At 41.4% G+C, this 249,088-nt stretch overlaps 3 protein-coding genes across 23 annotated transcripts; all 3 read right to left on the reverse strand.

Moving 5' to 3' along the window:
- Nucleotides 1-9,852: 9,852 nt before the first annotated feature.
- ISCA1 (iron-sulfur cluster assembly 1) lies at nucleotides 9,853-170,168 on the reverse strand. 6 transcript variants are annotated; one of them, XM_055350698.2, is made up of 6 exons: nucleotides 168,481-168,861; nucleotides 160,284-160,337; nucleotides 158,102-158,207; nucleotides 157,259-157,317; nucleotides 152,482-152,536; nucleotides 152,088-152,215 (listed from the first exon to the last, which is right to left on the reverse strand). In XM_055350698.2, the coding sequence occupies exons 1-5, from the start codon at nucleotides 168,700-168,702 to the stop codon at nucleotides 152,495-152,497; spliced, it is 483 nt and encodes a 160-aa protein (XP_055206673.2). In that variant the 5' UTR covers nucleotides 168,703-168,861; the 3' UTR covers nucleotides 152,088-152,215; nucleotides 152,482-152,494. The 6 variants fall into 6 exon arrangements, 4 of the variants coding, with proteins under 4 accessions (XP_055206674.2, XP_004048242.2, XP_055206673.2 ...); XR_010130252.1 differs by lacking the exons at nucleotides 152,088-152,215; nucleotides 152,482-152,536; nucleotides 157,259-157,317 and adding exons at nucleotides 9,853-10,986; nucleotides 15,074-16,387 and having other exon boundaries at nucleotides 168,481-168,855; XR_010130253.1 differs by lacking the exons at nucleotides 152,088-152,215; nucleotides 152,482-152,536; nucleotides 157,259-157,317 and adding exons at nucleotides 11,552-14,521; nucleotides 15,074-16,387 and having other exon boundaries at nucleotides 168,481-168,855.
- On the reverse strand, nucleotides 107,409-147,538 carry C13H9orf153 (chromosome 13 C9orf153 homolog). Of its 9 annotated transcripts, none has more exons than XM_063696507.1 (5): nucleotides 145,553-147,538; nucleotides 123,075-123,153; nucleotides 115,535-115,626; nucleotides 113,529-114,015; nucleotides 107,409-107,672 (listed from the first exon to the last, which is right to left on the reverse strand). In XM_063696507.1, the coding sequence occupies exons 3-5, from the start codon at nucleotides 115,598-115,600 to the stop codon at nucleotides 107,434-107,436; spliced, it is 792 nt and encodes a 263-aa protein (XP_063552577.1). In that variant the 5' UTR covers nucleotides 115,601-115,626; nucleotides 123,075-123,153; nucleotides 145,553-147,538; the 3' UTR covers nucleotides 107,409-107,433. The 9 variants fall into 9 exon arrangements, with proteins under 9 accessions (XP_063552577.1, XP_063552578.1, XP_063552579.1 ...); XM_063696508.1 differs by lacking the exon at nucleotides 123,075-123,153 and adding an exon at nucleotides 130,192-130,361; XM_063696509.1 differs by lacking the exon at nucleotides 123,075-123,153 and adding an exon at nucleotides 141,990-142,074.
- Nucleotides 170,169-173,836: 3,668 nt separating the features above from the next.
- On the reverse strand, nucleotides 173,837-239,089 carry TUT7 (terminal uridylyl transferase 7). 8 transcript variants are annotated; one of them, XM_055350702.2, is made up of 29 exons: nucleotides 238,818-239,045; nucleotides 237,227-237,777; nucleotides 230,830-231,011; nucleotides 230,200-230,316; nucleotides 229,508-229,685; nucleotides 227,593-227,681; nucleotides 225,518-225,569; nucleotides 224,552-224,621; nucleotides 223,326-223,452; nucleotides 221,915-222,034; nucleotides 212,820-212,972; nucleotides 209,816-209,996; nucleotides 207,359-208,443; nucleotides 206,811-206,961; nucleotides 204,069-204,155; nucleotides 203,443-203,543; nucleotides 201,701-201,758; nucleotides 196,799-196,902; nucleotides 196,025-196,114; nucleotides 195,560-195,673; nucleotides 195,309-195,386; nucleotides 194,526-194,703; nucleotides 191,290-191,337; nucleotides 190,954-191,045; nucleotides 189,187-189,302; nucleotides 187,377-187,702; nucleotides 185,303-185,376; nucleotides 184,871-184,934; nucleotides 173,837-174,849 (listed from the first exon to the last, which is right to left on the reverse strand). In XM_055350702.2, the coding sequence occupies exons 2-29, from the start codon at nucleotides 237,744-237,746 to the stop codon at nucleotides 174,782-174,784; spliced, it is 4,623 nt and encodes a 1,540-aa protein (XP_055206677.1). In that variant the 5' UTR covers nucleotides 237,747-237,777; nucleotides 238,818-239,045; the 3' UTR covers nucleotides 173,837-174,781. The 8 variants fall into 8 exon arrangements, with proteins under 8 accessions (XP_055206677.1, XP_004048245.4, XP_004048246.4 ...); XM_063696512.1 differs by lacking the exon at nucleotides 185,303-185,376 and having other exon boundaries at nucleotides 174,704-174,849; XM_055350701.2 differs by lacking the exon at nucleotides 173,837-174,849 and having other exon boundaries at nucleotides 183,224-184,934; nucleotides 238,818-239,089.
- Nucleotides 239,090-249,088: the final 9,999 nt, after the last annotated feature.

Here is a 249,088-nt window from a genome sequence, read left to right on the forward strand (position 1 = left end):
AAGAGTTTTACCCTCCCATGTCACAGAATCCTGATGTTGCCACCCTAGGTATCACCTCACCCAACACTTTCTTTAAAAATTTTTTTATTATTATCTAATATGCTTTTTCATTGCCAGCCAGCATATTTATTATTTTTTTTTTTTATTTATTTTTTGCCCCTGGCCTACCTTCCCAACCATGCAATGTAACAATCTAAACCAGATGATCTCAAGCTTTTAGTCTCAGGAACAACATTTTAAAATAAACACACTTAAAAATTATTGATGAGCCCAAAGAGTTTTTGATCATGTGAATCTATCAATATTTTAGGAATTAAAACTGAGGCCGGGTGCGGTGGCTCATGCCTGTAGTCCTAGCACTTTGGGAGGCTGAGGTGGGCGGATCACCTGAAGTTAAGAGTTCGAGACCAGCCTGGCCAACATGTTGAAACCCCATCTCTACTAAAAATACAAAAAGTAACTGGGTGTGGTGGTGCACACCTGTAATCCCAGCTGCTCAGGAGGCTGGGGCAGGAGAATCGCTTGAACCTAGGAGGAAGAGATTGCAGTGAGCCAAGATTGCACCACTGCACTCCAGCCTGAGCAAGAGAGAGAGACACCGTCTCAAAAACAAAACAAAACAAAACAAAAACAAAAAAAAACTGAGAAAAATTTAAAATATTAATTTATTTAAAAGAGATACATCCATTACATGTTAACATAAATAATGTAATGCAACCCACAATGTGTGCAGGGATCATCTAGCCCTCTTTGCATTACCCTGCCAGAAATGGGGCTCAGAGAACGAGCACAAATGCTGATATTCTGGATACTGCTGTTGCTGTAGCAAACAGTCTTTTACGTCTGACCCAGGAGTCTCATGTCTTCTATCAGCATCCCTGAAACTGTCTCATGCTAATTTGTTACCCTTCCTGGTAGGGTAAAATCTCAGACGCTTCACAGTTCTTGATATAACACCTAACTGAAATTTAGCATTTCCTTCCATTTTAACGTAGGCAGCTGACCTTTTCCACAGTACTCATAACTTTGCAACCAATAGAAAACACAGGTATTTTCATAGCACTTTAGATTTGTGGCACATGTTTCAAAATAACACTTACGCACGTCAACAATTTGAAATAAAAAACTTGATCTTATTAGTAATGTGTTAATAAAGAAGCACATATATTATGATATCACACATTTGTTTTTTAATATATTGGCAATTTGTCTTTTAAAATGACTGGTTTCCTTTTTATTTTTATGCATTTAAAATGAAGGGGCCTATAGACTCCACCAGCCTGCAAAAAGTAGCTTCAAATAAGCCCCTGATCTAGGCAGTCTGTGTGCATTGCATAAGGGTATGGATAGCACAGGGGAAAAACAGAAAGAAAAACAGGTTCAATTATTGGTCTTTGAATTTTAAAAGCCCCAGTGCCAGAGGCGTGAGGGGGAAATGGAGGGATGCATACAGTTAGAAAAAGATTTGGAAGAAATAGGAACACTTTTACACTGTTGGTGGGACTGTAAACTAGTTCAACCATTGTGGAAGACAGTGTGGCGATTCCTCAAGGATCTAGAACTAGAAATACCATTTGACCCAGCAATCCCATTACTGGGTATATACCCAAAGGATTATAAATCATGCTGCTATAAAGACACATGCACATGTATGTTTATTGCGGCACTATTCACAATAGCAAAGACTTGGAACCAACCCAAATGTCCCTCAATGATAGACTGGATTAAGAAAATGTGGCGCATATACACGATGGAATACTATGCAGCCATAAAAAAGGATGAGTTCATGTCCTTTGTAGGGATATGGATGAAGCTAGAAACCGTCATTCTCAGCAAACTATCGCAAGGACACAAAACCAAACACTGCATGTTCTCACTCATAGGTGGGAATTGAACAATGAGAACACATGGACACAGGAAGGGGAACACACCAGGGCCTGTTGTGGGGTGGGGGGAGGGGGGAGGGATAGCATTAGGAGATATACCTAATGTAAATGACGAGTTAACGGGTGCAGCACACCAACATGGCACATGTATACATATGTAACAAACCTGCACCTTGTGCACATGTACCCTAAAACTGAAAGTATATTAAAAAAAAAGATTTGGAAGAAATTCCTTGAAAGAATTCTAATCAAGACCAGCCAGCGGGAAAATTGAGACCACTCCCACCCCCCTACAAAACATTAGCTGGGCTTGGTGGCACACAGCTGTAGTCTCAGCTGCTCCAGAGACTGGGGTGGGAGGATCTCTTGAGCCCGGCGTTGGAGGCTGCAGTGACTCTAGAAATGATTCCCTGGGTTAGGGAGAGGACTGGACACAGGTCTTGTCAAGGCCTCCTCAGGGCCTGCAGCCCACCTGGTCACCATCTGAGTGGCCCCTGTGCTCGCCAAAACCACGGAACCTCTGTTTTCCCTCTCAGTATGGGTCACTTCCCACTGCAGCCAAAAGGCCCCGTGCACTGCGAAGGAGGATCGTGCCAGTATCAGCCACCAAATTGTGTTTGGTCTCAAACAGCTCACTTCTCCCCGCTTTCCACAACCCCGGATGTGAGTGTCCTGAGGTGCAGGGTGGCTCTAAACCCTTAGAGGGGTGATGATTGCCGAATAGAGGGTCCTCCCGACCTGTATACTGAGTCACTGCTATTTTGGTTGGGATTAGATAGAACCATCTCTAGATTTTCCTTGCAATGAAAGAAAAACTCACTTCTGTCACACATAGGAGAGGAAAGTGATCTGGAGGCATGCAGTAATTTGATCAAGGGATACCATTCTCTATTTTTAATATCTATGAGCTCAGAAAGGGTTGCTCCTTTAGTGGCCTGAGGAAGCTGCCATCTGAGTCGTGGTGTGTGGGGGCTGCGCTGCCAGCCCCTCCGTGCTGCAGATTTCAGCGGCGTGCTCTCGTTGCTATGGTAATGAGCCGGGGAAGATTTTCAGGCTACCCAGGAAGAGCAGCCTTCTTACAAGAAAGGATCCATCAGGGCTGCAGTTTGAAATTTGGAAACAGTCGGAGAAGAGGGACATGGAGTTTGAATTAAGGATGGAAAGAACACAAGAGTGGAGCCAGCCTAACCCGTGGAGGAGCTGGGGGGAGCAGAGGGGACAGTTTTGGGAGGCTGGGCCTGGTGGATCCTACCCTCACTGCCTTCCTGAAGAATGTCTGATGTTGCATCATTAATGTTTTATCTCTTTGAGTGTTTATGTAGTCCTCTCCCTAATATAGATATGTGTATTTGTAAGCAAACCTCTAGAGATAGAAAAAATATCAAGGTACTAATACTTTTTTTTTTGGAGATGGAGTCTTGCTCTGTCACCTAGGGTGAAGTGCAGTGGTGCGATCTTAGCTTACTGCAACCTCCGCCTCCTGGGTTTGAGTGATTCTCCTGCCTCAGCCTCCCAAGTAGCTAGGATCACAGGTGCATGCCACCAAGCCCGGCTAATTTTTGTGTTTTTAGTAGAGACGGGGTTCACCATGTTGGCCAGGCTGGTCTTAAACTGCTGGCCTCAACAGATCCACCTGCCTCGGCCTCCCAAAGTGCTGGGATTACAGGCGTGAGCCACAAGGTACCAATACTTATGATAATTTAAAAAAAAATTAAAGACCCTTTTTTTCCTCCATCAAAGTAGAGCATTGTTCACATATGTACAGCACAGCTGGCAAGGGGCCAAGGGAATTATGTGGGGTAAAGAAGGAAGAGGAGGGAGGGATGAGGGGAGGTAGGAAGGGGCTGATGAAGATGGACTGCTGCCAGGCAGAGTCCCAAGACCGTCTCTGTCCCTTTGAGGCTGTTCTCAGATGAGAAAACTCAAAAGGCAAGACCTTCAGTGATTGAGACCTCCTGAAGGACAGCTCCCAAAATGAGCATTTCCAAGGCCCCACGTTAACATGATTCACTTCTCCTGCAGGTTAGGAACAGCCTGTTTTCTTTCAAGCCTGTCCTCATGCTTGAAGACATCAACACAGCTCAAATTAGGTATCTCTCCTGAAGATTCTTATCCACCAAGACCTCAAATTATGAAATCGGGCCCTAGTTAAATGAGGCGGCTGTAATTCTAAGAGGCCATTGTAGCCGCGAAACAGCAAAAGAACTAACAGAACTCACTCCATTTTTGTTTAAGGGGCCTTTACCCATTCTTGCATGTAGGCTAGGATAATTTTAGAGCACTGAGATAATATGTAAAAATAGCAATTGCAGGGTGGGTGCGGTGGCTCACGCCTGCAATCCTAGCAATTTGGGAAGCTGAGGCAGGTGGATTACCTGAGCTCAGGAGTTCAAGATCAGCCTGGGCAACACAGTAAAACCCCGTCTCTACTAAAATACAAAAAATTAGGCCGGGCGCGGTGGCTCACACCTGTAATCCCAGCACTTCGGGAGGCCGAGGCGGGTGGATCACTAGGTCAGGAGATTGAGACCATCCTGGCTAACATGGTGAAACCACATCTCTACTGAAAATACAAAAAATTAGCCGGGCGTGGTGGCACGCACCTGTAGTCCCAGCTACTTGGCAGGCTGAGGCAGGAGAATGGCGTGAGCCCTGGAGGTGGAGCTTGCAGTGAGCCAAGACTGCTCCACTGCACTCCAGCCTGGGCGACAGAGCAAGACTCCGTCTCAAAAAAAAAAAAAAAAATTAGCTGGACATGGCAGCGTGCACCTGTAATCACAGCTACTCGAGAGGCTGAGGCAGGAGAATTGCTTGAACCCCCAGGAGGCAGAGGTTACAGTGAGATGAGATAGTACCACTGCACTCCAGCCTGGGCAACAGAGCAACACTCCGTGTCAGAAAAGAAAGAGAGAAAGAGAGAAAGAGACAGAGAGGGAGAGAGGGAGAGAGGGAGAGAGGGAGGGAGGGAGGGAAGGAAAATAGATAAATGTATTTGTAGAAATCATTTAGAAAAATGGGAGTTTGAAGCCTATTCCACAGGTTCCTTGTTTATCCCAAGAGTTTGGTTTTAACCAGCCTTACCATTTTTACAATTTGCATTATTATCATTTAGAGATAAGTAATCATTGAAATGTTGTTTTCCAACTAGTTAAGGAAATCTTGTAATTCTTTATCTGGATTAGCTATAGTGATAACCAATGAAGCCAAAAACTAAAAGGTAAGAAAGAAACAGACAAGGAAGAAAGGAAAAATAAGGTCAAAATCAAGGTTCATATCCCCATAATCCCTTTCTTAATCATCAATGACAAAATAAGTTAAAAAATTAGACAAGGAAGTCTATCAATGGCAGCAGCGGCGTCTTTTCTGTCCCTCTCTAGTTCTCAGCCCAGTGCCTGTGTAGTTTGCTGTCACATCCTGGAAGGGTTGGATAAATGATGAAAGCATAGCCATGTCTACATCCAGGGGCACTGCACGTAATAAGAAACTAAAGGCTCAAACTGAAGGAATGAAGATCTAACTTGGAATTTGGGGGGCATCCTGGGGGAAGAAGTGTGGAGGTAAGAGCCTCGTGATGAGTAGAAACCTACAGACTAGGTGGTTCCATCCAGATTAAGAGGAGACCATAGGCCTCCTGCGTAGACCCCTCTGAGTGGGCTTCCTGTTTTACAATGTACCCAAGATTTTCTTTATATTCAGGTATAGTGAGACCAACAGTTCAGGGGTTCAACTGCTATTGAAAGACAGTTTGTGACTCTTGGTTCTTGCAGAAGGCGGCAGGCCAGGCACTGCAGGGCCTCATGGGAAACAACAGGATTGGTCAGGAGACAGAGGGAGCAAGGGGAAAACCTGGGCAATAGTCTTTAGCGTGGTTTCCACAGAAAAGTAAATGCAAGGCACGGTAAGCAGATTTAGGATTGTCTAGTTTGAGTACAGTGAGCTCTGGGTCCCAAGGGTTGTCCCTGGTTGCCTGGCACCTGGCTCTGGGGTGATTAGGGTAGGTGGATAGTGACCTAGAGTGTGAGAGCCAGATAGAGAAGGTTGTGGGGGTGTCGGTGGGTAACTGGCTTTGGATTGGTTGGTTTGCACACGAAAGGCACACTTTCATATGCAATACACACTTTCATATGCAATACACACTTTCAATATGCAGTACACACTTTCATACGCAGTGGCTCATGACTATTTCCAGCACTTTGGGAGGCCGAGGCGGGCGGATCACGAGGTCAGGATATCGAGACCATCCTGGCTAACACGATGAAACCCTGTATCTACTAAAAATACAAAAAATTAGCTGGGTGTGGTAGCATGCACCTGTAGTCCCAGCTACTCGGGCAGCTGAGGCAGGAGAATCGCTTGAATCCAGAAGGCTGAGGTTGCAGTAAGCCGAGATCGCGCCACTGCACTCCAGCCTGGGTGACAGAGCAAGACTCTGTCTCAAAAAAAAAAAAAAAAAGACGAAGAAGGGCACACTCAGATCAAAAGGGAGTCATGTGCTATCTCTAGCAATCCAATCCTGAGAGGGTTGGACTCTACCTAGTCAGTAGTCTGGCCCCCAAATGCCAGAGCATCACAAGTACAGAAAATAAGGCTGGACACAGTGGCTTGTGCCTATAATCCCAGCATTTTGGGAGGCCAAGGCAGGAGGAATGCTTGAACCCAGGAGTTGGAGACCAGCCTGGGCAACATGGCAAAACCTCATCTCTACAAAAAATACAAAAATGTGCCTGTAGGCCAGCTACTCAGGAGGCTGAGGTGGGAGGGTCGCTTGAGCCCAGGGAAGTTGAGGCTGCAGTGAACCATGTCACTGGACTCCAGCCTGGGCGACAGAGTGAGACCTTGTCTCAAAAGCAAAAAACAAAGAAAAAAAAAGAATACAGAGAATGAGAAGAAATGGTTAATAAACACACCAGCAGTCACTGTGTGCTCTGTGTTGTCCTGTGTGCCTCCTCAGCACATGCTGTTGAAATCTCCCAGCTCATTTCCTTCGACAATTTCAATAGTGCCTGTACCTGTTGTAGATTTTGTGCTAAAATTAGGTTTGTAGTCATCCAATTTGAGAATAACATGTCTTCAGTGGGAAATTTGAAACAATGCTCTGGAAACCAAAAAATTCTACTTATCGAAATTTAAGTCATATAATGTGAAGTCTAGCCTGGGAACTAAAGCTTGCTTTGTGACTTATTCTTTTTGTTTACAAAACACAACCAAGAACAGTTTTCATTTTCAATGCAATGTTGCATTTTTAAAAATGACAGATCATGTTCTTAGAATTAAAAGGTCACTTAATCATGCTTCATCTTTTTTTTTTTTCTTTGAGACAGAGTCGCTGTGTCGCCCAGGCTGGAGTGCAGTGGTGCGATCTCAGTTCACTGTAACCTCTGCCTCCCGGGTTCAAGCGATTCTCCTACCTCAGCCTCCTGAGTAGCTGGGATTATAGGTGCACACCACCATGCCTGGCTAATTTTTTGTATTTTTAGTAGAGACGGCATTTCGCCATGTTGACCAGGCTGGTCTCGAACTCCTGACCTCAGGTGATCTGCTGACCTCATCCTCCCAAAGTGCTGGGATTACAGGCGTGACCATCGTGCCCAGCCCATGCTTTATCTTTTAATAAATCGTTTATTAATAGGTACTTCCATTAGTTTACTAGAGCTGCCATAACAAAGTACTACAGACTGGGTGACTTAAACAACAGAAATTTATTTTCCCAGAGTTCTGGAGGCTGGAAGTCTACGATCAAGGTGTAAGCAGGGTTGGTTTATCCTGAGGCCTCTCCTTGGCTTGGAGATGGCTGTCTTCTCCCTGTGTGTCCACATGCTTTCCCTCTGTGCATGTCTGTGTCCAGATTTCCCCGGCTTATATCATATTTGGTAAGCGCCCGCTCATATGACCTCATTTTACCATAACCACCTCTTTAAAATCCCCACCTCCAAATACAGTCACATTCTGAGGTATAGGGGGTAAGGACTTCAACATACAAATTTTGAAGAGACACAAGTCGGTCCATAGTATAATATTTACATAAAATATAGGATGTTGGGCTGGGTGCGGTGGCTCACGCCTGTACTCTAACACTTTTGGAGGCCAAGGCAAGTGGATTACCTGAGGTCTGGAGTTTGAGACCAGCCTGGTCAACATGGTGAAACCCCATCTCTACCAAAAGTACAAAAAATTAGCCAGGCGTGGTAGAGGACACCTGTAATCCTAGCTACTCAGGAGCCACTCCAGCCTGGGCAACAAGATTGAAACTCTGTCTCAATAATAATAATAATAATAATAATAATAATAATAATAATAATATAGGGTGTTTGTTACTTGCAAGCACCTTTCTAAAAGTGGTTATGACAGCACAGAATTAAATAGACATAATTTCTTCACTACATGGAGTTACTACCTCTGTTCCTATTTAAAAAAAAAAGCAAAGTTTCCAAACCAACACAGACTTTGAGACTTTGAAGTCTAATAAATACGAATACAATAACCTATGACAATAGCCAACGATTTCTAGTGATTACCACGCATTATACATTGTGCTAAATTCTTATTTAATCCCTGTCATAACAACTCTATGATATAGATACAATTATTATTCTTGTTCTATGAATGAGTAAAGGCTTGGAAGTTAAGTGACTTGCTCCAAATCATAAGAAGGGTAGACGTGGTGTTGAAAACCAGGTGTCAGGCTCCAGAACCCAGACTACTGACTGTTATGCTACACTGGACATTGTTCATATTCTGATGGGGCTAGAAATTTATGGACACCAGCAGGAGCCTTTTGTGTTGAAGCCTCCTGGTGGCTAGAAAACAGGGATTCAGGTCAGACTATGCTTTTTAATGCAAGGCGGAGTCACCATTCAGTAGCTTGGCATTGACACAGTGCCCCACAGGGTTAAAGAAACTGGTAACCTACAGAAAGCTTGAGCTTGTCTTGCAGGAGGGCAGATAAAGAAACAGTTTGCTATAATCCCATCTGCTTACAAAGCTGGCTGAAGCAGTCTGGAACCAATATGGCTGACTGGAGTCTGCAGAGCATAGACTTGGAGGCCAGATGAGTGACCTTTTTTTTTTTTGAGGCAGGGTCTCACTGTGTCACCCAGGCTGGAGTGCAGTGGCGTGATCTCAGCTCACTGCAACCTCTGCCTCCCAAGTTCGAGCGATTCTTTTGCCTCAGCCTCCTACGTAGCTGGGATTACAGGCATGTGCCACCATGCCTGCCTAATTTTTGTACTTTTTTTTAGTAGAGATGGGGTTTCACTATGTTGGCCAGGTTGGCCTCAAACTCCTGACCTCAAGTGATCCTCTCACCTCAACCTCCCAGAGTGCTGGGATTACAGGCATCGAGCCACCATGCCCGGCCGATGAATGACCTTTTTATGTCACAACCAGTTCCCTCCAAATTTGCACATGCGACCCATGAAGAAGCTTGAAGAGGCAACTGCACATACCCAGGGACTTTCCAAACTCTGCTTCCTTTCAGCCAATCATTGTCCAGCTCCAAAATTCCACCTCCAAGATCTTTCTCTTAAATCTAAGACTGTAAGTCTTGTATGGGGAGACAGATTTGAGCCTGACTCTCGTCTCCTTGCTTGGCTGCCTGGCAATAATCCTTTCCCCTACACAAATCTGGTGCTTTGGTGTTTGGCTTTCTGTTGCATGGGCAAATGAACCCATTTCTATCCGGTGACAGTATTCTTTTCACGTCTGCCAAAAGGTGATGTTTTCATGAGGTAGGAAAGAAACGTTTTGCTAGATCCATCTCTTACCTTGAATGTAAAACTTGCATACGATGAAATGCACAGTCATTCATTAGATTTTGACAAATGCATTTGCCTTGTAACCACAAAAGCCTACCAAGACACAGAATATTACCATCACCCTAGAAAATTGCCTCATGCAACCTTTCCAGTCAATCCCCACCTATCCCAGAAAAGCAACAATTCTGATTTTTTTCACTTGGGTTGGTTTTAAATTTTACAGATGTATTTGCATTTATGTTAAGTTCTCCAGGAGCCTTTACATCACTTATTATATCACTATCAAACTCCTTCAAAGTGCTGTGGATGCTTGGGATCAAGGCAAAAGAATGGGGAGGGAAATTTGCATTTTAAAGTCTTTTTTTTTTTAAACTCTATAGGGGCTGGTTATTCTGAGTATTAAACTAATTTTACACAGAATAAAAGAGTCACCCCCAAGCAAATAATTAAAAAGAATAGCCAACCAAGTCAGCTACAGTTAATTAACGGCAGTTTTTGAAAGACCACCAGACAGTGTAGACTCCAGGCAAGCAGAGAAGCAGGTGGTTTTTCCTCCCTCGGGACTGCCAGAGGGCTCCTGTGCATCAGGACTAGCCTCTTACTCCCTCATGCCCTGTGGTGGTCATGACAGCCCCTACCAGGTAGGAGGGGCAGAAGTCCTCATTTCTCATAAGGGAAAACTGGTTTAGGTGGCATAAGTGGCAGCCTCCTGCTCACACAGCAAGTGATCCACACAGCAGCCTTTCTGTCTGTCTGTGGCTGCTCTTTCAGACTAAGGTTTTAATGACTGATAGTAGCTTGCACCAGACATTCTCCTCTGGTAAATCCCAACACAGACGTGTGTCCAAGGAAAGTCCTGCCGTTTACCTCTTGGAGTAGAGATCTGTCAACGTATACTTGCATTAAGCGCTTTGAGATAGAGATGTATGAATTTGGATAAGTTGCTCTTCTCTGGGAAGGGATCAAAAGCATCTGGCTCATAATATTAATAATGTCAATTATTATTAATTGACTAACCATATTAACTAACAAAAATGACAATAATAACAAAAGCCACATCAGGCTGGGAGCAGTGGCTCACACCTATAACTCTAGCACTTTGGGAGGCTGAGGCAAGAGGATTGCTTGAGCCCAGGAGTTCAGGATCAGCCTGAGCAACATAGTAAGCCCTTGTCCCTACAAAAATAAAAATAAAAGTTAAAAATTAATCAGGTGTGGTGGTGCACACGTGTAGTACCAGCTGCTTGGGAGGATGAGATGGGAGGATTGCTTGAGCCCGGGGGATCGAGGCTGCAGTGAGCTGTGATTGCACCACTGCACTCCAGTCTGGGTGGCAAAGTGAGATTCTGCCTCAAAAAAAAAAAAAAAAGAAAAAGAAAAAATTATATGATAATCGCAGTAAATGGAAATAGTTGACAAAATACAACATTCATCCCTGATAAAAACTCTCAGCAAATGAATAAGAGGGAATTTCTTCAACCTGATAAAGGGCATCTGCAAAAGTCCTATGTTGTTACTGGTGAAAGACTGTGAATACTTCCTGCTAACAGGAGGAAGAAGACAGGGCTGTTTGCTCCCACCACTTTTATTTAACATTATGTGAGAGCTTCTTTCCAGGGCAATCAGGCAAGAAAAATAAATAAAAGACATCTAGACTGGAAAAGAACAAGTAAAACAATCATTTTTTACACACATAAGCATTTGTCAGATCCTTCTATCAGAAAATTGGATTGGATTTTCCATTAGAAATTGCATCAGAAAACCTGATTGGCTCTGCAAAGGAATTACTAGAACCAGGAATTTGGCATTTTCTTAAACAGTTAAACATGTACCTACAGGAATTCCTAGCCATGCCAAGCCTAGATATTTAACCAAAAGAAAAGAAAAAATAAATCCATACAAAAATGTATATACAGATGTTCATAGCAGCTTTATTTGTAATAGCCCAAAACAGAAAACCACCCAAATGCTCATCAATGGGCAAATGTATATTACAAAACTGTGATATATCCACATAATAAAATATTACTCAACATTAAAAAGAAAGGAACTATTGATACACACAACATGGATGAATCTCAAAATAATTATTGTGTGATAAGCCAGACAAAAAAGAGCAAATATCATATAATTCCATTTATATAAATTCTAGGCCGGGCACGGTGGCTCATGCCTATAATCCCAGTACTTTTCGGCATGGCTATAATCCCAGTACTTTTCGGGGTGTAAGCGGGTGGATCACCTAAGGTCGGGAGTTTGAGACCAGGCTGGCCAACATTAGTGAAACCCTGTCTCTACTAAAAACACAAAAATTATCCGGGCATGGTGCCACGTGCTTGTAATCCCAGCTACTCAGGAGGCTGAGGCAGGAGAATCGCTTGAACCCAGGAGGCGGAGGTTGCAGTGAGCTGAGATCGCACCACTGCACTCCTGCCTGGGTGATAAAGCGAGACTCCATCTCAAAAAAAAAAATTCTAGAAAATACCAACTAATCTGTATTGACAGAAAGCACATCAGTGTTGGAGTGTTGGCTAGGGAATGAGGAATGGGTGGGGAAGATCAAGAGGGAGGCATTGCCAAGGGGTCCAAGAAAACTTTGAGGGGGATGAAGATGTGTACTTTTTGAGATGATAGTTTTGCTGGTGTATACATATATCAAACTATATACTTTAAATATGTGCAGCTTATTGTCTCTCAGTTACACCCCCAACAAAGTTGCTTTTTTTAAAAAAAAGGCGGGGAGGTCGAGTGCGGTGGCTCAGGCCTGTAATCCCAGCACTCTGGGAGGCGGGGGCGGGTGGATCACCTGAGGTCAGGAGTTCGAGACCAGCCTGACCAATATGGTGAAACCCCATCACTACTAAAACTACAAAAACTAGCTGGGCATAGTGGCATGCGCCTATAGTCCCAGCTACTCGGGAGGCTGAGACAGGAGAATTGGTTGAACTTGGGAGGCGGAGATTGCAGTGAGCCGAGATCGCACCACTGCACTCCAGCCTGGGCAACAGAGTGAGATTCAGTCTCAAAACAAAACAAACAAACAAACACACAAACAATCTGTTGCCAGTTTCCTAGGAATGCTCTGGGCTTATTCTCTGCATTTTCCCACCCTCCCCCTCCACTCCCTCTGCACTCCTCCCCCTCTCCTCTCCACAAAAGGGAACACATCATACAGGCTGTACTGCTCCTTACTTTGTCAGTCTCTGGTGTGTTTTAGGCTTATTCCATATCAGCACACAGGCTTTGCCTCATTCTTTTTGATGGCTGTGTAGTTCTGACCTCAGTGCTCTAAAGCCATGCATTTAAGTGATTTGTCCTCTGCTTGTTCAGCTCTGAAATTTGTCATTACACAGGCTTAACCCTGTATCAGTTAGGAGCCGCTTTTCTATTCCACCCTCTTATTGCTAATATGTGAGTCCAAGAGATTATGAGTTAATTGAGGGCAGGGATTCACATATCCACATCTCTATCTTCCACCAAAAAATAATGTTCTGCTCTGCAAATAGCAAATACAAAAAGCACAGCACAAAGTTCGCATCCAGCAGGCTTCATCCTAGCAGAATAAGCGAGAGGGACTCAGCACCAGTCAGTCCCATTTTGGTTAGTGAGAAGGTGGTGCCTTAGGGAATAACCCTGCATACTTCGAAGGCTGCTCTAGGGTCTGTAATCACAGCCCTCTGCGTTTGGGTTCATTCACACGGTGTTTATCTTCTGGGATTCGCTCCACAACACCCTTCAGGAAGGGTTTTGAAGGTTGTGGAAAAATCAGTGTGTGCAGCCAACAACAGGGCAACAAGCCAATTGTGGTTATACAGGGCTGTTTTAAGAGTCAAGCCATGTTTGGGATGGGGGTGGGGTGCACAGTCTTGTGTCAAGCATTTTCTGTAGCAGAGCTCAATCAGCATCTACAAGGCAGGGCTGGGCCACTCCTGCCTCTGAGCCTGTCTTCAGTAGTGGGTGCCTTTGTAACGAGCCAGCCTGTCCCCGAACCCAGGCAGAGTGACTAAACAGCTACACATTCATGAAGAACACTGGCTGTCTCCATAACAACCACGGTTAACATGACTCTGTAGAACTACGGGCGTGGCCCTTGGGTCTCCTGGCCTGGCTACCAACATGCATGCCTGTGGCTTCTCACTGGGCCCTGTGAGTGCTGGCAGGGCTGTGAAGCAGGTGTGACTAATGGGTCAGCTCCCCGCTGGGACTGTGACCCTGAAGCTAACAAACCTAAGGGCAAGGCCAGGCGCAGCAGCTTTCTGAGTCTCTTCTGAAGTGGCTTGAAGTCGATACTGTGTGTGAATGTAAGATCTAGCCTGAAGGAAGGCGCTTTGTTCAGTTGCTAATTTATTTTCTTGGTGGTAAGCTTTAGAGATCACTTAGTTTTTATGTTTGCTTGTTTTGTTACAGATTAAGTAGCTGTCATAAGAAAAAGGACTATTTAGTTACTATCTGGGGTCTTGTTCTGTTTGATACCCCTAGGCACATGTTCAATTTAGAGATAAGAGCCTTGGAAGTTATAGATTGCAAACAGTTTTTTCCCTGAAAACAAAACTGACATATTTATATACATTGATAAATACATAGACTAATCATCAGTATATGGACATTTGGCAATATGCCTCTCAATAATCATCACATTATTCATAATGTTTATAAATTCATAAATATAAGCGCACATTACAGCAACTTATTAACAATGTTCTATAAGCCAGAAAAGCACCATGAATACAAAATAAATTATTATAGTTCCTGAACAGTACTTTTACCTGCTAAATATTTTGTGGCCTTCAACAGCTCAGCCAGACAGTCAAAAGGAGAGCAACTTAGCAGAAGATTTTGGTCTAGCTGTGGGTTCAGATCACTGAAGAACTTAAGTTTAGGCTGTTAAACAAAATTATGGGAGCCCGTTATTTTGGACTGAACTCCTGTACTAGGCCCCAACAGATGAGACCAAACCAAAATGGAGTCATTCATGCTAAATGCCTCATCATCAAATAGAAGCTTTAAGGAAGCAGATAGATCCAACATAGACTAGTTTTTCTTGAGAACAGAAGATTCCAGTCTACCTGTGTCAGTGCAATAAGGAAGTCCTCTCTGCTTTAATTTTTACACAAATAGTAACCTGATGTTAGCCAATCCGACTTTAAAATTTTTTTTTTCCTATTTCCTTGTTCTCACCTTACAAAACCCACTGTTCTGCTGCTGTCCAGCAGGAACCCTCATGCTATTTTGTAGAATGGAAGCTGCCCTGATTCATGAATTGCAAATAAAAGCCAATTAGATCTATAACTATATTTGTTGGAATTTTGTCTTTTGACAAGACCAACTGGACCTTCCCTTTCTTGGTTAAAATCTGCAAGACTCTTCTTCCTTGGTCACACTGGACAATTGGCTTGTTAGAGCTGCAGTCAGGGGAACCTGGGAGAGACTCACCTTGCAAAGAAGACAAAGGCCACGGTGCTAATGGTGGTGGTGCAGGTATCCTGAGATGGCCAGAGCTCAAAGAAGTTCATGTCAAGAGGTGACAAGCCACAACGAATTTACGGAATTTTTGTTTCTATGTTTATGGAAACTTATGTGTGCACTCATGCCGTGTTATGGACTGAATTGTGTCCTCCCAAAATGCATATGTTGAAACCCTAACCTCTAATGTGACAGTATTTGGAGGTAGGGCCTCTGAGGAAGTAATTAAGGTTAAAGAGGTTATAAGAGTGGGGCCCTGGTGATGAGATTTGTGCCCCTGTAAGAAGAGACACCAGCCCTCACTATCTCTCCCTGTCCTTCTCTCTTTCTGTCTGTCTTTCTGCTGTGTAAGGACACACAAAGAAGGCAGCCACCTGCAAGCCAGGAAGAGAGCCCTCACCAGGGACCAAAATGGCCAGTGCCTTGATTTTGGACTTCAGCCTCCAGGAGAGTAAGAAATAAATTTCTGTTTCTTAAGCCACCTAATCTGTGATATTTTGTTATGGCCATTTGAGCTGACTCAGACAGCCAGGATCACTTATTTAGTTGTTCATTAATTTATTGATCCATTCAAGAAATTCAACAACTCTCTATTGAGTGCTTTATGTACCAGGCACTGTTTTTGGAGGTCAGGATGCATCAGTGACAGAAGACAAAAAGATTCCTACATTGTAAGCTTACCTGTAGGGACAGTAAACAATCAACATTAGAAGTAACTAAATCTGTGGTGATGATACTATACATTTTGTGATGTACCTTAACAGTACATAAATGTCTTTTACACCCATTATTGCATCTGACCTGGCAGACCCCGGGAGGTGTGAGGAAATGAAGCCCACGCTCCAGGTCACATGGCTGGTACCAATTATAGTAGTAGCTAATAAGTATTTAGCTGCTTATTATGTGCTAGGAGCTGTTCTATGTATGTGTTAACTCATTGAATCCTAGCAACAATTCTAGAAGTTGTTTTCTACAATAAAGGCACAGAGAAGTAATTTGCTCAAGGTCGGCTGGGTGCAGTGGCTCACACCTGTAATCCCAGCACTTTGGGAGGCTGAGGCGGGTGGATCATGAGGTCAGGAGTTCAAGACCAGCCTGGCCAAGATGGTGAAACCCCATCTTTACTAAAAATACAAAAATTATCCAGGCGTGGTGGCAGATGCCTGTAATCACAGCTACTTGGGAGGCTGAGGCAGGGAATTGCTTGAATCCGGGAGGCGGAGGTTGCAGTGAGCTGAGATCATGCCACTGTACTCCAGCCTGGGTGACAGAGGAAGGCTCCATCTAAAAAAAAAAAAAAAAATTTGCTCAAGGTCAGACTATAGTAAGTGCTGAGCCATGTTCTGAACTAGTGAGCATGCATCCGTCATGTGAAGCTCCTCCTTCTCTTGAGCCATCACTCAGTTAGTTGTTTGCCCTCCTGGTAGACTGTAAGCTCCTTGCAGGCCGGCCCCCAACTCTCTGCTGCACTGCTTTCTTGGGCACACAGCAAGATGTCCACAAAGTCTGAACACATAGGCAAACGTGCACAGTGTCATCAAGGACATCTGCAACTTGTAAAATCTGTTTCCAGACTTTATAAATACTCTGTAGGTACTGAATGAATGAATGGATGGATGGTTGGATGAAATCTGGGTCCTTTAGCCTTAGCTTCCCACCACACCACCCACGTTCTTTAGATAGTTAACATCTATTTCCTGCCACAGTTCTCTGTCTAAGAATACAGATTTTGAGGGTGAGAGGGGGTAATATAACTAGCTTTGCATTATGCAATAAGGGAGAGTCATCCTTTCCTTTAATACTTAAATAGTAACAATGCAGGCCTCATTCTTCAGAAAGCCCGGGATCACTTCTAAGGATCCTGGTGAGTCTGTGAATTTCTATACATTCATTTGTTGTTGTTTTCCACTTCCTGCTGTGGATGCGTGCTCTGGGTTTCTCCCGCCTCTGGCCATCCCTGGATCACTCTAATGCCTGCATGGCTGTAGCAGAGACTCTGAATGCAGGTTGTATGCCTGATTTAGTTTCCTACGCTGCTATAATAAATTACCACATATTTAGTGGATTAGAACAACACAAATTTATTATCTTACAATTCTGTAGGTCAGAAGTCTGACATGGGTTTCACTGGGCTCAAATCAAGGTGTCAGCAAGACTGTATTCCTTCTGAAGCCTCTAGGGAAGAATCTGGTCTTTTACCTCCTCCAGCTTCTAGAGGGCACCTGTATGCCTTGGCTCAGGGTCCCCTTCCATTTGCTAAAGCCAGCAACGTTGCATTTTTTGTTCCTTCCTTCTGTCATCATGTTTCCCTCTGACTACAGCCAGGAAGCATTCTCTGCTTTTAAGGGTTCATGTGATGGCATTGGGTCCACCAGATAATATGAGGAAATCTCCCCATCTCAAGATACATATTTTAATCACTCCTGCAAAGTCCCTTTTGCCATGTAAAATAACATATTCACAGGTCCTGGGATTAGGGCATGAACACCCTGGGGGAGGGAGATTACTATGTATACCACAGTGTTGACATCAGTCTTTCCTTCTGTACTAATAGAACTTCTGGTTTCTCTGGTTTTTAATTGAACACGTGGGCATCCAAAATAAAAATTACATCTCCCAGCCTCTGTTGCAGCTAGGTGCTGTCATGGGAGTATGTTCTGGTCAATTAGATATGGAGATATCATGTGGGGCTTGAGGAGCTATCCCTCAAACATGGGGGAGTAACCTTCTTCACTGCCTTCCCCCTTCCTGAGAATGTGACCTGGCAGCTGTCAGTCAGGTAGTCATTTTGGACTCTAGGTGGATGTGACATGTTGAAGATGGTGGAGCAACAGAATAAAAGGACCCCAGGTTCCTGATGGTCATGGAGCCCCCACACCAGTCCTAGGCTGTTTGACTTTGGACTTTGTTTACATTATTGAAATGTTGTCATATTCCATTACCTTTCGCTTGCAAGTGAACCTAATCCTTACTGATATTGTGGCTGTCTCACTGATACAATGGGTTTGCTTCCTTCCAAAGTAGGGGCACAGGCCTTTATTTCTCTTTTTCCCCTAAGGCACCGAGAATACAACACTGTTAGCTATAACCAACTCCACTCACAAACTAAAAATACAGAAAAGAAAAGTTTAACACTGGACATCAGATATCCTAGCTCTGGAAGTCAGTGGGCCATGTCTCTTCAGGGGTACTTATCCCTTCTTCCCCCTTTCCTGCTACTGCAATGCTGGGGCCAGCACCTCTCCCTCTTCCTCAGGAGTCCCCCTCTCTCATTCTGCTACTCTCTGGCCCACCCTCCAAAATTGCTAAACAACCCAGTAATCTCTGCAGAGCCATGCCAGTCCATAACAACGATGGCCTTTCAAAACATACCAATTACACAGCATGCTTAATGTCTCAGTAGACAGCACCTACTTTTGTGTAGAAGCTTCATTTATATCCATGTGACTAAAAGGGCTCACCAATGTGATTCCTCCTTGAACTGATGGAAATTTTCCCTTCAAAATAAATTCCAGCTTTTATCACTGTTTGCAAATATTAGTACTCTAGAATTTCCAGCCATCAGATACATAGATATCCACTGTATGTACATCTATGGTTATTGAAGGCAGTAGGAAAAATCCAACAAGGGAGAAAGCTGAACAAGCATGGAAAATGAGACCAGGAGAAGAAGTGAACAGCTTTGCATTTGGATGGAGAAAAAAACAGCAAATGCTGACATTCGTCAAAATGAGACAGAGACTAGGGTTGCAGTGAGATGAAGGTGGCTGCACCGGTTGTAGATGGTTGAGATGGTCCCTGGAAGTGGCAAGGCTTGAGCAAGGCTGGGAGATAGCAGCAGAACCTCGATGTGCAGCCTCAGTCCGGGGCAAACGGGCTTCCCCAACACCCCGGCTGGTTGGATCTCTGGCTTTGCATCCTTTCTGATGTGGTTTTCTTCTTTGCATACCTTTTGCCATCACTGATTTACTGACATCTACATTAAGAAGTTGGCCCTGGAGTGAATTCTGAAAATGACTACATACTTCTTGAATAAAGAAGATAGGACTGTCAGTAGAAGAATTTCAAAGCTCTAAGGGACCATCCTTTTATTTTACACTGTGATATGGTTTGGCTGTGTCCCCATCCAAAATCTCATTTTGAATTGTAATAATCCCCATGTGTCAAGGGTGGAACCAGGTGGAGGTAATTGTTCTCGTGACAATGAATGAGTTCTCATGAGATCTGATGGTTTTATAAGGGGCTTCCCCCTTCGCTTGTCTCTCATTCTTCTCCTTCCTGCTGCCATGTGAAGAAGGACATGTTTGCTTCCACTTTCAACATGATTGTAAGTTTCCTGAGGCCTCCCCAGCCCTGTGGAATTGTGAGTCAATTAAACCTCTTTTCTTTATAAATTACCCATTCTCAGGCAGTTCTTTATAGCAGCGTGAGAATAGACTGATATATATTGTTATTAATTTGGAGAACTCTATGAAATGGGTAGGATTTCACCCACTCATAGCTAAGTTGTTAAAACTAGACCCTTTGGTTCATGTTTAAAAACGTTTCCAACAGCTGATGGTTTTACAGGGGCTGAATATAAAAGTATTTGTACTGAAAGATTTTGTGTATTCGTTAAGAAACATAGTAATGTCTTTTCTTTAACATTTTAAGGGCTGATCAGGGTTTAATATGATGCAAATAATATGATGATTAATAAGGTGAGGTTTTTATTAATTCAAAAGTAAATTATTTAAAAGCAGGGAAGGATTTTGAGAGAAGGAACAAAGTGCTCTTAGATGGCATGGAGGCTGTAATACAAAAGATATACAGGAAATGCAGGCCCATAATGTATTTATTGGCTCTAAGTTCCAGTCTAATTTTTAGATTAAGTGGGACTCTTATGAAAAGACAGGTCATGATCAACAGGTTGATATAGTCTTAGGAAAAGTAGATAACATCCAGCTGCTGGAAAGTTAGCATGCATGCTCTCTTACTTGGATATCTCCCCCTTTCCTTTAAACTCTTGAGCCCCCTAAAATTAAGGATTATGTAGTTCAAGCATATTTTTTATTACTGTTACAGTAAGTATGTTTGTGGCCAAAACATTTATTTTATTTTTATTTTATTTATTTATTTATTTTTGAGACGGAGTCTCGCTCTGTTGCCCAGGCTGGAGTGCAGTGGTGCGATCTCGGCTCACTGCAAGCTCCGCCTCCCAGGTTCACGCCATTCTCCTGCCTCAGCCTCCGGAGCAGCTGGGACTACAGGAGCCCGCCACCACACCCGGCTAATTTTTTGTGTTTTTAATAGAGATGGGGTTTCACCGTGTTAGCCAGGGTGGTCTCGATCTCCTGACCTCGTTATCTGCCCACCTCGGCCTCCCAAAGTGCTGGGATTACGGACGTGAGCCACCGCGTCCGTCCCAAAACATTTATTTTTACAATGTCTGTAACTTGCTTAAATACTTCAGCAAAATCAGCGTGATATTTACTCATTCCACAAATATTTGTGCCCTCACTATTCATCAGGCATTATTTTAGACGCTGCAATGAACAAAACAGACAGAAATTCTGGCCTTCGTGGAGCTTACGTTCTCATTTGTTATTTAAATCGAAATTTTATTTAAGAAGAATTTGCATTCTAGAGGTGATCAGCTAGTATTTAACCAGAAAGGCCACATTCCCACAGCAGCTACTGTAAGTACCTGAGAAGCTGTCCCTGCTAGCCCTAAAGGCTTTATATGACGAATGTTAGAAATGGACTCTTGTCATTGAAATTAGTGGCATTCAATATAATATGTGAACTGTCTTAAATATTTTGAGGATATTCCCTCCCTTATAAACAGGGCATAGTATCTGGTAAACTCTCCGGGTGCAGTGGCTCACGCCTGTAATCCTAGCACTCTGGGAGGCTAAGGCAGGCCAATCACCTGTGGTCAGGAGTTTGAGACCAGCCTGGCCAACATGGTGAAACCCAGTCTCTACTAAAAATTGGCATGCACCTATAATCCCAGCTACTCAGGAGGCTGAGGCAGGAGAATTGCTTGAACCCGGGAGGTGGAGGTTGCCGTGAGCCAAGATCATGCCACTGCACTCTATCATGGGAGACAGCAAGACTCTGTCACAAAAAAAAAAGGAAAAGAAAAAGAAAAAAAATCCGTATTAATCCTCCTACCTTTCAGAATGGCTCTTAGGGTTAGCAAGTCTGGAATTGATTTTGAAGATTTTTAATTGCCTGATGCTGACTATAAACTAAGCAGTTAAGCAATTACGCTTTTAGGATGTTGTTGCATCTCCCTAAAGAGAACCAGTTTTGGAAGGTATGGTTGAAGCATCTAGAGGAATACAGAACAGAGTGCCCTGAGTGTAGCAGACAGATTGTATAAACTGTTTCTCCACTGCTTGCTAACGGCTTTGTCTAATAAGTGTTTACTTACATATTAAAAAAAGAGAAATGCATGATCAGGAACTGACTTAGCTCACTATGGAAGGAGCAGTGGGGGAAGAAAAAAACAACTAGAATTTCACAAATGAAGGCAAACTGCAGTGTTGACAGACGCTTCCCTGCAGCAAGGATGGCTCAAGGAGAAAATGTATTTTAGATGAGGCAGAGTGGGAAGAGGAAAGAGGCAACAGCAACGGCTGTGAGAAAGGCGTATCACTGCAGCTTCTGTTGCAGCCTCAACCGCGTTGTGGTCACGTGGTTCCTGGGCCTGCTCTTACACCCAGGTACATGAGCTCACTTGCAACTACAGGTCCCGGGGACATCTATCTCAAAGATGCTTGGCATCTGCACTGTCATAAACTACAATCAATGTTTTATCACTTTAACTGCTAGTTTTATTAAGTCTCACATTTAATAAAGACACATTTCTGGACAAATAGAACAGGTTTTCTTTGAGATATATGAAGACTTTCATCTGTCTCCTTGTGTTTAGATCTGGTCTCTGAAGACAAGATCAGCTCCAAATGCCTGTCCCTATATGCAAGTTCAATTTCATTGGTTTTCCTGCTTTCATAAGCTCTAGAAAGGCTTGCTTTGATTAAGAACAATGGCACTAAAGGACACTAATCTGAAACCATTCACAGTCACACAGCTTAATTAAGAATAGAGACTGTTTATATATATATATATATATATATATATATATATATTTTTTTTTTTTGATGGAGTCTTGCTCTGTTGCTCAGGCTGGAGTGCAGTGGAGCGATCTCGGTTCACTGCAAGCTCCCCTTCCTTGGTTCAAGCGATTGTAGGGCCTCAGCCTTTCAAGTAGCTGGGATCACAGCCACCGTGACTGGCTAATTTTTTTTTTTTTTTTTTGGTATGTTTAGTAGAGACGAGGATTCGCCATGTTGGCCAGTCTGATCTCAAACTCCTGACCTCAAGTGATCCACCCGCCTTGGCCTCCCAAAGTGCTGGAATTACAGATGTGAGCCACTGGGCCAGGCTGAGATGGTCAATATTAACATGACTTTATTCTTCCAGGAAATTCTTGCCCAGGAAGATAACATTGCAAATGACTTTATGGTTTATGCCAAAAACTTCCTGGAAACCCATTTATCTGAACTGTGGACTCAACTATCTCTTATTATCAGGGTTAATAGCTCCCTTTTCAGAAAAGCAGTTTGATCCACTGGGCTTATCAAACAACTCTTTGTTCCTTAAGGCTCAGTTCAAAGCTGAAATCTCCTCTCTGAATTTTTTTTTTTTTTTTTTTGAGACGGAGTCTCGCTCTGCTGCCTAGGCTGGGGTGCAGTGGCATGATATCGGCTCACTGCAACCTCCGCCTCCCAGCTTCAAGAGATTCCCCTGCCTCAGCCTCCTGCATAGCTGGGATTACAGGCACCCACCACAGCCAGCTAATTTTTGTATTTTTAGTAGAGACGAGGTTTTGCCATGTTGGCCAGGCTGGTCTCAAACTCCCGACCTCAGGTGATCCACTGGCCTCAGCCTCCCCAAGTGCTAGAATTACAGGCGTGAGACACCATGCCCCGCCCTCTCTGCACCTATTAAAGTACAAATCTTGCCTACACTTGGTCAGGTCCCACACCTGCACTGAAGGACCTACCTTACACCAAACCTCTGAAGCCTTACCCTTGAGACACTGCTATGACTGTGCTGGTAGCCACCATGGTCTTGCTTGATCAACAGATTGGTAGTCCTTCAACCTGTCGAAGGAGTTGCTCAGCTTTCAACAATGTCAACATCAAAACTGAATCCTGGGACAGGCGTGGTGGCTCATGCCTGTAATCCCAACACTTTGGGAGGCCGAGGCGGGTGGATCACCTGAGGTCAGGAGATTGAGGCTAGCCTGGCCAACATGGTGAAACCCCGTCTCTACTAAAAATACAAAAAATTAGCTGGGTATGGTGGTATGTGCCTGTAATCCCAGCTACTCGGGAGGCTGGGGCAGGAGAATCACTTGAACCCAGGAGGTAGAGGCTTCATTGAGCAGAGATCATGCCACTGTACTCCAGCCTGGGCGACAGAATGAGACTCTGCCTCAAAAACAACAACAACAACAACAACAAAACCAACAACACTGAATCCTGGATTGATGGATTATCATGAAAGGTATCATGAGTTGGTGCACTAGGTACTGTGTGAAGTGCTTGATATTTATAAACTCATTTAAGATTTGGTAGTTACCTAGTGGAGAGGGAACAATAGCACTTATGGAAGGGCTTACCATGGGATTGGAATTGCTCTAAATGCTTTGCATGTGTTCACTCATTTAATCCTGACCAAAAACCTAGAAGGTTGTCAACCCCCATTTTTTGGCAGAGGAGGAAACTGAGGCACAGGGAAATTTAGTCACTTGTCCAAGGACATACAAAGGCAAATGACAAAGCAAGCATTTTCATTCAGACTTCTCTTGCTATTTAAATTTTCTTATACTTGACATGTGGCTCATGTCAATTTTATAACTTGGCCAACATCATACAGTTGTAGTGATGAAGCTGAGACTTAAATCCAGGATTTTAAATCTAAAACTAATATTTCTAACCATATCAGTGTTTGTTTTTATTCAATTGGCAACATTTTAATGTTTCTTTTCTTTTTATCAGGGCAAAATTTGATCCCTATAAAAATAAAATATATTCTTAATAAGTTGAAAGGTTGTATATTTTAAAAATTTTGGTTGCCGGGTACAGTGGCTCATGCCTGTAATCCCAACACTTTGGGAGGCCAAGGTGGGAGGATCACCTGAGGTCAGGAGTTTGAGACCAGCCTGACCAATATGGTGAAACCCCCTCCCTACTAAAAATACAAAATTAGCCGGGCATGGTGGCACATGCCTGTAATCCCAGCTACTCGAGAGGCTGAGGCAGAAGAATTGCTTGACCCTGTTTTATTTTGATAGTGAATTTATCCATGTTTATTTTAATTATGAAATATGCAACCAGCCCAAATGCCCATCAATTAATTAGTGGATAAATAAATTGTGGTATATGTATACCATGGAATACTATTCAGCCATAAAAAGGAATGAAATAATGGCATTCACAGCAACCTGGATGGAGTTGAAGACAAGGATATCTGCAATTGCTACTTCTTCTCAGCCTTGTAATTGAGTCTCCAGCCAGAAAAATTAAGCAAGGAAGAGAAATGAGAAAAAGAAGTAATCTCAGCTGGGTGCAGTGGCTCATGCCTATAATCCCAGCACTTTGGGAGGCCGAGGCAGGCGGATCACTTGAAGTCAGGAGTTCGAGACCAGCCTGGCTAAGATGGTGAAACCCCATCTCTACCAAAAACACAAAAATTAGCCAGGCACGGTGTTGCATGCCTGTAATCCCAGCTATTCAGGAGGCTGAGGGAGAAGAATCGCTTGAACCTGGGAGGCGGAGTTTGCAGTGAGCCAAGATCATGCCACTGCACTCTAGCCTGGGTGACAGAGCGAGACTCTGTCTCAAAAAAAAAAAAAAAAAGAAAGAAAAAAGAAAAACTAGAAAATGAAAACTGGCAAAAAGAGGAAAATGTAAAAGACCAGAATTCTACGCATTACCTTGAGATAATCACTGATCATAGGTTTGTGCATATTCTTTCAGGTTTGTCTATGTGTTTGTACACATGTATCATAAAAAATTCATTTAATGTTTGTATAGTTGATTCTCGTTATTCACAGCAATTATATACACTGAATTAGTGAATACTAAAACATTACTCCTAGGGGAATACAGGGTGAGGTGCCTGTGAGCCTCTTGTCACAACATTTTCAGCAACTGAGCAATACATAGTCTTGGTTTATGCATGTTTCTGTTGAAAGACACCTTATTTAATATATATTTTTCATCCCTTAACACAGAACTCATGATGAGCACTTTAATTCACTCTTGAACAAAGATTATCTAACATACATGATGATGATTTATCTGTAAGGCACATCCTAATCTTCTTGGACTTAGAAACACTGGACATTTTAGTACTACACTGGGAGACATTTTAAACAATGGATTTACTAACACAGAGCACAAAAATGTGAAAAACATGGCACTAAATAAACAGCAAAAAGGGGCTGGGCACAATGGTTCATGCCTATAATCCCAGCACTTTGGGAAGCCGAGGCAGGTGGATCACCTGAGGTCAGGAGTTTGAGAAAAGCCTGACCAACATGGTGAAATCCCGTCTCTATTAAAAATACAAAAATTAGCTGGGTGTAGTGGCGTGCCCCTGTAGTCCCAGCTCCTCGGGAGTCTGAGGTGGGAGAATCCCTTGAACCCAGGAGGCGGAAGTTGCAGTGAGCAGAGATCGCACTACTGCACTCCAGCCTGGGCGACAGAGCCAGACTCTGTTTCAAATAATAATAATAATAAATAAATAGCCAAAAGGACTTTTGGATACAGTGTGAGAGCTGAAATAAGAGGGTGGAACATCACCTTGTTTGACCTTGCTGAGAATGTGCTCGTAAGGCAACTGAAATTTTTCACTACTCTGTAGGTGTCCACAAACGACCACAAAAGCACCATGGATATTTATTTTAGGATTACAAATACATCTTAGTGAGTAGGCAAATTCACAAAATATGGAATCTGTGAATAATGAGAATCAACTGTATATGTGACAGATCAGTCCTGCAGTTTTGTAGCAAGCACTGTCCTCTCAGTATATCTTCCATATCACTAAGTATACTTCTTCATGATCATTGGCAATGGGCTAATAGTATTTTATTATATGGATATAAGAATCATTTAGACAATCTGATTTATTTCCTGGAGCCACTGTAGCAAACGGGTACTAAGCTCTGATTTTTTTTATCTTGCCCAAATTCCTATCTAAGGGGTCTGGGGAGTCATCTCCTACAAATCATAAATTCCCATCAGATGGATTTTATTTAACCCTATATATTGTGACTTACTTTCCAATCTGACTCTGGCATAACATTACAAGACAAGGAAGAAAATCAAAATATTTTACCCCAAAACATGTTTCTCTGCCATATCTTTAAATGGCCCCGCAAAGCCATCCTTTGTGGGGGAAAATCTAGATCTGTAAAGAGTCTCTTAACATAGCTAGATCTTTTTCTTCCAGGTCCTCCCAATCCTGAAGAGATTAACTAAAAGTCTAGCACCTTGTAAATAAATAGGCTGGGCGCGGTGGCTGGTGGGGAGGCTGAGGCAGGAGAATCTCTTGAACCCAGGAGGTGGAGGTTGCAGTGAGCCAAGATTGTACTACTGCACTCTAGTCTGGGCAACAGAGTGAGACTCTGTCTCCAAAAAAAAAAAAAAAAAAAAATCTCTCTTGCCTCCCTTTTTTTTTTTTTTTTGAGATGGAGTCTCGCTCTGTTGCCCAGGCTGGAGTGCAGTGGCGCGATCTCGGCTCACTACACGCTCCGCCTCCCAGGTTCACACCATTCTCCTGCCTCAGCCTCCCGAGTAACTGGGACTACAGGCACCCACCACCATGCCCAGCCAATTTTTTGTATTTTTAATAGAGACGGGGTTTCACCATGTTAGCCAGGATGGTCTGATCTCCTGACCTCGTGATCTGCCTGCCTCGGCCTCCCAAAGTGCCGGGATTACCAGCGTGAGCCACCGCACCCAGCCTCTTGCCTCCCTTTAATAGGGCTATAAGTGACTTCATTTAGGGTCCACTCTGATAATCCAAAACCTGAGAATAAAACCTCAGGCACAGAGATAGTGTGCAAATTACATTCGCCTGCATCAAGCCTAAAGACACAGATTTCAGCAAGGAGGGAGCACTAGATAAGGGAAGTTTTCAGGGTTTCCTTGTGGGAGATAGGTTCAAGGTGGTAGCAGCAATGGTTAGGAAGTCCAGGGAACAGTACCCCAAATCATAGGAAATGCCAGACCAAGGGCAGTTTCAACTTCTTGTTCCACCAGGAAACTTAGAAATTTTAACACAGTTAATTTATATGGCTGTAAATATTCCCTTAGGGGAGCTATGTCACCTAGTTATAATGTGTAGTTATGGGTTCATATTCTAGCTGTACCATCAGTGCCATATTTTAGAATCTGTCATATGTTATATAATCAAAATACTACAACTGGGTAATGATAAAGAGTTTTCTTTCTTTCTTTCTTTCTTTTTTTTTTTTTTTGAGATGGAGTCTTGCTCTGCTGTGCAGGCTGGAGTGCAGTGGCAAGCTCTCAGTCCACTGCAGCCTCTGCCTCCTGGTCACAAGCAATTCTCCTGCCTCGGCCTTCCGAGTAACTGGGATTACAGGTGTGTGCCACCATGCCCAGCTAATTTTTGTATTTTTAGTAGAGATAGGGTTTCACCATGTTGGCCAGGCTGATCTTGAACTCCTGACCTCAGGTGATCTACCAGTCTCGACCTCCCAAAGTGCTGGGATTACAGGTGTGAGCCACTGTGCCTGGCCAAGTTTTCATCATTATATGCAAGTACCTGGGAAGAAAAAACTTTTTCTCTACCCTCTTATTCTCAGTGTAAATTAAACTAACAAAAGACATTAATAGGAGAAAAAGACATACAAGTTTAGGTGATGTTTTAATTTTATGTGCATGGGGGCTACACAAAAAGAAGTAAAACCTCAAAGAGGTGGTTAAGCTCAGAGGCTTATGTACCATTTTAACAAGGGCAATAAATTGTGGAGAAATGACTAGCAAAGAAAGGGTGGGGGTTGGGCCCCTAGGGGCAATAAATTGTCAAAAGGTAAATATGTGGTGAAACTAATGGAAGACAGGGTTATTTTAGGAAGGCTTCTTTGTGCAGATTCATCTCAATGTCAACTTTCCATCTTTTTCATGTACATAAAACGCCCCTGGGGAGAGAAGGGATTTATGGCAACCTAATTTCTCAGAAGTTTCTGCTTTTAGTCAGATAAGGGAAGCTACAAGAAGGCTTTCTTTCTCTATCTGTTGATTCCCAATAACCTTCGACTCAAAACAATCCATATGTCAAACTGGCATGTTTTAAGGTGGCATACTCTGGCCCCCTTCATGAGCATGTATTTCTTGCATACAAGGCCTGAAGTTTGGGGGCCAGAGTGCAGCAGGCCAGGCCAACACCAGATACGCTCCTGGCATTTCAGGGGCTGGGGCTGCAAAAGCTAAGGCCCTGGGGTGGTAGTGAGATGGAGCTGGGACCTCTCTTAGGGGCTTGCTGGGTCCCACAAGCATGGAAATGAAGAAAAATTTTGAGTTCTTCCAAGGAAATTCTAGTCACCTAGCTAACCCTGCAACCAGCAATTAGAGAAGTAAATGAACAGCGTTTGAAGCAAGAAGACAATAATAGCTTAAACAGTAACCACCCAGTAAGTCAGAGTCACAAAGTGTTTGGCTCTCTGTAGAAACTAAAAGATTAAATCTTTTTTTTTGAGACGGAGTCTCTCTCTGTTGCCCAGGCTGGGGTGCAGGGCCACAATCTCAGCTCACTGCAACCTCTGCCTCCTGTGTTTGAGCAATTCTCCTGCCTCCTGTGTTCGAGTGATTCTCCTGCCTCAGCCTCCCGAGTAGCTAGAACTACAGGCATGCACCACCATGCCCAGCTAATTTTTCTATTTTTAGTAAAGACAAGGTTTCATGACGTTGGCCAGACTGGTCTTGAACTCCTGACCTCAGGTCATCCACCCACCTCAGCCTCCCAAAGTGCTGGAATTACAGATGTGAGCCACCACACCCAGCCAAAAGATAACATCTTAAGTTGTTTTTCAGAAACAAGGACCACCACCAGATGGAAAATGCCAACTGCTGTCACGTAGACTTCAGGTAAGGGGAAACTGAGGGCTGAACTTTGACTATTGTTCTTTGTTTAAAATTTTACGATGGAGCCTGGAGACAGTCATGCCTGCAGACCATCAATCTTGCTAACTGGTCACTCTGACACAGCATGCTATGGCTTGCTCTCATAAACTGACTATGGCATAGAAATGCACAATGATTCCTTATCCTAACAAACATGTTAAAGCCAAACCTTTACATTCCTTTCCTGCTGGCCTAAAGTTTTTAGACAAAGCCTTGCTCCCTTAACCAACTGCAAATCAAAGAATCTCTGAATCCTCCTATGACCTGTAAGTCCCTGCTTCAAGATATCCTGCATTTATTCATTTACGATTTTGCCTGTGTTAAATCAAGTTTAGCCTAAAGCTGCCTCCTTACATAGTTAAGCTCGGCCTAAAATTTTTCTGTACATTGTGAACTATAACAAGTGGAGGTACAAACCAACCATAGCCCACACCTGTGCCAATCACTGAGTTTTGGTCAATCAAATGTAGCCAACTATTCAAACCATGTTCAAATAAGGCAAATGCTGAGCTGCAACCAATCCAGTTGTTTCTGTACCTCACTTTTGTTTTCTGTACCTCACTTTCCTTTTGCTGTCCATAAATCTTCCACCATGTGTCTGCGTTGGAGTCTCTCTGAATCTGCCGTGATTCTGGGGGAGGGGTAGCTGCTGGCTTCACAAATCGTTCACTGATCACTTAAACTCCTTTAAGTTCAATTCAGCTGAGATTTTTCTTTTAGCCCCTGTAACTCCCACTTTCATGAAATGTACCCCTGCTGTAACCGCCCGAGGGGTTCACCTTGCCCGCTGCCTAGACAGAGCCAATTCATCAAGACAGGGGAATTACAATAGACAAACAATAATTCACGTAGAGCAGGCTGTGCAGGAGACTAGAGTTTTATTATTACTCAAATCAGTCTCCCTAAGCATCATTCGGGGAGCAGAGTTTTTTTGTTTTGTTTTGTTTTTTTAATTGAGACAGAGTTTCGCTCTTGTTGCCCAGGCTGGAGTACAATGGTGCCATCTCGGCTCACGGCAACCTCCACCTCCCAGGTTCAAGTGATTCTCCTGCCTCAGCCTCCCGAGTAGCTGAGATTACAGGTATACGCCACCACGCCTGGCTAATTTTTTATATTTTTTAGTAGGGAAGGGGTTTCTTTCTGGTCTCAAACTCCTGACCTCAGGTGATTCACCTGCCTCAGCCTCCCAAAGTGCTGGGATTACAGGCATGAGCCACGGCATCCAGCTTGGGGAGCAGAGTTTTTAAGGTTTACTTGGTGGGTCGGGGGAGACCAGTGAGCCAGAAGAGCTGACTGGTCAGGGATGTCAAAGCTGCCTTCTTGTGCTGAGTCAGTTCATGGGTTGGGGGGGGGGCACAAGATCAAATGAGCCAGTTTATTGATCTGGGTGGAGCCAGCTGATCCATCAAGTGCAGGGTCTGCAAAATACCTCAAGCTCTGATCTCAGGAGCAGTTTAAGGAAGGTCGGAGTCTTGTAGCCTCCAGCTGCATGACTCCTAAACCATAATTTCTAATCTTATGGATAATGTTAGTTTAGTCCCCAGGCAAGAAGGAGGTCTGCTTTGGGAAAGGGCTGTTACCGTCTTTGTTTAAACTATAAACTACAAACTAAGTTTCTCCCTAAGTTAGTTCAGCCTGTCAGCGGCCTGTGAACCAGAGCAACTCCATCTTAAACAAGAGCTGGGTAAAATGAGGCTGAAACCTACTAGGCTGCATTCCCAGACAGTTAAGGCATTCTAAGTCACAGGATGAAATAGGAGGTCAGCACAAAATACAAGTCATAAAGACCTTGCCGATAAAACAGTTTGCCGTAAAGGAGCTGGCCAAAACCCACCAAAACCATAATGGCAACGAGAGTGATCTCTAGTCATCCTCACTGCTACACTCCCACCAGCGCCATGACAGTTTACAAATGCCATGGCAACATCAGGAATTTACGGTCAGGAATTTATGGTTTAAAAAGGGGAGGTATGAATAATCCACCCCTTGTTTAGTATATTATTAAGAAATGACCATAAAAACTGGCAACCAGCAGCCCTTGGGGCTGCACTGTCTATGGAGTAGTCATTCTTTTATTCCTTTACTTTTTTTTTTTTTTTTTTTATGGAGTTTCACTCTTGTTGCCCAGGCTGGAGTGCAATGGCTCGACCTCGGCTCACTGCAAGCTCTGCCGCCCAGGTTCAAGCGATTCTCCTGTCTCAGCCTCCTGAGTAGCTGGAATTACTGGCATGCGCCACCACGCCTGGCTAATTTTGTATTTTTAGTAGAGATGGGGTTTCTCCATGTTGGTCAGGCTGGTCTTGAACTCCCGACCTCAGGTGATTTGCCCACCTCAGCCTCCCAAAGTGCTGGGATTACAGGCATGTGCCACTGCACCCAGCCTCTTTTCTTCCTTTACTTTCTTAATAAACTTGCTTACACTTTGCACCTTGGACTTGCCCTGAATTCTTTCTGGCATGAGATCCAAGAACCCTCTGCTGGGGTCTGGATTGAGACCTCTTTCCCATAACAAGCCTATGCCCAGGAATGAACAAGGACAGCTTGGAGATTAGAAGCAAGATGGATTTGGTTAAGTTGGATCTCTTTCACTGTCTCAGTTGTAGTTTTGCAAAGGCATTTTCACTGCCTTTATAAACCCTTGCTTGTAAGCCACAGGGGAGGTCGGATCTCAAGTATTACCTGCCTGTTCTCCTTGCTTGGTGCTCTGCAATAAACTCATTTCTTTCTTTGACTGCAAACCTCAGTATCAGTGTTTGGCTTTGCCGTGCTGGATGAGCAGACACAGGTTCAGTTCAGTAACAGGAGGAATGGAATCTAGAAATGGAACAGACACTAAGGGATTGACCAGGAGACCAGAGCTGGGACTGTGGGAGCTGCTGAAGAACAGAAGGGGCCGGGCATGGTGACTCACTTCTGTAGTCCTAGCACTTTGGGAGGCCAAGGCGGGTGGATCATGAGGTCAGGAGTTCAAGACCAGCCTGGCCAAGATGGTGAAACTGTCAGGCCTCTGAGCCCAAGCCTGCATGTATACATCCAGATGGCCTGAAGCAACTGAAGAACCACAAAAGAAGTGAAAATAGCCAGTTCCTGCCCTAACTGATGACATTCCACCATTGTGATTTGTTCCTGCCCCACCCTAACTGATCAATTGACTTTGTGAAATTCCTTCTCCTGGGCAAGGAGTATCAGAAGCTTCTCACTGAGCACCTTGTAACCACTGCCCCTGCCTGCAAGAGAAAAACCTCCTTTGACTGTAATTTTCCACTACCCACCCAAATCCTATAAAACTGCCCCATCCCATCTCCTTTTGCTGACTCCTTTTTCGGATTCAGCCCACCTGCACCCAGGTGATTAAAAAGCTTTATTGTTCACACAAAGCCTGTTTGGTGGTCTCTTCACACAGACGCGTGTAATATTTGGTGCCAAAGACCCAGGACAGGGGGACTCCTTTGGGAGACTCGTCCCCTGTCCTCACCCTCACTCCATGAGGAGATCCACCTACAACCTCGGGTCCTCAGACCAACCAGCCCAAGGAATATCTCACCAATTTCAAATTGGGTAAGTGGTCTTTTCACTCTCTTCTTCAGCCTCTCTCACTACCGTTCAATCTCCCTATCCTTCCAATTCCAGTTCTTTTTCCTCTCTAGTAGAGACAAAGGAGACACATTTTATCCATGGACCCAAAACTGTGGCACCGGTCACAGACTCAGGAAGACAGTCTTCCCTTGGTGTTTAATCACTGTGGGGATGCCTGCCTGATTATTCACCCACATTCCATTGGTGTCTGATCACCACGGGGATGCCTGCCTTGGTCATTCACCCACATTCCCTTGGTGGCAAGTCAACTGTGGGGATGCCTGCTTTGGCTGCTCACCACCCCCTTCTCCAGGTCTCTACCTTTCTCTTTAAACTTACCTCCTTCACTATGGGCAACCTTCCACCCTCCATTCCCCCTTCTTCTCCTTTAGCCTGTGTTCTCAAGAACTTACAACCTCTTCAACTCACACCTGACTTAAAACCTAAATGCTTTATTTTCTTCTGCAATACTGCTTGGCCCCAATACAAACTCAACAATGGTTCCAAATGGCCAGAAAATGGCACTTTTGATTTCTCCATCTTACAAGACCTGGATAATTTTTGTCAAAAAATGGGCAAATGGTCTGAGGTTCCTGATGTCCAGGCATTCTTTTACACATAGTCCCTCCCTAGTCTCTGCTCCCAATGTGAATTGCCCCAAATCTTTCTTCTTTCTCTCCTGTCTGTTGCTTCAGTCTCCACTACAAGCTCTGAGTCCTTTGAATCCTTCTTTTCTGTGGACCCATCTGACCTTGTGTCTGGAATTGGTTCCTTCTGGTGAGTTCTTGGTCTTGCTGACTTCAAGAATGAAGCCGTGGACCCTTGCGGTGAGTGTTACAGTTCTTAAAGATGGTGTATCTGGAGTTTGTACCTTCAGATGTTCAGATGTGTCTGCGGTTTCTTCCTTCCAGTAGGTTCGTGGTCTTGCTGACTTCAGGAGTGAAGCCGCAGACCTTTGCACTGAGTGTTACAGCTCTTAAAGGTGGCGTGTCCAGAGTTGTTTGTTCCTCCTGGTGGGTTCGAGGTCTCACTGGATTCAGGAATGAAGCTGCAGACCTTTGCAGTGAATGTTACAGCTCATAAAGGTAATGCAGACCCAAAGAGTGAGCAGCAGCAAGATTTATTGCGAAGAGCAAAAGAGCAAAGCTTCCACAGCATGAAAGGGGACCCGAGTGGGTTGCCGCTGCTGGCTTTGGTGGCCAGCTTTTATTCCCTTATTTGGCCCCACCCACGTCCTGCTGATTGGTCCATTTTACAGGGCGCTGATTGGTCCATTTTAAAGAGTGCTTATTGGTCCATTTTTACAGAGTGCTGATTGGTGCATTTACAAACCTTTAGCTAGACACAGAGTGGTGATTAGTGCTTTTTTACAGAGTGCTGATTGGTGTGTTTACAAACCTTTAGCTAGACACAGAGCGCTGATTGGTGCATTTACAATCATTTAGCTAGACAGAAAAGTTCTCCAGGTCCCCACTAGATTAGCTAGACACAGAGTGCTGATTGGTGCATTTTTACAGAGTGCTGATTGGTGTGTTTACAAACCTTTAGCTAGACACAGAGTGCTGATTAGTGCATTTACAATCCTTTAGCTAGACAGAAAAGTTCTCCATGTCCCCACCTGATTAGCTAGACACAGAGTGCTGATTGGTGTGTTTACAAACCTTTAGCTAGACACAGAGCACTGATTGGTGCATTTACAATCCTTTAGCTAGACAGAAAAGTTCTCCAAGTCCCCACCTGACCCAGAAGCCCAGCCGGCTTCACCTCTCAATCCCCCCTCTAAACAGGACACCCCAACTGCTGTTGGGAATTGGGCAATGACTGCTCTAGCTACTTCCTGCTGGATAGGGGTGAAGAAGTGGCCCTGCAGTTGTAGTGTCCTCCAGAAGGGAACTCTTTAGGCCAGTGAAAGGGCCAGTGGGTCAGTCCAGGGGTCCAGGGGTAGAAGTTGTTAGTTGAGCTCATTTGAGTTTCCCTTTGTAAGACCATCTGCAGCTTGATGGCCTCAATTCTAGAGGAAACAAATTTGACAAGGAGGTTAAAAATACAGGGCCTGAAGGCAAGTAATAGCAAGATGGCTGCCACGGGACCTAGAAAGGGGAGAAGCCGTGTTGCCCAACTCCAGAGGTTGGTATAAGAGTTTGAAAGGCGTTGTCTGATTTCAGAAGCCTTTTCTTGTAAATGCCAGGTGGCATCTCGTACTATCCCTGACTGGTTAGTGTAAAAACAACACTCTTCCCCTAAGAAGGTGCAGAGTCCTCCTTTCTCAGCAGTGAGGAGGTCTAGGCCTCGGCAGTTTTGGAGTCACCGCTGCCAAAGAGTCTATTTGGGATTGTAGAGTAAGGATAGATTTCGTTATTTCTTGAAAACTATCTGAGAAATCCTTTGAGAGTGTGTGGTAGTAGGATAATGAAGTAGATAAACTGGCTATTCCAGTTCCTGTAGCAGTAGCCATTCCTAACCCTATAAGTAGGGGTATTAATTGTATCGCTCTGCACTGATGGACTTGAGCTTTGAGGGGTACTGATAGGGTCCGATTTCCTGGGGCAGTGTTAATGTTGGGACTTAGAAAGACTAAGGTGCAGGTGCCTGTCCAGTTAGAGGGGAGGCAGATATAGGTCGACGTTCCACATAAGAAGGATATACCTTGGCTGGGTAGACAGAACTGGTTGTGTATGTTAAAAAGTTGTGTGAGTTTGTTGTTTTCATTTTTCCATACTCCTAGAGTACTTGCCAAGGTAGCGCTGGTGAGTGGCTGGAAAGGGTTGTCGGGAGCAAACTGAGTGGCTCCCGGTGTTCTATTTTCCCATTGGAGAAAAAATCATTTTGTATCTACTAGGAACCATTTGAGAGAGTAATTGAAAGAGGGGATGAGAAGGCATTCACTAGTGGTGGGTGCGCTGCTGCAGGGGGTCCAGGGGTGAATGGTCATGCAGGGAGTATGTTTGCCACTATAAAACCTGGACTGTTTGGTAAGCAGGGAGGAGGTGATGATTTTTGGGAGCGCTGAGAAGCAGACAAGCCATCTGAATGGAGCTGTTTGGGTGACTTGGAAGTTACTATGATCAGTTGGGGCTTGAAGTTGTGGGGTGTAATTACACTGATGGGGTAGTAGGTGCCCCAGGGGCAGGCCTGATAACAGGTTGCATTGGATGCATAAAAGGGCTTGGAAAGTTAAGATAGTATTCATAGTTACAGGGCCGTGTATGGGCTTTTCATTGCTTGTGTAATAGGTGAGGTTGGAAATGTAAGAAAGCAAAAGTTGGATTGCACGTCCTGTTAGGGTATTCTTGGTCCTATCAGAGATGGGGAAGTCAGCGAATTATTGCATATTTAGAAGTCGGAAATGGTCTTTTCCTTCATAATGAGGGTGGTAGATTAAGTTGGTAAAGACCCAGTTTTTTGCGGGAATGGGAATGGCAATGTAAGCAGAGGTTGATAGAAAGATACAAAGCCAACAGTCATTTTCCAGGGAAGGATTGGACTGGTTTAACAGAGAGTGGGTTAAGTTGAGAGTCTTGTAGAGGTAATTAGGAGCTAGTGGAAGGGGAGGGGTGATTGTATGAGGTATCCAAGGAAGCAGAAGGGAAAGATAGGCAAAGCATAAATAGGAAGGTCAAGAGGGTGCTCTGGAAGATGAGATCATTTTATCCAGGCTGAGTTAAAGCTAGGAGTAAATTGCTGTCAGAAGGAAGGAAGATAGAAGGAAGGTTGATGTGATTAAGATTTTCATCCCAGCAGGAGCTACAGTATATAGCCCTATTGCAAAGAGTATGGTTAGTATGCTGCTTAATAATATGATGAAATAATAAAAGGATTCCATTAAAGGGGTAAGGAGAGGTGTTAAAGATAAAGATTATGTAGGTCTTCACTTATCTTTTTAAGGAGGAAGGGGTTTTTCTTCAGGATCAATGGTAGGAGCCTTTTAAGTCTGGGTTGTTTCCTTCCAAAATAGGAGATGCAATCCTCCAATGGTTCACAGGTGTATCGAGGCTTGTCTGGCTGATCTTGGGACTCCTGAGCTGATGGTCCTGCAGGTTCCTCAGGGGATGTCCAGAACTTAACTTGGGTGTGGTGAATCCAAGATTCCACTCCTGCCACCTTAACTGCAGTGGGGGTAGAGAGGATTACCGAGTATGATCCTTTCCACAAAGAGTCCGTAGGTGGGGAGGTAGAGGGGAGAGATTTGACCAACACTAGATCTCCTGATTGAAACAACTCTGTTCCCTTTTCTCTGTGACATCCTTCAGGTAGGTTTTTAAGGTTTTGTTGATATTTTGCCAAAGAAGTTATATCTTTGACCAAGTTGGCTGTTTCCTGATCAAGTAGGAGGTCATTTGTGAGAAAATGTCATCCATACAGCATTTCATATGGACTGAATCCCATTTTGTGAGGAGAATTTTGGATTCTCAAGAAGGCCATGGGCAAAAGAGTAGGCCATGGGAGATGAGTTTCTTGTGTTAATTTCCTTAAGTGCCTCTTGAGTGTTTCATTTGCCTGCTCGACCTTCCCTGAGGATTGTGGCCTTAGGGTGCATTGAAGGTGATATTGTATCCCTAACACCCTGGAAATTCTCTGAGTTTTTGTGGCTTTAAAAGCCGGACCATTGTCATTCTGTAAGCTTTGGGGAAGCCCAAATCTAGGAATTATTTCATGAATTAGGACTTTAATCGCTTCCTGAGCCTTCTCTGTCTTGCAGGGGAAAGCTTCTATCCAATTTGTAAAGGTATCAATACAGACCACCAAGTATTGAAATCCCTTTGACTTAGGCAGATGGGTGAAGTCTAACTGCCAGTCCTCTCCAGGATAGTGATCTATTCTTTGTTCCCCCAAAGGAGCCTTATGATAGACCAAGGGATTATTCCTTTGGCACACCTGACAGGCTTTGACTACCTGTCGGATGGTCCGGAGGAGATTTGGCCCTGTAAATAGGGATTTGGCCATTTGAAGAGTGTTTTCAATACCCATATGAAAAGTTTGGTGGAGGGTTTTAAGTATTTTCCACTGGTTGGCTTCAGGCATAAGTACCTTTCCTTCTTCTGTCGTTAACCACCCGGAGGGGAGAAAACTATGCCCCCGTGAAAGTCCCCATTCTGTTTCAGTTGGAGAATACTGGGGCTTAATCTCTTGGAGGGGGTTGTTCCTATCAAAGGTCCTTCCATAGCTATTTTTAGTGGGAGGTTCTGCCTGGCAGCAATTTTGGCCTCAGCATCTGCCCGACGGTTTCCTTCTGCCTTTTCTCCTTCACCTTTCTGAGGACTTCGGCAGTGTAAGACTGCCACCTCCTTGGGTTTTTGCACTGCATGCAATAACTCCATAATTTCCTTGTGGTATTTAATGGGGGCTCCCCCAGAGGTTAGGAACTCCCTTTCTTTCCATATTGCACCATGGGCATGTAGGATCAGATAAGCATCCTTGCTATCTGTATACACATTTATTCTTTTTCCTTTTCCTAGTTCTAAGGCTTGGGTAAGTGCTGCTAGTTCTGCTAAGTGGGCGCTGGTCCCTGGGGGGAAGAGGCTTACTTTCAAGTATGGTTACATCACTAACTATGGTGTAACCTGCCCTTCGTATCCCATTCTCCACATATTAACTTCCATTGGTATATAGGTTAAGGTCAGGATTAGCTAAGGGGACTTCTAAGAGATCATCTTGGGTGGCATAACTCTGGAGTATAATTTGTTGGCAGTCATGCTCAATTGGTTCCCCATCTTCTGGGATAAAAGTGGCAGGGTTGAGGGCCATGCACGTAAGCATTTGAAGCACCAGTCCCTCAAGGAGTAGTGCCTGGTATCTAAGTAGGTGGTTATCTGATAGCCATAAACTTCCTTTGGCACCTAGTATGCCATTTACATCATGAGTAGTCCAGACAGTGAGATCCTTTCCTTGTATTATTTTGATACCTTCTGACACTAAGATGGCCACTGCTGCAACTACCCTTAAACAGTGAGGCCAGACTTTCACTACTACATCAATTTCCTTACTTAGGTATGCCACTGGTTGTGGAGTTGTCCCATGAGTCTGAGTAAGGACTCCAAGAGCTATCCCTGCTCTCTCTGTGACGTATAAACAGAAGTTTTGTCCTGTGGGAAGGCTTAAAGCTGGAGCTTGTACTAGGGCCTGCTTTAAGGTTTTGAAGGCTGTTACTGCCCCTGGTTCCCATTCTACTAGATGAGTATTTGCCCTCTGGGTCTCCTTGATTATAGAGGGCCCTGGCTATCTTGCTGTATCCGGGGAGCCCATAGTCGGCAAAAGCCAGTGATTCCAAGGAACCCCCACAAATGTTTTAATGTCTTAGGGTAAGGATAAGCCGGTATAGGCTGTATTCATTCCTTGCTGAGGGCCCTGGTCCCTCTAGCTAAGATTAGGCCTAGATATTTGACCTGTTGTAGGCAAAGCTGAGCCTTCGACCTAGATGCCTTTTTCCCTTGATTAGCTAGAAAGTCCAAGAGATCTAGAGTAGCCTGCTGGCATGACACTTCTGAACTGGTAGCCAAAAGCAAATCATCCACATACTGAAGGACCAGAATGCCTGGATTTGAGAAGTGGCCTAGATCTTGGGCCAGTGCCTGACCAAACAGGTGAGGCTATCCCTAAACCCTTGGGCAAGACCATCCATGTAAGTTGGGATGTGTGGTCTGTGGGATCCTCAAAGGCAAAGAGAAACTGGGAGTCAGAGTGCAGGGGAATATGGAAGAAAGCATCCTTGAGGTCCAGAACAGTGAACCATTCTGCTTCCTCTGGTATTTGAGAGAGCAGTGTATAGGGGATGGGTACAACTGGATATAGAGGAATTACTGCCTCATTGATGAGTCTAAGATCTTGCACTAGTCTCCACTGGCTGTTCTGTTTTTGTGCTCCTAGAATTGGGGTGTTGCAGGGACTGCTGCATTTCCTTACTAAGCCTTGAGCTTTTATATGTTTAATATCCTGTAATCCTTTATGAGCTTCAGGTCTTAAGGGATATTGCCTTTGATAAGGAAAAGTGGTGGGATCTTTTAGCCTGATTTGGACTGGGTGGGCATTTTTTGCCCTTCCAAATTGTCCTTCCAATGCCAAGACTTCAGGGTTGATTCCCTCCTCAAGTAGGGGACAACGAATGGGTGACTTGTTCCCCATATTCATGTAGATAATAGCTCCAGCTTTGGCTAATATATCCCTCCCTAATAAGGATGTGGGACTTTCAGGCATAACAAGAAAGGCACGTGAAAAGAGCAAAGTCTCCCAGTTACAACTGAGGAGGTGGGAGAAATACCTGGTTACAGGCTGTCCCAGGATTCCTCGGATGGTAATGGACCTTGAGGACCATCATCTGGGACAGGAGATTAACACTGAGAAGGCTGCACCAGTGTCCAGGAGGAAGTCAATTTCCTGGCCCTCAATGATTAAACATACTCGGTGCTCAGTGAGGGTGATGACATGAGCTGGTGCTTGCCCCAGGCACCCTCAGTCCTGTTGTTGGATCATCTGGTTGGGGGCTTCTGGCCCAGAGAACCTTTGCCCTCTGGGGCAGTGCACCTTCCAGTGATTGCCTCAGCAGAGCAGACACGGATGAGGGGGCAGCTTGTTTCTTGTTGGACAATCTATTTTAAAGTGTCCTTGTAAGCCACACTGATAACAAGTCCTACTGGGTGATTCGCCTGCTCTTTTCTGTCCTCTCTGAACCACCAAGATTTGTTTATCTGAGGGCCATTACTAAGGCTGCGGCCTTTCTCTGATCTCACTTTTCCTTTTCGGCCTGTTCCTCTTGGTCCCTATTATAGAACACCGAGGTTGCCAGGTTTAATAATGCCTCCAGATTTTGTTCAGGGCGCAGGGCTCGCCTTTGGAACTGTCTCCTGATATCTGTGGCCGATTGGGTAATAAACTTATCTTTTAGAATCAACTGACCCTCGAATGAGTCTGGTGACAGGGGAGTATATTTTCTTAAGGCCTCCTGTAACCACTTGAGGAAGACAGAAGGATTTTCTTCCTTTCCCTGAGTTATGGTAGACATCACTGAATAATTCATGGGCTTTTTCCTAATTCTCCTTAGTCCTTCTAGAACACAGGTCAACAGATGTTTATGACTCCAGGCCCCATGATCTGAGTCGGGGTCCCAGTGGGGATCCATACTGGCGACGGCTTGCTGACCAGTAGAGAACTTGTCCCTTTCTTCAGCTGTCATTCTATCATTTGCTTGACTAAGATATCAGGTATCCAAACTCTCAGCCTGCAGCTAAAGCCGCATTCTTTTCATTAAAGACCAGGGTTTGATCTAACAATAGCATGACATCTTTCCGAGTGAGATCGAAGGTTTGCCCTAGACCCTGTAGGACATCTATGTACCTATCAGGATCATCTGAAAACTTCCCCAGGTCTGCCTTGATCTGCTTTAAATCAGAGAGGGAGAAGGGGACATGTACCCGGGTTGGGCCAAATTCCTCTCCCCCTACAGCTTGAAGGGGACATAACCGATAGCCCTGGGGTTTTTGTGGTCCTTTGGAGATTTCTTTGCTTATTTCCTTCTGGGTGGGGGAGATTAGAGGAGGCTTATCAATAATAGGAAGGGGAGTTATAGGGAGGCTAGAATATGGGAGTAAGATTAAAGGTCCCCCTGTGGGATGTAAATTGCAAGTTTGGCAGAGTTGTGTATTCTCCTCCAATGAAAAGAAAGCTTGGACATAAGGTATGCCACTCCATTTGCCTTCCCTGTTACAGAAAAGGTCAAGCTGCAGTATAGTATTGTAATTTATACTTCCCTCAGGTGGCCATTTTTCCCCATCAGAGAGAGAATATTGGGGCCAAGCCATAGAGCAGAAAAAAATGAACTGCCTCTTTTTCAGGGTTTGTGGGTCAAATTGGTCCCAATGGCTTAGGATGCATTTCAAGGGTAAGCCTGTTGATGCCTGAGTGTTTCCCATGTGAAGGACAAAACCACCTGTGGTTTTGGTTTGTTTCTCCCCCTGCCCAAGAACCTGCAATGGTCCCTGGACCCTGCTGATTGGAATACTTGCGCTCACCAACGCAGCAGCAGAAACACTAGTTTTCCTCCTAGACCACAAGGAGGACCAAGGAAGGTTGGATTTAGTGGCCCTTACCAACACATTCTCAAAAACCTGCACCCTTGCTTTTCCTCCTAGACCACAAAGAGGACCGAGAAAAATTGGATTTAGTAGCCCTTACCGATGCATTTTCAAAAACCTGTTAGAGTCCTAAGCATTCTCCCGTTAGTATTGGGACTTTACTCATGTCCTATAAAGATGCTATGCCCCAAAAATGAAGTGAGGGGCCATAACCTGAGGGATGGGAGGGATCTCCAGAGTTAGAAGAGTGATGCCTTTTGCCCTCACTTATATGAATAGGAAGGATGCAATTTCTGAGGCTCCCCATATCCTAGCTTCAGGAATAGCTTTTGTTAGGCCTGCTTCTCTGAGGAGGGATCCTAAAATTCCAGATAGTCCCCCCTATGATGGGGCTTTGGGCAAAAATTATATCTTTCTGATTGGTGAGCCCGAGTGCCTAAAGAAGGTAACAGAGTCCTGAAGTTTATACTAGAAATCATTCTTACAGGAGAAACTAGAAAAGCACCAGAGACAGGGAGTGGTTTTTAGAAGCAGGACTAGCCTTGCAGAAGAGAGGCAAGAGGAAGTTTGTCTGACAGGCATTAGGACCCAGGAGGCAAGGGTCAGGGTAGACAGGATAGATGGGTGAGCCTCGGTTAGGTGACATGACTTTGAGAGTTCTGTTCATGGCTGCAGGGTCAACCAACTTGTCGGGACCCCGGAGCTGAATGGCTTTCTTCTCTGTCAACCCTCTGCTCAGCCCAGAAGTACAGGAAAAGCAGAAGCTGGTTCCAAGAAAACCAATGCTCCCAACTCCGAAGAGTCAGGGGTTGTTAGAGAGCCCTTTCCCAGAAAGCCTGACACTCGTGTCTTTAGTCCAGCAGCCATGCTGGTCACTTTTAACTGGCCAACAGGTGCCCGGTATTTAGCCACCAAATTCTAAGGAAAAATAGGACAGAATAGCAAGTGAAAGGGGTCCGATGGTGCTCACTGCTTGGTGATAGTTGATTGGCCCCACATTGGGTGCCAAAGTGTGTCCGGAATCGGTTCCTTCTGTTGGGTTCTTGGAGGGCAGATCATGTGAGGTTGGGAGTTCGAGACTAGCCTCACGAACATGTAGAGACCCCATCTCTACTAAAAATACAAAATTAGCGGGGCATGGTGGTGCATGCCTGTAATCCCAGCTACTTGGGAGAATCACTTGAACCCAGGAGACGGAGGTTGCAGTGAGCCGAGATCACACCATTGCACTTCAGCCTGGGCAACAAGAGTGAAACTCCGTCAAAAAAAAAAAAAAAAAAAAGGGAGGAGCCAAGATGGCCGAATAGGAACAGCTCCGGTCTACAGCTCCCAGCATGAGCGATGCAGAAGACGGTGATTTCTGCATTTCCATCTGAGTTACTGGGTTCATCTCACTAGGGAGTGCCAGACAGTGGGTGCACGTCAGTGGGTGCGCGCACCGTGTGTGAGCCGAAGCAGGGCGAGGCATTGCCTCACTTGGGAAGCACAAGGGGTCAGGGAGTTCCCTTTCCTAGTCAAAGAAAGGGGTGATGGACGGCACCTGGAAAAATCGGGTCACTCCCACCCGAATACTGCGCTTTTCCGACGGGCTTAAAAAATGGTGCACCACGAGATTATATCCCGCACCTGGCTTGGAAGGTCCTATGACCACGGAGTCTCACTGATTGCTAGCACAGCAGTCTGAGATCAAACTGCAAGGCAGCAGCGAGGCTGGGGGAGGGGCACCCGTCATTGCCCAGGCTTGATTAGGTAAACAAAGCAGCCGGGAAGCTCCAACTGGGTGGAGCCCACCACAGCTCAAGGAGGCCTGCCTGCCTCTGTAGGCTCCACCTCTGGGGGCAGGGCACAGACAAACAAAAAGACAGCAGTAACCTCTGCAGACTTAAATGTCCCTGTCTGACAGCTTTGAAGAGAGCAGTGGTTCTCCCAGCACACAGATGGAGATCTGAGAATGGGCAGACTGCCTCCTCAAGGGGGTCCCTGACCCCGACCCCTGAGCAGCCTAACTGGGAGGCACTCCCCAGCAGGGGCACACTGACACCTCACACGGCAGAGTATTCCAACAGGCCTGCAGCTGAGGGTCCTGTCTGTTAGAAGGAAAACTAACAAACAGAAAGGACATCCACACCAAAAACCCATCTGTACATCACCATCATCAAAGACCAAAAGTAGATAAAACCACAAAGATGGGGAAAAAACAGAACAGAAAAACTGGAAACTCTAAAAAGCAGAGCGCCTCTCCTCCTCCAAAGGAACGCAGTTCCTCACCAGCAACGGAACAAACCTGGATGGAGAATGACTTTGACGAGCTGAGAGAAGAAGGCTTCAGACGATCAAATTACTCTGAGCTACGGGAGGACATTCAAACCAAAGGCAAAGAAGTTGAAAACTTTGAAAAAAATTTAGAAGAATGTATAACTAGAATAACCAATACAGAGAAGTGCTTAAAGGAGCTGATGGAGCTGAAAACCAAGGCTCGAGAACTACGTGAAGAATGCAGAAGCCTCAGGAGCCGATGTGATCAACTGGAAGAAAGGGTATCAGCGATGGAAAATGAAATGAATGAAATGAAGCGAGAAGGGAAGTTTAGAGAAAAAAGAATAGAAAGAAATGAGCAAAGCCTCCAAGAAATATGGGACTATGTGAAAAGACCAAATCTACGTCTGATTGGTGTACCTGAAAGTGATGGGGAGAATGGAACCAAGTTGGAAAACACTCTGCAGGATATTATCCAGGAGAACTTCCCCAATCTAGCAAGGCAGGCCAACGTTCAGATTCAGGAAATACAGAGAACGCCACAAAGATACTCCTCGAGAAGAGCAACTCCAAGACACATAACTGTCAGATTCACCAAAGTTGAAATGAAGGGAAAAATGTTAAGGGCAGCCAGAGAGAAAGGTCGGGTTACCCTCAAAGGGAAGCCCATCAGACTAACAGCGGATCTCTCGGCAGAAACTCTACAAGCCAGAAGAGAGTGGGGGCCAATATTCAACACTCTTAAAGACAAGAATTTTCAACCCAGAATTTCATATCCAGCCAAACTAAGCTTCATTAGCGAAGGAGAAATAAAAAACTTTACAGACAAGCAAATGCTCAGAGATTTTGTCACCACCAGGCCTGCCCTAAAAGAGCTCCTGAAGGAAGCGCTAAACGTGGAAAGGAAAAACCGGTACCAGCCGCTGCAAAATCATGCCAAAATGTAAAGACCACTGAGACTAGGAAGAAACTGCATCAACTATAAAGCAAAATAACCAGCTAACATCATAATGACAGGATCAAATTCACACATAACAATATTAACTTTAAATGTAAATGGACTAAATGCTCCAATTAAAAGACACAGACTGGCAAATTGGATAAAGAGTCAAGACCCATCAGTGTGCTGTATTCAGGAAACCCATCTCACATGCACAGACACACATAGGCTCAAAATAAAAGGATGGAGGAAGATCTACCAAGCAAATGGAAAATAAAAAAAGGCAGGGGTTGCAATACTAGTCTCTGATAAAACAGACTTTAAACCAACAAAGATCAAAAGAGACAAAGAAGGCCATTACATAATGGTAAAGGGATCAATTCAACAAGAAGAGCTAACTGTCCTAAATATATATGCACCCAATACAGGAGCACCCAGATTCATAAAGCAAGTCCTGAGTGACCTACAAAGAGACTTAGACTCCCACACATTAATAATGGGAGACTTTAACACCCCACTGTCAACATTAGACAGATCAACGAGACAGAAAGTCAACAAGGATACCCAGGAATTGAACTCAGCTCTGCACCAAGCGGACCTAATAGACATCTGCAGAACTCTCCACCCCAAATCAACAGAATATACATTTTTTTCAGCACCACACCACACCTATTCCAAAATTGACCACATACTTGGAAGTAAAGCTCTCCTCAGCAAATGTAAAAGAACAGAAATTATAACAAACTATCTCTCAGACCACAGTGCAATCAAACTAGAACTCAGGATTAAGAATCTCACTCAAAATCGCTCAACTACATGGAAACTGAACAACCTGCTCCTGAATGACTACTGGGTACATAACAAAATGAAGGCAGAAATAAAGATCTTCTTTGAAACGAATAAGAACAAAGACACAACAGACCAGAATCTCTGGGACGCATTCAAAGCAGTGTGTAGAGGGAAATTTATAGCACTAAATGCCCACAAGAGAAAGCAGGAAAGATCTAAAATTGACACCCTAACATCACAATTAAAAGAACTAGAAAAGCAAGAGCAAACACATTAAAAAGCTAGCAGAAGGCAAGAAATAACTAAAATCAGAGCAGAACTGAAGGAAATAGAGACACAAAAAACCCTTCAAAAAATTAATGAATCCAGGAGCTGGTTTTTTGAAAGGATCAACAAAATTGATAGACCGCTAGCCAAGACTAATAAAGAAAAAAAGAGAGAAGAATCTAATAGATGCAATAAAAAATGATAAAGGGGATATCACCACCAATCCCACAGAAATACAAACTACCATCAGAGAATACTACAAACACCTCTAAGCAAATAAACTAGAAAATCTAGAAGAAATGGTTAAATTCCTTGACACATACACTCTCCCAAGACTAAACCAGGAAGAAGTTGAATCTCTGAATAGACCAATAACAGGAGCTGAAATTGTGGCGATAATCAATAGCTTACCAACCAAAAAGAGTCCAGGACCAGATGGATTCACAGCCGAATTCTACCAGAGGTACAAGGAGGAACTGGTACCATTCCTTCTGAAACTATTCCAATCAATAGAAAAAGAGGGAATCCTCCCTAACTCATTTTATGAGGCCAGCATCATTCTGATACCAAAGCCAGGCAGAGACACAACAAAAAAAGAGAATTTGAGACCAATATCCTTGATGAACATTGATGCAAAAATCCTCAATAAAATACTGGCAAAACGAATCCAGCAGCACATCAAAAAGCTTATCCACCATGATCAAGTGGGCTTCATCCCTAGGATGCAAGGCTGGTTCAATATATGCAAATCAATAAATGTAATCCAGCATATAAACAGAGCCAAAGACAAAAACCACATGATTATCTCAATAGCTGCAGAAAAGGCCTTTGACAAAATTCAACAACCCTTCATGCTAAAAACTCTCAATAAATTAGGTATTGATGGGATGTATTTCAAAATAATAAGAGCTATCTATGACAAACCCACAGCCAATATCATACTGAATGGGCAAAAACTGGAAGCATTCCCTTTGAAAACTGGCACAAGACAGGGATGCCCTCTCTCACTACTCCTATTCAACATAGTGTTGGAAGTTCTGGCCAGGGCAATTAGGCAGGAGAAGGAAATAAAGGGTATTCAATTAGGAAAAGAGGAAGTCAAATTGTCCCTGTTTGCAGACGACATGATTGTATATCTAGAAAACCCCATTGTCTCAGCCCAAAATCTCCTTAAGCTGATAAGCAACTTCAGCAAAGTCTCAGGATACAAAATCAATGTACAAAAATCACAAGCATTCTTATACACCAACAACAGACAAACAGAGAGCCAAATCATGAGTGAACTCCCATTCACAATTGCTTCAAAGAGAATAAAATACCTAGGAATCCAACTTACAAGGGATGTGAAGGACCTCTTCAAGGAGAACTACAAACCACTGCTCAATGAAATAAAAGAGGATACAAACAAATGGAAGAACATTCCATGCTCATGGGTAGGAAGAATCAATATCGTGAAAATGGCCATACTGCCCAAGATAATTTACAGATTCAATGCCATCCCCATCAAGCTACCAATGCCTTTCTTCACAGAATTGGAAAAAACTACTTTAAAGTTCATATGGAACCAAAAAAGAGCCCGCATCGCCAAGTCAATCCTAAGCCAAAAGAACAAAGCTGGAGGCATCACACTACCTGACTTCAAACTATACTACAAGGCTACAGTAACCAAAACAGCATGGTACTGGTACCAAAACAGAGATATAGATCAATGGAACAGAACAGAGACCTCAGAAATAACACTGCATATCTACAACTATCTGATCTTTGACAAACCTGAGAAAAACAAGCAATGGGGAAAGGATTCCCTATTTAATAAATGGTGCTGGGAAAACTGGCTAGCCATATGTAGAAAGCTGAAACTGGATCCCTTCCTTACACCTTATACAAAAATCAATTCAAGATGGATTAAAGACTTAAACATTAAACCTAAAACCATAAAAACCCTAGAAGAAAACCTAGGCATTACCATTCAGGACATAGGCATGGGCAAGGACTTCATGTCTAAAACACCAAAAGCAATGGCAACAAAAGACAAAATTGACAAATGGGATCTAATTAAACTAAAGAGCTTCTGCACAGCAAAAGAAACTACCATCAGAGTGAACAGGCAACCTACAAAATGGGAGAAAATTTTTGCAACCTACTCATCTGACAAAGGGCTAATATCCAGAATCTACAATGAACTCAAACAAATTTACAAGAAAAAAACAAACAACCCCATCAAAAAGTGGGCGAAGGACATGAACAGACACTTCTCCAAAGAAGACATTTATGCAGCCAAAAAACACATGAAAAAATGCTCATCATCACTGGCCATCAGAGAAATGCAAATCAAAACCACAATGAGATACCATCTCACACCAGTCAGAATGGCAATCATTAAAAAGTCAGGAAACAACAGGTGCTGGAGAGGATGTGGAGAAATAGGAACAATTTTACACTGTTGGTGGGACTGTAAACTAGTTCAACCATTGTGGAAGTCAGTGTGGCGATTCCTCAGGGATCTAGAACAGGAAATACCATTTGACCCAGCCATCCCATTACTGGGTATATACCCAAAGGACTATAAATCATGCTGCTATAAAGACACATGCACACGTATGTTTATTGCGGCATTATTCACAATAGCAAAGACTTGGAACCAACCCAAATGTCCAACAATGATAGACTGGATTAAGAAAATGTGGCACATATACACCATGGAATACTATGCAGCCATAAAAAATGATGAGTTCATGTCCTTTGTAGGGACATGGATGAAATTGGAAAACATCATTCTCAGTAAACTATCGCAAGAACAAAAAACCAAACACCGCATGTTCTCACTCATAGGTGGGAATTGAACAATGAAATCACATGGACACAGGAAGGGGAATATCACACTCTGGGGACTGTTGTGGGGTTGGGGGAGGGGGGAGGGATAGCATTTGGAAATATACCTAATGCTAGATGACGAGTTAGTGGGTGCAGTGCACCAGCATGGCACATGTATACATATGTAACTAACCTGCACAATGTGCACATGTACCCTAAAACTTAAAGTATCATAAACAAAACAAAACAAAACAAAACAAAAAGATTTATGTACATCTGAAAAAAACAAATTAATTATTAACAATTAAGACTTTCCTGAGGGAAATGCTCTAAGAAAAAGTATGTGTGTGTACATTCTATGTCTTTCTCTTTTTGAAACAGAGACAGGGTCTTGCTCTGTTGCCCAGGCTGGAGTGCAGTGGTGCAATCATAGCTCACTGCAGCCTTGAACTCCTGGGCTCAAGCAATCCTCCTCCCTCAGCCCACTGAGTAGCAGGGACTACAGGCATGGACTGCCACACCCAGTTAATTTTTAAATTTTTTTAAAAAATAGAGACTGGGTCTTGCTTTGTTGCTCAGGCTAGTCTTGAACTCCTGGCCTCAAACAATCCTCCTGCCTGGACATCCCAAAGTGCTGGGATTATAGGTGTGAGCCACTGTGCTCAGCCTTTCTTCTTTCTTTTTTGGCAGCAGAGAAAATTCATATTTTTTTAGATTTCTCTTTACCCTTATAGTCTAATTGTCAACCGTGATCTGTTTTCTGTTTCTTCCATAGCAGTAGAGTTTAAGCAGTAGGTTGCAAAATTGCTGAGTAAGGGAACATGTTTTCCAGACTCTTGTGCAGCTGGATGTGGTTCTGTTACTAAGGTCGGGCTGATGGACCATGGGCAGAAATAAGTGTGTCACTCCTACGTCTTCCCCAACCCAAAGGACAGACTCATTCCCTGGAGTTCTCTCTTTTCTCCTTCCCACTTGGACATACATGTAGACTTGCCCTTGGATATATGAACACATGCGTCTGTGACCCAGGTTTGACCATGCAGACAAGGACATCCTATTAATGGAAAGCGGTCCTGATCCAGACCCCAAGAGAGGGTTCTTGAATCTCGCATAAGAAAGAATTCGGGGTGAGTCCATAAAGTGAAAGCAAGTTTATTAAGAAAGTAGAGGAATAAAAGAATGGCTACTCTATAGACAGAGCAACCTGAGGGCTGCTGGTTGCCCATTTTTATGGTTATTTCTCGATTATATGCTAAACAAGGGGTGGATGATTCATGCCTCTCCATTTTAGACCATATAGGGTAACTTCCCGATGTCGCCATGGCATTGGTAAACTGTCATGGCGCTGGTGGGAGTGTAGCAGTGAGGACAACCAGATGTCACTCTCGTCACCGTCTTGGTTTTGGCGGGGTTTAGCGGCTTCTTTATTGCAACCTGTTTTATGTATTTTTAATTTTTAATTTTTTAATTTTTTGAGATAGAGTCTTGCTCTGTCACCCAGGCTGGAGTGCAGTGGTGCCATCTCAGCTCACTGCAACCCCGCCTCCTGGGTTCAAGTGATTCTCCTGCCTCAGCCTCCCAAGTAGCTGGGACTACAGGTGCCTGCCACATGCCCGGCTAATTTTTGTATATTTAGTAGAGACAGAGTTTCACCATCTTGGCGAGGCTGGTCTCAAAGTCTTGACCTCAGGTGATCCACCTGCCTCAGTTTCCCAAAGTACTGGGATTACAGGTGTGAGCCACCTCACCTGGCCTACTGCAACCTGTTTTATCAGCAAAGTCTCTATGACCTGTATCTTATGCTGACTTCCTATCTCATCCTGTGACTTAGAATGCTTTAACCATCTGGGAATGCAGCCCAGTGCATCTCAGCCTCATTTTACCCAGCCCCTATTCAAGATGGAGTTGCTCTGGTTCAAACGCCATTGACAATCTAACTTGAGGGGATGAGACAAGTTGGAAAGAGTCAGGATTCCTGAATAACTGCTTGAAGAAGAGCTGTCAGCTGGGTGTGGTGGCTCACGCCTGTAATCCCAGCACTTTGGGAGGCCAAGGTGGGTGGATCACGAGGTCAGGAGATAGAGAACATCCTGGTTAACACGGTGAAACCCCGTCTCTACTAAAAATACAAAAAAACAAAAAACAAAATTAGCCAGGCGTGGTGGCAGGCGCCTGTAGTCCCAGCTACTCGGGAGGCTGAGGCAGGAGAATGGCGTGAACCTGGGAGGCGGAGCTTGCAGCGAGCCAAGATCGCACCACTGGACTCCAGCCTGGGTGACAGAGCGAGACTCCATCTCAAAAAAAAAAAAAGGAAAGAGGAGCTCTCCCATCAACCTGGTCTACTCTTTGTGGAATAATTATGTAAGAGAAGAATAATCTTCTTTTCTCAAGACACTGAATCTGGGGACCTTCTTGGCTGAAAAAGCAGTTGGCCATTACTCTTAATAATACAGTATGTCAGTATCAATGTACGTATTTATGTTACATATTAATGTATAGCAGAGATATCAATACCTTGTATTGTTATATATCTATCTCACCTATATTGCACATGTGTGTTTGCCTTACCTTCTAGTTGCATCACCAGTTCCCGAAAGAGAAGCACTTAAATAAAGCCATCTTAATTTCCTACAAAAAAGTAGGAAAGGGATTATCTCAGAAGCAAAAAGTGGCAATTTAGCCTGTTAAACCAAAATTTCAACAAATTTAAAGATTAAACTGGTTTTTGTTAGTAATTCATGAACTGCAGCATCTCTCTACAAATAAAAGAAGCTCAGTTGGGCAATAAAGAACAATTTGTTTGTATACAGCAGTGATATAGTTTGGATATTTGTCCCTGCTCAAATCTCATATTGAATTGTAATCCCCCATGATGGCGGTGAGGCCTGGTGGGAGGTGTTTGGGCCATCAGGACAGATCCCTCATGATTTGATGCCTTCCTCACCGTGACGAATGGGTTCTCATGAGATCTGGTCGTTTAAAAGTGCGTGGCACCTCTCTGCCCTTGTTCCTGCTTTTGCCATGTGATGCACCTGCTCCTTCTTCAACTTCCACTGTAAGTAAAAGCTCCCTGAGGCCTCCCCAGAAGCTGAACAGATGCCAGCGTCATGCTTTCTGTACAGCCTGCAGAACTGTGAGCCAATTAAATCTCTTTTCCTTACAAAGTACCCAGTCTCAGGTACTTATAGCAATGCAAGAAGGCCTAAAACACATAGCTTTGAGGCAGGAGGATAGGGTCTGGAGGCAGGGAACATAAGGCCGATTCATGCGGACTTCCTTGAACTAAATCAAATGGAAACACTTCAGCTATAACAGGAAATATCCTCTCCATTTACATAGGGCGTACACCGCGTAAATTACTCTAACTTTACTTCATTCTCTTCATTTACATAGGGTGTACACCAAGTAACCGATGGAAACCTCTAGAGGGTATTTAATCCCCAGAAAATTCTGTAATGGGGCTCTTGAGCCCCTATGCTTGGGCCTGCTCCCACCCTGTGGAGAGTACTTTCATTTTCAATAAATCGCTGCTTTTGTTGCTTCATTCTTTCCTTGCTTTGTGTGTTTTGTCCAATTCTTTGTTCAAGATGGCAAGAACCTGGACACTCTCCACCATTAACAGCTTGAGCAGGAACAAGAAAACAGAAAAATACAAAAAAGCAGACTGGTAACCTCAGGTTATCTCAGGTTACTTTCCTTGGAAGAGTTAAAGCAGAGAGGACTTCCTTATCACGTCAGCTGAGGTTAACTGGGCCCCTTCTGATTGGTTGCTGTGAATCTCCTGTTTTTAGGTAAACCTGGTCTAGTTTGGGATTTTCTGGCTTCCTTCAAGTTTCAGTTTGATTAGGTGGCACTTAGCAAGAGTGACTCCATTTTGTTTTGGTCTACCGGGGCCTAGTGCAAGAGCTCAGTTCAAAACAATGGCCTCCTACTTAACAAGCTCCATGAAAACTAAACACAGGTCCTTACTTTTCTCATTGTGCAGCTGACTGGTAAATGATCTACCACAAACCAGCTTCAGAACCTGCATTTTTCTTTGTGAATCAATGCTCTTCATTATGAAGGACATACTTATTTTCTTTTTCTTTATCTTTTTGGAGATAAGGCTTTGCTCTGTCACCCAGGCTGGAGTGCAGTGGTGTGGTCATGGCTCACTGCAGCTTTGAACTCCTGGGCTTATGTGATCCTGCCATCTCAGCCTCCTGAGTAGCTGGGACTATAGGCATGTGCTACCATACCCAGCTACTTTTTACATTTTTTACAGAGACAAGGCCTCACTACATTGCCCCAGCTGGTTTTGAACTCCTGGCCTCAAGTGATCCTTCTGCCTTGGCCTCCCAAAGCACTGAGATTATAGGTGTGAGCCATTGCATCTGGCGATATTATCTATTTTCATCAAACATATGGGGCATACAATAAGTGGCAGAAAACAGATTGTCTGGAAGGTTTAAAATGAAAGTCTTTTGTGGGGGTGGCAGAAGAAAATCTTTACAGTCATTTATTTATTTATTCATTGGCCAATCATGAATGGAATGCTTACTCTGTGTCAGGAACTATGTCCATTATTAGGATCACAGAGTTTGCCTTCAGGGAGTTCACATTCTCATTATTTATGATACAATATGATAAGTACTGAAGAGATATTTGCATAGGCTTTAATATGGGATTTCAGAAGTATCTGACTCAGTTTGGGGAGCAGGGATATCTAAGAGGAGATGAGATGAATGCTGCAGGTAGTGGACAAGGTGGGACAGGATAGTGAGGCAGAGGGACATTGGTATAGGTGCAGGCAGCCTGAAGAAACCAACACTGGCCTTCCATTGGGAAGGGAATGAGAAGAGCAATCCCTACCAGGAACTCATAAATATCCTCTGTGGCAACTGTCAACTAAAAATCACAAAATCTATAAAGTTGAAAAAGAGAACATTATTTCTGAGAAGGGTTGCAACCTGCAGGTTGGGAAAGCGAGCCTCTGGCCGAGATCAAAAGCAGGCACTTTCAGAGAGGAAGGTTGGAACAAGCGTTTTATGCTAGACAGGCTGGTTAACATAACAGGTTAGTTAACAGGTTATAGGAGACGCTGTGAATATTTATGAAAGAGGGTCTCCCAGCCTGGCCAACATGGTGAAACCTTCTCTCTACTAAAAATACAAAAATTAGCCAGGTGTGGTGGTGGGCGCCTGTAATCCCAGCTACTTGGGAGGCTGAGGCAGGAGAATTGCTTGAACCTGGGAAGTGGAGGTTGCAGTGAGCCGAGATCATGCCACTGCACTCCAGCCTGGGTGACAGAGCAAAATTCTGTCTCAGGGAAAAAAAAAAAGAAAGAGGTTCTCAAGCATGCATGACGAGCAAACATACCTGTTACATATGTCCCATGTTCACTTTGGGGTGGAGATTTAACGTTAAAATGCAGTAAAATTAGGATCTGTATGTCAAAAGGTGAGATCAAAGACACAAAGGTGCCTTGTGCACAGCCCCCATACCCTGGCTGGGACCAGTCCCCTGTTCGATAGGCATTCATCAGGAAGGAACGCCCTGCAAGCAGGTCAGCAGTCATTTTGAGACCATGAATAGGGAGGGGAGTCTGGCCGTGGCGTCAGGCTGGTCAGTGGGGGAGCCGTCTGTTCTTTGTTTTCCAGGGCTGGTTTCTGTTTCTCTCTCTCTCTCTTTTTTTTTTTTTTTTTGAGACAGAGTCTTACTCTGTTGCCCAGGCTGGAGTGCAATGGCGCAATCTCAGCTCAATGCAACTTCTGCCTCCTAGGTTCAAGCAATTCTCCTGCCTCAGCCTCCCAAGTAGCTGGGATTACAGGCACGCACCACCATGCCCGGCTAACTTTTTGTATTTTCAGGAGAGATGGAGTTTTGCCATGTTGGTCAGGCTGGTCTCAAACTCCTGACCTCAGATGGTCCACCCACCTCAGCCTCCCAAACTGCTGGGATTACAGGTGTGAGCCACCGCACCCGGCCTCTGTTTCTCTCTTAGGAAAATGTCTAATGGTGGTCAGTGGGGTAGGGGGGACTGAGACATGACTGACCTCCTGTCTCATCATGGCTGGGAAGCTTAGTGCTAAGGTTTTTCTGGGGCCTCCTTAGTTGAGAGAGGTTGGTTCCATCAGTCAGGGGGCTTAGGATTTTATTTTTATTTCGCACAACACATGTTCAAATTAGCAAGATTTTGAACAATTATTTCCTCACATAAAAGAAAAATAAAAGCAAAAGAAGCTACGGGTTTTTTCCCTGATGCTAAGAATTTATATTTTTATTAAATTGCAGATGTTTGAATACAATAAGCCCAAAAGGAGCTAGGCACTGTCTCCTACAATCAAGGCAAAATGTACAGAATGATTTGTTCTTAACAGAAAACCGATTTTCTCCCAAGCACAAAAGACATGCTGAACTAAATGAGCTCAACAAAAGGAAACGGGGAATTTTTCATGACTTGTTTTACTGATGGTGAAGGTTACTTCTGAAAGCCCAACATTTTAAATCAGTTTTAAAGAATATTGTGCAACAATATTACAGATTCTTATTCGAGCGGGTCTTGCTGTACAGCAGGAAATCAGAGGAACATTAATCAAATAATACACAGGTAGGACCTAATACCAAAAGAGGAAGACATGGATTTCAAGGCAAAACTTATCAGGGACCTGTAGCACCAAATTGTCTTTACCCAATGGATGTAGGAAAGTGGTCAAGTGAACATTTATCTTTTTGAAAGCTGTTGATCTTCAGGAAAGATTTGACAATATCCTTTCAGACTCAGCCATGTCTCTCCCGCATGAATATGTTGATCATAAATGTGAACCTTGAGAACAAATCCACTCTAGGTCTGGGATGGCGAGGACACTTGAATGCTTCTCTACCAGGCTAAAGCCTGAATTCAAGAACCTTGACCTCCCCTGGCGTGAAGGGCAACATGAACTGCAGGTGGCCAGGCAGAATCAAGGACAGAAATGATGCGTGTATTAGGAATTGTTAGGGGACAAGCAACAGAAACCCTTTTGAGCTAGCTCAGGTCAGAAGGGATTCATGGAGAGAAGTCACCATGCAGTCGCTCAGACATCCAAGAGGGGAACCCAGCAGCGCTGGCCATACAGAAATGGAGCTGGAGAACCTGCAGCATGGCTCAGCGGCTCCTCTCACATGGGCCACCTGCTTGGTCTGCTGCATTCTTCCGCTGATTTTTTTTTTCCCAGGCAGAGTCTCACTCTGTCGCCAGGCTGGAGTGCCGTGGCGCGATCTTGGCCTCCCAAAGTGCTGGGATTACAGGCGTGAGCCACTACGCCCGGCATCTTCTGCTGATTTTTAAAAATAGCTTTACTAGGTTTAATTCACATACCATAAAATTCACCATTTGAAAGGATACAATTCCTTGGCTTTTTACTGTATTCACAGAATAATGCAGCCATAATCACTATCTAATTTCAGAATATTTCATCACTCCAAAAGGAACCCTGTACCCATTAGCAGTCACCCCTCATTTCCTCTCTTCCCCTCAGCTCCAGCAACCATAAACCTACTTTATGAATTTCTATGGATTTTCTGTTCCAGATACTTCACATACATGCAATGATACACCATGTAGCTTCTTTAATACATTTTTTAAAAGAGAAGGTCTCACTATGTTGTGCAGGCTGGAGTGCAATGGTGCAACCATAGCTCACTGCAGCCTTGAACTTCTGGGCTCAAGTGATCCTCCTGCCTCAGCTTTCCAAGTAGCTGGCACTACAGGCATGCACCACTGTGCCCAGCTTGAATGGTTTCTTTTACTCAGCTTAATGTTTTCACAATTCGTTAATGTTGTAACATCGCTGAGTATTTCATTCCTTTTTAACATTTGAATAATACTCCACTCTGTGGATGTACCATATTTTGTTTACCCTTTCATCAGGTGAGGGCATTTGGTTTGTTTTAACTTTTTGGCTATTATGAATAATGCTGCTATGAACATTTGTGTACATGTGGATATCCAGTTGTCCCAGCTCCATTTGTTGAAAAGACTATCCTTTCCTGATCGAATTGTCTTGGTACTCCTGTGGGAAATCCATTGACCATAAACATGAAGATAGATAACTGGACTCTCCATTCTATGGACCTATGTTTCAGTTCTCTTGGGCAAGTGGGTATGGAATTGCAGGGTCACGTAGTAACTTTATGTTTACCTTCTTTTTTTTTTTCCTTTGAGACAGAGTCTCACTCTTGTCGCCCAGGCTGGAGTACAATGGGGCAATCTCGGGTCACTGCAAGCTCCGCCTCCCTGGTTCAAGCCATTCTCCTGCCTCAGCCTCCCAAGTAGATGGGACTACAGGCATGTACCACCATGCCTGGCTAATTTTTTTTTTTTTAATTTTTAGTAGAGATGGGGTTTCACTATGTTGGCCAGGCTGGTCTTGAACTCTTGACCTCAGGTGATCCACCTGCCTCAGCCTCCCAAAGTGCTGGGATTACAGACATGAGCCACCGTGCTCAGCCCTTTTTGAGGCACTGACAGACTGTTTTCCAAAGTAGCTTCACTATGTTACACATTCCCACCAACAGTGTATGAAGGTTCTGATTTCTCCATATCCTTGTCAACACTTCTTATTGTCTTTTTTATTTTAGCCATCTCACTGTGGCTTTGATTTGCATTTCCTTAGTAACTAGTGATTTCGAGCATCTTTTCATGTGCTTACTGTACAGTTGTACATATTCATTGAAGAAATATCTATTTCGATCCTCTGCCTACATTTTAATGTTATTCAACTTTTTATTATTGAGTTGTAAAGTTCCTTTATTATCCTAGAGACAAGTTCTTTATCAGCTATGTGATTTACAAATATTTTATCTCATCCCATAGGTTGTCTTTTTATTTTCTCGATGATATCTTTTGAAGTGCAAAAGTTTTTAGTTTTGATAAAATTCAGTTTATCTATTTTTTGTTATTTGGCTTTCACTGTCATATGTAAGAAAAAATTGTCTAATCCATGGTTATGAAGATTTACTCCTTTGTTTTCTTCTAAGTATCTTATAGTTTTAGCTCTTACAGGTAGATCTGTGATCCATTTTGAGTTCATTTTTGTATATGGTGTGAAGTAGGATGTCCAACTTCATTCTTTTGCATGTGGATATCCAGTTGTCCCAGCTCCATTTGTTGAAAAGACTATTCTTTCCCCATCGAATTGTCTTGGTACTCCTGTGGAAAATCCATTGACCATAAACATGAAGGTAGATAACTGGACTCTCAATTCCATCCCATTGATCTATTTTTCTATTCTTATGCCAGTACCACCCTATCTCGATTACCCTTGCTTTGCAGTACGTTTTTGAAATTGGGAAATGTTGTTTTTCCAACTTTGTTTTTTTCTAAGATTGTTGTGGCTACCCTGGGTCCCTTGCAATCCCATGAAAATTTTAGAATCAGCTTGCCAATTTATGCAAAGAAGCCAGCTGGGATTTTGATAAAGATTGGATTTAATGTCTTTCTTTTCTTTCTTTTTTTTGAAGCAGAGTTTCACTCTTGTTGCCCAGGCTGGAGTGCAATGGCACTATCTGGGCTCACTGCAACCTCTGCCTCCCAAGTTCAAGCGATTCTCCTGCCTCAGCCTCCCTAGCAGCTGGGATTACAGGTGCCCGCCACCATGCCTGGCTAATTTTGTGTATTTTTAGTAGAGATAGGGTTTCACCATGTTGGCCAGGCTGGTCTTGAACTCTTGACATCAGGTGATCTGCCCGCCTTGGCCTCCCAAAGTGCTGGGATTACAGGTGTGAGCCACTGCATCCGGCCCCTGGATTTAATTTCTACATCAATTTAGGGAGTATTATTACATTAACAATATTAACTTAATATTAATAATATTAAGTATTCTAATAATACATAGACATGGAATGTTTTTATATTTATTTATTTATTTTGAGATGGAGCTTCCTTCTTGTTGCCCAGGCTGGAGTGCAATTGCATGATCTTGGCTCACTGCAACCTCCGCCTCCCAGGTTCAAGCCATTCTCCCGCCTCAGCCTCCCGAGTAGCTGGGATTACAGGCATGTGCCACCACGCCTGGCTAATTTTTTGTATTTTTAGTAGAGACAGTGTTTCTCCACGTTGGTCAGGCTGGTCTTGAACTCCCAACCTCAGGTGATCTGCCCACCTTGGCCTCCCAAAGTGCTGGGTTACATACATGAGCCACCGCGCCTGGCCGTCTTTCCGTTTATTAATGTCTTTGATTACTTTCAATAATATTTTGTAGTTTTCAGTGTACAAGTCTTATACTCCTTTAGTTAAACATATTCCTAAGTATTCATTCTTTTTAATGCTATTGTAAATGAAATTTCTTATTCATTGTTAATATGTAGGAATACAATTGATTTTTATATATTGATCTTGTATCCTGTAACTTTGCTGAACTTTTGTATTAGTTCTAATAATAATAAACAATCGTATTAGTTCTAATACAAAATAACTTTGTATTAGGATATTTTTGTGGATTCCTCAGTTTTTTCTATATAAAAGATCATATCATCTGTAAATAGAGATCAGTTTATTTATTTTTTTCAAGCTAGAAAAATAAATTATTCCAGATTTTTTCCTCTTCTTCTTCTTTCTCCTTTTCCTCTTGTTCTTTCTTCTTCTTCCTCTTCCTTTTCTTCTTCTTCTTTTTTTGTTTTGAGACGGAGTCTCACTCTTGTTGCCCAGGCTGGAGTGCTGGAGTGCAATGGCATGATCTTGGCTCACTGCAACCTCTGCCTCCCGGGTTCATGTGATTCTCCTGCCTCAGCATCCTGAGTAGCTGGGATTACAGGTGCCCACCACCACTCCTGGCTAATTTTTTTATTTTTAGTAGAGACGGGATTTCACCATGTTGGCCAAGCTGGTCTCGAACTCCTTACCTCAAGTGATCTGCCAGCCTGGGCCTCCCAAAGTGCTGGGATTACAGGTGTGAGCCACCACGCCTGGCTGAGATTACCTTCTTTTCTCATTTCTCTTCCTTGCCTAATTTTTCTGGCTGGAACCTTGATTATAGGCTGAAAAGAAGTAGCAATTGCAGATATCGGTGTCTTATTCCTGATCTTAGGGGAGAAATCATGCAGCCTTCCATCATTAAGGATAATGCTAATAGATGAGATCCCTCTGTCTCTCTGTGCCTTCATGATTGCAGCCCATGTTTGTATGCCATGTGACCATCTTGGCCCTGGATCTGCTTGACCTCTTAAAGACTCCATCATCCTGTAATTCCCTGTTTCTCTCTAGTCCTAGAAAGAGAGAATCTGACTGGCTCAGCCAAGGCTAGGGGTTGGCTTCTCTTCAGTCAGGTGTCTGCTATGGTCCAATCAGCTATGGCTAGAGTAGAAGGCTGGGGCATGCAGTATGCACGTGGTGGCTGGGGCATGCAGTATGCACGTGGTGGCTGGGGCATGCAGTATGCACGTAGCTGCTGAGGCCCACATCTAGGGTGAACAACTCATCCTGGTTTGCTCAGGACTTCCCTGGTTTTAGTACTGTAAGTCCCACATATCCCAACCCTCTTCAGTCCTGGGCAAACTCAAATAGTTGGCCCCCCATGCCTCCTCCTCAGCAATACCTGTGTGTACATAGGGTTGGAGTGTGTCATAGAATGAGGGTAATGGTTAGGAGGTAATAATAGACTCATTCAACACAATGGTTTTGACTCCCAGAGTAAACTAGACTGCTTGAGCAGAGGTAAGTGTATTCAAAACTGGAGTTCCAGAACATTATCAATCCTTTTTGGGGCCTATGTGCCCATGACCGTGATGTAAGACAATTTTTAGACGTGGCCCTTGGGAAGACTCAACAAACAGAAGAGAAAGAGATGTTTTCTACAAAATACCTAATCTAGAAGGTGGAATCTGGACCCACAGGCCCACCTCATTTGTCTTGTTCATCCAGAAAGACGGTTTTATAAACTTTGTGTCAGAATTCTTCTCAAGGCTGTCCCAGTTCCATCCTCCCTGTTGCCTTACACATGCCTCTATACACACAAATATTACCTGCTGGATCCTGGAAGGTATCTGAGTTTGTGACTCCTGGCCTAAAGAGTACTGTTTGTACTATTCTTTATTCTGGTGGTGAGAGAAAGAAAGGGTTAAGTTCAGGAGTTGAGAAATAACACCAGCTGCAAAAAGTAACTCATTTGGTGGGAAAATTGGGCATAATTTAAGTGCATTGATTAGTTAATAATGCTTACTGAACCATCACCAGTACTTAAAACAGGGGGAATACCTAGAAAAGATAAGAGCTGACACCAGAGAAAGTAGTTAGAAAATTTTCAGGTCTGTGAAGATTTGGGCATCCCCAGAAGCCAACCCTGAGGAGAGGATCCATGTTCGAGCCTTTCAATGGGAGGTGATCTCAGGTATCCCTACTGTGGAGTGGGAATGTGACTCAGGGAAGGAAGCCAGTAAAAGGTACCTCTGTCTGGTCCCCTTGGGAAAGCCTCCGAGAGAATGCAGAACGGAAACCTCAGAGTAGCCCCTGTGAGTAATGTCATGATTTGTGACACTAATGTCTCCAAATGGAGTCACTCACGTCAAGTGGCATTGAGCCCACAGTGAAGTCATTTCCCCTTCAACGCAATAAACATATGGGATGGCCTGAGGTCATAATATTGCACCTGCTGCTGCCGGGTGTCACCCCAGGCCTGAAACCAACCTACGGAAAGTGGAAGATGGCTGAGATAATGAGAATAGACCCATCTACTGTGGATCATAAAGACAGCAAAAATCTGGCTTTCTCCAAGATGCCTTCAGAGGCTCTGCCCTTGAGAACTCTGAGACCTTCTCCCAACTTTGGCGAGGCTGTGCCAGAGAGAAGCAGAGATCCCCCCAACCAGTGTTGGAAGGGCATCTGGACCCATGCAACTCATCAGTGGGTGCCTTGGTCTCCAGAGCTATCGTTGTGGCTCCTTATTCTCTTTTTATTACTGCCTGTGTGTTGAATATTAATTGCATGATTGATGGTGTGTGAAGCCCTCACAATAAACCATGAATTGGAGCACATATGTGAAATTGAGTCATTGCAACACCTTCTGCTTTGGTCTGAGTTAGCACACCTAGTGTAAATGTTTTATTGAGTCACTGTGAAACCTGCTTTGGTCTGAGTTAGCACACCTAGGTGGCATGAACCTAATTAACTTATCAGTGAGGAGAGAGGGGAGCAAGCCGGAATGTTTTTTCACCAATTCTGGTCAGCCAGTGGTTGAGGGCTGCTTCCAGGGGGCATAAAATCCTTGACACTTCCAGCCTGCCTTAAAGAAACCTGTGAATCAGACAGTTGGGGCTAGTTGGTATTCAGGCTGCACTCCCTGGTGAGGGGGCTGCGGAGGGCACAGCTGGCCAGCAGCCTCAACAGCACACATATTTTCTGCTGCCATTGCAGTACCCAGACCTTAGGGGAGATGTCTGTCCCAAAAGGTAGACAGTGCTGGATGTTTACATTTTACCAGTGTTCTTGGCAGTGAGCCCAAGGGTGCCTGCTAGCTGAACGAAGTAGAATGGGAATTATTATAGAATATTAGGGGGCTCACGAAGCTTCTGGGAGGGCTGGAGCATCGGCCACACCATAAGATATCCCAGGGAGCACTCCACTGCTGCAGGGCCAGGCACCTCCACCACAGAGCTGTCACTGGGCACTGCTGTCCCCCCACACCCCCTGCCCCCCACCGCCTTCCCCAGTGGAAGTAACTGAAGCACCCTCAACGAGAGTAGCCAGAGGCTGTTGACTCAGAGCATGGTATAATGAGAGAGTCAGCCCCATCACTTGCACTTGGCAGAGGCTCAAGGGCAGTCAGGGGAGTGGGGAAGCTGTGTGCTGATAAGCTTCCGGGATCCCTGATTGGAGGCTGTTGGCATGATGGGTGAATTAGAGATGGGGCAGCCTATTCAGTCGGTTAGAGGAGCATATGGGGCTTTCTCAGGTTGGTCCTGAGATGGAAGAAGAGGCAAATATTTAGGACTAGCCCAGTGGGGTGGTATGCGTCTATAATCCCAGCTATGAGGGAGGCTGTGGGAGGATGGCTGGAGCCCAGGCATTGGAGACCAGCCTGAGCAAGAAAATGAGACTCTATCTTAAAACAAAACAAAACAAAAAACAAACAAACAAACAAAAAAACAAATAAGGCTGGGCATGGTGGCTCATGCCTGGAATCCCAGCACTTTGGGAGGCCGAGGAGTGTGGATCACCTGAGGTCAGGAGTTTGAGACCAGCCTGGACAACACTGTGAAACCCCATCTCTACTAAAAATACAAAATTAGCCGGGCATGGTGGCGTGTGCCTGTAGTCCCAGCCACTCAGGAGGCTGAGGTAGGAGACTCACTTGAACTCCGTAGGTGGAGGTTGCAGTGAGCCAAGATCGCGCCTTTGCACTCCAGCCTGGGCAACAAGAACAAAACTCCATCTCAAAATAAATAAATAAATAAATAAGCTAATAAAAATAAAAAAGAAATAAAATCAAAATTTTGGGAAGCTAGCAGTTATTGACCAAGTCCTGATCACTTGGGGCCGAGTGCCTCTGCTGTCTTCCCCACATCACTCTTTCCTGGATGGGCTGCTCTTGGCTGTAGGAGCCTGGATCCTACAAGGCAGCACCTGGCTCTTCCCTGGGGATGGGGTCCCATGGGGGACATTCATCCACTGGAGGAAGGAGGTTCACAGAGGCAGATACAGGGCAGCCACACAATACGACCAGTCTCTGTCACATAAGTTTAGCTGGTGACTAAGGAGTCACAAAACTGTTTTTGGAGGTGGAACCCAGAATATTTCTTGAACCAATAGATAAGAAGAGAAATGATTCTTCTGTCAATTTTCCTCCAGGGAGTGAAACTTAAATCTATTCCTTCAGAGAAAGTACAAAGTTCAAGAAGCACAAGAAAATCCTCATGATCTCTTCACCAAAAATTAATAATAATAATTAATAGTGACCATTGTTAACATTTTGACATTTTTACTATTTCCTTAGAATGTTTTCATCCTTTTTGTTTACATGGTTGAGATCATACTGTATACACAATTTCATATTCTGCTTTCTGGTTTAACTCTATATCATAAGCATTTCATCACTTCACTGCAACTCTTTTGTAAACATCATTTTATGACTTAATAATATTCCACTGTGTGATTGTATATACATGATTTATGTAGCTATTTCCCGAACATTGGCTATTCAGATTGTTTTTCATTTTTGTTGTTATTATTAACATGTATAAATCCTTGTCTTTGTTTCTAAATGGGACAGGGTTTTAGAGGGGAATCAGTAAATCACAGGACGTAAATGTCTTCACCTTTCTTGGCCTTTAGTCCACAGGACTATTTGTAAAGATAGAAGTGTGACAGGACTTTGTGACCCTTGCACTGTCTGCTTTCTATTTCTGGTCACCAGGAGAGAGGGACAGAGTAAGTGAAGACAATATAAAGAAAAAACTCCCAGCAAGGAGAGTTTGAAAATTTATCTGAGATGTCTCTGGATTTGGATTATGTTGTGAAATGATTTCTTGTCTGCTAAGGCATCCTGCAAGTGTTTATGAGAGATGTTTTGCTAGCTTGTAGTTTGCTAAAAGAGCAGAGAAACTCATCCTATTCTGAATAAGTGATGATAACATTTTACAGTAATTATAATAGGCAATCCATGATAATGTATTTTTAAATTGGGGGTGTGTCTTAGTTTGTTCTGTGCTGCTGAACAGAATACTAAAGCCTGGGTAATTTATAAAGAGCACAAATGTATTTCTCACAGTCCTAGAGGTTTGGAAGTCCAAGATCAAAGGGCCAGCATCTGGTGAGGGCCTTTGTGCTGCAACATCCCATGGTGGAAGACGGAAGGGCACAGAAAGGTTAAGAGAGAGAGAGCGCGCAAGAGAAGGCTGAGCTCATCCTTTCATAAGAGACCCACTTTCATGATAATGGCATGAATCCACTCTTGAGCGGGGAGAACTCATGACTTAAGCACCTCTTAAAGGTCTCACCTTCCAATATTGCACATTGAGGATCAAGTTTTCAACATCTGAACTTTGGGGGACACATTGAAACCCTAGCAAGGTGAAAAATCAACTGGTTACTACTTTAACAAAATGCATATCCTAAACATTGACATCCGGGGCCATCCTTCACAAACCATAGGGGTGCATCAGGATCACCTGGAGGGCTTATTAAAACATAAATTTATCAAGGGTTAAATCTTTGGGCCCTACTCCAAGGATTCTGATTTGCATCTCAAATGAGTTGTCAGAGGATGCTGATGCTGCCTGTCCTGGGACCTCACTTTGGGGCTTTGTTAAATTTGGCATAAAGAACTATAAAGAGAGGAATTGTAGGTGGCTTCAAATAATATAATTTGAGAAAAAGGGATCTGTACCCTCACTTCCTGTTCAACCATAAGTGAAGGTAACTTGTGAAACACGAGGCAGATAGGCAGGGCGCTCCCCTCCTTTGAGAGGATAAGACAAAGTCACGAGGCTAAGGAGGAACAAGCCTGTGTCCTGGGGCTGTGGGTTCCACCAGGCTCTGTGCGTAAGAAAGCTCTGTCTCTCATTCTCTCTTTTTTTTTTTTTTTGAGTCAGCTGGAGTGCAGTAACACGGTCTTGGCTCACTGCAACCTCTGCCTCCCGGGTTCAAGCAATTCTTGTGCATCAGCCTCCAGAGTAGCTTGGATTACAGGTGCACACCACCACACCTGGCTAATTTTTGTATTTTTAGTAGAGACAGGGTTTCACCATGTTGGCTAGGCTGGTCTTGAACTCCCTGGCCTCAAGTGATCTGCCTGCCTTGGCTTCCTGAAGTGCTGGGATTACAGGCATGAGCCACTGTGCCTGGCCCACCTTGCTTTTTAGAGCTGAATAACATTTCATTGTTTGTCTGTGCCACATTTTATTTATCCCTTCTTCTGCGGATGGACACTTGGATTGCTTTCACCTCTTGGCTGTTGTGACTAATGCTGCTAAGAATATGGATATGCAATTGGAGAAAGCTTTTTTTAAGGGCCTAGGAGAGCCTGCAGCACCTGTAAAAATCTGGGCCTTCTCAGCCCTCATGCATACCTGAACTTACAGCCAGGTGGCAGACACCACTCTTGCCTATTTCATGCCCCATAGGTCCACTTCTGACTTCTGCTGTGGCTGTGCTGGACAGTCCCATGGGAGATCTGCCTCACCAGAGTCATGACTCAATCACGTAACTGCTGCCCCTGGTCTTTCTCACCTGGTGCTGTGGCAGCTGTCTTGGTCTACAAGTGCAGGAGGGCTAATGCCCCCAGACAACCCTGGACCAATGGGGTCTAGCTGGTGGATAACGCTGTGGCTGCCCATCTTTCCCGTGGACAATTTTGGAAGGCATTCACCTTCTCAGAGGTCCCAGGAGATTTGAGGGACCACAATAATGTGCTCTGATCTTGGCGTTTTCTCCTTCCCCGTCTTGCTTTCCCTGCTCCTGTACTCCTGCTTGCTGAGCTTGCCTCCAAATAAACCACCTGACTCCGCGTCCTCCTTTCACAGGAACCCAGCAAGCACAAAGGCTGGTCCTTGCCTCTGGGTACATGGTCTGTAGCTTTCTTCTCTGCACATTGTCCAGCAGTGCCAAACATCGGGAGACTGAAAAGACCACAGGATTTTATGAGGGGAGAAGCAGAAGGACTCCAGAGAGTTATCAACTGACTGGGTCCCAGAGTTAATTAGGAGGTGACTTCATCCTAGTAGTGTCCTTTCTTGTATACATGTGGTCCCTGGATCAGATCAGCAGCATCAGCATCACCAGAAACATGGTAGAAATGCAAATTCTCAGACCTTGGCCCAGACCTACTGGATCAGAAACTCTGGGGGTGGCCAGCAGCCTGTGTGTTACACAAGCCCTCTGGGTGGCCCTGATGCATGCTAAAGTTTGAGATTGTAGGGGAGGAAACACTTTTCCTTTGCCTGAGGCCCTGTAAATTAGACCCACAAAAGATCAACAAGAGAAAAAGCTTACTAATACTTTTTCTAGCCCTTTCCCCACCCCTTTGAGTTACTCCTCACAGAGGTGTCTCCCAAGGGATGTGCATTGCACAGCCATGGCACAGTGGCTCACGCCTGTAATCCCAACAGTTTGGGAGGCTGAGGTGGGTGGATCACCTGAGGTCAGAAGTTCAAGACCAGCCTGGTCAAGATGATGAAACCCCGTCTCTACTAAACATACAAAAAATTAGCTGGGCGTGGTGGCGGGTGCCTATAATCCCAGCTACTCAAGGGCTGAGGCAGGAGAATCACTTGAACCTGGGAGGCAGAGGTTGCAGTGAGCTGAGATCACACTATTGCACTCCAGCCTGGGCAATAAAAGCGAAACTTCATCCAAAAAAAGAAAAGAAAAGAAAAGTAATTTCTTTCCAAAACCCCTGACACCAGTCTAATAATGAGAAAACATCAGACACCTCAGTTTGGGGATGTTTTATAGGATACCTGGCTAGGACTCCTCAAAACAGTCCTGCTACCAATGAACTTGTTTTACTTTTTTTTTTATCACACACTTTATGACTTCTCATATGATTTAGTTTATTTCAAATGTTTGTGAATTATTGTTTAGAAAATTTATGAAACAATACTATGAAGATTAATGATAGTCACCAAAAATCTATCAGTTGTTATAATTGATTCAGCAGTGAATGTTTTCCTCTGCTCTCTTAGGTTTAGCAACTGGGGCCTGAACATTAAACTGACAAAAGACAGATTAACAGGACAAAGGTGTTTTTCATATGTATAGGGGCAGCTTCACAGAAAAGAAGTGAAGACCCCCAAAAGCAGTTAGGCCTGGCAGTTTATATACCTTTTAACAAACAGCAAAAAATTGTGGAGAAGTGACAAGACAAGGAAAATGTGTTTGAGCTTCTAGGTGTGGTAAATTATGGGAATGTAAATATATGGGGAAAACTAATGGAAGACAGGGACTATTTGTAAGGTTAGTTATGCAGACTCAAGTCGATGCCATCTCACTTAATAATAAGAGCTATGTTCTCTTCCTAGTATGGAGAAAGTAGGAGAAACACCTTACAAAGGGAAAGTTAGTTTTTCTTTTAGGTGGAAAGGAGGAGAGGCGAGTGTTTCTTATACATCTAATTTTTCTTTTTCTTTTCCTTTTCTAATTTTTGAGACAGGGTCTCACTCTGTTACCCAGGCTGCCGTGCAGTGGCATGATCTTGGCTCACTGCAGCCTCAACCTCCTGGGCTCAAGTGATCTTCCCACCTCAGCCTCTTGAGTAGTTGGGCCCACAGGTATGTGCCACCATACCTGGCTAATTTTTGTATTTTTTGTAGAAACGTGTTTTTGTCATGTTGCCCTCGCTGGTCTCAAACTCCTGGGCTCAAGCGATCCACCCACCTCAAGCCTCTCAAAGTGCTAGGATTGCAGGTGTGAGTCACTATGCCTGGCCCATCTGATCTTTCTTCATTGGCTTCAGTTCAAAATAATTCTTAAGCCAAAGTGGCATATTTGGGATTGGCATATTCTGATCCCCTTTTATTCAAAGGCCATAACAACATCCATTTTTTATTTTGGTGTTGGAAACGTACACTGTTCTCTTTCTACTGCAGAGTAACATGTTAAAAAGTGATTTCTGGTTGGGCACAGTGGCTAATGACTGTAATCCCAGCGCTTTGGGAGGCTGAGGCGGGCTGATCACCTGAGGTCAGGAGTTTGAGACCAGCCTGGCCAACATGGTAAAACCCCATCTCTACTAAAAATACAAAAATTAGCCAGGCATGGTGGCACATGCCTGTAATCCCAGCTACTCAGGAGGCTGAGGCAGGAGAATCACTTGAACCTGGGAGGCAGAGATTGAAATGAGCCAAGATCGTGCCATTGCACTCCAGTCTGGGTGACAGATCAAGACTGCATCACAAAAAAAAAAAGAAAAAAATGTAATTTATTTCCAAAAACCCTGACACCAGTCTAATAATGAGAAAACATCAGATGACCCAGATTGGGGTATGTTTTATGGGATACCTGGTTAGGACTCCTCAAAAGGGTCAAGGTTATGGGAAACACGAAAGACTGAGAAACTTAGGCCAGAGGAGACAAAGGAGATGTGATGAGTAAAGGCAGTGTGGTGCCCTGGGTGGAATTCTGGAACAGAAAAGGAACATTAATGGAAAAATTGATAAAATGTGAATGAATTTGGAGTTTATGTCATAGTACTGTATCAATGTTAGTTTCTTAGTTTTGACAAATGTACCATGGTGATGTAGATAATAATATTGGAGGAAATGAAATAAAGTGTTAGGGTGAGGTGTACTCAAGAGTACCCTGTACTTTCTTTGCAATTCTTCTGTAAAATCTAGTTATTCCAAAATAAAAACTTTATGTTAAAATGCCATGGTAAATTATATTTTAATGGCTAGAGTAAAATTATGTTTCCTAAATGTCAGTCATTTATGTACAATCATGAATTTTCTTTTTGCTATGTATTGATATCATGTGTACTAATATTTTCTCTAAATTGAATATTTTAAAATAATGTAAGTATATACCTATATCATGGGGTTATCTGTGGTAACATCAATACAATGGCATAAGTTTAATATGTTATTTAAATATTTTTCTAATACCTTTTTTTCAAAAGTGAACTTTGGCAGATTATTTTCCCCCTGCAATGCAAACACAATGTCATGCCTCCCGTTTGGTTTGGCCTTTCTGACTCATATCACACGACCTTGGCCAATGCTGTGGCCTTCCTTCTTTGTCTGGGAAACTGCCACGTATTCTTCATCTCTCAGCTTACATATAACTTCCTCAGGGAAGAGCTTCCTCATGTCTCTGGCTAGCCTCTGGTGGTGTCAGAGGCATTTGGACCAGAGAGACTCCATCTTGAATAGGAGCTGGGTAAAATAAAGCTGATACCTACTGGGCTGCATTCCCAGGAGGTTAGGCATTCTTAGTCTTAGGAGGAGATACAAGGTCAGCACAAGATACAGGTCACAAAGACCTTGCTGATAAAAGGATGCGGTAAAGAAGCTGGCCAAAACCGGCCAAAGCCAAGATGGTGGTGAAAGTGACCTCTGGTTGTCCTCACTGCTCATTATACACTAATCATAATACATTAGCATGCTAAAATGCACTCCCACCAGCTCCATGACAGTTTAAAATGCCATGGCAACATCAGGAAGTTACCCTATATAATCTAAAAGGGAAGGAACCCTCAGTTCCAGGAATTGCCCATCCCTTTCCTGGAAAATGAATAATCCACTCCTTGTTTGGCATAATCAAGGAGTAACTAACATAAATATACTCAGTCAAGCAACCCATGCTGCTAATCTGCCTATGGAGTAGCCATTCTTTTATTCCTTTACTTTCTTAATAAACTTGCTTTCACTTTACTCTGTGGACTTTCCCTGAATTCTTTCTTCTGCAAGGTCCAAGATTCCTCTCTTGGGGTCTGGATCGGGACCTCTTTCTGGTAACAGTGGCACTGTATAACTCTCCTTTCCTACATTTGTCACAGCTGTATATTGCCTGTTCACAGCAGTTCTTTCAACCTTTTCATATCTCATTTTCTGCCCCAAATAATCAAACTTCAGAAGCAAGAGCAGCTCACAGGGCTTGCCCTTCCTGGAGCCAGCTGGAAGTCTGGGGTTCACTGGCAGAGGCGGCTGCAAGGCGGCACTGTGGTGTTTGTGGGGGCCACCAGGAGAGCGAGGAAAGGACAGAGAGACCTCAGGGAGGATATAGGTTCAGTGCTCAAGAGAGGAGGCAAAAGAGGACTAGATTTCTGGTTACAGAAGATAAGGAACATGGATGGAGATGTGGAAAGAAGAGAATGAGAATGTCTTGGGAAGAACCATAATTTGGACAGAGAGAAAGGTTATTAATGATATCAAGGCATTCTCTGTCTCATTTTAGCCACATATGTAGAAATGAAAAGCCTAGTGGAAATGTACAGATTGTGTTTGGCAAAGGGCAAGTTATATTCTTAATAAGAACCCAACATTGGCAGTGAAAAATCTAGCTTTCTTGTATTATAGTAGTTCCTCAACACAGAAACAGAATAGTTTCACAAGACAGTTGTGAAAAAAGTGGAATTATGGAGTAATGAAAATATTCTAATATCTGATGCTGATTAGGAAAAACATAAACTCAAGGTCTGTTGAGAGGTGCTCAGAATAAAGACCTAAACATCTAGAAAGAAAAGCAAGCCCCTTTCCAATAACACAGCCTACTCATGAAGGGCTGAAATATTTTTTAGGAATCAGAAACATATGACTTAAAACAAAAGAATGATGAGATTTAATGCAAAATTTAAGGAGTTTTTTTTTTATTCATTTGGGTTCAATAAACATTTAATTTTCTGCTGCCCACATTGGGCTATCACTGAGAAGAGGTGCTTGGCTGGTTGAGACAGACATGTGCAGTACTGCCACAATACAGCTGAAAAGCATGTGCACCTGCCCATGTGTGGGAGGTGCAAAGGTGGTTGAGAGCAAGTGGTAACGTGTTTGGATGAGTATGGGGAGAAGGGGCTGGGAATGGTTCACTAGAGGCAACCATGTTGCATAACAAACCATCCCAAAACTTGGTAGCTTGCAATAACAATTTTTTTCACCCATGATCTGAAAGTCATTGGTAGGAAGGGGATCAGATTTGCTCCATGGGGTTCTCATCCACTTTGAACCAGTGGCTACTCCAGGATATGTTCTCATGGCAAATGGCAGGAATGCAAGAGGAGAAGTGAACATATGCAATGTCTCTAAAGGCTTGGCTTAAAATTGTCATGATACCATGTCTGCCCACATGTCATCAGCTAGAGCAACTGAACATGGCCAAGCTCAACCTCCATGGAGTGGAGAAATACATTCTACCCACTCTAGTGGAAGGTGACACAGTCACCAGGCAGAGAGGGGATGCATAGTCTTAGCATGAAGGGAGAAATGGAGAACAGGAGCAATCCACTGAACTACCTTGGTTGGTAATGTCCAAGCAGGGTTTTGAAGGATAAATAGAAGCTGGCCAGGCAGTGGGATGGAAAAATTTCATTTTATAATAGGCTTGGCTCAGATTAGCGCCATTATAATTTCCCTAAGATGTCAATTATTGAATTTCAGGTATGAGAGAAAGGAAACTGGATGCCTTCTTTGCTCTCTTCCAAGTTGACACTGCAGTTTTTAGTTCTTCTCTGCACAATCCTCAAAGGAGTTCCTTATATGAGTTCTGTTGCTTTTTGTTCAACCTGAAAGTTGCAAAATTGAACTGAGGAGAAAGGCCCTGGGTAATCGTGACCATGAGGAAGAAGATGACTTGGAATGTTGTGAAGCATCTTTGTATTCAAAAGGCAGCTGGCTGCCCTCCCCAGTGAGTCACACATAAAGGGCCCCTGTTTATTGGTGTCTCCGGTCCTACTGAACACTCGGTGTTCGTGGGTTCCCCAGGAAGCCCTGAGAGTACACTTTGAAAATCAGATACATGTCTGTAAATGACCTTCCAGTTCTGTCTCCTCAGATTGCTGTGAATAATCGTGTGAGGACTGCTGTCCGGAGAGGAGGGAGCCTGAAGTCAAGGCATTCCAAGGGGCTTCAGGCATCCTCAGTTTCTTTATGAAGAGCATTTCATTCTCCTAAGGGAGTGGTGGGAAGGCTGCACCAGGAAGACAGAGGGCAAATCCTAGTGTGTGTGAGAGAGAGAGAAAAAAAGAGAGAGAGAGACAGACAGAGACAGAGAGACAGAGATACAGAGACAGAAAGAGAGAGACAGACAGAGACAGAAAGAGAGAGACAGAGACAGAGAGACAGGAACAGAGAGAGGTATTCTGGATAAGATGGCTTAGAGGAGGCAGAACTAGCTTGCAGCTCCAGCTCCGATGGACAGAGCAGCATGTGGAGACTCACATCGTAAACTTTTGCTCCAAGACCTACCGCAAGAACATACTGGGAAAGCCGAGGGAATCCACAGACCCTCTGAAGGAACTGATCACTGCTGCAGGCTCCCTGAGATGCCAAAAACCTGTGAGTCGGCTTGCTTTCTCAACATGGCGGCTTGTGGTCTGGGGCAAGTTCTCGGCCCTGATCACCACCTGCCTGGAAATAGACTCGGTGCTGTTGGGAGGGCACAGTGGGAGTGAGACCAGCCTCTAGGACTGTGGGCTGCATGGGGGCAGGGTGAGGCCTCTGACTGCCAGCTTTTCCTCTGGTAAAGTAATACCTGTATTACTCAGCAGAGGCAGCCATAATCCCCCTAGGAATATAACTCAACTGGACTGGGAACCACACTCCCATTCCCCACAGCAGCTGCAGCAAGCCCTGCCCAAGGAGAGGCTGCCCTCAGACACGACTATCCCTGCCCCCACCTGGTGGTTTTTCTCTACTGGCCCTGGTAGCCAAAGACAAAGGTCATAATCTCTTGGGAGCTCTATGGCCCTCCCCACCACCTGAGAAACCTGAATACTTAAGCAGGTGTCCCTAGGGCAAGTTTGCATCCTCCCTATATATAGGACCACAGCTGATGCACTTTTGAGAGGGCCACCTCCTGGCTGGAGGCCAATCAAGATAGAATTAGCACACTAAACAAAACACAGCCAAGGACACTGCAGGGTCCACTTTACTTCCTTGCTATCTCCACGGGAGCAGGGGTCGGTCTCCATGGCTGCAAGACCTGAAGACAGATCACATCACAGGACTCTTTGCAGACACTCCCGAGTACCAGCATGGAGATCGGTAGTTCCACTGGGTGGCTAGACCTAGAAGAGCAAAAACAATCACTACAGTTTGGCTTTCAGGAAGCCTCATTCCTAGGGGAAGGGGGAAAACACCACATTAAGGGAGCATCCTGTGGAACAAAAGAATCTGAACAGCAGCCCTTGAGTCTGAGATTTTCCCTCCGACATAGTCTACCCGAATGAGAAGGAACCAGAAAGCAATTCTGGTAATATGACAAAACAAGGTTCTTTAACATCCCAAAGGTCATACCAGCTCACCAGCAATGGATTCAAACCAAGATGAAATCACTGAATTGCCAAAGAATTCAGAAGGTCAAGTATTAAGCTAACCAAGGATGCACCAGAAAAAGGTGAAGTCTAACTTAATGAAATAAAAAACATGATACAGAATATGAAATAAAAATTTTTCAGTGAAATAGAGAGTATAAATAAAAAACAGTCACAACTTTTGGAAATCAAGAACACATTCAGAGAAATGCAAAGTTCACTGGAAAGCCTCAGCAATAGAATCAAACAAGCAGAAAAAAAACTTCAGAGCTCGAAGACAAGGCTTTTGAATTAACTGAATCCATCTATCAAAGACAAAGAAAAAAGAATTTTAAAAAATGAACAAAGCCTCCAAGAAGTTTGGGACTACATTAAACAGCCAAACCTAAGAATAATCGGTGTTCCTGAGGAAGAAGAGAAATCTAAAAGTTTGGAAAACGTATTTGAGGGAATAATCAAGGAAAACTTCCCTGGCCTTGATAGAGATCTAGACATTCAAATACAAGGAGCTCAAAGAACACCTGGGAAATTCATCACAAAAAGATCATTGCCTAGGCACATAGTCATCAGGTTATCTAAAGTCAAGATGAAGAATAGAATCTTAAGAGCTGTGAGGCAAAAGCATTTGGTAACCTCTAAAGGAAAATCTATCAGATTAACAGCAGATTTCTCAGCAGAAACCCTACAAGCTAGAATGAATTGGGGTCCTATTTTTAACCTCCTTAAACAAAACAATTATCAGCCAAGAATTTTGTATTCAGCAAAACTAAGCTTCACAAATGAAGAAAAGATAGTCTTTTCCAGACAGACAAACTGAGAGAATTCACCACCACTACCAAGCCAGCACTACAAGAACTGCTAACATAAGCTCTAAATCTTGAAACAAATCCTTGAAATGCAACAAAATAGAACCTCCTTAAAGCATAAATCTCACAGACCCTATATAACAATAATGCAATGAGAAAACAACAACAACAAGGTATTCAGGCAACAAACAGCACCATGAATAGAATAGTACCGGTGGGGCGCCATGGCTCACACCTGTAATCCCAGTACTTTGGGAGGCCAAGGTGGGTGGATCATGAGGTCAGGAGATCAAGACCATCCTGGATAACATGGTGAAACCCCATCTCTACTAAAAATACAAAATATTAGCCAGGTGTGGTGGCACATGCCTGTAATCCCAGCTACTCGGGAGGCTGAAGCAGGAGAATCGCTTGGACCTGGGAGGCAGAGGTTGTAGTGAGCCGAGATTGTGCCACTGCACTCCAAACTGGGTGACACAGTGGCACTCCATATCGAAAAAAAATAAATAAATAAGAATAGTACCTCACATCTCTCAATACTAACATTGAGTGTAAATGGCCTAAATGTTCCACTTAAAAGATACAGAATGGCAGAATGGATCACCAACTAAGTTTCTGCTGTCTTCAGGAAACTCATCTAACACATAAGGACTCACATAAACTTAAGGTAAGGGGCTGGAAAAAGATATTCCATGCATATGGACACCAAAAGCAAGCAGGAGTAGCTATTCTTATATTAGACAAAACAAACTTTAAAGCAACAGCAGTTTAAAAAGACAAAGAGGGACTTTATATAATGATAAAAGGACAAGTCCAACAGGAAAATATCACAATTCTAAATATATACGCACCTAATGCTGGAGCTCCCAAACTTATAAAACTACTACTCAACCTAAGAAATGAGATAGACAGCAACACAGTAATAGTGGAAGACTTCAATACTCCACTAACAGCATTAGACAGGTCATCAAGACAGAAAGTCAACAAAGAAAAAATGGACTTAAACTACACCCTAGAACAAATGGACTTAACAGATATTTACAGAACATTCTACCCAACAACTGCAGAATATACATTCTATTCATCAGCACATGGAACATCCTCCAAGATAGATCATATGATAGGCCACAAAACAAGTCTCAATTTAAGAAAACTGAAATTATAACAAGTACTCTCTCAGACCACAGTGGAATAAGATTGGAAATCAACTCCAAAAGGAACCCTCACAACCATGCAAGTACACGAAAATTTGATAACCTGCTCCTGAATGATCACTGCAGCACCAATGAAATCAAGATGAAGATTAAAAGATCCTTTGAACTAAATGATAATAGCGACACAAGCTATCAAAACCTCTGGGATAGAGCAAAAGCGCTGCTAAAAGGAAAGTTCATAGCACTAAATGCCTACATCAAAAAGTCTAAAAGAGCACAAATAGACAATCTAAGGTCACACCTCACGAAACTGGAGAAACAAGAACATACCAAACCCAAACCCAGCAGAAGTAAAGAAATAAGTGCGCCTGTAGTCCCAGCTACTTGAGAAGCTGAGTCAGGAGAATCGCTTGAACCCAGGAGGTGGAGGTTGCAGTAAGCTGAGATCACGCCACTGCACTCCATGCTGGGCGATAGAGTGAGACTCTGTCTCAAAAAAAAAAAAAAAAAAAAAAGAAATAACCAAGACCAGACCAGAACGAAATGAAATTGAAACAAACAAACAAACAAAGTTACAAAAGATAAATGAAACAAAAAGCTGGTTCTTTGAAAAGATAAATAAAATTGATAGACCATTTGCAAGATTAACTAAGAAGAGAGAAGATCCAAATAAGCTCAATTAGAAACAAAACAGGAGATATTACAACTGATACCACAGAAATACAAAAGATTATTCAGGGTTACTATGAACACCTTTATGCACATAAACTAGAAAACCTAGAAGAGATGGATAAATTCCTGGAAATAGACAACCCTCCTACATTAAACCAGGAAGATATAGAATCTCTGAACAGACCAATAACAAGCAGCAAGATTGAAATGGTAATTTAAAAAACTGCCAACAACAAAAAAAGCCCAAGGCCAGATGATTCACAGCTGAATTCTATCAGACATTCAAAGAAGAATTGGTACCACTCCTATTGACACTGTTCCAAAAGACAGAGAGAGAGGGCATCCTCCCTAAATCACTCTGTGAAGCCAGTATCAACCTAATACCAAAACCAGGGAAGGACATAACAAGAAAAGAAAACTACAGACCAATATCCCTAATGAACATAGATGCAAAAATCCTCAACAAAATACTAGCTAACCAAATCCAACAGCATATCAAAAAGATAATCCACCATGATCAAGTGGGTTTCATATCAGGGATGCAGGGATGGTTTCACATACGTAAGTCAATGAATGTGATACACCACATAAACAGAACTAACAAAAATCACATGATCATATCAATAGATGCAGAAAAAGCATCTGGTGTAAAAATAGGCACATATACCAATGGAATAGAATAGGGAACCCAGAAATAAGCCAAATACTTACAGCCAACTGATCTTCAACAAAGCAAACAAAAAATAAAGTGAGGAAAGGACATCCTAATCCACAAATGGTGCTGGGATAATTGGCGAGCCACATGTAGAAGAATGAAAGGGGATCCTCATCTCTCACCTTATACAAAAATCAACTCAAGATGGATCAAAGACTTAAATCTAAGACCTGAAACCATAAAGATTCTAGAAGATAATATTGAAAAAAACCCTTCTAGACATTGGCTTAGGCAAAGACTTCATGACCAAAAACTCAAAAGCAAATCAACAAAAACAAAGATAAATAGACGGGACTTAATTAAGCTAAAAAGCTTCTGCACAGCAAAGGAAATAATCAGCAGAGTTAACAGACAACTGAGAGTGGAAGAAAATTTTCACAATCTATACATCTGACAAATAACTAATATCCAGAATCCACAAAGAACCCAAACAAATCAGCAAGAAAAAAAACAATCCCATCAAAAAGTGAGCTAACAAAAGAAGGTATATGGTGATATGGTTTGGATGTGTGTCCCCTCTAAATCTCATGTTAAAATATCATCCCCAGTGTTGGGGGTGGGGCCTTGTGAGAATGTTTGGATCGTGGAAGTGGATCTCTCATGAATGGCTTAGCTCCATCCTCTTGGTAATAAGTGAGTTCTCGCTATGAATTCACCTGAAATCTGGTTGTTGAAAAGTGTGTGGCATCTCCTCCCTTGCTCCCATTCTCATCATGTCATACTCTGGCTCCCCCTTTACCTTCTGCCATTATTGATAGCTTCCTGAGGCCTCACCAGAAGCTAAGCATATATCAGCTGATGCATCCTGTAAAGTCTGCAGAACTGTGAGCCAATTAAACCTCTTTTTCTTTATAAATTATCCAGCCTTGGCTGGGCACAGTGGCTCACGTCTATAATCCCAGCACTTTGGGAGGCCAAGGTGGGTGGGTCATGAGGTCAAGAGATTGAGACCAGCCTGGCCAACATGCTGAAACCCCATCTCTACTAAAAATACAAAAATTAGCCAGATGTGGTGGCGCACACCTGTAGTCCCAGCTACTTGGGAGGCTGAGGCAGGAGAATCACTTGAACCTGGGAGGTGGAGGTTGCAGTGAGCTGAGATTGTGCCTCTGCACTCCAGCCTGGGTGACAGTGTGAGACTCCATCTCCCCTCTACCCCCCAAAAAAATTACCCAGCCTCAGATATTCCTCTATAGTGAAGCAAGAATGGCCTGACACAGAAAATTGGTACTGGGAGTGGGACATTGCTATAAAGATACCTGAAGATGTGGAAGCAACTTGGATTTGGGTAATGGGCAGAATTTGGAGGCCACAGAAGAAGGCTGGAAGATGAGGGAAAGTTTGGAACTTCTTAGAGACTAGTTAAATGGTTGTAATAAAAATGCTGATAGTGATGTGGACAGTGAAGTCGAGGCTGATGAGATCTCAAAGGGAAATGTGGAACTTATGGGAAACTGGAGCAAAGATCACCTTGGTTATGTTTTAGCAAAGAACTTGGCTGTATCGTACCCTAGTGATATGTAGAAGTTTGAATTTAACAATGATGACTTAGGGTATCTAGCATAAGAAATTTCTAAGCAACAAAGCATTCAAGATGTGGCCTGGCTGCTTCTAAGAGCCTATTCTTAAATTTGGAAGTAAATAAATGACTTAAAGTTGGAGCTTATATTTAAAATGGAATCAGAGCATAAAAATTTGGAAAATTTGCAGTCTAGCCATGTGATAGAAAAGAAAAGCCCATTTTCTGGGGAAGAATACAAGCAAGCAGGCTGCAGAACAACCCTTGCTGGAGAGATTAGCATGACTATAAGGGAGCCAAGTGCCAATATCCAAGATATTGGGAGAAAGGCCTCAAAGGCATTTCGGATATCTCTGAGGTAGCCCTTCTTATCACAGGCTCAGAGGCCTAGGAGGAAAGAACGGTTTTGTCAGCCAGGCCCAGGGTGCCGATGCCCTGCACCACCCTGGGAAGTTGTTTCCTGCATCCTGGCTACTCCAGCTCCAACCTTGGCTCCAAAGGGCCCAGGTACAGCCCAGGTCACAGCTCCAGAAGGTGCAAGCCATAAGCCCTGGTGGCTTCTATGTGATGTTAAGCCTGCAGGTGCTCAGAATGCAAGAGTAAAGGAGGCTTGGCAACTTCCATCTAGATTTTAGATGATGTATAAGAAAGCCAGGGTGCTCAAGCAGAACCCTGCCACAGGGGTGGATCCCATGCACACTACTAGGCCAGTGCCAAGGGGAAATGTAGGGTTGAAGCCCCCACACAGAGTCCCCACCAGGGCACTGCCTAGTGGAGCTGTGGGAATGGGGCAACTGCCTTCCAGATCCCAGAATGGTAGATCCACCAGCAGCTTGCCTCCTGCACCTGAAAAAGTTGCAAGCACTGAACTCTAACCTGTGAACTCTGCAAAACCACAGGGGCACGGCTGCCCAAAGAGCTCAACCTTTACTTCAATGTGCCCAGGATGAAGGACATGGCATCAAGGATTATTTTAGAGGTTTAAGATTTAATATCTACCCTGCTGGGTTTCAGACTTGCATGGGGCCTGTAGCCATTTTCTTTCGTTCAATTTATTTCTTTTGGAATGGTATGTTTAAATAATGCCTGTACTACCATTGTATCTTGGAAGTAAATAACTGTTTTGATTTTACAGGCTCATAGGCAGAAGGAGATGAGTCTCAGATGACTTAGGACTTTGGACTTGATTAACGAGTTGAAATGAGTTAAGATGTTGGGAGACTGTTGGGAAGGGATAATTGTATTTTGCAATATGAGAAAGACATGAGATTTGGGGGACCAGGGGACAGAATGATATGGTTTGGATATTTGTCTCCTCCAAATCTCATGTAGAAATGTCATCCCCAGTATCAGAGGTGGGGCCTGGTGGGAGATGTTTGGATCATGGGAGCAGATCCCTCATGAATGGCTTAGCACAATCCCCATCACCGTCTGAGTTCATATAAGATCTGGTTCTTTAAAAGTTTAAAAAAAGTTTAAAAGTTTCCATCTCTCCTTGCTCCTGCTCTCACTGTGTGATACGTTGGCTCTTGCTTTGCCTTCCACCATGATTGTAAGCTTCCTGAGGGCTCCCCAGAAGCCAAGCAGATTCCAGTGCCATGCTTCCTGTACAGCCTGCAGAACCATTAGCCAATTAATTCTGTTTTCTTTATAAATTACCCAGCCCCAGGTATTTCTTTATAGCAATTCAAGAATGGACTAATACAGTTAGAAATAGATTTTTTTTTAAGTCTAAAGAGCATAGCAAACATCAACGTAAGGACTAAAGTATCTACTGTTCCTATCTCATACCTGCTGTACTTCCGATAAGAACACCCTCTTTCCTGGGACCTCAAATACTTAGACAACCCCCATTCATTTTTTGAGATGAAGCTTAAACATGTCCACCTTGTAAAGCCTCTCTTGATCCACCCAAACCTGGAGAACTTCAATGATTGCATTTACATTGGCTCCTACCTTAATTATCCCTCAGTGATTGCATTTACGCCAGCCCCAACTCAAAGATTGCATTTACACTGGACTACACATCTTTATGTCCCCCATAGCCAGCTGTCCCCCAGGTAACTGCTTTGTTCATTTCACATCCAAGCATCCATTAGAATGCCTCTCTCATGGTAGGCACTTCACTCTAAAATCCTTTTGGGAACAAAGTGACTATGTGATTTGAAGAGAAAAAGAAAAAAATAAAGGAAGGAAGCAAGCAAGGCGGGAAGGATAGAAGGAAGGAAGGAGCAAGAACATTAAGAATGTTCAAGTTGGCTGGGCGTGGTGGTTCACGCCTGTAATCCCAACACTTTGGGAGTCCTAGGTGGGTGGATTACTTGAGGTCAGGAGTTCAAGACCAGCCTGACCAACATGGTGAAACTCCATCTCTACTAAAAATACAAAAATTAGCTGGGCATGGTGGCGGGCACCTGTAATCCCAGCTACTAGGGAGGCTGAAGCAGGAGAATCACTTGAACCTGGGAGGTGGAGGTGGCAGTGAGCTGAGATTGCACCATTGCACTCCAGCCTGGGTGACAAAGTGAGACTCCATCTCAAACAAACAAAAAGAATGTTCAAGTTATTATATAATAAGTGATTTTAAATATTAATAACTGAAATTTTACTGAAGTACACATTTTGTTCAACTCAAATTAGAGGCAGCACAGTTTAGAAAAAAAAGGTACTAAGCTATGAAAGCAGAAGTTTTGGTTTTGACACTTGACTTTCCTCTCTGCTCACCTTGCTACTTTTCGAGTTTTTTTAAATCTGTTAACAGATAAGGGATTGGACCTCATCTGTAAGATCCTTTCCAATCCTTTTTTTTTTTTTTTTTTTTTTTTTTTTTGAGACAGAGTTTCGCTCTGTTGCCCTGGCAGGCTGAAGTACAGTGGCATGACCTTGGCTCACTGCAACCTCTGCCTCCCGGGTTCAAGAGATCCTCATGCCTTGGCCTCCCAAGTAGCTGGGATTACAGGTGTGTGCCACCACGCCTGGCTAATTTTTGTAATTTTAGTAGAGATGGGGTTTCACCATGTTACCCAGGCTGGTCTTGAACTCCTGACCTCAGGTGATCCACCCGCCTCTCCCTCCCAAACTACTGAGATTACAGGCTCACACCTGTAATCACCATGCCTGGCCAGATCCTTTCCAGTTCTAAAGAGTCAAGAGAGCAAGCCAGAGCAAAGTGAGCTCTGATTGGCTGTTCTCTTTCTCTTCATCCACCATGCACTATGAAGAGTACTCTAGGCCATATCCCATGCTAAGCTGGGAAGGTAGATTGTCAGATAGAAGAAAACTTTGACCTTTAAGGCTCACAGCCCAGTGGTGAAGCAGACAGGAAACAGAGAAGGCCTCCTTTTGGATATATGCAGGGGATGCGTGGAGTCCACACTTCATATGGCCTCTGTTGGCATCAACTTTCTTCACTGGGCCCCCCAAACCTCGCTCTGCTGTCTGGCTTCTACCCTAACTCTTGTGCCTTGTACATGAAGTATTTGTTGGGTGAGTAAATAAATGAGTGAATTGTCATGATGGAGACATGGCCAGGGAATTCTGAAAGCAGGGAGGAGGGGGTCCTAACCCAGTCTGGACCCAGGAGACGAGGGGAAGAAGTGATGAGAAAAGGTTTTCTGGAGGGGATTTAATGATTAGAATTAGCCAGGCTAAGTGTTTGCGTAATGAAGCTTCCAGGCAGTGGACACAGGCCAAGGTAGATACAGCTGGTAGAGGCCCCCAGTAGTCCAGTATGGCTGGAGGTAATGTGTGAGGCAGGGAGGATGGCAAATAGGAGGGAGGGGAGGCCTTAAGCTCTACTGTGAAGAACTGGTATTTTCTCCTATAGTAGTAGGTTTTAGTATTGAGTGAGGCAATTAAGTTTGTCTTTTTTTTTTTTTTTTTTGAGACAGAGTCTCACTGTGTTGCCCAGGCTGGAGTGCAGTGGCACCACCTTGGCTCACTGTAACCTCTGCTTGTCAGGTTCAAGCAATTATCATGCTTCAGCCTCCTGAGTAGCTGAGATTACAGGTGTGTGCCACCACACCCAGCCAAGTTTGTCTTTTAGATAATCTACTCCCTACTTACCCTGGGTAGCATGGATTTGAAGTGGACAAGAATGGAGGCAGGAAGGCTGTCCTTCGGAGGCAGTACTAGGAAGGATGTAAGAATTATGGGGGAGGGTAAACTGGACAGAGTTATTGATTGTGCAGACATGACAGACAAGAGAAATATTTAGAAGGTGAAACCAACTGGATTTTGTGTCACGTAGATGTGGATGGTGTGGGAGAGCAGTAGTCTAGGGTTATGTGATGGTTACTTTTATGTGTTAACTTCACTGGGCCATGAGGTGCAGACTTTCGGCCAAACACTATTCTGGGAGTGTCCCTGAGGGTATTTCTGGATGAGATTAAAGTTTGAATTGGTAAACTGAAGAAGGCAGATTGCCTTCTCTAATGTGGGTGGGCCTTGTCCAATCAATCAGTTGAAGACCAGAATAGGACAAAAAGGAGGGAGCTCCTCTGGCCTGACTGGTACTACTTGAGCTAGGTCAAGCAGTCATTTCTTGCCCTCAGACTGGAACTACACCATCTACTCTCCTGTGTCTCCAGCTTGCCAACTACGGATCTTGAGACTTCTCAGACTCCATAGTTATGTGAGCCAATTCTTTTTAACTCCCCCACTTTACACACACACACATGCACATGCACATGCCTACTGGTTCTGGTTTTGGATGATGGGCCTATTAACTGAGCTAGGGAATGGAGTAGGAGCTGCAGTGGAGAGGAGAAAGTGGTGAATGTAGTCTGTGCCTGTGGCAGAAGATGTTCAGTAGGCAGCCGAATCTACATGCCTGAAATGCAGGTGAGGAGAAGTGGCTGCAGATAATGGATTTAAGATTCAGCAGAATATTGGTGATGTCTGGAACCATGAGGAGGGATGTGATCACCCAGGTGAGTGTGCAGAGTGAAAAGTGTGGATCTTTTGCAAAAGATAAGATGATACAAAAGGAAAAAATGTTTTAAGATGGTTAGACGATAGGGGAAGACATAGGCTCTAGAATGCAGAGGGGCAGGATTTGGGCATGTTTAAAGGCTATAGGAAGGGGAATTGTATAACAGGGGAGCATGACAGGTGAATCCAGGTCTCTAAGCATGAATGATGGAGTCAGGGGCACAGGAACACAAGGGGACTACCTGGACTGGACAGGCTGGAGAGAGGTCATGATAGGAAGTGGACATTGATATGATTTGGATGTTTGTCTCCTCCAAATCTCATGTTGAAATGTGATCTCAAAAGTTGGAGGTGAGGCTTGGAAGGAGGTGTTTGGATCATGGAGGCAGATCCCTTGTAAATGGCTAAGTGCCATCTCCTCTGTGATAAGTGAGTCTTAACCCTATTAGTTCACAAGACAGCTGGTTGTTTAAAGGAGTCTAGCACTTCCTTCTCTCTCTCTCTTGCTCTGTCTCTTGCCACGTGACATGCCTGCTCCCCCTTCACCTTTTGCCATGAGTGGAAGCTTCCTGAGGCATCACTAGAAGCAGATGCTGGTGCCATGCTTCCTGTACAGCTGCAGGACAGTGAGCCAAATCAACCTCTTTTCTTTGTAAATTACCCAGGCTCGGGTATTCCTTTACAGCAACACAAAATGGACTAACACAAACCTATATATGCCAAGTTCTATAATAATAAAACAAACAAACAAAAAAATCAAAACAGAAACAATGAAAACTTTATACTATTCTTCAAACAACTCTAGGAATCATTTTTTAGGTAGACTAATAACGTAACTTAGCAAACCAGGTCACTTTGGAGAGAAAAGGAAACATTATTAATAAGTCCAGACAACAGGAATAAACAGGGATTGTCCCAGGCCAACTGGAATGTACAAAGATCCTATTTTTAGATCGCTGTTGCTTTTTGGTAAAGTAATCAAGGAGAATTTTCTATTGCTTTGGTTATGTGAATCTCTTGAAAAAGTTAATTCTAGCCAGGTGCAGTGGCTCATGCCTGTAATTCCAGCACTTTGGGAGGCTGAGGGGGGCAAATCACCTAAGGTCAGGAGTTCGAGACCAGCCTGGCTAAGATGGTGAAACCCTGTCTTCACTAAAAATATGAAAATTAGCTGTGCATGGTGGTGGGCACCTGTAATCCCAGCTACTCAGGAGGCTGAGGCAGAAGAATCACTTAAACCCGGGAGGTGGAGGTTGCAGGAAGCCAAGATCGTGCCATTGCACTCTAGCCTGGGCGACAAGAGCAAAACTCTGTCTAAACAACAACAACAACAAAAACCCCTTAATTCTTAGACAAGTATTTCAGAATATTTTGCCAGCTCCCTGTAGAACTCGTCCCTCTGTTACCTCAATCCAATAACCTTAAACATAAAACCCTTCTCCCAGAGACAGCTTCACACTTGATGATCCCCCCAGTGGTCACCCCAGCTTAGTAGTATCTAGCAGTGACAATCCATGTGCCCATTACTTGCAGTCTATCATCAATTTATTTAGTCCTCTCTTTTCTGTTCATTTCTAACCAGCATGAGGGTTTAGTTGCACAACTCCATGTATACCTGGTGGTGTTGGGGCCCATGGTCTTTGCTTTATATGATGCCACAGACTGGAAAGCACTTTGAGCAAGCCCGTAGGCTTGTTACAGATAACAGGACACCTGCCTTTTCTGTTGTGTGATAACTTGATGTTCACTGTTGATGCATTATTCATTTTGATGGCATTTGATGTTGTTTTAGCATGAATGGATTTTTTTTCATTACAATGAATAGTAATTCTATTTTTCACTTAGAAGGCTAAGTGCTATCGGGGCTTTTGGGGATGAATTGCTCTGGTTAGCAAAGAGAGACTACTTATGAGAGGGGGCTCCCTAAATAAGGAGTGATTAGAGTCTCCTTCAATGTCATGGAACTGACTAGCCTAGGGAGGCCCAGAAGAGGCAAGGATTGAGAGGTTCATATGGACTCTCCTTCCTAGGGATAGAAGGTGATGCCCCTCCAGTTGCCTGGTATAGGCACACACAGCTCTGTTGTCTTCTGGGCTTGATTCTGGTTTTCTCCATCCATTGGTTCTTTCTCCCTGTCACTTGCTCAGCCATTCCTCAGCTTGGATGTGTTACCACTTACACAGAGATCTGGTATAGGAGGAGTGTGAGGGGCCCTTTCTGGAACTTGTTTTGGGGAGCTCAAGATTATATATACTTTTTCAATGTACCTGCACTAATTGACTATATGAATACATTTACATACTTGTACATTTCGTTTTACATCTGAATATAATATGAAATTATGTTGGAGAGTTGTTTTTTTTTCTTGTGCCAATTCAAAATCTGCTTTACTTATTTATATTTTTTACTACAAAATAAATTTATTTTTACAACAAAAAGGAGAGATTATTATTCCTTTTGACACAGGATCTTGCTACGTTGCCCAGGCTGATCTTGAACTCCTGGCTCAAAGGATCTTCCTGCCTCAGCTTCCCAAGTAGCTGGGATTACAGGCATGAGCCACCATGTCCCAGAACTGTGAGCCAAATAAACTTTGGTTCTTTATAAATAACCCAGTCTGTGGTATTCTGTTATAGCAGCAGAAAATGGATGAAGACACTGCTCTAACCCTAGAATCAGCTTCTTCTCAAGGAACCCTGATTCTTTTGATTGGAGAATTTTATTAGAAATCAAGATTTGTGCACTGGGTGTGTTGTTGCTACTGGGGTGTCATTGCTTCTAGAACCTTTCAGTGGACAAAGCTAGGAAACATATGTATGCATGCTAACCCAGCTTATCTGTAATTATTTGTGTGTGTGTGTATATGTGTGTGTGTGTGTGTGTGTGTGAGTTCATAATGATGTCTCTGACTCTAGTACCACTTAATTCATTCTAGCCTTCATGAGGTTGATTCTTCAGAAATGAAAGATCGGAAGTGAGAGAGTGAGAAAAGGAAATGATCAGGGCAGAATTAGATCATATAGAATTAGAGGAAAATATATTCACTTATTACAGAACTGAAAGTAATCTTGGAGAACCTGTCACACATTGTCATCCAACTTGTTTATTTAACTGGTGAGAAAACTGCGATTTGATAGGGGCTATTCAGGGTCTTAGAGCTAGTTAGCAGCAAAGTAAAGACTCCTTGTTCCGAGAACAGCTTCTTTTGCCCTGGCTATAGGATACAGTCTCATTGGCTAGGTACTTTTCTTTTGAGGGCAAATAGATAAGGAACTGCCCAAAGATTTCAGACAGAGGTGACAGCTTCAGTTTTTATAATGCACAAGGACTGCCCACAAAGTGACCAAAGTGATTGAGACACAATATTTTTCCCTCAAAAGCTTAAAGCCTGATGGAGGAAACAGAATTCATACAATGTGCAAGAACTTAAATAGAAATGGCTTAGATGGGTGCGGTGGGTCACACTTGTAATCCCAGCACTTTGGGAGGCCGAGGTGGGTGGATCACTTGAGGTCAGGAGTTCGAGACCAGCCTGGCCAATGTGGCGAAACCCCATCTCTACTAAAAAATACACAAATTAGCCGGGTGTGGTGGCAGGCGCCTGTAATCCCAGGTATTCGGGAGGCTAAGGCAGGAGGATCGCTTGAACCTGGAGGTTGCAGTGAGCTGAGATCGCGCCATTGAACTCCAGCCTGGGTGACAGAGCAAGACTCCGCCTCTAAAGAAAAAGAAGGAAAGAAAGAGAGAGAGAGAGAAAGAAAGAAGGAAAGAAAGAAAGAAAAAAGAAGGAAAGAAAAGAAAGAAAGAAATAAGAAAAAAAGAAAGGAAGGAAGAAAGAAAGAGAGAAAAAGAGAAAGAAAAAGAAAGAAAAAGAAAGAAGGAAAGAAAGAAAAGAAAGAAAGAAAAAAGAAAAAGAAAGGAAGAAAGAAAGAGAGAAAAAGAAAAAGAAAGAAAGAAAGAAAAAGAAAAGAAAAGAAAGAGAAAAAGAAAAGACTTAAAGAGCTCTGGGTGCACAGAAGTGTAAGTGATTATTTGTGCCTTGGCAGGTGGGGCAAATTTGTCAGGGTAGGATTTCACAAGTGAAACCCGACCCAGATAAATTGAGGAATTCTCCCAAGGTAACTCATCAAGAAGTGTGGACACCAAGTATTTTTGCACACACAGGACAGCCTCTTTTTAACAAGGTGAGAGCTTGCCTGTGGCCTTATTCACGAGTCCATGAATCTCAGTAGTTTTCACTCTATGCAGCATTTTGCAAGGTGGAGTGGAAAGCGTTTCACTTTGCTTTTGCTGTTTTCAAGATATGTCCCATGGCATGGCAGCCAGATAAGATACTACTGGGGTGCTTTCTCTGAGTGACTTCCCAAGCTTCCCTGGCTTGCTCACGACTTAGAGCTCCCAGTCCTGGGAGGCAGACAGTGGAAAACTCAGAAAGAGGTCAGAATTTTGGGAGCAAGATTTTTCTAGGGAAAGACGGAATCCCTTCAGAAACTACTGATGGGGTTAGGGGATGGAAACCAACAACAGTCAGTTGGTGGAGTTTATCTCCTTAGTACAGGGTGAGATGGCTAAGCTGAAGTGGGTAGTTTTGGATAGCTGGTTGAGCCGCATGCTGGGGCAGTGCCTGACTCAAATCCATGTTCTTACTATTAGCCACTAGGGGGCAATAGCATGCTGAGGATGCTACTCAACTTTGACCCTTAATATGATTAATTTTAGAGATATGTAAGCTTCAAAATCTTCAAATGTTAAAGTTAAATAAATTTTTATTCGGGGCAGAGATGTTCACAGCATCATGGATTCATTTAAAAAGCAAACTTGAGTATGTTAAAAAAAAGATTCACTTTTTTTTTCAAAACTGCATTTACTTACCACTTGTCAGGGATATATAAAAATGTACAAAATAATGACATTAAAATTCTTATTAGATTAATAGCATGCGTTCTATTATGTTGTGATCACTACTCTTTGTGATCATGTATGTTCTATTATATTGTGATCACTACTCTTTGATTTGTTGGGATTCATTTCCATATTTCTATATTACTATAAAGCAAATAAAAGAACAAGTAAAATGTGTCTATTTCAAATACCTGAATTTATTTTACAGAAAAACAGAGTGTAAACAATGCCTTTATTCCAGAACCCTTCAAAGCATTTTATTTCTCCTAACTTCTCTACTGTCCTCAGTCTCTTTGATTTTTTTCTCCTATTTGATATTATCTTAATTAAGACTCTTTGGGTGGCAAATAACAGCTACCAACTCAATCCAGCTTAAAGCAAAATAGGGGAGTTTATGATAGTATTTCACATGTTGAGGCTCAGAAAACAGTACTCCAAAATGAAGGCCTCAGAAGCAAAAGTGTTTCTCCAACCTCCTGCCCTGCTGTCTCTCGGTCCCATTCTCCCCCAGGCTAGCCATAGAAACTAGGATTCCCCTTCCCCAGGGTGAGTCAGAGAAACCAGAATCCCTTTTCCCCAAAGCCAGCCATAAACCTAAAAATATTACTCTAACCTTCCCTCTACCTTTCTGTGCAAAAACTAGCTGTGAAGAAATTATCTGACCAACGCTGTTTGACTGTAAGTCATAAGACCCCCATTCCAGAGAGGGCCCTGCCCCACACCCCGAAGGAAGGAATGCTGCTCAGAAAGGCCAAGAAGAATCTAGGCAGACAGGCCTTGCAGGGTTACCTGCCTCTGTCTGTTAGCATAAAATCATATTTTGTCCAATCACATTTCTACATGGCTGTCCGTACTTTGTTGAACCCAAGCATAAAAATGGACTATTTCTCCTGTATCTTTTTTTTTCTTTTTTTGAGAAAGAGTTTCACTCTTGTTGCCCTGTTAACCAGGCTGGAGTGCAATGGCGTGATCTCAGCTCACTGCAGCCTTCATTTCCTGGGTTCAAGCGATTCTCCTGCCTCAGCTTCCCGAGTAGCTGGGATTACAGGCTCCTGCCACCATGCCTGGCTAATTTTTTGTATTTTTAGTAGAGACGGAGTTTCACCATGTTGGCCAGGCTGGTCTCGAACTCCTACCTCAGGTGATCCACCCGCCTCGGCCTCCCAAAGTGCTGGGATTACAGGCGTGAGCCACTGTGCACGGCCCTCCCCTGTATGTTTGGGTCTTCATTCTGAAGGCTCCCAAGGAATACATGTTAAATAAATTTGCATTCCTTTTCTCTAATTAATCTGCCTTTTGTGAGTTGATTCATCAGCTCATCCTTGGCCTCTACACAGGTGTGTCTCATGGAGCTGGAAAGCAGGGCCCTAGCCAGAAAAAGCATAGATTGAGGAACTGGGAAGCTACTGAAGACCAAGTATCCATTCTCTTGGTTATTTTCTCAAGTCAGATTGTTTCTTGTCTGACCCTTCCTGTGTTATTCTCTTGCTGTGAACAGTGTGTACTTCGCCTCTGCATCTTGTTGAAAGGGTTACCCAGAGCTCCTGGGATTGCTGGATAACATGATCATTCTGTTTTTAATTTTTTTGAGGAAACTCCATACTGTTTTCCAAAGTGGCTGTGCTAATTTACATTCCCACCAACAGTGTACAGGGGTGCATTTTATCAGCATCCTCACCGACACTTGTTATATTTTATCTTTATTATAGTAGCCAGTCTAACAGGAGCAAGGTGATATTGCATTGTGGTTTTGATTTGCATTTCCCTGATAATTAGTGATTTGGTGCAGTTTTTCATCTACCTGTTGGCCATCTCCATGTCTTCTTTTGAGAAATGTCTCATCAGGTCCCTTATCCATTTTTATTAGAACTCAGGATTAAGAAACTCACTCAAAACTGCACAACTACATGGAAACTGAACAACCTGCTCCTGAATGACTACTGGGTACATAACGAAATGAAGGCAGAAATAAAGATGTTCTTTGAAACCAATGAGAACAAAGACACAACATACCAGAATCTCTGGGACACATTTAAAGCAGTGTGTAGAGGGAAATTTATTGCACTAAATGCCTACAAGAGAAAGCAGGAAAGATCTAAAATTAACAGACTAACATCACAATTAAAAGAATTAGAGAAGCAAGAGCAAACACATTCAAAAGCTAGCAGAAGGCAAGAAATAACTAAGATCAGAGCAGAACTGAAGGAGATAGAAACACAAAAAAACCCCTTCAAAAAAATCAATGAATCTAGGAGCTGGCTTTTTGAAAAGATCAACAAAATAGATAGACTGCTAGCAAGACTAATAAAGAAGAAAAGAGAGAAGAATCAAATAGATGCAATAAAAAATGATAAAGGGGATATCACCACCGATCCCACAGAAATACAAACTACCATCAGAGAATGCTATAAACACCTCTAGGCAAATAAACTAGAAAATCTAGAAGAAATGGATAAATTCCTGCACACGTACACCCTCCCAAGACTAAACCAGGACGAAGTTAAATCCCTGAATAGACCAATGACAGGCTCTGAAATTGAGGCAATAATTAATACCCTACCAACCAAAAAAAGTCCAGGACCAGATGGATTCACAGCCGAATTCTACCAGAGGTACAAGGAGGAGCTGGTACCATTCATTCTGAAACTATTCCAATCAATAGAAAAAGAGGGAATCTTCCCTAACTCATTTTATGAGGCCAGCATCATCCTGATACCAAAGGCTGGCAGAGATACAACAAAAAAAGAGAATTTTAGACCAATATCCTTGATGAACATCGATGTGAAAATCCTCAATAAAATACTGGCAAACCAAATCCAGCAGCACATCAAAAAGCTTATCCATCACGATCAAGTGGGCTTCATCCCTGGGATGCAAGGCTAGTTCAACATACGCAAACCAATAAACATAATCCATCACATAAACTGAACCAAAGGCAAAAACCACATGATTATCTCAATAGATGCAGAAAAGGCCTTCGATAAAATTCAGCAGCCCTTCATGCTAAAAACTCTCAATAAACTAGGTATTGATGGGACGTATCTCAAAATAATAAGAGCTATTTATGACAAACCCACAGCCAATATCATACTGAATGGGCAAAAACTGGAAGCATTCCCTTTGAAAACGGGCACAAGACAGGGATGCCCTCTCTCACCACTCCTATTCAACATAGTGTTGGAAGTTCTGGCCAGGACAATCAGGCAGGAGAAAGAAATAAAGGGTATTCAATTAGGAAAAGAGGAAGTCAAATTGTCCCTGTTTGCAGATGACATGATTATATATTTAGAAAACCCCATCGGCTCAGCCCAAAATCTCCTTAAGCTGATAAGCAACTTCAGCAAAGTCTCAGGATACAAAACCAATGTGCAAAAATCACAAGCGTTCCTATACACCAATAACAGACAGAGAGCCAAATCATGAGTGAACTCCCATTCACAATTGCTTCAAAGAGAATAAAATACCTAGGAATCCAACTTACAAGGGATATGAAGGACCTCTTCAAGGAGAACTACAAACCACTGCTCAAGGAAATAAAAGAGGATACAAACAAATGGAAGAACATTCCATGCTCATGGGTAGGAAGAATCAATACCGTGAAAATGGCCATACTGCCCAAGGTAATTTATAGATTCAATGCCATCCCCATCAAGCTACCAATGACTTTCTTCATGGAATTGGAAAAAACTACTTTTTTTTGGTTCATATAGAACCAAAAAAAAGCCCACATTGCCAAGAAAATCCTAAGCCCATTTTTAAATAGGGTTGTTTTCTTGTTGCCAAGGGATGAGATTTCCCTTTTGCTCTGGAAAATCCCTGGATGGTGGCAGTCCTCTCTTAGTTACAGGGAGTGGGAAAATATAAGTGAATAAAATACGGTGTCCGTCTCCTAGTGTATTTGCTTAATTATGCAGCAAAGCTATCTCAGTATAGCATCTCGAGTGAAACAATAAATCGAGATTGTTTTGTTAAGTGGTAAAACTCTAAATAAAGAATCTTCATCCTCACTACTACTTAGAGAGCATAAAGGCACATCAAAAAGGATATGCTGATTGATGGGGATAAATAGGTACTTAAATATATTATTATAATTTTTGGGGAGGGGTTATCTAAATAAAAGTCACATCATAAGCTGAATCCCAATGTATGAGGTGGTTTTGTGTTTTAAAAGCCTAAAGACTTAGTTCATTACAATAGGTTTTTGTTGCCTTTCTTTTTCCTGTTTTTTTTTGGCTTATCTTTTTCGTATCTTCTATTTATGTGTCTTCCAAATGCGTTAATTGGTGTCACCAAAAGGTCTGTTTTATTATCACCCTCTGCTTCAACTGACATCATATATCTCTTTCTCAAAATCACAGTTTCTAATTCTATTTTCAGACATGGCAGTAATTTGATTATTTGTTTTGTTTTGGGGCCTGGTAAGAGACCTCAACAGTTACTTTTAAATTCACCCATTTACCCTTTAATCATAAGAAACCACACAAATTCAGTTATTATGCCTCCTATTTTCATCATACGACTGCATCTTTCAAACATTAGTTTTCCCATGGTAATTTTGCAGATCGTTACATTTTGTTATCTCAGAATCTTGATTGCATTACATACTCTAATGAAACTCCATGTGTATCTGCAGCCCCTAATTTCATTTTTTTCATATGATTTAGGTTTAATTTTATTACCATTCTGGAAACAGATACAAATTAGAGGAAAATTAGAAACAAAATTGGCACAATAGTTTCTCAATTTCATGATGCATTAAATTTGGGGGCAATTTATCACAAGTGGAAAAAGTTTAGGTAGCGGCAATGATCACGTAACTAAATGAGAGCTCTTGAAGAAATATTATTTTATCTTTAAGGCCTAGTACAAAGAAAACCCATCTATTCACCACCCTTAATAGAATTCAGTACACGAATCATTATATCTGTCACTAGGTCCAGATACTATCTGTGGGCACTTCAATAGCTGCAGAAATTTTACCTTCTCTGGCAAATTTCTGGGAAAATGAATATGAAGAGAGAAAATGTGTTACATCATGGAGGGAAAAACTGTAGTTCCACATGGATACTCCTGTTCACTCAGTGAATATCTATGATGATTCATTCCACTAATAATCATTGAGTATATGTGTCAAGGAGTGTCCTTGGCACTGGAGATACAATGACAAACAGAATGACAAGATTCCTATTGGGAAAGACAGACCAACTGATATTATATAGTGAACAAGAAAAAATTATAGGGCTGGGCGCAGTGGCTCATGCCTGTAATCCCAGCACTTTGGGAGGCTGAGGCAGGTGGATCACGAGGTCAGGAGTTCGAGACTAGCCTGACCAACATGGTGAAACCCCGTCTATACTAAAAATACAAAAATTAGCTGGGTGTGGTGGTGCACACCTGTAATCCCAGCTATTTGGGAGGCTGAGGCAGGAAAATAGCTTAAACCCAGAAGGCAGAGGTTGCAGTGAGCTGAGATTGCACCACTACACTCCAGCCTGGGCAACAGAGGGAGACTCCATCTCAAAAAAAAAAAAAAAAGACAGAAATGATATACCATCTGTATAATCATATATGATACTTGTATGATTACACAATCATATGTGTATAAAGTGGAGATTTAAAATAAGATGGTATTTTAGAGAGTAATTGAGTGGCCTATTGAGACTAGATGGCCAGGGAGTCCTCTGAGATGGCACATTAGAATCTGAGAGGTAGAGACCACCAGAAACAGAAAGAAACAAATGCATTTCTGCAGTCGGGCACCTGCTGACTCCTTGATTCCATTAGGACAGAGTAAGCGCTCGTTTTCTGCCAACCTAGAATTCGGCCCTGTGGCTGCAGCGAAAAGAATCCCAGAAGAGGGACTCACGCTGAACACATTCTGGCTCCAGAGACTTCCTCATTAAAATAATAATAATAAATCTTAAAATCCCAGGAGAGATTCAGGAATAAAACTGGAGAAAGTAAGACTTTAAATTAAAATTATTAGAAATCCCCAGGAAGTAAAGAAGGAAAAAGAAACCAGAAAAAAAAATCCTATCAGTTAATTAAGCCTTGGAGTGACAAAGAGATCTAGAGCTTCTAAGGATATGGAAATTTCTTGGCTTTGAAGAGTTGAGGGAGAAGAATCATGAACAGTCTAAAGCAATTGCCCAGCGTCTCAAGTAGAAGGGCATGAAGAGGAGCTGGCAAGAATGTCTCCAGATGATGACACGTTTGCAGGGCTTTTTCTGGGCCACTCATGAGGCCACACAGATGCCAACGAGCCACCCTGGCCCTGTCCTTATGGAGGGGCCCTGCACAGGATTTTGGGATAAGGATGGAAGGACAGTGTCTTTTCAGGTTCTCCCTGTGCGGTTTTGGTCACCCTTCTATTTCCTGAGTTCCAGCCCCAGGCCTGTGGCATCCCTGTTTCACTTTGTGGGGTTGCTGTGGGCTCCTCCAGGCATGAGCTCTACGGAGGATCCTCAGGTACCCAGATGGGAAACCTGGAACAGGAACCCTCCATGGTAAGCCCCCTGCCTGTTTGGTTTTCCCCAGCAGCCAGCCCTCAAGCCCTCTGAAGCAGTGGTCCACCTCTTCTGATTCTGATCCAGATTGTGAACTTAGCAGCAACTAGAACCTGGGTCCCAATTCTGTCTGAAATCAACAGAATAATATGTTCTATACGTTGGTGCATGACTCTTTGCCTAATCCAACACAATGAGAGTAAAGTGTGAAATAAACAAAACATAACAAGTAAAGAATCTGAGCTGTGAAGAGAGAGAAGGAAGCAGCCATATGGGAAAGGTCCCAAGCTTAGTGAGTTACAAGGAAGCTGGTGTGGCTGCATGGTAATGGTTGAGGGCACTGGGCACAGGGTGAAGCTAGCGGGTGTGGAGAGACTAGAAAACTAGAGTTTTGTGAACTTCTACTAAATACTGCATTGTTAAACAGGATTTGAGGAGTTTTGTTCGTTTGTTTTTTGTTTTTTGAGATGGAGTCTTGCTCTTGTTGCCCAGGCTGCAGTGCGATGGCATGATCTTGGTTCACTGCAACCTCCGCCTCCCGGGTTCAAGCAATTCTCCTGCCTCAGCCTCCCAAGTAGCTGGGATTACAGATGCGCACCACCATACTGGGCTAATTTTTGTATTTTTAGTAGAGATGGGGTTTCACCATGTTGGCCAGGCTGGCCTTGAACGCCTGACCTCGTGATCCCCCCCGCCTCAGCCTCCCAAACTGCTGGGATTACAGGTGTGAGCCACCGCACCTGGCCGGAAGTTTTAAATGTACCCCTGTGTGGCAGACAGTGCTGGGTACCTCCCCTGTAACCATCCATTCCCATTTCTTCCCTTTCTCAAGAGCTCCAATTTAGTTTGGAGTTGCATAGTACCCAATTAAAAACACCCAATTCCAGGCCAGGCATGGTGGCTCATGGCTGTAATCCTAGCACTTTGGGAGGCCGAGGCAGGCGGATCACTTGTCAGGAGTTTAAGACCAGCCTGGCCAACATGGCAAAACCCCATCTCTACTAAAAATACAAAAATTAGCCAGGCGTGGTGGCATGTGCCTATAGTCCTAGCTACATGGGAGGCTGAGGCAGGAGAATCATTTGAACCCAGGACACAGAGGTTGCAGTGAGCCAAGATGGCGCCACTGCACTCCACCTGGGCAATGGAGCAAGACTCTGTCTCAAACAAACAAACAAACACCCCTAATTCCAGAGTCCCTTACAGCTGGGGGTGGTCACACTACATGGTTCTGGATATGATATGTATCCAGAATGCTGATGAGAAGGTCCTCCCTTCCAGAATAAAACAGGGAACTTCGAGAAGATGGCTTTTCATGCTTTTTCATTCTTCCTGTCTGGCGCACTCATGCAATGTCTGTGGGGATAGCAGCCGCCTTATAACTATGCCAATGAAAACCACAAATAAAAAGATGAGATGAGAGAAAGACAGGAGTCTGGGAGACTGGTGGTATTCTGAGCCTACCGCGCTGCACAGCCCTGCTGACCTCTGCACATTTTGCTGGACACAATAAACTAATGTGTATTTTAGGTGCTGGCATCCATGCATTCTCATACTTGTAACCAAGCACCATGCTAAACCATACAACACAGAATAGGAAAAAATAACTGTTTAAGGAACTGGGGAAAATATTGGTTAAAATAATCCAGGGATAATAGTAACCCAGAAGAAGGCAAAGGTAGTCTTATCTTTCTGAAATTTGGCCTCAAGGAGTATAGAAACCAAAACCAAGAGGAACTTTCTCAATGCAACTACTCGTACTACTATTAATTTTACTACTACTAGTAAAGATAATAATACACACTAGCAGCAAAGCCAGCTTACATTTTTAAAGTGCTTACCATGTACCAGGCACTCTCCTAAGCACTCCACGTCTTAAATTATTGAATCCTAAGAGCAACCTTCACAATTATTATCTTTATTTCACAAACGAAGATATTGAGATAGAGAGAGCTTAAGTGATTTGTGAGGATCAAAGAGCCAAAATTTCAACCTAGGATGCCTGACTACAAGGCCTGCTGTGTGAACCAAATTTTATGAAATTCTCTTAATATGCGATATAATATCACTTCATCTTTGGTAAAAATTCTGCTCAAATCTTCTATTTTTAAAAATTGGTTGATTATCATCCTAATATCAAGTATCTATTTGCTTTTTACAGTTAAAACAGTAACATTGCTGCCAGGCGTGGTGGCTCATGCCTGTAATCCCAGCACTTTGGGAGGCTGAGGTGGGTGGATCATTTGAGGTCAGTAGTTCGAGACAAGCTTGGCCAGCATGGTGAAATCCCGTCACTACTAAAAATACAAAAATTAGCTGGGCATGGTGGCGGGTGCCTGTAATCCCAGCTACTCGGGGGGGCTGAGGTAGGAGAATCGCTTGAACCCGGGAGGCGGATGTTGCAGTGAGCAGAGATCCTGCCACTGCACTCCAACCTGGGCGACAGACTGAGAGACTGAGACTCTGTGTCAAACAAAACAAAACGAAACAAAACACAACCCAAAAAACAGTAACATTGCTGAACAGTCCAAAGAAACAAAGCGGAAGGAAGCAATGGCATGGCATCTTCAAAGAGCAGACAGAAAATAACTTCTAACCTAGAATTCTGGATCCAAGGAAAATATCCTTCCCACATGAAAGTGATATACAAACTTTTTTTTTTTTTTTTTTTGAGAGGGAGTCTCACTCTGTTGGCCAGGCTGGAGTATGGTGGCACAACCTCTGCCTCCCGGGTTCAAGCGATTCTCCTGCCTCAGCCTCCTAAGTAGCTGGGACTACAGGCACATGCCACCACGCCTGGCTAATTTTTTGCTTTTTTAGTAGAGATGGACTTTCACCGTGTTAGCCAGGATGGTCTTGATCTCCTGACTTTGTGATCCACCTGCCTTGGCCACCCAAAGTGCTGGGATTACAGGTGTGAGCCACCACACCCGGCCCAAACATTTTTGAATGAACAAAAAATTGAAAAATTCATTGCCAGGCTACCCACTCTAAAGGAAATATTAAAGATTGTCCTCCAGGCAGAGGGAAAATTAAGCCAGATAAAAACTTGCTTAGAGATGTAGAAAGAAATTAAGAACAAGGCCGGGCGTGGTGGCTCACGCCTATAATCCTAGCACTTTGGGAGGCTGAGGTGGGCGGATCACCTAAGGTCAGGAGTTCGAAACCAGCCTGGCCAACATGGCGAAACCCCATCTCTACTAAAAATACAAAAAATTAGCCGGGCATGGTGGTGGGCGCCTGTAATCCCAGCTACTTGGGAGGCTGAAGCAGGAGAATTGTTTGAACCCAGGAGACAGATGTGGCAGTGAGCTGAGATCTCGCCACTGCACTCCAGCCTGGGTGACAGAGCGAGACTCCATCAAAGAGAAGAAAGAAAGAAAGAAAAAGAAAGAAAGAAAGAAAGAAAGAAAGAAAGAAAGAAAGAAAGAAAGAAAGAAAGAAAGAAAGAAAGAAAATATGTGGGTAAATCTAAATGAATAGTAACTATATAAAACCTTATAAAACAGTGTAAATAATGTCTTGTGGGGATACTTATTATTATATATTAGAAAATACGTATTCAGATACATACCGTCACTATAGTTGCTTGTAGGGATATATAATATTATTACATATTAGCAAATATATATTATACATATAGTCATTAAGGTTAGACATTGGCAAGAGGTACTTTTCCCTGGGCCCTGAACTCTGGCCTTATTTCAGCCATGCCCTACCTTATAGGATGAGGAATCCAGGGGGCCCAGGGAATATGCCCACCTGGAGCATTTATCACTCCATCTGGAGCACAGTTAGGTATCTGAGACCTCAGAATTTCCCACACAAAATGATCTGATTATTCTTCCCGGCTTGTGTGGGCCCTTTCCCTGGCTCCTTCCTTCCAAGGGCAAACCACACTGCCAGTACCTAGCACCTAGGAGTGGACACGTGGAGGCTGTTTGTAGCCAGTGTCTGCAGAGTTGGGTTGTCCATACGCACATGCATGAGGCCCTCACAGTGTTAGAGCTGGAAGTGGGAAGAGAAGAAGGATGACTGAGCATCAGGTACCAGAGGCTATCTCTCTCGTGCCATACCATTTTAGCACAGAACTACAGAGAGCTCTAAATTAGAATTTAGAATTTGAATTTGGCCCTTCAAGTTGTCATGAAGGATTATTGGTAAATGTAGAAAATAGCACCCATTTTATTCAATAGTTTGTTAGCTTGGTTTATTCTTTAAACTATCTAGATATATGGTGTGTAGGTCTCCATCTGTACTCTTTGTCTGAGCCCCAAAATTGGTTACGGGGCAGGTCTCTCTACATAGAATTAAAATATACAAAAACAGCCAGGCACAGTGGCTCACGCCTGTAATCCCAGCACTTTGGAAGGCTGAGGCGGACGGATCATGAGGTCAGGAGTTTGAGACCAGCCCGGCCAATATGGTGAAACCCCATCTCTACTAAAAATACAAAAATTAGCCAGGTGTGGTGGCACGCGCCTGTAGTCCTAGCTACTTGGGAGGCTGAGACAGAAGAACCGCTTGAACCTGGGAGACGGAAGTTGCAGTGAGCCGAGATTGCGCCACTGCACTCCAGCATGAGTGACAGAGTGAGACTCCATCTCAAAAAAAAAAGATATATATGTGCGTGCACACACACACACACACACACAAACAATAGTCCATAATTTGGAATGGTGATAAATGGAGTTAAAGGGTCCTAAGGCAGTAGCATGTCTGAGATGAGGTAAAAGCACTAGTATACATTGTTTTTTTCTAAGTTAAAGATGTTTGAGGCTGGGCATGGTGGCTCACGCCTGTAATACCAACACTTTGGGAGGCCGGGGGGGAGGATCACCTGAGGTCAGGAGTTCAAGACCAGCCTGACCAACATGGAGAAACCCTGTCTCTACTAAAAATACAAAATTAGCTGGACCTAGTGGCACATGCCTGTAATCCCAGCTACTTAGGAGGCTGAGACAGGAAATTCGCTTGAACCTGGGAGGTGGAGGTTGCAGTGAGCCAAGATTGCGCCATCACACTCCAACCTGGGCATCAACAGCAAAAAAAAAAAAAAAAAGATGTTTGTTGTAATATCTAAGGTATCCACTAAAATAATAGGCCGATAATGTATAGTTAACAAGCATTGAAGAAGGAAAATAAATTAAAAAGTAAACACATCCAAAAACTGGCAAGAAAAATTGAGATAGTTAAGGCGAGAAAAACAGAAAGCAAGTAATAAGATGTTTAAATGGTGTATATCAATAACTAAATTAAGTGCAAATGGAATAAATGCCTCAGTTAAAAGCCAAAAATTGGCCAGGAGTGGTGGCTCACACCTGTAATCTCAGCATTTTGGAAGACTGAGGGAGCAGGATTGCTTAAGGCCAGGAGTTTGAGACCAGCCTGGGCAACATAGTGAAACCTTATCTCTATGAAAAATTAAAAAAAATTAGCTGGGCACAGTGGCATGCACCTGTAGTCCCAGCTACTCAGGAAGTTGAGGCAGGAGGATCATTTGAGCCCAGGAGTTCAAGGCTGAGTGAGCTATGGTTGCACCACTGCACTCCAGCCTGGGTGACAGAGTAGGACTTCATCTCCGTCTTAAAAAAAAAAAAAGCCAAAGGTTCTAAGTCTGGATTAAAAAATCTCCAACGGGCTGGGTGTGGTGGCTCATGCCTATAATCCCAGCACTTTGGGAGGCTGAGGGGGGTGGATAATGAGGTCAGGAGTTCGAGACCAGCCTGAGCAACATGGTGAAACCCCGTCTCTACTAAAAATATAAAAATTAGCTGGGTGGGGTGGTGTGCTCCTGTGATCCCAGCTACTCAGGAGGCTGAGGCAGGAGAATCGCTTGAACCCGGGAGGAGGAGGTTGCAGTGAGCCAAGATCACGTCACTGCAATCCAGCCTGGGTGACAGAGTGAGACTCCATCTCAAAAAAAAAAAAGGAAAAAAAAGAAAAGAAAAACAACAACAACATGCTGTTTACCAGAGATATTACCTAAATATAAGAATACAAAAAAGTTCAATGTAAAAGAATAGAAAAGGTACAGCATGTAAACATCAACTAAGAGAAAGTTGATATGCCCGTATTAATATAAACAAAGTCAATGTTAAGAAGCATCATTAGAGGTAAAGATTATTTATTAATCATAAAAGTTTTCATTCATCCAGAAGCTATAACATTTCCAGAGTCTTATAAATGACACAATAAAATTAATAGAAATGAAAGTAAAAGTAGAGGCTCCTTGAATGAGAATGGGGGCTTTTTAACACACTTCTTGTCTGATAACTGATAAACAAAAATCAGTAGACCTGTTGAAGATTTGAACAACGTGATTAACACATTTGACATAATTGATATAGATAAAAAAGCTATACTCATCTGGGCATGGTGACTCATGCCTGTAATCCCAGCACTTTGGGAGGCCGAGGCGGGTGGATCACCTGAGGTCAGGAGTTTGAGACCAGCCTGGCCAAAATGGTGAAACCCCGTCTCTACTAAAAATACAAAATTAGCCGGATGTGGTGGCACATGCCTGTAATCCCACCTACTTGGGCAGCTGAGGCAGGAGAATTACTTGAACCCGGGAGGTGGAGGTTGCAGTGAGCCGTTATCGTGTCATTGCACTCCAGCCTGGGCGACAAGAGCGAAACTCTCAAAACAAACAAACAAACAAACACCTATAATCAGTAATTGTGACATATACATTCTATTCAAGTACACTTGAAATTTTACCAAAATTAACTATATATCAGACCATAAAGCATACTTCATCGGATGGAAATTATACAAAATATGTTCCCTGACCACAGTGGAATCAAGTTAGAAATCAATAACAAAAGGATTCAATAGAGCAAAAGCATTAAGGTAAGGATATGTATCACAGATAGTAGCAAGGGGCCCAGGGCACCAGGCCCAGGCTTTGACTGTTCTCTCCCTGTAAGGACTCTATTAGACACACGTTTCTTCTCCAGGAACAAAACATGGATGAATCTTACAAAAGAATCCATACTGTATGATTCCATTTGTATAAAAATAGGCAAAACTAATCTATGGTAAATATTGATTATCTTTGGAAGGGAGGGATGGAGTAATGATTAAGAGAGGGCCAGAGAGGGGCGTACTGGCAGAATTCTGATTCATGCCCTGGGTAGTGATTCCATAGGTGCGTTCAGCTTGTTATAATTCATCAAGCTTGTGATTTGCTGTATAACATTATACTTCAAAAAAGTTATTTAAAAATGAAGCAAACACCTACAAGTTCACAATACTTTTTTTTTTTTTTTTTTTTTTTGAGGCAAAGTCTCATTCTGTTGCTCAGGCTGGAGTGCAGTGATGCGATCTTGGCTCACTGCTAACTCTGCCTCCTGGGTTCAAGCGATTGGTCCTGCCTCAGCCTCCCGAGTAGCTGGGATTAATAGGCAGCACACCACCACATCTGGCTAATTTTTTATTTTTATTTTTATTTTTTTATTTTAGTAGAGACGGGGTTTCTGCCATGTGGGCCGGGCTGGTATTGAACTCCTGCCCTCAAACAATCTACCCGCCTTGGCCTCCCAAAGTGCTGGGATTACAGGTGTGAGCCACCATGCCCAGCCACAATGCTATTTTAAAAGAGAGAAGGAAAGAAATACTTATTTGGCAACCTTCTGAAGTAACTAGAACATCAACTCCTGGATTAAAAAATTGACAACTAACAGGAAAAACATAAGCAGTTAACCTGCTTTCTTGTAGACTGTATTTCAGTGTAAGTAAATAACTCTAGTTGATGAGGAAAAGTTTTTCTTTACAAATAATTTCCAACTAATAAATGTGGAATTGATGGCAGAATTAGATAATCACCAACGAGTAACCACTAATGAAATAATTCAGGCAAAGGTCATAGTATGAGTTATCTATTGCTGTGTAACAGATTACTTCAGAATGTTTCAGCTTAAAACAACAAACATTTATCATCTCTCAGTTTCTGTGGATTAGGAATCAGGGCATGGCTTAACATGGTGTCCTGGTTCAGTCTTTCAACACTACAACTAAATGTCAACGAGGGCTGCGGTCATCTCAAGACTTGAGTTGGGGAGGATTCACCTACAAGCTTACTCATGGGGTTGTTGGCAGATTTCAAGTTCTTGTTGGCTGTTAGCCAGAAAGAGCAGGTACTTGCCACATGGGATTCTCCATAGGGCATCTCCCAAGATGGCAGCTGGCTTCTCTAAGAGCTAGCAGTGAAGAAGAGAGCAAGAGAAGATGCCCAAGGTGGAATCCACAGTTTTTTGGTAGCTTATTATTGAAGTGACATCGCATCACCTCTGCTGCACTCTATTCTGGAAGTCTTAAGTCCAGACTAGAGTCAAGATAAGGAGATTACACAGAAAGTCAATACCAGAAGGCGGCGATCACAGGGAACCTCTTAGAGGCTGCTATAAAAGTTGATCATACAAATTGGATCGTTCTTGTCATACCGAACTAAATGAGAGTTGAGGGGCCAGGAGAAAAAGCACCAAGACACATAACATTGCTCCAAGAATGTCATTCTCTGCAAGCCTGGATGCTGAAACAACCTGCTATAACCTAAAACCAGTTGTATCTAATGGCTACTGGAACAACCTGCTTAGACTCTAAGACTAGTTTTAGCCACCATGGTCACTCACCAATTAGAGCTTGCCAGTTCCCCAGAACTTTGCTAGTGCCAGTGAACTTTCTTTTAGAACAATATGTAACATTTCTTCTTTTTATAAAACCTGCAAACTTCTCTTTGTTCTTTGGACATACTGAAGACCACCTGGTGTGTGTGTGTATGACTCAAATTGCAATTCTTGCTTCCCAAATAAAATGTCTTAAATTTAGAAATTTGTTTCTATATTTTATTTGACTTCAACATTGCCTACCATCATTATCAAAGGATGGAAGCTATTAGATGAAAAGTTGATGGGGACTTTATAAAACAGAGGCATCAGACTGTCATCACCTGAATCCTTTACTCAATCTTAAACTCACTAAAAGAACAATAGACATTATTTGCCTTGTACTGTGAAGCAATCTGAAGTACATAGCACCACCTAATGAGGTACTTTTTCCAAAAAGAGGTGAGCTCAAAACCAGTCAAGTCTTTAACAGACATCCATTTTATAAGAAATAAATCTATCAGTTTATTCCTAAATAAATATATATGATAGAAGAACAAGTTAAAGGACACCATGAGGATACAAATCTAGAAGGTGGGACCTTCTACATGTCAATGGACCTATTTCTTCAGTAAGTCAATTGCATGAAAAAAATGAGGACTTGCTCTAGACTAAAAGAGTCTTAAGAGACTTAACAATCAAATGCAATCTTTAGATCTTGCTTGGATACTGATTCAAACAAACCAATTAAAGAAGATAATTTTATAATAAGGTGACTTTGAATATAGATACAAAGATGGTACTAAGAAATTATTATCTTTTAGTAAATAATGCATTGTAGCTATGAAAGAAAATGTCCATATTTTTCTGAGATGCAAACAAAAGTAACAACTGAGACATGGGGTCTAAGATTTGCTTTAAAGTACTTCAGCAGACACAACAAACACAACAAAAGGAAGAGATAAAACAGATGTGGTAAAATCTTAATAACTGTTGAATCTAGATTATGGATATATGCAAATTCATTGTAGAATCCTATTCATTTTTATGAGTGTTTAAACATTTTCATAAAAACAAGAAAAGATAGCAGGAGTGGATGGTTTTATACCTGAGTTCTAGCTAGACTTCAATATTTCTAATATTGTTTAAATATCTGTGATCTTAAAAAAGATGAAAAACTCCCCAATTCATTTTATAAAGCTAGCATAACTTTTAATAAACTTTTTTGTGTTTTGTTTTGCTTTGTTTAAGAGACAGGGTCTCACTTTGTTGCCTAGACCAAAGTACAGTGGCATGATCATAGCTCATTGTAGCCTCAATCTTCTGGGCTCAAGAAATTCTCCTGCCTCAGCCTCTCAAGTAGTTGGGACTACAGGTGCACACCACCACCCCCAACTAATTTTTGTAACTTTTTTTTCTTTTTTTTTGAGATGGAGTCTTGCTCTGTTACCAGGCTGGAGTGCAGTGGCACGATCTCTGCTCACTGCAACCTCCACCTCCCAGGTTCAAGCAATCCCCCTGTCTCAGCCCCCCGAGTAGCTGGGACTACAGGCACACGCCACCATGCCCGGCTAATTTTTTTTTTTGTATTTTAGTAGAGATGGGGTTTCACCACATTGGCCAGGCTGGTCTCGATCTCCTGACCTTGTGATCCACCCACCTTGGCCTCCCAAAGTGCTGGGATTACAGGCGTGAGCCACCACGCCCTGCCATAACATTATTTTTTTAGAGGCAGGGTCTCACCACATTGCTCAGGCTGTTCTTGAACTCCTGGTCTCAAGTGATCCTCTTGCCTTTGCCTCCTCAATAGCTGGGATTACAGGAGTGAACCACTGTGCTTGGCTCTAAAACCTTTTTTTTTTTGAAATATAATATGCATGGAGAAAAATTAATAGTTGTGTGTAGCTTGAATAACTTTTGCATACTGAACACATCTGTGCAAAAAGATTAAAAACTAGAACACTGTGTGCACCCCAGATACCCACCCCATGCTCATTTTAGACAGTATCTTCTGCTGAAGATAGTCACTGTGCTGAAGCCAGCATAATTTTTTTTTTTTTTTTTTAGCTGGAGTCTCACTCTATCGCCAAGACTGGAGTGCAATGTTATGATCTGGGCTCACTGCAACCTCTGCCTCCAGAGTTCAAGCGATTCTCCTGCCTCAGCTTTCTGAGTAGCTGGGATTACAAGCACACGCCACCACACCCAGCTAATTTTTGTATTTTTAGTAGAGATGGGGTTTCCCCATGTTGGTCAGGCTGGTCTCGAACTCCTGACCTCAAGTGATCTGCCTGCCTTGGCCTCCCAAAGTGCAGGGATTACAGGTATGAGCCACAGCATAAACTTTAATACCAAAATCTGGTTTTAAAAAATAGTGCAAAAAGTGGAGACTACAGAATAATTTCATTTATATGGAGACAACTTTTAAAAATAGCATATTAGGAAACAGAATCCAGAAATGTATTTTAATATCTACACAATCATACACACATATATTGTTAACAATTTGCTTGCCATTATTTCTTGTATTCCCTCTGGGTTCTTACTAAAATACATACTTTATTAGTAGTTTTTTTTAAGCAAGGGATTATGGATAGTAAACATTTTTAGGCTCATGTATTTTTTAACATATTTATTTTACCCCCTACTCCTCAGAGAGAGTTTGGCTGCTTATAGAATTACAGACAGCTATTTTCCTTCAGCATTGTAAGTATATAACACTATTGTCCTCTGACCTCTATTGTTAATGAGCATTCTATTGTCAATTTGTCATTTCTTTGTATGTAATCCATCTCTCTTTCGTAGATTATATTTTCCTTTACTGCTTAGTGGTCCATAGTTTTGCTACAGTATTTCTGGGTATAGATTTATTTTCAATATCTTGCTAATCAGTCTGAGATTTTTCAGTTCAAGGTCTCATGTGTTTCTTGAGATTTTTCTGTCATTTTATTTTCACATATCACTTAATTTCCATTCTCCTATTTTTTTTCTGCTAATTCCATTGTATACATTTCTGAACTTCTCATTCTACCCTCCAATACTCTTATTTTTCTGTCTTACAGTGCTATGATCTATAAGCTTTTCAATGCTGTCTTCCAACTTGTTAGCCCTCTCTCTTCAGATATATCCAGGCTACCACTGGGATAATTATCAAGGGTTATTATTATAATTTTCAATGACTATATCTTTCATTTCCAAGATTTCCAATTTGTTCTTTTACAAATCTTTCTGTTCTTATTCCATGGATGCTGTTGCCTTCTTTGTCACTGGACAGTTAATAGATTATATTTAAGTTCTCATATTGATCTCTGTATGCTCAGATGTTAATTTGTTTGTTGAATTTACCAAATACTTTATGATGATGAACTTCCTTGTGTGCTTAAAATTCCTTAAAAAGCTATGCTTGCTTGAGTGTTCTTCGGTTACACCTTTTCTTTTCATATGACCTACATTTGCTTTAGCCCTGGTCCAAATGGGTTGCACCGTCCAAACCACTTCTCACGTTAGCAGATTAAATCGGACCTTTTGCTCCGCATTAACGGCTTAATTTTACAATATACCTTCATGTGTGTTGTACACACTCCCTTCAGATGTTCTATTGGGTACTTGGCTTCTTTACTTTTTGTGTATTAAATCAATGCTCTCAAAAGCAAAAATCTATGTCCAAAATATTTTAATACACTACATATTCCATTTAAGAGAATAACTTCCTTCATTTTGATAATCAATTTGAGGATAAATGACCGAAGACTTGCGAACTATAGGGGGGAAAATAACATCAGGCATGTCCTGGCTCTCTACAAATCTCTTCTCAGTGTTGTATTTTATGTCTCCGAATGAAATTGCCGTAGTGCGCCTCCACTTCGCAAGCCCCTTAAAATATCTCCATTCCAGATCCCTTAGATTCATGAATTGTTTTCCTGAAAAGAATCATATTTTCAAAGAATCACATGGTGTTGTTACTCAGCCTTTCATTACTCAGAGATGCTTCATGGACAGGGTAAACCTTTGATGAACTCGAGTCCCCATTTTCTGGCAGAATGCCATTTCTAAAGCTTTATTTTTAATTTTTATTTATTTATTTATTTTGAGATGGAGTTTTGCTCTTGTTGCCCAGGCTGGAGTGCAATGGCGCGATATCGGCTCACCACAACCTCCGCCTCCCGGGTTCAAATGATTCTCCTGCCTCAGCCTCCTGAGTAGCTGGGATGACAGGCGCCCGCCACCACACCCGGTTACTTTTCTTGTATTTTTAGTAGAGACGGGGTTTCACCATGTTGGCCAGGCTAGTCTCAAACTCCTGACCTCAAGTGATCCACCCGCCTCAGACTCCCAAAATACTGGGATTACGGGAGTGATTCACTGTACCCAGCCTAAAGCTTTATAAACTTAAGGGAGACCCTGTGATGTCAATTTCATGTAAAGCCTGCCCCTAAACAGCAATTGAGTGGGTCTGGCTAACTGGGCTTGAGTGGACCCTGCAGAGCCCCGGCAGGTGGAGGGAGTATTTCATTCTGTGCTTGGATCCTAACAGAATGTGCAAATGGAGAGCTCTGCAGAGCACCGAAAGCAGCAGGGAGGAGAAAAGGATCCTAAAACAGGGAGGAAGATGGGTTAGAAGTGCACAGATTGTTAGTGTCATTTCTTCCAAGATGCTAATGTAAGCCCTAAGTATAAAAGGGCAGTGGCTGAGCTAGAATCTGGCCATTCTCCATACTCATTCAGAAACCACAAGCTTGAGGTGTCATCAGCAGTTACAATTCCTTCAAGTAGCCAATGAGCCAAGGAGAAAGAATCAAGCAAAGACACAGCACATGTTCTCCCCACCAGCAGCGATTCCCCTCTCCTTTCCCTTCCACCCTTTTCATGGCTAAATACATTGTAACGCTGAAAACAACAAATCAAGGCTGAAGGCATGGGTTGGAGTGTAAAACCAGGAGCCAACGGGCCACGGGAACAAGTATAAGGAGAATTATGGTCACAGCAGACAAGCAGGATGACTGGTCTATTTCTGGTGGGTGACCTTACTGTCCCACATGTGGTGACATTTGAGCATGTTACCTGTAGTCCACAGACTGAGCAGGCACCACTCCACTCCAATCAGTCCTCCATCCCTGTACTGGGAGGGCCCGGGCCTGCCTGGTGGGAAGTCTTTATATAGACTTTGTACATGTCTGAAGTAGAAGACAGGTGCCAGAGACTCTTCGTTGGGCTCATACCTCCCTAAGTAGAACAGATACTGCCATGGTGTTCAGCAGTCCGTTCATAAGGCCAGTTGCCAAGTTTCAGGGAGTTTGACAAGATCTTTGGAGGCCTGGCATAGCAAGAAGTGGTGGCAAAAGGAAGGAAGGGGATCTTTAACAAGAGAAGGTTTAGAGCTGATGATTTTGATGACTAAAGAGCCTCATGTCCCAAACTCCTGACCTCAGGTGACCCACCTACCTCGGCCTCCCAAAATGACCAGCCTGGCCAACAGGGAGAAACCCGGTCCTACTAAAAATACAAAAAATTAGCCGGGCTTGGTGGTGGGCACCTGTCATCGCAGCTACTCCGGAGGCTGATGCAGGAGAATCACTTGAACCTGGGAGGTGGAGGTTGCAGTGAGCCGAGATCATGCTGCTGCACTGCAGCCTGGGCGACAGAGCAAGACTCTGTCAAAAAAAAAAATAATAAAAAAAGAAGCTTCATGTCATGATCTCTGACAGACACTTTAGGTTGGCTTACTCCACACGCATTGCAATCCTCTTCTGCCTTCCTCTGCTATAGAGGGCGGAGCTAAGAACTCTTATTCACCAGCCTTCCCTATAGGAAGGGGTGATGATCGGACACAATTCTGGCCAAGAAGATGTAGAAATAAATCACTTAAGGAGAGGTGTTCTGGAAAATCGTTGCTTCCGTATTAAAAGAGGACAGAAGTGTCAATGTGGCTCTTCATCCTATCCCACCTTTTCCTGACTGGAATGTGGCCACAGCCTCCGAGGGTGAAGGAGATGTCTTTTGGACATGAAAACAAAAGCTACACACAAAAAAATGGCAGAGCCCGGGTCCTTGGAGACATTTGAAAGCATCGCTCCACAGAGAGTGCAATCACGGTCACCAGAGACAGAGTAGGGAGTGGGAGAGGAGGATGGAGAGAGATAAGTCAATGGGTTCAGAGTTATAATTAGAAGCCCTGCATAGTGGCATGCACCTGTAGTCCCAGCTACTAGGGAGGCTGAAGGAGGAAGATTCCTTGAGCTCGGGAGTTTGAGGCCAACCTGGGCAACATAGCAAGATACCATCTCAAAAAAATGTAAAATGGGCCAGGACCGGTGGCTCACGCCTGTAATCCCAGCACTTTGGGAGGCCAAGGCAGGCAGATCGCTTGAGCTCAGAAGTTCAAGACCAGCCTGGGCAATATGATGAAACCCCACCTCTACAAAAAATACAAAAATTAGCCAGTTGTGGTGGCATGCACCTGAGGTCCCAGCTACTTGAGAGGCTGAGATAGGAGGATTGCTTGAGCCCAGAAGGTTGAGGCTGCAGTGAGCTGAGATTGTGCCACTGCACTCCAACCTGGGTGACAAGAGTGTCTCAAAAAAAAAAAAATTAAAGTAAATAAATAATTGAGAACAAAGTTACAGTTAGATAAGAGGAATAAATTCTGGTGTTCTATTGCACAGTAAGGTGAGGATAGTTAACAATAAGATATGGTATCTTACAAAATAGCTAGAAGGAAGGCTTTTCAAAGTCATCACCACAAAGAAATGGTAAGTGCATGAGGTCAGGATAAATACACAGATTCGATCACTATATAACACTATATAACACTATTGAAACATATATTGTACTCCATATATATGTACAATGACAATGTGTTCATTAAATAAATAGAGACATAAAAAGCACTGGGAGGCTGAGGCAGGCGGATCACGAGGTCAGGAGATTGAGACTATCCTGGCTAACATGGTAAAACCCCGTCTCTACTAAAAATACAAAAACAAAAAAATTAGCTGGGCTTGGTGGTGGGCACCTGTAGTCCCAGCTACATGGGAGAGGCTGAGGCAGGAGAATTGCTTGAACCTGGGAGGCAGAGGTAGCAGTGAGCCAAGATCACGCCACTGCACTCCAGCCTGGGCAACAGAGCGAGACTCCGTCTCAAAAAAAAAAAAAAAAAAAAAGCATTGTTCCGGCCCTTGTCTGCGTACCCCTAGACTTCTAATTATGTAAGAAAAATAACCACTATTTGGTTTTCTGTTATTTTTGATTCCTAAGCTATATGATTCTATGGGATTTAGCCTGAACAAGAGGAGCTCATACGATAGAAGAGTAAAACGGCAACACCCACTCTCTTTTCCTCCCCCGGTGCTTGGTGCCAGTAGGAATATGTTCTTTAGTATATTTTGGAATACCAGGATCCTAAAGTTCTTCTGGACTGAGTAGGAGAGTAGAAGATGAATTGTTGCAATACTAATTACCCCTAAGGGATTACTGGATACCCTTCACTTAGATTCCTGCCTGACTCCATGCATCTTTCTTTTTCTTTCTTTCTTTCCTTCCTTCCTTCTTTCTTTCTTTCTTTCTCTCTCTCCTTCCTTCCTTCCTTCCTTCCTTCCTTCCTTCCTTCTTTCTTTCTTTCTCTCTCTCTCTCTCCTTCCTTCCTTCCTTCCTTCCTTCCTTCCTTCCTCTCTCTTTCTCTCTTTCTTTCTTTCTTTTTTGAGACGGAGTCTCACTCTGTTGCCCAGGCTGGAGTGTAGTGGCGCGATCTTGGCTCACCGCAACCTCTGCCTCCTGGGTTCAAGCGATTCTCCTGCCTCAGCCTCCCAAGTAGCTGGGATTACAGGTGCCCGCCGCAACGCCCAGCTAATTTTTTTGTATTTTTAGTAGAGACGGGGTTTCACCATGTTGTCCAGACAGGGTTTCACCATGTTGTCCAGGCTGGTCTTGAACTCCTGACCTCAGGTGATCCACGTGCCTTGGCCTCCCAAAGTGCTGGGATTATAGGCGTGAGCCACCGTGCCCAGCCAGCATATTTCTTGAATAGACATGACATGTACCAGAAATTTACCTCTGGGATCTCAGGAAATGAAGATACGGAGGCAGAGAAGAGACTCCAACACAGTTTGTGAGACCACATCAGAGACCTCCAGAAGTTAGGTAACCAGCAGGTAATTCATGCATTAGGAAGAAAGAAAAACTTGGCCCCTATGTATGGCAAAGTCATAAATGTTCAAGACCTTATCAAACATCCAAAACCCTTCTTCAGTAGGTTTTTGACTAGTTCTTCTTACTGAGTCTCAACACTTTTCATGATTTTTCCTCTCTGGTCCCAGGCTTTACTTGTGTACTTTGCGAATTATCTAGGCCAGTCCTATCATTGCTTTAATTGCACTGCTACCTAGGCTCCAGAGCCCACAAAGTAGGACTCTATGAAAGGATTTCGAAGCCTGCATTTGGCTCTGTTAAGATGTCAATGTAGGGAGTTACAGCAAAAACTCTTCCAACTCTTTGGACCAAATATACTCACAGTAATCAATCTATTCCTTTAAATTTGCTCCTTCTGCCTCTCCCATTACTTTTTTTTTTCTTCTTTGAGACAGAGTTTTGCTCTGTTCCCCAGGCTGGAGTGCCGTGGCACAATCTTGATTCACTGCAACCTCTGCCTCCTGGGTTCAAGCTATCCTCTCACCTCAGCCTCCCGAGTAGCTGGGACTACCGGTGCATGCTACCACGCCTGGCTAATTTTTTAAATTTTTTTGTAGAGTCGGGGTTTTGCCATATTGCCCCGTCCCACTACTTTTAATATAAAAATGGTGGTGTCAAAATATTTGCTGTGAAAATGGTCTTATCTTGAATCAAGAAACTGCTTCAGAGGGTTATCACAAATTGATGTAATCTATTAAAAAATGACAAAATATTACCTCTCTCAAATTATATAAGATGGAGACTTAAAGTGTAAGACACTCCCTTCTCATTAAAATTCAGCATCATAAGTTTCATGGTTTTTTTTTTGTTTGTTTGTTTGTTTGTTTTTTGAGACAGAGTTTTGTCCTCGTTGCCCAGGCTGGAGCACAATGGTGCGATCTCGGCTCACTGCAATCTCCACCTCCTGGGTTCAAGCAATTCTCCTGCCTCAGCCTCCCAAGTAGCTGGGATTATAGGCACCCATCACCACGCCCAGCTAATTTTTTGTATTTTTAGTAGAGACCGGGTTTCACCATGTTGGCCAGGCTGGTCCTGAACTCCTGACCTCAGGTGATCTGCCCGCCTCGGTCTCCCAAAGTGCTGGGATTACAGGCGTGAGCCACCATGTCTGGCCCAACAATATATCTTTTTAAGAGTGAATCTGAGACTTGATCCTGGAATTCTGGGTTCTCTGTTCTGCATTTTATTTGTATTTTTACTTATTCATTTTTTAGAGACAGGGTCTTGCTCTGTTGCCGAGGCTGAAATGCAGTGGTGTGATCATAGTTCACTGCCACCTCGAACACATGTGCTCAAGTGATCCTCCCACCTAAACCTCTCAGGTAGCCGAGATTACAGGCACATGCCACCAAGCTCAGCTAATTTTTATTTATTTATGTATTTATTTATTTATTTTTGGAGATGGGGTCTTTCTATGTTTTCCAGGCTTATTCATTTTATTGACACTGTATAAAGCAAACATATTAATAGCAGCCATGAACCTCAGAACTACAAAATTGCTGTAGGTCAGTATTGGACCATTTCTGCTCTAGTAAATTTGCAATGAGATTTCCATTCCTTTTCTCCCACATGGCCTCATCTGTTTAAATTACCTGGGTCAACTAAGAAGGATCTACAAAGTTTATCTCCAGAAATGAACTTTTCTGGGGTGGCACTGGAAATGCCTAAGCTGCATAAGATTTTGGCGCTTGGAACCTTCTGTACGGTAACTTGGGCCAAGGCATTTGAGTGATCGGTGAGAATTTCATAAGGAAAAGTGTGCTTGGGAGGGGAGATCCCACACTGTGACAGCCTCTGCTGGGACCTGGAGAGCCTCTCCATGGGAGAGAGTGAGCTTGCCAGTAAGCTGCGGTGGAGGAGCTCAGTCATGGATGCTTGCTTCTCTTTTTTAACCACTGTGCACCTGATAACAGGTTGGAGATCTCCTCTCACATCAGTGCCCCTGGTGAATGACATGACATTCAGGTTTCTAGCAAGTACTTCCTGTGCTTCGTTAAGTGAAATACCATGCATTTTTAGAAGATTTGATTTCTTGCTCTCCTTATTAAAATTCTCAATACATGCATATAATTCTGGAAGCTGTGGACAAAAAAAAAAAAAGTGGTAAGTCACGAGACTGACAAAAATGTAATATTCTGGCAGACCCACAAACCCTAGAAAAAATAACAAATAACCATAGGACAATAAATAACCATAAAGACAAAAGCATTTTTATCTTTGGAAGATATCTTTGCCTAACTAAACCAAGTCAATTGTGGCAATGTGGAATAGAGAACAGAGAGGTCAAATCTCCGATTCACTCCCCTAAAGATGTATTATTTAGACACGTCTTATAAATGCTTGTTATAAAATTAGGCAGTTAGAATTGAACTAAGAAGTCTTGAAGATCTTTCCAACTCTGAAATTCTATGAGTGACCACGGAGAGAAATAGCTGTGGGAGACTGTGGCCTTTGCTTGTTTTGAGCAATGCTGTTATGTCTTTGAAGGAAGAAAGCGAGCCAGATCACCTAGATATCAAAGCTTCATCCTGTTGTCCAAAGAGCCCATAATGTTCAGGAATCCAGTGCTGAGGAGGCGATAATAGTCATTGCTCACTGGGATATTTGACCAGAGCAAATGGCGACATACATTGAGTATCTGGGAATAGTTATTGGCAGAAAAAAACAGTAAGAGACCCCTGAGAGGACCTGTCCCCATCTAAAATCCTATACTTCCTACAAATCCTATCATTTCTAAGAGGTTTCTTAGGCCATTACACTGGAAGGCCAAAGAGGCCATAGTCTCAGGTTAGGGCCGAAATTTAGGTCCTTTAGCCCAATGCAGAGTTTTCCTTCAATCCTAGTCAATTTTATTGCAAGGGCAACAAATAGAAAGTGAGCTAACGCGTGGGAAAGTAGAAGGGATTTTGGACGTCTTCCAGAATGTCAAGAGTCTGCGGCTACAGAGGCTACACAAGTGGTCCAGACCCTGGAACCAGTATGAGCTCTGCTACAAGGTGGTGCAGGAATATATGGATGCATTCTCAGTTATGCCAACTTCAAGTAAGAGGCGACAAGGGCCCGTGGACCAGGAGGATTGCTTTCAATATTTTATAATAGTCTGTTTTGTTAGTTTACCCCAAATTGTGTATCTGTCTTTTAACTGTTTTAGAAATTGGTACATAGGTGGAGATTTTGTAAGTAAATGTGTTAGCACTGATAGTCTTTTTTTCCAGTGTTTTTTTGGGGAGTTAAATAGTGTGATGTTTGGACTGATATCATGAAATCTTTAGTCTGGAAATTGGGCTGGATTGTTCTCTGGTTAATACATCTTTTCCTAAAGAAAAAAAAAAAAAGAAAGTGTGCTAACATTGGTGAATGGCTCTTTATAACGAATTATACAACCACACTATCACGAAAACAGCTCAGCACTTCTGCCCACCTGCCCTGGGAAGAACTACACTTCTCTGTGACTAAGAATATTAAGTCATTAAAGTGACATTTTGGAGTTTCCCATGGCTCCCAAGTGTGTCACTGTGCGTTCAATAGTTTGAATGTTTATGATTCTTGAATGTAAAGCTCCCTGTGTACACCTCATTGTACAATGTTAAGTACATACTGAACATTGAGGAAGGGTGGCTTCTCTATTGTCCTCAGCTGGACTGGTGTCTCCAGTGAGGAACATCGTGCTGGTATTTTATTCTCTAATTCCTAAAAAAAGCAATATGAGAAAAGACAAAAATCAAAGATTAAAAATCAGATAGAATACAAAGGGGGAGGTGAGACTTCTTAAATCTTAAGAAATTTGTGAGTGGGACATTTTGAAAATTTTATACCTGTATTAGTCCATTCTTGAATTGCTCTAAGGAACTATCTGAAACTGGGTAATTTATAAGAAAACAGGTTTAATTGGCTCATGGTTCTGCACACAGTCCAGGAAGCATGGTTGGGGAGGCCTCAGGAAACTTACAATTATTGGGGGAAGGCAAAGGAGAAGCAGGGCACGTCTTACATGGCCAGGACAGGAGAAAGAAAGAGCAAAGGGGGAAGTGCTACACACTTTTAAACAACCAGGTCTCATGAGAACTCACAATCATGAGAACAGCAAGGGGGAAATCCTCCCCTGTGATCCAGTCACCTCCCACCAGGCCCCACCTCCAACACTGGGGATAACAATTTGATGTGAGATTTGGGTGGGGACACAAATCCAAAGCATATCAATACAATTTAAATTTTTCATTTGCTTTTTCGTAGTTTAGGTCTGCCAAATTTGTCACGCTTCAACTGAGCATTTCGCTGAAATACCCAAATTCTTCGACAACATGTGTATTTAGTTTTAATACTAGTGTAACAAATCCTATATGGATGGTTTTATTTTTTATTTTATGTATTTTTTTTTTGAGATGAAGTTTCACTCTTGTTGCCCATGCTGGAGTGCAATGGCATGATCTCGGCTCACTGCAACCTCTGCATCCCAGGTTCAAGCAATTCTCCTGCCTTAGCCTCCCAAGTAGCTGGGATTACAGGCATGTGCCACCACACCTGGCTGATTTTGTATTTTTAGTAGAGACAGGGTTTCACCGTGTTGGTCAGGCTGGTCTTGAACTCCTGACCTCAGGTGATCCACCCACCTTGGCCTCCCAAAATGCTGGGATTACAGGTGTGGGCCACCATGCCCAGCTGGATAGTTTTATTTTCTTGTCTTACGTATTCTGATCAACTTTCAGTTCATCTAAAAAAAAACTCACCCACCTCCTTACACTCAAAAAGTGTTTTTTATTCAGGAGGAAAAGGCTCTTATGTAATGATAATAATAAAAACAATAAACATTTTGAAAATAATTTACTTTGTGTCAGATACACTATAAGGCATTTTGCAGATGGAATTGTGTTTAATTTTTCTGCAAGATGTTAAAAATGGCCATGGAATCTCCACAATTCATCTCATTGATAAGTGGCAGTTAAGTTCTCTCCCACATTTTACTGGGCTGGCCTATGCTTGGCTTTGATCAATAGCTTGTGGCATTGTGTCAGTGACATAGCATGAGTGCCAGAACCCAGACCTTAAGAGGCTTTGCGGCTTTCCTACACATTCTTGGGAGCCTGAGCCACCATGTAAAGAGAGATCTGGCTGCCTATCTGGAGAGACCATGCAGACTCAGCAGCCAGTATTGACCACTAGACATGTAGATAAAGCCATCTTGGTTCACCCAGCCCCAGACGAGCCTCCAGATGACCACAGCAGCATAAGCAACCTCAGCAAATCCCAGATGGAGAAGAACTACCTCCCAGCTGAGAAAGGCAACTCTAAAATTTTGACAAAGAGTAAATTATTATTGTTTCAAACCACTAAGCTTTGCATGAATTGTTATATAGCAATAAATACAGATAAACCCCATAAAACTTCACATTCTTGGCTTAATTTATTCCAGTGAAACCCTTATTGGTAGGTAAGAGAATATATGGATGGAAAATATATTTCTAGATACAGGGTACCACTGTATCATGACTGGCAGCTGTGGTCACTGGGATGAGTGTCTGAGATGAACCAAAAACACTCACTTGGTATTTGGGATGAAGTGAAAACAATTATGTTTCTCCTCCTTCCTGAGTAAAGTAGAAAAACCCAGAATGGATACACACACACACACAAACACACACACACATACACAAACATGGATATATATATATATATACATGTATGTATATGCATATATACATATATATAAAATCTCAAATACATTTTTGTCACTATTTGTCACTACTGAGATCACTATATTGATATACAGGACTAGAAAAGCAATACAGTGCAGCACGCCTGCCACAGACCTGTTTATCTCTAGGCAATTAAAATGAGACTTGATTGTGCTTTCCTCCTGCAAAGGAAGGAAATTTTTTCTGCAGAGGAAAATATTTATCTAATGTGCTTTACCTAAAACCTGTCAATGTCTTCCAGTCAACCATTGCTATTGTCTTTCAGACAGCTTCAGAGTTGTCCACCATAGGAAGGCTGCCTTCTCCCATCACCAAGGGTTAATACATTTTCTCCTCCCTTCCCTCAGAGGAGGGAAAGATGTAACCTCTTGCCTCTCTCCCCTTTTCTCTCTCTCTCCCTGCCACCTCCCAATTTTAATCAGCAGTGCCAATATCCAACTTCAATGGCCAATCTCCAACTCTCTATACATGGAGTCAAAGCAATAGCTAAGAAATATGTCCTCATGTTATTACAATAGTATTGATGATGACAAGGAATGGAGCACAAATAAGTTTAGATTCTTGCTCATTCTCTTTGCTAAACTACTGTTGGGTGCATTTCCCTCTCACTGAAGTGTCAGGATTCCGAATGCTGAAACAGATCACTAGCCAAAAATGCTTTTAGACACTTAAAGGTTGACTTGACTAGCAAACTTTTAACCTCAGTTTTTGCTTGATCCAAGTCAATGCCTAAATCTAGATCAGCCCTTTGACCCAATCTCTCATGGAGAGTGTTCCTGGTGAAGTCATGGAAATATGGCCAATGGCCTGTTTACAGATTTGTGTGAGTAAAGTGAAGCTTTTGCAGGGGACTGTGGCACTTCTCTTCATCGTTACTCCCACAAATTCCTACAGTAAATTTTCCTTGTACTGTGAAGAGCAAGGGCGTCTCACAGAAACTCTCGGGGATGGTATCCTCTTCTCCATTTGCACTCACCCCCAACTTTTCACCCTTCCCTCCAAATCAGAAGGAAAAAAGTTCTCTCGGCTCATCTAATGTTAATTTTTTCTCTCTCCCACCCAGGGTGTATATTTTATCCTCCTTGTAATTCTTTTTCTTGTCTTTTTTTTTTTTTTTTGAGATGGAGTCTCACTCTGTCACCCAGGCTGGAGTACAGTGGCACAGTCTCAGATCACTGCAACCTCCAGTTCCCGGGTTCAAGCCATTCTCCTGCCTCAGCCTCCCAAGAAGCTGGGACTACAGGCAAGCGCCACCACACTCGGCTGATTTTTTTATTTTTAGTAGAGACAGGGTTTTGCCATGTTGCCCAGGCTGGTCTCAAACTCCTGACCTCAGGTGATCCACCCACCTCAGCCTCCCAAAGTGCTGGGATTACAAGCGTGCACCATTGCGCCCGGCCCCTCCTCATAACTCTTGTGGAATATTTCCCCTCAGTTATCCTCCCTTCCCTTCCAACAACAACTCCTCTTTTCTTCCTTCTTGCTTCCTATCATTCTTTTATCTTCAGTCTCATGTTCCCCAATGGCTCCTTCCTTTCTTTGCAAATATGTAAAATTTTTTCCACTTGGGGTAATAATGCAACTTCTCTTGACTGTGATCCTACCACTAACCCTGGACCCTTGTCTCTTCTTTACCTCTGAACTTGCTATATTTATATTTTCATCATGTAATCTTCAGTATAATGACATTTAGCTTCCACCTGGCTGATGAACTAAAATTGAATTCTTAAAAACAATAGTGACTTCTTAATTATCAATTCTAGTGTAGTTTTTACAGTCCTCACTTGTCTTTTTTCTTTTTTGAGACAGAGTCTGGTTCTCTCACCCAGGCTAGAGTGCAGTGGCGCAGTCTCGGCTCACTGCAACCTCCGTCTCCCGGGTTCAAGCAATTCTCCTGCCTCAGCCTCCTGAGTAGCTGGGATTACAGGGATGTGCCACCATGTCTGGATAATTTTTGTATTTTTGGTAGAGCCTGGATTTTGCCATGTTGGCCAGGCTGGTCTCAAACTCCTGACCTCAGGTGATCCACCTGCCCTGGCCTCCTAAAGTGCTGGTATTACAGGTGTGAGCCACTGTGCTCGTCCAATTTATAAATTTCTTGACCAGACTTACAAAGACTATTCACAATCTGCTTCTGACACTTTTCTATCATTTAAAAATATCATATTTCGGCCAGGCGCGGTGACTCACGCCTGTAATCCTAGCACTTTGGGGGGCTGAGGTGGGTGGATTACAAGGTCAAGAGATCAAGACTATCCTGGCCAACATGGTGAAACCCCATCTTTACTAAAAATACAAAAATTAGCTGGGTGTGGTGGTGCATCCCTGTAGTCCCAGCTACTTGGGAGGCTGAGGCGGGAGAATCGCTTGAACCCGGGAGGCAGAAGTCGCAGTGAGCTGAGATCAAGCCACTGCACTCCAGCCTGGTGAAAGAGTGAGACTCTGTCTCAAAAAAAAAAATGATAATAATAATAACCATATTTCAATGCTACTGCAATGCCATAAATCTTCTCTATACTTTAGCCAGCTGGGCTCATTTTTTTCTGAAAAAATCTTCTGCGCTTCTGTGCATTCTTTCTTTGAGCTTATGCTCACTCTGATTTCCCATTTAGTCAGACAGAATGTCCTTCCTTCTCTTTTATGACAATCTAAATAAAAACATAGTAGAACTGAAGCTGAAATGGAGAGAACCACGATGTTGAATAGCTATTGTGTCATATAAAAGGGAAACATAAATAACAGGAAATGAAATAAAGGCTAAAAATTATTTAAAGAGAACTCAATTATGGTGAATCGATTTTCTGACAAAGTTGCCAAAATAATTCAATGGAGGAAAACAGTCTTTTCAGTAAATGGTGCTGGGACAATTAAATATCCACACATAGAAGAATGACGTTAGACCCCTACCTCAATCCTTACACAAAATGAACCTAAAATGGATTATAGAACTAAGTATGAGAGCTGAAACTATAAAACTCCTAGAATAAAACATAAGGGTAAATTTTTGTGACCCTGGGTTAGACAGTGGTTTCTTGGGTATAACACGAAAGCATAAGCTACAGAAGAAGAGAATAAATAAGTTGGACTTCATCACAATTAAAAACTTTTGTGCTTCAATGAAAACAGTGAAAAGAACAATCACAGAATGAGAGAAAATATTTACAAATCATACATCTGACAAGGAACTTGTATACAGATGTACAAAGAACACTTAGAAATCAACAATTAAAAGACAACCCAGCTGAAATATGGGCAACGGGACTTCTAGTGTGGCTTCTCCTCTGGCATGCAAGGAGCTTGGAAGTACCAGCAACTCTTCTTAGATCTGGCAGAGAAGTAAGGTCACAGGGCAAATTGCTGACCTAAAATTGGAGAAACAGACAGGCAAATACAGGGAATTGCAGCTTACTGAAGTAGGAAGCTCCTCGAGAACAAGGCAGAAGCCTCCAGAAGAGCCAGTACAGGAATCATGTTCAGCTTTCAACAAAAGATTATAAGGCAAAAAACAGAGTTTGAAGAGACAGGGCAAGCATCAGAACTAGATTCAGATGTGGCAGGGATGCTGGAATTACCAGACTGTGAATGTAAAACAACCATGATTAATGTGCTAAGGACTCTCATGGGAAACGTAGACAGCATGCAAGAATAGACAGGTAATATAAGCAGAAGATGAGAATTCTAAGAAAGAATCAAAAAGAAATGCTAAAGGTCAGAAACACTGTCAGAGAAATGCAGAATGCCATTGATGGGCTCATTAGTAGACTGGCTATGGCTGAGGACAGAATGTCCGAGCTTGAGGATATCTCAACAGAACGTTCCAAACCTGAAAAATCAAGAGAAAAAAGGCCAGGTGTGGTGGCTTATGCCTGTAATACCAGCACTTTGGGAGGCTGAGGCGGGTGGATCACGAGGTCAGGAGTTCAAGACCAGCCTGACCAACATGGTGAAACCCTAGCTCTACTAAAAACACAAAAATTAGCCAGGTGTGGTGGCATGTGCTACTCGGGAGGCTGAGGCAGAAGAATCGCTTGAACCCAGGAGGCGGAGGTTGCACTAAGCCAAGATCGCATCACTGCACTCCAGCCTGGGTGACAGAGCAAGACTCCATCTCAAAAAAAAAAAAAAAAAAAAAAAAAAAGAGAGAGAGAAAAACACTGGAAAATAAATGGTAACAGAATATCCAAGAATTGTGGGACAATTACAAAAGGTATAACATATGCATAATGAGAATACCAGCAGAAGAAAGAAACAGAAGCAATATTTGAAGCAATAATGATTTAAAATTTCCCCAAATTAATGTTGTACACCAAGCCACAGATCCAAGAAGCTCAGAGAACATCAAACAGGTTAAATGCATAAACCCCCCCAAAACAAAAAACTTCACGTAGGTATATCATATTCATACTGCAGAAAACCAAAGATAAAGAAAAGAAATCTTGAAAGAAGCCACAGGAAGATTAAAAGTAATTATTTGCTATAAATAGCAAAGGTAAGAATTACCTCTTCCTTCTCCTCAAAAAGCATGCAAAGAAGCAGAGAATGGAATGAAATGGTTAAAGTGTTGAGAGAAAAAAACCCACCAACCTAGAATTCTGTATTCTGTGAAATTATCCTTCAAAAGCAAAAGAGAGAGAGGGCTGGGCGTGGTGTCTCATACCTGTAATCCCAGCACTTTGAGAGGCTGAGGTGGGCGGATCACGAGGTCAGGAGTTCGAGACCAGCCTGGTCAACATGGTGAAACCGTGTCTCAACTAAAAATACAAAAAGTTAGCCAGCTTAGTGGCATGCATCTGTAATCCCAGCTACTCAGGTGGCTGAGGCAGGAGAATCGTTTGAACCCGGGAGGCGGAGGTTGCAGTGAGCCGATATCACGCCATTGCACTCCAGCCTGGGTGACAGGGCGAGACTCCATCTCAAAAAAAAAAAAAAAAAGAAAAGAAAAATAGAGGTACTTTCTCAGGCAAACAAACATTTAGGGAATGTGTTGCCAGTAGACCTGTCTTGCAAGAAATGTTAAAGAAGTTCTTCAGAGAGAAGGATAATCATGTAGGTAAGAAACTCAGATCTATATAAGGAAGTGAAAAGTATTAGAGAAGGAGTAAATGAAGATTAAAATAAAAATGTTTATTTTTCTTATTCTTAATTGATGAAAAGATAACAGTTTGTTCAAAATAATAATAGCAGGCTGGACTAGGTGGCTCATGCCTGTAATCCCAGCACTTTGGGAGGCTGAGGCAGGAGGATCATTTGAACTTAGGACTTTGAGGCCAGCCTGGGCAACATTGGGAGACCCCGTCTCTAAATAAAAAACAAAACAAAACAAAATATAATGGCAAGAATGTATTCAAACAATTATAGCTTATTATAAAATGAAACAAATGACAACAATGACACAGAGAACAAGAGGAAATAATTAGGAGTCTTTTGTTATTATAAGGTACTCACACTGCCTGCAAGGTGTAGTGTAATTTGAAAGTGGTCTTGGGTTAGTTGTAAACATATACTGCAAACTCTAGGGCAACCACTAAAAAGTAAAAAAAACATATAATTGATATGCTAAGAAAGGAGAAAAACTGAATCATATAAAATGGTCAATTAAAACTACAAGAGGCAGAAAGTGTGGAAGACAAAAACAGAAACAAGGAACAAGGGCAAAAAATAAAAAAACAGTAAAACATTTGGTGAATATTAATACAAACCCATCACGATCACTTTTAATGTCAATGGTCTAAATACACTAACTAGAAACAGAGAGTGTCAGAGTGGACCAAAAAGAAGACCCAATTAATTATATGTTGTCTACAAGAAACACACTGTTATTTACTTTTTTAAATGAGATGGGGTCTATGTTGCCCAGGCTGGTTTCAAACTCCTAGGCTTAAGAAATGCTCCTGCCTCAGCCTCCCAAGTAGGTGGGACTACATGTGCGTGCCACTGTACCTGGCCAGAAACACACTTTAAGTATAAGAACTCTCATAGATCAAAAGTAAAGAGATAGAGAAAGAGATATTATCCTCGAAAGAATACAGGAGCTATACTGATTTCAGACAGAGCAGACTTCAGAGCAAGAAAATTTATCAGAGATGAGGAGGGGCTTTACATAATGATAAAGGGGTCAATACATAACAATTTGTAACATGTATGCACCTAACAACAAAGTGTCAAAACATGAGGCAAGCCAGGCGCGGTGGCTCATGCCTGTAATCCCAGCACTTTGGGAGGCTGAGGCGGGCAGATCACCTGAGGTCAGGAGTTCGAGATCAGCCTGGCCAACATGGCAAAACCCCATCTCTACTAAAAACGTAAAAAAATTAGCCAGGTGTGGTGGCAGGCACCTGTAGTTAGTCCCAGCTACTCGGGAGGCTGAGGCAGGAGAATAGCTTGAACCCTGGAGGCAGAGGTTGCAGTGAGTGGAGATCACACCACTGCACTCCAACCTGGGTGACAAAGAGAGACTCTGACCAAAAACGGAAAAACAAAACAAAACAAAAAACCCAAAACAAACCATGGGAGGCAAAAACTGATAGAAGTACAAGAAGAAAATAGATGGACCCACTATTATAGTTGGAGACTTTAATACCCCTCTATCGAAAATGGACAGATCCAGCAGGCAGAATATCAGTAAGGACATAGTTGAACTGAGCGGTCCCATCAATCAACTGGATATAATTGACATCTATAGACTACTACTTCATCCAGCAATGGCAGATTACACATTCTTCTCAAGATCAAGTCCACATGGGACATTCACCAGACTCCGGGCCATAAAACACACATGAATTAATTTAAAGGAATAGAAAATCATACAATGTCTGTTCTCATACTACAGTGGAGTTAAGTTAGATACCAATAACAGAAAGCTGGAAATTTTCAAAATACCTGGAATATGATCTTGTTTTTGTTTAAAATACATCTATAGTGAAGGCTTATATATTCATTTTAAAATAGAGTCCCCCAAGAGTGGGACTGCCCAAACAGTAGTCCCTAAGAGTTTGGGTTACAGTGGAACTTTTACTTTCCTTGTATCTTTAAATTTTTCTTTCATGAATTAGCATAGTAAGTAAAGAAGTAATTCCAAGTTGAATGAGAGAAGTTAGTATAACAAATGGCAGAGATGTGTGCTGAAACAGATCTCCAGAGATGTGAAAAAGGTATTATGTATAATAGAAAAAAATAAGAAAAAATGTCCAATGATGAGCTCATAACTGAACAAATTTAGAGAAATTACAAAACTGTACAGAAATGTTTAATGACAGGAAATTTTTAAAATAATATTTATACTAAACAAAAACAAATTATAAGAAGGTATCTATAATATAATTCTATTTCTGTAAAAAAAAAATCATATATGGGCCAAGTGGCTCATGCCTGTAATCCCACCACTTTGGGAGGCCGAGGAGGGCTGATCTCGAGGTCAGGAGATTGAGACCATCCTGGCCAACATGGTGAAACCCCATCTCTACTAAAAATACAAAAAATTAGCCAGGTGTGGTGTCGCACGCCTGTAGTCCCAGCTACTCAGGAGGCTGAGACAAAGGAATCACTTGAACCCAGGAGGCGGAGGTTGCGGTAAACTGAGATTGCACCACTGCACTCCAGCCTGGTGACAGAGTAAGACTCTGTTAAAAAAAAAAAAATCATATATGATTCACTTAAAAATGTTAACAGTTCCATCTAGCGGTAAGATTATGAGAAATTTGTGTCTTCTTTCTTACAATTCTTTGCACTTTTATGTATTTTACAATGAAGATTTATTACTTTTGCAATTAAAAAGGCACATTTTCAGATCAGCAGAAAGAAAAAAAAGAAATGGATGAAGGCAGCTGTCTGTAGAAATTACACATCGTAGGAGATTGCTTATAATGTTTCACTGAGGAGTTATAGTTTAGAGGAGTCCAAATTAAGGTGGCTTATTGCACTCCCTGAAGGGCCTGGATGGCTGGACTGGGGTTCAGCAGCAAACCCTTACAGCCTGCCTGGGGCTGGAGGGGTAACGGGAAGTGAGTGCCAATGGGCACCATGCTTCTTTTGGGGCTGACAGAAAAGTTCTCAAGTTAGATTGTTGGTTGAACAACTCTGTGAATTTACTAAAAATCACTGAATTGTATGCTAAAAAGAGTGAGTTTTATCTTATGTAAATTATACCTAAATAAAGCTGTTTTTAAAAGAAAACAAAAATCTAGTCAGTTACATTGTGATCTGCTTGAAGGAAAACTGTGTTAACAGAAGGGCCTTCCTGGTATGTATAAAAGGGAATCTGGGCTGTTAGAATTTTCCAGGATGCACCCAGCACCACTCAGGGTAAGACACCCCGATGGTGGAGCAGTTCAGTGCCCTGAGCATTATGTGTCTTATAGATAATGAAGGCACTGGTGCACACAAACTCGATGATACTGACCATTACTAAGAGCTATGAATACTAGCTGATATTCTGTGAACATTTACTATATGCCTTTATAATCATATGGTTCTAAGAACTTAAATATATTATCTGATTTGATCCACTCAACAACTTTCTGACACATGTACAAGTATAATTCCCATTTTACATTTGAAGAAATTGAAACACAGACAGGGTAAGCACCCCTTCCCTAGCATAAAAGAGCTTATAAGTGGCGAATCTGAGATGAAACCAGTAGTTTGACATGAGAACCCACAGTTTTATATATTATGCTATAGTGGATAAATATGATCTTGCCGCACATGCATTTTTCAGTGCAATTGAATTTGCTTTCTTTTCCTTTTTTTTTTTTTTTGGCAGTAGAGTCTTGCTCTGTCACCCAGGCTGGAGTGCAGTGGCGCTATCTTGGCTCACTGTAACCTCTGCCCTCCTGGGTTCAAGTGATTCTCCCACCTCAGCCTCTCAGGTAGCTGGGACTACAGGCACACACCACCACGCCCGGCTAATGTTTGTATTTTTAGTAGAGACGGGGTTTCACCATGTTGGCCAGGCTGGTCTTAAACTCCTGACCTCAAGTGATCCACTCGCCTCAGCCTCCCAAAGTGGTGGGATTATATGCGTGAGCCACCACAACCGCACTAATTTGCTTTTCTTTTCTTTTTCTTTCTTTTTTTTTTTTTTGAGATGGAGTCTCCCTCTGTTGCCCAGGCTAAAGTGCAGTGGTATGACCTTGGCTCACTGCAACCTCCACCTCCCGGGTTCAAGCGATTCTTCTACCTCAGCCTCCCGAGTAGCTAAGACTATAGATGTGCACCGCCACTCCTGGCTAATTTTTGTATTTTTAATAGAGATGGGGTTTCACCATATTGGCCAGGCTGGTCTCGAGCTCCTGACCTCATGATGTGCCCACCTCAGCCTCCCAAAGTGCTGGGATCACAGGCGTGAGCCACCGTGCCGGCCCTAATTTGCTTTTCTTTTGTGCCGCTACCCCCTCTCCTCTGGCTTCTCATATTAACGCTTTCATCAGGTAACCTATATATTGAGCTTATTTTTTCTATGCTTATAGAGACAGCCCCCTCTTTGCTTTTCTTACTAATGATGGAAAGTCCACCAACTCACCTAGTATATATACCTCTGTTCATCATGAGTGCTGCCTTATATTATTTTTACAAGAACGTGTTCCAATTTCCACTTCAGCCCTGTCATTTAGCACACCCTAGGCCCTTCTGCCTGGGCGCAAGCAAGAGATGCCAGGAGAGAACTGGGACTGCATGTTCCAGGTCCTGCCCAGAGCTGGCCTGCCTGGTAGATACTCATCTTCTTTTCTCCAGGTGGGGGATCCCCATCTATTTCAGGGTGCTAAGAATAGCTTTGGTTGTGGGAGGGAGATTGTTATCAAACTGAACTGGGTCTGTGCCGAGCACAGCAAAGCCAAACACTGACATCATGATTGTAGCAAGAGAAAGTGAGGCATGTATTACAGGATGTCAAGCAAGGAGACTTGGGCGATTCTCATGCTTAAGAACCAAACTCCCTGATGGCTTACATAGACAAGTTTTTATACGAAAAGTCATACATTTCTTTTTTTTTTCTGGAGATGGAGTCTTGCTCTGTCGTCCAGGCTGGAATACAGCAGCAAGATCTCAGCTAATGCAACTTCCACCTCCTGGGTTCAAGTGATGTTCCTGCCTCAGCCTCCCAAGTAGCTGGGATTACAGGTGCCCACGACCAGGCCTGGCTAATTTTTCTATTTTTAGTAGAGACAGGACTTCACCATGTTGGTCAGGCTGGTCTTGAACTCCTGGCCCCAAGTGATCCTCCCCTCTTGGCCTCCCAAAGTCCTGGGATTACAGGTGTGAGCCACCATGCCCGGCCTCTTGTGGAGTTTACAGGCTAGCAAGGGGGAACTTTCAGAACATCATACATAAGATAAGTGAATTCGTAAGTTTGAAAGCCATTAAGTGCAATGAAAGTTATCAGAGAGATCAGGGTAAAGGGGATTGGGAGTGTGGTAATGGAGGGTTGCAACTTTAAATAGGGTGGTTGTGTTGACCTCACTGGGAAGGTAACATTTGAGCCAAAGCCTGTAGAGGTGACACTGAGCCCTGAGAAAAACAGGAAGAATCTTCCAGGCAGAAGGACCAGCCGGGGCAAAGGGCATGTGCTGGAGGAAGAGCAGCTTGCAAGAGAAACAGGAAAGAGGGAGAGAGGAAGGAAAAGGAAGAGAGCCCTGTCTTCTTAGAGCCTTGCAGAGAGGGAACTGAGGAGGCTTCACAGGCTCAAAGGAAGACAGGATCTGGCTTACACTTTTTTTTTTTTTTCTGCTGCCACAAGACTTTCTTTGTGCAGCAGGCTGAGCTGAGTAGTTGGCACAGCTTTGTTTTGTTTTGTTTTTCTAACTTACATTTATTCTTAAAGGAGCACTCTGGCTGCCATGTACAGCTTATAATTTATCAATCAGAAACTTATTAATTAAAAATGCTGTGTATGTACTAATAGTAATTGTACAGTATGAGTCCACCATATGAAAAATGAGGCCAAATATGTATTTTATGTAGGAGAGAAAACACATTTGTCTGTCAAGTGAGAATTTATGCATAGTTGTGAATTCACAGAGCATCCTCTGGAAGGACGCACGCCACTGTTTTTAGATGGAGTCTCACTCTGTCACCCAGGCTGGATTGCAGTGGTGTAATCTTGGCTCACTGCAACTTCCACCTCCCGGGTTCAAGTGATTCTCCTGCCTCAGTCTCCTGAGTAGTTGGGATTACAAGTACCCACCACCATGCCCAGCTAATTTTTATATTTTTAGTAGAGACAGGGTTTCACCATGTTGTCCAGGCTGGTCTCGAACTCCTGACATCAGGTGATCCACCCACCTCAGCCTCCCAAAGTGTTGGGATTACAGGCGTGAACCACCACGCCCGGCCCTGCAGGCTACATCTTAATAGAAGGGAGTTAGTGGGAAGGCATGAAAGGGGGCCTTTGGCACTTTACTATTTTGAATGTTTTCCACTATTTGGATTTGTTTTTTACAGAGAGCATGTGTTCCTTTGGTGATGTGTTAAAGACCAGGCAGCCTTCCTGTTTGGAGGAGAAATTAGTCTCTATGGAAAGTGTCTATCGAGTTACTATTGTACTCAGTCCCATGACAGGCTCTTTGGGAACATGAAACAAGATTTGAAGCAATTCCTACTCTCGAGAATATTTTTCAAGATAGAAAAGTGGGCATAGGGGATTTTCTCTCTCCTTCCTGAATTCAACATGATGATAGAGAATAAATTAGATGTTCAAGTATAAACCTTTCACTACAACAGAAACAACTGTGGTGTAATTTGAAATATATTTGGTCTCTGTCCCCAGTTCTGGCCATAGAGCACCTAAAACCCCTGAATTTTTTTCTTTTTCTTTTTCTTTTCTTCTTTTTCTTTTGAGATGGAGTTTCACTCTTGATGCCCAGGCTGGAGTGCAATGGCACAATCTCGGCTCACCGCAACCTCTGCCTCCCAGCTTCAAGCGATTCTCCTGCCTCAGCCTCTCAGACCCTTAACTGTGATCCCCCAGGCTCTAGCCATCTAACAGGTGACAAAACTGCATTTAGCAAGCGACATCGCCTGAATCTAACATTCAGAGTCCAGATTCACTTTCTTGCAGGCTTCCAGCACCATCGGGCTACATTGTTCTCAGGCTTTTCTAATAACAACTGGTCCCCATACTCACAGACAGTTGCTTTGCAACTGCCATGTTGCATCAATTTCACATTTTCACATTTCTGCAATCAGTTGGTCTCACAGTTGAAGTTGGCCCAGTGGCCTCAAGACTAGTTCCTATGGCCTAGATCTGCATGAAGTTGGACATAGCTGTTCATAAGGCCATCCATTCACCTTATATATACACACATTATGGAGTGTACAAGTTGAGTTTAATTGCTGTTTCAAGTGCTTTCTAGACTTGTACCATCCAATGTGGTAGCCACTAGCCAAATGTGGTTACTGAGAGCTTGCAGTGTGAGTAGTCCAAATTGAGATATGCTGAAGTATGAAAACAGAATGAAAAGTATCTCATTAGGGATTTTCATATCAATTACATAAAGATAATATTTTAGATACATTGAGTTAAATAAAATATAGCATTAAAATTAATTTTGCCTGTATCTTTCACCTTTTCTCTTTTAAAATAATTTTTTTTGTAGAGACAGGGTCTTGCTATGTTGCCCGGCTGGTCTCCAACTCTTGGCCTCACATGATCCTCCCACCTCAGTCTCTTATAGTGCTGGGATTACAGATGTGAGCCATTATGTTGGCCTCTTTCACCTTTTCTAATGTGGCTACCTGGAAGATCACATTAAAATCACATCAATGACTTGCATTCTATTTCTATTGGACAAGGCTGATCTCAAAGATAACACTGATTTAGTAGTGTCATGGTAGGCACTGAATACGGCAGCAGATGTATGATAAAAACTAATGCCTAAATAGATCTAACAGAGCTCTTCTTCTCTAAAACAAAGTAGATATAAAATAAAAATTATAAGTGATTACAGAGCATGTCAGAGTTTAAATGGGAGTGTTTTCTTTCTTGGCGAATGAATACTTATGAAGATCTGTGCACCCCAAACCCAGACGAAGAATATCGGGAACACCACTGAAGCCTTCTGTCTCCATCCTCAGTTCCATCTTTCTCCCTCCCTAATCCCAGGGATAACCACCCTCCTGAATTTTGTGTTTAGCATTCTCCTCCTCTTTTATTTCTATTTTTCACATGTGCATGTATCCCTGACAACATACTCTATTATCATTTCTGCATGTGTTTGAACCTTACGTAAACAAAAGCATCCTATAGATATCTCCTGCAAACTTACACCTCTCTTTTTTTGAGATGGAGTTTCACTCTTGTCGCCCAGGCTGGAGTGCAATGGCACAATCTCAGCTCACTGCAACCTCCGCCTCCCAGGTTCAAGGGATTTTCTTGCCTCAGTCTGCTGAGTAGCTAGGATTACAGGCGCCTGCCACCACAACCAACTAATTTTTGTGTTTTTAGTAGAGACGGAGTCTCACCATGTTGGCCAGGCTGGTCTTGAACTCCTGACCTAAGGTGATCCACCCACCTCGGCCTCCCAAAGTGCTGGGATTACAGGCATGAGTCACCGTGCCCAGTCACATCTTCCTTTTAAACATTTTATTTTTAATTGTGGTAAAAACATATAACAAAATTTACCATCATAACCATTTGTAAGTGTAATATTCAGTAGTGTTAACTGCATGCGCATCATTGTGTAACACATCTCCAGAAGCCTTTCATCTTGTAAAACTGAAACCTTACACCCACTGAAAAACTCCCACTTCTCCCTTCCCCCAAACCCTGGCAGCCACCATTCTGTGTTCTGTCTCTGAGCGTGACTACTCTAGGACCCTCATATTAGTGAAATCATACAATATTGGTTTCTTGGGGACTGTCTTATTTCACTTAGCATGATGTCCTCCGGGTTCATCCACGTTATAGAGTAATACTCCATTGTGGGTTGCACGCTTCAGTTTGTTTATCCATTCATCTGTGGGGAGGCGATTGAGGAGCTTCTACCTCTTTGCGATTGTGAATCAAGCTGCTCTGAAGGTGTATGCTTCCTATTTTTAGTGTCACCTGGAATGAAGTTTTCTTTTTTACTTGCCCGCAAATCACTCTAATTGACCTATTCAGGGCATCAGCACGGAATTCTAATAAATAGAATAGAACTCTAACAAATAAAAAGAAAAGATTTATCACAATTCTCAAAGTAAAAGCATGACTTTAAAAAATGATTGTTTCCTGTGAGTGAGAGGAGATGCTCACATTCCTGTTTTCCCCTAAAGAATCCTGATGATACTTGGGCACTGGGTCAGTTTGTCAGTTTCCACATCCCACAGCTTTCTTTCCTCCTTATTTCTACTAATTTACAAAACCTCAGCTCTCAGTTATAAGTCTCCTGCAATGACAGCTAGTGTTTGGTGGCCCTGCCAGGTGGCTTACAATTTACTCATGTAACAAACATGTCACTGAGTTCTCTACAAAAGCAAACATGATGGGGTGATTTCCCTCTGAAGTCTCCTCTCAGCTGCTGAGCAGTTGATCGTCTCAGCTGAGGACAGCTTGGCAAAGAGATAATAAATCCATGCTTGGTTGTATTTGCCTTGGAAAGATGTTTTCAGGTTCTCTTGCAGCATTTGAATGTAATTTTAAAGGACACTCAATCGCATGCCATTGATTTCTGTCACTGAGGGGTGAAGGAGTTTACTAAGGATTTGGGAAAAGTGAAACCTTCTGCAGTGCAGCCATTGTACTACAGCTTGGACTTCCTAAGCCAGTCTGACATGGCATCTTCCACATTAATAGTGCAGACTTTCCAGTCCTGACAAGCAGAGCAGGCTATATAAAGTCATGATTACTTGGTGAAGACCCTCGGGGCCGCAAGCAGCCAATTAAAGCAGCCAAACTGGACTCGTGGATTAACACATGAAATAATTTTTTTTAAATCTCATTTGCATTTCAAAAACCTTAACAAGTACTACTTTTCTCTCAACATCTAATTGTCTTGAGCATGAAAACAGGGTATAAAATGTATATGTGTTATTTAAAGAATAAAAAGACAAGGAACAAAGACTAAAAATGCACTCACCAATGGGTTAAGAAACAGTGTCATGAGACCTCTGGATGGCCGTCTCCAAGTGAATCCCTTCCCTCCAACCACAGTCTACCCCACTCTCAGTTCTGTGGACGTCACTGCCTTGTTATTCTCTATAGTTTTGCTATTGATTTACATGTCCCTAACATGACAGTATTTACTTTTGAAAACGGAGTAGCAAGCCATGGATGAAAGGGAAAGCAGTGTTTCCCAACCTAGAGGCAGGCTCCCAGGGGACTGTGATCTGCACAGAGGCAGGTCCCTGTCTGGTTTCCACTTCCTGCGAGTTCACATGGGTCTCTTTGGGGAAGCCAAAGGGCAAAGTTTTGACTGAGTCTGGGATAACAGCACCACTGTCGGGACATCTGGTAGGACTACACAGTGGGCCAGAGATGGCAATCCAGCCAAAATGCAGTCAGGGAACGGCACTGCTCTACATTTTTTGTATTTTCTGTAATTTTTGCTCCCTATGGCCAAGTATCAAATCTCAGGAGTGGATCAAAGCAGAACTCTTTGGGGTACAGTGAATGCTCTCTGTCTTTTTGCTCTCTCTCTTTTTTCACCAGGCTGCCAGGCTGTCTTTTTCATCTTTTTCTTGTGCACATTCGTCTACTTTATCTTCTAACCTTTCTATTTTGTTTTCATTCACTTAGCTTATAAGAGCTGTTTTTAGGCTGGGCGTGGTGGCTCACATCTGTAATCCCAACACTTTGGGAGGCTGAAGCGGGTGGATTGCTTGAGCCCCGGATTTTGAGACCAGCCTGGGTAACATGGCAAAAACCTATCTCTACAAAAAATACAAAACTTAGCCAGGCATAGTGGTGCACCTGTAGTCCCAGCTACATGTGAGGCTAAGGTGGGAGGATCCACTGAGCCCCGGAGACTGAGGCTGTAGTGAGCCATGATCATGCCTCTCCACACCAGCCTGGACAACAGAGTGAGACCCTTTCTAAATAAATAAAGAAGAAGAAGATTTAAAAAGAGCTATTTTTATCCCAAGTGTTCCTTTTCATGTGATTCATTCTTGTTTCATGGTGCAAAATTATCTTCTCTTATCCCTCAAAGATACACTGATTGTTCTTTTGAAGTTTTCTTCTGCCAACATAGTCTCTTTTTTGTCCCTGTTTGTTTTGGCCCCTACCTTCCATTATAGAGGCAGTCCTCTGACAGTCTGGGGATCATTGGTCATCTGCTCAGTAAGAGTGAAGTGCTCAAAAGCTGGCAGGAGGCTCTGCACGCATTGGTGGGACTCACGGACTTTGGGTGAACCCTTTGTGGGAGGGTCCCTTGATGTGATGAGTATGTTTAGGTTTTTCCTGAGCTGGTAGGATTCCCCAGAGATTTCCATTTGTCTGCACTGAGGGTAGAGGTTGCACTTTATTTATTTATTTTTTCTACTTTTTTTTTTGTTTGTTTTTGTTTTTTTGAGACTGAGTCTCACTCTGTTGCCCAGGCTGGAGTGCAGTGGTGAGATCTCGGCTCACTGCAACCTCCACCTCTTGGGTTCAAGCGATTCTCCTGCCTCAGCCTCCAGAGTAGCTGGGATTACAGGTGCCTGCCACCACCCCTGGCTAATTTTTGTATTTTTAGTAGAGACTGGGTTTCGCCATGTTGGCCAGGCTGGTCTCAAACTCCTGACCTCAGGTGATCTGCCTGTCTTGGCCTCCCAAAGTGCTGGGATTACAGGCGTGAGCCACCGTGCCCAGCCTGTTTTTTCTACTTTTATTTTAGCTTCAGAGAGTACACGCGCAGGTTTTTTACATGAGTTAATTGCATGTCACTGAGTTTTCTAAAGTGAGACCATTTGTACACAAAGGGTCTCATTTTTAGAGAATGTTGAATGCTGAGTTGGGGGCCTTGCATCTAGCACTTACACATTCACACAATTCCTTGTTTGTCTGTGGGTTTATTTATTGTTTTTTGGTATGATATTTACACCCCCTGCTGGGCCTGGCACTCCCCCAGTTGGGTGACCTGAACCTGTTTTAGTTTCTCTGTAGAAAAAAAAACCTTTAGATTTCCACCAGGTGGAAGCAGGGGCATTTACCCAGAGTCATGAAATGTGGGCAGGCACTAGGTCAACCTTCTCATCAAGGACCTTCTCTCAGCCCACCTTCCCCATCACCCCAGTTCCAGTGGCTCCTCGTGTTGCCTGTAGCACAGTTGTTGGAAGATTCTGAGGTGTAATCTCATCTGATTCCCAGCTTTCTCAAGTCTGCCACGCCAGTAACGTCACAGCCATCTGCCTGCCAGCTTCCAAAATGTTATTGCTGTTAGCATCTTTATTTTATGTGATGTCTTTAAAACCAAATTCTTGTGTCGAAGTTTGGTCCAGGTTTCAGTAAGTATAAAATTATTTACAGATTTCAATCCATCATCTTAACTTACAAATTCATTAGCCTCATTCTTTACTCCTTTCTGTCTATGGCAGGATGAAAATGCAGGGTCCACATTTGATTGTGTGTTCAGTTTTCACAGTGTCTTCTAAAACTAAATCACAACCAAGAAAGGCCTCCCTGGGAGTAAGACAGAGTGTGGACAGCCATTAGGAGACTGTTCCTTTCTTTTTAGAGCAGGAGTCTTCCTTCCTGTTCCCTTCCAGATGTTCCTTTGGTAGGAGAATTTGGGCATCTGTTTAAGCCTACAAACCATCTCCCACAGTAACTGGTGACAAAGAGAACAAAGCATTGTTGTGTCTTTCTTCTTCATGTATATATACAATATGTATCAAAAGCAGTAAACTAGCTCACATTTGCTATTGTAAATGCTTTGTCACTTGTATATTGTCAAACGGTAGAGGCCAAAGGAAAACGTCTCCCGCCTTTTTTTTTTTTTTTTTTTTTTTTGAGACAGGGTCTTACTCTGTCACCCAGGTTGGAGTGCAGTGGTGCGATTTTGGCTCACTGCAACCTCCATCTCCCGAGTTCAAGCAATTCTTCTGCCTCAGCCTCCTGAGTAGCTGGGATTACAAGTGTGCACCACCACACTCGACTTATTTTTCTTTATAGTAAAGATAGGGTTTCACCATGTTGGCCAGGCTGGTCTTGAACTCCTGACTTCAAGCGATCTGCCTGCCTCAGCTTCCCACAGTGCTGGGATTACAGGCATGAGACACTGCACTTGGCCAACTTCCCCTTTGCTCTCTGAAGTTAAGCTGAAAAATCAACTGACAAAAGGCAGATCGATAGGAGAAATGGCATAGAAATTTACTAGAGTACATAGGGGGAAAATCACAGTGATTACCCTACCACTCAATGGGGTACAGATGGTTATATGTTCGTCTTCTTGGGGGCAAGGGTGATGGAGCCGTGTGGATTATTTTATGGGGACAGTAAAAGATTTGAGAGGGCGGAATTCTACGGGCTTGAAGAATGTACAATGGCCTGGGACAGAGTATGTTGGACACACAGAGCAGACAATGGTTTCTGACAAAAGTCTGTCCAAGTGTGTTGACAGACTTAATGTTTTTTTCTTTTTAAACTTTGTTTTTCTTTTGCTCTTGAGAGACAGTCTTTCTTCATGTGATATGAGTTCAGTTAATGAAAACTCAGGGACAGGATTTGGAGGTAATTGTTTTCTTTGGCAAATCTGGACTCCAGGGAGGTAAGGGAACTTCAGAGAACAACTTTAGCCTGTGCTTTGTGGGAGGTCATACAGAATTGAGAGATAGCACATGGGAAAGGTCACAGAGGCCTTGAGGCTTCTTCCATTCAGCATGTCAAAGGGCCATATTTTGGGGTATTGGTTTCTGAGCCCCAACAGTACCATATTTATACAATAAGATCTTTGATAAAGCTGTTTGGCCAATAGCTCATTGTATTTTTCTCTAAGAACATACATGATTAACTCTGTAGCCGGGTTTATGATTCTTTACAATAATGTAATATACATCTGTTTGTATTTCAATAAGTAAGACATTTGAATAAATGTGTTAGACATTTTTGTCTTTATTTTATTTAGCAATGAAATCAGTTTTGTCCTAGAAGGTAATTCTTTGTTGTTTTTGTTACGGAGAAACTCTACTGGTTTATTAGAATGCTACTGTGTTTGTTTATTTAATCAATCAGAAGTTTCAGTGGTATCGTAGGAACAAAGGGAAAGCTTCTCCTTTACCCTCAGAAGGGTAGTTGAAAACGAATTGTGAAAAAGGCATACAAATTTTTAATCTTCCTTTTTTATTAAAAGACAGAGTCTTGCTATTTTGCCCAGGGTGGAATGAAGTGGCTATTCACAGATGCAGTCACAGCTCATAGCAGCCTCAAACTCCTGGGCTCAGGCAATCCTCCTGCCTCACCCTACCAAATAGTTGAGACTACAGGCGTGAGCCACTGCAGCTGGCCAAATGTTTAATAATAATTGTTTTTTAGAACATGTTTACTTAGAAAAGTTTTCTCAAACCTTTTTGGTAACAAAAACTCCTAGAGTTTTGCTAAGCTAAACTAAATAATGGATATTCATTAACTATCTAGATGATATCCAAATATGATATAATGCCAAGACATTAATGATTAAACATGAGTTTAATCTCCTATACTTTTGGCTTCCTATTTTAGAGAAATAAAACTTATTTAGATCTGTTAGTAAATATGTCCTGTTTCACACTGAAAAACTTTTGTTAGAAAGTCTATGTTTCTAAAAATAATAAAATGTGTATCATAAATTGTTAGTATGTGACTAACAGTTAAAATTGCTTACTTTCTAGGTTTTTCACTGAAAATTAGGGTTTCTAAGAGTTAACTTTGTAATTAATATATGTATAAACTAAAACCACCAAGTATAAGATAAACAATTTTGTATGCAAAGTGTAATAAGAAAAGTAGAATGTGGTTTTGGGAAAAAATTATACAACATCATGAGAATATGGTTTTTATTATAGGGAATATAATTTTGTCAGTTTAGAGGTTTTGAAAGTTTTTTTTTTAATTAAAGGAATAAAAAATAGATAAACCTAAATGGAAATAAAAAATTGGGGAAAGAATAAAAAAATTGTAAGTGGTTATAAAAGGTTTATGGAAACCTTATCACGTGTGGTCAAAACTGATTACAATTGAATGGATCTGTTTATCAGGTTTTATTAAAGTTAGTTTTAGCATTAATAATACACTGATGCAAAGGTAAAATTCGTTTTCCTCTTTTAAACAAGATTTCCAGGTAGTATTAACAAGAGATAGTAAAAGGTTTTTCTTTAGCTTTTAGGTAAACTACACACACACACACACACACACACACACACGAGAGAGAGAGAGAGAGAGAGGAGAGGGGGAGAAGAGAGACGAGACAGATTCTTAGACAGATTCTGTTGGTCTCATGCTGTTGTTATTTGGTCTTTTTTGTTTTGTTTTGTTTTGTTTTGAGATGGAGTCTCACTCTGTTGCCCAGGCTGTGGTGCAGTGGCACCACCTTGACTCACTGCAACCTCTGCCTCCTGGGTTCAAGTGATCCTCCTGTCTTAGCTTTCCAAGTAGCTGGGATTACAAGCGTGTGCCACCACAACCAGCTAATGTTTGTATTTTTGGTAGAGATGGGGTTTCACCATGTTGGCCAGCTGGTCTCAAACTCCTGACCTCAAATGATCTGCCTGCCTCAGCCTCCCAAATTGCTGGGATTACAAGTGTGAGCCCCCACACCTGGCCCTTTATTTGGCCTTTTGATTGTTTGGAAAACTGAGTCTCCTCTCCACCAAAAAGTAAAGATTTTTGCTTTTTGAAATCTTTAAATTATCACTTTGGCTAGACAAATGACTTATTTTACAGTGACCTGTTATCCTATTTTGATCAAGTGTTTTTAAACCTTTGATATTTGATAAACTTCCCTAAAACAAATTTTTTTAAATTCTAAATTCAATCTTCTTGACCTCAAATGAACTTTTTTACTATTGGGGCCCCTGGAAGTCCAGGATTGATATATTAGGCTTAATTGTTGTGTTAAAATCATTCAGGAAGCATTATCAAATAAAAAATGGTGTTTAACATTTTTTAGTTATATTTGTATAAATGTGTTGTTACTAATATTTGTCCCCAAATTGTATGAGATGCCTAAAATTCAGATATGTGTTGGTAAGTACTCTTGAGCACAGGTTCCTGATAACTTTAGAGATCCTACCACTGGATTCAGTAAAAACTTCCAGAATTCTAAATACAAATCTTACAGATTCATGAAGATTGCTAACCCAACATCAAGCAAAATAAAAGTTAATTACCTGGAGCTGAACTGATAGAGAACTGAAATGCTTTTCTATGACTTTTTGTTTGAAACATTGCTGATGCTTTTTAGGTTTTGTTTTCCAGAGTTAAGAAAACTTTTTTTTTTAAGCTATTGGGTAAAGTACACTTTTGTGAGAAAAACTGAAACATTTACCTTTCTCTCCACCTGATTTCTTCAAAATTTGGAAACTATTTGTGAGTATTCTTAATTTATGGCATTACAGTTATTTGCAAAAATTCAATAAGAGCCTGTTTTCTTTTGTAATGGACATAATTGAATACACTGGTTATTTTACCAAGACTTTGACTGGAATGACATAATTTTGGATATGAGCAGACTGCTTTGAGGAATCATGGTTGACTTTATGCAGCTGATAAAAAGCCCTTTGGAAAGACTGGCCTGGTATCTTGTCTACAGTTTCTTTACAAGGTTCCTGAACTTGCAATAAGTAAAGAATGTTACTTTCTGACAGGTCCAAGAAACTCAAGATATTTTGGGGACTTCTAGAAGAGAGGAATTAACCCAAATCATACAGGTATTACAGGCACAGTCTGATGGTGAATCATTGGCTAGGGTTCCTAGTTTCAAGAGGCTTTTAAAAGCCTAATTTGAAATTCTTTATGAAAAAGCCCCAGAAAAGCCAACTTTAAAAGAGCCCATATAACCAACCAACCAATCATTATTCTTGCTACACTTTTTTGTTTTTTAAAGACGTGGGATCCTGCTCTGTGTCACTCTGCCTGGAGTGCAGTGGCACGATCATGGCTCACTAAAGCCTTAAACTCTTGCGCTCAAGAGATCTTCCCACTTCAGCCTCTCAAGTAATTGGGACTATAGTACCAAGCCACAGTGCCCAGCTCTTGCTTCACTTTATGCAATAAATCAGCAAGTATAATAAGACTACAATTTGGCCGGGCGTGGTGGCTCATGCCTGTAATCCCAGCCCTTTGGGAGGCCAAGGAGGGCAGATCATGAGGTCAGGAGATAAAGACTATCCTGGCTAACATGATGAAACCCTGTCTGTACTAAAAATACAAAAAGTTAGCTGGGCATGGTGGCATGTGTCTGTAGTCCCAGCTACTCGGGAGGCTGAGGCAGGAGAAAGGCATGAACCTGGGAGGTGGAGGTTGCAGTGAGCCGAGATCGTGCCATTGCACTCCAGCCTGGGAGACAGAGCGAGACTCCATTTCAAAAAAAAAAAAAAAAAAAAAAAAAAGACTGCAACTTATTTTGCAAATAAATTGGTCCTACTATATTTTAACCTTGGTAGAAATGGGGAACTGCAGAGAGAAAAATTATGTTTCAGAAGAAAACTGTAGTACACTTGTTAGATTCTTACCTTGTCCATTGTTTTTGCGTTTTTATTATTTGCCTCTGGTTTGGACTGAATGCTGAATTCTTTTCTGGCAACAAGTCTCCAAAGTAATATTTTCAGATTTTCATCTCATTTTGCTGACTTGGAATTATTAGAAATTAAAACTCTGCTCTTCTTAGAGCTCTGCAAACTGATGCTAAACAATCTGGTATAAACTTTGAGAAAAATCACCACAGCAACTTATACTAAAACAGTCTTCATGTCTGCTGCTGTGTAAACTACTCAGAAAGTTTGCTTGAACACCTGATTTGAACTATAAACCAGAAAAATCTGTCAGATTGCTACTGCAATCTGATGATACTTCAGAAACTCTAGAACAGCTAGTTTATAGATAGACCACTTCAGACATTAATCTGTTTTTCTTCTGTTTCCATAGAAATGCCTCTTATTAAAGATCTGTTTACCTGCATTGTATACAGAGGCCTAGCCCATCTGCAATGCCATCTTCTGGAATGGGAGAAAATGGTTTAACTGAACTGATGTATTTTCAGAACTAAGAGACTTGGCCGGGCACAGTGGCTCACACCTGTAATCTCAGCACTTTGGAAGGCCAACATGGGTGGATCATCTGAGGCCAGGAGTTTGAGACCAGCCAGCCAGCCTGGCAAACATGGTGAAACCCCGTCTCTTCCAAAAATACAAAAATTAGCTGGGTGTGGTGATGCATGCCTGTAGCCCCAGCTACTGAGGAGGCTTAGGTGGGAGAATGGCTTGAACCCAGGAGGTGGAGGTTGCAGTGAGCCAAGATCACACCACTGCACTCCAGCCTGAAAGACAGAGTGAGACGCTGTCTCAGAGAAAAAAAAAAAAAAGAGAAAAAAAAAAGAAATGAGACTAATTCAAGAATATATGGACAATATATTTAAATTTGCTCTTTTTTGCTTGTCCCAAATTTTTCCCACTCCTTTGCCTATCTCTATCTAACAACTTCTAACCCAAATCTCTCCAAAGCCATCAACATGGCTTTTAATATGTGAAAGTTTTTTAAAGTTTCAAAGTAGGACTGACAGAAATAAAAATATTTTACCCCCAAAATATCCTTCTTTGATACATTTTGAGGTGTCTGTTCAGAGAGCCAGCAAACAGAAGTAGCCCTGCAAAGTTGTCTTTCATGGGGAGATTTGCATCATACAGAATCTGCCTTGATGCAGCCTGGCTTCTTCTGAGCCTTCCCTTGTTTGATGTAGGAAAGATTAACTGAGAGTTTGACACCTTTGAAGGTGGGAAACATTTACCATGTATTCTTTCTGAAGGCTGCTACCTGTGAGGTTTCATCTACATAGCAAGACCACCTTTGCTAGCCAGGCCTCCTCTTCTCTCCCCGCCGTAACCTGTCATGCACCTTAACCTGATTTACCACCATAACTTGTTTTGGGCCATTCTCTGAGCTCCCATTCTCTTGGTAACCTCAAGATGGTATGTAAGCTTCTGTACCCCACTGGGCGTTTGCAGTAATCATTCTGTGGTTCTTTCCTATGTGCACATAAATAAATTCGTACGCCTTTTCTCCAGTGAATCTGCCTTTTGTGAGTTATTTTTTCAGCAAACCTTCAGAGGGCAAAAAGGACATTTTTCCCTTGGCTCCTACAGGGGTGTTGTTTTCTGAGCCATAATAAGCTCATCTGGCCAGGTCTTATATTTTGCTCAGGGGACTTGGGGAAGGAGAACTTTGATTTAATCTAACACATTTTTCAGATGTTCATTGTGGCACTTCTTACTCACTTTCACTTTTCAGCTACCTCTGTAAGGTCACCACACCTGCAGCTTTGCTTGATGCAGTGAGTCCTGGTTGCCATTCTACAGCATTCTGGAATCATGAGCACAATGTGCATTCACAGATGATTCTGATGCATGAAATATCCACACTGTCTTCTCACTTCTTACTTTTACTCTTCAGCTGCTTATGTAAGATCATCATACCTGCAGATTTGCTTGACCCAGTGAGTCCTGGTTGCCATCCTACATCATTCTGGAATCGTGAGCACTATGTGCGTTCATAGATGATTCTGATGTGTGGAATATCCACTACTGTCTCCATCATTATTTTAGGTTTCAATGAATACCTTCAAGCCACTGATTCAATCTAATATAACCCAATAGCAATGATAAAGATTGCAGACTTACTAAACAGAAATAAGCAAATGTTGTGAAAAATATATTAACCAGAATGAATTGTATCCTGCTAATTGAATGTTATTTAAGAACATTTGATTAATGTCATCTTCGAGGAAAATGCTCAACATTTAAATATGCAGGAGCTATTAGGAACAAAATGAGATTTCTGGGAAATCATTACTATGTTATTTTCAATTTATGAAGTGTGACTACAACTGTTTCATTTGGGAAAGGAAAGTAGCTCAGAGCAGTCGGAAGAATCTGAGGAATGCAAAATTTATCAGAGAGACAGGAGAGTCTCATTAACCCTATGCCCAGGGTTAATTGTTTAAAGGCATTTTGTATTTTTCTTCTATTGCCTGTAGTTTCCAGACCAGCTGATAAATTACCTAAAATGCTGTGAGTTGCACAATGTGACCCTCCCCCATATCTACATTTTTCTGGAATTTGTGATACAAAGAACAACACATAGGCAGTCAATAGCTTATACTATTTTGAGTGAGTCACTGTGGCATGCACCTGTAATCCCAGCTACATGGGAGGCTGAGGTGAGAGATCACTTGAGTACAGGAGTTCAAGACCAGCCTGGGCAACACAGGGGGAAACCTTGTCTCAACAAGAAGAAGAAAAAAAGAAGCTTACGGTATTTTAATGAACCAATGTAAATACTTGGTAAACAACTTTAGAACTACCTCTTCTTTTTTCCCTTTAAAAACCCACTTATAATTGCCGATTGGAGCATATATTCTGGGCAACTTGAATCAATGTCCCCAGGGTTGCAGTCCTCAAATTTGGCTCAAATAAGCTCTCTACTTATATTAATTTTTTCTCGGCTTCTTCCTTTAGGCCAACAGATTGCCTTTTCTTCTGAAACCCCAAAGCACCTGTGGCTCACTGCAGCGATTACTGGGTTCCATGCTTTGGGAGTGCTAGTCTAAGTGAGAAGACTCCTTGGGGAGGAGATGAGAGCCCATAGGAACCTGAAGATTCCCCTGCAGAACAGCAGGCCTTTTAAGCTCCTCCCTCCTGGCTTTCACTTGTAATCAGTTGGAGCCTCCATCAAGCCAAACAAGACAACATCTGCCCCTTTTTCAGTTCTCTCAGCTGTCACTTTTCATCTAGACTTCATTAGCTCCTGCCTGGTCTTTCCCCAAAATGCCTAATGGACTTTCCTGGCTGATTTCCTTGATCCCTTACCCTTGAGTCTGGCTGTCTTCCCAGGGGAGCCGCTTGTCTGACATGGCAGCTGGCACAGAGTAGGCACTCAGTAATTTTAGGCCTTCTGCTTTAGTTGTCAGAGGGTGAATTGACAACACGATTGATTGACAGGAAATGCAATTTGCTACTGCTGATACAACAACCAGAACTGAAAATATGACAATCAGACTTAGCTCCTCAAAGAGAGGGGAAAAGTCTGTGGTCTTGGCCAGGAACAGATCAGTTGAGTGGATTTATATACCAACACAATGGATGACAAAGGTGACAGTGTCCTGTCACGATGGCTTCAGGGAATGAGCGGTGTGGGCAGCTCAAACAACCCATCTGGGGCTAACGTGGAGGGGGAGAGAGCTCATCAATCTTGAGCAGATATTAGATGCAGAGGCCAGATTGCTTTCTTGTGTGGGTTTTATAGCTGTGCACATTCAACTATTAAGGACAACCTTTATTACTAAAATTTTTGTAGGACGGGTGCGGTGGCTCACGCCCATAATCCCAGCACTTTGGGAGACCAAGGGGAGCAGATCACGGGGTCAGGAGATCAAGACCATCCTGGCTAACACGGTGAAACCCTGTCTCTACTAACAATACAAAAATTAGCTGGGCATGGTGGTGGGCGCTGGTAGTCCCAGCTACTCGGGAGGCTGAGGCAGGAGAATCACTTGAACCCAGGAGGCGGAGGTTGCAGTGAGCCGAGATCGTGCCATTGCACTCCAGCCTGGGCGACAGAGTGAGACTTTGTCTCAAAAAAAAAAAAAAAGGAAAAATTAATTTTGTCATAGAGGATGAAACTCTTAATCCTTCCTTTGAAGTAATTACTTTTAGAGAGCTTGTTTGGAGGTCCTAGCAGGGGAGTGCAGCTACTCATATACCCTTGACCAAAGAACGGCCCTCCTCTGTTGGGGAAGGTTGTCCGCAGCGTCTGGAAGGATGCATGTGGAAGGATGAGGGAGGAAGGAGACACCCACCTAGCCAGCCAGATCAGACAAATTAACCCTGGCCATCAGTGGGGTGACAGATGTTGCAGCCAGACCACCCTCACATCCGGAAATAATTGCTTTTAAAATGCAATATTTGAAAACCTGAATTTTCTTGGGTAAGCAACTATTATATTGCTAATTTAATGAAACTTTTTTAAAAAAATTAATATACTTAAATTTTAGAGCAATTTTAGAATTGGTTAGAAAGTACAATGTTCCCACAACCCCCCTTCCCTGCACCATACACACAGCTTCCCCTTTTTTTTTTTTTACTACTTATGTTTGTGTGGTACGTTTGTTATACTTGATGAGCTGGTATCAATGCATGGTTACTAACTAAAGCCCATACTTCACAGTTTACATTACGGGGTCCATTCTTGGTGTTGTGCATTCTATGAGATTTCACAATGTGCAATTACATATATCCACTTTGATAGTATCATACAGAGCAGTGTTTTTTTTTTTTCTTTGAGATAGGCTCTTATTCTGTCACCCCAGCTGGAGTGCAGTGGCGTGAACACAGGTCACTGCAGCCTCAGCCTCCCAGGCTCAGGTGATCCTCCCATCAGCCTCCCAAGTGGCAGAGGAAAAAGAAAGGACACTGGGTGTGAGGGAGAGGTGCAAAGTCAGGACCAAGCATCCATGGGAACACGGGGGAGGATGAAGGCACTGAGGCTGGGGAGAGAGGGCAGGGCTATCAGTGTTGAAGGCCGGAAAGGATGAGGGAGTCTGCAGGCTCGGCCCGATCAACTGGTTCCAGCTTCTGTGACCTGCCTGGAGGAGGATGAAACAGGCTCCTCACCCTTATTGGTAAAGATAAACCCAAATCCCATCTCACCTCCCAGCTCTGGTCTTCCCACCCTAGCCACTGCCCACCTCACTCCATCTCTCCTTGCCAAGCCTAGACTGGCTTAGTTTTCACTGCTCTGTGGTCTCACAGTGCCCCGTGGCTATGGCTGTAGCTGCACTTACCACTTGTTTTACAGTTGTCTCTTCACGTGGTCATATCTGTCTTGAGTCTCTGCACTCCCAGGGCAGAGGCTGGGTCTCATTCATCCAGCAGCCCCAAGGCCCAGCCCCACTCCTAGCATGTGTCATTGCTTAGTGTTAAGTGACTGTCCATTGTGACATGTGGACATCCTCAAGGTCACATAAGCAACTATATGATGCTAAGCAATGGGGAATTACCTTGCTGCTTGGTGGGGTGTGGGAGATGGTGGAGGATGACAGAAAAGCATTTTTAAAGAGTGAACATTGAGTAGCTGAGTAGCCACTTTTTTTTCTGCCTCAGCTTGTGGCTGGGACCCCAGGCGCACGCCACCACGCCTGGCTAATTTATGTATTTTTCTCTAGAGATGGGGTTTCGCCATGTTGCCCAGGCTGGCGTGAATATAATTTTTTTTTTTTTTTTTTTTTTTTTTGAGACGGAGTCTCGCTCTGTCGCCCAGGCTGGAGTGCAGTGACGCGATCTCAGCTCACTGCAAGCCCCGCCTCCCGGGTTCACGCCATTCTCCTACCTCAGCCTCTTGAGTAGCTGGGACTACAGGTGCCGTGAATGTAATTTCTAACCAGTGAAGTTTTTCCTTCTATAGACATGGGCAAAGTGCAAATAAGAAATTGAGAGAGATAATAGAAGGTACAGCTATGCTCTTTGCACCTGGCCAGATACGGGTAGAAGTGGACCAGGGGCTACCTGGCCGTGCAAATTCTCTCCATGAGCCATGCAGCCGTGCTCCAGACTCCATTCCCCACCCATGGGAGGTCCTTGTGGCAATCACTGAAAATTTTCCTGACAACAGCCATTTCCCCAGAATGCAATCTACTGGGCATTTAAATAGTCTGATTGAGTTAATAACTTGTGAACACCGTGGCAACATATCCATAACATGAAGCTTACCGTGTTAAGCCGTTTTAGGTACACAGTTCTGTGGCATTCAGTACATTCACATTGTTGTGCCACCTGCACTGCCTTCCATCTCCAGAGCTTTTTCATCTTTTCCAACTGAATCTGTGTCCATGAAATAAATTTCTCACCCCCTGTCCCCTGTCAATGGACACCTGGGTTGTTCCTACCTTTTGGCTATTGCGAATAATACTGTTATGAACATGGATATACAAGAAAGTTAATAATTTTAAGCAGAATTTAATAAATACAGAAGATTCTTCCAATGAGAAAATATTTCAAAAGCCTGCCATTCAAAGGTGTTCTGCAGAGCAACAGCACTGGCTTCACTTGGGCCTTTGCTACTAATGCAGAATCTCAGGCTCTGCCCTGGACCTTTGTTACAGAATCTGCTTTTTTTTTTTTTTGAGACAGAGTTTTGCTCTGTCACCCAGGCTGGAATGCAGTGGTGCCATCTCATGTCACTGCAACCTCCCCACCTCCCAGGTTCAAGTGATTCTCCTGCCTCAGCCTCCTGAGTAGCTGGGACTACAGGTGCCCACCACCATGTCTGGCTAATTTTTGTGTATTTTTAGTAGAGATGGGGTTTCACCATGTTGGCCAGGCTGGTCTCGAACTCCTGACCTCAAGTGATCCACTCGCCTCAGCCTCCCAAAGTGCTGGATTACAGGCGTGAGCTACCTACTGCACCCGGCCAAGAATCTGCTTTTTAACAAGACCCCCCAGATGACTTATTTGCACCTTAAAGTTTGAGGACTGCTTCAAGACATAGAATCAATCCATGGAGAACAATAAATGAGTACTTTATTTTTTATTCTTTTTTTTGAGACAGGGTCTTGCTCTGTCATCCAGGCTGGAGTGCAGTAGTACGATCTTGGCTCACTGCAACCTCTACCTCCTGGGCTAAAGTGATCCTCTCACCTTGGTCTCCTGAGTAACGGGGACTACAGGCATGTACCACCATGACCAGCTAATTTTTGTATTTTTTGTAGAGACGGCGTTTTGCCACGTTGCCCAGGCTGGTCTTGAACTCCTGGGCTCAGGTGATCTGCCCACTTTTGCCTCCCAAAGTGCTGGGATTACAGGCTTGAGCCAACACACCTGGCCCAATAAATGGGCACTTCATCATGAAAAGTTTCGGAATCACTAGCTAGTGGAAGTAAAAGCAGTAACCCGCCAAGGCCGTCAAAGTAGGCTAGTTTTAAGCTGAGTACCGCTGGTACAGAGCCCTTGCCCCGCTAAAGGTTGATGTGAAATGAAGCCTTCCCTGAACACTGCACAGCAGCAAGGGAGGATGGGAGTCCACAGTGATGTAACCACCACATGGCTCTGTATTTCAATAGAGGCTGAGGCTAGGGTGCACCTCCCTCTCTTGTCTGATGAGACCTACCTGGGACCAGGAGACTGAGTTCCTACTGGGGAATGAGCTTTCAAAACAGCTCCTCAATTAAGGCAGGTTTGTCTATAGTTAATCAGCTACTAAGAGAATGAAATTTCTCTGAATGTTTATATTTGAAATTTATGGTTCTTTTCAAAGAAGTTACTGTGGTCGTTTATTTGAAGGAAATACAGCAAATTTCCCCCAGATTTGAATATGGGACAATAACTCCCTAAATGTGTTGAAACTCTTTCCCTAAGCTCTTGCTTTGATTGATAATCCATTAACATATTATCCCTTTTTGCACAAGAAAATGGCTAAAAGGGACAAGAATTACAACGTATGAAACGTCTACCCTTAGCAGGATGCCATTTATGTGTAGTTAGCTCATCACATCCCCCCAAATTCTGAGATTGTTTTACAGAAGGTTACCTGGCTACAAAATGACAGGAACCATGATTCAAATCCAGGCATATCTCACCCCAAACCTACACCTTTCCAGGCCAGCCTCCCAGCCTGCACTGAGCTCAGGTGAGCTGTATTTGGGTTTATTCTGGGTCGATGCTGTGTCTGGCCCATGCCACGTCTGCTCTAAGGCTCAGATGAGACACTGATGTTGCTTACAGCTCAGCTTAGCACAGGCTTTTCCATTTCCTGATTTCTCAGGTATCAAAACATGACAAGAAAGGCCATTTTTTTTTTAGGTATTTCCTGCTGAGTGAAACCTAGGAAATACTGGAAATCTTAGGGACATCTGACCTTGTAGGGATTGTTCCCAACCCTTTCCTGTTTGAGAAAAAAAAATCATTCTGGTGGGTCCGGTGACAGAGGGCTGGGAGGCACCCTGCAACAATGAAGTACAGCAGGCCTCTGTCCTCATGGCCTGATTCATTCCATTTAGCATCCTGATGTGGAAGAGTGGGCTTATAACTGATCATGAAAAGCCTGAGGTCTGCTGCTATGCGACAGATCTGCTGGCCTACACATCACCCAGGGGCACTACCAAATCGCCTAACACAATGACCAGTGTTTGTGAGTAGAATGTGGACAAATGTGGTGCAACAGACAGAACCTTCCTGGTGAGGGCTAAGGCTTGCATGACATGGTGTGACATGGCCGTAGGATGGAGCCATTTTGCAAAAATAATTCTGACCTGCCCGATGCTAAATGAACATTGAAGAAGCAATTGTGTTCCTGTCTCCAAGAACCTTTCAATATTGTACAAGAGACAAGAACCAAAACCAATGAACAGTACAAGTACTGCCTGTACAAATAGAAATGAGTCACAAAACACTGGCTGATGAGGTTGGGCTACGGATAGAGTACCATCCTTTCTGCCTCCTAAGCCTTTCTCTCACGGGTCCCTGCTCAGGTCCTATTATAGCGGGCTTTGCAGTAGCTTCTTCCTGTCCTCATCAGCCAGCCTAGTCCAGGCCATGGAAACACTTCCAAATGCAATTTTCTAATGAGTGCCCCTAAACACTTTCAGTGGCCCCAAGGCCTACAGAACTTGCAGAAAGCCCAAACGCCCCAGGCATCTACCTCGCCCTCCAGCCTTACTGCTCCTCTCTGGGCCTCATTCTCCGGAGTGCTTAGCTTCACTCTGTGTTTTTATTATTACTTTTTATTATACTTTAAGTTCTAGGGTACATGTGCACAACGTGCAGGTTTGTTACATATGTATACATGTGCCGTGTTGGTGTGCTGCACCCATTAACTCGTCATTTACATTAGGTATTTCTCCTAATGCTATCCCTCCCCCAGCTCCCTACCCCACGACAGGCCCTGGTGTGTGATGTTCCCTGCCCTGTGTCCAAGTGTTCTCATTGTTCAATTCCCACCTATGAGTGAGAACACGCCCTCTGTGTTTTTTCAACCCTCTTTAGTACTGTTCACTGTCTTCCCTCTTCCCCAAATCTCTTTCAACTAGGCGCAGGGGTCATAACCTGTAGGCTACCTTTTTAGAAACGGAGTTGGTTCTATCAGGACACGCAGTATGGCCTAACAGCTAGGAGCACAGCATCTGGAGCCATAGACACAGGGTACGACTCTGACTCGGCCACCTTAGCTATTTTATTTAAGCTGTGTTTTGGTTTATCTATGAAAAAGACAGTACTCAGACCTGCGTTCTCGATCGCTGAGATGATGTTTATTAGAACACTTCCTGGCATGCAGTGAGCATGCCATCACCACCAGCTGCTCACAACACTTACCATGGCGATCGATGCTCTTCGCTGGTGTCTCATTTGCCGACTTGAAGCTCACTGAGGTTGGGACTGTCTTTGATGACCTGTGAAAGCTCAGGGCTAGTGGAGAGTCAGTGCTCACTACTGTGCCTGAGTGAACAGCTGAGAACCTTCTTGGAGGAGGTTCACATAAAAGCTCAGATGACAGACGGAAAAGCACTCCAGGTAGTGATAATGCTCTCGTCCTGAGGACATGAGGAACCTGCCTGGGGGGTGGATGACCTCATGGGGAACAAGGAGGAAGAAGAGGCTAGCAAAGCCAGGGAGATGAGAGACACCTGAGATGGTCTCTCCAGGGCTGTGTGGAGAATCAGCAGCTAGGACTCTGGACGAAACAGTGTCAGGTAGAGAGGACGCCTGGTGACAGGCAGCCTAGGCAAAAAAGACAGTCATTTTTTTATTGGCTTTAGCAGCTGCTGTCCCAAACCCTCTCCCCTCAATAATAAATGGCAATTTTATGATCACAAAGAGGCCACATTTTTTTTAATTGACAACTCAATCTCTACATACATACAGTATTGCACGAATTATAAGTGGATCAACAATTATATTATTGATACAAACTCATGAGCATTTACATAAAACTGCCGCTCTAGGTTTTGGTGTGTTTTGTGTCAGCTACTTTAGTGAATAAACAAAACATAAAGGAACTCAGCTACTTGAATTCATGAGAATCAGCTTTCAAAAAAAGCATATATATCATCTCATAGAATACTTATTATGTCAAACCCAGGAAAATCAGTAACTAAGTGACAAAAGGAACACTTTTAAAGAAAAGTTGGTGATAAATATGTTAGGCTAAAATACTAAGAACTTTAGCAACTGGACCGAGGAACCAGAAAATGTATGCACACTGGGAATTTTAACAGAAGATTACACATTCTCCTGTACAGTGAGGACCACATTCTAAAAGCATAATTCTGGGTTGCTACAATGTCGTCTCTGCTACAAACCATTGTTTCAAAGTTGAAAGAAACAAGATGGTAATTCACATAAAAAGGTTTTAAAATTCTTCCCACTCAAAATAAAATAAAAATAATATAATCTCTATCAAATTATAAAGAAATTCTATCAAAATGTTGACCACATAAAGAAGTCAGACCATTTGCCTTCGCTGACTGCCTCAGAGGGCAGAGCATGTGTCACCTACAAGGAAGGGGAGAGGGGGGTAGAGTCCCTACTCTCCCCCGGCCTGTGGTGTCGGGGTGGAGAGGAGCCCTTTGGCTTCCCTGGGGTTTTGCTTCCTCACATAGGGAATTGAGGGAGGTGGGCTAGATGGCTTTAAGAGACTTCTCAACTAAAAGAATCAAAGTCAGCTTGAGAGCCCATCTCTGAACAGACATATAGGGTGGCAAAAGAAATGGATTAAAAAAGAGGCGGATGACGTCTTTCTCACCTTTTGATATCATCACTCAGAACTAATCTGAACTATAGTTGAAGAAAATCTTTGCCTGGTACTATTAAAGAGTATGCAGTGAGGCAGCTTACAATGAAATTTTTCATAAAAATGTATAAAAAGGCTATGTTAAGTTTGGGTGGAAAAAACAATGCACCTCCATATTACTACCAGCAGTCACGATGTCCTGTCTCAGATTTTAGGAGTCACCGATCTGGTTGGGAGAAATGCTGAGGGATGATCAAGCCATTCAATAGCGATCTAAGGAGTGCACACAGTTCAGGAAATGGATAAACAGGTGCCCAGGAAGGCAACTTTAATGAAACTGGTTCTAAAACAAAGGATACAAGAGACCTAAATGATCCAAAAAGAGTGATGGCTTCTCATTTTCTGTCCCCTATAGAGAATATAAATATCATTTCTTCTGGAATCCAACACACTGGATTCATTTTCAAGATGTATCACTTTATTTTCCAGCACGTGACAGTCACATGATTTCTGCAGTGAGCCCCAAAGCTTCCACGAGCTTTCCTGGAACCTACGGCCAGAAGAGTCCTGAGATTTCAAATATTAAAGCTTTCTCCACAGCCACAAGTCCCTTTGATGTTTGGGTTATTGAACACAAACTCACTGGATAATTTGTCTTCAACATAGTCCATTTCTGTTCCTAAAAGTGTTAGCTGTGCTTTCTTTTCGATGAATACTCTGACTCCTTGGAGAAAAGAAAACATGTGTCATGGAAAGCCTGCAGCCTTATGGAACTTGCTGATTCAAAGCACAAGTGAACTTGAAATAGTGACTATCAATGAAAGTCAAACAAGAAGCCTTGAACATTTTAAATTATTTCCTTAAGGAATTAAGCATTCAGTTTCCTGTCTGCCCCTCCTTTCCCACACATGAATTTATGTCACAATCACATTAGGGGAGAATTTTATAAAAGTAAATTCCATGACAATTTTATGCAAAATTAGAATTTACCTTTCACTATACTTCACTCATTTTTCCAGTTTGCAACGTGAAGAAAATGTATATTCTCGATGAGTTTTATGAAATAAAAAAAAAATTTATGAAAATTCTGCAATACACTAGATACACGGATTCAAGCTTAAAGATATACAAAGGACTGTGATACAATGGGGCTATTTTCATAATATCAATCAGTACAACAACAGTCTTTTCTGGTTACAGGACGGAAAACAGGTACTATTCCCTAGTAATTACACAGGTAGAGGTCAGCATCTTTGTAAATACAATCTTTTTTTTTGGATAGAGTCTCGCTCTGTCACCCCAGCTGGAGTGCAGTGGCATGATCATGGCTCACCACAAGCTCCACCTCCCAGGCTCAAGCGATCCTCCCACAGGATTACAGGCACATACCACCAGGACCAACTAATTTTTTTAGAGTCAGGGTTTCACCACGTGGCCCAAGCTGGTCTTGCATTCCTGGGCTCAAGTGATCCTCCCACCTCGGCCTCCCAAAGTGCTGGGATTACAGGTGTGAGCCACAGTGCCCAGCCAACAAATACAATCAATTTAAGAAAGCTTTCTAGTCTGGGAAACAGGGCAAAACCCTGGCTCCACTAAAAATACAAAAATTAGCCGGGCACGGTGGTGGGCACCTGTAGTCCCAGCTACTCGGGAGGCTGAGGTGGGAGGATTGCTTGAGCCCGGGAGGCAGAGGCTACAGTGAGCCATGATTGTGCCACTGCACTCCAGCCTGGGTAAGAGAGCAAGACTCTGTCTCAACAAACAAACAAAACAACGAAACAACAAAAAAACTTTCTTCCTTACAAGAAATTGAGCCATTAGCTAAATATAAACAATATATAATTAAGTCACCTCTTCTTTAAGATGAAAATCTTAAGGTTTATAATGTGTTATAATTTTTAAAATAATACATTTTTAAAAGGTCTTTATTGATAGTTATAACTTTAGTTTAATAAGAAAGCACACTTAAGAATCTAGGCCTCATTCTCCCATGTAGGTAAGAACTGCAAGCTAAGTGCATTACTTCCAATGACAAGATAAATTATTTATTTTAGATAGGTTTTAACAGATTATAGGGTGGAAGAAGGGGGCAGCAGCAAATATAATTAATTTTAATTATAAATTAAATTATAATAAATAGCTTTTAATAAAAATTGGAAATACAGGATTCCTCAAAAACGTGAGTTGATAATACAGCTCCAATAAAAATACAAAAATGAACCAGGTATGGTGGTGGGCACCTATAATCCCAGCTACTTGGGAGGCTGAGGTGGGAGGATCGCTTGAACCAGGGAGGTGGAGGTTGCAGCAAGCCGAGATCACACCACTGCACTCCAGCCTGGGCGAGAGAGCAAGACCGTCTCAAATTAAAAAAAAAAAAAAAAAGGATTATAATGGAGCTGAAAATTCCCATTGCCTAGCAATGCTGTAGCCACCATAATATCACAAGACAACCCATTACTCAGGTGTTTGTGGTGATGCTAGTGTAAACAAACTTATACTGCCAGTCATATAAAAGTCTAAGCATGTTCAATTATGTACACTACATAATACTTGATAACCATAATAAATGGTTATGTTACTGCTTTATGTATTTACTATACTTTTTATTGTTATTTTAGAGTGTACTTCTACTTATAAAAAAAAAAGTTCATGCAGTGAGCCGAGATTGCACCACTGCACTCCAGCCTGGGCGACAGAGCGAGACTCCGTCTCAAAAAAAAAAAAAAAAAAGTTAACCGTGAAACAGCCTGAGGCAGGTTCTTCAGGAGGTATCCAGAAGAAGGCATCATTATCACAGAAGATGACAACTCCATGAGTGTTACTGCCCCTGACGGCCTTCCAATGGCATGAGGGGAGGTGGTGGAAGACAGGGATATTGATGACCCTGACCCTGTGGAGGCCTAAGTTAATACGTGTGTTTTTGTCTTAGTTTTTAATTAAAATGTTTACAAAGAAAAAAAATTAAAAATAGAGAAAAGCTTATAGAATAAGAACATAAAAAATTTTTGTATATTTGTACAATGTGTTTCAAGCTAATGTTATCACAAAAGAGTCAAAAAAAAAAAAAACACCCCAAAGCTTACAAAGTAAAAAAGTTTCAGTAAACTAAGGTTAATTTATTATTGAAGACTAAGTGTACAAGGTTTATAAGGTCTATAGTACTACAGAGGAACGTCCTAGGCTTTCACATTCACTCATCACTCCCTACTCACTCACTGACTCACGCGGACAACTTCCAGTCCTGCAAGTTCCATGCATGGTAAGTGCCACAAACAGGTGTACCATGTTTTATTTTCTTCTTCTTCTTCCTTTTTTTTTTTCTTTTTTTAAAGAGATGGAGGTCTCGCTATGTTGCCCAGGCTTAAGGGCAGTGGCTATTCACAGTAAGAACACAGGGCACTATGATGTCTTTTTTTCTTTTTTGAGACAGAGTCTCACGTTTTCACCCAGATTGGAGTGCAATGGCATGGTCTCGGCTCACTGCAACCTCCGCCTCCTGGGGTTCAAGCGATTCTCCTGCCTCAGCCTCCCAGTAGCTGGGACTACAGGCGTGTGCCACCACACCCAGTTAATTTTTCGTATTTTTAGTAGAGATGGGGTTTCACCATGTTGGCCAGGCTGGTCGTGAACTCCTGACCTCATGATCCACCCACCTCGGCCTCCCAAAGTGCTGGGATTACACGGGTGAGCCACCACGCCTGGCCAGTGCACTACATTCTTGAACTCCTACACTCAAGGAATCCTCCTGCCTCAGTCTCCTGAGTAGCTGGGACAACAGGCTTGTGTTAACACACCCGACCACATTTGATCTTTTACAAAATTTCCTTAAGCTGATAAGCAACTTCAGCAAAGTCTCAGGATACAAAATCAATGCACAAAAATCACAAGCATTCTTATACACCAATAACAGACAAACAGAGAGTCAAATCATGAGTGAACTCCCATTCACAATTGCTTCAAAGAGAATAAAATACTTAGGAATCCAACTTAAAAAGGACGTGAAGGACCTCCTCAAGGAGAACTACAAACCACTGCTCAATGAAATAAAAAAGGACACAAACAAATGGAAGAACATTCCATGCTCATGGGTAGGAAGAATCAATATCGTGAAAATGGCCATACTGTCCAAGGTAATTTACAGATTCAATGCCATCCCCATAAAGCTACCAATGACTTTCTTCACAGAATTGGAAAAAACTACTTTAAAGTTCATATGGAACCAAAAAATAACCCGCATCGCCAAGTCAATCCTAAGCCAAAAGAACAAAGCTGGAGGCATCACGCTACTTGACTTCAAACTATACTACAAGGCATACAGTAACCAAAACAGCATGGTACTGGTACCAAAACAGAGATATAGATCAATGGAACAGAACAGATACCTCAGAAATAACGCCGCATATCTACAACTATCTGATCTTTGACAAACCTGAGAAAAACAAGCAATGGGGAAAGGATTCCCTATTTAATAAATGGTGCTGGGAAAACTGGCTAGCCATATGTAGAAAGCTGAAACTGGATCCCTTTCTTACACCTTATACCAAAATTCAAGATGGATTAAAGACTTAAACGTTAGACCTAAAACCATAAAAACCCTAGAAGAAAACCTAGGCATTACCATTCAGGACACAGGCATGGGAAAGGACTTCATGTCTAAAACACCAAAAACAATGGCAACAAAAGACAAAATTGACAAATGGGATCTAATTAAACTAAAGAGCTTCTGCACAGCAAAAGAAATTACCATCAGAGTGAACAGGCAACCTACAAAATGGGAGAAAATTTTCGCAACCTACTCATCTGACAAAGGGCTAATATCCAGAATCTACAATGAACTCAAACAAATTTACAAGAAAAAAACAAACAACCCCATCAAAAAGTGGGCAAAGGATATGAACAGACACTTCTCCAAAGAAGACATTTATGCAGCCAAAAGACACATGAAAAAATGCTCATCATCACTGGCCATCAGAGAAATGCAAATCAAAACCACAATGAGATACCATCTCACACCAGTCAGAATGGCAATCATTAAAAAGTCAGGAAACGACAGGTGCTGGAGAGGATGTGGAGAAATAGGAACACTTTTACACTGTTGGTGGGACTGTAAACTAGTTCAACCATTGTGGAAGTCAGTGTGGCGATTCCTCAGGGATCTAGAACTAGAAATACCATTTGACCCAGCCATCCCATTACTGGGTATATACCCAAAGGACTACAAATCATGCTGCTATAAAGACACATGCACACGTATGTTTACTGTGGCACTATTCACAATAGCAAAGACTTGGAACCAACCCAAATGTCCAACAATGATAGACTGGATTAAGAAAATGTGGCACATATACACCATGGAATACTATGCAGCCATAAAAAATGATGAGTTCATGTCCTTTGTAGGGACACGGATGAAATTGGAAATCATAATTCTCAGTAAACTATCGCAAGGACAAAAACCCAAACACCACATGTTCTCACTCATAGATGGGAATTGAACAATGAGAACACATGGACACAGGAAGGGAACATCACACTCTGGGGACTGTTGTGGGGCGGGGGGAGGGGGGAGGGATAGCATTAGATATACCTAATGCTAAATGACGAGTTAATGGGTGCAGCACACCAGCATGGCACACGTATACATATGTAACTAAGCTGCACATTGTGCACATGTACCCTAAAACTTAAAGTATAATAATAATAATAATAAAAGAAATTTCACTATACTTTTTCTTTGTTTAGGTACGTTTACACAAATACTTACCACTGTGTCAGAACCGTGCACAGTATTCAGCACAGTCACATGCAGTACAGGTTTGTAGCCTAGGAGCAATAGGTTGTATCATCTAGCTGAGGCATATGGTAGGCTCTACCATCTAGGTTTGTGTAAGTACACCCCAGGATATTTGTCTAATGTCACATTTCTCAGACCATCTAGGTTTGTCTAAGTACACCCCAGGATATTTGTCTAACGTCACATTTCTCAGAATGTATCTCCAATGTTAAGTGACGTATGACTGTATCTGCATTATACTTACTGCTTGAGCATCCCAAATCCAAAAAGCTCCAATGAGCATTTCCTCTGAGTGTCATGTCAGCACCCACTTTTAAAGTTTTGAATTTGGGAGCATTTCAGATTTCAGATTTTTGGATTGGAATGATCAACTTGTACTTATTTGACACAGATATAAAACTACTGCTTACACGAAAACTGTTGGTTTACTGTGAGGTTTAAGGCTGGTTCACTTTTTGGACACAACAATGATCTTTCATAGTTAAAACAAGCTTATATAATAATTTATCAATTAGTTACTAAGAGCAGTCTCTGGAAAGAATTTTACTAGGCCACTTATTATGACCTTAAACTATTTAACCCCTCTGTGCCTCAGTTTCTTCATCAGAAAAACAGGGATAATATGGTACCACCCACATTCAGCATTGTGTATAAATCAGTTAATACATGAAATTCCATCAAACAACTCCTACACACACAGTGAGCATTATTTACATAATTCCTGCTACTATCCTTATTTTTTACTTTGTGCTGTGCAAGGCTAATAATTTTAGGCAAAACAACGTGCCCAAAAAATGTTTGTTAAAAACTCACCATCTTGAATAACTTCTTCATCAGAATCTCCTTTTGTCTTTGTATATTCTAGAGTATAAGAAAGGCCATTACAGCCCCTGGTTCGGACACCAACTTTTACACCTACCTGAAAAAGAAGTGAAAATATAAACTTGGTTTTAAAGTAGTACAGATTAAACAATTATACTAATAAAGTGACAGTAGCCTCCTCGTACCAAAATGGACTTTCTCTTATTTTTTTGTAGGACAGGGTCTCACTATGTAGCCCAGACTGGTCTTAAACTCGTGGACTCAAATAACGCTTCCAACTCGGCCTCTCAAAGCATTGGGATTACAAGGCAGGAGCCACCCCGTCCAGCCTGGGACTTTATTTAAAATGTCTTTGCTCTACCTTGTTCTGTGAGATACCCTCTGAATGTTTCCTTATGGTTAGGATTCACCAGGGTTCATAGTCCACCATCTGGCAATCCTATCTCTACATGGGATCTGAATTATAGTGCAGACTTGTGTACAGTCTCAAATACCAGAAAGCAAAAGACTGCAGTCAATACAGACAAAAGGAGTTTAAAAAAGTGACCAAACAGCAGTTTAAAAGTATCAATGTTTACATTAATGCAATTTTCAAACAGTATCTACCTAAGTTCTCTGTCTTAGAGCTGAGCTGATTTTTCATTTAAATACAGTCATCCCTTAGTATGCATGGGAAATTGGTTCCAGGACTAACTGAGTATACAAAAATCTGCAGATACTCAAGTCCCTTATGCAAATGGCACTGCATTTGTATATAACCTATATACATCTTCCCCTGTACTTTAAATAACTTCTGGAGGACTTGAATACCTGTAACAATGTAATGCTACATAAACAGTTGTTATACTGTATTGTTTAGAGAATGAAAGTCTGTACATGTTTAATACAGATGCAACCTTCTATTTTTTTCCCAAATATTTCTGACCTATGGTTGATTGAATCCACGTATGCGGAACCCACAGATACGGAGAGGTGACTGTATACAGCAAAAGTATCATAAGTACTATTTCACCAGCAGTTCCTGATTCTACAAAGCCGAATTCTTGTTTCATTAGGCCAATTTGTAGTCTAGTCATTGGTCTATCCAAATTGAATCAGAACACTGATATCCTTTGAAATTTAATAATTTTAAAAGGTAGGTTTGAGAACTTCCATTACATTGTAATGTAGGTTAACAACAGAAACCAGAAATCACCCCACCGTCTAATTATTAAATATTGCAATCCATTACTTGAAATGATTTACAGCATTCCATCGGCAATTAACAATGTACAATTAAGATGATACACACATCCCTAACTCAACAATTCTGTATCTAGGAATGGATCCTATGTAGGTGGACTAAGCCATGCTTACAGTTCTAGAACAATGAGCCTGGCACACTGCAGACACTAAATAGTTGCTGAATGGTGTTTGCGGCAGCACTGAATGAAAACGACCCTTTAATATGGGGACTGGTTAAAGAACTCAAACTTGTTCAATGGAATATACTCTACATGCAGCCAAGAAAGGGAGGCAGATCATTACATAATGACATGGAAAGATCTTCAAGCCACATTATTAAGGGTAAAAAGCAAAGTGTAACAAAAAAATTTATGGTAGGAAGAGATATACACAGGAATAACGAGCCCAGTCTAGGCCAGTGGTTGCCCTCAGGGAGACATTTTTGGTTGTGACAACCAAAGCTTTGTAGAATCAGGAACTGCTGGTGAAATAGTACTCACCATACTTTTACTCTATACAGTCACCTCTCCGTATCGGTGGGTTCCACATATGTGGATTCTTTGGTTGAGGCAAAGAGGGGGTACTACTGGTATCTAATGGACAGAGGCCACAGATGCTGTCAAACATTCTACAATCTGCCCTAAAGTGTCAACTGTGAGGAGGCTGAGAAAATCAGGTCTAGCCGCTTCAAATGTATACATTATCCCTGGAAGGATACCAAAGAGATTGCTTCTTGGAAGGAAGAATGACGACGAAGAGTCAGGTTGAAAGAATGACTTCCTTTTAGTTAAATACCCTTTTGTATTATTTGAATTTTTAAAAAATCCTGAGAATATTTTACATTTTAAATAAAAACCCCCAAATGAAATAATACTGTATATCATGGGATAAATTCACTCTGAAAATACAGCTTCAGTTTTTTACTGAATAATTAACTGGTTTTACTTACATGCTCAGGCTTATCTTTAAGAAGTTGTTTTATCTTGTTTACTGCTGAAGGTGTCTGAAAAAAGAAAATGATGTTTTTAGCTACAAAACTTGTTATTCAAAGCCTCATATTTATCAGTCTTTGTAAGTCTGTCTTTAGCAAATTCATGTGACAAATTTATGTTCCATTCTTGCCAGGGTACCTTATGGACTTTATATAGAAACACATAAACTATACCTAATTCAAAATATCCTCTTTATTTAAAAAAAAAAATCTGCTAGCAACATCCTTTTAATCTTGCTCCTCAGTCCAGGTTGGTTCCCTGTCCTTCTCTCTATGGTGCTATTCACTCACATTACAAATGCTATTTTTCTGGGCAGCATCTATTTTGTGCACCAACTCTATGCCCAGGAACCAGCATGTTGCCTACGACAAAGAGCCAATGAAGGAATCAAGCATCTCACTGGGAAGGCCAACCTTCAGGTGTTTTTCCTGTTGATTATTAATCCTACTGCTTTTTTTTTTTTTCTTACTCACAATCCATTTCTAATCCATCAAAATGCACAGCTTGAGGAAACAGTGTTACCAGCATAAAATAACCCAGGGTGTGCTTCTTGCACCAGTCCCACCAAATGCTCACATAGATTTTTTTCATCGTGGATTAAACCAACATCTCAGGAGATCTAGATGAACAAAACTAAGCTAGTCAACGACAGAAATAAGAACAAGGAGGAGCTGTTTCCCAGAGAAATGCTGTTTTAACATAGCTCAGTGGGCCTCAAAATGAGAAAAACATCACAGTTTGTGTGAAATAGGTCGATGTTGCCAACCCCACTTCTTTGGGAAGGAGGCTGTTCCCCGACATTCCTGGCCCACTTCCTAGCTGTGCCTCCAGGGCAGTCACCTTAAGTGGCTTCTCTGACTTCTATTCCCTTACTGGTGAAACAGGGATAATAGTTCCTCCTCCTCCTGATTCTTGCCAGGATTAAATATTTAAACTCATGGAAAGCATTCAGGACAGTGCCAGGCACAAAAAAGCCAAGTATTATTATGATTATGAGAGTACATCATAATGAAGACATTACGTGCGTCCTTCCTACTTTATCAGCTCCTCTAGCTGGCAGTGCTCTGCAGGCCCTCCAGTCCCTTGTACTGACATTTTACTGTACAGTAAAGTCTTTGAGACTGCTTGTGAAGTCTCAAAGTCTGGATATTACGACCTAAGACTTGGTAGTAAACTGAGGCCAGGACTGACACCTGGAAGAGCCAGCCCAATGGATGGCCCTAGAGTGTGCTCTCCTGCCCTGTCGGGGTTGGGGCTCAGCTAGATGAGCATGCTTAAACACAGTACAGACCCAGTTTAGAAGGGCATGAAAGCAATTTAGAATGTGAAGACCAACATGTCTTAAACATTTTAAATAGAAAACAATGCACTGCACTTAAAAACGTGAATGTTGTTTAGTAAAACTTTTAATTCAGTTATTAATATATAGTGTCTGTGTATATACATTTCTTATTACATGTCACTGTAAAAAAACAAACCACTACCAGTAGGTGGGCCTCTAAAGGCCCATGGTTTCCCATGGTTCTGTCAGAAAAGAAGGCACGCAGTCCTCCAACGCAGGAAGTAGCACACAGGGCGGAAGGAGAAAACAGGGAAGAGCAGGATTATGGTTTTGTTTTTGTTTTTTGAGTCACAGAATACCAACTTTAAATAGTTACAGAAATAGTTATTATTTTTTAAAGTGCTCGTTACCCTTCTAAAGCAGTGGTCCCAAATGTTTTTGGCATCAAGGACTGGTTTCGTGGAAGACAATTTTTCCACGGATAAGGGGAATGGTTTCTGAATGATTCAAATGCATTACATTTATTGTGCACTTTATTTCTATTATTACATTGTAATATATAATGAAATAATTATATAACTCATCAAAATGTACAATCAGTGGCAGCCCTGAGCTTGTTTTTCTGCAACTAGATGGTCCCATCTAGGGGTGATGGGAGAGTGACAGATCATCAGGCATCATTCTCATAAGGAGTGCACAAACTAGCCCCTCAAACCTGCAGTTCAGACTAGGGTTTGTGCTCCTATGAGAATCTAATGCCCCTGACGATCTGACAGGAGGTGGAGCTCGCTTAGGTGGTAATTCTTGGCTTGCCTGCTGCTCTCACCTCCTGCTGTGAGGCCCTGTTCCTAACAGGCCATGGACCAGTACCAGTCTGTAGCGCAGGGACTGGGGACCCCTGTTCTAAGTGATTGTCAATAAAAGCTAGCTTTCTTATCAACCACATGTAAATTTTCACCATATTTTCCTATGTGCATGCTGAAGAAATTAATCACTTACTGTCAAATAAAAATAGCTTTCTGTAAGTTTATTTTAAAAAGGCATAGCCTGGCTGGGCCTGGTGCCTCATGCCTATATTCCCAACACTTTGGGAGGCCGAGGTGGAAGTATCACTTGAGGTCAGCCGAGGTGGAAGGATCACTTGAGGTCAGGAGTTTGAGACCAGCCTGGCCAACATGGTGAAACCCCGTCTCTATTAAAAATACAAACATTAGCTGAGGATGGTGGCATGCGCCTGTAATCCCAGCTACTCAGGAGGCTGACGCACGAGAATCGCTTGAACCCGGGAGGTGGAGGTTGCAGTAAGCCGAGATCATGCCACCGCACTCCAGCCTGGGAAACAGAGTGAGACTCTGTCTCAAAAAAAAAAAAAAAAAAAAAAAAAAAGGCACAGCCACGGAAAATAGCTGCGGGAACTAAAATCTGAAACGTGGTCTTGGTTTAATCTGAGTGGATCAAAGGCACAGATGGGCACACCACTGCATGATCTAAACAAAACAAATGTGTCTGTCACACTACTCCGTTTACCAGCCCCAAATACATAATTTTTTTTATCTCCAAGTGGTTTTCTAAATTATCTAATTTGGTTTTACAAAGTCATCTATTTTCTTATTTTCTCAACTTTTAGCAGGAAACACTTATACACAGTAAATGAAAGCAATTCGTGGGGATTGGTCTACTTATCACAAAGTTGCTGATGTTCACATCTCATACTGAAGGACTCTTTAAGGGAAAAGTAACATTCAACAGGAACCTGTGTGCCTGGGAAGCTGCTGTTACAGGAACTAAACACATGTCTTAATTTTCCTGTGTCAGGCCAAAACCAAACCTACTCCACTGGGAGGGTGTTACTAATGACGGACAGCCCAGGTCAGTACTCAACCAAGGGAAAAGGTTCTTCGAACTTTCAAAGTGACTGATCTGATTTTCAGAACAAGGGAGAGTGGTTAAAAGGGAAGAGTTGGGACTTAAAAAAAATCGAGCTATAAGAGGTACTTTTTGTGTCTCAGTACCAGGGAGAGGCTAAGAATCCTACCCTGCTTTAAGTCTACATGCTCTGGCAACTTTGTGCTTAGGTAAAATTCATGTGAGAAACAGCATAAAATCTTCAACTACACAGCATGCTGCAGGGCCTAGCAGCCTGCCAGTACCAGTGCACTTCCCAGAACAACTAAGAAACATGTAATTCTCAAGAAATTTATGTACTATTAATGAATATAGCTTACCTGAGATTTGGCCCATGTTTTAAAATTTAAGAGCTTCCTGAAGCCCACTAAAATATGATGGTTTTTACTCACATGCAAATCACAGGAATATGACTTTTAAAGTGAGAGGTTATCTTTGAGGTAAGATATTTTGGCCTAATTGAAAAATATATATATTTCCAAGATGTTTCTGCTGTTAAAATTAAGGGAAAAGGCACTGTAGATGAATGTTTTATCACTACTTCATAGCAACACGCTTTCTAATCCTTGTAGGAGAAACTTTTCATTCTCAATCCTGTATTTCTTTAAGTAACTCCCCAGGCAATTTTCATTTTTTGCTGTTTAAGAAAATTAAATTAAATTCAAAGCTAAAGTTAACTCTGTGATTATGCATACTAAACATGTGCCAACAACTACAACTTAATTTCTCTACAAACATGGCATTTTAATGTCAACATATCAATTTTCTGGGGGAACAAAAGATGGTACATAAATAGAGCCAGTGAACAAGTACAGTGTATTTTATTAAAATCATTCTTTAACAGCCATGGCTGGCATTAGAGTGTCAAAATAAGAAAAGACAAAAGCATTCTCTTTTGTCTTTTCTTATTTGTGTATATGTGTATATACACACCCAAAATACATATAATATACAAATATATATTTGTAGGCCAGGTGTGGTGGCTCATGCCTGTAATGCCGGCACTTTGGGAGGCCAAGGTGGGAGGATGGCTTGAGGCCAGGAGTTTGAGACCAGCCTGGGCAACAGAGCAAGACCCTGTCTCTACAATAAATTAAAAAAAAAAAAAATTAGCAGTCATGGTGACATGTGCCTGTAGTCCCAGTTACTTGGGAGGCTGAGGTGAAAGGATTGCTTGAGCCCAGGAGTTTGAAGCTGCAGTAAGCCATGATCATGCCACTGCATATGAGCCTGGGTGACAGAGGAAGATCCTGTCTCTAAAAAGAAAAAGGTTTGTAATCATGGCATATATACATAATTTTGCAGCCTCCATTGAAACAATTTAACAAATTATTTTTTTTCATTTGATACATGGTAATAAACATATATTCACCATTTACTGAGCACCTTCTAAGTGTTTAATGGTTTAAACGTATCATCTTTTTATTCCTGCCATTGTGATTTAGGTATTAAAGATTAAATAATTTGCACAGCATAAGTCAAAGAATGAAGATTTATAACTCTGAAACTTAAAAAAAAGCATAATTTACAATGACTACATCCTTCACCAACAGGATCTACTCTCATGTACTTAACCATCCTTTCACTGTTAGACTGCTAGGCTACTTCCAGTGCTTCTTGTGTAGTATTTCCTAAACTGCCTTCGTATAGAAATCTTAGTGCTTGGTCACTGTTCAAAAGGACTTCTGGTTCTAGTCCAATGAACTAACACACAGTTCCTTACTGAGCATTAAGCATTTCCTAGCTTCTCAACTGGACTCCAATAGAAAGTTAAGCCCTAAGGCACCTTCTGTACACAATGAATTCATCAAGAATGATAGTGGCTGTGCACCATCATTCTCTCATAGAACTTGGTTGAGTTTTAATGCACAGCTGTGATCCACCCCAGTCCTACAAATTAGAGTTGCTCTGACTTGTACAATGATGGAAATAAATCTGTCTGCAAGCAGGGCAGTATTTACTCTTCAGATTCTTTAATCACATCTGGCTCCTGCAAGTTCAATTCCACTTGTCAATTTCTAGATATGTAGGGAAATAGGGAAGATGTAGATAATCTGATAATGACAGCATTGAACTGTGTTATATTATCAGTTACTTTTCCTAGCCTTTTGCTGACATCTGGTAGACTCCACACATATAGCACTTTTCAAATGTTGCAACATGTCAAATTCTTAACATCAAAATTTATATATCCAGGTAACATTTATCCCTTCCAATCAGTTTTACTGAATTAGGTATACTTGTGTTTGCTCTTATCTGTCTCTACTTATTAGACCCAAGTAACATTTACCTCTTCCAATCAGTTTTACTGAATTACATATACTTTTGTTTGCTCTCTTATCTGTCTCCATTCATTAGGCCTTTGACGGCATCACTACTTTTGCACTTGACGATACATGCTGATGTTAAACTAAGCACAAAGAGCAATACACGCCATAGTGTCCTGACTAGGGCACGAATGCTGGAACTAAAATGACTGCAAGCCCACCAACACAGGCTGTGTGGAAAACAGCATTGATGTGCCTTCTCTCTGGTACAGCTTCTGAGAAGCTTCTAAAGTCAGCCATACTGTAAGTAGGACAACAGAGTACAGACTAGACTCCTGCAAGTTAATCAGAACAGCTGAGTCAGGCAACATGGATACCTTGAGAACTGCTATGATAACATGTACTGAAGCAGAGGGGAGCAAGTGTGGAGAGAGACCAAGCCTGAGAATGTGCAGTGCTATTACTCCTAGTAAGAGGTGGCAAAGGCTTGGCCTGCGACTGTGCCCCATAGGCTGGGAACTGTATAACTCATTCATTTGTCTTGAAACAGAGCAGATCTTGATAAATGTCTGCTGAATGACTAGGAATGGAGAGAAAGGGACTGACATAGAAATTCTGAAGGAAGGGCAAGGCACGGTGGCTCATGCCTGTGATGCCAGCACTTTGGGAGGCTGAGACGAGTGGATCACGAGGTCAGGAGTCCAAGACCAGCCTGGTGAAGATGGTGAAACCCCATCTCTACTAAAAATACAAAAATAAATAAATAAATAAGCCGGGCATGGTGGCGGGCGTCTGTAATCCCAGCTACTCAGGAGGCTGAGGCAGAGAGTTGCTTGAACTCAGTAGGCGGAGGCTGCAGTGAGCTGAGATCACGCCACTGCACTCCAGCCTGGGCAACCCAGCGAAACCCTGTCTCAAAAAAAAAAAAAAAAAAAAAAAAAAGAAATTCTGAAGGAAGAGGTAACATGTCAAATGGTGATGGAGAAAGACATCAGGGACCAGGCATGGTGGCTCACACCTGTAATCCCTGCACACTGGGAGCCTGAGGCAGTGGACTGCTTGAGCCCAGGAGTTCGAGACCAGCCTGGGCAACCCAGGGAGACCCTAGGTGCATGCATGATGGTGCACACCGGTGGTCCCAGCGACTTGGGAGCCTGAGGTGGGAGGATCGCTTGGGCCCAGGAGGTTGACGCTGCAGTGTGCCATGATTGCACCACTGAACTACAGCCTGGGAGATAGAGTGAGACCCTGTCTCCAAAAACAAAACAAACAAAAACAAACAAACAAACAAAACCAAAAAAAAAAACCCCCAGTTAATAGGGTTGCTAAAAAGCAAAAAAGAAAAGGCAAAAACTGTTCCTGAACCTCTGGCTCTTCCTGGATCTACCATTACCAGTGGAAGAATTCTGAATAATTCTTACTGAGATTGAAAGAGACACAAAGAATGAGTTGTGCCCTCTAGTTCTTAAAACCTTGTTTAATTCTACATCCCATACATAAGCTTATGTATGAAAATAAGCTTGCTCCTACAGAAAAGAGGTAATATAGAATGATACATAATCAGTATACTAGTAGTACCATATATAATCAGGGTAATATCAAAGGCCTAAAAAATTGATTATAAAAATAAATTCTCTCACCTGATCACAATTTTCTTCTACTTTGCTACAAACTTATTTTCTGGTAATAGGCCCTTTTGGCATTAGATGCAACAGAATCGATGAGTCAGTTTAAATCGTTTTTTTTCCCCAGTCTCTAAGCGAATGGTTGCATAAAGTCGTCTCCTTCAGTAAAAGGGGAGTGTATGTAGAAACGTAATCATAAATTTTTCTTTTGGGGTGAAAATATTTTGGAACTAGATAGAGGTGATGGTTGCACGACACTGTGAATGTCTTAAATGGCACTGAATTGTACCCTTTAAAAGGACTAATTTTATGTTATGTGGATTTTCCTTCCACTAAAAAACTGAACGGTGCGGCCGGAACACTGAGCTCAGTGAATTCTCTAAGTAATCAATGGTTGTACTCTGGTGCCCTCTGAGTGTTTGACCTTTCACCCAGAAAACGCTGTAAACTCATCTTTTGTCCTAAGAGCCTATGCTTGCTGGAGGCACAGAGGGAGTTTCAAAGGCCTCAATCACCCAGGACACCGGCAAGTAACGCTTTGCGCGCCGCGGCCGTGACCTCGGCAGGAGCCGGGGGCTTTGTTGTCGCTGTGCTCGCCCTCTGCGAACGCTGTCGCCCTGACACAGCGGTCCTTCGGAAAGCCTGGTCCCTCCCCACCCCACGCACCTCCCGGCTAGGACTCCGGGCCACCACCGGGAACCCCCGGCACCAGGCACGTTCAGCCTCTGCTTAACCAGAGCGGCCGAACAGCGCAGGCCGGCGGGAGCGTGGAGGCGATCGGCCCCCGGGGACGCCCACCCCCGGGATCCCCTCCGGCCCGCACGCGGTTGCCGCGCGGCCTGACGGGAAACGTAGTTTCCGGGGGCCAGAGAGCAGCCCCGCCCCGGACTTGTTTATCGTTGCAAAGAGGGGCCGGAGGCGAAGGAGGCGGCGAGGCTGTGCGGCGGGTCGGAGCGACGCCGAGGTCTGACGTGTCCGCGTCCCTGCGGCCCCACTCCCGGCCGCCGTGACCTCCCCTTGCACGGGGCGGACGCGAGCAATGTCACGGGCCCCGCCGCGCGCCGCGAGCACTCACCAGGGTGAGGGCTGCCCGGGTGGGCTGCAGCTTCCTCTTGCTCACAGCCCGGACAGTTGCCCGGACTAAGGAAGCCGACATCTTCGCCGTCCCGGCGCCCCGGTGCCTCGGGCCGAAGGTCGGCTGCTTCAGCTTCTCTCCATGGACACGGCAGGCGCATTGACGCCACAAGCTTCGGCGCACGGCGCCCTCAGCCCTAGCCCCGCCCCCCGCCGCCACCATTGGGTGAGTTGCATGAGTGACGAGCCGGGGGCGGGGCAAGCCGCTCAGGGCGGGGTTTTGCCGCTCAACGCCGGGGGTCTAGCAGCTGGGTTGCGCACGGTCTCCGGCAGTGGGGTTACCACGCTGCAGGGCGCAGGGCCCGGGAGGAATGTCTTCACCGCCGAGGACGGAGTCGGCGTGACGTCGGGGAGCGGGCGGGAGGGGGCGAGGAATGACCTCAGACCTGCTGACTCCGGATGCACGTAGCTTCACCACCTGCCCCCGGGGCAAGGTGCAGCGTCACCCCCTGCTTTAATACTCACCGTGACAAACACCATCATAGGCGGTGACACTTAAGGACGCATAAGTCAACCCTGCACTGGGAGCTTATGCTCTCAAATGCAGAGTGATCGTTCCGATGCCCAGACATCTACATCCATTTTCATTCTTCTTTTGTGGTCCAACTAGGCTGTTCTTAAGAGCATGGCGTTACCGCAGAGTTGTGTAATCGCCACCCTCCACCCTTCTCCCCAGCGTGCTGTACTGCTGGGGATGCTGAAGGGTGGTGACTAATGCAGTTTTCATTCTGGTGCTGAACTGGGAACCAACCCTACTTGAAAATGTGACTGGGCAGCAGTGTGAATAGTCACATTTATAGCGAGCAACAATTACTCGATTTAAAACGTGTTGTCAGACCTTGTCCTGGCTGCTCAGGGGCTTAATTCTGCCTTTTGATGCAGTATTCCTGAGCACCAGACACTGTGCACAGGCGCGGTACTCAGGCATACACAGGAAGCCAGGTAAAGAGGGGCCAGGGAAGAATGAGATACTGGCAGGACAGCGCTAGCAGATGAAGAGAGGAGGACATCAAGACAGGTGGCATTTGTCATTGAAGTGCTAGAAGTGAAGGAAAAAGGGCAGGAGGGGTCTATGAAGCAGTCCTGGGGAGGACAGATTCGCAGTGTTTGAATGTGGGAAGAACTAATCAGTGAAACATTTTTTAAAGCCAAGTTTATCTTTGATCTCCTGCAGTTTCTGAAAGGATAGTTCAAAATTCCATCAAGTAGTTCTGACTTCCTGCTACAGAAATGCAATCGCATTGACAATAAGAGGACGCTTTTTTTTTTTTTTCCTAAGCCTTATCTGCACATAAACTGGGGGCTGGGCGCGTGGCTCACGCCTGTAATCCCAGCACTTTGGGAGGCCGAGGCGGGGAGATCACCTGAGGTCAGCAGTTCGAGACCAGGTTGGCCAACATGGTGAGACCCCATCTCTGCTAAAAATACAAAAATTAGCCGGGTGTGGTGGTGCACACCTGTTATCCTAGCTACTCAGGAGGCTGAGGCAGGAGAATCGCTTGAACCTGGGAGGCGGAGGTTGCAGTGAGCTGAGATCGTGCCACTGCACTCCCAGCCTGGGCAACGGAGTGAGACTCTGTCTCAAAAAAAAAGAAAGAACGGAAGATAGGAAGAGAGAGACAGACAGACAGATAGAAAGAAAGAAGAAAGAGAGAGAGAGAAAGAAAATAAAAGAAACTGGGGTCCGGGCGCAGTGGCTCACACGTGTAATCCCAGCACTTTGGGAGGCCGGAGGCGGGCAGATTACTTGAGATCAGGAGTTCTAGACCAGCCTGGCCAACATGGTGAAACCCCGTCTCTACTAAAAATACAAAAATTAGCCGGGCGTGTTTGCGGGCACCTGTAATCCCAGCTACCCGGGAGGCGGAGGTTGCAGTGAGCCAAGATTGCGCCACTGCACCCCAGCCTGGGTGACAGAGCGACACTGCATCTCGAAAGAAAGAAACTGAAAAAGGGATGGGAGGGAGGAAGGGAGGGAGGGAGGGACATAGAGAGGTGGTGGTGTGGTGGGTTTGTTTCTTGGCCTTCATCTTTGACTACCTGGGGGTTTGGGATCTCATATCCTCCCTCCTACAGATATCGTGAAGATTAAATGAGTTAATACAGGAGAAGCCCTTAGAGGGGTGCAAGGCACACAGCCTCACTCAAATGGTAATTGTTAATGAGTATTTAAAGATGCCATGTATTGTGAAACTACTGTAATGGTGGATAGATATCATTATGCGTTTGTCAAAACCCACACAATGTACACCACCAAGAGTGAACCCTAAGGTAAACTATGGGCACTGAGAGCTAATGATGTGTCCATGTAGGTTTAAGATTGTAACAAGTGTACCACTGTGGTGCAGAGTGACAGTGGGGCACATGTGGAAACAAGGGATATATGCAGCTCTGTTTTTCTGCTTAACTTTGCTGTGAACCTAAAACAGCCCTAAAATTAAAATTTAATAAAAATAAAAGATGCTGTGTCATTTTTTTTTCAGTTATTGACACATTACACAGTTGTGCAGCACTTTACAAGATTCAGAAAACTCCATGAGCATATTATATTATCTCATACTAGCCTCACAACTTTGAACTGAGTAGGGCAGAAGCACTGGCATGGCAGTTTTACAGATGCTGAAACTCAAGGATTTTAGTAGAGAGCATTAGACACTATTGAAAACATCTAGTCCTCAATTTTCTGATTCAGGATCCTGTGTATGTTTAACAGACTTCTTTCCTCTATTTAATACCCACTATTTAACAAAAACAAACAAACAAACAAACAAAAAAGAAAACCCCACTATTCAGTTTTTAACTTGGTTAGTTGTTTTGCACATAAGCATTAAGTCACATAATCTACTTGTTAGTTTCTAATATCACTTGAAACTGGCACAAGTCCCTGAAATAATGTTATGTTAGAATAAATAATTTTCACGATTATTTAAGCAGTATGTGAGCTTATCTCAGAGCAGCAGCTGTCCAGTGGTGTCAAAATGAGGTGGGTATGGGAAGTGTCAAAGGAGTTACAAGCTGTAACCACTTTTAGATTTCCACTAATATGTGACAGAACTTACAATAGGGAACTGTTTCACCCTGCACTTCAGGCATTAGTTTCATAGTTCTAGACATTTAAAGAAGTGTTTTCCTGGTAAGACCTCACTTGATTATCACAACTGTGTGGAAAGCCAAGAATGGTTTACATTTTATAGGAATGGAAACTGAACTGCCTGAGATTAGGGGACTGCCACACAGCTGGAAAACGAGGTGGGCCAGACCTTGTCTAAGTCTAGAGTTCCATTCAGTGGAAAGTCTATGTAGTTCTTGACTGCTGCTGTCCAAATATGCCTGCTTCCAAAGAAAAAACTACTGAGGGCTTTACAGTTTTACAGGGATTTGTTAAATTCTGTTTTCAACATGTGTGTGTGTATATTTTTGCTTGTAACACTGAACTCTATTGATGTATTTATCCAGGATCTTTTCCACTCAGGAAAGATTTAAAAGCAGAAGTCATTTGTCAAACATATTTCAAGAAGAAAAATACACTGAAGTTATCTAAGAATATTTAAAAACATTTTTGCACACTGCTGATCCTGCACACATTGAGCAAGAGTTTTGCTGTTGTTGTTGTTGTTTGAGACGGAGTCTTGCTCTGTCGCTGAGGCTGGAGTGCAGTGGTGCAATCTTGGCTCACTGCAACCTCCGTCTCCTGGGTTCAAGTGATTCTCCTGCCTCAGCCTTCTGAGTAGCTGGGATTACAGATGCCCATTACCAAGCCCGGCTAATTTTTGTATTTTTAGTAGAGACGGGGTTTTGCCATGTTGGCCAGGCTGGTCTCGAACTCCTGACCTCAAGTGATCTGCCTGCCTCGGCCTCCCAAAGTGCTGGGATTACAGGGGTGAGCCACTGCACCCAGCCGAGCAAGAGTTTTAAACATCATAGATTGGGGCCACTGGACCACTGCTATACAAAAGAGATTTCATATTTTTGTTCCTGAGAGAAGGTGGCAAGGAGAACTTTGGTAATGGGGCATTTGTACAGCTTAAGACAGATAAGCCGGCTGCACTTGAAAGCTAGCTAGGCCAATGGACTTAGCAAAGAGCAGACGTTTTGGCATCCCAGCTGGGGCAGCAAGATGGGGCTGTGACCACATCCAAGTAAAGAATCAAGGGCAATCCATTATCCAGGCCTGCTGGCAAATACTGCTCATTGTCCCATGGATCCAGTGTGAGGTATTGAAAATCAAACAAAAGACCCAGTACTTTGAGCAGAAGCTACCCTAAGGATCAGATTAAAATGTACGAAACTTTTAACATCCTTAAAGGGATACAAGAAAACATGGCTCCTATGAAAAGGAAGACAATATAAGTAAACTAAAAAAAATGAGAGGTAAAGGAAGGTCAGTGAGGTAAATTCCAGAAAATTAGAAGTGCAATGAGAAAATCCATATTAGAAACAGGAAGCACCAGAATGACAGTAAAAATTAAGCCAGTCATGTAGACATTAAACTTGAAGTTTTCCTAGCATGAAAAGTCACTGGATAGATGTATTTCTATATTGAGGTAGTTTTCTTTCTGAATTACAGGGATAAAATTAAAAAACAGAAGCACCCAGGCAGAAAAACAAAACCTACAAGAGAACAAAAATCAGCCTGGTCTTAGACTTGTCTTCTGCTATAATGCTAGAAAACAACAGAACAGCATCAATAGGCTTTTCAAAGAAAAGTGTGACAAGCATTGTAAGCCTAGTCGACTTTCATGCATGAGTTAAAGAGAAGAAACCAGAAGGGGGCAGCTGAGGACGGTCACGTAGAGCAGCATCAGCCCAGGTTGCGTCATTCATTAGTTTGCGTTCAAAATGAGTAGGGAATGATCACTAATTCTACCATGGCCTCCAAATTCTGAAGTCTTTAATTTTGATATGATTCGTCTTTAGCTAGACTGTCTTCAAATAATTGTTTAAAAAAGCGCATCTTCTGAGTCCTCAAACATCCAGAATGTTCGTCCAGCAAGCACCCCCTGAGCCTCCCTGCCTACAAATTCCCCGCCCCCCATCCCCATCTGTGCCTTTTATAATAACAAATTTATATGTTCCCAGAGCCTGGAACACACTGGATGTTAACACACACCAATGATTGCAAGGGCACAAGTCAAAGGGAAGTCTGTGTACACTATTTTAGGGGAGTATATTTGTCCTTTCTTCTTTTTTGTTAAACTCCTCTTACTATCATTCCCAATGTTCTCACTCCTTGATCTTTTTTTTTTTTTTTTCCAGGAAATTTAGGAATCTTTCACTAGAAAATAATGTAGATAAAATTACAGGTTGAAATTTTGATTTTATTTCAAAATGATAAATAAACCGAGGCATAGTTCTGACCAGGTACTATGTCTGCAGGGCTTTTGAAATTAAAGAAACAGTCCAGGAGGGCTCCAGTCAGACCCAGAATGACACCAGCCACACTTGTGACTGGCAGAGATAACCTCTTTGATCTTCAGCAATTTTAAAAGTTCTTCATCCTAATTTCTGAGTATCATAAAAAGTAAAAAGTACTTTCATTTTATTTTTCCTTTGAAAATGTTTTTAGTGGCAAACAGGACTACTTGTTTTCCTTACTTCATTTTTATAAGCATAGTAGTTATATGTCAATTTACTTAAAATTAGAGAGGGAAACCCCAGAGACCTGAGTGGCACTGCCCATCCACTGAAGGCCCACATAAATAGGTACTCATGTTCATGTTATCACGTCTACAAATAGCAATAAAATGATGTCCGTAAATCGGAAGTACAGCAGTAGCAGTTCATACATATCTGATATGCTTTCACACCAGGATTCAGTAAACAACAATAAATATAATTTCCCCTCTTCAAAACAAAAAATGGATTTATACGGAAAAAGGGTTAATTTACTTGGGGTTTATCAGCACACCATTTTTAATGTGCTTTGAAAGAATTAAAAACCATGAAACTGTATTCACTGAATACCGGTCCATAGTTATATTTTTTCTTTTAACGTGGCTTAAATACATACATCATGACTTTCTATTAAAATCCTTAAATCTATGGGGATGTGTGGTAGATAAGACTATATTAAAAATTTTTCCTCATTAACAATTTCATTAAATTAAAAAAAAAATCTGACATTTCCCTTAAATGTTAAGTTGAAGCCTGATCTACACTGCTGTGTCCTGTGAAATGAACCTAATTTTCCGAGTGAATAGGAACGCCTGAGTGGCCATTTAGAGTGCTGCATTTTCCTTCCCTCATGATTCCTGCTGGGTCCTCTTCGCTGAGGCTTTTCCCTGAGTCATATATTTACTGGAAAGGCTACCTAGAGGAGGGGAAGAAACAAAACCCAATATAAATGAAACAAGCCTCGCTTTATGACAAAAGCCATAAAATTACTTCTTATTAAGTAGTCACAAAAACTTCATACTAGAATTGGTCACTTGTTTTGAATCAAGTAATAAGACTAGATATTGAAAAGTATATATGCACATGATTAATTAAATATAAGCTTAGTCAAAATTCTTTCTGAATGCAGACAGGTTCCTAGAGTGATCTCATTTTAATACATTTACATATTCACTATTTCCATGTTGGTACAGAGCACCAGATGAACTTAAGGTTCTGCCTTGTATAATTCAGTATCTTCATTTGCAACCAAACATAATAGATTGCAAAGAATTATCTGGCCAGAAATAAATATCTTAGATCATTACTCTGCAGATACGAAGCTGTGGATGGTAATCATTGTAGCAATAACTTATTGATATAAAAGGAAAAAAGGAAATTTATTATATTTACAGGTGGAGGACACAAATGAGGATTACTGATTAAAACCAATACCACAGAATAGTTACTAAATTTTGTTCTGGAGTCTGAACAAATAGATCAACGAAAAAACTGAAGAGACCTGAGAAATTCTTAAGTGATTATATGTAACAAAGTAATACATAATGAAGTTTGCATTTCAAACCAATGGGGGAAAGTATGAATTATTCAATAACTGTATTATGTCAAATAAGTAATTTTGGAGGGGAAGAAAGGAGGTAGTTTCCCTCCTCACACCATATCCTTCTTCTCTACCCATTTCCAAGTGAATACAGAATTAAATGTAACTATAAGAAAGTCAGAGCATAATAAAGAGTGAGTACGTAGGTAATCCTGGGGTAGGGTAAGAGTTTCCTAAGCACACTACCATACTTAATGAACTTGTAAGTCACCAGAGAAAAGAATGAACACCAATAGATAACTAGGTAATGAAAAGGTAATATATAAAATAGAAAAAAAAAGGCATAAGTATATGAAAAAATTCTATATCGGGGTAATCAATGAAATGCAAATTAAAACTATCAATTTTTGGTTGCCAAATTATTGGAAGAAGATCAGGAGGAGGTGGGTAGAAATTCTGCTAAATAAATATTCATAAAAACCTTATAATTTAACAATGCAAAGAACTTAAAATCCAAAACTTACGATATGACCAAGTATATGAGGAACTATGCACATAATAGAATATTAGGTATACACAGAAGGATAATAATATGAAAAAACAAGGTATAAAACTATATAAATAGCATTTTCAAAAAACTAAAATATACCCCACCAATCATGTATTTGGTGCCTCATTTTCTTTATCTGTAAAATGAGGACAATAATACCTGCCCCCTTGAAGTTATTGTGAAGATTAGACAAATACATGTAAAGCAACTGGAATAGTACTTGGTACTAGAAAATGCTTAATAAATGTTAACTATTATTGTATTAATGTAAAAAGACAGGAAAACTTTATCCCCAAACCTAAATAGTAGTTAATGCTAGAATGGAGGGAGTATAGATGGTTTTTATTTTCTTCATTTTACTTAACATTACTTTCTAAATTTTCCATAGCAAACATAGTAAGTATACAAATAAAAACATTCCCTAAACACATACTTTTCAAAGCAGGACATCGAGATAAGCAACTCACAACGAAAAATATCAGCCAGGGAATTCAGTAAGAAATTTCAGTCAGGAAGAAACAAAGTACTCTATTGTTCTACCACTGTATTATTTATGCCACAAAGTGTCTACTAGTCTGTAGGCACCCATCTTCGATATTGTGAACTGCACAAAGTATGGAGATTTGGCTTTTCAGCCAGGCGGTGGCTCATGCCTGTAATCCTAGCACTTTGGGAGGCCAAGGCGGGCAGACTGCCTGAGCTCAGGAGTTCGAGACCAGCCTGGGCAACACAGTGAAACCTCGTCTCTACTAAAATACAAAAAAAAAAAAAAAAAAATTAGCTGGGTATGGCAGCGGCACACTAGTAGTCCCAGCTACTCAGAAGGCTGAGGCAGGAGAATTGCTTGAACCCAGGAGTGGAGGTTGCAGTAAGCCAAGATCATGCCATTGCACTCCAGCCTGGGCAACAGAGCAAGACTCCATCTCAAAAAAGAAAAAAAAAGAGACTACCTCATACTTCATACACATACAAACTCTGGATGGATTAAAGGTCTAAATAGAAAAAACAAAGTTTTAAAGCTGTTAGAAGAAAATACAGATGGATATCTTTATGACCTCAGGTTAGAGAAGAATTTCTTAAAGATGACCCTAACTTATGAACCAAATGATGATGAAAACTAATTATGGAAAGCTAATAATTTGATTATCTCAAAATTAAAAACTTTGGAATGGCAATACACACAAAAAGTTGAAACAGAAGATATACTGCAGGTAGACACTTGAAATTTATATAATAATAAAAAAGCGGTATTCAGAATAAATGAAGAACCTTTAAAAATTAATAGGGAAATAATTCAATGGGAAAATGGGCAAATGATTTGGACAGACAATTCACAGAAGAGGAACTCCAAATGGCCAATAAACATGTAAAAAGGGCCTGTAATCCCAGCATTCTGGGATGCTGAGGTGGGCGGATCACTTGAGGTCAGGAGTTCAAGGCCAGCCTGGCCAACATGGTGAAACCCTGTCTCTACTAAAAATACAAAAATTAGCCGGGTGTCATGGTATGTGCTTGTAATCCCAGCCATTCGAGAGACAGGAGGCAGGAGAATCGCTTGAATCCAGGAGGCAGACGTTGTGGTGAGCCGAGATTGTGCCATTGCACTCCAGCCTGGGCAACAAGAGCGAAACTCCATCTCAAAAAAAAAAAAAAAAAAAAAGTAAAAGGGCCCCTTGCATCACCAGTCATACAAATACACATGAGAACAACACCAAAGTAGTTTTCATCCATCAGACTTGCAAAAATGAAAATTCTGAAAAATAAATAAATAAATAAAGTATTTGGAAGGATACATAGAAATGACCCACACACTGCTGGTGGGAGTTCTAATTATTTCAGCCAATACAAGGGTAATCTGATAGAATCTAACTAAAATGCACATAAGCTATGACCTAACGATTTGACTTGTAGACACACAAACCCTAAAGAATCTCTCATACATGCTCAAGGGGACTTCCACAAGGATGTTCACTATAGCACTGTTAATAACAGCAGAAGATTGAATACAACCTAAAACTGGGTAATAAATACATAAAATATTTTTTATTCACAGGGTGGAATACTGTAAAGGAAAAAACCCAAATATAAAAACAGCAACATATAAAAGTTTTAAAATAGATGAGGTCTAGCTTGTTGCCCAGTCTGGAGTGCAGTGCAGTGACTATTCACAGGCACTATCATTGCATACTACAGTGTCAGATCTCCCGCGCTCAAGCCATCCTCCTGCCTCAGCCTCCTGAGTGGCTGAGACTGCATGCCTGTGCCACCATCCCTGGTTTGTAGGACATTCTTATTATATGCCATGATATGCCATTTTAATTTAAAAATTCACCAAGGAGAAACATATGTTAAGGAATACATATGAAAGAGTACAAAAAATGAACCAGAAGGGGCTGGGCGCAGTGGCTCACACCTGTAATCCCAGCTACTTGGGAGGCTGAGGCAGAAGAATCACTGGAACCTAGGAGGTGAAGGTTGCAGTGAGCAGAGATCACACCACTACACTCCAGCCTGGGTGACAGAGGGAGACTTTGTCTAAAAAAAAAAAAAAATAAAAGGAAACTTGGAGACTTAACCTCATAATAATGGATGTTTCTAGGGTTGAGAGGGACATGACAGAGGAAACGATGTTGGTGATGGTACTCAAGGCACTTCCACTACCTCAGTGACAGGTCTTTTATTAATAAAAAAAAAAAAAGAAAAGATTGAGCCAGGCACAGGTGGCTCATGCCTGTGAGCTACTTGGGAGGCTGAGGTGGGAGGATTTCTTGAGCCCAGGAGTTCGAGGTTGCAGTGAGCTATGATTGTGCCACTGCACTCCTACCTGGGTGACAGAGTGAAACCCTTCTCTCTAAAAGAAAAAAAAAATTGAAAAACAATGCCAATTCTCTAGAAGGTAAGTTAGTTATTGTTATACTGCTACTTGCCCCTGTTTCTGTTTTTCCCAAAATGTTAAACCCTTTGGTAAGTATAGTACTAGTAGTTTTACTACTGTAGCATTTAAACATGTAATCTACTATATCAGAAAAATCTTCACTATACCTGAATATAAAATATTTGCATGTAAAAAAACAAAAGTACTAGAAATAACACATGAATGAATTTTTATATAATATAGAGGAATAATATGGCATTTATAAAATTTGGTAAGCATGATAAGAAACCATGCAAAAGTTGGCTAGATCACACTATTAAAACAAACATTCATCTGTATGGCAAACACATATAAGTGAGGTTAAAATAATAAACTGGGCCGGGTGGAGTGGCTCATGCCTGTAATCCCAACACTTCTGGAAACTGAGGAGGATCATCTGAGCCCAAGAGTTCAAGACGAGCCTGGGCAACATGGCGAGACCCTGTCTCTACAAAAAATTTTTAAAAATCAGCTGAGTGTGGTGTCACTAGCTTATGGTCCCAGCTACTCGGGAGACTGAGATGGGAGGATCGCTTGAGAGTTCAAAGCTGTAGTGAGCTATAATTGAGCCACTGCACTCCAGCCTGGGTGACAGTGAGACCCTGTCAAGAATACTCCAATACAAAAGTACAAAGAAAGATAGATGAAATCATGTAAAAAAAAATGGTAAAGTTCAATGGTAATAATAGGAATTCAAGCAGGTGTAAAATGAAAAAAGACTACCCCAATGAAGTCAGGGTATGGGAAACAATGTCACTGACTCTCCGGGATTGTCAACAATCACAATTTGGGAATATTGGCATCACTGTCAAAATGTGCATACTTTTAAACCTATCATTCTTATGAGCGGGAATTTATCCTGATGAAATAACTAGACAAACATGTGACTATTCATTAGAGTGTTTTATATAAATGATGCTCTTCCAACCTGGGCCCATGTGTTCCTGAGCCTACCTGACAGGGCATGTGGCTTGATCTCGGCTCACTGCAGCCTCCACCTCCCAGGTTCAAGTGATTCTCCTGCCCTCAGCCTCCTGAGCAGCTGGGATTATAGGCGCACACCAGTACACCTGACTAAATCTGTCTTTTTAGTAGAGATGGGGTTTCACCATGTTGGCCAGGCTGGTCTCGGAACTCCCAACCTCAGGTGATCCACCCGCCTCGGTGTCTCAAAGTACTAGGATTATAGGCGTGAGCCACGGCGCCGGGCCGCAAGGATAGTTTTAAGAGAGTCAGTTTCTAGCTCTTCAACTTCCATGTGTACTCTTTCTTAAAAATTATATGCCTGTGAATGCCTTTGTGGTCAAGGCTTAGGCTGGTTTTCAGGAATCACTCCACCTGTCCTTTCTAACTCCCCTTTCACAATTATTCACCTACTTTACGAAAGAAAGGCGTATCTCCTAACCAGCCAAATCCTACTGTGGTGTATTGCCATGAGGCAAAAAAAAAAAAAAACCCAGAGAAGAGGAGACGCAAACAAAATGCTGGTGTCTGTGGTGAATGTAAATGCCTCTAATAAAAATCCAAATTTTTAGCTTTCATAAAATTACATTGATAGTGGATGATAATTACAAATAATTTTTCATGATACATCACTGTGATTTTTTGTCATGTAATTAAGAAGGAATCTAATTGAGTGGCACTATTGTAATATATCTTCTATTCCCAAACTCAAAGTATTTCTATTATTTTTAATTTGCTATCATAAAGAATATTGGGGCTTTTCCGTTTTTATCAACTATAAAAACAAAAAAATTAGGGATAGAAAAGGAACAGTTTCATTCACGCAGTAAATAATGTCAACCCAAAGATACATGAATGTATAGGGAAAAAATCTCATCTTTCTTATTAAATAAAAGTCGTTGTCAGTAAGTAAACATAAAAAGTAATTATTATTATTATTATTTTAATATTTGTTTATTATTATATTTTAAGTTTTAGGGTACATGTGCACAACATGCAGGTTTGTTACATATGTATACATGTGCCATGTTGGTGTGCTGCACCCATTAACTCGTCATTTAGCATTAGGTATAAAAAAAAGTAATTTTTAATTAAAATTTGTAACATTTGTTTTGATCAATTATATATTCTAATAATTGTGAAAACTCAATATAGAAGATATTTTCATCCTTTGAGATTTAATAAAAAGCTTAAAAATTCAATTTATAGAAAATAGGGCCTAGCTTGTTGCCCCTGTCATTTTTGTTGCAGATAAGCATGATAAGCTACTCAATAAAATATTTGAAAATATGTGTAATAAAAATATATCATCTCAGGGAGAAGTTCAAACAAACAAACAAAATATATCATCTTATGCTGAAATTCTGTAGAAGTACAACAAAGGAATTCAAGGAGGAAAGGGAAATGATATATAATTTTTGCCTGTTAAAGAAGAGCTGAGCTGTATATAAATGATGGTGAGTATGAAAAAGCAATAATATTTATACTTCATTTGATACATTTAAGGCTGATTTAAAAGTTTTATTTTAAAATGTCAATATTTACAGCCCCCCTCCCCTAAGAAATTACATGCTTTGCAACTACAATGAAAGATTTAGATATCAACTTTAAAAATGTACAAGGAAATATTATGGACTTTCAATATTTTGGGAAAGAATATGCAAGCACAAGTTGTGAAGACACTTGATATATCAAATATGTGAAAACAGCCAGTCTATTAATAAGACATGATTAAATAAACAATGGTATATTAATACACTAGAATATTCAAAGAAGGGTATCAACAAGAATGATCTATATTCACTGACAATGAGCTCTCCCCATACTATTTTAAAAAGTATTTCTATTATTTTAAGCTTATTATCATAAAGAACACTGGTTTTCGTTTTTTAAAATAAGCAGGCTTTAAAATTCTGGTCAATGATAAAAGCTGTAAAAGAATACATCACCATGAGGGCAAAAAGACATCCACCAATCTCTTACAGCAACTCCAATTTTTCAGATTTCAAGCCATGAGATTAAAATGGAATAAATAAATAGACAGAGGTAGTTTTTTTTTTGTTTTTTGTTTTTTGGGTAATTTTCTTTACCAAAAAAAGGGTAGGAAGGTTAAGGAATAGAAAAAAACATTAGTTTTCTGAGATTCTCATACTGAATAAATTGTCATACATAAACCAGAGTGATTAACTTAAGCATAAAAATCAGTTTATCACTGTGGTACCACAATCTCTACATACTTATGTTAAAAATTTCCATTATTTGTTTGTCCTATAAGTTAGAAGAGATAAATTACAGCAAGTGTTTGTTAACCACAGTAACAAAGGGCAGTGATAATTTATTGAGTGATGAGATGTGTCGGATGCTGTGTTAAGTGCTTTATCTACATGAACTTAATCCTTACAATAGTCCTGTGAGGTGTTAGCACCAATTTGCCAAAAAGGAAACTGAGGCACAGAGAGGTTGCATAACTTGACAGAGGTCACACAACTAGTAAATGGTTGGGCTGGATTTCCAACTCAAGTGTCTCACTCTAAAACTCATGTTCTTGACCATTCTCCTGCTTTGTCTTTTTATTCCTTCCAAATAAGTTCACCTCTAATCAATAAAACCTACTGAATATCTAAGGCATTATGTGTGGGGGATAAAGGGGGAGGGAGGTAACAACGAAGAGCAAGGACATTCATGGGATTTTCTATCTACTGTGATCTCCTTTGGGAGTAAAGAACTATATGCAACCTAGAGGAAACGATGGGGGTAGGTATCAGGAGAGGAAAGAGAAGTTGACTGAGTGCCTACTCTGGGCAGTACTTTAATCTTCTTAGCACCCTATGAGATAAACGGTGTTAATACCAATTTTATAGATGACATATCTGGAGCTCAGAGAAACCACATCTCTTGCCTAAGGTCAATACACCATATATGAGAGTAGGGGCTGTCCGTATCAACATGCTTTCTTGAGAAACTACAAGTGGGCCAAAGACATACTTAGTACTATGGAAAGGAAGAGCTGTGGGGAAATTAATACCACTTACAGGTGAGATACAGTTCACATTTATAACAACATAGATAATTTGGATACATATATCACAGATAAACTAGACAGTTATATCATCTGACATATACTTATTTGGAAGAGTCTGATTTATTGGATAGGATCGATTTTAACCACCTATAAATGTTTTCTTTTTTCTGGTATAAAGTAACATAATTATTGCAATACATTTTTCCTGTAGTAAATTTAATACTTTTTTTCCAGTTGCTCAAAAGATTTATAAATATGTAGGTTTTTTACTCAGAAGATAATTACAGAAATCGTAACTTACTGTCAATGCTATTTCTAGGTGTATGCCTAGCATCTATATTTCTCTCTCAACTGAACAATGCTGGCACTGGAAGACTTGGTGATACCCTGAAGGAATAATAACATCAATGCAATCACCACCACGAACCTTTTCTCCTTTTCTCTGCTCTCACTATATGCAGGCGCTGTTCTAAGTACTTTTACATGGATTTCTCACCATCCCTGTCAGGTATTATTATTACCCCCTTTTTACACATGAGAAAACTGAGGCATATGGAGGATAAGGCAGTCTCTCAGGATCACAAAGCTAGAAATTACACCCACGTAATTGTAAACACTATGCTACGTTATTCTCGGCAAAATGAACACCTTGGCTATACAAGAATTAGTTTTTTTTTCCTATATAAAGTGTTTAGAAAGTATCTGCTCAAGGCTGAAGCTTATGGCTAGGTGTGGCGGCTCATATCTATCATTTTAGTATTTTGGGAGGCCAAGGTGGGAGGATCACATGAGGCCAGGAGTTCAAGACCAGTCTGGGCAACATAGTGAGACCACATCTCTACAAATCAGCAGGCTGAGATGGCTTGGTTTCTAAGTAGCTACCCTGCCTCCACACAGGAGCCATGATGAACGTTTTAAAACAGAATTCAGATAATATCACTCCTTGGCTCAAAACCCTACAATAGTCTCTCATTTCACTTAGAGGGAGAAAAAAACCAACAAAAACGGTACCTACCACTGCTGAAGGCGCTTCATAATCCAGATCTATCCACCCTCTGACTTCACCTCTACCACTCACTCACCCTTCTGCCTGCTCCACTTTTTTTTTTTTTTTTTTTCAAATTTCTTCTGTCTCTCAAGTTTCCAATCCTGTTCCACTCCTGCCACACTGCCTCAGTGATGCTGCAGGACAACACCTGTTTCCATCTCTGAGTTTACCAGTCTAACACCAATTTCCCCCGACTGGCCCCTTTGTTTCATTTGATTCTTTGCTTAAATGTTACTTTACCAGAGAGGCTGCCTCCTTAGCCAACCATTCTCTTTCCCTTTTCTTGTTTTGTTATTTCTTCCTAGCATTTGCCACCACATGACATATTATCTCTGTATCTCTTTATTGTCTACCTCTTCTGAGAAGGATGCAGAGTAAATGAGAGAAGGGGCTTTGCTTGTTCACTGCTGTATCTTCATGTTGAGGCTGGTGTCCTGAACTTGGAAAGGGAGGGGAGAGGCTGGATAACTATTTGTTGAAAGAATGAATAAATGAAGTAGCTGAGAGGTAACAGTGGAGTTCAGGCTAGAGATTAGTTTTTTTCCTTACTTTGTGTGTGGCAAATACTCTCCAGGAGGAGAAAACACTGCTGGCAGGACAGCAGCAACAAAAAGCACGGGACTGGAACAAATAATTGAAGACTCTGGTTGCCACTCATGGGTGGTATAAACATCACTTGGAATTTACAAAACACACAGGCCCATGCTTAACCACTGAAGAATTAGCTTTAGGAAATAAAGGTAGAGGATGGGCAACTATAGGTTTTAAAGTTCCCCCAAGTGATTCTGATGTCCAATCCCTGTTAAAAGCACATATTCAGAGAAAAAGTCTCAAAAGGCATGTGGTAAAGTATGCAGTAAATAAAATAACACACATTTGTTTTTTTTAAAACCCACATACCTGACTGGGGACTCAAAAATATTGTTGTTTTTTGTTTCTTTTTGTCTTCATGTAAAAGCACTGCCTAAAAAATGAAATAGACTGGTTTACAAAATCGAAAGGAAGAGCATCTGAAACAGCCTTAAAACCGAAACCATATCCAAGGAGAGCTGAAATAAGGCATGTGGGTGGCAGAATTTTGCAAGTTAACTGAAAAGCAAGACCATGGGCAGGAGTTCTGAAACAAGGCCCCGCCATCCGGTGCCCAGTAAGCCTCACCACGCACCACACCCGCGTGGCACAGACAGGAGTGCTGCAGGTCAGCCAGAGGAAGGAGGGCCCTCTCTGCCAGCACAGCGCAAGGACGTGGTGCAGAGCTGAGAGCACTCAGGGAGCAGCTCCTGAGTGAACAGATGACAGACACGCCTCCTTCTCCGTTTGAGCTAGGTTTACCTGAACAAATAAACCAGTTGGTTTCAATGGGACAGGTGAGGGCGATCCAAACATACAATCTGATTTAGACATTCCTAAAAAAGAAATTAGCACTTTTTGTTCCTACTTTAAATTGAAAGCAGTAGCCCTGTTTTCAAACTTTCACAGAGAGACTGTCTGTTGGTGTGACAGAAGCTCCACTCAGTATATTGTGTGGACAAAGGAGCAATATATCTGAAGAAACAAGAGAGAGCAGCATAATTCTGAGAGAGGAAGAAGCAGCTGATTATTTTTGAACTGCCACCAAAGGAAATTCCCTGTATCTATCCCCATGCCTCCACTGTCATTTCACTTTTAAAATATGATGACTACTAACTTTAATGTGTCAAGACTGCATTCTGAAGGGACCACATTTCTAGATAAGTGCTCTTCCTTATGCTTGATAATTCCTCTGCCACCCGGACTACCCGCCCCGCATCTTTTTGAGTTGCTGCTGTCCCCACAGGCTGCCAAAATCATTGGTCTAACTGTTGTGAGAGCTTCCCTAGTACACAACTTAAAACTTGCTGCTAGCAAGAAAAAAGAAATTCATCAAAGCTGGGGCAAATTCTCCACTTTGTTGTACCAAAGAGGAAGACTGTAATAATGTTTCAGTCATGAGTAATCAACACAGGCCTCGAGTAATTTTAGGAGTAATTTTGGGAATACTATTTAAAAGTTATCTATACTATTTACAGTTTCCTTACCTGTAAAACAGCAGATATTAATGTATTTAATGAAGCTGTTGTAAAAATTAAATTATCCATGTAAAGTACTTAAAATAGTGCCTACCTAACTCATAGTGAATGCTCAATGAATGTTAGCAACTATTATTATTGTAATTTCTTTTAAATACATTTTCCTCTTAAAACAACAAAAGAAAATCACTTTATTCTGGTATATGTCCCATGTGAGCAGCTAAAGCTGTATCTTTCATAAACATTTAAACCCTACTCTAAAAATAATAGATAAAAATTTTTAGATATTTTTCTTTTCATATAAAGCTCCTTTAAAAAAGAATGGGTATGATCTAAAAATCTCCTGTCTTAAAAAAAGATACACTATATTGCTGAATATGATAAAATAAAATAGAAGAGAGGTATTCTTGTTCCAAGAACTATACACATGGAGTATTTTAAGGAAACTGTAAAGCAGCTGACACTTTATGCTGTCCACAAACATATATATACAACTGAGGATAGCGACAGGATTGACTACTTTAATTAGAAAAAAATTACTTCCCAATATTTCTTTTCTATGCTTATCAAATTTCATCACTTGCACAGTTCTGAGAAGTGAGAATGTAAATTGCTTTGTAAATCATTACTTATTATACACACACAAGGTACTCTTATAGTTAGTAGTCTGTTTAAAAGGTACCCACAATAGACATTTCACCCATTTAGCAAAAATGGCCAATTTGTATTTAACAACTCAAAGGGGCCAGATTTGTGGATGGTGTTGTTAATGACTGCTAATAGATATTTTCTTTGTCATAAGAATAATCATGCTCACTTGTAGAAAATCAAAATGACAAAATCTACAGAAAAAAATCTTCCATAATTCCCCTCTGCAGATTCACCCACTGCTAACTATGCAGCCTATTTCTTTCTGTTCCCTTTTCTATGCATGTGCCTGTGTGTGGCTCACCTGTGCACAGAGCATGGTGTCCTGAGATAACTCTGGCTACCGCCACCCCTGTGATTTGATTTCACAAGTACATATACCAAGTAGCAAAGCTCAAGTTGCAGCTTCTTTTCTGGTCACTGAGGCTACATTTGCAGGTACCAGGGATGATTACACTTTCACCTCACTGATAATCTTAGAAAAGTTCACCAAATGACTCTCATAAGACTCTAAATAAAGCCAGGAATATGATATATGGAGGATCAACATTAAAGGAGGGGGAAGGGATTTTACTTTCTTAAAAACAAGGTCTTTTTTGAGTAAATATATTGATAAAGAAATAAAGATAACTAAAATAGTAAAGAGCTCTAAAAAGGAGATTTCCCTTGGGATGTTAGAGCAAACATCAAGGTGTGATAGGTGTCCATACCTGAAGAGCCTTTAAACTGTGGGCATTCCTTTTTAATGTGCCCTTCTCTTCCACAAATGAAACAACGTTTTTCTCTTAAGTCTTTGTCATCCTGTCTCTTCCATTTTTCTACTGGTGGCCTGAGGATCTTCTCCCTCCCCAGGTCAGCAGCTGCCCGCATTGGCTTGGCTTTCTGAGGTGTGCACTGTATGGGCTTATCTTCTTTTGTTGACACCTCCCTTTCTGTGTACTTGTTGTGAATTTCTTTGTCCTCTTTGCTTCTTTTTTCCTTGTTCTCAGGGTATCTTTGGTTCAGGGCATCTTCCTGATCTCGCCGCCGTCTTACTCTGTAGAAGATATCATATTAGTAGCAGAAATCTAAACAGAAGCCTAACAAAATATTAAGGCAATTCCCAAAATATTAAGGTAATTCTAGATTTAAGAGATGACCAGGAATAGAAAGTATTAAAAGGAAAAGCAAGAACCTAAATGAAAATCCATCTTCTCTATTAAGATGCTCCCTCAGGGTTTAAGGGTGCAGTTTTTCTTCTTCATTTTCAAAGTTGCTCTAGTGCTGTAAAACCAATAACTGCAATTAGTGGCACTCCTTGGCTGAATGCCTACTTTGACACTGATGTAATGAAAGGCAAATCATCCATGGAGTGATTGCTTGAACGGCCTTTCTGGCACATTAGCATTCTTTCTTTACTTGGCACTGGAAATTTTAGATGTGAAGGCTTAAATTCACAAAGGAACAATGGTTTTAAGATTTATGCTCTTAAAATGTCAAAATCATTTCTCCCTTGTCCTAATAATCACTGATTTTTGAGTAATGAAAAAAAGGACTGAAAAACAAAGCTTCTCAAATTCCAGATGGTAACCTAATTTGAGCACCATGTTTTAAAATATTGCTGTACAGTTAAAAACACCACCACTACCACCCAAAACAACGTATCCCAAGGTAAGCAAGCAATAACATGTCTCTCTTGCCCCCCAGTAAACGCCACCAGAAGAAAGCATGGGGAATAAACTGCATGGCTTACCTACTCACAACAATTATTAAGGGTTAAGTGGAATACAAACAAAGAGTGCTAAAATCCAGTGAACTGTTTGTGAATATAAATCCCAATGTGCTGAACAGTTACTGTACATTAGAGATGTAACTGAGATCCTGAAGGAGCTCATTTGACTGTTTACTGACTGAAATGATTCTGAACTTCTCACTTCTGTAAAAAGGAAGAATTTTTGTTTCCTCTTTTCACCATGTTGGCAAGGCTGGTCTTGAACTCCTGGCCTCAAGTGATTCGCCTGCCTTGGCCTCCCAAAGTGCTGGGATTACAGGCGTGAGTTACTACACCTGGGCTTTTTTTTTTTTTTTCTGAGACAGAATCTTGCTCTGTTGCCCAGGCTGGAGTGCGATGGCGTGATCTGGGCTCACTGCAATCTCCGCCTCCCGGGTTCAAGCGATTCTCCAGCCTCAGCCTCCCAAGTAGCTGGGACTACAGGTGCCCGCCACCATGCTTGGCTAATTTTTAGTAGAGATGAGGTTTCACCATGTGGGTCAGGCTGGTCTTGAACTCCTGACCTCAGGTGATCCACTTGCCCTGGCCTCCCAACGTGCTGGGATTACAGGCGTGAACCACTGCACCCGGCCTAAAGTCATGTTTTAAATCACTTCATTTCATTAAAAAATAAAATAAAAAACTTAAATGTATCTGAAAACTGCTGGATTTTACACAAGTGTATTTTCTTTGTTATAATAGTACCTCATTTAAAAATTGGGACATTAAGAAAATAAAAACACAACCACCCCCTTTGAACATTTACTTACTTTCTCCTCATAGGACAGTCCTTCATGAAGTGTCCGATTTTTCCACAAATTCGACAACATCTATCATTTGGGGCCAGCTCTCCTTCAGTTAACACATCTGGATCAAAAAAGTATTCCTAGAAGAACATAAATATATAAAAGCCTGAACTATTCACGTGAGATCGGAACACAAAACTAACCAGATATTAAACAGTTATCTTACAATTCAATGTTGATATAACATTACTTTTAATAAATATTATTTATATTGCTTAATTCCAAACAAAATCTAAGACCATCAAGGTCTAACTCAGGATAGTTTTAACTAAATCCATTTTTGTTTATTCCTTTTAGTCATGCAGAGCACTCGTGAGCCCTAACCCTAAAGGTTTAAGCACACTTCTAAAGAAGCGGATGAGTCAGCTTTTCAGGATGTGGGAGGGAGTTGAGGCCAGGTACACAGGCTTTGTCTCCTCATCAAATGAAAAGGCTAAAACCTAATGAATTGAGAAACATGATTTGCATCATACAGATTATATTGAAGAAAAGAAAAAAAACTATGTGTTTCTACTTTGCTTAGTTGTGGCTGCTGAAGGAAAAATAACAGAACAAAGGAAAGATAATGGTCTAGCCTGTAGCCTCTTTGTACTAAAATTAAGGTGGAGGCCAGCAACATGAGCATCCCCAGGGAGCTTGCTGGAAAAGCAGTCTTGAGCCTGATCCTAGACCTGCTGAATCAGAATCTGCACTTTAACAAAATCCTCAGGTGATTTGTTCGAACAAGTTTCAGAAGCACTGGTGTAGAAGCCACATCAATATCTACCATAAACCAGATGTACAGATGTAATCAAACACTGAATGTGCCTATAAAGCAATACACTTATGTTAAATTTTAAAAGTCTTCACTGGGAGTACAGAGGGAATAGGGGGTTGTTGGTCAAAGGGTACAAAGTTTCAGATAGACAGGAGGAATAAGTTTTGAGATCTATTGCACAGCAGGGTGACTATAGTCAATAATAGTGTATATTTCAAGATAACTAAGAGTAAATCTCAAATGTCTCCCCACAAAAAATGTTGAGGTGATATATATATGTTAATTAACTTGATTTCATCATTCCATATACATGTATCAAATCATCACATTGTGCTCCATAAACTATATGTCAATTAAAAATAAGAATAAAAAGTATAAGGAAATTAATGCAGAACATAATATTATTCTTAGCAAGATCATCTAGTCCCTAGCCATTTTTCTCTCACTGAAATTATTTTTTTGACATAATTTTGCTTTGTTTTCAATAAATGTGGTTCCTTAAAAACTCGAGTATCAAGTTACATGAGAAGAGATAGCTGTATGCTACAGGAAGCACTGTTAACCCCCTAGTCTCAGCAAAAGATTTACTACTTTTTGCAAGCAGACTGGAAAATCTAGATTCTAGATATGTACAAACTGGGCTTGGCCAAGGCTGGCATCAAGCCGAATGCTGGCAGAACAGCAATGCACCTATGAAGGCTAGCACAGATAACCAGAAAAAAAAAAGGCATCAAAGAGGAAAACAAGAATTTAACAACCTTAAATCCATCTTCTTACTATTTCGCTCTATTCTGATGGCCTCTACCCGGGGATGTTTAAGAAAAAGGGGGGCTCTGGGAATCATTCTGTACTATAGTCATTTACTTTGGCTAGACTCACAGACTTTCTAAATATTTAAGTTACTACTGAAGTGATGTGTACAAATTAGGCACTTTTTTTTATTTTTTATTTTTTGGTATTTCCAACACACTTACCATTTTTGAGGGGTAGTCCTTTGGAAATCCCTTGACAGGAATACCAAATACTCTTCTACCATTGATAAAAGCCTTCATTATAAAATTTGTCACTAAAAAGAAGAGTAAGAACTCACTTAGGTGGGTTAAAAGGAAAAGAGATTGTATTACAAATGACAAACTACCTGGGCCTGGTGGCGCCTGTTATTCTAGCACTCTCGGAGGCTGGGGTAGGAGGATCACTTGAGCCCAGGAGTTTGAGACCAGCCTGGGCAATAAAAGCAAGACCCTGTCTCTATTATAAAAGTAAATAAATAAGTAAAATAAAAAATAAAATTGACAAACGAAGTAACTTACTTTTCCTTGATAATCCAGCTCCAAGATTATGATTCAAATCAAAGGGATCTAAGCAAAAAAATTTAAGAGCAAATAAGGTAATTAAATAGAAAATGCCACCATTCATCCAATAAGTAAACTTCATAAAACAAGACAAGAATATCATCTACTTTGCTTATCATTAATAAGTTTTAAATTCACATGATAGAAAAGAAGTGCAAAAAAAAGTTTAAAATGACACCTGTTAAATGAGCTTAGAAGTTATAATAAAGCTAAGCAATACATATTCCTAAACATAAGGCAAGTTTTTCCACTACACTGTTCATCAGAATAGAGTGTACTACTTTACATTTAAATCATTATAAAGCTCTTTATGTTATGACTGGCTGCCTATTTTTGAACAAAATACTGTTTGCAGAAGACACATTAGCCTGATATTACTTAATGACACTAGTTTTGGATGTATATAGAAGTTATAAATACATTTAAAACATTTTAGCACTAAATGTTCCCACTATGTAACAAATTTCTTAAAGATCACTTTAGAAAATAATTCATGATGGAGATTACAAAACACACTTATAAAACACACAGACATATACATCTGTCCCAATGGCATGCCACTGGCTACCTGGATCTTGGGATACAATTTCTAGTAAAAGCTTAATATAGACTCTCATTTGATCTTACATGTCTGCATCTCAAACATCTTAGATAGCTGTATATAGGATATGTTTTGGAATACTGTTTGTTAAATAACCCAGAAAATGGTAGGAATGATGAAAACAATGCTAATGTCAAAGATGTATGTGAGGTCTGAATAAACTGTCTCATGAAATAAATGGGGTTAAAAGCACTACTTCTAAATCCAAATACTGTTTTATAAGTGATCTAAAATAACATACACCCATGATTCATAATTTAGACATTATGTGTAGATATCTAACTTCTATTTTTCACATCCCTAAAACAATATTCAAGAAGGCAAAGAGAAAAAAGCGATGACCTTTTTTCGGGAATCCTCTTATTGAGAAAATGAAGGACTGCATGGATATAGCATACACAAGAGAAGTAAAGAAGTAAAAAGAGGCATCTTCCACTTGCCAGGTATGCTTCTAGTGAACGGTAACTGAGGCGTACCATATTGAGATTGAGACTATCAGTTTATCGAAGTATAGGACCCTTCCTTCAGCTTAACCCTGCAATAATTATTGCTATGAGAAGGTTACCTTCATCAGTCTGGTCATTCTTTCTTCAAGTGATTTTTATATGTGTATGTGTATTTTTGGTTATTTGCTTGGTGTAGTGGAGATACTACAATATTAGCTACTGTGCAGTTAAAGAAACTACTACTGGCTGGGTGCTGTGGCTCACGCCTGTAATCCCAGCACTTTGGGAGGCTGAGGTGGACTAATCACCTGAGGTCAGAAGTTCAAGATCAGCCTGGCCAACATGGTGAAACACTCTCTCTACTAAAAATACAAAAATTAGCCAGGCATGGTGGTGTGTGCCTGTAGTCCCAGCTACTCTGGAGGCTGACAACGGGTGAACCCAGGAAGCGGAGGGTGCAGTGACCTGAAATCGCACCATTACACTCCAGCCTGGGCGAGACAGTGAGACTCTGTCCCCCGCAAAAACAAAAACAAACGACTACTATCACCACTGAAATGCCTCAATTCTAAAATAGCTGGTTATATGATTATGAATGAAGCCTTCTTTTTAGTTTAGCCTATTACTAACTGCTTGTCTGAAAGTAATGTAAAAATTAGAAGCAAAAGATAATAAACCTTCAAAACTTAAAAAAGAATACATTAATAGGCCGGGCACGGTGGCTCACGCCGGTAATCCCAGCACTTTGGGAGGCTGAAGTGGGCTGGATCACCTGAGCTGAGGAGTTCGAAACTAGCCTTGCCAACATGGTGAAACCCCGTCTCTACTAAAAATACAAAAAAATTAGCCAGGTGTGGTGGCACGGCACCTGTAATCCCAGCTACTCAGGAGGCTGAGGTACAAGAATCACTTGAACCCGGGAGGTGGAGGTTGCAGTGAGCCAAGATTGCGCCATTGCATTCCAGCCTGGAAGACAAAGTGAGACTGTCTCAAGAAAAACAAAAAAGGAATACCTTAATAAGTGACAGATGGTAAGAACTGCAGTGATAACAAAAAGGCGTAGTAAGTCAAAAATTCTATGTGTTTGACACATGAGATCTTTAAAAAGTCAAAACTATATCTGTAACCCATGGTGATCTGAAATTCATTTTACAAAAGTTCATTGTATTTTAATACTGCCAATAGGCAGAAATAATAATAAAACCACAACTTAGAATAGTATGTATTATTTATGTGATACAAGCATATTAAAAAATAAACATTTAAAAATCTTATTAAAATGAAAAAAATATTTCTTAGGTCATTTCTCAGCTAAAGCATTTAAATTCCATTTTGTCTTAAAATAAGAATCCCACAAATTGGAAATAAACAATCAACTATTAGCATCAATGGCTCCAATAGATCACTACATTCAATAGAAAAAGATAAGGTGGCCAGGCGCAGTGGCTCACATCTGTAATCCCAGCACTTTGGGAGGCCGAGGTGGGTGATCACCTGAGGTCAGGAGTTCGAGACCAGCCTGGCCAACATGGTGAAACCCCATCTCTACTAAAAGTACAAAAATTTAGCCAGTTGTGGTGGTGGGCCCCTGTAATCCCAGCTACTCAGGTGGCTGAGGCAGGACAATTGCTTGAACCCACGAGGCGGAGGTTGCAGTGAGCCGAGATAGCGCTACTGCACTCCAGCCTGGGCAACAAGAGCGAAACTCCATCTCAAAAACTAAAAAATAGAAAAAGAAAAGGCTTCCATATGGTCAAAATAAATGTCAAAATTTATATACAATTACTTATAGGTGAACTCCATCAATAGCGAATGAAGATCTTGAAAATTCACTTAGCGGCACTCTTCAAACCCCCCAACAGGAAGGTTGTAAAAGTCCCACTTTCTTGAAGCTGCCTTATCACTACTGCTGCCTTATCCTTCAGTATGTGTCAAACAATAGCAAAAAATTTGTCATGGTGAAATGGCTTCAGTCATTTAAAAACAAATCTTAAGGCTGGAAAGAGAAAAGTTGGCCTGGTATGGACAATGAGACTGGGGCACTGCACACCCCAAGCAGCTGGAAGAGCTCTGCAAGGAGGAAGAACAATGTCCTTATAGTTCAAGCTCTATAGTCTATTCGACTTCAAGTTTAATTTTATTCGTACCTTCAATAACAATGTATTTTGAGGTCCACTGTTTCTTAAAAGTTGTAAGCAGACTTTTTCTCCTGATGCTAATAACATGTTCTTTAAAATCAAATTCCTCTGTGTAGAAACGAAGAAGGCCCAACCATAACTGCCCAACAGACTCTGTATTTTTTCCACATTCTGGCCAATAGGTAGGCTAGAAATAGAAGGGAACAAGGGATACCATGGTCTTTAGTGAAGTGTTAATATCAATATTCATTTGTATTTTAGGGAGTAAATTTGGATTTATTTCTAATTAACTAGAGCTCAATTATGCAACTTTTCTTTCATATTTAAAAACATAATTTATATAAGTTTATTAATCTCTACTCTGTGACTTGGAGTAGGAAGAGCTCAGAGTTTTCAGTGTCAAGTCTCAGAATACGTTAGTCAGAAGATCCAGAAATAGATTCTAAGAGCCTTGGTAATACGTAGGTTATTAGATCTCTTTAGCTCATTGAAAGTCTTTCTAAACTCTGGGTACAAAAACCACAGAACAAATATTCATTCACCTGGAATAAAGTTACTTAACCATTTGGAATTATTAGGCATTAAAGAAATACTGGATATAGGCCCTAGAAATTCACTTGGCTTAGTAAAAATATTTTCACATGAAAGAAAGCATCTGAAAACACTATTTTTTTTACTACCATAAGATATATAAATACAACAAGCAATAAAATAGTTGTTGACCATCTACACTGTAGTATAGCTAATTTTTAGTCAAGGATATGGGAAAATCTTTACTCTTAAAATACGTACCAGTTCATCTATTTGATCAAAAAAATAAATATTCCAGCCATCAACAAATATTTCAGGTTTCTTTTCACCTTTGTATATCTGAAATTAATTTTTAAACTATTAGTATGGATTACAAACTTAATGCATTGATACAAAAACTTCTAGGAAAATAGGTAAAAAATTAACTACAGAACCACAGAATTTTAGAGGAGGAGAAAGGCTCAGAGATCACCAGTTTTCCAGATAAGAAATATAATTTCATTCACTAATACCTCTTGAAGGACAGGAATGACTGGTGGATTCCTCTGCTGGAGAAAATATAGCACCATAAGAGTATATGCATACGATGATAAGCTGCCTCTAGATGCATCACCAATATCACACATCTAGACGGAAGGAAAACCAAGAACAAAGGAAAGGTCTGTTTTCTGCTAACTTTGCATCCATTCTGTTATCACTAAAAGTAAAGTGCATATTTTGAGGACTAATATAAAAACCACATTGTCAAAGGCAAAACCAATCCAACCTAGCAAAGCAGTGGACAGCTGGCTACGTGCAAGATCAGGTCATTGTATAAAATTCAGAACAAAATTTTAGCTTTCTTCATAGGGTCTCCCAAATAGCTACATGAAGCATTTCACATGACTATAGTTCATTAACAAATAGATTTATGTTTTCAACAGTGTTTAAAGATGCAATGAAATTTCCTGATAAGTCACAATAGGAAGCATACTCACCTTTGTAAATACTTTCATGGTATAGCACAAATACTTCACTCTGGGATCAATGGCGGAATAAGCAGATAAAAGCCTTGTGTTATGAAGGGCCTGTTAAAAGGAAAATAACACTATAAGACTAACACTGAAGTGTAAAGGGTCTCTTTTTTTTTTTTGGTTGTTGTTTTAAATAATAGAGATGGGATCTCACTATGTTGCCCAGGCTGGTCATGAACTCCTGGGCTCAAGTGATCCTCCCCCATCAACCTCCCAAAGTGCTGGGATTACAAGCATGAGCCACCATGCGAGCCTAGATGAAAAGATTTTAAACTGGAATATTTTAAATAGGTTTACAGTCTGATTCATTTTAGGAAGAAGACATTTCAACTGAAATTAACCTTTTTTTTTCCCTAAAGACAATCTTCATTAACTTACTAGATAATAATAAAGAATTATAAGTAACATCTGACCTCATGGCTTTTATACGTCCTTGGTCTGAACATCTAGAAAATAAGGGCTGGTGAAATAAACAATCAGTTCCCTTTCAGTAGATGTAAGATCTCTCTGCACAAACACCCCTAAAGCGTCAGAGAGGTCCTATAAATCCCTGAAACATATCTGAATTATCTTAGAATCCTCAGCCTCAGAACACTGCCAGGTTCACAGCAAGTAAGCATAATAACTCTTGAAAGATTCTCTAAGATGAAATGAATGACTTCTCTAACTTGAGGTTTTTGCAAGGTGAGACATTTGTTCCCTTAACCTCTCTAAAAAAAAGCCTGAAAAAAATCTTACCAATGTGTTATACAAACTGATATCTACTTCCAGACCACTTCTCAAATGGAAGAACTTCACAATTGGCACCTTTGCTGTTGTAATAGGTAAGATGTTTCTCAGACCTAAGTTGGGAAATAAAATGTTATCATTAAATACAGCAGCTGGGGATGTAAGTAACTCTTATGTTAATGTTCCAATATAAAATGGTGTAAACCTAACTTTAGCCTGTTTCATTGCATTCATTAGGACTTGTCAAAGAATTCTGTTATTAACAAACATCTGGGAAGATGAGTCTGGCAAAGTTTACATTTATTAAACATATTGATATTAGAACTACAAGAATCCAACAGTCACTCCCCTCTGGGAACTTACTGGATCTTATGTGCACACGTGTGCATGTGTGTATATGCATGTGTATGTTGTTGTCAGTAAGACAAATACCAAAACAGAGGAAACTACTACAGAGTCTGAACTATGTGGTTCCCACCTGTTCTCTCCATGTGACTATACCTAATTTGGAGAACAGCCTAAGGGACAATTATCCTCCAAACAAGTTACTCACCTTAAAGCTAGAAGTTATGAAGTTAATAGGAATTAACTTCAATAGGAGAGAGGAAATTGCCTGAGCTAAGCTTTGAAAAAGAGGGAGAAAAACCAGCAAAAATAGTGGCAGTTGAGCAAATTTACCAGGCAAGGCAAACTGTACACAAAAAGTGTAGATGCCTGAAATAGAATGGTATGTTCAGGGAAGTTCCAGAGAATTGCATAGGTTACCAAATGAACTTGAGGGAATGGAATATGAGGCATAGGAGATGGTGGAGAAACTGGGAAAGGTCCAACTACAGAACATATACATTTTGCTAAGAATTATCCTTAGAATCAAAGAGGAGCCAATGAACTGGTCTAAGTTGGGAGGAATCACTGACCACATCTAGTTAGACAATACCCCTGGCAGTGGACAGACTGGAGGCACCAGGAACAGAGGCAGGATGACCACTTATGAAAAACAACTGGGTGTGAACTTTCATGGTGGCATGGGAATACACAGAAGAAGCAAGGCATGTTTGAGAGCATCTGTAACTGGATGGGAAGCTAGGGGTAGTAAGAGAGGATCAGGGCTTTCAGAGTAAGAGCTACCACTTCCTGAGCACCTAATGTGTGATAGGGATATGTGAAGAGTCCTTTACAAACATTACCTCCTTAGGTTTATCACCCTCATCTTACAGATGAGGAAACAGAGACCCAGAAAGATTCACTAGCTTAGGAATATGCAGCTGGTAAATTGTGGAGCTGGAATTCAAATCTAGTCAAGATTGACTCCCAACTTATACTGAACCTAGTGTGGGTCAGGCTAATTATCATTTCACCCGTTTTGTTGATTCCAAGGATGCCAATATCAACAATCATGAAAAAGGATTCACAAGGAAGGGCAGATTAATGGAGTTGGTTCCTGCAGAAGGGAAGCGGTAAAGTGAAAGATAAGCTCATTCTGAGATGTCAGAGTTTGAGTTTCTTCTGAGAGAGCTAAGTGGTGGTTCCTAAAAAGCAGATACATAGTGATCATATCATAGAACACAGGAGAAAATAAGCAGGTAGAAGACATTTCAGGAAAAAATCTGTGTGGCAGACAGAGGAAATGAAACTTAATCTGATGGGGAAAGGGGGCAAGGAAGCTCACTTTACTGAATACTTAGAATATGCTAGGCTTTGCACTTTACGTATTATCTTTCTTAAATGCCACAGAATTGTTATTTCCACTTTAGAGATGAGGAACTGAGTGCTTGTTATGAAGCTGAGTGACTTTTTGGGACTGCACAGCCAGCAAGGGGGAGACAGAATTTAAAATCAGAGTCTGATTCCAGAACCTCCACCTAGTACTTTGCTATCTCGCCTCTAAATTAGACAGAGGCCCTTTTCTTCACATCCTTCCCATTCTGGAATTTGACACTGTTGATCATTACAACACTTCAAAGTCTCGGATTTATTCACAGCATATCTTCCCAGTTCCTTTTCAGTCTCTTTTCTTAATTTCTGTCTAGTCTCTTTCTCTCAATCTCTCTCTTTTTCTTCAAGGCTTTCAACGCAAAAAAACTTTTATTTTCATCTTCAATTCTGACTGGCAACCCCATATTTCTAATTGCTTTCTGGAATGTTAAGTCTTGGAGATTATATACTCATGGCAAACTAAACACTTTCAACAGGTGTTCTCTGCAAACATTCCTGGTTCTCAAATACCCAGATAGCGACCTCAATCCTTACTTCCTACTTGCAGGTACCAAATCTAGGAAATTTTCCCACTTGGAATCTCTCATATCTTTTTCCTGTTAGCACCAGTGGCACCCTGGCTGAGGTCCTGCTGCCCTGTCGTCTAGATTATACTTTCCCTAAAATACCACACCAGCAAGCCTAAAAACCTTATGTTATGCTTTTATTGGGTCCTTTCCCTCCTGAAGAAACTTCAGTGCTTCCAAATCTATAGACTTCATCTTATCTCCTAGTATTTCCCATTTGAAAATCTCCAAATGTACCAATCTTCTCACTGCTCTCCAAAATATCCCAGTCTCACATTCACATCTATGCACTTAGAAATGATTTCTTTTCCCATCCTTTTCAAATCGTGTTCACCATCATCTGAGATCATAGCAACCTCCATCTCTTCCATCAACCTCCCCTGTGCAACTCTTTCCCACATTCTCTCTTCTTAGAAGTTATTTAATTGAATATTACCTTACATTGTTACATAGTTTGGAAGATTACCTTACCTCTTAAGATATGGAAGCTTTCACAAGAAAAACATACAGATTTTTTTACTTTTCCACCATCCCTAAGTGCCCAACACAGTGCTGTGCACATAGGAGGCACCCAATAAAATACCTGGGGAGACTGTTTTAAAGATATGAAGTTTTAAACACAGCCCTCTAGCTGTTATGAAATTCTTGTTCCAGGCAATCTGCATTCCATTATTATTATAAATCATCTGTGTGCCTAAGTCATTTCTAATCTAAAAATGATCTGTTTTTAACATCGTTCCTTCTTAGGAAATATATACTGAGGTATTTAGGGGAAAGGACATAATGTCTACAGCTTAATCTCAAATGGTACAGGAAGAAATTGAGAGCAAGCAAAAGATGGAATGATGAATCAAATATGGAAAATGTTAATTGGTGGATCTGAATAAAAGCTATATGTGGAACTCTTTATGCAACTTTTGCTGCTTTCCTTTAAATGTGAAATTAAATTATTTCAAAACACAAAGTTAAAATCTAGCTCAGTACTAAAAAATTAATAGTCACGCTAACTTAGTACTTCAGTTTCTTTGCACGACCTTCAAAATAAAACAAAACAAAACAAAACAAAACAAAACACATGATCTTTAGAGGTGGAATTCCCAAGTTAAGGGAAATGTTTACTTCAATGACCAAAGAAAAGTATATCAATGCACTTTTTTTCTTTTCTTTTTATATTGTTCTGCCCTCTGTGAACAAATCAATGTACATTTAAAAAAACACAGCCTAACCCAATTTCTGTATACTTTAGGTTAATTTTTATTGGGAATAAACCAAAATTAAGATTTTTTTTCCTCCTGTTATTTAAACAACATGGTATGTACTTTATTAACTCCTGGGGAAAAAATTTCAAAGAAAAGTGGCACCCAAGGTGTATATATGTGTGTGTCTAGGTGTGTGTGCACGTTCATGCTGTGACTTAGTCTGTTCCTAACCGAAATGTACAAAAACTTTTCATGGACAGACCATGGATTTTAAGTTCCTGAGGACCGGGGCCATATATTGTTCACTTTCATTTTCAGCTCTTAGCACAAAAGTTTGCTGAACTACATTTTAAAAGAAGATTTTTCACTGTTAATGGTATCCATAGCTGCCATGACAACAAAAGGATACGTTAACAGCATTTCAATTCTGTGCATGGTTTACAAAATCTATACATTTTATAGCTGTAAATACTCTAGAAATTATCCAGTCCAGTTGCCTCAATTTATCAATGAAAAAAAGAGATCAGGCCAAGCGTAGTGGCTCACACCTGTAATCCCAGCACTTTGGGAGGCCAAGGCAGGAGGATCACTTGAGCCCAGGAGTTCAGAGACTAGCCTGGACAACCTAGCAAGATCCCATTTCTTAAAAAAAGAGATCGCTTCAAGTGAAGGACTTGTTCAGGGTCATATACAGCTTGTTGAGCAGAACAGCTGCAAATTCAACCCACAAGCCCAGTCTGGGGTGCTTTCCTTGACACTTCACACCATTAGCAACTCCTACACTTTGACTTATACAATGCCAACAAAGGAAAAGGATTTATAGCCTTTCTTGCCTGTCTGGTGTAGGCTTTGTCTTGAAATAAAACTGAGCTAGGCAACAATATGCACATAAATTATCACCAATTCCTCAGTCTTTCATACTTAAGCATACAAGATTTTAAAAAGACATTAATATTGCAATTATTCTATGAATGAGCCACTATACTGCTTCATGGCATTAGTAAACTCTAAATACAATTGGCCTTTCATGTCTGTGGGTCCTGCATCCCCATATCCAATCAAACACAAACCAAAAATATTTGAGAGAAAAAAGCAACTAATAAAAAACTAACGATACAACAATAAAAAAATACAAATAAAAAATACAGTATAACAACTATTTACATAGTATTTACACTGTATTAGGTATTATAAGTAACCTAGAGATGATTAAAACTATATGGAAGGATGCATATAGGCTATATGTAAATACTATGCCATTTTATATAAGGAACTTGAGCATCTAAGGATTTTTTTTATCTGCTGGGGAAGGGAGGGTTGAGGGGTGATGGGTGGGCCTGGAACTAATACCCCATGGATACCAAGGGAAGACTATAGAAAACACTAATTAAAAAGTCAGAAATATTTTTAGAAAAAGTTTACAGAGGTACCTGAATGTTTTCTGAGGACTCTTGCTAATTCTTCAATAGTTCTGACACAGTCCAATCCCTGCAACAAAGAAGGCATAAAGAACTTAACCAAAACTGGAAGACAGGTTCTGAAACTGGCTATAGTTTCCATTACCTTCAGAAATAATGTAATTAATTTCAAGTCAGTCTATATATATATATTTTTCCTTTCTAGTTGGGTATTAGAGTCAGTATTCACAGGAAATATCCTGACGGTACAAAAACCACTGAATACCCTACTTCCTAATTGTTTTTGGGTGTGCAACAAAGGCTAAAATCAGTCAGGAAGCCTATGGACCTAGGGCTTCCAAAAAAGTCTCTGAACCATGGTTGAGGACCTTCATTTCTTCCCCTCCACATAATATCACTCGGATGTACCCCATGTCCCAGAATAAATGAGAGGAGGCTTCTGTGCCCCAGCTCATTCATTCTAAGTAGACCTTCTATAGTTTAAGAGTTGATGAATTGCTGTGGAGAGTGATTAAGCTCAAATTATTTCCCTATAGGACTAGCCAGAATTATAATGCATATAACTAAAGTCATACAGCAAATATAAATAGTATTTGATAAATCATTCTTAAAAACATTTGGGCTGACTCAACATACGCCTTTTTGATGGTTATAAAAATCCCAGAACATACTTGGAATGTTACTTTAGAAATGCCCTCAAAACTAGTTTATAAGCTGTGTAAAAAAATAAATAAATAAATAAACCTTGAGGATGTATGATAGGGTCATTCCATATGTTGAGCCAATCTTGCTTATATACTTTATTCAAATTCAGGCTAGATCACTTTTGACTATTTTCCCAAATCAGATACATCCTCAAAATAGAAAGACTTGAAACTAAGAAAAGGTACAAAAAGGTCTTCAGCAACAGCAGCATCATTCATTTGTATATTTAGCATTTGGACTGCTGTTAAGGATTTAAAAGAATAGGGACTCAGCACTTCCCAGACTTTATACCTTTATATAGTGTTTTATATTTTATAAATGCCTTCAGATATCCCAGGGGCTGGCAAGTTTGTTTTGCTTTGCACGCCATATGGTCTCTTACAACTACTAAACTCTGTACTTAAGAGTGAAGGCAGCCATAGACATTTACATATGTGAATGGGTGTGATTCTGTCCCAATAAAACTTTATTTACAAAAACAGGCAGTGGGGGGCTGAATTGCCCAAGGGCCATCGTTTGCTGACTCCTGACCCACATGATCCATGATAATGTGTACAAAAATCAGCGGAGGGAGGAGGAACAGATATTATACTTTATCGATTATTTACCAAAGACCACATGTTTAGGTACTGATGAAACAAGTTTGTCTCAAATCCAGGCCTCTGGACTCTAAGGTTAGTACTCTTATGATTTACCACACTGCCTGTCTGGTAACAACCTTTACAGATAACCTTATGTGAGTGTGTGATCCAAGTCAGCATAGTAGCCAAGCCAATGGGACACTGAAGAGGCTGGTTTGGCTATGTAGAATTCCCAGGCAACACTTTCCAATCCACTTTTTGCTACAGGGTGAAAGTATAACCTTTCTACTCCTCACATTCCTCACAACCTTTCCAAGCCTCTTAATGTATTTGGCCAGAGACTGTGCCAAACAGCACACTCTATATGGTATGCCCTGATAAATTTGGAAAATACCAAGCTGTAATGCCAGTCTAGATTGGTTAAATCACACTGCCACAGCAAATGGAAGTTTTATGTGGTCACTGTACCTCAGCAGTTTCAAGTCCATTAATTGTCATACAGACGTCAAGGTCACTCTGTTTGAACCCAAATCCATTTTTGGAGGAGCCAAACAGGCTCAATTTAGTTCCTGTTAGGGATATATGAAAAGTAATAACTAATTACCTGAGTACATTTAATTTTTGATCAAAATGGCCCTCTCATGAATCAAAAACACCCAGTTGTTTAATTATCCTATATTAATCTCATACTTATGTTCTCTGATTAACTGGTCATTTATGCTAAAGTCTTTTTCTCTCAAAGCTTCCTTTACATACAAGCTGTATATGGCAAGAAAGATTAGCAGGTGCTCCTTTATTCTTAAATGCAAAGACATTTCAAGGAAAATGTTAGATCACCTCAACACATTTAATAATGTAAGCTTAACTTTGACTCTAAACATAGTATTAAATGAAATTCACTTATGGCACTTGCTAGAATAAACCCTACACTGTTTCTGTTGGTAAATGAGGATTTGGCAGACCAAGGACCATCCTGGGTATATTGCAAAATTTGGAAACCCTGATTCTCAAAATCAGTGTGCTCGTTAACACATGAACTGATTTGGAAGAAAGGTTACACTACTTTTCTTAAAAATAAAAAAGAAATCATTTACCTGGAAAGTCCTGTCTTATGAAACTTTCTAGGTTTTGCCGAATATGTTCACGAGCCTGATCTTCTATAATTGTTGGAGAAAAATCCTCTGTTTAAAAATAAATAGACATATTGACAAAAGAAGCCTGTTGACACTTTTAGAAAAAGCTGAAAAAAATTTATTTTTTAGAAAATAAAACTTACAAGCTTAAATTTAAAAATTCCTAAACCATTGTGTCTTCTCAGTAGACAGCATTAACAAGGTAAAGTTTGTGTTTTATTTATTTTTGAGATAAGGTCTGGTTCTGTCGGCCAGGCTGCAGTGCAGTAGTGTGATCTTAGCTTACTGCAACCTCTGCCTCCCAGGCTCAAGCCATCCTCCCACCTCAGCCTCCCGAGTAACTGGGACTATAGGCATGTACCACCATGCCTGGCTAATTTTTGTAACAGTAATGTAAAATTTAAGATGTCCTTTTTTAAAGAATCTAAGAAGTGCTCTTGAAACGGAAAGTAATTTAAACAGGGGATCTCCACCTGGGTTTCCTGAAAGACACCAGGGTTACAGAAAGGGCCTTCAGAGATCACCACCCTGCTAAAGTGTGAATTTAAAAGTTTGTGAGCATTTGCATGTATTTTTTTCCCTAAGGAGAACCTAGTTTTTTTAATAGCTCATAATATAAAAAAAAAAATTTCCAGAAAAAAAAAAGGACTTGTTAAGAACACATGTCTTCTGACACAGATGAACACCTTATGATGAAGCCATGTGAAACAAGTTCCTTCATTTTAAGCAGCTGAACATCTATCCTTTAAATATTTTCTTTTGTAAAACTTTAAGGCTCTCTACACCAATGCTTCCCCAAATTTGTGTTCCTTAAAGGGCTGTTACGTAGGCTATTAATTAGCGTTACTCAAAAATTATTCTATGTTCAAATTTTAGAAATAATATTTCTCAGATACCTTCAATATGCTAATATGTCCTGGAAATAACCCAGGAATTCTAAGAGAGAAGGGAGTGTGTAGTGTTATTCCCTCGTTGGCCTAGGTATACTTCTGGTGATTAAATATTATTAACTGCCATCTAGAAAAACATTTCAAAGGATGCCAGTTGGGAAATGCTAGTACTCTAATTTTAAGACTTAATAAAAGATCCTCAGCAAGGCAATTTTCGGCCCCTCACAGAGACAGTACTTTGAAATTCATATTGAGATTTTACCCTCTCTTCCAACGATTTTGGGAAAATTATGAACTGATACTCTTCAGAAAATATCTTTTTTCTGGAAGAAAATGTCCCTCCCTTACCCTCATCCTTACTTTGTATCCTGGCTTATAACAGGCCATGCATTTTCGTAGCAAACTTTTCAAAAACAATTATATAACCTGGTCCCTTCTTTCTGGGGCCTGGATCTGCTTACACAGCAGGAAGAATAACACCACCAACCTTTACATAGCCCAGCTAGCCAGGGAAGTGTGTCCAGGCTTCAAGTAACTTGAATTTTAATTTTTGGCCGGGTGCGGTGGCTCACGCCTGTAATCCCAGCACTTTGGGAGGTCAAGGCGAGCGGATCACTGGAGGTCAGGAGTTTGAGACTTGCCTGGCCAATATGGTGAAACCCCATCTCTACTAAAAAAAAAAAAAAAAAAATTAGCTGGGCATGGTGGTGCATGACTGTAATTCCAGCTACTCAGGAGGCTGAGGCAGGAGAATTGCTTGAACCCAGGAGGTGGAGGTTGCAGTGAGCTGAGATCGCACCACTGCACTCCAGCCTGGGTGACAGAGCTAGACTTTGTCTCAAAAAAAAAAAAATTTTTTTTTCTTGGCAGAGTAATGGAAAATTTAAAGGGGGAAAGATATTTAATATTTAATACTAAGCTTTAAAAAGAAACCTGCTGGCCAGGCGCCATGGCTCAAGCCTGCAATCCCAGCTCTTTTGGAGACTCAGTTGGATGAATCACCTGAGGTCAGGAGTTTGAGACCAGCCTGGCCAACATGGTGAAACCCTGTATCTACAAAAAATATAAGAATGAGCTGGGTGTGGTGATGCATGCCTGTAACACCAGCTACTTGGGTGGCTGAGGCAGAAGAATTGCTTGAATCCAGGAGTTAGAGGCTGTGGAGAGCTGATATCGCACCACTGCATTCCATCCTGGGGGACCGAGCAAGACCCTGTCTCTCCATCACCCTCCAAAAAAGGAAACCTGCTATGATTGCTATGTATCTTGATGCAACAACTATGCTGTTAATAAAAGGAAGTACAGAAGACACTTGATATTAAAAGAAAAATAAAAGATCCTCCATTTGCCTGAGCCCAGGAGTTCAAGACTAACTTGGGTAACACAGGGAAACTGTGTCTCTACAAATAATGAAAAATTTAGTCAGGCATAGTGGCATGCATCTGTGCTCACAGCTACTTGGGAGGCTGAGGTGAGAGGACTGCTTTAGTCTGGGAGGTCGAGGCTGCAGTGACTCATGATTGCTCTGTTACACTCCAGTCTGGGTGACAGAGTGAGATCGTCTCAAAATTTAAAAAAATTTTTTTTTTAAATAAAAAAGATCCTCCCTGCATCTTTCCTTATCTTTCTTTGACATTTATTGCATGTCCCAAACAGAACAGACATGACATGGAACACCTGAAGATACAATGGAGAATGGAATAGACTTGGTCCCTAATAATGTTTAGAGACCTAAATAGGATAGTGATTCTAAAGACTCGAGTAAATGTCAATTTAATATTTTGACAAATCAAAAGAAATGTGAATAACTTACTATAACACTGGATACAGACTTGATCTAAGATATTTAAAAACTTGGGTGTTAACGGTGGCAGAGGTTCTAGCTGGATTCTTTTGAAGTCTTCAGGACAGTCCTTCTTTAGATGACCCTCTCGTTTGCATAAGCTGCACACTACCGTAGGAGACTGCAGGAATATGGCAAAGCAAAACAAGACTTAACGCTTTATTTGCCAAATAAAGGAGTCTGGAATCATGTTTTAAAAGTACACAGTCACCTATTCACTTTCCAAAGGAAATGAAAATATAACATGCATCCACTCAAATGATCTGAGAGATGGGGACATCCTATAGTATCATTAGGAGAACATAGTGGCTATTTTCACTACTAATAGCATTCCCTTCCTCTGCTAATTCCCATGAGTCTTAAGGAGAAAAGCAGACCGAGCAGTCATATCAGAATGAAAGGCCAACTTGTTCAACACTACCAAAATAGGAAAACTCCTAGTATATAAAAATTGAAATTAAATGCATTCAAAGTCCTTAAAGTCTCCTAGTTCTATGACTAGTGGTGGTACTGATTACCTTGCCTTTGGTGAAGATAAGTTTACTGAATTCATAAAAAAAATCAGACTGATCCACAGGTGAATTTTCTTCACATACATTTTCTTCCTTAAGACTTATTTTATTAAGTTCCACTAGGAGAGCTCTTTCTACATGTTTTCCACATTCTTTCACGTCTTCATACTTAGCAGCTTCGCCTAACTCATCATCCTCTTCAGATAGGGCGTCCTCATCCCCTGACCCAGTGTAGGTGTTGTCTAACTCATCCTCATTAGCCATGCCATCTTCATCTTCCCTTTGGTTAATGGTGAGCCTAGGTTCTTCTTCCTCCTCCTCTTCTTCGTCATCCTCCTCCTCTTCATCAGAGGGAATCATTTCTGATGTCTGGCCCTGTACTGAGTGGGTAAAGTGGTTTAGAGAGTCTTCTAGTTCCTCAGTACCTTCTGTACTTTCTCCATCAAGATCAGCCTTGTTATCTAAAGTGGCAAGTCCCTCACACTCTTTAGCTGTAGGATTTTGGAAGCCTTCTAAATCCAAAGTGCTCTCTGACTCATTATTACGTGTGCTGCCACAGACAACACGCTCTCCATGTTTCTGATCAACAGTCAACAGATGCTTGCCCTTCCTTCCAACTTTCTCTTTCTCGTTTTTCCTTCCTGTTTCTGGATGGTATACTTTATCATCCTTGTAATCATCAGAGTTAACATCTGCTTGGATACAGTCTGAGTTTTCAGGGTGGACACTGATGTGTTCATTTCCCATTTCTTCTTTTGGTGGGCTTCCAAAACTTTCAGCAGTCTCTTTAAGAGTAAGTGGCTGTACCTTACAGGTATTTGCAGCTGAACTGGTAGCACCAGGACCTTGGGCCAAAACTGAGTTTTTGAGCTTATCATCTTTTGTTTGTACATCTGGATGATGATTTATTACTTCTTTAGAATGTTCTGAAATACATGTAATTGCATTCAGAGGCTTTAGAAGGCTGGATTTTGTAATTTTGTGTGGAAGAGCAAAATACTTGTATGTTGTCCTTAAACAATGAAGTATATATTCAAACACAGGTTGACTATTTAGGGTTCTTGCCACGTTTCTTTTAACAGAGTAGGGATCTGTAATAAAAAAAAGAAAGAAAGAAAAATCCATCTCTTCATATGTTACTATATTTCATGTTTTAAAAATTAGCCTGCTGCAGATAAAAACAGACAACAAACAATGGTAAAATTTATCTTGCATTTTATAGACTTAAAAAAAAAACTGGGGGTGGGGAGTAAGAAAACAGAGTTTAAGAACAAAAAGCAGTATTTTCTGAAACATCGGCTCTATGAAGGGAACCCATTCTGTTCAGAACCAGTACCCCTTCTCCCTATTGTGCTCTGTGACTGTGGAGGTAGAAAAGATGTTATCAGCGTGGCTCTCAGGCCCTTGGGAAGGAAGATCTTCCCACCAGGCTCTGCTGCTGCTGAGTGCTCTGCCTCCCCACTCAGCCAGGCCCTGTGGTTTATCGAGCTTACCTCCACTCTTCTGCCCTGGGAAGCCCCATCACTGAATTGGCTGGACTGAATTTCAGGGGCGAGAGGGAGACACCAGGAGGAGACACCACTTCTCTCAATCTTTTCTCCTCCCCTAGAACTCCAGCAGGTTAGGCAATTGGCCAGAAGAGCTGAGCCACAGAAACTGCAGGGGAGGGTTTAAAAATGTGAGATCCCCATGACTGCACACAGAATTTATGCAAAATGCAAAAAACCCTCTTATGCAACATAAAGCTTGAAAAAAAATCAAGCAAAAATATGAGAATTCCATTTAGGAGGTTCTTTAAATTATTTAAAGGAGGAGAATTAAGATTTCTAGAGGGGTTTCAACCTCCTGACTTTGCAAAGCTGAGAAGAGCTAGTCCATTTAATGATGTTTACAGGGCACATCAGTGTGTCTTTGATAAAGTGATTTCAGTTAAATGAGGCTTCACTAAAAATGTGTTTTTATGAATAAGTTCTAAATGTTACTGTAGATATGTCAAAAATAACTACTCATTCTCTCTACTGGAGAGGAATCCAATGGCGAATGACATTTTTGACGAGAAAAAGTATTGTCCTCACCTTTGCAAAACTAAACAACTTCAACAATCCACAAAAGGACTGAATTAAAAAATCCAGAGGTGAGAATGGTAAAGAGGAAAGGGGGATTTACACATCACTGTGAAAAACATACTTTAGGCATTTAAGTGGTTAAGCAATCTACAAAGAAAGCAAGGACTCAGCCATCCATTATTCAAGTTGTTTATACTTTAAAAACCCAGGGTGAACAGTTTGATTCCTTGAAATGACCCACTGTAACACATGCAGATTCTAACTATTTATTTCCCTTTGAGGGCAGGCCTACCTTACTTGTAGGAGCTGGAAAGAGACTGAAATAAAAAGCATGCTGTTAGACTGGTACCTTTAAAAAAAAGAGTGGGGGGGGAATAAGATAAACATTTTGAGATACCTTCAATGGCAATGCGCTTTTTGGGCCAATCCTTCAATTCCCGAGATACCAATTCTTTGACACGAATACTTATCACTAAATCAGCCAAATTAAATTCTAAAGCATAGAATCGCAGCAATTCCACCCAGAGCTGCCCAACTGGTACTGAAGGCTGGTGTTTCACATCCAATATTAATGACACCTATTAATAGCAAAGAGAAACATACAGGTTATTTCAGATGTAAGTACAATCTGGAAAATTAAAGATCATTTAAGCATCAAATTAAAAAAATCTGGAAAACCTTAACAAAGATATAAGCCTGACAATCCATCTAGATAAATCAATTCTAACTTCTATTTTGTTTGTGGTAAAACAGCATTACTTCACTGCACTATTAGGATTAGAGTATGCTATAATCCAGTCATTATCACAGGAATAGACAGGATCAGTTTTATTTAACCAGACAGCGCTCCTAATTTTGAACTGTTAATAACAGGTGGAGAGGACTGTGCATGGGTTGCTAATATTCTCAGCACTGAACTCTTCCTGTTACTGCTGCTGGAGGCACCTTTACAGTCACAGACACACAAAAATGGACAGTAGCTAAAGGCATAGAGAAAAAGGAAAAACACTCCTCTCACTGCCCTGAGAAGCTACATAAGCACATTGACTCTGTCAGTGACAACTGATTTTAAAGTCAAATAACTCTTGCCATCAGAAATTGACACTGGTTTTACAGTTACAGACTTCTGACAAGTTGGAACATAACTGCGATGTAATATATTAGAAAGTACATATTACTTAGGATAGGGGAAAATATGGGCCCAAATAGAGATTCTGCCACGTCATAGCTCTTAATTGCTCTGTGACTTAGCTTCTTCATTCTCAGACTGGTAGCACAGCACAGTGGCTAAGAGAACAGGCTTTGGAATTGGGACAAGCTTAGATCTGAAATCCAAACTCTGCCATGTACTAGCTGTGTATGATCCGGGTCAAGGTCTATAATCTGTCTAAGTCTGGGTTTCCTCATCTGAAAAATGGGGATAACAGTACCCACCTCATAGGGTTGTTGGGAGGACTGAGTGAGATAGTGTCTGTAAAGTGCTTAGCACAGTGCCTGGCACACAGTGTTCAAAAAATGGTCGCTATCATTATCTGCAGAGTAGGGATGATACCACCTATAACACAGGATAGTGATGAGGATTAAATCAGAAACAAGGGAAAGCATCTGGCAGACTTGGTTGCTCTCTGTATTTTTTCCACGTAGGTATAGCCTTTTTAAGTACAAGAAATCCATATATCACTGAAACACAATGTCACAACTGTAAGATGCTCTTAAGAGGTAATCTAGTTCAACTCCTGTATATTACAAGAGAAGGAACTGAAGCCCCACGAGTGCCCATGGCTTGTCAGAAGGTTGCACTGCCTGGCAGTGGCCAGATGAGAACAATGTCTCAATGTCTCCTGATCTCAGTACAGTGCACACCATATGCAACCCCATAATGTCTGGAGCTCACTTTATTTCAGAAGTGGCAGCATGATTAACCTTTCCAAATAACATAAAAATGTAAAAATAAAGCATTAAATGGATTTACAGCAATAGCTTTTCCTATAATTCACACTGAAAAAAGTAATCTCCTCTAAGGTGCACAAATTTGTTTTCAATCATACTTTATTATATTAAGCTTCAAAATCAGTGGTATATTTTTCTCAGTCACAAAGGTTCTGTCAAGTAATACAAAGTCATCTGGTGGCTTTACAAGGCAGAACTGATTAAAAATGGAAGTTGTCTAGGTCCCAAACACTACAGTTTGAGGACACAAATAAACCCCCCAGAAATTTTAAGCATTATTACATTTTACCTCTTTATCCATAGCAGCATTACAAAGGATTTTTAAGCATCTCACTGAAATGACTTGATAATACCATAACATGAAACTGGAGAGACCTTTGAAATATCTAGACTACAGGAACTTAAACTGGTTTTCTTTAAAGCAGAGAACATTTTCTTTTTCAAATAAAATAAGAATAGCAGCTAACATTTACTGAGTGCTCACCACATGCTCGGCACTGAGTTAAGCATTCTGTAAGTGACCCTATGAGAGGGTACCAATATTATCCCCATGAGTAGGGAGGAAACCGGCGCACAGAAAGACTAAGTCACTTGCCCAAGGACACACAGCTGGGAAGTGGGAGAGCTGGGATACAAATGCACATATTCTGGCTCCACAGCCTATACTCTTCTCCACTACAGAGACTCCAAATAAGAAACAGATAAAAGTGGTTCTGGTGGCAGCAGAGGTAGGGTGGTACCACCACTCTCCTCCTCCTCCCAGTGTTCAAGGATTCTAGAAAACACAACTGGAAAATCTGATTTACCCCTAACTCCTCATTTTAGGCATGAGTAAAACATGAACTGGAGGAGTGACATGACTTGTTTGTATAGAGCTGGGATTCGAATCCAAGAATTTTGTGGATGTTACTGTCAATTTACCCCAAAAGGTAATGGGAAATCAGGGGCCTTTCACCTATTTGGGAGAGAATCTTATTCTTATTACTAGGATAATGACATTGCAGAGATTTTTGTTTGAAATTCTAATGGCTATTCTTTCCTTGTGCATAAATTCCCCTGCCCACCCCCAACAGTATGGGACCAGTACATTAAATCATATATGCATTCACTGTTATTTTAGTAACTGAAAGCTAGTTAACCTTTCATACATTTAAACCTCATAATACCACCTAAGACTAAGCTCTTTGAGGATAGATATGGATTTACCTTTGAATTCTGAGTCTCTTTCAAAGGAACCAGACAAAGAAACTACATAAATAACTGTGGATTTAGTGATCTAATATTTTTTTTAACCTTTTCTCATTACTTGTCTATTCGAGGTACTAAATAGACTGGCAAATGAAAGAGCCACGAAATAGTAAAGATAGTTAAGGAAAGAAGACAAGACTGACTAATCCACAACTTCACAATTGGCAAGTGAAATTGACAACTAGAAACAAAAGAGAACAGACCTGTCCCCTTTTAATCGGCGTTTCTCTTGGTGCCTCTTCTTTTGTTATGCCTGTGTCCCCTGCAGCACTGTCAGTATGTTCCCAGATCACAACATCTTTTTCAATGTCTTGAAGGTTGAAATTCCCTAGTTTGCTTAGTGAGAATCCTTCAATCTAGGAAAAATTAGACACATACTAAAATAAGATAGAAATAATTTTATATCAAACACAGTCTACTAATCTTGGAATAAAAAAATACTCATAGTTCATCAAAAATACAAAAGATATAATTTATGGACTATCACAGAGACATCTATACATTTAAAAATATTTTTAAAAGTAAAAAACAAGGTTTTGATTTGCAAAAGAAATGGTGACTTTGTGAAATAATTCCTCAGTAAATATTCTAAGAGTAGGCAAAATGGCCTAGTGGCTGACGTCATGGGTTCTGAAGTAAAACTGCCTGGTCCCAAATCTCAGCTCCTTCATATACTAGCTGTACAACCTTGAGTAAGGTACTTACTCTCTGTAAGCCTCAGGTTCCTTTAAAAAGGGGTAACACTAGGACTTCCTTCATGGGATGGTTATGATATAAAAAAAATGACCATAAGGCACTCAGATAGAGGTAGTATCTGCTTGTAGCATACAGCACATAGTAACTGCTTAATAAATACAAGACAACTATATTGCTAGAAAATGAAAATTACAAGAACTAGATCCAGCTAATTAGAAAATAATTTTAAATACTATTAATTCTGGGTATGCTGGACATTTTCAAAGTAAATTTTATGTGCTATTAATGAATATTAATGCAAAAGAAAATGGTCTAGTTGAAAAGGCTTGTGAAATGTCAAACGGAGCTGAACAGGTTTCTTCATTGTATGATAGGATTTATCACAGCCTTTAAAACAGGTTAATGAACAGGCCAGGCGTGGTGGCTCACGCCTGTAATCCCAGCACTTTGGGAGGCCGAGGTGGGCGGATCACCTGAGGTCAGGAGTTCGAGACCAGCCTGACCAACATGGAGAAATCCCGTCTCTACTAAAAATACAAAATTAGCCGGGCGTGGTGGCGCATGCCTGTAATTCCAGCTACTCAGGAGGCTGAGGCAGAAGAATTGTTTGACCCTGGGAGGCAGAGGTTGCAGTGAGCCGAGATGGTGCCATTGCACTCCAGCCTGGGCAACAAGAGCGAAACTCCACCTCAAAAACAAAACAAAACAAAAAACAAACAAACAAAAACAGGTTAATGAACAAAATAATATGGGATGGAGTATGGATGTGACATCACATTTCCCAAATGTATTTTTATACCAAATGGGCTACTTCATTGGTTTAGAAGAGAGTGATCCTTCTAAAACAGAAGACACACTCTCCTGTTCATAGTGGTTTCTGTCTCACTCTAGATGAAATGCAGTCCTTTCCAGGGCCTGAGTAACCTGGCTCTTTTCTACTTCTCTGATCCTTCTATCTTCTTGACTCAGAGATGACACCTGGTATTCCCTCTGCTTAAAATGCTCTTCCCCTTAACAAAGTGAGGGAGAATATGACTCATTCTCCCTCACTTTATTCAGCTCTGCTCAAATGTTTTCTCTAAGGAGCTCCACATTTATCATTCTCTGTCCTCCTTACCCTGGTTTATTTTTCCTCAGAGAAAGTACCACCACTGCATATATATTTATTAGTCTCTTGCCCCGATTGGATGTATAAATTCGAGGGCAAGAACTGTGTTTTGTTCACCACTTCTTTTTTCTTCTTTTCTGAGGCAGAGTCTCACTCTGTCTCCCAGGCTGGAGTGCAGTGGCATGATCTCGGCTCACTGCAACCTCTACCTCCTGGGTTGAAGCGATTCTCCTGCCTTAGCCTCCCAAGTAGCTGGGATTACAGGCGCCTGCCACCATGCCCGGCTAATTTTTTTTATATTTTTTTAGTAGAGATGGAGTTTCACCATGTTGGCCAGGCTGCTTCAACTCCTGACCTCAGGTGATCCACCCACCTTGGCCTCCCAAAGTGCTGTGATTACAGGCGTGAGCCACCATGCCCGGCCCTGTTCACCACTTCTAACAGTAACACCCAGAATTAGTTGGTGCCTGGCCACGGTAACTGCTCAGTAAAGATTTGTTGACAGACTGAACTAGTCTTCCACAGAAAACACTTTGGAAAATATTAGGCGTAGTGACTATTTCTTGGTTGGATGTATGTATTCAATATTTTTCTCAACTGGGTAGCCTGACTTTTTGTTTATTTAGTGATGTTTTCTGAAGAGCTGCAGTTTTAGAATTAGATAAAGTTTGATTTCTTAATGTTTTTCTTTATTGATTTTAGTATGTTAAGAAATCCTTTCTGCAAAGGTTTTTCCCTAGGTTTTCTTCTAGGAGTTTCAGAGTTTTTAACTTTTACATTTAGGTCTTTGACCCATTTTGGTTTCCAGCTTTTTGAGGTGGACCTTTAGGTCACTGATTTTAGACCTTTCTTTTTGAATTTAAGCATTTAAATCTAAAACTTGCCCTATGCACACTATTTTAGCTGCATCTGACAAATTTTATATATCTTGTATTTTTTTCTTTCTTTTTTTTTTTTGAGATGGGGTCTTGCTCTGTTTTCTAGACTGGAGTGCAGTGGTGTGATCATAGCTCACTGCAGTCTCGACCTCAACCTCCTGGGCTCAAGCAATCCTCTCACCTCAGCCTCCTGAGTAGCTGGGACTAGGGTGTGTGCCACTATGCCAAGCTATCTTATATTTTTATTATTATTTAGTTCAAAATATGTTTTAATGTCCCACTTGAATTCCTCTTTAATCCATGGAATCCTTTCAAATGTACTATGACTTATTTTAAGAACCAGCATAGGCCCTCCTCTGGGAGGCTGACACAGAAGGTTTGATTGAGCCCAGGAGTTTGAGACCAGCCTGGGCAACATAGTGGAACCTTGTCTCTTAAATTAAAAAAACAGAAAGAACCAGCATGTAGTATATCTTGATGAATGTACCATATGGACTTGAAAAAAATATGTATTCTCCAGTTATTGGGTATAGTGTTTTATAAATATTAATTAGGTCAAGGCGGTTGATACGATGTATCAGTTTATACTATCTATACTGATTTTTTGTTTAGCTAACACAGGTGTCAATTGATGAAGGCTGTTAAAATCTCCTTGTCTGATGGTAGAATATATTCCATCAATTTTTATTTCATGTATTTTGGTGCCCTCTTAATAGCTGCAAACATTTACGATTGTTTTGTCTTCCCAATGAATTGACCCTACCCTAATAAAATGTCCCTTTTGTCTTTGGCATATTTTTTCCGCTTGAAATCAATCTCATCTGATATTAACATAGCCTCTCTCGTTTGGTTACAATTTACATCTTTTGCCATCCATTTACTTTTAACCTATATGTCTTTATATTTAATTTATTTCTTCTAGAATATAGTCTTGCTTTTAAAATTCATTCTGAAGGGGATCTAGTTAAACTGAAGAATTTTTGCACAGCCCTATCAACAGAGTAAACAGACAACCTACAGAATGGGAGGCAATTTTTGCAAACTATACATCAAAGGTCTAATATCCAGCATCTATAAAGAACTTAACAAATTTACAAGGAAAAAATAAACAACCCCATTAAAAAGTTTGGGTAAAGGGCATGATCAGATGCTTTTCTGAAGAAGACATACATGCAGCCAACGAGCATATGAAAAAAGCTCAACATCACCAATCATTAGAGAAATACAAATCAAAACCACAATGAGATACCATCTTACACCAGTCAGAATACTACTAAAAAGTCAAAAATACCAGATGCTGGCAAAGTTACAGAGAAAAGGGAACACTTTCCTCAAAGAGCTAAAAGCAGAACTACCATTCAACCCAGCAATCCCATTACTGAGTATATACCCAGAGAAATACAGATCATTCTACCATAAAGACACAGGCATGCGAATGTTGACTGCAGCACTATTCACAATAGCAAAGAGGTGGAATCAACCTAAACGCCTATCAGTGACACACTGGATAAAGAAAATATGGTACATATACACCGTGGAATACTATGCAGCCATAAAAAAACCCAAGATCATGTCTTTTGCAGGAACATGGATGAAGCTGGAGGCCATTATCCTTAGCAAACTAACGTAGGAACAGAAAACCAAATACCAAATACCACAAGTTCTCACTTATATGTGGGAGCTAAATAATGAGAACTCATGGACACAAAGAAGGGAACAATGGACACTGGGGCCTACTTGAAGGTTAAGGGTAGAAGGAGGGAGAGGAGCAAGAAAAAATAACTATTGGGTACTACGCTTAGTACCTGGGTGATAAAATAATCTGTCCAATAAACTCGTGACATGAGTTTACCTATATAACAAGCCTGCACATGTACCTTTGAACCTGAAAGTTAAAAATAAATAAATAAATTCTGGTAATCTATGCTTTTTAGTGGGGATATTTAGTCTATCAATATTTAAGTTGATTACTGATATCATTGGTTTTAGGTCTAACATTTGAGTGTTTTCCGTTTGTCCACTCAGACATAATTTCCATTTGGTTCTTTTGATATTTCCTACTTCTCTAGCTGACATTTCCTATCTCTTCGTTTATTCCACATGTATTATTTCCTCTGTCATGAAGCATAGCTATAATAACTGCTTTAATGTCTTTGACAGTTGCATCTGGGTCATCTTGGAGTTTGCCTTTATTCATTTTCTTTTCCTTTGAGAGTAGGTCTCACTTTGACTCTTTCTGAGTAATTTTGGATTGTATTTTAGACATTGTAAATATTGTATTATTAGAATTTTGATTCATTTATTTTACTCCAAAAAGTGATGTTTTTGTTTTAGCAGCAGGTAATTAACTTATTTAGGCAAACTGGAAATTATCACACCCCCAGTAGATTGTGGCTCAGATCTTGCATCAGTCCTTTAAGCCTTGGCTCCTAACTATATTCGATCTGCCCCACACAGGCCTGGTTTAGGAGTCTGGCATTAATTTTGAAAAATTCTCAGTCATTAGTCCTTCTACTATTTCTGTTCTTTTTTCTTTCTTCTCCTCTTGGTATTCCCATTATACATATGTTTCAACCTCGACTAACTGACCCAGTTCTTAGGTATTTTGTTCCTTTTTCCTCTTTACTTTTCAGTTTGAGAATTTTCTGTTGCTATCGCTTCATACTCACTGATTTTTCCTGGCTATGTCTAGTCTACTAATGAGCCCAAAGGCATTGTTCATTTCTGTTATAATTTTTTGGATTTCTAGCATTTCCTTTTAAATCTTTTGAGAGTTTCTGCTTCTCAGCTTATATTACCCATTTATTCTTGCATGTTGTCCATTTTTTCCATTACAGCTTTTAGCATATTAATCATTATTATTTTAAATTCCTGGTCTGACAATTTTAACATCTGTCATATCCAAGTTAAGTTCTGACACATGCTCTGTCTCTTCAAGCTGTGCTTTTTGCCCTTCAGCATGCTTTGTAATTTTTTGTTGAAAGCTAGACACGATGTACTGGGTAAACAGGCTTTTAGGGTGAGGTTTTATGTTTATCTGGCTAGGAGTTAGGATGTTTATTGTTTTCTGCAGCTGTCGTGGCTGAAAATTCCTCTGGTGTCCTTGTTTTTGTCTCCCTTGTTGCCTTCGTGTTTCCCTAAAGACTTCTTAAAAAAGGTCTGAGACTTGTAGTTCAGACCTTGTGATCCCTGGAGAGGGGAAACACTGTATAGTCCTAAGATTAGGTCTCAGTCTTTTAGTGAGCTTGTGCCCCTAGACGGTGACCTTCATAACTATTTCCCAGTTCTCCTACTACCACCCTTACTTAGATGAGAAAGGAAGGCTAGAGCAGTGGAGTTAGGTACCTCCCTTCCCGTGGCTAGTAAAACCCAAGGTGGTTAGGCTTCAGTAAGAGTACCTCCGGAGGGCAGGCTTTCAATAATTAAAGAATGCTCTGGGCATTATTTCTAAATGGCAACTTTTCCTTCCTCTCATCCTGCCAGAAGCACTGGGAGATTTTTCTCAGGTCTTTACCCTCAGAGCTTAGTGGGATTCCTGGAGGTATAACTCACACACAAGTCTGAGGAAGCCCTCCTAAGAATGGGAGAAATTTTTAACCCTCGAGCTTGTCCAAACTGAGCCTTCGGAAATTTGTCAACTACACTTTAAATTTTTCTACCCTAGTATTGGCTTCAGTAGCAGGATTCCGCTCCTGGCCTTCTGCTCTGGTAAGCTGTGCTTCACTGTATTACCCTGCTCTCTAATTCTGGGGGCAGTGGTTTGCCCATGACATCAATTGTCTGATGTATCCAAAAAGAATTGTTGATTTTCCGTTTGTTCAGTTTTTTTTCTTGTGAGGATGAGAGTGACGACTTCTGGGCTCCTTTCACGCCAAACTAAACCGGTTCAGGAGTTGGGCAGAGACATCCTGAGTTTTTATACCCAGGGTTCTTTTTAAGGGTTTTAAGGGTTCCACTTATCTGTTATCTTTCCTTTCAGTTCCTCCTCCTGTACCCCTTATCTTCTGGTGGCCCTGGTTCCTCTGGCCAGGAAGAGGACTGATTTTTGTCTTAAATCAGAGTTGCCTTTAGGGGTAGAGCTACAGAAAAACAGGAAACTCACTCTGTGTTGGTCATTTGCTCCAAGTTTTGACTCCCCTCTAAAGCCTGTTTGCATTTGTTCAGAATGCAGGTTTTTCATGCTGTTGTTTCTGTATTTTGCCCAGAGTTTATAGTTGTTATTTGCAGAAGGATCACTTGATTAGGAGTTCACACTTCCACACCGTTAAGTGGAACTTGACTTTCTACTGAAGGAGAAAAGGACTATAACATTTGTTCTCCTTCCTTGTTTCAGGAATTTTACATTCATTATCTCATTCAAGGTTCAGAATGACATTGAGGCTCAGAGATTAAATAACTTGCTCAAGGTCACAAGGATGTGAGTGGCAAAACAGAGATGAGTCCCAGTGCTGGTAAACTTGAAAATCACCTTTTTTTCTACTATATTATCTGGCATCTCTAAAGTATGAATATCTGCTAAGGACTAGGTTTGTATAATATAAAATTATTCTTCATTCACAACTCACTATGATTAACTTCAATCATATCAAGATTTAATGACAATAAAATGGGAATTATGATTGGGAATAAAGGTTGGAGAGGGTTGGAGTCTCCAACATGGAAGAGATCTGGGTAGGTTGGGACAGAATGACTAAAAGATTTGTGAAAAGACAGATCAGAGAACACAGGCACAATACACTAAACTTCCTGACAGGGAATTTGGTCTTGTCCATCTTTGTATTTCAGGGACTACTACGATGACTAGTATACACAGTGCTTTAAATATTTTGAAGGAATTAACAGTTAGATACTCTCATGTACGTAATTATGAGGACCTCATTGGATTTTCTGCAGAAATAATGTATGTAAAATATCTAGCATAAAGATACTTAGTAAGTATTAGTTCCATTCTCTTCACTTCCTAACTAGTTTAAAATGCTGAAAACCACAGGATCATTTTGGTTCGGGTGGTAGTGTGCCTTAATGGATCCAGTGATTTCAATCCAGTGTTTGATCACCACATACCTGCTTTTGTCATTAAATTTTGAATAAACATGATCCAATCAAAATCAAATTCAGTATCACTTTAGAGAGTTTCCGGTATCACTAACAAGGAAATAATATGCTGGCCATAGGAAAGGGTATCCATACTACCCTGAAGTATCCTTAGGAGAATCTCATCACCAGAAGAGATTTTTCTTTTTCCTGCATTCTCATGTTAATGACAGATGACTACTTAGAGAAGATCAAGACACATGAAAAAGCAGATCTCATTCAGTAAGATGGTAGTGAGCAAGGCAACTTATCCAACTTGTGCTAGGGTTTTTTTAGGTGCAGGAGTCCACCTGATTTAATCCTATCCTAAATTCCTGTCTCTCTTAGATCAAGGTGAAAGGAAAACTTCAAAGACTTCACAGATTCCTACTTGGGTGTGCTGGAAAGAGTTATTTATCAACTAAGGGTTGACTTTGTTCTCTTGCTCTTTTTTCTACCAGGACAGTAGTCTGGTAGAGATACCCTCTCATGGCTCTGAATTCTCTCAATACCACAGGCACAAAGAGAACTACCTTTAGGTTACTAGGATACACAGCATGCAATAATCCCTTATGCCAGGATAGTTTTCTAAGTGAGTTATTCTATTTCAGTCTTTATTCCCACGGCCTGGTAGACAGAAGTCCCTGCTTAATCTCACCTTATTAAGTATAAGGAAAAAATTCTCTTTAAATATATTTTTTGATGTGTACTCATTGTTAAGAACTCCTTAAATGATGAGAGAAACTTGTGTGCATTAAGAAAAGTAGTTACGATAGCCAATGTGTCAAAGTAAGCTTTTCACTAAGGGGTCTTTCTATAAAATGGGAGTTTTTCTACACATAAAAGTGTATCAAGGTAATACCAAGGGATTACAAATAAGGTTTCTAAGAGGATGAGCTAATATCATGTTGACTCTTTCAGATGGTCTCTTCTTAAATCTTACTTGAACAAATCAACTCAACATTAATTTATCCAGAAAGAAAGAGTGATCACATGAATTCTAATTCATCTTTAAAATAATGTCAAAATATTATTCAAGAGATGACTATTAGGTCCTGCATCTTGTGGTACAGGTAGCAATTTCAATGTTTATATATTTTTTTGTTTTACAGGTTATGGGGAGAAATAGATTAGAAACAGAAAGTAAGTTACAGTGAACCAAATGCTTCCCACAGTCTGTCTGTCTGGAGGTGATATGTAAATTCAAGTATCAATTCAGAAAACTGTACCCAAAGAAAGAATGTACCAAATGGTAAATTTACAGGGTCAGTCTCTTGTTCGTCTCAGGACCTTATATATTTCAAAAATTGAGAGATTTTGCAGTCTAGAAAGGTAATAATATCCCTAAGCAGGTTATAGGGCAACACACTGAAATCAAACACATTAGTATTTCAGCAGTGAAAGGTATGAATATTCACACGAGTAGAATAAATAAATCCATGTCAGTTCTGGTTAGGTGTCTAGATTTTGAGATTATGCAAAACTTAATTGTGGACCTGTAATAAAATCTGTTCAGATATATAAGCAAAAAAATGTTTTATACCCATGATCCTAGATATACAGGCAAAAGGGGTTCTTTCCTCTGCTGAAGAAAGAAAATGGCCATCAGGGCAAACACATAAGGTGGCAGACCTCCTTCTTCAGGGCGATCTATACTGCAAAGCTACAAACAAGGGAAAAGAAAGTTAAGCATTCTTTTTGTACGAATTTGTCATTTACACGATTTGGCCTAAAACCTGTAACCTCATTCTTGTTTACTACATGATTAACGGTAATTCTTCAGCTGAAAATAGCAGTTATAAAATATACAACTTCCTTATACTTTTGCAGCAACCACATATTGTGGTTTTAAGTGATAGTTTCAATTTTGAATATTTAATCCTGTTAACCATACTCACTTGTGGATGGCCCTAAAATATTACTTCCTATTTTATTTTTTGATATCCATGGTCAATTCATTCATTTGTTTAGAATACATGTTAATGAATTAAAAATGATTGTTCAGTTACACATTAAGCCAGTTCAATGGTCCTCTTACCCTAACCCATAGCGTCTTGCATATGCATGCTTTGGTCACAAAGATTGGTGTGGGGAGAGAACGTGGACAAACTCATCATCACTAATGGAAATAACAACTAAAAGGGCACGTTCTACTTAGTGATGAAGCAGGCGGTGGTTTTCAAAGGATAGCATATTATAATTATAATTTAGCCAGTGAAGAGTGGGAAATCTGTTATTCATTCAGGATCCAAGAAACGGGAAGTATCTATTGTTATTGATATACCTGAATCAGTAAAGCTTTTGATTTTCTCTAAAAGCACATACACGGAATCTCTTTTTTTTTTTTTTTTTTTTTTTTGAGACAGAGTCTTGCTCTGTCACCCAGGGTGGAGTGCAGTGGCACGATCTTGGCTTACTGCAACCTCTGCCTCCCAGGTTCAAGCGACAGAATCTCAATTTTATAATCATGACTCAATCTCACATTTTGGGGGAACGTTAAATCTTCTACTGTTTGAGTATTTTAACTGAAATATATTTAAAACATTATGGAAATGTAAACAAGATCAGAGAGTATCTTCTATTTTTTGCCGTCTCTGTGTATGTTATTGGATATGATATGAGAAGCTTTATCTCAACTTTCCTGTGCCTAACAACCACTGTGGTAAACTAGTTAAAATGTAAATTCCTGGGCCTTATCCTCTGAGATTTAACTCACAAATCTGATTTTTAATAAGCCCTATAAATCATTTTGATCTTTTGAGCAATACTGTTAAAGTGAAACAGAAACACTGAATCTTCCGTCTGTACGTGTTTCTGTTGCAAAATTCAGATGCCTTTCTCTTTTGATGTCTATAAATTTGCATTTAAACACTGAAGATTAAATTAAGTAAAAATCAAAGCATACTGCTTATACATATGTAGAATGTATTCATGCATAAAGACCTCAAGCCTACCTTTGCCCAGTACCTAAATGCAATCACCAAAGGAACCAGCTTTGGTTCTAGTTTTCCAAGGGCAGTTAAATGCTTTGTTGTCAGACAAGCATTTTCATTTCCTGCGCTCACTTTACACAGAAGACCACTGGTGAGAGGTGGGGGAGGAGGATGGGAAAGAAAAAAAGAAAAAAGTGTTACACAGGTCTCAAAGTGTCTTTTATGCCAACAACTAATATACATGGATAATAAATACTTCAAAAATAAAAAGCTTAAAAGTGAAAAAAACTCAGTACATCTTTATGAGTAATTTAATAAATTTTCTTTACAAAAAAGATATCGTGGCTATTTTCTGAGTAAACTTTATTTTTTGGATTAATAATTTTGTTTTCAAATATTAAAATTATTTTTTTGGGGGAAATGCAAATAAGGAAAATATTATCAAATGTTTCGGGCCAGGCGTGGTGGCTCACGCCTGTAATCCCAGCACTTTGGGAGGCCAAGGCGGGCAGATCACGAGGTCAGGAGATCGAGACCATCCTGGGTGAAACCCTGACTCTACTAAAAATATAAAAAATTAGCCAGGTGTGGTGGTGCGCACCTGTAGTCCCAGCTACTCGGAAGGCTGAGGCAGGAGAATGGTGTGAACCCAGGAGGCGGAGGCTGCAATGAGCTGAGATTGCGCCACTGCACTCCAGCCTGGGCAACAGAGCGAGACTCCGTCTCAAAAAAAAAAAGTTTCAAATGGGAGCATGATTCATCTCTGTAACAATAAAAGAGTGTTTTCCCAAGAGTTGGAAGAATGTACCTAATGAAGAATCATTACAGCCTATAAACCACCCATTTACAGTAGTGACAGTAATGCTTTCACACAGAGGCAGAGAGAGAGATAAACCAGAGAGGTCACACTGTTACTCAGCACTGCCATAAATGCTGCCAAAAAGGGTGGCAAAATACAGGTGATTACAGCAAGTAACTATTTAATAAGGCTGTTTTTTAACGAGTTGAAATGGACCGAAATACTTCCTTGCTATATTTTTTCTTTTAAGTCATTTTATTACTTTTAAAACGGGATTTTCCCCTTTTACATCAAATGCCAAAAGTATAGGGAGAATGTTAGTAGGAACCATGTGTGATAACCAAATAAAAAGCTTATAATTCTAGAAATTGGACATTAAGATGTAGTAAAGTACTTGTGCTTTTGGCAAGTTGAGAGTTAGTAAATAAACAGTTTAAATAAATGAGACCTTTGCTTTTCTCTGCACACCACCACTGGCACCCTAGCATGGAAGTCTGCATCAACATCAATAAAGGAGTCTGAGGAAAGAAGAAGAAAAATATTAAGTGGGTTAATTAAAGCTTTGTTTAAAAGCAGAACCAGATAAAGTACAAGTACCAGTTGTCCCTTAGCTGTTGAGTCTTTTGAAAGACCACTACTAAATAATGCTCTGCAATGACTTGAAAAGGAAAAAATATTACATTCAAAAACCAAGTTATCACATTAGTGTAAAACCCTTAGTTTGTAAAGTGAATGTTTCATTATAAGTGACTACATCATTGGATCAGAAAATTCAAAGGTTATATGGATAACAATTAGAAATATAGGTAATACGTTTAAAAACAAAGTTGCTGTAAAAGCTACTAAAATATTCAGTGTCAAAATATGTATTGATTGAAGACAAAATTTAACCAAAACAAGGAGGATGGGGATGACTAATTCAAGAGATGACACAGTTTCATAAGGACTATGTAAAACACAAAAAGCCATAAAGCCCCAAGGTGGACATTGTATTAGACAACTGATAAACCTAAATGGGCACCACTCTGTGGATTCATTAATTAGGGTTGGGTTACACCTATTCACTGTTGGTAAAATACTGATTTTAACCATTGATAAAAGCAGATTATCCTTCAGTTTTACCCTCAAGAGTACATTTTACATATTTTGCATTTCTTAGTCACATCTAGGACTCATTTAATCTTTATAAATAGTGATGATGTCATCAAGCTAAAAGCTTTACTTATGAAATGGTTATTCTGCATAGTAGAACTACTAACAGGACTCTAGTTAATAATTCATGGGCATTTGCTTTGGATATTACCCACATAAATAATTTTAAAAGCATGCCTTGCTATTTTCAAAGTTTGAGAAATAAGATAGATCCAAATTATAGACAACATAAAAAATTTTTAAATGTGGAATTTGGCCTTACCACTGTTCTTTAAACATTCTTGAACAAGTAAGAGGACATCTGGCTGAGACATCTAGGAAATAAATCAATGAATACATGAAATTATTCCTAAGTGATTTTGCTTCACTGATATAAGAGTCATCCGAAGTTCCCCAAATTCCTTTCTAAATGAGAAATGCACATTGCTACCAAAGTAAAGAAATTACTCACTATGTTGTTTGCATATGTCAGTCAAAGACAGACTGATCAACACCAAATGAAGACGAATGTGGGCAAGAGACCTACTATACAACTAACTTCTGATTTAACTAATTATTGAGGTTAACCTGCCTCTCAGCAAGTCTCAAAGTGGTAGCTGGAAGTTTGTCAAACTGCTAACAATATTACCTTTCACTCTAATACCATTGCAACAGATAGCTTACTGGTCCCGGAGTCAGTCTTGCACTTCTTTTTAAAATCCTTGTTTCGCATTGGAGCCGGGGCCATTTAAAATCATAAACTGTATCCTTACAACTCTCAGTGACTTCTTACTGCCCTTAGGTCAAAACCAAATTCTTTATTTACCATGGTCTACACAATTCGGCCAGTCAAGCCCAGCCTACCAAGCCATCCTAATCTCCTGCTCTTCTTTTTCTCGGTCCCTTCACCATACTTACACAACCTTTCTTTTAGCTCCTTGAATATGCCAAACTCTTTATTGATTTAGGGTATTTGCAAATGCTGCTCCCCCTGCCTGAAACTCTTTTCCCTCCCGTTTCCCCCTCTCCTGCAGGTTCCTTTTCGACTTTTAGAACTCAGCTTAAATGTTCCCTCTTCAAAGAGGCCTTCATGACTGCTGTATCTCTGCCCAGACCTTGTCATTTTCTATCCCTGAACCTTAACCTGCACAGCTCTCACTATAATTACAAGGTAATTACTAATCTCCTCTACTAGATGAGTTCCATAAAGAGGAACCATCTCTGTTTTGTCCTTTATAACCTAGTATGTCTGCCATACAAATGGGATGAGTGAATATTTGCTAAATGAATTAATGACACCGGATCAAAATAACTGCTATGGCTGGTAAATCACTGATCAGAATTTAAGGTTAAAAAAACAGTCTATTGGGTAGCTTACCAGGTAGCTACAGCACTCAGGTTTAGCAAGAAGTAAGAGGTTGTAAAATAGAACCTCTGGGGCCCCAGAATCTGGATTTTTTTTGAGAGAGGTGGGGCTGGCCAGGCTGTTCATGAACTCCTGGGCTTAAGTAACCCTCCAACCTCAGTCTCCCGAGTAGCTGGGATTAGAGGGTGAAGCCACTGTACCCAGCTCAGAATATGGATTTGTAACAAGCAACCCAAGTAACTGCAAACACATCATCTATAAACAGGCCTGTGGGAACTAACAGCAGAGAAATGGATAATCTACTAAAGTGCCTTTTGGTTTTTTGTTTTTTTAAGAGATAGGGTCTCACTATGTTGCCCAGGCTGGAATGCAGTGGCAATTCTCAAGTGCAGTCACAGCTAACTACAGCTTTGAACTTCTGGGCTCGTGATCCTCCCGCCTCAACCTCCAGAGTAGCTGGGACTACAGAACTGTGCTGTGTCCAGCTACACTCCAGTTTTAAAATTCTAACTCATCAACATACTTTTAAATCATGTTTAAACCAGAAATCCAGGCTAGGTGTAATTCTTTAAAAGCCTAATTATTTTAACAAAATAGTTATACAAAAAGAGGAAACTCCAGAGACAATTAAGCTTTCAGATCATAAATGTTTAAATATCTACACTTTAAAATCTGAATTCCCTTTCTGCCGCTGGAAAGTTGATTTTATCAAGAAAATTTACTCTTTTTAAGTAACAGAACCTAAACACCCCCATCAGGTGCACATGGTTGAAAAACCAGTGTTGGATGTATAAAAGATCTACAGACTAAAATAAGTATGAAAATTTGCAGAGTATTAAAAAAAAAAAAGCTCTGAAACTGAAGGCAAGCGGATGCTGTCATTACACTTAAAATATCTTCAAATATCTAAAATATATTCATAGACAGTTTACATTTGTAAGAAAGAATTTCCATACCACTCTGGAAGTGCCAGCATTTCATTTTGTACTTACAATGGCTGGAAACTGGATGTCAATGTTTACATCCGAATTTTTGAAACCCAATCTGCTACAGGATGACCCATATAATCTTAGGGAACAATCTAAAAAATAAATAAATAAATAAAAGTAATAAATACAGTAGAATTTCTCAAAAGTTATAACAAAACACTGCTATTTCAGAAGCAGAACCATCAATTAAAATTACACACAAAAGCAAACTTATATTCAAGACTAGCATAAACAAAGGACAGAAATAGGTGGCTCTTTGCTCTTCACTTAATTTAATACGGAAGGCTGCATCAACTATGATTTAGCTTAACAGCCACTCTTCATATCAGTTGTAAAACATCAAATTGCTACATTATCATGTATTTTATGAATAAAATACTATTATCTAAATATCACATTTTATGAAGAAAATACTATTTAAAATATTTTTTTAAATGTGCCAGTTGAAAAAGAATGTCTTTGTTTAAATTTATAAACCTGATAGTATATTCAAGAGCTAATGCAAACGTTTCTTTTCACCTTTTAGAATGCACCCATTGGTGTAATTTACTATAAGGAGGTTTTAGTAAAACAATAATAAAAATAATCTTTTGACATATTTAATATGAATTTCTCATTACATTATGAACAAAAAGCGTTTGCTGTAACAAAATCCCAATAAACTTCTGAAAAATAATTACAATATCACTGACATAATTTAAAACGCTAGGCAGCAGACACTTCACTCTTCAGAGGAAGACGTGTATGTATATGAGTACTATCTATACTATAGCATTTATTTTCAATGTTTTACTATGATGCCAAAATAGTATCCTTTCTCATCAGGGGTTGGTTTTCTTGTTTGTTTAAGGTTTGCTAAAATTCAAGTGATTTCTTTGGGTTTTAGCAGTTTTCCACAACAAAGTACGTTCATTTTTACATGAAATTTTACAGTAAAAATCATCAAAATTACAATTGACTTTTCAGGAAATACACGTATAATAAAATGAGATTATTTTCCCTTATTCTTATGAAAGTATATATGTTACAAATACTATATGTATGATCTTTCAGTAGAACGAACAGTTTTAAGATTTATAAGGTGACAAATATAAATAATGATTCCAACCCTAGCTGTGAATCAGAATCACTTGTCGAGCTTTGTAAAAATAGTTGTCCATGGCTTCACAGATAATTCTGATGCACAGCAAGAATTGAGAATGATGAAGCTATTCCAACCATTTACCTAAACAGGAATGGCCAGTGGAGGTTGGGGGATGATGTGGGGTGGGGTTTGTTGCTATCAAGGATTGACAGCAGTTGTGTCAGGCATTGAACATACCTGACCTTAAATTTTCATAGTAATACACTCCAAATAGTTGTGCCCCCTCCCCATCATGCCAAAGGTCTAAAGTTAAAAACAGGCAGAAGACAGACATAACTTGGAAAATCAATTCAACAGTGCACAAAATCCAATACAAATTTCTTAAAACTAGTTTTCAAAGTTCATTTTAGATGCTGCAATTCTCTTAAGTACAGTTAAATAAAATCTTTTTTTTTTTTTTGACATGAATAACCTGAAAATAACTTCAGGATACTTCTCTTGATTTTAACTCAAAAATATGGTGTCAATTTAGATGAGCGGAAAGGGAAACATACGTACACAAGAGTCCCACAGTGCCCCAATAATGCAGGGCATTCAACTTAAAGTTCACACACAGGGTAAAATTTATAATGGAAACAGGTTTATAATGACAATGCATATGAAAGTCCTTGTTACCTTAGGGAAAGCCAGGGAAAACAAAAAACAAAAAAATAGAAAACACAAGAGCTTCATGACATGGTAAATAAATTTCTATTTGGTGAAAATTACTATTGGTAGGAGAAATGAATGAGGTACTTTTAGGTAGTTAAATAGAAAAACAAATCTAGAAAATACCTGGTAACTTGTGTTGGAACACATTTTCCATGATACGTTTAATTTCTAGCCTCTGTTCCAAGTTCTCATTGTGTAAGCCAAATTCCTGTACCACTTTGTCAATGGCAATGCCAACTGCATTTATCTGGGAGGGTGTTGGTGGGGGTAACGTAGTGAGCAACTCTTCCTCTTGCTTCTCCTTTTAAGATCAAATGTTGAGATTAAAAATGACTTACACATAGTTTTGACCTTCTACCATTCATGAAGACAACACCCTATAGAGTTTTCTTTTTCTTAGCCCTCCCTTCTCATTTTAGCTGTGTTAGTTTTCATCCTATCAAACATATACATACTTCCTTATGCACAAAATGTGGATCAGTGATAACAGAGGATAGGCGGGCATAAGGAGAAAGTGTAAGGAAAGAATATTAAAAACAGCACTTACAAACATTGTTTGCTTTAATACTAGTATAAGGACATATACCTGGGTCCTATCAATGACTTCATATATCCTGATGCTGCCCTTAAGGAAATTCACAAGATTAACCAGTAAAATACATCTGACCAGTATTATGTATTTTGGCTCAAATATATTCAATAAATAAAGCAGTAAAGTTATCAATATCATAGCCTTAAGGAGAAGAAAGCCACAAAGATGACAAGTAATAACAACTAACAAGTAAGGAGACTTGTTTGGGTTACATTCAATTTACCTTAATGTTTTTCTTGTGCCTCTTTTCCTTGATATGCTTATGGGCAAATGCAATGGATTCAATTAAAACATCACAGAGTCTGCAGGTGTACTTTGCTGTAGGGTAGTTTCGTGGTCGCTATAATTTGAAGAGATTTATTTAGAGAGAGACATAAGTAAAACCAAACATTCAGATAAACAAAATCAGCCAGGAAATGATTTCCCCTTCAATTTCTTTTCTCTAAAGAGACAGGAGTCTCACTATGTTGCCCTGGCTGGACTGAACTGGCTATTCACAGATACCATTATAGCATACTACAGCCCCAAACTCCCGAGCTCAAGCAATCCTCCTGCCTCAACCTCACAAGTAACTGGGGCTACAGGTATGCCACTGTGCCTGGCTTCTTCTTCACTTTTAAAATTGCTACTGTTATTCTTCCCTTTATCACTACCCTAACAGTCATTTTAAGTATAATAGCAATGACTCCTAATCCTATTAAATCACACTGGACATCACTTTTAACTTGTAGTGCTTAAATACTGATAACCAAAGTAGGATATCTAATTGATCAGAGCATGCATACTCAATTAACAACAAAATTGAGGCCAAAACCAGGATTCTAACCAACAAATATATATATAAGGATGTTACCCTTTTTAGCCTGTCAATGCAGTCTCTCTTCAGTCTCTCCTCAGCCTGCTGTAAGCCTAGCAGCTCCTTCGTTGAAAGTACAGACTCATCGATCACAGGGCCTTCCAAGTCTCCATCCTGCTCATTTTCCTCATTTCTAGTCTTCCGTGGCTTCCTAGGTCTGGACCTCTGCTTCTTGTTTTCTTAAGGTGGGGGAAAAATATTATTGGCAATATTAAATAATGCCACTCCTGAGCAAAAAGCAGACCTTACATATGTATTAAATCATGTGAGAGAATAAATCACATCTGAATGCAGAGCAGAAGGAAAGGTAGCTGTCCTATGGACAAAATGCTTTAATACTGTATTCAGTGAGCACATCACCTGCAGACATTAAGCCATAGAAATCATCTTTTTGGAAAATTTAAAAGAATTCCACTTCAATCATATAATTTGATTTTTATTATCTCTTCCTGGTATACTGCTGAGCATAGCAAAGCAACAGAAAAATTATACTCTGAAGGCAAGTATATCTATAATTCTATTATATTAAAATATTACAATACATATTGTAAATATATCTTACATATTCTATAATATCTGTAAGTACACCTGTTATTCTCATTAAAACCACCCACATTTGCTTTCATCTTCTATAAGTGAACAATCTCAATAAGGCAAAATGGAAAATGTACCCCTGGACAACTCAGAAATCAACTATATCCTCATCTGGAGTGAAAAATCATCATTTAGTTGCAAATTTAGCCATCAATAACACCTAAGCCGGGTCCCTCCATTAATATGAAGAAGTCCAAGCCAAAATTTTATTTACTAAGGACAACTATCTCTCATTTTACCTTTACCTTCATTTTAGCTTATTTGAATGGCCTGTACACTGAGCATATTTCAAAGGAAAAAAACAACTGGCCATTGAAACAAAAGTTTTCTCTAAGTACATTTGTTTATAAACTCTGCTATTAGTTCTATAATCCTTATAATGAATAAAAATCATCCTGTTCCTTTTTAAAACTTATAACTTTTCAACTTGTTAAAGTGATTGTGGGATTAAACCATAAAAAATTGTTTTAGATAGCTTTGATAACTTATATCGAGTTTTAAAAAATGAAACTATTAGTAACACATTAGTGCTTGGAAACATAAACCTACTGAAAAGCCCTACATGAAGTAATTCCTCCATCAAGTTTTCAGAGGAACTCATTACTACTAGTATGGCAATTACAATGAACTGGCAGGCTGAAAAGAAAATATAGGACCTCCAATTTTATAAAAAGCTTGCTGAGAGCGCTAAAGGATAAGCAGCAAGCATTGTGCTAAAACTACCTGAGATAACTATCACAAAATTCTGCAAACACCTTCTACAATATGAGAAAATTTAAAAATTAAAAAAAATTAAAGTGTTGGAAAAGTAGTTTTAAAAAATCAATCAAAATACACTGAACAAATAAAATACTAAAAGGTAAGTTGTCATTTCAACAGAAAATCAGGCTACCTTGCGCTACCTTAATACTTCCTTTTTAATACTCCCCCTACACCCAATTAAATTATCATAATATTTTAAGGCCAGTATTTCTGGTCTGAACAATTTTTTTTTTTTCAGATAAGCACTTATTTTACTTAGAGATGTATCCATTTTCATTTAGTTTGCTTATCATTATAAACATTATCAAAAAAACTGCATCTAACTTCAGTGTTTATTACAGGTTTCTTAGGCAAAAACTCCTTATAAATTTAAAATAATATTGCAATACCCTTTAGAAAAGCCCCTATTAGTTCACAAGCCAGTAAGTGATAGGGAACCGAATTCCTTTTTTAAACTCTTCCTCTCTTCTGGTCACAAAGGTTTCTCCATATAACCATATTTGCTGTCATTTTCTAGAAAGAGTAACTTCTCTCTTCCTCCAAAGACCTCAATCAACTCCTACTGCTTTTATACAGAAGTGGATGGCTGCAGAAATTCTGTCAGATAACGGCAGCTACCATGATGGTGTATCTTATTATGCAACAGATGTAAAGCACTTTATATGTACTGCCTTATTTAATCCCTACAGCAATCCTGCTAATACTCTCCCCATTGTACAGAAGGGGACAATGCTAATCCAAGAGAATAACTTCTCCAAGAACACACAGCTAAATCAAAGTAAAGGGATTGAAAATATAGATTAAAATATGGATGGGGCCAGGTGCAGTGGGTCATGCCTGTAATTCCCAGCACTTTGGGAGGGTAAGGTGGGAGGACTGCTTGAGCTCAGGAGTTCAAGACCAGCCTGGACAACACAGTGAGATGTCATCTCTAGCAAAAATGAAAAAAATCAGCCAGCAAGATGACTCACTCCTGTGGTCCCAGCTACTCGGGAGGCTGAGACGGAAGGACTGCTTAAGCCCAGGAGGTGAGGCTGTGGTGAGTCATGATTGCGCCACTGCACTCCAGCCTGGGTGACAGAGTGAGACTCTGTCTAAAAAACAAACAAAAAAAGGATGAAATCCTGAAATTCAGCCTTCTAACTAATAACATAAAAACTGGAAAGAAATTACTAAAATCCCTTCTTGGAACATACCCATTCACATCTAGAGTGGACTAGCACTGAAAGGCAATATAACCTTCTAAACCTACTTTCACAGGCATGCATGGTAAAAACTGTCAAAATCTCACTGGAGGGACTCTTGGAGGGTAAAGCTAGGTACTGATGAAAAATTCTTGGCCAGGCGTGGCAGCTCATGCCTGTAATCCCAGCACTTTGGGAGGCCGAGGCAGGCGGATCACCTGAGGTCGGGAGTTCGAGACCATCCTGGCCAACATGGTGAAACCCTGTCTCTACTAAAAATACAAAAATTAGCTGGGCGTGGTGGCAGGCACCTGTAATCCCAGCTACTCGGGAGGCTGAGGCAGGAGAATTGCTTGAACTCGGGAGGCAGAGGTTGCAGTGAACCGAGATCATGCCATTGCACTCCAGCCTGGGCGACAAGAGTGAAACTCCATCTCAAAAAAAGAGAAAAAAGAAAAATTCTCATAATTACTTGGAGGAAGACTACCTGGCTTACCTCAGATTTATTGTAATAAGAGTTCTCTATATTTGGCATTCCAAGTTTCCCATATTTTATTTGCATATGGTTCACAAAGGACATGTGTATTTGAGTGGATGCTTTCCAGCTAAGATCATTAATGGCAATGTCCCAAATACATTAAACTGGCAATCTAGGACATTTGAGGGCTAAAGTAGGGGCAGTAATGTAGAGCTGAAAAAAACAGAAGGTAGTACCGTATTTGGGGGGGAAAAAAAGCAACTCTACCATAATTTCCATTATATCTCCTCACATTACTGAATAATACCCTTCCTTATTAAGACACAATTTTGATAAAGAAATTTCGATCTCTTTAATGAGATCCTTTTTAGTTTATACTTTCAGTTGAATCTCTCTAAACTAAATAATGTTATACCGAAGCTTAATGCTTCCTATATGAAGATTTTCAAGGGATAGAAACTGAATAATTCTTTACTTAATAACTGTGAAAGCATATACCTGTATGTCATACAGCAAAAACATGCAAACTTTTGAATTACCTCCAATAAAAAAATAGCAAAATGCATTTCCTATTCAAATACACTTAAAAGCAACTTCTTTAGTTGCTTTTATAAGAATACACATAAAATAAGAAAACATATAAAAGTTTTTGTGGTCAGCCAACAGTTCCTTTTAATGTCTAGTTGCAAATTTTTGATCTATAAACTTTCTTTTTAAAATGCTTTTCAGCCGGGTGCAGTGCCTCACACCTGTAATCCCAACACTTTGGGACGTCAAAGCAGGCAGATCATGAGGTCAGGAGATTGAGACTACCCCTGGCCAACATGCTAAAACCCCGACTCTACTAAAAATACAAAAATTAGCTAGGTGTGGTGGCACGTGCCTGTAGTCCCAGCCACTCAGGAGGCTGAGGCAAGAGAATTGCTTGAACCTGGGAGATGGAGGTTGCAGTGAACCAAGATCGCACCACTGCACTCCAGCCTGGGCTACAGAGCGAGACTCTGTCTCAAAAATAATAATAATAATAATAATAATAAAATGAAATGGTTTTCAAGATCAACTTCTACAAGACTATAGGTAACAAAATTAAATACCCACATCCCACCTGGACAGTAATACAGAAACACTTAAATATACACAATTTTTAATAAAGAAAAACACAAATCAAAAGCCCAGAAATTATCAAGAAATATTCGGCTCCGCCGTCAGGATTTCAGGTCCAGCGAGGCTGAGTTAATGGCCAGAGTAGCAGAGTCCCCAGTTTTAGTTCTACTTCCTCATTTACTGCTCTGCATAAACAGGTCTGTGGAAATTTAACCTCTCTGAGCTGCAGCTGCCTGATTTGTAAAACTGTGATTCCATTTTTGATATATTACAACAGAGTACTGCATCAGATAATTCCTTAAGCTATTTCTAGCTTAAAGATTTAAGTTTTATGTCTCCCTACTACTTAACGCCTTTATAACACTTCATTCTGTTTCTGCTACTTGATATTGATAAATACTCTTAATTTTCAAATTTAAAAATATCTGAGGGCCAGGCGCGGTAGTTCATGCCTGTAATCCCAGCGCTCTGGGAAGCAGAGGCAGGTGGATCACTTGAGGTCAGGAGTTCAAGACCAGCCTGGCCAACAGGGAGAAACCCTATCTCTATTAAAAAACAGAAAAATTAGCTGGGCATGGTGGTGTGCACCTGTAGTCCCAGCTACTTGGGAGGCTGAGACATGAGAACCGCTTGATCCTGGGAGGCAGAGGCCACAGTGAGAGGAGGTCACATCACTGCACCTCCAGCCTGGGTGACACAGCGAGACTGTCTCAAAAAAAAAAAAAAAAAAAAAAAAAATCAGGCTGAATGTGGTGGCTCACGCCTGTAATCCCAGCACTTTGGGAGGCCAAGGTGGGTGGATCACTGGAGGTTAGGAGTTTGAGACCAGTCAGGCCAACATGGTGAAACCCTGTCTCTATTAAAAATACAAAAATTAGCCTGATGTGGTGGCATGTGCCTGTAGTCCCAGCTACTTTGGGGGATGAGACAGGAGAATCGCTTGAACCCAGGAGGCAGAGGTTGCAGTGAGTGAAGATCGCGCCACTGTACCCCAGCCTGGGTGACAGAGCGAGACTCCATCTCAAAAAATAAAATAAAATAAAATATAAATAAATAGATCTGACAACTAGAAGTATCTGTGAAAAAAGAAAAAAAATCAAATAGCACATTTCCCCCCATTTAATATTAATAAGTGCTTGAGACTTTCATTTTTATCCTAAGACCTTGTAAAGATAAAAGACGACCTTTTGGCTTTTAAGTATTCTATACGCATGGGACACAAATTCAAACACCTTATAGGTAACCTGTGTATGCACTGGCCACTGTGAGATAACATGAAGAGAAAAGGCATCGGGTGATCTAGAAAGTGTCCATATTCCCTGAATGCATTTAAACTAAAAAAATTTATTTAAAAGTGCTGGCCAGTTTGAAACACATTCTATACGACCACTAAAAAATGCTTTCAGTCACTAAACTTACAAGTCCATGTTTCCAACTATGATATTGTTTCATTTTTTCCATCCAATTTGTGACTTTATTTCATTTCAGTATATATCTCCCATTAGATAAAAATAACCTTCCTGTTTGCAGAAATCGTTGCCACATGGATAAAATCTACTTTTTACTTTTAGAAAAACATATTATCTCCTTATTATCCCTTTGGGGCAATTAACCAAGCATGTGAGGGCACCGAGAAATTAGTTTTGGTCTTACTGAAACCAAACAGCAAAGCTTGAATCTATTTCTGACTTTCTAAACTTGTTTCTCAACCTGTTTGTCACGATCCCTTTTGAAAAACAAAGATCTCAGATTATCCATCTCGGGACACTGACACTACACCCAAAAGATATATCTCTTGTGGCAGGAGATATACGCAGTGTATGCTGTGTTTTTACATCAACAAATAAGTTTTTTTTTAAAAAAAAGCTTTATATTCTGTCATTTATATTATGAACACATTAATTATTCAAATACAAAATTATAATCACAATTTTGAAAACACACAAACCACTGAGCAATTACGATATGGTCCCCTGGGGCATATAGCTACCCTCTGCTGTAAAAAACACGTTACAGAAAACATGTTTACTGACGTAAAGTGAGCCTTGAGGCAAAGTAAACTTTTAAAGGGATCAACATATGAAATGTGTTTTAGCTGCTCAAATAGCATGATTACTATCCTTAAAATAATCACACTAAGTGACCATTTCTTAAAACAGAAACTGTGAAAAACTGAAACTAAATTGCTGAAAATAACAAAACTCATTTGGATGAAAAAGAATAAAACATTGCTGACTCTGGGGTTGTGATCTGACAAGTTGGAAAACATTACCAGGACTTCCTGCTTCCATTTCTGACGTGGTTTCTAGGCTTGTTAGGTCTTTATGAAACAGTCGTCTTACAGTTCTGCAGCCTCTTGTGTCTTGCCACCTATAACCATCTTCATTTTCTTGAAAGGAGTCTTTTCTTTGTCGGTGTATAACAGGAATTCTAGGTCCAGGTTTGAATTCTCTCCAGTTGTCTGAATTACCAGTATGTTCATCAGACAGCCATCTCTTACTCTGATCTTTGTGGCTATCATTCATCCAAGCGGGTTGACTGTAGATTGGGTTTTTAAATGCATATGGATTGCTGGAAACAGCACATGGTCCTTTTCTGGGGGTATTCCCATAGTTCCCTGGTGTTATCTTCTTTTTTTGAAGGCCCTTTTCCATTTTACTGCCATGGCCTTTAGCATGGTCATCTACTATTAAATAATCTTGTTGGGGGTGACCCCTTCTGAAGTCATCATCATCCATAGTCCCCCGGTCTTTAGTGCGCTTCACGAAATAAGGTTTTGCTGTATCTCCCATGGTCTTTGACTTCAATTTTCTTACTTTGCACCTGAAAGAAGGGATTTTGGGGAAATATCAAACTATATAACAAGATATCATACAAGTATACAAAATAACAATTTAGCGTACAGATGCCCCAAAGCCTGTAAGAAAGAAACTCCCTATTTTTTTAAAATAAAAATTCTATCACATTCTTAATAATCAGTGCTTTACCCTAGAGGTTGGGAGGCTTGGTCCTCTAATATTCTTCATGAAAATTAATACTTACTATTTAGCATGAAGATTAAATGTGTGAATAAGAGAAGCTCTATAGGTTCCAGAACTGCAGCATAGTAGAATATTACTCATATCAAGTATGGTCGGCTTTTCCCTCTGTAACAAGGCGTTTCTCTTCAAAGAAAACCTCATCCCAAGCCAATATTATTACTAAACTACCGAAACAGTCTTTTGTTTTTTAAGTTGGCAATTACTTGTAAGTGTTATACACCGAAACTTTAGGTGAAAGGAGTACTACATTTCTCAACTCCAATTTTCCGTCCCTTCACCACCACTATTCCGGACAGACCGGCTTTGAGCGCTTAGGTTACGGAGGGGCTGGGCTTCCGACCAAGGTGCAGCTGTAATTAAAGGGGCTGGGTTTCCGATCAAGGGACAACTCCAGCTAACCTTCTCAATCCCCGTTCTCCAACCCCAAACAAGTTTGGTTTTGTCAGGAACAGCAATTCCCTGAGGAATGACACTCCTCTTCAATACCCATCTGACCGCTCCACCACCGATCTGCCTTAGTTTCCACCCTTTTGATCCCGACGTGGAGAAAGAGGAGGCGTCCCTGCACTCCTGGCCAAGAAGCCACCGTGGGGACCAGGAAGCAGGAAGTGACCTGCTGTCTCCATGGGGTTCCAGGGTTCCCCCGGCCGGCCAGGGGGCCAGAGCCGAATGTCTTGACCCAAATCCCGTCTTCTGCGCCCGCAGTCTGACAAAAAGTGAAAACACGGACTCGAACCCGAGGGCTCAGCCTCTGCCGGCCTGGGGGTTCCTCGGTCACCCAAACTGGTGCGAGGAGGCCGGCGGGGGATGGAACCAACGTACCTCCGGGGCCAGGCCGGACAGCTACTCTGGAGTCCAGGAAACCAACTGGAGAATCAGCCCCGAGGCGAGTCTGGCAGGGACGTTGGGAGAAGGCGCCCAAGAGCACTCACCACCTTCGCCGCGGTCCCCAGCCTCTTCCTGTCCCGGCCGGGCTCCCTCTCCGTGTTTTCCTTCGGCCCCACTTCCGGCGCTCAGCGCTGTCTCATTGTGCGCGATTGGGAGCCGACTGTGCCCCCGCCCTAGCGCTCCGCCGCGCACACCGGAAACGAGAGACGCGCCCCGCCCCACGGTGCCCCGCCCACGCTCCGACCCCGCCTCCCGTGCCTTGCCCAGCCTGGCCTCTCCTGTCCGGCGCCCCAGCGCACTCGCTCCAGGTGTCGGGCGCCGGGTCTGGTCACCGGGCGCAACCGTCGGAGCGGGCTAATTACTGGCTCGCCGGATAGCCGGTTCGCCGGCGCTCGGGGGCCAGGCCCGAGCTTCTTACCAGAGCGGCGCCCGCCCCTTTTCTCTCCCGGCTTCGAGGCTCCTTTGGTTCCCCTCTCTGCTCGGGGGGCTAAATGCTCGGGAGAGGCGCGGGAGCCGAGACTTATGCACCCGGAGAGGGACGCGGAGCCAGCGGTCGGGCAAAGCCGCATTCCCCGCGCTTGGGGCCTCGGCTTTGCCCCTGGGTGCTCCCCGGTTACTTCCAGGGGGAGTAAAGGCTCCGAGGCCTCGTAGCGCTCTTTTTTTTTTTTGATAATTCGTAGTGATTAATGTTTTCGTGAATTCTTAATTGCCGACCTTGTAGAAATGCCAGCATTTAAACATCCACTGCTCACCCAGATCTCAAAGTGGTCAAGGAAAATGCTCTGCTTTTTTCTTAGGTTGTGTAAGGATTACTTTTACTTGGAAAAAAAAAAAACAAATCAGTTCATTTCGAAGAATATGTGTAATGGCAAGGGATGACCAGAGAGCGTTACATTCGAATTTTTGAATTGAAGAATGCACACCTCGAACTTGGGGTTGCTTTTTCTTTCTTTACTGTATGACCTTCCTTGCTGTTTACAGTGTTCTAAATGCTTTGAAAAGCATCGAAGAACTAGTGAAATTAGGGAGCGTTGGGAAAATCGACAGTTTTCATTTCTCTGCTTTTTTAAAGCATGTAAATTGAAAGCTATCAGGTCCTGTGGAGCAGTGGTCTTAAAATAATAACACACAAAGTTCTGGCTATCCCAGTAACTGTCTTGAAGGCTTTACAAATATTAACTCCTTTGTTTTATATTTTTGTAGAGACAGGGGTCTCCTATGTTGCCCAGGCTGCTCTCCAATTCCTGACCTCAAGCCATCCTCCCAACTTGGCCTCCCAAAGTGTTGGGATTACAGGGGTGATCCACCATACCCAGCCTTAACTTCTTTAATCCTCACAACTTCGTGAAGACTATATCATTATCCCACTTTTAAAGATGAGGACATTTAGCACTTGCAGTGAAGTAAATGGCACTGCTGCAATCCAGACCCTGAATATGAGGCTGTTATTAACCATGTGGCTATACTAAAAGTGATATAAAACACATTCCTACAACTTTTATATAATTCCTTACTTAGATATTTTGATTGTGAAAATACGTGAGGATCAAACTGAGTCTCTTCAACAGGCAGACAGTGGCCTTGAAAATATAGAGTCCAAAAGGGAGTGTGGAGATGCATGATTACATTAATTCTGAGACAGCAGCGTCACCACGCCCCACCCAAACCAGTAATTCCTGTGCAAAAGAACTGGTTTAGAAATCTGCCTCCACCTGGAGTTCTAGAGTAGCAGCAGAGGATACATATTTTTAAGGATTTTTTTTTTTTTTTGAGATGGAGTGCCACTCTGTTGCCCAGGCTGGAGTGCAGTGGCATGATCTCCGCTGGCTGCAACCTTTGCCTCCACCTAGAGTTCTAGAGCAGCAGCAGAGGATACATCTTTCTAAGGATTTAAATTTTTTTTTTTTTTTTTGAGACAGAGTCTCACTGTGTTGCCCAGGCTGGAGTGCAGTGGTGCGATGTTGGCTCACTGCATCCTCTGCCTCCCAGGTTCAAGTGATTCTCCTGCCCCAGCCTCCTAAGTAGCTGGGATTGCAGACAGGCACCACTATGCCTGGTTAAGTTTTGTATTTTTAGTAGAGACAGGGTTTCACCATGTTGGCCAGGCTGGTCTGGAACTCCTGACCTCAAGTGATCCACCCGCCTCGGCCTCCCAAAGTGCTAGGATTACAGGCGTAAGCCACCAGGCCTGGCCCGATTTAAAATACTTTTGTCAGGCACTTTGGCTCCTGCTTGTAGTCCCAGCAATCCTGGAGACTGAGGTAGGAGGATACCTTAAGCCCAGGAGTTGGAGGCTGCAGTGAGCTATGATGGTGCCACCACACTCCAGCCTAGGCAACAGGGCAATACCCTGTCTCTCTCAAAAATAAATTTAAAAAATAAAACGTTTTAAATTTGCATTTTCTTCAACGTCTTTCCCAAAGTCCAACTTCTTTTATTCTAATGGTTGCTTTTAAGATTCATTTTGAGGACAAATCAGGCTCTCTCAAATAAGATGCAGTACTAATCAAAATATATTGACAGCAGAATATACCTTTTTCTGTCCCTATTACGCTGTAACGGATATTTAAATTGGTCCTAGGAATTCTTACAATCTGGTTGGAAATTTTGATTTGATTTTTCTTTGGATGTCACTGGAAGGATTAATGAGTTTCTCAGAATCTTTATGGTGATTGCTTCACGGTCTTGACATATTTCCAACAACCTGGAGCAGAAATGTGAGGGCAAAGACTGCCATATACTGTTAAGCAATGTTCAGAGGACGTTAATACTACTGCTCTATATGTTACAATATATTTTCTATCTTGAGCTTAACGTTGTAATACAACTTGAAATTCTTGTGAGTCTATCTTGAAATTAACATTTAATACATGTAATATGTCTTGACATTCTTGTAATTCTATCTTGAAATTAACATTGTAGTACATGTAATACATCTTGGCATTTTTGTAATTCTATCTTGAAATTTACATTGTTAATACATGTAATACATCTTGAAATTTACATTGTAATACATGTAATACATCTTGGAATTAACATTGTAACACATGTAATACATCTTGAAATTCTTGTGATTCTATCTTGAAATTAACATTGTAATACGTGTAATACATCTTGACATTCTTGTAATTCTATCTTGAAATTAACATTGTAATACATCTTGACAAGCGAACTTTGAACAAACCCAGTGCTTTTTTTCTATACAGCCATGGAGTCAGAAATACAGGAATTATATTCATAGCTTTATCAGCCAAATTCTTTCCCCAGTGTTTTATTTTGTTTGGTTTGGTTTGGTTTGGTTTTCGGTTTTTAGAGCTCTAATGCTTAAATGCCAGCAGTTTTTATCCACATTGTTAGCAAGTTATGTTGGTTTGTCCTTCAAATCTGTCTGGAGTCCAGTAACTTATCACTACTTTCTCTGCTTCCAGCCAGATGCTCACCACTATCACTTGCTTCCACCTTGTCCTCCAATCTACTCTTGACACAATAGCCAGAAAATGCATATTAAAAGTCAGACTGAGTTACCCCTCAAAACCTTTCACTGGCTCCCAATTTCTCTGGGAGTAAAAACCAAAGTCCTTCAACGACTCAGGGCCTTTCCCTTTACCTTCCGATCTCAGCCCTTATTTCTCTTACCCCAGTGGTATAATATAAAATATATTTGGCCTTTGTCCCCAGTTTCTGTCATAGAGCTCTTAAAATCCTTGAAATTTCCTGAGTGATAGAAGTGTCTTTCTGTGTTTATAGTGAGCCCCTAAACTCCTGAGTTTATGCTAATGAGATGATTTAGGATGGGGGCCCTACATAGCCTCAGCATGGGGCTAATCACCAGAAAGACCAAGTGATTGGAGGATTAGAGGGTTAGAACTTTGAGCTTCACCAACTGACCTCTGTGAAGGGGAGGAGGGGGCCGGAGATCAAGCTCTCTAAGTAGTCTTGAACAAAAAGATTTGATGAGATTCCCTATAGTTGAACACATGTAGGTGCTGGACGTTGGCTCACCTAGACAGGGCATGGAAGCTCTGTGCCCTTGCCCTATGTACCTCTTCATCTGGCTGTTCATCTGTATACCTTATAATATCATTTATAATAAACCAGTAAACGTGTTTCCCTGAGTTCTCTGGGCCACTGGGGACACGGGAACCTCAGAAACCAGTTAGTCAGAAGTATGGGTGGCTTTGACTTGTGACTGGTATCTGAAGTGGGGGCAAACTCATAGGGCTGAGCCCTCACCTGTGGGATCTGACACTATTGCCAGGTAGATAGAATTGAAATGGATTATAGGACACCAAGTTGGTATAATTGCTTCTGTAAAGGCAGAAGGAACTTTATACCCTCAGAAGCTTTGATGGTTTGAATCTATAAAACAAACTGACAATAGGCAGATTAACAGGAGAAAAAACATATCGATTTATTAACTTGCAAGCTAGCGAGACCCAAACAAAGTATGAAACTCAAAGAAGGGCCAAATGGCTGAAGCTTAAATGGGACCCTGAGCTACAGAAAGAAACCAGGGCCTCTGATGGGGAGGTGGTGACCACAGTCATTGAAAGGTGAGGGCAGAGTAAGTGTGTGTTGAGCAAAAGTTTCTTCTTATACAGATAAAGTCTTTCAGACTAGAAAAATGGTTTTAAAAAAATAGGTGAAAAGTCTGTCCAGCCAGACGTGGTGGCTCACACCTGTAATCCCAATACTTTGGGAGGCTGAGGCCTGAGGATCACTTGAGCCTAGGAATTTGAGACCAGTCTGGGCAACATGACAAAACCCCATCTCTACAATAAATACAAAAGATTAACCAGGCATGGTGGCACACACCTGTAGTCCCAGCTACTCGGCAGACTGAGGTGGGAGGATCACCTGAACCCAGGGAGGTCGAGGCTGCAGTGAGCTGTGATTGCACTACTGTACTCCAGCCTGGGCAACAGAGTGAGACTCTGTCTAGAAAAAAAAAAAAAAGCCTGTCCAGGTACATTGTCCTGGGCTCTCCTGAGATACGAGTTCATCTTCTCTAGTTAGTGTAGATTCCAAGGAGGGGGTCTAAGACAATTGCATTTCTTCTGGAGAAACTTCCCTTAATCAGATAAAGGAAGTTTAGAGAAAGTCCCTTCCTTCCTGTAGGTGGGTGAGGGTGGTGGGGTGAGGCAAGAGAAGATCAGACAGTCCTTGGTTCTGAGATTTATTTCTGAGCCCTTTCAATTTCCTTGTTAAAGGCACACAGCATGGCAAAGTGCCACATGTTGGGGCATCATTTTCTAAGCTCCAACACTTGGTATGTGGGGAAATCACCAATCTCCACTTATCTGGTCACAGAAATGTGCTGTATTGAATGTGAGAATAGAGTGGAAACTATTTTTTTCATTACATCCCCTCCCATACACACACATTGCACCCTGACTATGCTAGCCTTGCAATTCTTCCATCACAAAGCCTCAGGGCTTTGCGCTGGGTGTTCCCTCAGCCTAAAACAGTTTCTCTAAGACATCTATATTGGTCACTTCCTCTTTCCCTTCATGTCTTTGCTGAAAGGTCACATTCTCAATGCAGCCTATTCTGACCACCAATTTATTTATGTATTTACTTATTTATTATTTATTTAATTTATTTATTTATTTTTGAGATGGAGTCTTGCTCTGTTGCCCAGGCTGGAGTGCAGTGGCGCAATCTCAGCTCACTGCAACCTTCACCTCCCAGGTTCAAGCGATTCTCGTGCCTCAGCCTCCTGAGTAGCTGGGATTACAGGTGCCCATCACTACACCCAGCTAAGTTTTTTGAATTTTTAGTAGAGATGGGGTTTCACCACGTTGGCCAGGCTGGTCTTGTTGACTCCTGGTTGACACTGGAGTTTTATCGAAATCTCCCCAGATTAAATGCCCAGTCTGAGGCCCAGTCTGAGGAGAGTCAGGAAGGACAGAGGTACTTTTTTGAAGTAGAGAGCTGTCTTTGACTTGGCAAGTCCCCACAGGGTATAACAAAGCAAGCGTCAAATGCAATAGTTTGAGGCGAAATTGACTTTGTTATGTTATAACTAGATGGTCAGCAATAGAGCGAAGAAAGAAGCAAGAGTAATTGAATAGATGAAAGAAAGTTAAATTTTTCTTAGCTTTAGTTTGGTAGGGTTTTCCCCTGGGACCATGGCCCACGACTCTGGGCAGGAGTGGGGGTGGGTGGCCCTTTCTTGACTCAGGTGTGATGAGTCCATCCTCTTTTCATTGTACGAACAGCAGTCCCAGTGGTTAGCAGCCCAAGGTAGGGTCCTTCCCAGGCTGGCTCGAGTTTTCTTTCTTTCCACCCTTTGATGAGAATGTGATCCTCAGGCTGGTGCTGGTTTACTGGAAATTCTAGGGGTGGTACCTGTGCTAAAAGACTTTTAGTTTTGGGGGAAAGGAAAGAGGAAGATAAAGCAAGTATATAAGGTCTAAGAAATTGATCTTTTGTTTTAAATGCAGGGACATCAGCATTGGACATTATAGTCCTTGGTGCCTTCTTATTGAGAAATTTCCTTTAGCACCTATTTTTATTAGTTTTTAGACCAAAGAAAGCCAAACACCATTTTATATTTGACAATGCTTCCTGTATGACTTTTATACCAGATAAGCTAAATTTCACCTTTATATTAGTGTGCTATTAATGTTAAAATCAATTTTAATAAAACCGTGTAGACACATTTATCCAATTTTAACATCTAACCATAAGATAAGATTTTCATAGACTCTTTTTAACCTTTTATAATTTTTGTTAAAGAGCAGGTTAGTGCTTTAAGGAAAATCCATTGTGCTTTTATTTTAATGTCCAGTTCACAGAAAAACTGGATGATACCCTTTTAACTTTAGCCAGTATGTTTACACACAAAATTTCCTTTATAATTAACGTTTTAAAACTTGCTTAAACCTTCAAAACAAAGTTTTTTTTTTCACCTTTTAATGTAGGTAAAAATCCACATTCTTATGCCTCCTTATAATTCTTTTACTAAAAGTATATTTTACTTTCCTTATACACCTTGCACATAAACTGTTTCATCAATAGTTTTACATTCAGGAGGCCTAATTACTGTTACATTGTACAACAATTCTTGCATAAATTCCCTTTTATAACACATTTTTTTTCACGCTTTACAATGTCTTATTTTTCCTTCCTCTGGTTGATGAAATGCCAGACAATTCTTTGACATGCCTCAACTTTCTGACTTGTTGCAAATGTCCCTTTCTTTAAACAAACAGTTAATTTATTTTAGGACAAGAATTTACCATATAACATTCTTTTTACATAAATTCTCCTCCGCCATCCTTTTTTTCCCCCAAAGATGATAACCATTCTTTTCCAAAGCGAACTTCCTTCAGGTCTGTGGATTAGATTGCCTAAGGCCACAAGATTAGAAGTTAGGATAATACATGTTACACTGTTAACTTTTAGCAAGTTTTACTTTTGTTGAAAACCTTGTGAGTTTGGGATTTCGATTATCCTTTGCTATTAATAAGACCTTGTTTAGTCCAAATTAACTTAGAATTGGTATAGATGGTTCCTTCCTGGTTCTGTAAGTACTTTAAGGCTTGGCTGAGTGCAAACAGCTCACACGTTTGAGCAGACCAACTGTTGGGCAATTTTCTTAATTCTATTTCTACGAGAGTTTCTCCATCAATCACTGAACACCATTGTGTCTTTTTCCCTCAATCACCAGGGAGGAACCATCTATGAACGAGTGCCGTCCAGTCCAGAAGGGGGTTTCTCCTGGGTCTGGTCGAACCTTTGTATGGTAATCAATTAAATCTAAACATGTATGTTCATTCCTTAGATTTGGATTCCTTGTCAGGAAACTTGCTGGGTTGAGTGCATTTTCAGTGGTCAATGTTAAATCATCCTTTTCTAACAGAATGGCCTCATACTTAAAGATTCTCGAGTCAGTAAGCCATCTCCCTGCTCTTTGGTTTAAGATAGTTCTAACTTGGTGAGGCTTGCTTACTGTCAATTTTCCTCCAAAATGCTTTCCTCCACTAGTATTGCCATAGTTGCGATGGACTGAATGCATTGAGGCCATCCGCAAGTGACTGGGTCTAAGACCTTTGATAGGAAGGCTACGGGCTGCCGGTGGCCTCCCTGTTCTTGAGTCAGCACTCCTAAAGCTACCCCACTGTCCACATTAACAAAAAGGTGGAATGGCTTTTCTAGGGAGGGTAAGGCTAAAACAGGGGCAGTTATGAGCCTTTTCTTCAGCTTCTCAACTTGATCAACTTCCTCAGAAGTCCACGGGAGATGGTTAGGCTTCTCCTGGGCAAGCTTTTGATATAACAGTTTACTGTGCAGTGCATATGAGTCAATCCATAAGTGGCAGTATCTGACTAACCCTAAAAATTTTGAGTTCTTGTTTAGTTTGAGACAAGGGTAAGGACACGATTCCCTTGATCCATTCAGGCCCTATTCTTCACTTGCCTGCACTTATTAAGTGGCCTAAATATTTAACTTCGGGCTGTACATACTGAAGCTTTCTTTTTGAGACTTGTAGCCTGTCAAACTGCAGATAGTTAAGAATGTGTGTAGAGAAGTCAGTTACCTTCTCTTTGTCTTCACCAGATATAAGAATGTCATCCACATACTGAAGAAGGCATATTTGTTCTGGGATGACAACTTTTTCTAATACTTGTTCTAAAATTTGACCAAAAAGATTAGGGGAGTCTGTGAACCCTTGGGGCAAAACTGTCCATCGATATTGTTGTTTCTGCCCTGAGTGGGGATCCTCCCACTCAAAAGCAAATATATCTTGGTTATTTTCAGCCAGGGCACATGCCTAAAAAACATTCTTCAAATCTATCATAGTAAACCATTGATGATTATATGGACTGGCACTATTGGGGTGTTATAAAGGGACATACAGAGCTCAAGAAGCCTGTCCTTAATAAGGCCTTCAATTATAGGTTTTAACCCTATCCTATCTTCTAGGGAAATAGGGTATTGTTTCGTTCTTACTACTTCTCCTGGGGTTTTCAGCTTGATGTGGATCAGAGGGACTTGGAGTTTCCCTCAGTTTTCTTCTTTGGACCAGATATTAGGATTAACATATTTTTCATCTGTAGTGGTGAGTAGGTTTAATGAGGTGAGGAATCCTCTTGGGCTGACTTGCAGACCTATGCCTAACTTTAACATTAAATCCCTCCCCAGTAAATTAGTTCCTGCTTCAGGGATTAACAAGAACTGAATATAAGCTGAGCAATCCTGGTATCTAACTTCTGTGCTTTCTAAAATTTTTGCTCTAAATCCTCCCCCTTTTACCCCAGAGACTAAAAGTTCCTCTGAGGAGGAGACAATATAAGATGGGGGGTGGGGAACAAACAGAGGGGCGAGCAGCCGCTGAGTTGACTAAAAAGGTGATAAGCTCATGTTTAGGTCCCACCTACAAATTTATCAAGGGCTCCTGGTGGTACTCAAGATAAAAGACACAGAGCCTCTGACCCCCCTATTCTTCCTTGAAAGTCATGAGTGGAAGGGTTTCTTTTTCCTTTCTTAGTTCAGGACATCCTTTCTTGAAGTGGCCTGTTCTTCCACATCTATAGCACCTATCTTGTCTTTCCTCCCACTTAGTTCTGGGATTCTTTAACCCTGCTCCCCCATACTCTTTAGGGGGTCTGGTAGATGAGGACCTTGGTCTGCCAGATGGAGGCTGGGGTCCTTTTAGAGAGGGGTCTTTAGGTTGGGAGGGAACAGGCTGGTGGGACGGTAATTCTCAAGAGTCAGGGTTATAAGGAGGAAGAATAACATGAGTACAGGGGGAATTGGAATGGGATCTGAGGCAGCAGTGGCTGTCTGAGGGAAAAGATTGGAGACACTGAGTGGGGGACACTGAGTCTAGGGGATCCCATGCACTGGAGTCTTTAGGCATGAGAGCTGGCTCCTCTAACTTTTCATTTTGAGGTGCTAGATTGGGTTCTTCCCTATTTGTTTTTAAGGGAAAAAGGAGGGCTGGGCCTTGCCTCCAACAAAGGGCATAGGCTACTTCTTCTTGAGACACTGGACCTTTATCATTACCATATAGGATTAGAAGTTGACACATAACATCCTCATTTGACCCAAACTTTGGCCAGAAGATTGAGGGTTTGAGGATGGGTCCCTGAGTCCAAATATAACAGCAATATTTTATCATTTGTTGCTTTTTCCTATGTTTAGTCCTTTCATTATCCTTCCAGTGTTTTAGCATGAGACCTAGAGGGCTATCTGGG

Source organism: Gorilla gorilla, chromosome 13, assembly GCF_029281585.2.
Source record: "Gorilla gorilla gorilla isolate KB3781 chromosome 13, NHGRI_mGorGor1-v2.1_pri, whole genome shotgun sequence".
Taxonomy (NCBI): Eukaryota; Metazoa; Chordata; class Mammalia; order Primates; family Hominidae; genus Gorilla; species Gorilla gorilla.

Excerpts from the sequence above, each read along its gene's own strand:
- TUT7 (XM_055350701.2), bottom strand. The coding sequence starts at position 237,746 with ATGGGAGATACAGCAAAACCTTATTTCGTGAAGCGCACTAAAGACCGG. Across the intron at positions 230,317-230,829 it reads GCATTGACAGGCTAAAAAGG|CGACCACGAAACTACCCTAC; the intron begins GTAACATCCTTA and ends TTCAAATTATAG. Across the intron at positions 224,622-225,517 it reads AGAATGTTTAAAGAACAGTG|ACTCCTTTATTGATGTTGAT; the intron begins GTAAGGCCAAAT and ends TTCTTTCCTCAG.
- C13H9orf153 (XM_019033975.4), bottom strand. The coding sequence starts at position 115,600 with ATGTTCCTCACTGGAGACACCAGTCCAGCTGAGGACAATAGAGAAGCC. Across the intron at positions 114,016-115,534 it reads CCACCCTTCCTCAATGTTCA|CTTCCAGAATTATATGCATG; the intron begins GTATGTACTTAA and ends TTTTGTCCACAG. Across the intron at positions 107,673-113,528 it reads ATCCTTCTTAGTTGACCCAG|GAAAACAATTCATGAATCTA; the intron begins GTAATTTAAACA and ends GATTCTTTTCAG.
- ISCA1 (XM_055350697.2), bottom strand. The coding sequence starts at position 168,702 with ATGGTGGCGGCGGGGGGCGGGGCTAGGGCTGAGGGCGCCGTGCGCCGA. Across the intron at positions 158,208-160,283 it reads TTAAAGATAAGCCTGAGCAT|GTAGGTGTAAAAGTTGGTGT; the intron begins GTAAGTAAAACC and ends CTTCTTTTTCAG. Across the intron at positions 153,852-158,101 it reads TGAAGAAGTTATTCAAGATG|ACGGTCTTGCTCTCTCGCCC; the intron begins GTGAGTTTTTAA and ends TTTTAATTTGAG.